Source organism: Bubalus bubalis, chromosome 22, assembly GCF_019923935.1.
Source record: "Bubalus bubalis isolate 160015118507 breed Murrah chromosome 22, NDDB_SH_1, whole genome shotgun sequence".
Lineage (NCBI taxonomy): Eukaryota > Metazoa > Chordata > Mammalia > Artiodactyla > Bovidae > Bubalus > Bubalus bubalis.
In genome coordinates this window covers 57,567,843-57,855,326 of record NC_059178.1, presented here as the reverse complement: position 1 = coordinate 57,855,326, position 287,484 = coordinate 57,567,843, and the positions used below count along the sequence as shown (strand labels likewise).

The following is a 287,484-nucleotide window of genomic DNA, read 5'->3' as shown; positions in this document are numbered from 1 at the left end:
TTAGTATCATTTAGGGCAACCAGGTAAGCCAAGATAATCTCTCCATCGAAAGGTCCTTAATGTGGTCACATCTGCGAAGCGCCTTTTGTCACCTAAGGAGGCATTCGCAGGTTTCAGGAAAGAGAATGTGGACGTCTCGGGGAGGTCACTGGTCAGCGCTCTGCAATACCTGCCTGAGCGAAGGCCCAAAGGCAGGCACGGAGCAGATTCACCGCCTCCCTAAATGTAGCCAGAGTCAGCCACAGGGAGCGATGCACACTGTTTGATGAGGAGAATTAAGGAGCTGAAGGAGGCCTGGGCGGGGCATGCAGAGACAGGGGCTGAGGGGTTCTGCGGGAGTTGAGTGGACTCCAGACCGGGGTCTGAGAAGCCCCAGCCCAGGGGAGGCAGCGGGGAGGGGAAGGGCAGAGCAAAGGCCTCGCTTCTGCAGGGGTGTGTCCGAGGGGCCTGCTCCACTCAACATGGCTGGGAACCTTTTGGGTCACATGGTTATCAGTGGGTTTCCCTGAGGCTCAGGGAGGAAAGAATCCGCCTGCAATGCCGCGGACGCAGGAGACATGGGTTCCATCCCTGGGTTGAGAAGATCCCCTGGAAGAGGAAATGGCAACCCACTCCACTATTCTTGCCTGGAAAATCCCACGGACAGAGGAGCCTGGAGGGCTATAGTCCATGGGGTCGAAAAGAATCAAACACGCCTGAATGACTAAGCACACACAAACACACACACTCACACATACACATACCATCATTGCTTCAACCTGCTCTGAAGATCATTTGTGGCCTGAGCTATCAGGTTCCCGAAAGGAAATACTCGATTTTCACTTGGTTTATTTTGTCCTTTTAACCTACAGCCACACTGCTCTGAGAATATTTCTCCATATGTGAAGCAGGAGTTCACTCATGCAAACATGGGGAGAGGGGGCAGTTTCTGTGCGTTGCAGCTGTGACTGTTGAAATAGAGACCAACAGCTTACAAATCACTGGGAGCCTGTCCACAAGTCTTCCTGGGGAGGTCGCAGTGAGGGGAGTATTTTTTAAAAGTACCTCAAGACTATGAATAGCAGGTTGGGGAACTCAAATAACTGTATTTTAAAAAGAGACATTCTTTTCCTTAAAGCCATATGTGAATAATACTGTTTTTGTCTTGGACGCCAAATAAAGTCTTTTAGGATAAAAGACTCCTTCGAGCTGCTAATGCCTGGAACCGACTTAGACATGGGTGTCTGTGCCCCCGGCCCTGAGTGTGTGGGAATGTGCTCTACGCAGAGGCTCCCAAAGGGCCGGTGAGCTGTAGGGCCAGCCCGAGGTGCAGAGGAGAAGCCGGGGAGGGTATCCCCAGCTTGTCCCTGGGGTAGCAGGGCGCGGCCTCGGGGCGCCTCTCGAGTCTGCGTCCTCAGTGGGGAGGCTGGGACGGGCCGCGGGGACGGAGGTTCCCGGCTCCTGCGTTCCCGCCTCACAGGCAGCGCGCCCGCGTGTGGCTGGTGCCCCGAAGCCCCGCACCCAGGCCGCCGTCGGCCAGAGAGTGGCCCTGTGGCTGGGCACCAACAGGGGAGCCAGGCCTGGGGCGGCCCTCGTCCAGGCCGAACGCCCGAGACGGGGCCAAGCGGACCCTGCCGCGGGGTCGGGAGGAGCCGAGAGGGCCGCTAGGGCCGCCGAGAGGCTGCCGGGGCTCGGGCCCCATCCACACCTGTCAGGAGCTCGGGCAGCGCCAGGTCGGGTTACCGAGGAATCTAACCTGAAAGGCTTGTGAGTGGTTCACAAGACCACATCTGCTTGGAAGAAGCAAAAGGAACAGACATTTTGCCAGGAACACACCCCAGAGGCCCCCAGGGCCGGAGCCCTGCAGCATTTGAAATGCTCTCAGTGGGCCCTGGTTCCCAGGAGGCCTGCCCAGTCCATGGGCTTAACCTCCGCTGACTTCAGAATCGACCTGACCTCCTCCTAAGAGATGAACCAACCCCCACCCTCGAGGCCTCGCAGCTTCCGAGGCCGCAGGGGCTCTGCCGGCGCCACTGCCAGGAGCCCCGCCAGCCCGAGGGCAGCAAAGACCACAGGGACCCTCACCTTGACTGTGGGGGGCCTGCCGGTGACCTCGGGCGACCTCTCCCCTTTCTACGGGAAACCTGGGCCTGGAAGCGACTTCAGTTAAGATTTCGAGCTCCCCAGGAATTGCCTGGTAGCTGAGCTGGTAAAGAATCCACCTGCAATGCAGGAGACCTGGGTTTGATCCCTGGGTGGGGAAGATCACCTGGAGGAGGGAACAGCTACCCACTCCAGTGTTCTTGCCTGGAGAATCCCATGGACAGAGGAGCCTGGCCGGCTACTGTCTCTGGGGTTGCAAAGAGTCAGACACGACTGAACGACTCTCACTCACTCCCTCATTCCCAGAGCAGCTGCACCCCTGTGGCTGTAAGACGGAGGATTGATGGGCTCTCCATCTCTGGAACCTGGGGTGTCTACTTCCCTCTAGGGTTCTTCCTTCCTGTCTGTCCCAGCGCTCAGACCAGGGTGACAGTGGAAGGCTGATTCTAGTGCAGAGATCTTCAGCTCAACAAGTGGAAGGAAATGTTCAATGTTTCAGTGGTTGTGGACAGTTCTCTAGAGTAAGCCCTCGGCCTGCCTGTGAGCATGCTCAGGATAGATCGGTCAGTACTTTACGCGTTTTCATCCATCCCGGCTATAGTAGTAGACTTTGACTGGCGGGGTGCGTGTGAAGGGTTATAAACAGCAGACATTTATTTCTCACGGTTCTGGAAGTCCACGGTCCAGGCGCGTCTGGTGAGCACCCTCCTGCCGGTTCTTGGGTGGCGTCCTATGACTGTCCACGTGACGCGGGGGGACGGGAGCTCTCTGGAGTCTCTGATGAGGAGCTAATCTCACCTGCGAGGGTTTCAACCTCATGACCTGTGTGTCTGTGTGTGTGCGTGTGTGTGTGTGTGTGTATGCTCAGTCATGGCCAACTCTTTTCGACCCTGTGGACAGTAGTCCACCAGGCTCCTCTGTGCATGGGATTCTCCAGGCAAGAACACTGGAGTGGGTTGCCATTTCCTTCTCCAGGGGATCTTCCAACCCAGGGATCAAACCCACATCTCTTGCATTAGCAGGCGGATTCTTCACAACGACCACCACCTGGGAATCCCTCATACCCTCTCACCTCCCAAAGGCCCTACCTCCTCACCCCACCACCTTGAAGGTGAAGTGTCAACGTGTGAATTTTCGGGGGACCTCAGTATCCTCTTTCAAACAAGCATCCTGGAAGCCTCTATCCACGTGCAGCTTCCAGGAAGGAGAGGCTTCCTAAGACAAGAGCCACGACAGCATCTACCACCTTCCTCTCGCCAAGGTCAAGGACCCTGGAGGGGAGAGGAGGGCTGGAGGCCAGGGCCCTGGAGGCCGATGGTGAAGGTACTACGTGGAGCTGCATGGAGGCTCAGCTGGCATGGGAGGACGTGGGGGAGGACTCTATCTGCTCCCACAAAGGTGATCCCTGATCCAGGCTCAGATCCAGGGCGCTGAGCTCTGTGTGTGGCTGAGAGGAAGTGCCGTCACTGGACCTAGCGGCCCTGGGCATCCAAAGCCCACAGGACAGTAACGCTCAGGGCTCCTCCACCTGGACAACAGGCAGGTCCTGCCTTGCGGACCCTGGAGCCGGGAGCTAACCTGTCTTGTTGGACTGGGGCTGATTGTGCATCAATGCTGTCACCCGAGCCCCCGAGTCAGCACACGCACCGGCTTCCTGGTGAGGGTGTGGGGACAGGCTGGGGCCCTACCAGCCACAGGGCTCCTTCATCCTGACCCTGGGGGGCGCCGGCCTGTGCCCACGATTCGGTCTGCTGCTCCCTGAACTGGATACCCTGCACACAGGCTGGGCCACCCGCTGAGAGCTGCTCAGAGCGATTTGGGTCATCAGTTAGATCAAAGAGGCATTATAGTCCAGTGAATGGCCGGCTCTGAATAGATGTGAAAACAGCTTTTGCTGGAGTCCCAGAGTCCCAGAATCCAGGGGTCACACAGGACCGAAAACAAAACCTTCCAGTATTGTAGGACCCCTCGGCTCAGCCGACTGCTGGAATTCCGTCTGGCAACATCCCAGCAGGGTATCCAGTCAACATCCCAGCTCTTCTAATGCCCGGGAGCTCATTACCTTCCTAGGAGGCTCATTTGGTCATTTTAATTGGTATAAAAATTTCTCATATGAGTCAAAGTCAGTTTCCATTTAGCTTCTGCCCATTAACCTCATTTGACCATGGAGACTGTGCAGAATACATTTTCTTCTTCCTCTACACTCATTTGTTTGGCAAACATTTGAGAAGTTTCCAGAGAGCAGTAGGGGGAACAAGGAGCTCGGACAAACCTCAGAATTCTCAGACGGAATTTGCTGATTTCTGGCTGAGTGACCTTGGGCAAATGACTTAATCTCACTGGGTTCCAGTCTCTGCCTTGTTAAGTTGGGGGTTAAAAACACACTGAGTGCTGAAGAATTGATGCTTTTGAACTGTGTTGCTGGAGAAGACTCTTGAGAGTCCACTGGACAACAGGGAGATCAAACCAGTCAATCCTAAAGGAAATCAACCCTGAATATTCATTGGAAGGACTGATGCTAAAACTCCAAAACTTTGGAGCAAAGGTGGCATATGATGCAAAGAGCCAGCTCGTTGGAAAAGACTCTGATGCTGGGAAAGATTGAGGGCAAGAGGAGAAGCGGGCAACAGAGGATGAGATGGTTGGATGGCATCACCAACTCGATGGAAACTTATGTAGCCCACCAGGCTCCTCTGTCCACAGACTTTTGCAGACAAGAATACTGGAATGGGTTGCCATTTCCTTCTCCAGGGCATCTTCCCAACCCAGGGATCAAATCCATGCCTCCTGCATTGGCAGGCAGATTCTTTACCACTGAACCACCTGGGAAGCCCTTGCAAATCACACAAATTCATAAAAATCCTCTTTAAAATATTCTTTCTCCAAGATCCTATTTCCTGTAGCAGCTGTTTCACTCCTTCTCTTTCTCTTCCACCCCTTATCTCCTCTGTTTTCCCTCTTATCTCCTCTTAAGCTTGGCCAACCATTCTTTTCTCCCAATCTGCCTCAAAGCTTTGTCAACCTGCACTCTCTGGCCTGGCCAGAGCAAGACAACACCACCGGTTGCTCACCCAGTCCCTCCCTGTAGGGCCCCACATCGTTCTTCCACATTTCAGATCTTAGTTAATGGCTTACACCTCCAGCCGCGCCACTCCCCACCCCTCCTCACCGGCAGGATTCTAGAGAGCACAGAGCCTCAGCTGCCTCCGTGGCCCCACTGCCCGGACATCGAGCAGCTGGTGGCATGGATGCCTGGGGAGCTCAGCTCAGTAACACCTGGTTCTCTTCCCTGTGGCCGCACTTCCTATCGCACTGCTGATCTCTTTGCCACGTAAAGAAACTGGCTAAACCAAGGTTATGTTTCAAGCCACTGGGAGTTCCTCATTCCTCTTGATCTGCACTTGGGGTCATATATTCCCTCCTTTTGGTCTCCTTTTAGTAGGAAGCAGGACAGGGAGAACCAACTTCAAATGGTTGGTAAGCTACCAATTTTGAAGCAAATGTATGTCAGGGCTTCATGTGTTTCTGTGGGCTTTGCTCCCTGCTTTTGTTGGCTTTATCCCAAGCCTATTGGGCAATTATTTTTGGCTCATTCAGTGAATGGCTTTAAATCAACTTCTTCTGTCCCGAGTGCTTAATTTAGGGCTTGTCTGCATGTAGTATTCAGAGTACTACTGGAAAGTGTCCCTTGTTAAAAAATCTTTCTGTCGCTCAGCCGGCACCCTCCTCGTGGGTGCTGTGCAGCCTGTTCGCCTAGGCTGATGGAGAATCCTAAGTGGTTCTCCCCTGGAGGAACTGCTTCTCAGATTCCATTTCCTGGGGTGGTGGGGGGACGGTCTGAAAAATACGGTACTAGGATTTCCATAATATTTAATCCCTCCTGATTAGCATAATTTTCCAATTAGAAAATTAGAGATACCAAGGGAACATTTCATGCAAAGATGGGCTCAATAAAGGACAGATATGGTATGGACCTAACAGAAGCAGAAGATATTAAGAAGAGGTGGCAAGAATACATAGAAGAACTATACAAAAAAGATCTTCATGACCCAGATAATCATGATGGTATGATCACGCACCTAGAGCCAGACATCCTGGAATGTGAAGTCAAGTGGTCCTTAGGAAGCATCACTATGAACAAAGCTAATGGAGGCGATGGAATTCCAGTTGAGCTATTTCAAATCCTGAAAGATGATGCTGTGAAAGTGCTGCACTCAATATGTCAGCAAATTTGGAAAACTCAGCAGTGGCCACAGGACTGGAAAACGTCAGCTTTCATTCCAATCCCTAAGAAAGGCAATGCCAAAGAATGCTCAAACTACTGAATAATTGCACTCATCTCACATGCTAGTAAAGTAATGCTCAAAATTCTCCAAGCCAGGCTTCAGCAATACGTGAACCGTGAACTTCCTGATGTTCAAGCTGGTTTTAGAAAAGGTAGAGGAACCAGAGATCAAATTGCCAACATCCGCTGGATCATGGAAAAAGCAAGAGAGTTCCAGAAAAACATCTATTTCTGCTTTATTGACTATGCCAAAGCCTTTGACTGTGTGGATCACAATAAACTGTGGACAATTCTGAAAGAGATGGGAATACCAGACCACCTGACCTGCGTCTTGAGAAATCTGTATGCAGGTCAGGAAGCAACAGTTAGAACTGGACATGGAACAACAGACTGGTTCTAAATAGGAAAAGGAGTACATCAAGGCTGTATATTGTCACCCTGCTTATTTAACTTCTATGCAGAGTACATCATGAGAAACGCTGGGCTGGAGGAAGCACAAGCTGGAATCAAGATTGCCAGGAGAAATATCAATAACCTCAGGTGTGCAGATGACACCACCCTTACAGAACTAAAGAGCCTCTTGATGAAAGTGAAAGTGAAGAGTGAAAAAGTTGGCTTAAAGCTCAACATTCAGAAAACAAAGATCATGGTATCCGGTCCCATCACTTCATGGCAAATAGATGGGGAAACAGTGGAAACAGTGGCTGACTTTATTTTTCTGGGCTCCAAAATCACTGCAGACGGTGATTACAGCCATGATATTAAAAGACACTTGCTCTTTGGAAGGAAAGTTATGACCAACCTAGACAGCATATTAAAAAGCAGAGACATTACTTTGCCAACAAAGGTTTGTCTAGTCAAGGCTATGGTTTTTCCTGTGGTCATGTATGGATGTGGGAGTTGGACTGTAAAGAAAGCTGAGCACCAAAGAATTGATGCTTTTGAACTGTGGTTTTGGAGAAGACTCTTGAGGGTCCCTTGGACTGCAAGGAGATCCAGCCAGTCCATCCTAAAGGAGATCAGTCTGGGTGTTCATTGGAAGGACTGATGTTGAAGCTGAAACTCCAGTCCTTTGGCCACCTGGTGCAAAGAGCTGACTCATTGGAAAAGACCCTGATGCTGGGAAAGATTGAGGGAAGGAGGAGAAGGGGAAGACAGAGGATGAGATGGTTGGATGGCATCACCGACTCAGTGGACATCAGTTTGGGTGAACTCCGGGAGTTTGTGATGGACAGGGAGGCCTGCCGTGCTGCAGTGCATGGGGTCGCCAAGAGTTGGACATGACTAAGCAAATGAACTGAACTGATTAACATAAGGCCTTTTAAGTCTAAAATATTTTAGTCAACAATGGAGGTGAAGGAGTCAACTACATGTTTTGGGGGTGAAGAAACCCCTTGGGCAGGGCTGCTCACCCTACAAGGGGAAACCCAGGTTGGTGTCCCCCTCGCCTATGTGGGAACAGACTCCTGTGTCCAGGCCCTGATCAGGGGGCCTGAGTGGGGGACTTGGGCTGCTTGGGGTTTTCTAATTCCCTTTCCCTCTGATCAGTTTCTTGTTGCCACTGTAGCAAATTGCCACCAACTTATTCTGTGAAGCAACACGTATTAGCCATCTGACAGCTCTGGAGAAGTCTGCAATGGGTCCTGTGGGCTACATCAAGGTGTCAGCAGGATCAGTTTCCTTTTAGAGGCTCTGGGAGCCCTGCTCTTTCCAGCCCCTCATTCCTTGGCTCCTTCTTCATCTTCAAAGACAGAAACATAACCATCTTCACATCTCCTTCCCTGACTCCCCTGTCTCCCTCTTGCCCTTAGAGGAGCCCTTGTGATTACACTGGATCCACCTGAATATTCCGGGATGATGCCCCAGACTCAAGATCTTCAACTTAATCATGCTTGCAAAGCACTTTATGGCGCATAAGGTGACATGAGTCTTCCCTGGTGGGTCAGACGGTAAAGAATCTGCCTGCAATGTGGGAGACCTGGGTTCAATCCCTGGGTGGGGAAAATCCCCTGGAGAAAGGCATGGCAAACCATTCCAGTATTCTTGCCTGGAGAATCCCATGGACAGAGGAGCCTGACGGCCTACAGTCCATGGGGTCACATAGAGTCAGACACGACTGAGCAACTTAAACACACGCAGGTGACATACAGGTGGCTCAGGTAAAGACTCCACTTGCTGATACAGGAGACACAGGAGACCTGGGTTTGATCCCTGGGTCAGGAAGATCCCCTGGAGGAGGAAATGGCAACCCACTCCAGTATTCTTGCCTGGAGAATCCCATGCACAGAGGAGCCTGGAGAGCTACAGTCTATGTAGTTGCAGAATCAGACACAATTGTGCACACATACACACACACGTGTGCGTGTACAGGGTGACACACTCAGAGTCTCTGTGAACTGGGTTGGTACATCTGGCCAGGTCTCCATTCTGGCCCCGCCCCGTACACTGTGGGACAGTGAAGTAAGGCCGGTGTCGGTCCTTCTCATTCCCACCTTTCTCTCCCTCAAGTCTGGCATGGGCAGCGCCACCTCCACCGGCTGGATGCTTGCTAAGTGTTAACAGTCTGATACAAGGCTTCTCTTGGACATTGACTTTGCTCCATCGAAGGATGACAGCCCCAGAGGGCCCATACACACACACCTGCACCTTCTTTGGTTTTTATCTTTATTATCATCTTCTTTATTCTTTATTATTAACTTCTACCTCATTTTCTTATTTTTTGATTACGTGAGAAGCCTCCAGGACTTAGCAGAGGAAAGGGAGGAGAAAGACGACTAATGGTGAGGCAATGTTTCTTTTATTCTCCAAACGCAGCTGTGAGTAGAGTCAGGAGGGGATTTTGGAACAAGTCGAGCAGCCTGGAACTGGGTTTTTGTAAGCACAGAAATGTGCTAGAACTTCACATCATTTCTGCATCTTTTTCCTCTGTTAGATGTGGCGTTTTAATATCCCTCTCTCTTTCCTTAAAACAATAACAGCCCTTACATAATTTGGTGGCTGGACAGACAAGATAAGCTCAGCAGTTAGTTGTTTCGGAAGTGTGAATTTTAAGATTAGGAAGCAGGAAAGGAACACGTTGCTCGGGAAACTTGAGACTCTCAACAGGAATAGATGGGCATGCTTCCATTTTCAAGGTGACCGTGCCAAAGCCTAGGAATTTTCTTTAAAGACAGAACCCAAAGCAATTCATAGTCTCTCTCTCTCTATTTTTTTTAACCTTAAAAGCTTTTTTCTTTTTCTTCCCTTGAATTGTTTGACTTCTATCACTTTCAATACAGTAAACAGAAAAGATGGGGGTGGGATGGGGGTGGGGATGGCCTTTGGGTCCCCAGACCCAATTTCAGGACGCGTGTGCAGGCTTCCTCACACCAACATACCATTCTCAGACGCCAGGTGATGAATTCAACTCAACTCTGAGGCCCTCTACCCGGAGACAGACTCTGATTCCACAGGCCAAGGCCTCAGCCCCAGAAGGCGGCCTCTGTGTCAGATACCAATCTCAAGACCAGGTTGTTACCTGCACTTCTGACCCACTGGCTATAAATCAGAGGCTCCCACCACCCCCACTGCAGGTTCCATTCAAGTGCTAGGATGGCTCCCAGAACTCGGGACACCTGTTTTCTCACTAGATCATCGATTTACTTGTTGTTTAGTTGCTAAATAACAATGCACAGGCATGAAATTAAAAGACGCTTGCTCCTTGAAAGAAATCTATGACCAACTTAGACAGCATATTAAAAAGCAGAGGCATTACTTTGCTAACATAGGTCCGTCTAGTTAAAGCTATGGTTTTTCCAGTGATCATGTATGGTTGTGAGAGTTGGACTGTAAAGAAAGCTGAGTGCCAAAGAATTGATGCTTTTGAACTGTGGTGTTGGAGAAGACTCTTGAGAGTCCCTTGGACTGCAAGGAGATCCAACCAGTCCATCCTAAAGGAGATCAGTCCTGGGTGTTCATTGGAAGGACTGACGCTGAAGCTGAAACTCTAATACTTTGGCCACCTGAAGCATAGAACTGACTCATTGGAAAAGACCCTGATGCTGGGAAAGATTGAGGGCAGGAGGAGAAGGGGATGACAGAGGATGAGATGGTTGGATGGCATCAATGGACATGAGTTTGAGCAAGTTCTGGGAGTTGGTGATGGACAGGGAAGCCTGACGTGCTGTAGTCCATGGGGTCGCAAAGAGTCAGACATGACTGAACCGAACCCTACACAGGCATGATTGCTTACATAGTTGGCCACTGGTGATTGATTCAACAGCCAGCCCCCTCCCTTACTGGAAATCAGGGGACAGGACTGAGGGTTCCATTCTCTCATCACATGGTTCTCATGGCAACCAGCCCCTCCCCTGTGTAGGATTCCCTGATGTGTTTTCAGGAACTAAAGACAAGAGGTCACATATTATCTCATTGCCCTTATTGCTCAGGGAATTCCACGAGTTTGGGGAGCTGTGAGCCAGGAACTGTGGATGAATGACCAAGTATATGTGTCTTGTACTATTTCTCATCCGAATGGCCAAATACACTTTTCCAGGGATCGAACCTGCCTTTCTTGTGTCTCCTGCATTGCAGGTGTTTACCACCACACCTCCTGGGAAGCCCATATCTCTGCTATAAAGCACAATATTGCTGGTGGGCCCCGGGGCACACACGATGGTTCAAATCTGGTGCTTGTCAACACAACAGTGAGTAAAGAGTGAAGGCAGGCTTAGATGCTTTTACAAGCACACGAGGTTACCTGAGGAAGGTGTGCCAGTCCCGTGGTTCTCAGAGGAGCATCACCTGGGAGCTTGTGGGAGATGCAGCTTCCCAGCCCAGAGTCGTACATTTGAGAATTGTCCTCCTCTGGGACAGTCAAGGAGCCTAGTCTGCAGGAAACATTGTCATCCCCAGGTCCAGCTTCCACTGTCTGAGTTGAGACATTCACGGACAGGATCCCTCTCCCAGCCTCCATAACCCCTGCAGGACATGCAGTTCCACGATGAGCGGTGCAGTCCTTTTCTTATCCAGTTGCCCAGTCGTGTCCGACTCTTTGCAGCCCCATGGACTGCAGCACTTTGAGTTAGGCATTACTGCCCCCTTTTTAAAAAAGGACGCTGAGAAACACTTTCACTTATACTGTGCTCTCTCTGTAGCTGCTGGGCCTCCTCAGACCCAGGGCTATTTTGACTGTACAACCAAAGAGAGTCACAGCTCCTTCAAGGACATCTTGTGTCATTTCAAAGATTCTGGCCCTCTGAATTACTTTAATGTCATAGAATGAGATGAAAAAGTATGAGGAGGTTGGGATTGACCACGTCAGAAAACTAACACAAGTAATCTGCATTTTCTGTATACAAACATCTACCTGGGTGAGGGGTTTCCTTCCTCTATTGCTCACAGGGTGGAGAGCTGCTGAGAGAGACCCCTTGATTCCAGGTTTGTACCCAGCTTTGTGCTGAGGAAGTGTCCCCTACGTTTTACACAAAGAGGCGAACCTGGACTGAAAACCTGGCGAGTTCTAATCTCCCTCATCTGTAAAAATTGCCCTGGTTACCTTTTATGGAGCCGAGCTACCTTCTCAGGGGAGAGGTGCTGATAAATACATATTTGAAAAGCATTTAAAAGTGCTTTTTGCAACTGCAAGGCCCTTTAAGTCTTGAATGGTTGCTAATCACTGTTTTCCCCAGGCTCCTAATTTCTCCAGGTGCCAGAGACCTGTGAGATTAAATGAAACCTTAGTAAATACCTTGAGTGCTGCATTTGTAGTGTGGATAATTAACTGTGGTATTTCAAGTTGGGAAATCTGAGGCCATAAAACATAAATTGGAATCCTCCGTCCCGGCCCCATTTCTCCCTTTGGAGCTCTTATTTATATGAGACGGAAGTAGCAGTGTTTCTTGAGAATACGCCCAGAGATCTGGGGCTGGGCAAACATTTGCAAGCCTGAGAAATAAGACAATGTCGCAGGTTACAATCCTGGAGCATGTCTCTTCCCCTCGTGTCTCGTTGCCGGGGTCCAGCCCCGGTGGATCCAGGGAATTCGAAGCGGGGACGGCGTCGGCGAAAATCAGGAAACAACTGCTTAATTAAACGTTTATTAAGGATATAAAGAGTGGTGAAATAAGGATAGCTCAGCGAAGAAATTCAGTGAAGAAAAGAGGCTGAATAAAATTCCAAAGCAGGGAATTTACGTCACCTACGAAGGCCGCAGGCGTCCTCCCGTTCTCCCGAAGGAGAGGAGACACTAAGGCCTCCCCGGTCAGATCTTAGAAGCCCAGGCAAAATTAGTAGGCTTGACGAGCTTCCCTGCCTCAGAGGAAAAGTTCAGCTAGAAGGTGAAAGAACGACATGGGGAGACCAAATTTCGGTGAACAAAAAAAAAAGGGCATACTTTATTTTCCAAAGTAGTTTTATACCTTAAGTTGTGCATAGAGGATAATGGGGGAAGGGGTAGAGTCATGCAAAGACAGCAGTTCCTGATCCTTATTGAAGCCAGGCCTTCAAACTTACCATATGCAAAAGTTTAGGTGATTTACATCATCTTCTGGCCAGGAGGCCTGTTAACATTTTAAGAAACTTATTTTTCTCTAAAGGTGATTATTCTAAAGTCAGGCGCCAGCCTCCAAAAAGCATTGGATAAAGTTGCATTCCTATAGGGCAAACAGTGAGGTGGGCTCAATCAAGAAAAGAATTAACTCAAGGGTCCAAGGTTACAAACATTGAGGCTACTACTTACATTTCTATACACCCATTATATCAATCAATACACCGCCAAGGACACAGTAGGTAAGGGATATGGAGACTTAGCAGCAAACTGGCCCAACAAGTGAAAAACCCTTCACCAATACAATTTCTAATCAATCTTTTAACTACTCAACGGAATCTGTGTTTAGATAGTTTAGAACATCTCCTGCCTCTCACATGTTGCCGGAAAAAACCTATTCAGGCAGGCTAGAGGACTTGCAAAGGAGTTTGTAGGTTGAAACACTGTCACACCCAGGAATTATTAACTGGAGCTGTAAGCTAACTCTTTTTTCAGAGAGAGGTAGTGGGGGACAGCCCCCCGTAAAGTCAGAGGTGTAGGTGAAAGCGCAAAGCAGAAAGTAGGCAGACTTTGGTTTTGGGGGTAGATGCTCGAGAATTTCCAGGGAGACTCCTGAGGCTCAATCCCGCCTTTGCGTATGCCAGGCCTCCTTCCTCAAGACCTTTGCCAGGGGCGGAGCTCGCTCCCCGCATCTCGTGGTTTTGGGCTCTGTCCCTCGTGCTTTCTGGCGTGCCCCTGGCAAGCCCCAGCTGGTCCAGAAGCAAGGGCATGATGCTTGTGTGAGCTGTGTGCTCGAGCAGTCCCCAGTGCAAGCTGAACGACGGTGAGGCAGGGGTGGGAGACGAGGCAGAACGGAGAATCCAAGTGCCCAGAGCCTCAGGGAGGGATGAGAAGCCCACGGCCAGTGGCTGAGAGCGCCGGCTGTGGACAGTCGGCAGGAGGGCAGTTCTGCTGAGTTCCCACTGCCCCGCCGTCGGCCCATAGAAGACCCCAGTGCTGTCTGCCGTCTCCAGGTCTTATTAACGCATGAGCATCTTTTCATGTGTTTGTTAGCCATCTGTATGTCTTCCTTGGAGAAATGTCTGTTTAGGTCTTTTCCCCACTTTTTGATTGGGTTGTTTGTTTTCCTGGTATTGAGTTGTATGAGCTGCCTGTATAATTTGGAAATTAATCCTTTGTCAGTCGTTTCATTTGCTATTATTTTCTTCCATTCTGAGGGTTGTCTTTTCACCTTGCTTATAGTTTCCTTTGCTGTGCAAAAGCCTTTAAGTTTAATCAGGCCCCACTTGTTTACTTTTGTTTTTATTTCCTTCAATAAAACAATAAATTGAAAAAATAATGCTTGAGGAATAATGCTTAAAAACACACAATGGTAAAGTTTCAAGGTAAATAAAATTGAGTAAGAACTAAGCCCTATTAAAAAAATAAAATATGGGCATTTCATCAATATGAAAAGCGAAAGTGATAGTTGCTTAGTCATGTCCGACTCTTTGCAATCCCATGGACGATAGCCCGCCGGGCTCCTCTGTCCCTGGGAGTCTCCAGGTAAGAACACTGAAGTGGGTGGCCTTTCCCTTCTCCAGGGCATACTCCCAACCCAGGGACTGAACCTGGGTCTCCTGCATTGCAGGCAGATTCTTTACTGTCTAAGCCTCCAAGGAAGCCCCTCATCAGCAAAGCCAGTCCTGGTTTCCCTCTTGTTTTAGCGTGGCATCTGTGGGATGGCCATGCCCAAGTTCAAGGGGGAAGACGAAACAGAAGAACAGCTGTTCTTTGTGGGCATCGAGCGGTGCTGATGGTTGGGAGGGCGCTGACACCTGCCTGGCCCTGCCAGTCCCCTCCCTGTTCTCCCTACGCTCGTGAGGCCCAACCAGGAGTGCCTCACATCTGAGGAGTGTGTGTGTGAGTTTCTGAAATCATGAGAACCAGCAGCCTCTGACCTTAAGCTCCACATAAAGAGGCAAGTGCAATGTTCTCAGCTTGGATTAGGAATGTCCTCGCTTGGGGCCTGGCAGGGAGAGCCCGATGGGTACCAGGCCATGGAGAGGAGCGAGTGCTGTCAAAGGGGGCAGAGGCAGCCACCGTGAGGCCAAGAGGGCTGTGAGCACCGCACAGCCCGGGGCTCACTACCCTGTGTCCTGCCTCACCTCCCTGTATGTCCGGGGGCTCCGCCCACCAGAGAAGTTAGATAGGTTCACAGGGTTCATCTGTTCACAATTCCTATGACAAGATAGGGTGGAGATAAATAAACGCAAAATGTTCATGGAAGAACTCGGAACTCTTTTGAAGAAGGGTGTTGTATTAGTTAACACTCTCCAGGGAAACAAAACCCATTGGGTATATGTACTTCTGTTAAACACACACATACACACACAAGTATGGAGATTTATTATGGGGAATTGCGTCATGAAATTGTGGAGGCTGAGTAGCCCTGTGATCTGACCCCTGGACTGTAGCCCACCGGGCTCTTCTGTCCACGGGATTCTCCAGGCAGGAATACTAGAGTGGGTTGCCCTTTCCTTCTCCAGGGGATCTTCCCTAACCACAGATCAATCCTGGGTCTCCTACATTGCAGGCGGATTCCTTACCGCCTGAGCCACCAGGGAAGCCATGAGCAGCTGGTAACTGCTGGGCCAGCAGCTTAAGGACAGTGACAGACACGCATCTGGAGAGAAGCTGAGTTGCTGCCCTGGCTCCCCAGCCTGTAGGATGTGGAGCTTTCCAGTGTTCACTAGAGAGACTAGAGGAATGCATGACATCTCCTCTCGTTCGGCTGTGGTTAATCAGGACTTGTGGAACTCAAACTGGAGCCTGGAGGAGAAATGCAAGTCAAACGTGAGGGTGATGGCTAGAGTGGAGCTTAGTGTACCAGCAGAGGCACGGGACGGCCTCAGATGTGGGGTGGAGGCGGCTGACCACTCCCAGTGAAGCTGTGCGGAGACAGACGGTTTTACGTACCCCAAGAAGAAACACCCATCAAAAGAGAGTTAAAAAGAGCCCTCAAGCTGTTCTATTTAAAGTTGATGCCGGCTGCCACATGACTCTGTAACCCACTTCACAGCTCCTTCCATAGCCCACTTGCTCTTTCAAAGCACAAAATTCTGAATGATGGGAAAAAAAAACATGTCCCTTGCTTTCTTCCCTTTAAATATCACTAGATTCCTCAGAATTTGTGACTTTAAGGACTTAAAATAATTCACACTACCTCTGCCACAGTGTCTTCACCTACTTTTATCAGCTGCTCCTTTGTTAATTTACAAGGCAGAGACCTGCACAAGAATATCTATGATCCAACTCAAAGGACTCCGTCTTCTGCAACAAGAGAACTGACCAGTGTCTTAAAACTTACTAGAATTCCAATGTCGTGAGAACTAAGTGGAATAAGTTCTTAGCTGAACTTCCCAGACACTATTACAATTATGAAAGGAAGAAAGTAGTGGGGATAGGAGCTGGCATTAGAGATCAGTAGGTACCCACCTGTTTGGAGGTTATTTTTATGTTCTAACCACGTATGGAAAGCAAGGCAGAATCTGTAATTTCTAATTCAATGATTCTCTTCCTCACTGAAAAATAGTAATAAAACACAATGACTGTGCGTGAGACCAGCTTTATAAAGGGAGATGAATGGAGAGAGAACAGGAAAATGCAACGATTTCCTCCCTCGTGAGAGGTGAGAGTTGGAATTTGTCCTTGAGGCTGAACATCTTTTTCTTCTGGGAAGCCTCTGCAATGGGGAAAGACCCTCTTCTGGGAAAGGAGATATTTGAAGCTGTGTGGCTCTGGCTCCAACCCCTCTGCATAGTAATATGAAGGTTGTAATTATTGTGGCCAGTCACATTTCTGCAGATTGTGATCCTTTAGAGTAATTTTCTTTCCCAAATATGGATTTATACAGCAACATGTTGTTCAGTGGCTAAGTCGTGTCCTACTCTTTGTGACCCCATGAACTACAGCACGCTAGGCTTCCCTGTCCTTCACTATTTCCTAGAGTTTGCTCAATTTCATGTCCATTGTGTCAATAATGCCATCCAACCATCTCATCCTATCGTCCCCTTCTCCTCCTACCTTCAATCTTTCCCAACATCAGGGTCTTTCCCAGTGAGTCAGTTCTTTGCATCAGGTGGCCAAAGTATTGGAGCTTCAGCTTCAGCATCAGTCCTTCCAATGAATATTCAGGGTTGATTTCCTTTAGGATTGACTGGTTGGATCTCCTTGCTGTCCAAAGGACTCTTAAGAGTCTTCTCTAGCTCAGGAGTCTTTGAACTTTCACCACAGTTCAAAAGCATCAATTCTTCCCTGCTCAGATTTCTTTATGGTCCAACTCTCACATTCATGCCAATATTTTATTATTTATTTTTGTGAAGTTGCTACATTGTTCCTCAAAGGCAGTGTTGAGAAAAACCCCCAGACTGTAGGAAATCTATGCAGGTCTGACCTTCACGTCTCTGCACTGGAGGAGAGATCATTGAAAAAGAAAGAGAAAGAAGAAGGAAAAGTCCGGATAGCAAGGCCAGATAAAAAGGGGAAAGTATCAACTGGACTTGGGGTGGCCCATATATATCCCATACACGGGGTGTAACAAGTCTTGTATGAAACAAGTCTCAGTAAATTTAAAATTAATGACCACAGTAGGCTTCCTAGAAAGCAAAAATAGAAAAAAAATCTGGAAAAGTCATAAATATTTGAAAATTAATCAAGCTTCTAAGGAGAAATTTAGAAAAACTCAAACTGAATTGAGATGAAAGCACATGTTAAAATTATGAGATGTGCTTAAAGCATTGCCTAGAGGGACATTTATAAATGCTAAAAATGCTTGTGTTGGAAAAGAGAAAGCCCTAACATCAGTGTTCTGAATCAGTTTACTCTCTGCATCATGCTAGCACAGCCTCCTAACAGCAGCCCTCGTATCCAGCCTTGTCTTCGTCTAATCCCAAATCCCCCATGCCTTCTGTCCAGCAGCGTCTCTCAGTGTTCCTTCCTCCTTGCCTCCTGCTAGCCTCACAGACCTGCTTTAGTTCCTTAGACTTACCATGCCTTTCTCTGGTCTTCTCACACACAGGTTTTCCTCTGTCTAGATCACTCTTTCTGGGCTTCCCAGGTGGAGCTAGTTGTAAAGAACCCATCTGCCAATGCAGGAAACGTAAGAGACGAGGGTTCAATCCCTGGGTTGGGAAGATCCCCTGGAGGAGGGCATGGCAACTGACTCCAGTATTCTTGCCTGGAGAATCCCATGGACAGAGGAGCCTGGCAGGCTATGGTCCATGGGGTCACAAAGAGTCAGACATGAGTGAAGCAACTTAGCACACAAGCAGACCGCTCTTTTACCTCCAGGGCACACTACAAATTCTCACCCACAGAAATATCCTTAAAAGTCTCTTCTTTCTGGAAGCTTTGCTCCTGCTCTAGATAGCTTCCATAATAGCTCATTGTATATTGTCGGCCAAAAGTTCATTCCGTTTTTTCTGTATACTGTTGCAGAAAGAACTCTTAGGCCAACCCAACACTTCCTTTCTGGTAGCATTTAACATCTCTTCACGGCCTGATTGCCTCTCTTCCCTGCTGGATTCGGGGAGGACTGACTGGGTCTTTGACATCTGATACACATCTGGCCCCTAGCGCAGTTCCTGGCACATTTGTGTTGTGTTTTTAGTCGCTAAGTTGTGTCCAACTCTTGCTACTCCATGGACTGTAGCCTGCCAGGGTCGTCTGTCCACGGGATTCTCCAGGCAACAATACTGGAGTGCGTTGCCATTTCCTTCTCTAGGGTCCTGGCACATAGTAGGTGCTTTCTAAATATTTGACAAATGAATGACTGAAAGCCCATTTTTAGTGGAAATATGACCACTAAGTTTTTGGTTACAGGTTGATGAGGTCAGGGTTCTGGGTTACAGCTTGCAGCCAACATCGGTTATTTCCCAGCACCTACTTGCTGCTGCAGCTTAACAAGGGCCCTGAATTCTGTTTGGGGTTCCACGTGGTTCCCAGGAAGCGTACATTTACCGTTGCTCCAGTAATTACTTAACTACTCACCTTTGAGAAAGCTCATCAGCTCTTGTGGTTTCAACTGCTTGAATCTGCAGTTTCTCAATTCTGAGTTACTGGGACTCCCTCTGAGGCCCCAGGGCTCTCCCGTCTCCTCGTCTTCCCACGCTGAGAGCTGGTGTGTGTGACGTTGTCTGGCAGAGCCCCTCTCATGCTTCCTGGGAGGAGGGTTTGGGAGGGCCTGGGGGGTCGCCCAGTACCCTCGAAAGAGCAAAAGCAGAACTCGGCACACATCCGAGGGAAGCATGCCTGATGCTGTGAAGAAGATGAAACAGATAAGAATAAAAGAGGAAAACCAAGTGGAATTAATCTAAACAGCGTCGCTCCCGTGATATTTTTGTATATATAAAGCAAAAGGAAAAGGCTGTCTGACCAAGAGAAAAAAATACTGTCTTGCTCTAATTGTTTAAAAAACCTGTATTAGAGTATAGCTGATGCCCAACGTTACGTTAGTCTCAGGTGTACAGTAAAGTGAATCAGCTATGGAAGTGAAGTTGCTCAGTCGTATCCGACTCTTTGCAACTGTCTAGTCCATGGGATTCTCCAGGCCAGAATGCTGGAGTGGGTAGCGTTTCCCTTCACCAGGGGATCTTCCCAACCCAGGGATCGAACCCAGGTCTCCCGCACTGCAGGCGGATTCTTTACTGGCTGAGCCACAAGGGAAGCCACACGTATCCCCTCCTTTTCAGATTTCCCGTCCACACAGGCTGTTACAGACTGCTGAGGAGAGTTCCCTGTGCTGCTTCTCTGGGGGCAGGAAAGGAATGAGGTCAGGCAGAGACACTGAAGACGCTCTCAGGGGGACTCCCCAGTGGTCCGGTGTCTGAGACACCGCACTGCCAGTGTGGGGGGCCTGGGCTCAATCCCTGGTTGGGGAACTAGACCCCACAGGCCGCAACTCAGAGTTTGCATGGCACAGCTAAAGATCCTCCATGCTGCAGCTCAAAACTAGGACCTGCATGCCACAACAAAGACGGAAGACTCCACATGTCCCAACTAAGACCCAGCGCAGCCAAATAAGTGAATGAATATTAAAGAAGGGAAGCTACATGTGCACCCATGGCTGATCCATGTCAATGCATGGCAAAAACCACTACAATATTGTAAAGTAATTAGCCTCTAATTAAAACAAATTTTTTTTTAAAAAGAAAAGAAGCTTCTGAGGTACTGAACCTCGCATGTATACTTTATAAACTCTTTTGAATCCATGATATCTTTCACAATTAGAAGATTTTTTAAAGAGCAAGATGGGACTAGAAAGCAACAATTATTTTTTCCTCGTCATTATAATAATAACGTGAATAGCATTTACTCTGTACCTCAGTTCCCTCACTGCTCTGAGGAGGACTTGGACCCTCGGCCATGATCTCTTTCTGGTCTTATGTTCTGTCCTTCAGCAAAGAGCAGGCAGGTTTGAAGGAAACTTGAGGGGACATTTGGTCTATTTCCATACTTCCCAGAAGATTTGCCAGTTAATTAAGGCCAGTCCAGGCAAAAGTGACCCAGTTTGACTTGGAAATTCCACTCTCCCCTTCTCCAGGAAGAGATTACACAGCCTTGTTATGTAATCAACTTTAAATGTCTGAAAATTCTTCCTTCTGAGTTACCCAGAGGCTCTATGCTTTGCGGTCTCTTTTCAAACAGTGAGATGACGCGTTCAAAGTTGGAAAGCTTCCGGAGACTGAGTTTAACGAGAGCTGCCTGTTGGAAACGTCACGGTCCCCAAATCCAGAGGGAGCCGTCTATCCATTCCTCGAGCACCGCAGGGTGGAGACGCCACAGAGGGAGACGGAGGTGTACAGAGGGGAGCAGCAAGGACTGCTGGGCTGATGCTCTTCTTGGCCAAATAAAATCTCTGTCACGTTGGCAATACAAATACAACTCAGTGATCTCTCAAAGGAGAACCCGCCTGGTGTGTGTTAATGTTCCTATATGCGAGGGAAACTCAAAACCATATGTTTCAATATAAATATTTTCTGATCAAGTAGAGCAAGCATTCTGGTTCTCATAGCCCCCAGATTTGAACTGCACTTGAAATCAGGTTAACTAGAGCTAAATTTAATCATTGTGCAACCGGATTGGGTGTATACAACCTGGGGTATTGAATGTCCTACTTCATGTTGTTTTTACTCTCAGTTTCATCTGGTTATTTCCTCAGGGACTGCAGAGCAATAGTAGGCAGCAAAATAATGAAATGTGGTAAATCTGGTTAAAGAGAAATATGACTAAAAATACTTTCCTTTGTTTCATCTCAGCAGCCGCATGTACAGCGTGGCTTTCTTTAGTTTATGAAGTACGAAAACTAGTTCTTAGGAGAGAAAAGGCAGGCTGGATTTATTGCTCTGGGAAACATAGCTTGCTTAATGTTATAATATATAAAAGTTCTTTGTTTTATAGATATGCCGTAAAAGTCTAGGTCATAATCATTAACTGCTTTTTATGTGTGTGTGTGCGTGCACGTGTGTGCGCTCAGCTGCTCAGTCATGTCTGACTGTAGCCCGCCAGGCCCCTCTGTCCATGGAATTTTCCAGGCAAGAATGCTGGAGTGGGTTGCCGTTTCCTTCTCCATAATAGTGTGTAGGCACCCATTAGAAGGACGCGATGCTGCTTTGATGAGTGTCTGAAGTGTTAGCGTCTGTAGTGCTAACGATGTTAGCAAGCATGTGTACATGAAGTTGGTTTCTTATCCAGTAACTTTGTCAGGATGAACCTCTAGAAACTGAAATGCTGGGTGGAGAAGCTTGAAGCAGTGCATCCCTCTGGGCAGGACGAGACGAGCCTCACAGGACTGCCTTGTGAATCCCACACCCCAGGCGGTATTGCTGCTGCCCTTGCCCTCGCTGCTCACCCCCATGCCCCCAAAGGCAGCTCACTCTGCTTTCAAGCTGCTGTTACATTCTGGGAGCCCTGGGCGCCCACCATCCTTCAGAGAACTGTCAGAATGCAATCGTTATGAATGACAGCCCCATTTTACTACCTTACAGCCCCAAAGGTAAGACCTTTCCGGCTTCTACGCTGTGCGAAGGTTTTTTTTTTTTTTTTGGTATTATTTTTCTCAAAATAACACACACATATACCCCATGAAATATAACCTACACATTCAAAAGTGCATAAACATATAAAGTTTAATGGATAATTATAAAGTCAATGCTTGTATAATATCACCCAGGACAAGAAATGAAATGGAAGTTACCACTGTTCCAGAAGGACTTCCTACCATCTACCTGCCCAGGTTACAGTCCCTCCCCTCCCTTGGGAGGCACCACTGTACTGGATTTTTAAACAACAGTTTCTTTGTTTTCCTTTATAATGTTTATACTTATATATTCATCCCTGAGGGGTTCCCCAGTGGCTCAGGAGATGCAGGAGACTCGGGTTCGATCCCTGAGTCAGGAATATCCCCTGGAGGAGGGCATGGTAACCCACTCCATGTTCTTGCCTGGGGAATCCAATGCACAGAGAAGGCTGGCAGGCTACAGTCCATGGGGTTGCAGAGTCAGACACGACTAACTTAGCACACAGGTAAGCATTCATCCTTAAACAACACGGTTGAGTTTGTCCTCTCTTTGGACTACTCATGAATGGAAGCTCTTTTGTTACCTTGCTTCTTTATGTTTGTAAAATTCATACCAGTCATTTAGATTGTGCTTGAGCTATTATGAACTGGGATAGTATGAAATCTTATATGTATCGTTCCCTTTCTGGACTCTGTTCCAGTGGTTTGTTAATCTGCATACCAATACCGTATTGTCTTAATTATTACAGCTTTGTATAAATCTTGCTATCTGGAGAGCAAGTGCTCCCTTCTTATCTTTTTTCCTCTAAGAGTCTTTGCTTATTCTTGACTTTTACATTCCATATCAATTTTATAAGAAGCTTATCAAGTTCTAAAACAAATATGTTGAAATTTGGATGGAAATCTCTTTCAATTTTTCCATCATTGAGTTCCAATCTATGAACGTGACATAGTTCTCCATTTACTTGGATAGTATTCTTTAATATAACTCAATAAAGTTCCATTTCTTCCCAAAGGTTTTGGTATTTCCAATAGTTTTATATGTCTGGTATTATGTTAAGCTAATTCTTGGTTTGAGGTTTCTTAGATCACCTTGGTGATATACATTTGGGCAGAAATCCACTGGGGGGCCCTTTACAGGTCCCTGGGGGAAGAGAGCATGGAGCTAGTTACAAGGGCGCCCCTTCACTGTGGGCACGGCTTTCAGGGTCCAGGAAAGCGCCTGTGCTGCAGGGCGTGCCGGCGCCTCCCTTGGGCTCTCTGTCTCTGCGGGCTCTGAACTTGGACATATGTCTCCCTTCACTCGTCAATGTCGTGGAAACACAGCTCCATGTCAAGTCTGGATTATCACGTATCTTAGGAGCAAAAGTGATTTTGAATTCTCTGTTTACCTTTCTGGTTTTTTCTTAGTGTTTTTTGACTGTAATTCCATATGTCATTTTGGTTCTTGGATGTTTCTATGAACTCTAAGAAAATTCATCCAGCATTTTTAGTTGCTTTCCATGAGAGGGTTAGCTTGAATAACCTAGCGTGCCATTATCAAAAACAGGAACTCCAAAAAGGTAGATGGTTTTCAAATTCTGATCCAGACTAAAACAAGCATTCACCAAGCTGAGAACCAAAGGGAAATGAGGGCAGTGAGGCTGCATTTTCTTCATAAAAGTCCCATATTTCTTTCTTTTTGGTAGTAATGGTAAGGGGCAGAGCTAGAACTGGATTTGGAAAAGGCAATTTATATAAAATCCTTACTCTTAGAAATAAAACTTATAATGATTTAAATAGCATGTTTTTAAAATTCCATTGTTATTCATCTTAGCTAAATGATTATACTGACATATGTTCCCTCTATGTGCAGACCCAGGATTTTATTTTAAAAGCTGCTTAACTCAGATATTTAAATATTTTATTCCCAAACTATTTTAATGGTGAGATAAGTAGATATATAATAAACCACAAAGCCAATAATTTTGCCAGATTTCTCCTTGAATATGATTGCAGTTTCTATTTTTATATAGGAATATATATTTCTTTTTTCCTACATTTGTCACCTTCTAAAACATAATTTATTTGTTGTGTTTATTGTTTGTCTCTTTCTGCCAGTGTTCACTGGTATATGCTTGGGATCAAGCATCTGCAATAGCTCTTGGAACACAGCAAATACTAAATAAATGTTTGTTGAATGAAAGAATGTGCGACTTGGGGCTTCCCTAGTGGCTCAGTGGTAAAGAATCCACCTGCCAATGCAGGAGACATGAGTTTGACCCCTGATCTGGGAAGACCCCACATACCACAGAGCAACTAAGCCCATGGGCCGCAACTGTTGAGCCTGTGCTCATGAGCCCCGGAGCTGCCACACTGCGCCCACAGGCCCCGGAGCTGCTGCTCCACACCAAGAGAAGCCACCGCAACGAGAAGCCCTCACACCGCAGCTAGAGAGGGGCTTCCACTTCCTACGGCGAGAGAAAAGCCCACATGCCAGCCAAAGCCCAGCACAGCTGAAATAAATAAAACTATATTAAAAAGAGGGATGTGCAACTTTGAGAATAAAGGTTTTGTTAAGGGGTGAGAACCTAAAATTGTTTACATGGGTCCAGCAGTAAATGCATGTGAAGAAATGGAACCACAGAGGTAAAAGAATTTATTATTTATCCAAGACTTTCCAGTCCTACTTACAGTCACTCTGACATAGGGAAATACATCTATTTGAAATACATTATTTTCATTAAAAATAAGACACTATGACACCATGTAGGATACAACATGAGTATTTTAAAGATCAATAAATAAAGACCATGACATCTTTAAGCACTTATCGATACTGACCATTCTTAAGTATCAGCAAATACTCAATATATTGTCAGTTTCAGCACAGCAGCAGATGATATGAAATTTGAAAAAGAGCAAAAACTGGGTAGTCAACTGGCTAGTCAGATAAAAGCTAATCATTGACTAACTTATATTTCTGACTTACTTGCTATGTAAGCAACAAATAAAATATAAATAAAATGAGATATAAAAATTATAGTAATATATAATAAAATACAAATAAAATAAATAGTGATATAGTAAGCAATATTGTGAAATTTAAAATATAAAAGGTAGGAAAAAAATTTAAAATGTCTATGAAGGTGATTTTTATCATTAATTTCGGCATACTTGGTTTTTAAATGCAATGGCTGATCTTTTCAGATTCTGTATTTAGGCAAACAAAATCATTTATTTATGGTTTTAAAATTGTAATGGTACTAAAGCTAACGTACAATTGGAATGTGAAAAATTATTTGGGGGCAGAGTTAGGTAGAGGTATCCCACAATGCATATAGATCACCAAAAATTTAAACAAGAAAATAATTAAGTTTTCCTTAATTAGATTTGGAATTATTCTGGCTTTCAAAATTATAATCTTTAAAATGAATCAAAAACTTCACTGATTTCTCCAGTGAATTTGAGCACAATGGGGCCTGAATATGGACTAGTAAATTATCAATCAATTATCTAATAGTAAATCATATATATATATATACACACATATATGTATATGCATTTATATGTTATATGTGTATATATATATTTGGTAAATTTTCATTTAGATATTATAAATATTACAAGATGAAAAACAAACCTACTTTACACCAGAAAACAGACTGATCCTAACATAAGCAGGCTTTTGCCATGTAGGTTAATATTTATCTGAAGAAATACTTTCCTATAAATTCTAAGTTTTAGACACTAATGGAGTGGAGGAGGGGCTATCGAGATTTTTTATATAATGAACAGGAAGATACAATACACTACTTGATCAAGTGGATTTACCTTTTTAAATTATTTTGCTAAGTCTAATAGTAAAATAAGTTTTAACTACCTGAGGCATGATAACAGAACAGTAACAGGAAGGCAGTCTAGAGATACATGGAACAGAAGGAACACTGGTTTCAGGAATGAGTGTGTTGTGGACGACTGATCAAGTGATCAAATATTTATCCTTATTAACAGCACTTTCATAAACAAATATTTTCACCATAGCCTCACAAAGTGACATACCGTTTTTTACTGCAGTCTACTAGCTGTCCATGGAGAAGGCAATGGCACCCCACTCCAGTACTCTTGCCTGGAAAATCCCATGGATGGAGGAGCCTGGTGGGCTGCAGTCCATGGGGTCTCTAGGGGTCAGACACGACTGAGCGACTTCACTTTTACTTTTCACTTTCATGCATTGGAGAAGGAAATGGCAACCCATTCCAGTGTTCTTGCCTGGAGAATCCCAGGGGCGGGGGAGCCTGGTGGGCTGCTGTCTATGGGGTCGAATAGAGTCGGACACGACTGAAGCGACTTAGCAGTAGCACTAGCTGTCCATCATACTAGTTTTAGAATGAGAAAGGCATCTTCAAAATAGGGTTTAAACTAGATGTACTTCCCTATGAAAATGGTAAAATAATTATAAAATAGAGATAACTCTGTACAATAGAAATGTTTACAGCAAAGGTATACAGTAAACTAACAAGGTACAATTTTAAGAGCAATAATTATATTTACGGTTTTGAAATAAAATGTGTTCACTTTTACCTTTAATTGCAATGGTTTAGGGAAGTAGGAAAAGCAGTAAGTCACACTATAAAATCTAAGCTCATCTTATATTTGACTCTCTGCTGGCTCTTTTTTAATGAAGGATTATTTCAGTGGAACATCAATAAGGATTTTTGGTTTCTTTAAATATCTTACCACAACAATTATATCACATTTTGTAAATTAAGTATCTAAAATGTTTGAAAGCCAGAATAATACTTGTTAGAACAGAAGCTCCATTTCAGTTTCCCTCTTTTTAAATATTAGACCAAATGTCGTTGTTGACATTTGCTTCGATGTATTTATACTTCTGCATCTTGGCCGGGAACCCAGAATGGAATGGGACTGCTGGACATGAGGCCACACGGTCAACTACAGTCTTATCATTTCAAGACTGAACGAATAAAATCTCCCTCCAGTATCCTGATTATAAGACTGAAGGCTCTAGTCCTTCTGTGAAATTTATTTTATTTTTATTGAGGGCTTCCTGTTAGTTTGCCTATTAAACTAAAATGAAATTTAGTGACTCAACAAAGATGTGGTAGACCTTCAAAATGTAATGTATATAAACACATTTTTTTTCCTTTAAAAGTATTCTATGCTTTATCTGTAAGAGAAAACATATTTAGGGTAAAACCAAATGATGTGCTGAATTTGCTTTAAATTAGTATAGTAAAAAAGTGTATCAGTGAGAAATAGATAAAACAGAGTGGCAAAATATTAATAATTCTTGAAGCAGGGTGATAGGTACTCAGAGGTTTTTTACACTATTATCTGTATGTTTTGTGGCTGAAAATTTTAACGGTAAAAATAATGAATCCAACCAACTTTCAATAATAAAAAAGTTACTGTATAACTGGACATTTTGCAAAGATCTGTACTAGACTAATTACATAACGCTTGTTGTTATAGTGAAAGGTTGGGAACTTAAACATCAATCATTAGGAACAGTCAAATATAGTGTATCCACATGCAATGGAATCCTATCCAACGACGAAAGAGCCTGTTGAGTGAAAAAAGAGTTTCCACAGCAGCATATGGAGCCTGAGTCCATGTTCACAGGAGTGTGTGCATGTCCATCCGTTGTTCAGAGTGGTTATCTCTGCAAAGAGGAATTGCAGGTGGTTTTTTATTTTTATTTTTTACCTTTTCTTGAACCTGTTTTGTATTATTCAAAAATTTCACAGGCATATATATTAATTTTATATTTGGGGGATATTGTTTTCTATAATAATATCCTATGATTTTTCTCATCATGTTATTCTTCCCAGCTGATGGAATGATTATTTAATTGTTAAAAATTGTGTTAGGTCTTATGTAATTCAAAGAGGGCTTCCCAGGTGACTCTAGTGATAAGGAACCTGCCTGCCAATGCAAGAAACTCGAGAGACGTGGGTTTGATCTCTGGGTTGGGAAGATCCCCTTGAGAAAGAAACAGCAACCTACTCCAGTATTCCTGTCTGGGAAATCCCATGGACAGAGCATGGAGGGCTATAGACCATGGAGTCGCATGAGTTGGATAGGACTTAGAGACTAAACAACAACAAAATTCAAAGTGGCAAAGTGCTATACTTCTAAAACAATATGAAACCCAGAGTAGATTTCATTATCTTAAACAATGGAAATAAAAATTTTTCCTCAACCACCTACTGGTTGTTTAAAGAAAGACATCAAAAACTACACGAAACAAAATTATAGAATAAATGAAAATAGACTTAATTATCTTTTGATTAATTCAAATCAGGCTAAAATTCTATTAATTATGGAGAGAAATAGCATTTGGAAGAGAAAATAAGAAAATGCTTTCTAGTTTGTTCATAATAAATTTGAATTGAAAATATTCCAGCAGTTCTATGCAGAAAAGTATTTGTGTATATTTTAGTAATATGTTTGTTCTTGGATTAACCAGATGGCAGGACAAAATAAAATGCTTTTTCCAGATGCATGGTTTTGTGACTTCAGAGCTGTGGACTCAGCATTTTCAGCTAAATCTCATGTTTAACTCTAGTCAGCACTGTAAAATTCTTTGGAGTAAATTTGAACTTAATGATTAACTTTGGAAACATCATTTGAAGTTAGTTATCTTGGGTGAGAGTCCAAAAGGTAGGTGCTCTAGCGGCTGTGAAATCCTACACCTTTAGGCAGTCTGTTGCTGCAGTGCCCTCCTCTTAGTCTGCTGAGACCCCACAGTGGTGGGAGCCAGCGATGGGACCCCCCTATCTCACCCCTCTTTAGGGCCCTCTTACAACACACCACAGCTGCTGCGCACAGTCCTTCGTCAAGGGCTGTACTGTCCCCACCATTTACTATTTCCTAGATTTTAAGGCTTCAAGGAATTAAAGGTAGCTCCTTTGGTACATGAGATTGGGGACCCCTAATCTTGATGATTCCAATTTGGGTAATGTCATAAAAAACGACTCAGAAGATATCACCGAAGTTACCTGGTGGATATTTCCTTCTTTCACATCCATGTCCTAAGCTTTAGGAATGAGAGAGTTCTTGGGTTTTGATTTGTCCAAGTGATGTATCTGTAACCAGATTGAAGAATCACATTTTATTATAAATTAATTGTATATACTTGCAGGTGTGTTAGATACTCTGATTCTCAGTGTGTTTCTAGGAGATCTTTGGCAAATCATTTAAATCTTTATTTAGGGGGTTTAAAAGTGTATCACATGATGAGTGGCCCCAGATTAAAATTGCGTTTTGGTTTTTTACCTGTTTCCTAGCACGGGATTGTCCACAAAGGACAGTATTGGAGTGAGGCTTCTTTGACGTTTTTGGAGAGTCCTGACATAACTTCTTAGACTTGGGGGCTGTTCTGCTTACTGTTACTTGGTGGTCAGTTACATCAGCTTCTTTAGTTTGGTCAACTGATTGCGGCTGTAGCGGTTGGGAATCTTCTGGATCTGTGTCTGACTCAAAAATATGTGGTTGTCTTTTTACTTTTAGTGACTCATGGCTTTTCCCTAAAACCTGTGTTATATATTTGCTTGTCAAATTCTCTTTTCCATTCACTTGGGAGCCAACAGCACTTTTTAGTACACCTAAATTGCTAGTTGGCATCTGAAATACTGAACTATTAGACAGTTGTTTACTTTCACTTAAACTCATGATCAATGATTTTCCACTAGAAAGGGTATTTTTTGTCATATTTCCATAGAGTTCAGTGTTTTTTTCTTGCAGAGATCTACAAGTCTTGAGATTCAGATTTTTAGCCTTCATCTGAATGCTATGACTAGGTCTTTTTTTAGTAGTTGGATCTAAATTTGGTTTATCGTCCTGGATCTCACTAGATTTCAGTGAAAACAATTTAGATTCTGTATCAATACGTTTTCTTCGCAGGTTCTCAGGTGCTAAGATACTTTTGGTCATCTGTAACGGTCGACTTTTGAACACTGGTATGAATCTAGGGGCAATATTATGTTGGGAGCTAAAGTTTGTGTCTTGAACTTGAGCATCTCCTCTGGTGGGCTTGGGTACTTCCAGTACTTGTGCGGCCTGGTCAGACGGCGCTTTCTTGCTGCTCAGGACAGACTCCGGCAGGAGGCACAGAGCGGAGCACCCCGAGGGCTTCGGCGGGCTGACCGAGCGCGCCCCCTTGTGGCCCGCAGCTGCTGAGCACGGCGGGAAGCTCGGGGCCCGGGCGGCTCTCGTGGACGGGGCGTGAGCTGGAGAGGACTTGGCTTGAGCAGTCAGATTGGGCGGCTTGACTTTGTTTTTCTGAAAGGATAAACATTAGAAAATGTAAAACTATCCTTAAAGGAAAATAAATAATTTATAAAATATCATCAAGATAAGAATAAAAAGTAACACTACAATGTATAGGACAGCTAAAGAAAAACAAAAAACAAAGGGGCCTTATTGAGGACATGTGTGTGTTTCTTATGATTTGTATCCTACTTTCGATACTGTCCATTCAAGATAATGTTTTAAGATGAAGTTGTGCTCTAAACTGTAAAAACTATACACTTAGCTACTCCCGTTGTGTTTCAAACATGCTCATGCATCCTTCTCCCTCAGAATGTCTCTCTTCTCTCCGTTTTTTTCCCTTTCGGCTTCCCAGAGATCATTTATCAGTCAGTATTTGTCACCAAAAAAGAAAAAAGAGGACAGCATAGCGCTCTTGTCTGTTAGTGTGCGTGTTCACTCTCCCTAAGGAGATACTCAACTCTTTGAGGGTAGGAAAACCATGCGTTACTTCTTCTTACAGCCTTCACGTTCTGAAATCCTCCACACAGTTACTAACAAAACACTTTATTCAAAGAAATTAAAGTAATGGAAGAGGCATTTACACTGGGCCTTTCAGAGTAAGTACGGTATTGACTATAGGGCAGTGACTGTCAACCATTTTGTCTTCTCGTTGCCTACTAGAGTGCCTGGTACCTGGAAGCGTTTTGGAAATATTTGTCAAACTGACTTGTCAGATATATCAAGGAGAAACAAGTGTTCATAGTCTTCTTAAACAAATTGTGGTAAAAAAATATATATATAAAACATCAAATATACCATTTTAACCATTTTTAAGCATACAATTCAGTGGCATTAAGTGTATCCTCCATTGTACTTCTGCTGTATAATCATCACTACTATTTATAAAACTTTATGCCAAACAGGAACTTTGGAGACTTTAAGCAATAACTCCGTTTCCTTCTCTTAGCACTCTTTCTAGAGCCTGCTGCTGCTGCTGCTAAGTCACTTCAGTTGTGTCCAACTCTGTGCGCAGATGGCAGCCCTGCAGGGTCCCCCATCCCTGGGATTCTCCAGGCAAGAACACTGGAGTGGATTGCCATTTCCTTCTCCAATGCATGAAAGTGAAAAGTGAAAGTGAAGTCGCTCAGTTGTGTCTGACTTAGCGAACCATGGACTGCAGCCTACCAGGCTCCTCTGTCCATAGGATTTTCCAGGCAAGAGTACTGGAGTGGGGTGCCATTGCCTTCTCTGTTCTAGAGCCTAGAAATCTAAAATGAACATTTTCTCCTTTGCATCTAGGGTTCAGGATGTGATTTAAGATCAACCAATCAGATGCACTCATACAATATTTGGAAGAAAGAAGTGAGGTAAAGTCAGACTTCTATAGTTTCTGCTGAAAGGTTTACTTATGGATGACTTTGGAATTTTGGTGGCAGAGTTAGCAGAAGTCCAAGTGTCCACTCACCAGCCTTGTAGATGTCTGGAAACAGAGCTTAGGACAGTCACTTTCCAGGTGTGGATCATATTAGGTAAACATATCATGTGCGCTTCACTACACACCACCAACCTCACCCTACGAGGCTTTCCTCTGTACACATATGCTACCACGGGGAGAATGATTTCTAAATTTGCATAAAATTCTATCTCAAAAAGATGCTCTGTCAGAAGTGACTGCTGCTAAGTCGCTTCAGTCGTGTCTGGCTCTGTGCGACCCCATAGACAGCAGCCACCAGGCTCCCCCGTCCCTGGGATTCTCCAGGCAAGAACACTGGAGTGGGTTGCCATTTCTTTCTCCAATGCATGAAAGTGAAAAGTGCAAGTGAAGTCGCTAAGTCGTGTCCGACTCTTAGCGACCCCATGGACTGTAACCTACCAGGCTCCTCCATCCATGGGATTTTCCAGGCAAGAGTACTGGAGTGGGGTGCCATTATCTTCTCCAACTAAATCATCTTAAACTGCCTAGAGTGAATCTTTTGTTTGACGAAAATATGGTTCAAGAATTAAGTTGAAATCAATTACAGGAAATCCAAGAACACTTTTAGACTCTTGGTTTTTATAAACTGTAATGACTGTTAAACACCATACATACTACTTGAGATACAAAAAGAAAAACTCAATCTAGGCAGATTTATATAATAGGTTACTTCTGATATAAAATTCATATCTGTATTCTGATATAAAACTCATCTAGAATATGTATCTGAAACGTTTACATTCACATCCAGTTTTGTCTTCAGGAATATACCTAAATATACCTGAATATTTTCCAGGAATATACCTCTGATGGAAATAATTTCCAGGGGCTTTTTTTTTGCCCCCTAGCCTGTCAATATATTATTTATGCATTCTTTCAATTTCTAAAATATAGTAAACAGCCCAAAGGGGGGAACCTCTAGGTTTATATTCAAAAAAATTTTAAAGGCTACAAAAAGGCCTTATGTAAACAGCAGATGAAATCATTAATAATTCACAGAACTTAAAATACGTAAATTGTCAACAAACCAAAGCTTTGTGAAATAATAACCTAAGAGAAAACATACGCTTTACCACATTATGACCACTATTCTGCCAGGTGTCACTGTGGCTTAGGTGACTTTTAACTTCTAGAACTGTATACAATTTATATATCTTTGTACATTAATGTAAAATTACAGAGGGAAACCAAAAGCTTTAATCTATATTTAAATAGATATCTAATAGAGGCCTAGAATTAAGGAAATCTTTAAATAAAGCTTGAAGACTAACCAAAATGATGGATCAAATGTGCTTTATCTATTAAAATTTGGTTCTGTGCCTTGCACCACCTGAGTGTTTCTTTAATTAAAGTCAAACCAGGATTCAGTTAAGCTCAGATTTAGCTAGAGGTTTATAGGAAATATGGGTCTTGGAAGAAAGTGTTAAGTTTAAAAGACATGACAACAAGGAAACTATCATTGAAATGCAAAATATGGAACATTTTCCAGGGTAAATGATCAATTTTTCCCAGCAAATAACTGGCATAAATAAAAGGGAAAGGAGTTTGGGATGTTATATAATAAAAGAGATCTAAAAAATATAACAACCAAATTAAGTGGACCTTGCCTGGATTCTGATTTAAACAAAACCTCTAAAATAAGTCTTTGAGATAAATAAGGAATTAGAGTATGAACTAGGCTCAGATGGTAATAAATCTGCCTGCAATGCAGGAGACCCGGCTTCGATCCCTGGGTGGGGAAGATCCCCTGGAGTAAGGAATGGCTACCCACTCTAGTATTCTTGCCTGGAGAATTCCATGACAGAGGAGTCCATGGGGTTGCAAAGAGTCGGACATGACTGAGCAACTAAGTACACACACACACACGGGAATTACTGTTAAATAATTTTTTTAAAAAGCTCTTATCAGAAAAAGACATATATTAATGCTAAAATCTCTATAAATTAAATAATAGTATATCCTGGATTTGTTTTAAAAAATTACAGTTTACCCCACACTCCAAAAATATGTCAAGGAGTAACCAGATGGTAGGTATACAAGAGTTCATTATACTATAGTAATATCTTTTATGTATCTTGGAGAATTCTCATAATTTTTTTTTTTAAAGCTAATTGGGCTAGGCACTCCTGCTAATTTATGAAACCCTTTTTTAAGTCAGTTGAGTTTATTCAAGCAGTTGGATCCATTTATTTTTCATTTTTTTAATTTATTCTTTTTTAGTACTGCATGACTCTTAGAGCTAACAAGGTGGTAGCAATAACATAAATTAACATTTACTGAAGGCCTAAAAACAAGCAACTGTTCCAAGGAGGATTATCTAATCTAAAAATAAAAACCACAAAACCCTGTGTAGTCTGGTTCTGGGAAGGAAACGGTGATGTGCTGCATAGAGCTCCTTCCAGAAAGGGGGATCCCCACTGCTGGGTGCTATCAGCAAGCCTCCTTTGGCAGTCAGCCCCTGCAGAGACAGCCTCGGTTATGGACGCCCATCTCACCCTAGAATTTGCCTGTCTTGAAGTGGCCCAAATCTGACAACAGATTGGAAGGGGGTATAAAGGCCTGCTATTTTGGCCAATGCAAAACCACCGTGATTGGCCATTCTAGTACCTGCTTTGGTTTTGACTTCTCCCTTCACCCAATCTTCCTTCCCTGCCTTCCATAGCTGTTGATTCCAAGGGTAGTTCTCCACAATCATCACACGCACTGGACTCTGTCTCAGAGCAGGCTTCCTGGAGAGCCCAATTTGTGATGAGCGCTAGCATCACCACTACTGTGGTGCCCCATTTTACAGCTGGGGGAACAGAGGCACAGAGAGACCAATAACTTGTCCAAGATTATACATGCGCTTCTCTTGTGGCTCAGCTGGTAAAGAATTCACCTGCAGTGCAGGAGACCTGGATTTGACCCCTGGGCTGGGAGGATCCTTTGGAGAAGGGAAAGGCTATCCACTCAAGCATTTTGGCCTAGAGAATTCCATGGACTGTATAGGTCATGGGGTCGCAAAGAATTGGACATGACCGAGCAACTTTCACTTTCACTTTCAAGATTATATAAGTAATAAGGGGTTCAAACCCAGGCAGCCTGTCTCCAGGGCCTGAGCTCTTAACTACAAATCTAAACTTTCCAATCTTAGAACTAAGAATCTTATTCTTCAGGTTTCAGTTTTAATTTTGCAATGTATTTAACTGTGTAGCTTTGGTTGAATTACTTGAATGCTGTGAGCTTCAGTTTCTCTTTCTGCAAAATCGAGAAAACAATTTTTTACCCCAAGAGTCTATTTTGGTAATTAAATGAGAAGGCATACAGAAGGCGCCCAATAAAACTGAGTAGGAGAAATTCTTATTGTCAATGTTCCAATTGTCAGAGGCAATATAAAGATCAGAAATTCCATGTAAGTGTTATTTTACATTTAAGAAGCAAATTTTCACAAATACATTGTCTGCATTCACCATTTTCAGAACAGACATGGGCTGGAAATATTAGGTAGTCAATAAATATATAAACATATTTGATAAAAGTGCATGATGTAATGACATGTCTTCTAAATTCCTCAGATTTTGACTTGGCCAACAACTAAACTCTTTAAAATGTTATGTCTGGCCAAAATTTTAAGATTCATAAAGTTCAAAAAGAAGTCAATTGATACTCATCCACCCACACTCCCTTCCAGCGAAATGGCCTTGCCTATAGTACCTGGTATCTTGCCTGTCATGTTTTTATAGCATTTATATGAGGTGTTGACCCTTAACCCAAGGACACCAGACCCTCATGCTGGCTAGTGACAGATGATGTGATCTGGCTTGAAAACATAAAGCAAAAAATTTCATGAGGCATACTGTTGGAGCCATAGCAAGTCAACATACATGAAAGCCTAAGTCATTTGAGCAGTGGAGGCTACAATAAAACAATGTGCTAGTAAGTCAAGAAAGGAGACTCAGCAATACTCCAGTAATCCATATTATATTTCAAACTGCTCAAATTATTCAAACCTTTGTCTTTCCTTCTGATGAAAACATATTATATCTGTTATTTAAAAGAAAGATTCTTGTTGAAAAATTTAAATTTCCATTTGTTCTTCCAAAGCTTCCCTTTTGATTTTGTTGCCTTTTGACAAAGAAATTGTATTCTATTGAGTGTGAAGACAGGCCATCTTATTTTCTTCATCAGTACTGCTTAAACTGCTACTTTTTTTTTTTTCATAAATAAGATTTCACTTCGCATGTCACCTTACAATAAAAATGTTCTCAAGTTAATTCAATTTCTATCAATTATTCAAAGGCTTTCTCAATCAATTGGACTCAAAATTACAGAACTTCAAAGAAAACTTGGATTTGTATGAGGCAGACGTTTCCAAATTATCCTGTAATTATCATTTATTCTTTGATTCTTTGAAAAAACATGTAATGAACATGTATTAAGTACCAGGAACTTAGGATATGTTCTCTGCCTTCTAGGAAGTCACGCTACATTAATTAGAAGAAATAGACCAACAACTACCATAATACCAAGGTAAATGCAATAATAATAGGAACGACAGTACAACAAAAACAAATAGCAGCAGGGAAACACCGAACTGAGGGAAAGGACCTAGCACAGTGGGTTAGGCTGTCCATCACTGATGGCAAAGATCTGAGGAATAACGCGCAGAGCATGTCTTAGAGAACTTGGTAGGACAGGAAAAACTACTCACCTGCAAATGCAGTGTGGTTAGTTCTTGTGTGTAGTAGCACGGTTTAGTTGTCATCTTTATGGGAAATCCACATATATGGGGCAGTTTAGATTTTAAATCTGAAAGAAAACTTCTCAACACACCTTCCATATCTACCCTTGGAAAGAACTGTATGGGTTGACTTCTGATGCAGCTGAGAGGGTACCTGAGCATTGTTAAAGAACAATGGGACTTTTTTTTGCAGATAGGAGACAGCATTTTTTTAACTGATGTAAAAAGGTCTGAAAATTGTAACTGCTAAAAAGGTACAAATAACTAAATCCTAACTACTTTAAATTTTAACTTTCACAATAAAAACAACTCACAGTAGTACCCTTATTACTATATGGCTCTCGCCACAGACTGGCAAACTAAGCTATCCAAAAAAAGATTTATAAAAAAGACATTATGATCTTCACAGATTATAAATGTAAATATTCACAGTAAACAATAAACAGGTTGCATCTCCAAGAACAGTAAAAATTCAGCACAGAGAAACACCACATATGAATTGCATTCAAGCTCTGAACGTGGTTCTTTGAGCAAAGCAGTTAACTTTTTCTGATATAAAACATTCTGAAGACTTGGAATAATGTCTTGGCATCTAATGAAGGGGAATAATTGATAGCTGTTAACTTCAACTTTATATTAAGATCTGGGTTAGGAAATATAGAATACAGAAAGAGAACACTAGGCTCCTCTCTTCCTTTTAGGGACCAGCTGGTCAGAATACAAAGAAACAAAAATGATGAAACCAGTATTAATTAAGATGGGAGACTTTCACCTGAGCACTTGTGCTCTGTGTGTAGATTTTTAAAAATAACACCAAGAAAAATATTTTCTCAAATCAATGAGGTGCATTAAGTGCAATTTAAATCCTCTAAACTTTTTCTGTGAAATTATTCTCCAAAAAAGAAATTTTCATTAAGTGACATTCTTTCAATTCCACCCTTTCAATGGTGTCCAATATGCCACCGGAGGGAGCCCTTGGCTAAGGAGAATCCTATACAATTTCTTTGTTCCTTTCTACTGGGAGTCATGCCTGGATCCTAGGGAGGGCAGAGAGCATCTGTAAAGGATATGTGAAGAGCCTTTCTCCTATCATTTTGAAGTAGATGCAGCAGTATATTTTAACAGTTCCAAGGTCTTCTGGAAGCTTATAGCCATACTAAAAATTAAGAACAAAGTTGAAATTCTCTTGAGTGAAAGCTAAACTTGAGGTTAAACTACAAGAAGCAAAATTAAATAGCTACTGCGCGCTGTGATTCATCGAGTCGCAAAGAGTTGGACACAACTGAGCGACTGAACTGAACTGAATGTAATATATATTTCTATTCCTTACCAGGCCATCCCAGTGCATCTGGAAATCTTCATATGAGTGAAAAGGACAGTCAGAGGGTATGGTGTGAAGAATACTTATCATTCGTCCCATTTTCATACTACGAAAAATAAGTTGGTAAAATATTATGAGCCAGTGCTTAGACATGGAGCTTCCCAGGTGGCACTAGTGTAAAGAAACCACCTGCCAATGCAAGAGATGCAAGAGAACTGGTTTCGATCCCTGGGTTGGTTTAAGTCAACTATGTGATTTGGAAAGCATTCAAAATTATAGCAACTATCAACATATAAGTAATAAGCTACTCATTTGCTCCCAGTTCTAAATTAACATTGTATTAAATTCTTAAGAAAGAAATGTTAGGAAAAACAAAGTTGAACTGATGCAAACAATATGCCAGTTACAAACACAAAACAATGACTAATAAATACAGTGTTGCCACACACAGGTATGCCTGGTAATGTTAGACTTTAGGGAAGAGTTTGTTAAGAGTTGAATGAATCGGAAGCAAATCTATGTTCCCTATCCACCTCTTCTCTGCTTCAGTGACCAAGTCATAATGCAGATGCCACTACTTAAAGTTCTACTCTGGTTAAAATTTCATGCTAATAGTCATATTTATATTAATAACAAGTCATTTTTTCCCTTGAAAATAGTATAAACTTATAACTTAGCTCATACCAAATGATAATGAATCATTAATTATATGTACATGTTTATAAGGTTCTATTGATGTTATATATAGTTGTATATCTAGAAATTTTACTGTTTTAAAATGAGGTCTAATAAAGATACAAATGTGTAATAAAATTATTTTAGTAATTTGATGGCTTCTGCAAGTATGACAATATTGTTTCAATATCTTTTTAGAGTTATAATTCAGTTTCCAAAATTCACAAAAATGGTTTATACTTTGCACATATCAATGTTGAAGCAAAGTAAGAGTAAACTACTATATCCCAAACCCACCCCAGATATGACAAACTGAAATCTCACCTTGGCAAAACGTAGCACCAGTTGCTTAAAATGGACTGTTCCTCAATAACAGCATTCTGGTTAGTCTCAAAACTCTTTATAATACTCTGAGAAATATCAAATTCTCTTAGCTTTTGATAGAAATAAGAATTTATGCATAAGTAAGTCCACCAAAGAATTTGGCAAACAAAAGGAAACATTTAAAAACACAGATTTCATTAAAAAAAAAGGAAATAAAGATTTATCACACATACACCGTCAGTTAAGAAACAGTTTCAAAGCCTGTTATTGAATCACGTATGACCACTTTGTGTTTCAGCGCCCCCCTGTTTCTCCTCTACACAGTTTATCAAGTATTTCATACTTTCCCTCTTATCATCCAAAGCCAAACTCCTATTTTGTACTTGTTTGAACTGGCTTTCAGTTTCTTTAATTATGTTAAGTGGGAGTTGAATCTCTGTCCAAAGGAAGATATTTACATTGTCAGAATAGCTTCTTAATTAAATTTTAAACACATTTTTTTAAGTGGAGGAGGAGGATGTGTTAGGGAGTTATACCTTCCTCTGGTCTTCAGGAGGCAAGGGGGCAGAAGCAGCCCTGTGCTCTTTTCATGTCCCTTCTCTAGGATCTGGAGTGCTGTTTCCTGTGTCCTCAGGTGTCCTGTCTGGCAACTACTCGCCACTTACAGCGCCCTCACTCTGGGTAGTGTGGGCCATTTTCTTATAGCGAGGCAGAGGTTGGAGAGACCTCAAGTGAGGTGCAAAATAAAATATCAAAGGGTGGAGGACACTGTGTTCATAGAGAACGTTTCACATCTCTCGCTCTTATTCATTCATCTTCGGGGAAACAACATTCTAACTCCCTGCTGCTTCTCAATGAACTCCAGCTGACCCAGCCAATTTTCCAATTCCTGGACAAGCCAGCAGCACTGTAACAAGGCCCTGGCTTAAAGCCCCGCCCCCACACTGATTTATCTGCATTCTGCCAATACAAACCTTCCAGGCCTAGATCTAGACCCTTTCCCTCCACATTCAATGACTAATTGTGCTCTGAATTTCCATTGAGTTTCTGAGATGAATGGAGATACTAGGAATATATGTGGTGAGGGACAGTGTGGAGGTTTTAGTGGGTGAAAGATCACAGCGGGTTTGGAGCTTTAGGGAGGTTCCTTGTCAGTACAAAATATTCACATTATGCCACTGTCTCTGTGACAGAGAAGAACCAACCTGAAATATATGCAATGGCCCATTCTCAAGCCCTGTCTCCCAGGCCTGACCTTGAAAGGTGTAACACTTTTCATTCAGATAGAGATAGAAAGTTGTGGAAACTTTGTCTTGCTGGAGGTTTATAGGAAGATTGTGATTTGACTGACATGGACAACAGCTGCAAGAACAAAGGATTTGGGCACCAAGGAGTTTGTAACAACTAGCCACACCCGCTCCCTCTTTAGTATAACAGCAACCTGAGCTGGAACTTGGTAAGACGGTTCTTTGGAACGCTAGTCCACCATGCTCTCCATCTGCTGACAGGTCTTTGCCCAAACACCTCATGCTTCAATCTACTGGCCTGCCATGCAGCGAGCAGTAAGAGGATCGACTCAGCAGCAACTCCAACTACGTATATTTAGGTCAGCTTTCCTAGTGGCTTACATAACTCTTGAGGGCCAGAATGGAGATCCTATTCATTTTTGACTTGTCTATTGCCTTAACATAACAAGTAATCAAAAAATTACAGACAGACGAATGGAGCAGCGTTTGAGCTGGTCCCCAAAGAACAAGCAGAGTGTATAGCACATCAAGGGGCACTCTAGGCAAAGAAGAGTCTTCTGTCCTGTGCCTGGATTTTCTTAGTGTGGCCACTGTTGATCATTTGGGCTGGAAAACTCTTGGTGGGGATGGGAGTGGAGGTGCTCGGTGTGCTCTAGAAGATTCAGCAGCATCCTGGCCTCTATCCACGTAACGCCAGTAGCAACACACCCTCCCACCTAGTAACAGCCAAGTTTTCTGCAGACGTTACAGATGTCTCACAGGGAACAAATCACTCATTTCACCCTCCACCCCTCTCTCTTGAGAACCGCTGTCACAGAAGAAGAAAAATAACATTCACTGAGTTACCATTAATGTGAAAGTTCCTATACTGGGTGCTATGAGAATAAGCAAAATAGAAGACATATCCTTCTACTAAGAAGGCAAAAAGTGTTAGGTGTTAAAAAAAAAAAAGATGAAAAAAACTATAATAATGCCAATGTGGGTTTATAATTAATATATTTAGTATGAGCTGAAAGAGCACTTTTAACATTTGGAGGTGAAAGAAAAGGCAAAGAGCGGGTGCTGAGGCAAGGCAGCATTGTGGAGTCTTGAACGCTACCTAAAAAGATTTTTGAGCAAAGTAGTTACATAAGTAGATCTGTGTTGAACTGACAGAATGATGTTTTCTTTGGTAAACAGATTTAAGACAATATCAGTATATCAAGTATTTAATAATATGGATTTTGATAATAAAAAATTTATCATCACTCTTATTAAAAATTAAAACCTCCTAGCATATCAGTAATGATAAATACATTAATTATATAGTAATAAAAATACATTAACTATATATTGAGAAATGAAAATATGTGGTACCTGAGGTGGTGGCAGTCTGATTGTGTGAGCTTCTATGCTTAGACAAACTTGAGTTGATGTTACATTGATATCTAACACTGAAAATAAAATTATTAACCATGAACTTTCTGGAATTATTACTCCAACCTAACAAATTAAGTATTTTAGTAACATAAGAAATCAACTCAATTTATTCAAGTTAGAAATTCAGTTAAGAATTGATTTTTTTCACACATGGTAAAATTCAAATAGTCACCTTATATGGTGAATATATTATATTATTTGATGGTCTACAGATGAGACATCTAAAAGAAGACAAATGCACAGAACAGTACATATGTGGGTATAATGTGTAGGGCATGGTTACAATGAGAAAAATGAGACATCCCACAATTGAGAGGAAAACTCAGCAGATACCTCCTAGAGGCCTGACATTTATTATATGTGAAAAATGAAGACTCTTCTTAAATTAGAATAGGTACCATCCCATGTTTTTGACTTACTAACAAATGTCCTCAAATATAATGGCAGATATATTTCAAATCTTTCAGAGCCCCAAGGCATCTATCTTGCTTTCTCGTAATTATAAAATATTGAAGGCAAAAAGAGAAGAGGGCTGCAGAGCATGAGATGGTTAGATAGCATCATCGACTAATGGACATGAATCTGAGCAAACTCCAGGAGATAGTGAAGGACAGAGAAGGCTGGTGTGCTGCAGTCATGTGCTCGCAAAGAATCGGACCTGATTTAGTGACTCCACAACCTCTAAGTCAGATAGTGCCACCTGAAATAAAGCATGTGGGGGCTTTATTTGTTTATTTTTATGGTGTACTGGTAATGTTCATTTCTTGATCTGAGAACTGGTTATAAGGATATTATTAGTTTGTGAAAATCCAATGAGCTATACATCTACAGCTTATAAGTTTTGCTATAGAATATTACATTCAATAAAACTAAAAGAAAAAGTTCTAACACATGAGTGAGGAGTTTTGCTATCCTAAACTGTTCTCTTTACTCTCCGACAGCTTAGTCTCCTGATATTGTTTGGGGACAGGTAAAGAACTCATTCATCCAGAGCTGAAGCACAGCGACTGCCACTGCCCAACTTACACACAAACCCGGAGCAAGAGGGGCAAACGGGCTTCAGCCTGAAAGTCAACTCAGATGGAACAGTCTGTGGATTACATGTAGATTTAAGGCTATGGTCAAATGCTGGTGAAAATCACCATGATTGACAATGTCTATTTGGCTCAGGATTTCCCTCTATCTGCCATCTCTGGACTACTGATAGGAATGTGTCTACCTGCAATAGAGCCATGCATGTCAATGAAAGAGTTAGATTAGACCAATCTGCATCTCTTTCATTTCAGTTCAGTCGCTCAGTCGTGTCCGACTCTTTGCAACCCCATGAATTGCAGTACGCCAGGCCTCCCTGTCCATTACTAACTCCCAGAGTTCACTCAAACTCATGTCCATCGAGTCAGTGATGCCATCCAGTCATCTCATCCTCTGTCATCCCCTTCTCCTCCTGCCCCCAATCCCTCCCAGCATCAGTCTTTTCCAATGAGTCAACTCTTTGTATCAGGTGGCCAAAGTACTGGAGTTTCAGCTTTAGCATCATTCCTTCCAAAGAACAACCAGGACAGATCTCCTTTAGAATGGACTGGTTGGATCTCCTTGCAGTCCAAGGGACTCTCAAGAGTCTTCTCCAACACCACAGTTCAAAAGCATCAATTCTTCAGTGCTCAGCTTTCTTCACAGTCCAACTCTCACATCCATACATGACAAATGGAAAAACCATAGCCTTGACTAAGACGGACCTTTGTTGGCAAAGTAATGTCTCTGCTTTTGAATATGCTGTCTAGTTTGGTCATAACTTTCCTTCCAAGTGCCGGGAGCCGGCACATTGCATATTGAGTGCATATTGCATATTGAGTGCAGCACTTTCCACAGCATCATCTTTCAGGATCTGGACTAGCTCAACTGGAATTCTATCACTGCCGGGAGCCAGTGTGAGGAACTCCGCCCATGACAAAGGTCATGAGGAAGGAGGCTCGGCATACGCAAAGGCAGGATCGAGCCTCAGGAGTCCCCCTGGAAATTCTCGAGCATCTACCCCCAAAACCAGAGTCTGCCTACTTTCTGCTTTGTGTTTTCACCTACACCTCTGACTTTACAGGGGCTGTCCCCCACTACCTCTCTCTGGAAAAAGAGTTAGCTTACAGCTCCAGTTAATAATTCCTGGGTATGACAGTGTTTAACCTACAAACTCCTTTGGAAATCCTCTAGCCTGCCTGAATAGGTTTTTCCGACCACATGTGATTGTTCAGAGCCTCCCAACTGTGAGAGGCAGGAGATGTTCTAAACTGTCTAAACACAGATTCCTTTGAGTAGTTAAAAGATTGATTAGAAATTGTATTGGTGAAGGGTTTTTCACTTATTGGGCCAATGTTTGCTGCTAAGTCTCCATACTCCTTACCTACTGCGTCCTGGCAGTGTATCGATTGATATAATGGGTGTATAGAAATGTAAGTAGTAGCCTCAATGTTTGTAAGCTTGGACCTTTGAGTTAATTCTTTTCTTGATTGAGCCCACCTCACCTTTGCCCTATAGGAATGCAGCTTTGTCCAATGCTTTTTTGGAGGCTGGTGCCTGACTTTGGAATAATCACCTTTAGAGAAAAATAAGTTTCTTAAAATGTTAACAGGCCTCCTGGCCAGAAGATGATGTAAATCACCTGAACTTTTGCATATGATAAATTTGAAAGCCTGGCTTCGATTAGAACCAGGAACTGCTGTCCTTGCATGACTCCACTCCTTACCCCATTATCCTCTATGAACAACTTTAGGTATAAAAACTACTTTGGAAAATAAACTGCGGGCCTTGTTCACCGAAACTTGGTCTCCCCATGTCGCTCTCTCTTTCAAATTCTGGCTGAGTCTCCATCTGGAGCGCGGAACCCGCCATGCTTGCTAATTATGCCTGGGCTTCTAAGATTCGACCCGGGAGGCCTCAGTGTCTCCTCTCCTTCGGGAGAATGGAAGGACGCCTGCAGCCTACGTAAGTGGTGCAAACTTCTTGTCTTGAAGTTTTATTGGTCTCCCGCGTAAACCAAGCTACTCAGCCTCTTTTCTCCACTGAATTTTCCTACTGAGCTATCCTCATTCTATTACTCTTTATATCCTTAATTAACGTTTAATTAAGCAGTTGTTTCCTGACCCTCACCTATGCCATCTCTCCTTCGAATACCCTGGATCAGCTGGGGCTGGACCCCGGCATCCAAGGAGTAAGCGTCTTTTAATTTCATGGCTGCAATCACCATCTGCAGTGATTTTGGAGCCCCCAAAATTAAAGTCGACGCTGTTTCCACTGTTTCCCCATCTATTTGCCATGAAGTGATGGGACCAGATGCCATGATCTTAGTTTTCTGAATGTTGAACTTTAATCTTTTTCTAAAAACAAGAATCATGTACTCATAAAAAAAAAAAAATCAAAGCTTTTACTTACAACAGTACTAAAGAATTCTTATAATATGGTTCTAGAGACTATATATTATAAAATACCTGCAAAATTAAACTCTTTTTTAGTTATAATTTTCTTTAACTAGTGAAATTTAAAATGCAGCTTTTATTTCAATTAAGAAAAGTGAATTTTCTTCTCATGAAGAATATATATTTTTGAATCAGAAGTGATTTTCTGAGTGAAACTGATTTAACAGTATCTGATTAACTTTTGATACAAGCTAATCATCAAGATTTTAACAACCCAACAATCTATAACACTTTTTAAACAACTATTTTATTAATGTTTTATCTATTAACTTTAGTCTTTTACTTACCAACAGCACTTTGCTTTCCCATCTGAGAAAGAAATTCTCTTCCTTAAAAAATTCACAGGATACACCATATTATTAAAACTCATAAATCATGCTTAATATAACTTCCTTATGCAAAGTTATCAAAGCTGCAGAAATGCTTTACAATGCAGTTTTATACAAATGAATATATGATGATAGTTCAGAGAAAAAATATAACACTCAAAAATATCTCTTATATTAAAAAGACAGAAATACTCAATTCTTCCTGCAAATATTTTTTCCTGGTATAAAATATTTAGAAAACAGATCACAACACAAAACTCAGAATAGACTTTTGGTTCCAACAACACTAATAATTCATGTTTGTTTTATTATAGTGCTCCATAACTTATATTTGTTCCTTTTTAAACATCAAGTATTCTATAATAAAACAACTTTTTTCCATAGAAACACTAGGAGACCTCCTCTGGATATAATTGCAAAGGAAGGAGACAACACTTTTGTTGATGGGGCCTTGCTTAAGAATGTTTGGTTGGGGCTATGCTTTAAAAACCATTCCCTGTGGATACATGTATAATATATGTATGGCTGAATGTTTTTGCTGTTCACCTTGAACTATCACAACATTGTTAATCAGCTATGCCCTAATACAAAATAAAAAGTTTTTTTTGAAAAAACATTCCCTAAAAACAATATATTTTGAAATTAAAAACAGACGTACATAAAAGAAGTAATCTGGTTCAGAAAGCCCTAATGATTGAAAGAGATAAAGTCACCTTGTATCAAGAGGTGGCCAGCTTTATTCCAGGCTGGAGCAAGTCTAGCCGTGAGTGAATATGAAAGGCAGTTTTGAAGAATTATAGGAATTACTTGTTGTGGAGCCTCCACCTAAAAATATTAAAGCACAAAATATGGGCAAGTTCACAGTAATTGTTATGCTATCCTAGAAACTCAGAGAAAATGTCTGTGTGCTTAGATCACCTCCCAACAAAACTGGGCTATCCTGGGTAGAAGTTACAGCCATTACTCCAGCTAATTCTATCTGGTTCTGAAGTTAAATAAGTGTTAAAATATATTCATGTTGACACTATGACTGTAATGGCCAAATTCTACCAGTTTATCCTGCCCTTATATGCAGAGTACATCATGAGAAACGCTGGACTGGAAGAAACACAAACTGGAATCAAGATTGCCGGGAGAAATATCAATAACCTCAGATATGCAGATGACACCACCCTTATGGCAGAAAGTGAAGAGGAACTCAAACGCCTCTTGATGAAAGTGAAAGTGGAGAGTGAAAAAGTTGGCTTACAGCTCAACATTCAGAAAACGAAGATCATGGCATCCAGTCCCACCACTTCATGGGAAACAGATGGGGAAACAGTGGAAACAGTGCCAGACTTTATTTTTCTGGGCTCCAAAATCACTACAGATGGTGACTGCAGCCATGAAATTAAAAGACGCTTACTCCTTGGAAGGAAAGTTATGACCAACCTAGATAGCATATTCAAAAGCAGAGACATTACTTTGCCAACAAAGGTCTGTCTTAGTCAAGGCTATGGTTTTTCCAGTCATCATGTATGGATGTGAGAGTTGGACTGTGAAGAAGGCTGAGCACCAAAGAATTGATGCTTTTGAACTGTGGTGTTGGAGAAGACTCTTGAGAGTCCCTTGGACTGCAAGGAGATCCAACCAGTCCATTCTGAAGGAGATCAGCCCTGGGATTTCTTTGGAAGGAATGATGCTGAAGCTGAAACTCCAGTACTTTGGCCACCTCATGCGAAGAGGTGACTCATTGGAAAAGACTCTGATGCTGGGAGGGACTGGGGGCAGAAGGAGAAGGGGACGACAGAGGATGAGATGGCTGGATGGCATCACTGACTCGATGGACGTGAGTCTCAGTGAACTCCAGGAGTTGGTGATGGACAGTGAGGCCTGGCGTGCTGCGATTCATGGGGTCGCAAAGAGTTGAACACGACTGAGCGACTGATCTGATCTGATCTCTGATCTGATCCTGCCTCAATAAGCCTAAATCTTTGGAGCTCATGTGCTAGAACCTTACACTTTACTTTGTACTCTGCTCTGCACAAAGGAAGCTGGCCAGAACTATGTTGTAACATGATCCATTAGTGTTCACTCTACTCCAATATCAGAAAAGTTAAATGTTTACATGAGCACACATGGAACCAGCAGTTTGTATATGTTTGTACCAGATATAGTGCAACAAGTATCTCTGCTGCTGCTGCTGCTGCTGCTAAGTCGCTTCAGTCGTGTCTGACTCTGTGCGACCCGATAGACGGCAGCCCACCAGTCTCCCCCATCCCTGGGATTCTCCAGGGAAGAACACTGGAGAGGTGCACACAAATTTTCAAAGGTCAAAGTATTCACTTAGGACCAATTGGATCCAGACACATTGTCCTACTTAAAATAACTAAAACACTGGGTAAATGTTAAATGAAACAGTGTTTCACAACACACAGGCCATCAAGCAACAAAAAAAGACAAACCCCTAGGAGCTGGGAAACTCATGAGACCCCAGCATATTGATTAAAGAGGCTTTCCAGGCTGCAGTGCAGGGAGGGGGAATCCTGGAAGAGGCAGCAGGCTCCCTGGGTTGAATGGACAGAACTGAGAGTCCATGGAGGCCACGGGAGCTAGAGTTTGGAGGGCAGAGTATTGAGAGAAGAGAGCTGCACAGAGAGAAAACTCTGAGATCAGCAGAGTCCCTCCTTGAGTATTCAGTTGCATATGGAGTAGCATATTCATATGAGCAAACACTTGGGGCTGTTTGCTATACAAACATTCTTGCAAATACAGCTCAGACTAAAACACCGCCAGGGCCTTTGTTAGCAAGACAAAAGTGAGAGAGCCAAGAACCGCTGCTGCTGCTGCTGCTAAGTCACTTCAGTCATGTGCTGCTGCTGCTGCTGCTAAGTCGCTTCAGTCATGTCCGACTCTGTGCGACCCCATGGATGGCAGCCCACCAGGCTCCCCCGTCCCTGGGATTCTCCAGGCAAGAACACTGGAGTGGGTTGCCATTTCCTTCTCCAATGCAGGAAAGTGAAAAGTGAAAGTGAAGTCGCTCAGTCGTGTCCGACTCTTAGCAACCCCATGGACTGCAGCCCACCAGGCTCCTCCATCCACGGGATTCTCCAGGCAAGAGTACTGGAGTGGGGTGCCACTGCCTTCTCCGAGCGAAGAACTACCACCCAATAAATAAAAAGGAGGAAAATATTTTTCTATGTTAAGATTCCCAAGGGCAAGAAGTTTATCAGGTCCCCAGCTTTATCTCCAGAAACAAGCAAAGTGCTCAGTATATCATAGATGTTCAATAACTATCTGCCGTGATTATTACTCATGTACAAAGTATCCAGATAAAGACAAATTGAGCATAATTGTGAAGGCTCAACACAGGTGAGAAGAACACTGCTTTCCCACAGATGGTAAATGATGGCTAAAATCAGCTTTCAGGTTATTCGAGTATTTCTCAGGGAACTGCAAAGCATCTCTGGGTATTATTGAGACCTCATCATTCTCCTAGAACTTAAGGCATTTCATCTTGAAGATGACCAAAAACCTCATCATTCCAGACTCCATAGATCTAGGAAGAGAGGCCAGCAGTGATACCAGGACAGGCTGCTAGAATAACCAAGGATACAGTGCCTCAGACACCCACGCAGAGACATGATGGGAGCTCTAGCAAAGTCTCAGCAGCCTGAGTATTGAGACACAAGAGGTGGTCTACTTCAAGTATTCATTTCTTTTTTTCTTTGCTAAGATCCAGACACTCATCACCATGGGGAATACAATCTATATTTTTTTATTCCCTTACTTACTAGCTATATGATTGTGGACAATTTTTTTTTTACCTCTCTGGGTTTCAGTTTCTTTATCTGTAAACATGGGATATTTACTTCTTGGAAAATAGAGATGACAAATGAAATTATGTCACATAAAATGCCTGCAATAAAGTACCCAACAAAATTAAGCCTCTTCCCCCTTTCTCTATTAAATGTCCACAAAAAAATTGTCCTGAGAGAAAATATTAGTTTTTTCACATGCACAGAAACAACTTACGAGAAAGATATTCCAATTTTTGTTTACTAATAAAATAAGTTGAATATACAAAATCAATAAAACAACATCTGGAATTATTATCTTTTTAAAAACTTACCTTAGCTCCATATTTTCCCATATAGGCATTAAGTTTTCCAGCTTTATAAAATGTTATCTATTAAAAAAATCCATATTTATAAAAATGACTTAAATGTATTATTAAATAATGCACTACATAAAGAATTTAAACATGTATACAGCAGAACACAGCAGAGGACCATCATCCTAACAGTTTCTATGCTCTTTCACTTTTCACTTTCATGCATTGAAGAAGGCAATGGCACCCCACTCCAGTACTCTTGCCTGGAGAATCCCATGGATGGAGGAGCCTGGTAGGCTGCAGTCCATGGGGTCGCTAAGAGTCGGACACGACTGAGCGTCTTCACTTTCACTTTTCACTTTCCCCGCATTGGAGAAGGAAATGGCAACCCACTCCGGTGTTCTTGCCTGGAGAATCCCAGGGATGGGGGAGCCTGGTGGGCTGCCATCCATGGGGTCGCACAGAGCCGGACATGACTGAAGTGACTTAGCAGCAGCAGTAGCAGAGAAAGAAGCAAGTGATAATCATTCTTTTCCTGAAATACTGGGTTGACCAAAAAGCTCCTTTGGTTTTTAAGCAAAAATAAAAGACACATTTTTCATTTTCACCAAAAACTTTATTGAACAATGTATTCATCATTTTGTTCTGCTACCTTCTGCCATTTTCCAGGCAACTTCATAATTTCATCCTCCCAAAACTTTTTATCTTTTTGAGCAAAGAACTATTCCAGGTACCTTTTACAGTCTTCCAGGAAATTGACATTTTTTTCCCTTAAGAGAATTTTGTAAACAAAAGGAAATCTTAAAGTCCAGTTTCTGGTGTGTATGGCAGACGAATCAGAATTTCCCAGCCAAGCTGTAGCAGCTTTTGCCTGGACATCAAAGAAACATGCAGTCTTGTATTATCCTGATGAAGGTTATACCTTTTCTGTTGACTAATTTCAGACACTTTTTGTCAAGTGCTGCTTTTAGTTAGTCTAATTGGGAGCAGCTTGTTGGAATGAATCATTTGGTTTTCTGGAAGGAGCTCATAATGGAGAACTCCCTTCCAACACCCCCTCCCCCCATATACACAACATCACCTTCTTTGAATAAAGACCAGGCTTAGTTGTGGTTGGCGGTGGCTCATTTGTTCCACAATCTCTTCAGTCCCACCTTATTGTATAGTATCCATTTTTCATCACTCATAACAATTTGTTTTAAAAACAGAAGCTTTTCATTATGTTTAAGTAGAGGATTGCATGTAGAAATACGGTCAAGGTTTTTCTTGCTCAACTTATGTGGAACATAAACACCAAAGTGATTAACATAACCAAGCTGGTGCAACTGATTTTCAATGCTTGATTTGGATATTTTGAGTATGTCAGCTATCTCCCACGTGGTATAACATTGATTGTTCTCAATTAATGTCTCGATTTGATCACTATCAACTTCAACTGATCTATCTGGCCGTAGAGCATTGTCCATCGAGAAATCTCCAGCATGAAACTTTGTAAACCATTTTTGATATGTTCGGTCAATCATAGCACCTTCTCCATACACTGCACAGATCTTTTTGCTGTTTCAGCTGCTTTTTACCTTTCTGGTATAGTGTTAGTCACTCAGTCACATCCGACTCTTTATGACCCCGTGAACTGTGGCCCACCAGGATCCTCTGTCCATGGGATTCTCCAGGCAAGAATACTGGAGTGGGTTGCCTTCCTTCTCCAGGGGGTCTTCCCGACCCAGGGATTGAACCTGCATCTCCTGCATTGCAGGAAGATTCTTTACCATCTGAGCCACCAGGGAAGCCCACCTTTCTCATATAATAAAGTATAATTTACTGAAAGTGTTGCTATTTTCTTCCATCTTCAACTTTAAAATGGCTGCACAAAAATGTATCAATTTTGATTTTTTAAAAATGCATACTGATATGACAGCTGTCACAATACAGCCTATCAGCTGTTTCAAATGAAGTTAAAGACAATGAAGCGCTACAAGTGTCGTCTTACAGAAAAAACCGAATGAACTTTCTGGGAAACCCAATAGAATCGATGGGTACATTTCTAAGTGAGGAAAGCCTTTCTGGAAATGACCTGAATCCAGAAACCATATAGGAAAAGGTCAGTAAATTTCATGTAATAAATATTTAATACCTTCCTTATTAAATAATAATTTCTTAGACATGAATAAGGAAAATGGACACAAGTGGAAGATCAAGAGAAAGTTCAAAACACATTTTTATATGGTGACTTTCTTCTTCTTGCTAAGATTAGGATACTCATTTCCTACGTTTTTCAGGTAGAAAAGAATACAGAGACATTACTGTCTACTTGTTCACTAACATCTGGTCTTTCTTAAAAACCATATTACGTATGAGAAGATAAAAAATAGATACAAACCTAAAACCTAGAGAAAAATTGAAAAACTAAAGATTTTGAACTACCAGCATTGTTAATAAATATTAATTTCTGGGAAATTAAAATCTCAGAATAAGAGCTATATACAGCACCAGGAAATATATTTCTTGTTATAATTTTACTAAATAAGAAAAACGTTTTAATGAAATTTCCAAAATAAAAAAACATGTCGGCCCAAGTTCTTTAAACACAACTGGAGATCTCTTGGAACAAGGAACTTCTTTTATATTAAATGTAATTCTAAAGAATAAAATATAAAAAAGGATTAAGTCTGTGCTATCTTAAAAACTATGCCGTTAACATATTTTATTCATTGATCATCTTTATTTTAACATCAATGACAGAGAAAACTAAATATGAATTTAGAGCCACAAAAATGGATCTTAAACATGAGGTATATCAAAGTTAAAGTCTGTTAATGTTTTGATCAACCTACAACACAATGGAATTAGTCTTCATAAACTGTCTTCAATTTGAGCTATAATTAATACCCAAATTAATGCTCATCAATATTGCTCTAAATAATTATAAATGATAATGTATAAAATGTTACAATACTAACCGCCATCACCACCCAAATTTGGGTAAATATTCCAGGTACAGGTGATGTAAGGATATCTTGGTGCAAAAACAGCAACTGCCTGTGGAGATGAAATGTATTCATTTTAAAGCAGACTGCCCACCCTCTGTTTTCATTTTATCAGAACGTTTAGAAATTGCAAATTCCAATGAAAAGTTTAAGCTTCTTCTAGGTAGGGATTCGGAGAAGGCAATGGCACCCCACTCCAGTACTCTTGCCTAGAAAATCCACGGACAGAGGAGCCTGGTAGGCTGTAGTCCATGGGGTCGCTAAGAGTCGGGCACGACTGAGCGACTTCACTTTCACTTTTCACTTTCATGCATTGGAGAAGGAAATGGCAACCCACTCCAGTGTTCTTGCCTGGAGAATCCCAGGGACGGGTGAGCCTGGTGGGCTGCCGTCTCTGGGGTCGCACAGAGTCGGACACGACTGAAGCGACTTAGTAGCAGCAGCAGTAGCAGGCAGGGACTGTATTACAGATTTCCGTATGTCTCTCCACACTTAGCATGGCACCTTGAATACTGTAAGCATCAGCCAAGGTTTGAACTGAGAGAACTATAAGGTTTTAGATATGATATTAATATAAAAACTTGTCTGCACATCTGTTTCCTAACCTTTTCATCTGTGAACTAAAATTTCTCTTTTAAAACTTCATTTCTATTTTAAGTATAGACTTGAAAAAGTCTAAGCACTATGAAGACTTCAGCTCTTCTAACTCCTATTTCTTCCATTTTCCTTTTTTTTTTTTTTAAAGTGGTGGTCAGAAGCACTGGAGAAAAGAGTCTAAGGAACAGTGTAGGTATCAACTACTTCAGTGTCAGAACTAATTTTTTGAAGGAAAATGAAGTGGGTAGTGGTTTTAGTTTAGTATTCAAAAGACAAATGAACTTACAGCAACAATCATTACAATTCAAATTACCATCAATAATTTTATTAGAAAAGATGGGAAAAACACAAAAGGGAATAGAGGTAGAAATACAAAAATTTTCAAAATTATTAATCATCAGGGAAACAAATTTTAAAGGCTAGGAGTGCATGTGTGTGTGGGGTTACATCAAAACGTAAGATGGGTCAGTGTGTTTCTGCTAGGCTCATCTTTGTTGGAACTGTGGTGCAGCAGGCTTATTATTATCTTTTTTAATGTTATGTATTTGGCCGTGCTGGGTCTTAATTGAGGCACACAGGATCTTTTAGTTGCAGCGTGTGAACTTAGTTGTAGCATGCAAGATCTAGTTCCCCAACGGGGGATCGAACTGGGCCCCCTGCCCAGGGAGCACAGAGTCTTAGCTACTGGATCACCAGGGACATCCCCAGGACGTGCTTGTACAAGATGTGCCTTTGTCTGACACAACCACATCTTTGTCCTGTTCTAGCCTCTTTGTCAGTTATTGGGACGATGAGTCAAAGCACCCCTCTCTATGGGCAAGACCACCTTCAATATGAGAGTAAATGGCAGAAAATCTCTCTTAAGGTTTTCTACTTATTTGCTTCCCTAAGGGGTCACAAGTAAACGCTCAGTGGGTATCAAATTATGCCTTAGCAGGAAGGGTACAGATTCCTGGATGTACTTGAGTGGGAAAATACACAGTGGTCAGAAGACAAGTTTTATAAATAAGAGCAAAATGGAGGACACCCAAAAGTATTTTACTTCTGACTCCTAGCCATCTTATAAGTGTTTGCCCGTCTCTAAGAAATTCAATTAGAGATATAATCTTGTTATGTATTCTAAGAGTTCTTCCTTGAGTGTCTCAAACAATTTAAGGGACTAATACATGGTGGGTGTTCAGTGTTATACTTTAGGCGTCAACTTCTAGAAGTGTTTTCTTAGGTTAGATATTGCAAGATAATTCTTGGAGAAATACTCCTACATCAATCTGAAAATCTAAAAATTATATTATTCTAAAATGTTTACAGTATCTCCTGAAGTGCTTCATAAACAGTAGGTACTTCATAAACAGTTATTAATGACTATCTTCCAAAACTTATGACTAAGTTTTGACTTAATCCATTGATTTAATTCATCAATGTCTATAAAATTTTTAAGTTAAAATAACACATAAGAAGCCACAAATATAAAGACTCAACAGTGATATATTCTATCTGAAGTACTTTAAGTCCTCCCTTAAATGTAATTCAATATACTTGGTCAGAACAATACTGAATTCCTTTATTCTAAAATTGTATAAACAGATTTAGCAAATGAGTATCTTGCTTTAAAGGAGATATTATTAAAACAGCTCTTCCAGATGTAAAAAGTTTAGAAAGTATTAGTTACAAGATTGTGTTTTTTTACCTGCATATCTTCATTTGTCTACTCCTAATCTCAGTGTCTGCCAGTCCGTTACTCAATATTATCTTGACAGCACAGAGTTTGTGTAAATCAGGAAGTGTGATGAAGAACAGTGACTGCTGCTGAGAATCATTCATATTTTCCTGTTGACTGAATGCCTCAGTAATCAGGCCTTTAAAAAAAACAACAATAAAAACATAGTAAACTTTTATTCAGTTTACCAATAGGGTACAGCATTTCAATCCATCACAGAATATTTGATATTGCATTGGTATACAATGGCAAAAACAAGTTTAGCAAATATTAGCAGTTAAATACCACTTACATTTTACCTTTGAGGTTTTCTAATGATAATCCAGAATCTGGGGGGTACAAGTTTTATTAGGATATAATTCATATCACATACAATTCGCCTATTTACCGTGTATAATTAAATGGCTTTTACTACATTCACAGGGTTGCAACCATCACAATACACTTTAGAACACTCTGCCACCCCAAAAATAAAATCTAGAATTTTAAACCTGCAGTTCTATATAACAAATAGAATAATTTGAGTACAAATATTACAAAGAACCACCAGCAATGTGTATTAAATGCATACTCTGTTCTGGACACTAGATATGTTTCTGCTATATTGTTTTTATTTAACAAATTCTTTCTAAAATTTTTGGCTATTAAGTTTCTCTTTGTTTTCAGGAAAACAAAATCTTTCCTATGACAACAATACGTCTTAAAAAATCAAAATGTATATCAAAGCCTTCTGCTATTTTAAGTTATCTCTATAAAGCATTTCAAAGCTGAAGAATATATTTTTCACCATTTTACACTGAAGAAAATTGTTCATTGAGATCTTTAAATTGTTATCTAGTTTCCTTTTCCACTAATTCTCTGGCTTTCCAACTTCTCTGTGGGACACATTTTACAGTTGATAATTCACATGGCATACCTTTGGGGTCTATCTTACATATAACAGAAAAGAAAACTGCAATGTGAAATGATTTAAGCTCAGTTTCTCTAGGATACACAAACATATCCAGGGAAGGTAACTGGTATTCTGGTACTTCAATCTTTTAAGCATCCACATATTTTCTCTTTTAGAGCAGTAGTAACACAGTCCTGGAATCTGGAGTGTGACCAGCCTCAGGTCTGATCTCAGTAACCAAATACCCTTGTGGTGCCATTTGACTAATGGTGGCATTGCCCTTCTGGCTCCCACATGTCTTTCTCACTCAAGTACCACAGTGCTTGAAATTTTCTTTATTAAAGATCATGGAATTCTTTTAAAACTGCGAGTACTCTTAGAAAGATTAACACAAAGTCACACAAGGTGTTAATTAATTTGGTGTACCTAATTAAGATGACTGCTGATAGTAAAAACAGAAACATTCCTTCCTTCTCTCTGTTTTTCTACTCTCTCTCTATGCAAAATGCTGTTGTGGAAAAAAAAAATTTTAATGAAGTACAAAGTTCCAAGGCTAACTCAATCTACTTCACCGAAGTAAAGAACGTCAATAATTAATGAAGTAAAATAAAAAACAAAGAACTGACTACAGCTTGGGCCCAGAAGTACAAAAGTGCAAGTTAGTGAAAATAGGTTAGACGGTTGAAATTTAGAGATTGTTGCTTTCATTTCTGAAACACATTTCCCACTAAAATTACTTTCTGCCTCATTCTTCCTTTAAATATCAGCAAATTCACCAAAAAATTCCTGTGAGTGGTCCTCCCCTTCTCTTGTCAACTTCAAAGACTGATCAGAAAACTGAGTAAACAACTCTGACCTTTTTGGGAATAGGCAGGAATTTATTTAATTTTATTACTTAGCATTACATGAAAACAATTTTTTTTAATTCATAACTGGCAAAACTTACAAATTAAAACGTACAAATTTCTTGCCCTAGATTGTGTAAGGAATGCATTGGAAGGCTCAAAATTCAGATGATCAGTTAACAGATTGTTTAGAGAGTAGCACCTGTCACATCCAAGCTGATTAATGGAAAACTTGCTGACTACAAAATAACGTTTTGACCACATCTCTGCCCTGGTGATAAGTATTACAGTAAGGAACAGGTACCTACAAAATTGTCCATTTGATGACTCAAAACCCCAAGAGAACCAAGGTCATGGTGAGCGCCCAGGCTGTGAAGTCCGTGACCCGCCGTCTAAGCAGCGTCCAGCCCCGCCGGAGCTTCACTGGGCCTGCCTCCGTGGGGCCTCGGGGGGAAAAGGCCTGACTGGGGGTCGGATTTCCACCGGCCCTACCCACCGCTTCCAAGGTCAACAGGCAAGTTTCCTCCCCTGGGGCCTCATTTTCTTACGCACCGCATGGAATTGCTGGAAATATCTCCAAGGTCTCTACCTACCGTAAGTGCCTTATTTAAAAGGCGATTCTATACATTACTGATTAAATTACATGCCCTAATGTTGGAACCCGTGGGCCTTCATGAAAGAACGATTCTTGGTTCCTTTCCTTTTCAAAAGCTACAACCATCTCTTCAGCAGGCGCCTCCTGTCAAAGCAAGGCCATCAGAACCGCTCAGGAGACGACGCTCGAGCCTCGCGGGGGCAGGCTGGAAGCCAGGCCTGGAGCAACCTCCGCGGTTCCCTCGCCCTCTCGGCTCGTCAAGCAGTTGTCTTCCGGCCTCAGTCTCCTCAGTCTCCTGGCCTGCGTGTTCTCGCTCCTCAGCGCCCTCCCCGTGGCTCAGGGGTACTATGTCCAGCATGCCTGGCCATCCCAGACCTCCCCTCCCCACCCCTAGCGCCCCCAACTTACCGCCACCTATCCCAGCGTATCCCAGCTCTCCCAGCTTACCCCGAGGGCTCCCAGCATACTCTGCGTGCTCCCAGCATGCTCTGAACGTTCCCAGCATGCCGCTGTGGACCCGTTTTTCCCGCCATAGCTTTCGCCGGCATGAGCCGTTCATCCTGCACCCACGGTTCTCTGAGAGAGAGCTGGCTTTGGCGTTGGTATGGCCGGCGCGAGGTCGTTGCTGTCTCCCAAACAGAGGTAGGATGCATCCTCAGGGTATGGCCGCTGGGGAGGGCCAGTGGCTGAGCCCTGCGCTGACTAAAAAGATGGGCTGTCTGGCCTCCTTCCCACTTTCATTGTGTGTGTTTGAACTTGTCCATAATAAAAAGCTTTGGAAAATTATGTTTTACAGAAGTAAAATAGATTGAAGATACAGGTCACAAATTGGGAGAAAATATTTTCATGAAAGTAATCCACGAGTGGTTATTTTGCAGACTATGTAAAGAACTCTCGCAGTTCAGTTAGGGTTAGACAGTGTGTCATAGAAAAAAGCAGTTAAGTCATCAACGGGTATTTTGCAGAAAGAAGGATGGCTTATAAGCCTGTGGAAAGATACTCAACATCGTTAATTATCAAATCTAAATAAGACCACAACGAGATACCATAGTATTGACAAAATCGTAAGGATGCAGGATTAGATCTCCCATACACTGTTGGAATGCAGGAATGAAAATTTGAAAATAATGTGATGTAATCTTCTGAAGTTGAATGCTGTAACATACCATTAGACTTAGACATTCCTTCTATACACTTCCCCTAAAGAGATTCTTGCATATATGCACCAAGAAATATGTTTGTAGCACCATTGTTTGTTGAATAAAGTAAGTAGCTACAACAAGCAAACAAAATCCCAAATGTTCAGGGACAAGGGAATTGGTAGATAAACTGAATCATATTTACATAATTATTTATTATATGGCAAACAAAAAATTATGAACTACAGTTATGTGCAACATGGGTAAACCTTTCAAAATTAAAATGTGAACATATCATAAGTACACACTTAGATGGTTTATCAAAAATGACCATCCTTATATACCTACCACCCAGATCTAACCGTAGAACATTATCTGTATCTAGGAAGCGCTCCTGGTGCCCTCTCCTAGCCACTTACCCACTTCATTCAAGGTAACTAGTGTCCCAGCTGCTAATATCATACATTATTTTTGCTTGTTTTGAAACCTTATATTAATGGAATCATACAACACAAACTCTCCTGTGTCTAGCTTCTTTGTAAATAATGTGTTCATGAGATTCATCCATGTTGTTGAGGGTAGCAGTATTTTATTCATTTTCATTGCTGGATAGGATTCCATTGTGTGTATATATTTATCCTTTCTGAGGTTGAAGGACAATTAGATTGCTTCCAGTTTAGAATTATTATGAAGAATGCTGCTAAGACCATTCTTGTTCACTTGTTATGTTCACCTTCTATTCAACATGGATGAATTTTTAAAAACATGATTTTGAATGGGGAGGAAGATTCCAGAAGACTACATACAGTATAATCCCATTTTTATAAAGCGCAATCATTCTCCAAGAAAGCTGAATAAATTGTTTGTTGATATATCCATATGTTTTTTTTTTCTTTTACTAAGCAAGGACATGATGAACAGAATCCAGGATAACAATGATTTTGGGGAGGCAGAAGAATGGGATATGGGAAGAGCCCACAGTCCCCAAGTCAAGTGAAGTGTTCATTGTTATTTATTTATAGTACTTGGCAGAACTCTCTTAGCCCTTGCCCTGCTTCATTTTGTACTCCAAGGCCAAACTTGCCTGTTACTCCAGGTATATCTTGACTTCCTACTTTTGCATTCCAGTCCCTTATGATGAAGAGGACATCTTTTTTTGATGTTAGTTCCAGAAGGTCTTGTAGGTATTCACAGAACCATTCAACTTCATCTTCTTCAGCATTAGTGGTTGGAGCATAGACTTTGATTACTGTGATATTAAATGGTTTGCCTTGGAAATGAACTGAGATCATTCTGTAGTTTTTGAGATGGCTTCAAAATATATATATATGCACATTCCATCGTTTTTTAGATATGCTTCAAAATATATATGTACATCCACTTACATCCATAAGTAATGATATAATGTTTTATACATAATGATGTAATGTTTCATACATAATAGTGGCCACCTGGGCTCCCAGGTGGTGCTAGTGGTAACGAATCCACCTGACAGTGCAGGAGACATGAGACACAGGTTAGATCCCTAGGTCAGGAATATCCGAATATCCCCTGGAGGAAAGCATGGTAACCCACTCCAATATTCTTACCTGGAGAATTCCATGGAGAGAGGAGCCTGGTAGGCTACAGCCCATAGGGTTGCAAAGAGTCAGACACAACTGAAGTGACTTAGCATGGCAAGAATTTTCGTTCAGGGAAAAACTTTCCTCACAGGATACATTTTGATGACAAGCTTGTTGGCAAGCCTATTCAGTTTTCCAGATATGAGTTACTTAAGTTTCCCTTTATCTCACTTACAGGCATTCAAGATGGGAAAGAATCCTAAGAATTCTGCCTGATAGTTTGACTGTATATATCTCTTTTATGAAGATTAAGATCGTTGTATTGGTTTATATAATGTTTAAATTGTCAGGACATGCAAGATAAGACCATATTTTGTGAGTAGCCAAGTACCACATGAAGATGAAGGTCATTTCTAGAAAAATTACCTGGGGAAGAGTCAGCTGTTTAGACAGGAAACTGAAACTAAGATGTCAAAACCTTGATGATGATAGGGCTGAGTTCAGCATGTACCTTTGTCTGGAATTTGAAGAATTTGGATGTCTAAGATTGTATTTATGGGTAGAATATAGTCCGCTGCCCTCAAACACACAGAGGGAAAGGTGGACTCGGTAGGATGGGTCCCTAAAAAGGGTCCTCACTGGGTGTGCACCTCACAATCACTTGAGGTTTGACAATCAGACAGACTTTTTGAATTGGCATCACTGCTTCATTTATTAAAGGTGAAGGAACTATGTCAGGTTCTCATAGTGGAAAATTCTTTTATGCTATCCTTTAGTAAAGTTTATTTGAATATTCTGGCCCTGCTGTAAAAAGCAAAGAAAGGGTTCTATCCACACGGATGCCAGAGAGTCAAGGAGATAACGTAGTATTCATAGTAGGTGGTGGGGAGTGGTATCAGTAATCGGAGAGAGAATCAGGGACAGAAGGATATGGAGGGATGCAGTTGCGTACCTGGAAACGAACGTTTACTTCCTTCTAGCATCAGCCTTAGAGGTCCTGCGCGTGCATGTGTGCTAAGTGGCTTCAGTCATGTCTGACTCTTTTCGACCCTATGAACTGGGCTCTCCAGGCTCCTCTATCCAAGGAATTCTCCAGGTAAGAATACTGATGTGGGTTGCCATGCCCTCCTCCAGGGGATCTTCCCAACCCGGGAATCAAACTCGTGTCTCATTACGTCTCCTGCATTGGCAGGCGGGTTCTTCACCACTAGCGCCACCTGGGAAGCCCTGCTGCTGCTGCTGCTAAGTCGCTTCAGTTGTGTCCGACTCTGTGCGACCCCATAGACGGCAGCCCGCCAGGCTCTGCCAGCCCTGGGATTCTCCAGGCAAGAACACTGGAGTGGGTTCCATTTCCTTCTCCAATGCATGAAAATGAAAGGTGAAAGTGAAGTCGCTCAGTCGTGTCCGACTCTAGCGACCCCATGGACTGCAGCCTACCAGGCTCCTCCGTCCATGGGATTTTCCAAGCAAGAGTACTGGAGTAGGGTGCCATTGCCTTCTCCGTGGGAAGCCCTAGAGGTCCTATATGGCACTTTTATTCTGGTAGGAAGCTGTGTTTCTGACATGGGGCTCCCAACTTTTGAGAACTCTACTGCCCTCTCCGTCATCCATGTTACTTGTACGCTTAGGTGGCTGCATTGAGCACCTTGGACTAGTGTTAGATCCATTCATTCATTTTAAATTTTTTACATGCTGCTGTTTGCTTTTAGCTTTTTTCCCCTAATTTCCTAGGCCTAGAAAGAAATAAAACAGTTTTACTTTTAATAGTGTTACTGAACCAGGTTTGTCTGACATGCAGCAAGCCAAATGAGGTTGGGCAGAGAAAGGATTTATTCTTGAGGCCACAAAGTGAGGAGATGGGAGAACAAATCTCATATCCACTTCCCCAAAGGCAAGGCACTTGGGATAGTTATGGGATAAATCTGAGGTGGCAGGAGCATGGGGAAATTGGAGGCAAGAAAAATGAGGTAATCATCATTGTGCAGCTAAGCCCCAGACTTCTTCATGGGACACGTGCTCAGAAAATGGTGGTATTAATATGTTTTTAGGGTGGAGGTTTTGGCCTTCAGACATCAAAGGTCACCAAGTGGACACTTTTACCATCTTAACCAGTCTTAACTGGCTGGAGCTTGAACTGGACACAGCTGACTCCAAGTTCCTAATAAACAACTTGGGGAAACATCTCCTATTATTTAGGCCATGTGACACTTAGAAACACACAAGATTTTGTAAAAACAAAGCAAACTTGATCAGTGACAGCAGGTTACAGGTGTAATAGAACTAACTGATGATTACCCCCAGTTTCAGTAGATGTCCATGGAAACATTAAAAACTTGGCTGATGTTCTTGCTAGTGACAGATAAATTAATCCACATTTCTCAGTATGATTATTGTATAATTATGATTTTTCCAAGTACTTACTTGCTCTCTTCTGTATCACTTTTATACCCTTTTTCATTCAAAAACATTTACTGAGCATGTGCTGAGTGCCAGGCACTGTGCTAGGCTCTGAAGACACAGATGTGACTAACCATTCCTGTCCTTGAGGAACTTTTGGTCCAGTGAGAAAGGCAGACACATAGACTGGTGATGTAGTGAGTGCGTGATAGCATGACTGGAGAATAAAGGAGCAGAGAGCATTACTTGGAGGGGAAGGGTGCGGTCAGCACATGCCTTAGCCACAATTGACTCCTGCTACTGCTACTGCTAAGTCACTTCAGTCGTGTCTGACTCTGTGCAACCCCATAGACAGCAGCCCACCAGGCTCCTCTGTCCCTGGGATTCTCCAGGCAAGAGTACTGGAGTGGGTTGCCATTTCCTCCTCCAGTGCATGAAAGTGAAAAGTCAAAGTGAAGTCGCTCAGTCGTGTCCAACTCTTAGCGACCCCATGGACTGCAGCCCATGAGGCTCCTCTGTCCATGGGATTTTCCAGGCAAGAGTACTGGAGTGGGGTGCCATTGCCTTCTAAGCTGAGTCAAATAGGGTCCTGAGTCTTTGGCCAGGATAAAGGAGCTAAGGAGAATAAGGGGTAAGAGGTAAACTTAAGGTAGGCGGCAGAGGACAGGGCTTGAGCAAGGATGTGAAAGAGAGGAAAGAATGCTACATGTGGGAGATCTAAAATAGCTCACTGTTGCTAGGCCATGAGGCTTGAGGGGGAAATGACAAAGGATGAAGCTAGAGAGAGGAAGCAGATTTTGAATGATTTGGATGATCTTCAAATTCTCAGCAAGGAATTTGAACTTGAGTTATTGGGAGACATTGGAAGGTATTAGACAAGTAGTCTCAGATGGTAAAGAATCTGCCTGCAATGCAGGAGACCCAGGTTTGATTCCTAGGTTGGAAAGATCCCCCTGGAGATGGGAATGGCAACCCACTCCAGTATTCTTGCCTGAAAAATCCCATGGGCAGAGAAGCCTGGCAAGCAACAGTCCTTGGGATTGCAAAAAGTCAGAAACAACTGAGCAACTGATACTAATACAGACAAGTAGTGATGTGATCAGATTTTAATTTGGGGTTCATTATTGATGGAAGATGGGTCTGAGAAGTTCAAGACTAAAGGCTGGAAGAACATGTAAGGGAGTTACTGTAAACAGATAGGCAGCTAATCATGAAAGGCAAATCTGGGGCAGTGGTAGTAGGGATAAAGAGGAGACTGACCTGTATGATTCCCAATCTTCTGACTTGGCGGACCTGATGATGATAACACCATCAGCTGTATTTCATAAAACTGTCTAGAACCCTGAATTTCTACAAAGTTAAATAGCGTATCTGGAATTTTCCGTGTTAGAGAAGACTCTTGAGAGTCCCTTGGACTGCAAGGAGATCCAACCAGTCCATTCTGAAGGAGATCAGCCCTGGGATTTCTTTGGAAGGAATGATGCTAAAGCTGAAACTCCAGTACTTTGGCCACCTGATGCGAAGAGTTGACTCATTGGAAAAGACTCTGATGCTGGGAGGGATTGGGGGCAGGAGGAGAAGGGGACGACAGAGGATGAGATGGATGGATGGCATCACTGACTTGATGGACATGAGTCTGAGTGCACTCTGGAGTTGGTGATGGACAGGGAGGCCTGGTGTGCTGCGATTCATGGGGTTGCAAAGAGTCGGACACGACTGAGCGACTGAACTGAACTGAACTGAACTGGTATCATTTTACTCTGTTCTATTTACTTGTGCTGGAGACAAAAAGATTTTTAAAAATAAATTTAATATTGCAATCATGTACAATCAAACATTTAATCTTTTTATTTACGTGCTTCTACTTAAAGATGGACATATTAAATACAAGGAAATATATAGGAATACATAAAGGAAATACACCTAAGAATGTATTTATAATAAGATTTCCTACATATAATTAGCTTGCCTTGTCTGAAGTTACTGGGGAAAGTTGCCCTACCTCAGCAGTGAACATATGACATTGTATTCTTTGTGATCAGATGATATCTGTTGCTCTCTGCTCCTCATTTCTACCTCTGATATTCAATTGATTAGAGATTGTCAGCTGACATTCTGGTGTGTTATAAATATACATGGGGTAAAACCAAGTCCATTTTAAAATGAATGAAAATTTAAAAAATTTAGTAAGCTTTGGAAATTATTGCTAATAGATGGGGAATTGTTTAGAAATCAATTACATAGGACATGTATACTAGAGAAATAGATATTTTTAGAAGGGAACAGCTAACCTATGCTAACATATTTAAAAGACATAGGTTTAATGCAAATTATCCATGTAGATAATTTGAATTGGAGTCCATCTTTGTAGAGTGCCCATTTGTCAAGGGAACCTGCTTTCTATGGTTATAGCAAATATAATGATGTGTCAATGGGAAGTAAAGAGCTGCTGAAGTGTGTCTTGTGCATGAGTGGCAGGAGGAAGTAGAAAAGGAATAAAAATTGCAATGATGTTTGCTTATTTTTGCTTTTCAGTAGAAGAGTGAACTTCTACTACAGTATATTTCACCTGAGGAACTTCAGGAGTAGAGTTGGTTTTCTAAATGTTTATTAAAATTTCTTTGCTGGAGGGAACATCAGGAAGTTTGTAAATATCTGTATTCCTTTTAATTTCTTAGATTTGTTTCTAAATTTGCCTAAATTTACTTCACCTTGGTGGAGATGGAAATGGCATCCCACTCCAGTATTCTTGCCTGGAGAATCCCATGAACAGAGGAGCTGGGGGAATTGCAGTCTATGGGTCACACAGAGTTGGACACGACTGAAGTGCACACACTTCACCTCGGAGCACTTGCCATGTAGGATATTTCCTTATACCAGTGTTTTAAAGTAAGGAAGTCTTGTTTGATAATAGCATTTGCTAAAATCTGTTGATTGCTTTCTTTGTGCCAGACCCTGGCTAAACATTTTATAAGCAGTGGCTTAGAGAGTTAACTGATTAGGTCATAGTCATGCATCTGGTAAGTTACTAAACCAGGAATAGGATCCAGGTCACTGGCACCAAAGTTTTGTTTTAATCACTTCTGGAGTTATTCGGAACTGGCACTGAAATCTGAAACAGTCTTGACATTGGATTATAGAGGCAGTCGTCACTGACACACTGCTCTGCCAGAGTCATGTGGAGATTCAGCAGACCTGGGAACTGTTAGGGTAATGGTATACATAGCCTGATTTACTGTTTTTAAAGCATTTAGGACAGTTATACCACTACATACATGTATTTCAAAAGAGGAAAAATCCAAATTCAATAATCTAAACTCTCACCTCAAGAAACTAGGAAAAAAAAAGAAACCCAAAGCAAGCAGAAGGAAAGACTTGATGAGGAGCCGAAATCAGTGACCAAAAAAAGAAAAAAGAAAAACAGTGGAGAAAATCAGAGGCCAGAAGTGAGCTCTGGAGAAGGCAATGGCACCCCACTCCAGTACTTTTGCCTGGAAAATCCCATGGACGGAGGAGCCTGGTAGGCTGCAGTCCATGGGGTCGCTAGAGTCGGACACGACTGAGCGACTTCACTTTCACTTTTCACTTTCATGCACTGGAGAAGGAAATGGCAACCCACTCCAGTGTTCTTGCCTAGAGAATCCCAGGGATGGGGGAGCCTGGTGGGCTGCCGTCTATGGGGTCGCACAGAGTCGGACATGACTGAAGCGACTTAGCAGCAGCAGCAGCAGCAGTAGCAGCATAAGTGAGCTCTTCGAAACAAATCAGTAAACCAACAACACTGTAAATTTATACTTTTAAAAAATTTATTATTTTAAATTATTTATTTTAATTGGAGGCTAATTACTTACAATATATGGTGGGTTTTGCCATACATCGACATGAATCAACCCTGGGTGTACATGTGTCCCACCATCCTGAACCCCCCTCCACACACTCCCCACCCCATCCGTCTGGATTGTCCCAGAGCACCGGATTTGGGTGCCCTGCACCATGCATCAAATTTGTACTGGTCATCTGTTTTACATATGGTAATATACATGTTTCAATACCATTCTCTCTTATCCTGCCACCTTTGCCTTCTCCTGCATAGTCCAAAAGTCTGTTCTTTACATCTGTGTCTCTCTTGCTGTCTTGCATATAGGGTCATTGTTACTGTCTTTCTAAATTCCATATATATGCATTAATATACTGTATTGCTGTTTCTCTTTCTGACTTACTTCACTCTGTATAATAAGGCTCCAGTTTCATCCACATCATTAGAACTGACTCAAATGCATTCTTTTTTATAGATGAGTAATATTCCATTATGTGTATGTACCACAACTTCCTTATCCATTTGTCTGCCAATGGACACCTAGGTTGCTTCTTTGTCCTAGCTATTGTAAGTGCTGCAGTGAACATTGGGGTACATGTCTCTTTCAGTTCTGGTTTCCTTGATGTGTATGCCCAGCAGTGGTATTGCTGGGTCATATGGCAGTTCTATTTTGTTTTTGTTTTTTTTAAGGAATCTCCACACTGTTCTTCATAGTGGCTGTACTAGTTTGCATTCCCACCAACAGTGTAAGAGTGTTCCCTTTTCTCCACATCCTCTCCAGCATTTATTGTTTGTAGACTCTTTGATGGCAGTCATTCTGACGGGCGTGAGATGGTACCTCATTGTGGTTTTGATTTGCATTACTCTGATGATGAGTGATGTTGAGCATCTTTTCATGTGTTTGTTAGCCATCTGTATGTCTTCTTTGGAGAAATGTCTGTTTAGTTCTTTGGCCCATTTTTTGATTGGGTCATTTATTTTTCTGGTATTGAGCTGCATGAGTTGCTTGTATATTTTGGAGATTAATTCTTTGTCAGTTACTTTGTTTGCTATTATTTTCTCGCACTCTGAAAGCTGCCTTTTCACCTTGCTTATAGTTTCCTTTGTTGTGCAAAAGCTTTTAAGTTTAATTAGGTCCCATTTATTTATTTTTGTTTTTATTTCCATTATTCTGGGAGGTGGATCACAGAGGATCTTGCTGTGATTTATGTCAGAGAGTGTTCTGCCTATGTTTTCCTCAAAGAGTTTTATAGTTTCTGGTCTTACATTTAGATCTTTAATCCATTTTGAGTTTATTTTTGTTATGGTGTTAGGAAGTGTTCTAGTTTCATTCTTTTACAGGTGGTTGACCAGTTTTCCCAGCACCACTTGTAAACAGACTATCTTTTCCGCATTGTATGTTTTTTCCTCCTTTGTAGTTTTTTTTAAAAAGCACATTGGAAAAAAAAAAAAAAAAAGAATTACATATCATAAGCAAGTAGGGCTTATTCCAGAGATGCAAGGCTGGTGCAGTATTTGAAAACCAAAGCATTCCATCATGTGAAATGGATAAAGAGTATTTGGAATGTTTGGGAACTTGTCTTCTTGGCCTTGCATTCCTACGGAGGAGGTAAGCAAGGGGGTAGGAAACCAACACTAGCAGCAGCGAGTGGAAAGAACTGTGCTGTTTCCTGGAGGATGACCTACATGTGTAATCCATTGTGTCGTTCTTTTTGGAAGTAAATACCATTGCTGAAAAAGGCCTTAACAAAAATCATAGTCTTTTTTTTTTTTTTTAACGTGCTGGAATTCTCTCCCCTGCCTTTTAAAAATGGAACGTTTGTAAATCTTCCTATGGATGCTCAGCTGGGGAGGCACTGCTCCAGACTCTATTCCAAGAGCTATCAATCATTTAGAATTTACCTTAAACAATATACTGGTGAGAAAAGACAGAAGACACTAATACAAGTACTCGCCTAGTCAGGGGTGAAGAAAGAATAACTTCAGAGCCACCGACGTTCTCAGAACCTACACTTGAGGCCGCTTTTGCTTTTTTGGAACAGTTTCCGGGTTTTGTTTTGTTCTTTTTTCCTCTTGAGAGAATGGGGCAGTTCTGGGGCGGGAGGGGATGGGTCAAGCAGTCACAGCCCTGCTCCGGGCAGCACACTCGTCCGGCCACGTCCACCAGGTTGCTCTGCATCGCTCAGCCTCGCAGTGAACCCCTACACTCGCTGCGGAAGGACTCTGTTACAAATTAACGAACGCCCAGGTCTGACCGGATTGGGAAACCGCGGCGATTTTGATGTGGGGTCGCTGCCCTGCACAAGGTGGACTCTGCGCTGGTCACCCGGCCTGGTCCACGCGATCCTGGACGCTCTGACGCGGGGCCACCGCCTTCGGCGCAGACGCGAGTAAACCCCGCCCCCCGCGCTCTCCTAAACTGTGATTGTGAAGGGCATCTTCTGCAGCCAATCAACACCCGCTCACTGGGCGGGGGCCCGCCGGGTTGGTGGAGAGTGTCGGGCGGGGGCGGGGCCGTTGAGCGACAGGAATTCTGGCCAATCATCAGAGGCCGTGCTTCGGCCACTCCCCTCCTCCGTGCGGGCAGCCCTCCTCAGGAGCCGAGCCGGGCAGCGGGGAATGTCCCAGGACGAGTTCGCAGAGACTCCCGCTCTTCTCCGTCCAGATCTCCTGCTGCCTTTAGGGCCTTAGGCTCGCTGAGTTAAGAAATGGCCGAGGAGTCCAGCAAAGCCGTTAAGTACTACACCCTGGAAGAGATCCAGAAGCACAACAACAGCAAGAGCACCTGGCTGATCCTGCACTACAAAGTGTACGATTTGACCAAATTTTTGGAGGAGGTGAGTTGATGGAGGCAGGATGCCGATCGGGGCTTGGGGGGCTCCCCGCCGAGACTTACCTTTGGGGGCAGGATTGATCTGCGCACGACTCCTCGTGCACACCTGAGTGTGCTCACCCGCGCGGGAGCACCGGGCTCTGCACACCTGGGAGCGCTCCCCTCATCCACACGCCTGTGTCTCTGCCTCCCTTTGTGTGCGCGCTGCCTGAGTGCACACCTGGGAGCGGACCCCGAGTTTGTACCCCTGAGTCTTTGCGCCCGCGTGTTTGTCCCCGGAGGCTGCACCTTCGTGTGCGAACACCTGGGGGCGACCGGAGGTGCATAGGTGCTGCGGCCAGGTGAGCCAGTTTCGCAGACCGCGGCGCGCCCTCATGGGGCTGGAGCCGCTTCCCCGGACCCTGCGCGGGCAGGTGGGAGAGCCCCGCTTCGCACTTCGTGGGGAGCAAAGTCGCACGTGGAATTGAGGGCGCAACCAGGGAGGACTTTTGAAGGTCCTTTTTATCATGAGTTTGCACAGGCCAGGTCTTCATCTAGGACCAGGGTCGTGCCACTTATTATTCCTGGAGTGGATTCCTAATTGGAGCCGGTGCCACTCCACTATCCACGCCCAGTCACCTGTTGTTCACCTAGAAGGCGCCCAGTGATATTTACGGGATCCAGTGCTGACCTTCAGTGAGGCGCAGTCCTGGACTCCTGCGAGCGGCTGGGGTGGGGGTCGGGGGTGAGGGGGCGAGTGGCAGTGAGGAAGCGGGGAGGGACAGACAAGTGAAAAGAGCCAGTGCGACTTCACCCTTAGGCAGCTTTGGGAATTGTAAAGTAGCTGGGTAACTTAGAGGAAAGCAATCCTTTGCCTTGATTCTTTGCATTGATTATACTTTTTTGCAATAAATTCTAAAGGGTTTTTGTCTGCTACCTCTGACTGTTTCGTCACTGTGTGTGTGTGTGTGTGTGGGCGGGGTTCAGTCATAAAATTTTTTTTAAACAATTTTTTATTGGAGTATAATTGCTTTACAATGTTGTGTTAGTCTCTGCTGTACAACCAAGTGAATCAGCTATATGTATACATACATCCCCTCCCTCTTTTTTAAATTTATTTTTAATTGAAGGATAATTGCTTTACAGAATTTTGTTGTTTTCTGTCAACATGTAACACTCTCCTTCATTCCCCCAGACAATAAATGGGAATGTTTAGTGATGGGAATTCTGTACATAGTTTGTGAGAAAAATGAAGATAGAGGCCTGATCTGAGCTGGATCACAATTTGTATCAAAAGACATTTGTTTTGCAGAGAATGCTTAATTTTTTTAAAGGTTGAAGTTGTTTATTAGTAACATATTTTACTGTTAAATTGTTACCAGGTGATGTACCAGAAGATAAAATAGTGTCTTGATGTGGTTAAGAGTGGTTTATAGCAGAGGGTCAGATCTGTCCTATCCCTTCTGCTGAGCGACAGAGCTTATTTGCTATTAGAATTTCTTGAACAATCTTGTATCATAACATCAGGCCTAATTGATGCCAGATGTCTACTTAAAACTGTTCCATCCCCATTCCCAGGGTATGTATAATTGTGGGATTTTAAAATCCAGTGTGTACGTACTTTATTGGTGTCTATAAAAAAAAATAGTATTTATCAAGTGAAAAAGTGAAAATGAAGTCGCTCAGTCGTGTCTGACTCTTTGCGACCCCATGGACCGTAGCCCACCAGGCTCTCCATCTATGGAATTTTCCAGGCAAGAGTACTGGAGTGGGTTGCCATTTCCCTCTCCAGGGAATCTTCCCGACACAGGGATTGAACCCGGGTCTCCCGAACGGCAGGCAGACTCTTTACTGTCTGAGCCACCAGGATATTTTATTTAATGAAGCATTTGACATTTTTTCTTTTTTGTGGGGTCTGTCGTGTTCATTACTGTCTTACTCACCAGATGTCGGTATCATCTCCACCCCCTCACCCCCTTCCCCAAGACAACCAAAAATGTCTCCAACTCTTGTCAAATGTTCCCTTGGGAATAACAAAGTCACTCCCAGTCGAGAATCACTGCCCTAAGGTATATCTTGCATGACTTTTTTTATGGATACATTTCTCAGAAGATAAGAGATTATTAAACTGTACTATAAACCATTTACTCTTATATTTCATTCTTATGAGGCAGAAAAGGAATTGCACAAAGTTTCTAAACAAAACCGGAAGAGATGCAGACCAGCTGTTCAGTGGGTGAATCAGCTGACAGCAGATTCTGTTTCTCACTCAGTTTTTAAGACTCTCTTTAAAAGGAGCTTGGGGAGAACATCTCTCAAGAAAAAAAGTGTGATGGGTCGCATTTATCACTAATATTTGATAACTAATACTTGTAGCTAGGTAACTCAAAACTACTGTTTGCAGTGAGATAAATAAAAACAAATTTTTAGCGTTTCATGTATACCAAACTTTTCTTAATTGCTACTTGGTAAAATGCTCTTTCAGAGCATATTACCTACCTATAACGCATTTTAGTCAGTTCTAGTGAGGTGGATGAACTTAGAGCCTGTTATACAGAGCAAAGTAAGTCAGAAAAACAAACGCTGTGTATTAATGCATATATATATATGTATATATGGAATCTTGAAAAGTGGTATTGATGAACCTATTTGCAGGGAAGGAATGGAGACACAGACAGACAACAGACTTGTGTACACTCGGGAATGGGAAAGAGTGGGACAGGCTGAGAGAGCCGCTTTGAAACATGCACATCACCATATGTAAAGTAGATGGCCAGTGGGCATTTGCTCTTTGACACAGGAAGCTCAAACCTGTGCTCTGTGATAACCTAGAGGATGAGGTGGGAGGTGGTAGGGAGGTTCAACAGGGAGGGGACATATGTATACTATGACTGATTCACGTCACTGTATGGCAGAAACCAATACAATGTCAAAAAGCAGTTATCCTCCAATTAAAAAAAAAATTAGCCTCCCTTGACTTGAGTTTGGAACAGTACTACCCTCTGGTACTAACACCATTCCTTTTGATCAGTGGTCCAGAATCTGCTGAGTTCTTATCGTGGAGACTGTGGAACCTGAGAGGAAAGAGATACCATTTCTATTCTCAAAAGCTTCCGTTTGAGGAAGCAGGAATAACACAGTAAACAATGCAGTGGGCAGGGATTTAAGCACAGAAAGCTGTGCTCCATCAGCCAGAGTCTAGTTCAGTGATGGGGAGTGGACCCGGAGTGGCTGTGTGAGGTGTCAGGCTTGGGCTCTGGTGAGTGGGGCCTAATGTCAGTGGTAACAGATGGGCTCCCAGACCTGGTCTGGGTTAAGGTAAGAACCAGGACAGTGGCTGTGCAGTGGGAGCTCTCAGAAGGGTGAAGGCATGCAGCGAGGAGAGAGGCTCGCCAGCCCGCTCGAGCTGGTCATTGGCAGGCCGGCCTTCCCAGAACCTTGGAGGGGCCAGCCGTTCTATTTGCTGTTACCACTGGTTTCCCTTCTGTATCCATCTCTGATTAATGCCGTGTCATAGTCTCTGGCTTCCTGCCCCCTAGCCCAGCCATCCTAAGATTCCCCGTGACTTCCTGCATCTTAAACACATATCTCATTCAGAGACCTGCAGGGTGCCCTGCTGGTGTTTCACTTCTTCCTAGATTCCTCCTGTTCCATCACTTTATTATTCCAGTGCTGTTTAATTCCATCCCTTCTTCTGAAACAAAGAGCCCGGAAGATCTGTTTCTCCCTGCTTGCCCTGCTCCCTTTCTTTGTCATTTAGAACTCCAGAAATTCATCAAAGTTTTGCATGCTAACTAAAGAATATTCTCTGTGTGTGTGTGTTCAGTTGCTAAGTCTCTCAGTCCAACTCTTTTGTGACCCCATGGACCGTAGCCCGCCAGGCTCCTCTGTCCATGGAATTGTCCAGGCAAGAATACTGGAGTGGGTTGCCATTTCCTCCTCCAGGGGATCTTCTCAATCCAGGGATTAAAACTGTATCTCGTGTCTCCTGCTCTGACAGGCGGATTCTTTACCACTTAGCTCCATCAAAGAATATTTTGCTCTCCCTAATTTACCCAAATATGAAAGAAGTTTGTTTTTTGTTTTTTGCCTTCCTACCTCTAAAGTGGACTTTCAGTCTTGATGGGCTAGATCTCCTTATATATCATAGCTTTATAGGCACGTGTGCATTCCAGTTGAGAAAGTATGTACTGCGATGCATGGAAGGGAGTCCTAGTCTGCGCCTGTGCTCTCTGTCCGTCATGTGCCTTATTTAATGTAAAACAGCAGGATGACAATGGTACCAATTTCTAAGGGTTAAGATAAGAATTAAAATAATGCTGGCTAAACAAACAGCACGACGGCAAGCGTGTGGTCTGCACAGTGAATGCAAACCCCTGTACCTGCGCAAGTCACGGACGGGCATGGCTTCTGTAGCACCCTACGTAGCTGAGTGAGAATATGAGATTGTAGGTGAAGGTGTAAATTTGGCACGTGACGCTGAATTGAAACAAGAGAGTGTTACGAAAGTTATACCCTCTGGTCAAGAGTACCAGTGAAGCTTCTAAGTTGTGCATTGAGCTCCATTTCCTGGAATAATAGTCTTATAAAGCTGTTTTGTTTTCCAGAGAAGAGGAGACACCTGAGAGGGAAGACTGGCTTGCGTTTGCTGGCAATCTGAATAGCAGCAGGTGTTCAGTTACTATCTGACACTGGCTACCACATTGTGAGCCTCGTTGCCCACGTATTTTGAAAAAGGTGGTTTGTGTTTTTTCAATTCTGATTTCTAGTTTTTGAATTCATATTTGTGAAGTTGAGTCTTGTCATTTCTGATTGTGTTGTTAGCAAGGTTAATGATTATAGAACTTTGGGGCCAGGGAGAGAAATGATTTGCTTTTCCCTTTCTGCAGCTGAGGCAATAGCATTTATCCAGGTTTTACCAGTACTGTAGGAGAAGAAAGTATGACTTAATAGATGGCAGTAATATTGCTTTCAGTTCAAGTCATTACAGGTTTCATTTGTAAAACAGACATCTTGAAAAATATTAAGAAGCATAATACTTAGTGTCAAGTTGCCCCCCTTCCTTTATATGATCAAAATGGAAACGTTTCTACAGAATGTTTTCTGGTGAGCTTGGGGCTCTGGTGCTCTGTTTCTGCACCTTAGATGTTGTTTCACAGCTTTCTGCCTCACGGAGCTATCAGCCCCTGACTCACTTGTGCTTTTGGAGTCTTAGGCAGTGTACTTTATAGCAGGTTTTGTTTTAGGGACTTACTTTCTGTGGTTTTCCTCGAATACGGCTACCCACTTTGCAGAGACAAATGGTTCCAAGCCTGGGGGGTCCAGGAACAGAGTGTGGGTGTGGGTGCTTACAACTCAGTGTCTTTAATTTTGAAAAGCACAAAAGACCCTACATCTTTACCCTTGGTAGGACTTTCATATTTAGTACTAAAATCCAAAATGCCTTTGCCTTTCTTCAAGGAAGTTTGATAATGCTCTGAATCTTATACTATTAAAAAGCTACAGTTGCAAATATGTCTTTGAGTATGAAACAGACAGGTTATTATTATTCAACATATGTAGTTTAGTAAGTAGAATTCAGAAAATGTGAAATCCTTTGGAGGAAAATATAAAGGGAGCCCTGTGGTAAAGGTGGTGTAGGCTTCTCGGTAAACGGGCATCAGAGCCTCAGCTCACATGGTGGTGTGAGCCTGAGGGTAGGGCCTCCTGTATAGTTTCTGCTTGTATCTGTGGAACTTTCTGGTGCTTTTGAGAAGAGGGCCCAAGAGTGTTTGTGAGGCTTCTTTGTTTTGAAACAGTAAAAAGAAAAAAATCAAACACTTAACATTGTTGACTTCTGGTTTTTGTTTATCTTTAAGATGGATAGTTCTGACTAAGGGAGAACAGATTATGCCAGCCAGTTTAGATAAGTCAAGGAATAAATAATGGTCATTTCTACTTAGTACAGATATCTATTAAAAGTCCTCGAAAGCCACAGAAGACAGCCAGTAAGTACCAGTTATTATCACGGAGTCAGAACAGCCCCTGTCGCATTAGACATTCATGGGAATGTATTGCGGGGGATTGGGGGTGAGGAAAGCCAGATCTAGTCCTAGTATTATTTTTGAGGTGACCTCAGGCAAGGCAGGTAAATACTTTAAATCATTTTCTTCCTTCCTCCATGGGGAATATCCTGCACCTGCCTGTACTTCAGATTTGTGAACACGGGAAGAAGAATGTGTGTGAAAACACTTGGAAAAAGTATGTTAATATTTTACTTAAAGTTTTCTTATGAAATAAGTGTCATAATTACTTTTTATTCTGCGGTAGGACCAATATTTACTTAGTAGGAACACATCTCAGAATTTACAATGATGTGCTCGCTTCAGCAGCACATATACAGAAATTGCAGTATTAGCCAGTAAATAGGAATGGTTCAAAATACAAATATTCACTAGAAGTATGTCGTTCAGTCACTCAGTCATGTCCAACTCTTAGGGACCCCGTGGACTGCAGCACACCAACCTTCCCTGTTATTCACCATCTCCCAGAGCTTGCTCAAACTCATGTCCATTGAATCAGTGATGCCATCTAACCATCTCATCCTCTGTCGCCCCCTTTTCCTTGTGCCTGCAGTCTTTCCCAGCACCAGGGTCTTTTCCAGTGAGTCAGCTCTTCACATCAGGTGGCCAAAGTATCGGAGCAAAGTATTGGCCTGAGGTAACAGCAAACTAGCTCAGGATTTAAGAAGCAGCGGCTCAAAGCCACAGTTTTGAAGTCGGTTTTCTTGGAAACATTTGCTTCCCTGTGTTTATTCGCGGGCTGCTTGCGTCTTGCACGGAGTCGTGAGCGGGGACCAGGAGGGTGAGTTGGAGAGGTGGGGCTCAGTCTGTGCTGGGCAGGGAGCAGGTGGCCTGTGCTGACGCTGGGAGGATCTGGAAGCTGCGTGGTTCAGGGAGTGGGCGGCCTAACCGCCTAAGGCGTCAGGCGTCCCTGTGCCTGGCGTGCAGGCCGGCAACCAGTGGCCCTTCTGTGGTGAAGGCCCTGTCCTGTCCAGCGTCTACCTGCTTCTTCGAGGGCCTGCTCTTGCTAACCATGGGCAGGCTGTTCACTGAGCTTCATGCAACTCTGTCACAAACTGGCCAGGACACCAAACAGATCCAGCCTGCTCTCAGAAAGTGTTAAGTCATGCTAGTCACACGCCTTCCCCTGGTGGAAGTCCTCAGTGGGTTAACAGTGACGGAGTGGACACTTTCCAAACGTTGGCTGACCCTCAGTGTGTGCTTGATAGAACTCTAAATGCTCTTTGTGTGTACAACCCTCCTTCACACTGATACTTTTACTCCTCGAAACCATCCTTTCAGGTTGGTGGTGGTGGTGGTCATGGCATTCACCTTTTTAAAGCAGGTTGTGGTGGCGGTGGTTGTGGTATTCACCTTTTTAAAGGATAGAAAAAGGTGGCTTGGAACGTTCAGGAACCTGCTCAAAACATTCCACCAGTGACGATCCAACCAGGGTTTACATCTGGGACTAGGACTCCAGGGATTTTGCTAATTCTGTGATTAGGGTGTGAGGACTAAGGTAACTAGCACAGCTTTAAAGGGAAAGAGCCATCCAGGTGGTACACAGTCGCTGTTATTTGCTTTGAGATTTCCTCCGCGGCAACCGCCATCCTGGCGTTCTCCATAGGAAGCAGGGAGAAAGTGAAGGAAAGTCGTGAAAGAATAAAAAGAAAACCTTTGTAAGTCAAAAGGCAAAAGTGTGCTTTTCTCTCCACCCCTGCTGTCATTTTACCGTGTCACCTTCTAGAAGGTGGCGAAACCAGCCGTTCCAGGTTTCCTCAGGGGAGTTTTTTAGTAGATTCTGGGGGAGTCTTCAAGGATGACTCCTTGTGTTAGGATTTGTTCCTAACACAGATGACTTCAGGATAATCTTAAGAAGCTGTATTATTTCAGTCAGGAAGGCTCGGCTCAGGTGCAGAGGGTTATTGTTGTTCTCTGGAGCCCCTCTTAAATAACTGGCCTGGAAGGGCTTGTCCTGCATGGAAATCGGATGCGACTTCTGCTCTGATAAAGCCCTTCTGTGGGTTCAGTGAACACCCTGCCCACCCCTCCCACCCGCTTGCTGATCCTCTGTGCTCTGGGTGGCGCTGTGTTTCCTTGACTGCCAGCACCTCCCCCTGACACACGTGGCTCCTGGGCGCCTCGGGCAGGCCTCTCCCTCCTTCCTTCATGCCATTTCCTGTCTTCATCCTCCTTTCTTAATGACTCTAGTTCTTAGACTGTCTTCCCCTTCAGAGCATGTGTCCTGCAACCCTTGTGGCTCAGTCGGTAAAGAATCTGCCTGCAATGCGGGAGACCCAGGTTCAATCCCTGGGTCAGGAAGATCCCCTGGAGAAGGGACTGGCCGCCTACTCCAGTATTCTTGCCTGCAGAATTCCGTGGACAGAGGAGCCTGGTTGAGCTACAGTCCATATGGTCGCAAAGAGTCAGACATGACTGGGTGACTAACACTTTCACACTTTCACTTTCATCACATTGGTTGTTGCTTTATGAGTTTTCAGTTCAGGTAATTATTAGGTTGTTATTATATGAAAGGATATAATTTCTGGAAGGATGTAAAGAGCTTCATTTTCTGGAAACAGACTGTTGTTTCTCTTCCCGGTGGATGTAGAATAAGGTGCCGCCCCTCTCCTGGTGCAGGAACCTCAGCTGTTGCATTACCACCACCTCGCCCTCCACGCCTTTCTGTGTCCCTAACAAGCGGGGCTTGTTTCTACCCAGAGACTTTGTGCGGCTTCCCTCTGCCTGGTGCGCCCTCCTTCATCACGCACTGCAGGTCGCCGCCCCGTGTCTCTTCCCAGGACGGGGATTTCCTGCCTCAGCCTGTGGTGTCAGAGAGTCCCGGGCTCTGTGTTTTCCACTTTGGCTCGGCTGACTCAGCCAGGGGCACGACTTCAGCTGTGCTGACAGCTCCTGGATTTCTACCTCCAGGTCACAGGGACCGCCCTCCCTCCCTCCTACACTCTGGATTCTTGCGTCCGAAACCCACTTCGTGTCTGCTCTCGGATCTCTGACACGCTTCTCAGGCCCAGCGCGTTAAAGACTGAGCTGACCTTCCCTCTCCCTGCGTGCTCCACTGGCACCTTCCCCGTCTCAGTGATGACAGGCCCATCTGTTTGCGTCCTGTCTAATCCTTTTGTCTGTCTCACACCCACACTTTCCCCAGAGCATTCTGTGTGCTCAGTTTTTATAATGAAGTCAGATCTGACTGGTCTGTCTTCTCCCCTGTGCTGTCTCCCTGCTCTGAGCACCATCACCTCCCGCTTGGCGGCCTTTGCTCCTGACTTTTACTGTCTTATAGTCGAGTGCTATTTAAAGATGTCAGATCATGTCCCTTTCCTGTTTAAACATCTTCAGGGGCTAATTACACCACTCAGTTTACAACTTTGGATATAGCGACAATAATCAAAAAAGTGTGGTGCTGGCCAGAGAGACATGTACACAGATCAGTGGAACAGAGTAGAGAAACCAGAAATAGATGCACATGGATACTTCTGACTTTTGACGGAAATGCAGAAGCAATCTGATGCAGGAAGGGCAGCCTTTTTAACAAATGGTGCTGGAACAATTGGACATCAGTAGTCAAGAATATAAATCTTGACCCAAACATCACACTTTGTATAAAAATTAACCCCACGTAGATCATAGATCTAAATATAAAATTTTTAAAACTTTCAAGAGACTTATGATTAGGCAAAGAGTTCTTAGACATAACAGGGAAAGCATGATCCATAAAAGAAAAAGTGGATAAATTTGACTTCATAAAAATGAAAAACTTCTGTTCTTTAAAAGATGCTGTTAAGAGAATGAAATGACAGAGGCATTGACCAGGAGAAATCTTTTTCTAATCTCATATTTGACAGAAGATATATTTAGAATATATAAAGAATTTTCTAACCTCAACAATAAGGAAACAAATAATCCAAATAGAAGAATGGTGGAAAAGACTTGAACAGACATTTCCTCCAAGAAGACATATGAATGGCAAATGTGAACATGAAAAGATGTCCAACATCACTAGCTGTTGCTGCTGCTGCTGCTAAGTCGCTTCAGTCATGTCCGACTCTGTGCGACCCCATAGACAGCTGCCCACAAGGCTTTGCCATCCCTGGGATTCTCCAGGTAAGAACACTGGAGTGGCTTGCCATTTCCTTCTCCAATGCATGAAAGTGAAAAGTGAAAGTGAAGTCGCTCAGTTGTGTCCAACTCTTAGTGACCCCATGGACTGCAGCCTACCAGGCTCCTCTGTCCGTGGGATTTTCCAGGCAAGAGTACTGGAGTGGGCTGCCATTGCCTTCTCCGTCAGTGGCTGTTAGGGAAATGCAAATTAAAACCACAGCTACTACAACATACCTGTTAGATTGGCTACAGTAAACAAAAAAACTCCAGGTAACCCAGATGCTTGGTGAGGACATGGAAATCCTAAACTGGTCTTGCATTGCTAGTGAGAATACAGAGTGGTACAGACACATTGGAATCAGTGTACACATTTTAAAATCTATGCTAAATGTAGACTTACTATGTGACCCAGCAGTAGGCCTCCTTGACATTAGTCCTAGAGAAAGGAAAACTTACATCCATATAAAAGCCTATATGCAGATCCCAGCAACTAGAACAATGCTGGCACAGAAAGAGGAGTTGACACCGATTAATTGAATGAATAATTAAAAGTTGATAAGTATAAACAATGTCAGACAATAGATACAGAATGGCTGTTGGGCTGGCAGGTTTACTTGTAAAGCCCCAAACTGGAAACAGCTCACATGTTCCTCACTGGGTTCCTGATTAGACTGGTAGATTGTGGAGGGAATACCCCAAACTGGAAATAGCTCACATGTTCCTTGGTGGGTTCCTGGTTAGACTGGTTGACGCGTGGAGGGAATACCACTCAGCAATAAAAAGGGAACAGAGCAACCAGTGGCTCAGTGCTATAGAATCCACCTGCTGCTGCAGGAGACGCAAGGGATGCGGGTTTGATCCCTGGGTTGGGAGTGTCCCCTGGAGAAGGAAATGGCAACCCACTCCAGGATTCTTGCCTGGGAAATCCCATGCACAGAGGAGCCTGGTGGGCTACAGTTCATGGAGTCTCGAAGAGTCAGACACGACTGAGTGAACACCACCACCAAGCCATCTCCAAGGCCCTGTGTCGCTTGGGACCCAGTTGCACCTGTTTCTGTCTCTGGTGTCTCCTCTGGCTGCCGGCGCATCCTGCGTCACACATGCTGATGCCCTTGCTCTTCTGTGAACTTGTCGGGACCCCTCCCCCCATATGGAAGGTTATCCCCCAGATCCCAGCAGGCTTCCTCCTTCACCTGCTCCGCGAGGCCTCTCCTGACCCCCGTTTCCCACTGGCCATCTCCCCAGCCCCCTGCGTTCCTGACCCCACCACCCTGCTCTGGTTTCTCTATTTCCCTATCACCTTCTAACATGTTGTATAATTTACCTATCATGTTTGTGGCTTATCTGTTGCCCTCCTCTGGAATGTATACTCGTGAGTACAGGAGTTTCTTTCTGCTTTATTCCCTGGTTATATCCTAGCAACTGGAACAATGCTGGCACCATAAATATTTATTGAATGAATAAGTAGAAGTTTATAAGTGCAAAATATTAGAAAATCAATGTGGAATGGCTGTTGTTCTAGCTTGGATAATTTCCTGACAGCTTGTTTTATTTCTCTCTTACCTCTAGTTGCCTGCTGTAGCCATTTTTAAAAAAAATTTTTTATGCTAGCTGTAAAAGGAAAGACCAGCCTGAGGATCTGGTGTTGAGGAGGACTGGTTCTGCCCTCAGGCCCCCTCTCTGTCCACCTTGGGTCTCAGCCGTCGCCTGTCCTGTCCTCTCATCTTCTGGCCGTTCCAAGTCCAGGTGGATCCCAGAGGAGGCAGAGGAACAGCCCCTTCTAGATCGTGACCCATCTGCCGCTGGGCTCTCAGCCTCAGTGGCTTTGCTTGTTCTTACGGGGAACGCTGGGTTGAGTCAGCTCACGTGGCATGAGGTGTGTGTTCCAGCCCCTCTCCATGTCTCAGTGTCCCCTGCTCTTGTCCCTCAGAGGCAGACGTGCCCCTACCCCATCCTCTACTCCAAGATCATGACCTCTCCATCAGGGACTTAACGTTCCCTTCAGGGGCCAAAGGAGTTGCTGTGTCTCCAGTGAACTCACTTATATTACCTACTGAGACATGTTTAGTGATGGTAGAATTAAAAATATTGGTCCAGGCACACTGACCGATGTCAAGTTACGCCAAGTTACCTCTGATTCATGGTAAATTTGGAGCCACACATTTACTGTCTCAACGCTAAAAGTAACCATGAATGATTTTGCTTTTTTTTTCATTTTTTCGAGGAGAGAAACTAATAGCATTATATTCGCAGCTCACAGCTGCATTGCTTATCTCTCCTCATCCTGCTGACCTTTAAGAATTGTTTCAGGCAGAAAGTGTTCTTTGTCCTTACGATATGTTGTTTCTGTGAACTCTTGTCATTGGTTCTGTGGCTCAGTAGGATCAAGTCAGTTAATTATTCCGCGGAAATCTCTTGAAGGGCAGGATGGAAAGAAGGGGTCTTTTGGGGTTTGGGGTTTGTTGCTGGATTTGAGTTTGCAGGGTCTGGGTCCTGTGTGAGGTCTATGCAAGGCTCTTTCTGGCAGCATTGAATGGTGTGGTGAATGCCTGTTACACGCCAGGCGTTCTGCTGTTTACGTGATTTAATCTCTGAAGTTTAAGTGGGAGAGGCATTTTGCGATGGAGAAAAGGCAGCTCAGGAAGAGCTGGTACTTTCCTGGGTCGCTCTACCAAGACGTGGCAGGGCTGGACCTTGAATCCGGCTTCCTCTGCTTCCAGCCCAGGCGTCCTTCCATAGCACGTACTGCCTGCCTGGGCTTAGGGGCTGAGACAGCTGAAGACCAAACCACAGCCACAGTGCCGGGGCTTGTGGACGAACAGGGGACCGTGGGAGGGTCTGACTTAACGTTTTGACGAGGGACTTGGGAAAGTGTTACTTATAAAGTGATTGGGAGGTGACGTGCTTGAGTTCCTTTCTAATTGCCTGCGCCCCCCCATCCAATAACAAAAACAAATGAGAAGGTTGTCACACAGGGTGTCTTTATTCAGAATCCAGTTACTTACAGTACCTGCAGTTCCTCCAAGTGCTGCTGTGTCTCTCTCTGGGCTTTTGTGTTCTCCGTTTTCTTTGCATGGACCATCCCCCACCCATTTCCCCTGGCAAACCACCAGAGAACCTTCCACTCCAGAGTACATGCGGCCCCCAGGGGCCCGCTTCTCGCCTCAGGTCTAGGAGCGCTCAGCCCTCCCTCCCTGTGTCCTGGCTCGGCACCTGGCGCTTACGGTGTTTAGCTCTCCCTGTCTGCACGTCACTGCGGTGTGACTCCCTGAGGGGAGGGGCCATGACTTACCCGCCTTGGAAACGACGGAGCCTGGCATGGCGTTTGGCAGATATTTGAGTGAGCAGGCACGTCTCATAAGCCAGCCGGGTGAATGCAAAGATGGGTTTGTATTACATTTCATCTCTCATCTTCAGAGTGAAATGAGGAGAATTACTCCTTGGAAGAAAAGCTATGACCAACCTAGACAGCATATTAAAAAGCAGAGACATTATTTTGCTAACAAAGGTCTGTCTAGTCAAGGCTATGGTTTTTCCATTAGACATGTAGGGATGTGACAGTTGGACCATAGAGAAAGCTGAGCACCAAAGAATTGAAGCTTTTGAACTGTGGTGTTGGAGAAGACTCTTGAGAGTCCTTTGGACAGCAAGGAGATCCAACCAGTCCATCCTAAAGGAGATCAGTCCTGAATATTCATTGGAAGGACTGATGCTGAAGCTGAAACTCCAATACTTTGGCCACATGATGTGAAGAGCTGACTCATTTGAAAAGCCCCTGATGCTTGGAAAGATTGAGGGCAGGAGGAGAAGGGGATGACAGAGGATGAGATGGTTGGATGGTATCACTGACTCGATGGACATGGGTTTAGGTAAACTCTGGGAGTTGGTGATGGACAGAGAGGCCTGGCGTGCTGCAGTTTATGGGGTCGCAAAGAGTCAGACATGACTGAGCTACTGAACTGAACTGACTGAATTCAAATGATGCCTGTGAGCCTCTGGCCTGGGGCTTTGCAGTGAGAAGCTGCACAGAGGCCCAGGGCAGTGCGGACCCAAGGGCCGGCTCCCTCCCCAGTCCCCAGGGAGCAGAGCCGCACAGAGGTCTGAGGGTCCCACCGGCTTGAAGGCCATCACCCTCTGCCTTCTCAGAAAAACAACATCTAGAAATGATAGTGAACATTCAGCTATCTTGTTATTTTTTTTCTAAATCTTATATAAATTGATTGCACTCCAAATGATTGTTTTCATTTTTGGCTTAACTATTGCAGATAACGGATAATCTCTTTAAATAATTTTTTTTTTTTTGCCTAGTCATTGTTTATAGACGGTCTGTTTGTGCCACCTTTTCTGGCAGTGTTAAGTGTTTGGATTGAGGTCTTGTTTAAAACTCCAGAACTGGTGGACTTTGGATCCACATAACATTACATTTACATGGAAAGGGTTTTGCTGCTGTTGTGTTTGTTTGTGCTCAGTTAAGCAAGTCCTCAAAGGGAATGACTTTGACCCAACTGGTACTGCAGTGTGAGTGTACATACCTTGTGGGGTTTTTTTTTACTGGGAAAACCTCACAGCCAGACGGAGCCCTGAGATAGAAGCAGGTCTGTCTTTGTAACCTTCCTTAGTTGGTGAGGCTGAGGAAGGTGGATTTCCTGATGGCTCAGTGGGTAAAGAACCCACCTGCCAATGCAGGAGACACAGGAGATATGGGTTCAGTGCCTGGGTAAGGAAGGAAGGAAATGGTTACCCACTCCAGTATTCTTGCCTGGGAAATCCCATGGAGAGAGGAGCCTGATGGGCTACCGTGTGCTACAGCCTGTGAGCAAAGCACACACGACTGATCACATACTTGGAATAAGCCATGGAGTTCTGCAGCTTTAACCAGGCCACGTGTCTTCTTGGTGAGATTCTTGGAACTTTGGTTGTGAATGAAGCTGGTCATGTAGTTTCTGTCAGTGTGGAGGTAACCCTGATAGCCTTGCTATCTCTCCTAAGAGAAGTAGTCCCACGAACACTTGAGCTCCACCCACACTGAGCACTTTTTTCAGATCAAAACAAATTCTTACCAGTGGGAGTATTTGGAAAGAGGTAGGGTGCATGGGATCATGGCTAGTCTGGCTTTGTAAGTGAAGGGTGACATGCTGGTAATCTGGTTTAAGTGTGTGGGTTTTTCACAGCAGGTAATCAGTGGTGTTTACCTGAAAACACTGGTGTGGCACTGTTAATTAAAGGTGAAGTGAGACTCTAAAGTAGCGCAACATTGCAAATCAACTATATTTCAATTAAAAAAAAAATGAAGTGAGAATCTGAGCTTGTTTCTGTTCAGTTCAGTTCAGTCGCTCAGTCGTGTCCAACTCTTCGCGACCCCATGAATCGCAGCACACCAGGCCTCCCTGTCCATCACCAACACCCAGAGTTCACTCAGACTCACGTCCATCAAGTCAGTGATGCCATCCAGCCATCTCATCCTCTGTTGTCCCCTTCTCCTCCTGCCCCCAATCCCTCCCAGCATCAGAGTCTTTTCCAACAAGTCAACTCTTCGCATGAGGTGGCCAAAGTACTGGAGTTTCAGCTTCAGCATCATTCCCTCCAAAGAAATCCCAGGGCTGATCTCCTTCAGAATGGACTGGTTGGATCTCCTTGCAGTCCAAGGGACTCTCAAGAGTCTTCTCCATCACCATAATTCAAAACCATCAATTCTTTGGCGCTCAGCCTTCTTCACGGTCCAACTCTCACATCCGTACATGACCACAGGAAAAACCATAGCCTTGACTAGACGGACCTTTGTTGGCAAAGTAATGTCTCTGCTTTTGAATATGCTATCTAGGTTGGTCATAACTTTCCTTCCAAGGAGTAAGCGTCTTTTAATTTCATGGCTGCAGTCACCATCTGCAGTGATTTTGGAGCCCCAAAAAATAAAGTCAGCCACTGTTTCCACTGTTTCCCCATCTATTTCCCATGAAGTGATGGGACCGGATGCCATGATCTTTGTTTTCTGAATGTTGAGCTTTAAGCCAACTTTTTCACTCTTCACTTTCACTTTCATCAAGAGGCTTTTGAGTTCCTCTTCACTTTCTGCCATAAGGGTGGTGTCATCTGCATATCTGAGGTTATTGATATTTCTCCCAGCAATCTTGATTCCAGCTTGTGTTTCTTCCAGTCCAGCATTTCTCATGATGTACTCTGCATATAAGTTAAATAATCAGGGTGATAATATACAGCCTTGACGTGCAAAAGACTAAATAAGGCTTAATTCATCATGGATATTTGGAGCCCAGTGAAGAAAAGTTTACCAAGTTCATAGTGTTTTCTTCCTTTTTGAGTTCATTCTTTAGAAATCGAGGGATGCCCCTTTTAGATCATGGAGTACCATACAGACTCTGCCAGGTGAGCAGGTAGCGGGGAAGGGTGCCCTCTCCTTTCCGTTGGCCATCATGTGTCACATTAACATGTTGAGGCTTCCCTTGTCACCTGTCCTCCAACTGGAATGAGCTGTCGTTTCCTTGGTATTCATGTAACACTTTTTGTTTTCTGCCTTATTTGCATTCCTCTCATTTTTGTACATCTGGCAAACCCTTGACTTTGATTCATCCTCAAATTCAAAAGTACAGTTACAACTATGTTATTAGGTAAAGTGTAACCGAAAAGCCTAAGAGACCACTTCTGACCTTTAGTGATTATAAATGGAAGGCTGAAGCCGTAAAACATTTGTTAAATGAGGTCAAGCCACAGCCCTGTATGAGACGGCAGTTTTTATTGCACTGTCGTCATACAGATAAGAGCTTCCTACTCTGACCCTTAATGCCCAAGGTTGGTACAGTGGTCAAACAGGTCATTCTGGATCCTGAAACCTGCCACAGAGAAGAAGAGTGGTTTGGTCTGTGGTCATCTTCAGCTTTTGCAGTGGCCTCTCCTTGAACGAGTCTGTTGACAGAAGCTTTTTCTTCCAAGACAGTTTGGTTTGTGTTGAGCTCCTCCTCTATCCAGTGACCCTTCACTATGGGCCTCCCCACCTTGAAACCAGGCGCTGCCATGGCTGTGGGCGCCCCTCATGCCATCGCTTCTTCTATCATCACCATGCAGAGGAGCACCCTTCTTGACGTACAGCGCTCATCTTTCCTCTCTCTGTCTCTCATACACACACACACACACACACGCATGATGAATAAGTGCTCATGTCTTTCACTGCAAATGAAATCCCTTTCAGTTTCCACCTAGGCTGTCCCTGTCTCTTGAAAAATATTTGCATTGTCCGCAGCTACACTTTCTGATATGATAGCTAATAGACAAAAAGTGGCTACTTAAGTCTGCACTTAGTCACTCAGTCATGTCCGACTCTTTGCAACTCCATGAACTGTAGCTGGCCAGGCTCCTCTGTCCATGGGATTCTCCAGGCAAGAATCCTGGAGTGGGTTGCCATGCCCTCCTCCAGGGGATCTTCCCAACCCAGGAATCGAACCTGGGTCTCCTGCATTGCAGGCAGATTCTTTACCGGCTGAGGTATGAGGAAGTGCCAAGAGAAGCCCGACTTAAGTTTAAATGAATTAAATACAATTTATGTTGTTTCTCAGCTCTATTTTAACTGTTCAGTAGCCACTTGTGAGTAGTGGCTGCCGTATGGACAGTTTAGACCTAGAATATCTCCGTCGCGGACAGCACAGACTGGAGCACCCGCTGCAGCAGCCTTCGTGAACAGCTGCACTTTTGTTGGCTTGTGTCCATACAGCTATGACATCCGTGGGATTGTTTACCTCATAACTCCAAGCCACTTCTGAATTCACATCTGCCTGGAAACCAAATTTCTAATGTCTGCCAATGAAACCACGCTCTGTTATGTTGTTTAGTCGCTCAGTCGTGTCTCATTCTTTGCGACCCCATGGACTGAAGCTTGCCAGGCTCCTCTGTCCATGAGATTTTCCAGCTAAGAATACTGGAGTAGGTAGCAGTTCCCTTCTCCAGAGGATCTTCCCGACCCAGGGATCGAACCCCGGTCTCCTGCACTGCAGGCAGATTCTTTACCAATGAGCCACCAGGGAAGCCCTGCCCTACTGTACTTGTTGATATTTTCTTCACCAAATGTGGCTTTAAAAAGCCATCTGTCACTCACACGAAAACGGAGCTTTCATCACACTTGTAAGAAAAGACGTGGCATCAGAAGTCAGTTGAGAATTAGCACGCTGCTCTGTGACGCGAATGAGGGGAGCTGGGGGAGCACTGGCGGTAGCGCGGTGCCCGTTCACTCCCGCCTCTCGGGGAAAGCGATTAGACTCCTGCTTCAGCAGTGATGCTTGCTACTGCATGCTTAGGCCCCGTCGGGTCGCTCGGGTCACTCAGGAATAGTCAAAACTCGGAGGCTTTATCAGTGAAGGCCGAGGTCTTTCCTGTGTTTTCTCCTTCAGCCTCAAATTCATTGTATGCTTTTTCAGAATCCAATCATGTCAATTTTTCGTGCACTTTTGGGTGTCCCACACAATGCTTTGCACATGGTAGTCATAAATATTTTGATTATATGGACGAACCTATTGGCAGGGCAAGAATAGAGACACAAAGAGAGCAGACCTGTGGACACAGCGGGGGAAAGAGAGGGTCGCGTGAGACACACGTGGCTGTGTGTGAACTAGACAGCTGGTGGGAAGCTGCCGTGTAACACGGGGGCTCAGCCACTGCTCTGGGATGATCTGGAGGGGTGGGATAGGACGGGGCATGGACCGGAGCTTTGAGAGGGAAGGGACGACGTTGTTGTATGGCAGACACCAGCACAGCATTGTAAAGCAATTATCCTCCAAATAAAAATTTTAAAAGTGAATTAAACAGCAAGTGAATATGAAATTATATGTTTTCTGAATGGTATGAACTATTGTATAGTTCAGAAAAAGGAAAGCTGTGTGAACGAGAATAGCTGCAATGGGAAAGTTGTGGTCACTTAACCAGTTGTATATACTAGTTCTAAGACCAGTGTGTAATCAGCTGTGCATATGCCTTCCTTCAAAATTACAGGTATTTCTGTGTATCTGCCAGGTGTCAGGCACTGAACTAGGTATGGGCAACAGTGATGAGTGAGCCAGACAAAAGCCTCCATCCTCCTGGATCCTGCAAGTGATTGATAAAATAGAGCATGAGGATTACGAAGTGCTGTGCAGGAAAATGCAGCCAGGGCTGGGGCCACGGTGTGGGGGGGACAGGGAAGGGCTGGGGGCCACAGTGTGGGGACAGGGAGGGGCTGGGGCCACGGTGTGGGGGGGACAGAGAGGGCCTGGGGGCCACATGTAGGGGGGACAGGGAAGGGCTGGGGGCACAGTGTTGGGGGACAGGGAGGGGCTGGGGCCATGCTGTGGGGACAGGGAGGGGCTGGGGCCACCATGTGGGGACGAGGAGCTGGGGCCACGTGTGGGGGGACAGGCTGGGGGCATGGTGTGGGGACAGGGAGGGGCTGGGGGCATGGTGTGGGGGGCCCAGGGAAGCGCTGGGGGCCATGGTGTGGGGACAGGGAGGGGCTGGGGGCATGGTGTGGGGGGCCCAGGGAAGGGCTGGGGGCTACGATGTGGGGACAGGGAGGGGCTGGGGCCACAGTGTGGGGCGGACAGGGAGGGCCGGGGGACAGGGAGGGCCTGTAGCCACGGTGTGGGGGGACAGGGAGGGGCTGGGGGCATGGTGTGGGGACAGGGAGGGGCTGGGGGCATGGTGTGGGGAACAGGGAGGGGCTGGGGCCACGGTGTTGGGGGAACAGGGCGGACTCTCTGGACGGGCAGCTTGGTGAAGGTCTGTGGAAGGCTGACATGAGCAGAGATAAAGGAATCTCATCAAGGTCTGGGAGACGAGCATTCCACAGGAGGCGGCTTTGAGTTTCTGAGACGGGGAACCGTCTTAGCAAGTCTGAGAGCCGGTCCTCAGGCCATGTGGCTAGGACTCAGGTGCATCCCTTGGAGGCTGTGGGGAGACGTGGCTGAGTGCAGTGGTGGCCGTGTCATCCTCAGCTTGTCACTAAGGTGTCTGTGTGGCTTTTCTACTTTACCCGTTACCTCTCCCTCTTCCACTCTGACCAGCTCCCCTGCACTTAGCTAACATCTGAGCATCCTCATGGCGTGAGGGCGTCAGTAGAGTGGACTGTGGGAAGAATCAAGACGCAGCAGCAGACCAGGCAGAGGACAACTGTGGTCGTCTGCTCAGGAAGTGCTGGTGCTTTGATCTGCGATGGTAGCGGTGGAAGTAGGGAGGGGAGGTTAGATTCTCAGTATGTTTTGAAGGTAGCCAACTGAATTTGCTGATGATGGGAATGAGAAGGAAAGAGGAATGAAGTTTGATTTCTAGTTTTTGGCTGCAGCAATCAAATGGAAGGACTTCCCAAGTGGCTTAATGATAAAGAACCCGCTTGCCAATGCAGGAGACCTGGGTTTGATCCCTGAGTCAGGAAGATCCCCTGGAGAAGGAAATGGCAACCCACTCCAATATTCTCGCCTGGGAAATCCCATGGACAAAGGAGCCTGGCAGGCTACAATCCATGGGATCACAAAGAGTCAGACACGACTGAGAAACTGAGCTCATACACACAACTGGATGCATGGTGGCAGTGTTCACTGAGAATAAAGACTGAGGAGTGTGTCTGGGGACAAAGGGCAACATTAAGCTTGGGTTATGTTATGTTCAGGGTGCTCCCTAGATGTTGCGTGCATGGGCAAGAAGGCTGTTGCAGGTGGGAGGAGTCTGGGCTCAGGAGCAGCCTGAAGTACTGCACGTACTTGAGAACAGGTATAATCACCAGGGGAACGCGTCCAGGTAGGATGGGAGAGTGCCAAGGACTGAGTGCTGGGGCTGAGACTCCGAGAAAGTCAGGAGTGGCCAGCAGAGTTCAAGGGGAACTGGGAGAGCCTGTTGTACTGGAAGCCACATTAACAAAGCATTTCAAGGAGCAGAGATCCACTGCTGGCGTCCCCAGAAGCATTGATGCTGTGAGCGATAGGAAGCCGGTGGTGATCTCAGTGCCAGTAGCCACCATCCTGTTTATCCCACAAGAATTCACCACGTCTTTGTGAAAGTGTCCTTAGGAACGGGTAAAGGTTGTGATGACTGATGTCTTCTGAATTATGGACTATGCTGGTCTTTCATCTTTTAAAGTCTATTTTGTATTTATTTCCCTGCAAATAACTCTTAAAGACAAAAAGGGTGCAAAAAACCGAAAGCTATTCTGGTTATTTTATTGATATTCCCTGGTTTGTATCTGGAGATTCTCCTATGTTATCGGTGCACGGTGGTACCTGGTGACCTGATAATAAGTAGTGATTTCATAGAAGGAGATACGGAGTTATGGCTTCCCAGATGTGTGGATACAGTGAGTGTGGGGCCAGGGGGAGGTGCTTCAGGAAACAGTCCACCCCCTAAAGCTGGTCTCCTTTGCTCACTGTGGTGTCTGGCATACCTTGGTGTCTGGCACATGGGGACACTCGGGATGTGTGTGTGGAGTCAGTTAACTTTGTGCGCGTGTGCTCAGTCATGTCCAACTCTTTGTGACCCCACAGACTGTAGCCTGCCAGGCTCCTCTTGGGATTTCCAAGGCAAGAAAACTGAAGTGGGCTGTCATTTCCTTTTCCAGGGGATCGTCCCAACCCAGGGATTAAACCCATGTCTCTTACATTGGCAGACAGATTCTTTACCACTGCACCACCTGAATTAACTTTTGTTTGTTCAATCATTAAGTCGTGTCCAGCTCTTTGCAATGCCATGGACTGCAGCATGCCAGGCTTCCCTGTCCTTCACTGTCTCCTAGGACTTGCTCAAACTCATGTCCATCGAGTCAGTGATGCCATCCAGCCATCTCATCCTCTCTCGTCCCCTTCTCCTCCTGCCTTCAATCTTTCCCAGCATCAGGATCTTTTCCAGTGAGTCAGCTCTTTGCATCATATGGCCAAAGGATTGGAGCTTCAGCTTCAACATCAGTCCTTCCAGTGAATATTCAGGGTTTATTTCCTTTAGGATGGACTGGTTTGATTTTCTTGCTGTCCAAGGGACTCTCAAGAGTCTTCTCCAGCACCACAGTTTGAAAGCATCACTTCTTCCCATATCCTTAACAGGACCCAAAAGTTAAGGAACTCATGAGTGAAGTCACCCACACGGAAGAAACAGTCTGTGAATTTGCATAATTTCTGGGTGTAGTCATTTTGTGTCTCCCACATTGTTGCTTCTGTACCTCTCAGGCTGTGCCCAAGACTAAAAAGACTGTTTGAGGATTAACAAGCCATGTTTGTTACCGTCACAACCTTGGAATTGCATGAGGAAGCTTCAGGTTGGCTTTCAGACTGAGCTAGCTTGTACCTCCAGGGCAGCTTCCCACATCTGAGTGGATTCTAGTATCCCGTGTCCCAGTGGAAGACTTAAATAAGTGTGGAAATGCATACAAGATGTAATGTTATTAGTCATTTAAACAGTCATATTAAGGAAAGATAGTCAATGACATTGCAAAGTATTTAATAAAAATGCTGGATAATATTTATTGGTTATATTAACACACACATTAACACACTTATTTTTCAAAAATTATATGAGATAAGTACACTGTTTTCCCAAGTTCACATAGCAATGCTAGGCAGTACTGTCTCTGTATATATTATAGTCTCCTTCTTTAATCTAACAAAACTGTATGCCTTAGGTAATGACCATGATCTTCTTTTAAAAATTATTCATACATATATGTATATGTCTGGAGGAGGGCATGGAAACCCACTCCAGTATTCTTGCCTGGAGAATCCCATGGACAGAGGAGCCTGGCAGGCTACAGTCCATGGCATTACACAGAGTTGGACACGACTGAATTGGCTTAGCACGCATGCATGCACATGTATGTATATATCCAGTCTTCTCTAGATGCTGAGATTATGGGTGATTTAGGTGATTTTTATTTTCTTTCTTGTGCTTTCCAGTATTTTTATACTGTAGATGGATAGGTTTTGCAAGTAGTAGAGAAAAAATTAAGTAAATTTCTTTAGCACTAGATATGTCTAAATGGTAGGAGTCCACCTTCTACAGCCTTTGTGCCTCTGTGCCTTCTGTTGGTGGGAGAGATGAAGAACAGCCTGTAGTCAGTCAGGTAAGGGAGGACCCTCTTGTTCTGTAACTGGGCACTTGTGGGTGATTGGCTCAGGGCAGGGTGGATTTGATCTAAGAAGGTTTTTCCCCTGCAGAAGTGTTTAGGATGATGTGAGCAAGCACCTCCTCTTCTTTGTCTGAGAGCCCTCTTCCCCATCCCGAGAGTCCGTGTCTGTGACCAGCTGCCCCCGCCAGTCCTCGGTCCCTGCGTGGTGGCTGTCCTGGGTTGCACCAGTTAAAGCAGCTGGGCTGCTGAGATTCCACAGGAGGCTCTGTCCGCTCTGCCCCCTGTAGAACTGGGCTCTTTCTTCTTTGCCTCTGTTGTTCCCTGTTAGTCATATGTCCCCATGGCACCACCTTGAGCAGGTCTCTCCTACACACATTTGCATTGCTTTTTCTTCCTTCTAGAAAGTGAGTTTGTCCAGAGGCAGGGGATCTGCTTGACTGGACGTTGCTGTACTTGCCAGGCATACAGAGCACTTTTCAGAGATGATTTGTCTTGGATGTAGTAAGTCCATGATTAGACAAAAGAAGTCAAACTTGAAGGTATATGAATAAGTTGAAAATAGATTGGCTAAATATTGAGAGTCTGCCTGCAGTACAGGAGACCTGGGTTTGATTCCTGGGTTGGAAAGATATCCAGGAGTAGGAAATGCCAACCCATGCCAGTATTCTTGCCTGTAGAAAGCCATGGACAGAAGAACCCGGCGGGCTACAGTCCACGGGGTCACACAGAGTCAGACACAACTGAGAAACTAACACTTTCACTTTTGAAGATTGAGAAGAGTTTTATGGCAAAGCAAAGAGGACATTCTTGAAGGATACAAATGTGTGCCTAATGCTTTGGTTGCCATGTGAATAACTTAGAAATGAACATCTTACTGTTTGAGAAAGTTTTTCTGTACTTTCAAGTAGGAAACTGAATACAAATGAATTGCTTCATTTAGGAACAAGTTACACTCCCACACTGTGGCTGCCAGAATAGCCTTTTTGGTTAAGTAAACCAGCCACTTCCTTTTAACTCATTTGCCTGGAGGAAAATATTCATTTTTCTCTCTCTTCTTCAAACAGCATCCTGGTGGGGAGGAAGTCTTAAGGGAACAAGCTGGAGGTGATGCTACTGAAAACTTTGAGGATGTTGGACACTCTACAGATGCTCGAGAATTGTCCAAAACGTTCATCATTGGGGAGCTGCACCCGGTAAGTACCTTTTGGTGGTGGGGGGAGGGGCTTGTTTCTCTTTAAGGCTATGGCTTGACCTTACTCAAACCTTTAGACTTGCATATTACAAAGTGTAACAAGGAATAAAGCAAAAAGCAATTCCTCCTGACTTCAGAACACCATTTCATCAAAAAGTAAACTGACCAGAAACTTCTTTGCACTCCCTGGTTGCATTTTTCATGAGCACTCAGAACCCTCTCCTCCAGGGTCATGTCCTGGTGACGGTACATCCCAGACTCTGAAGTCCCCTGAGCAGCGGGTTTTAGAAGGTGGGGTGTTGGCCCAGAGCAGTGTTATTTTTAATTTTTTCTTTTTTGACCAAAATATCTTTCTTAAGAAGCTCGCTTCTTTTTTTCTTTCTTTCTTTATATTTATTTTTAAAAAATTTTAATAAATAAAAGTTTTAAAAATAATGAAAAATTAAAATTAAATTTTGAAAAATAAATATATAAAAAGAAACTCCTTTCTACTTTTGTTAGTTTGAGGATATTTTAATTCTAAAATGTGATTTAGAAATTTTTTAAAAGATCAGCTGTTAAATGAATAAACCCTGCCTCCTGTAAAACCCACACGCAGTCCTCATCCTTCTCACTCTACCCGAGACCTTTGAGAACATCTCCCTTGGTGCTAGTCCATGGACTGACTTTGGAAAAACAGAGGCTTATTTCAGCTTTTCTATAACCCCAGGGGTGTAATAGGAGTTGAGGCCCTTGTGCAGCATTTTGAAATGTGCACATGTGACTGCGCTCATCCGTCAGCCAGCGTTGCCAGGAACTTTGGAGATGTGCAGACCTGGAGCGTGGAGCAGGCAGCCGGGGACCCCGCACCTCTGCGAGGGCGTAGATCTCCCCTCTGAGCCGGTGCTGGCCTGTCTCCTCCCCCGTCTCTGGACACGGTACCAGTGGCCCACCTGAAGGGGTGGAGGTACTGCTAGAAGTGGGCCCCAATGAGGAAATAACATAGCAAAGGGCCTCGACCCCAGGGAGCACACTGAGAAACCCTATAAAAAACACCCCGCGAGAATGTGTGTTGTGTCTGGTTGCTGCTTCTCGTAATGGCCGCTGTTGAAGGAGGGTTGAAGCAGGCTCTCTGGGGAGGGCCTGGAGCTGTCTTGGAGTGGTTTCCATGTGAGTGGGGAGGTGGGGTTTTGGGTGGAGGAGATGGTACTTTGAGAAAGGCAGCTTCATTTCCAGAAAAGTTTATTCATCCACATGTTTTCATCTTGATCTTCTTATTTTACTGAAGTGATGTAGTTTTATGGTAAGTGGAGAGGCCTGCCCTTTAAATGTTCCCTCCTGTCCTTTTTCTTTCCCTTCCAAAGCTTCTGGGGTTGGAGCAGGTGAGTTTTCAGGCTGTGGCTGTAGCGTGTTTGCCTCACCTGTAATCAGCCCTTGTTGTTGAGTTGCTAAGTGATGTCCAGCCCTTTGCGACCCTGTGGACTTGCAGCCCGCCAGGCTCCTCTGTCCATGGGATTTCCAGGCAGGAATACTGGAGCGGGCTGCAATTTCCTTCCCAGGGTGTCTTCCCGACCCAGGGATCAAATCTTCATCTCCTGCATTGGCAGGCGGGTTCTTTACCACTGAGCCAATCACCCTTTTAATGCACTTTATTTTAGATGGAAGTTTGAGTAGATTATGACCCTACAATTGAGAGACTGCAGGAATTCACTGAGTATACCACACAGATTGCACACCCATACACGTATATACACACACCTGAAAGGGAGTTTCAGAGGACAGAAAGGGAAAATCTAATTAGATCTCAGCTGCTCCCTGAATTACAGATCAGAATCTGAGTCTAATAAATGTATATACAGATCAGCATATAAATATGACTATCACAAATGCTATTTTAAATTTGGGAACTCTAGATCACAATACGTCTAAGCACTTTAAATTGTTGCAGTTGGATGGATCAAACTGGGTATTTAATAACTTGGGTAGAACCTAAAATGCTAATTATTGAATAGCAGTTTTTTAAATGTCAGTAAAAGCAAACACTTCAGAAATGGTAGTTTTGTAGATGTTTTTCCATTTGTAATGGGCTTTGTTTTTTTTTATTGCAGGATGACAGATCAAAGATATCCAAGCCTTCGGTACGTGTGACCATTCTCTGGTATCTCGGTGGCTACATTATCTTCGTTGTATTTCATACCTGTCAAATTGGAGGGCAAAGGTCATTTACTTAACTGAGACCAGCACAGGTCTTTCTAAGTTAGATGAATATGTACCCTGTTGGCTCCAGCAAAATTTTTTGTCTGTTTAGATCCATCAGTATATTTTATTAGGATAGCTTTAGGTTCTCCTTGTAAGATTGTCAATACTTAAAATAACATTTCCATCATCATTATCAGCAGATAACTTTTGAAGGGCTACTTCTACTTTTTATTTACATAAGTAGCATTGTGCTTCTGAACTGAAACATTTGACAAAAGTCTTCTTTTCAGAGAACTTAAAATCTCAGTAGAGTCTTCATACTTAAACCTTTAAGGTGTCTGTCAATGTCTTCTTCATCTCCACATCTCTGGGACATAGTAGGTGTTCAATAAATATTTACTGGTTGAATTTAATGCTAATTAAATAACTTTTTGATGCATTTTTCCTTAGGAAAGGAAAATAATTCCAGTAATGTTCCTTTTATGCCCAGGCTCACCCCCCCTTCTCTCTGAACTGATCAGCGCATTTGTATGACCTAGTACCTTCTTTGAGGCTCCCTTTTGGACTGCTGAAAGTCTCTGGTGCTTAAAGTCTTTTGCTTTTTCTTCAAAGTCTGTCAGGGAAGAAGTGTAATTTCTCCTGTTAGGTGTTCGGTATGTTATCTTGGCACATATCGTTCAGCTATAGTAAAATGAGGATTTGATAAGGCTCATCACCTGAGCTTAGAACTGATATAGAGCCAACCATGTCCTGAACCACGATTCCTGCCAGCAGAAAGCACCAGTCAGAGCTAAGGTCTCCCACACAATCGCTTTACTCCCGAGAGACACACTCTTTGCTCCTCTAGAACATACATGGCTTTGCTTACTGCAGAGCAGAACTGGGGGAGTGCGGGGCTGGAACTTGCTAGTTTTCAAGGCCAGAAGCAAACACATGGACGCTTTTCTAGGTTTATCTTTCTTGTGCTTGTAGCTCACTAGGAGAAGAGAGTTCTTTGTTGTGTCTGTATAACTATCCATCTGTTTCCAGGCTGATAAACATACACTGTGGTCTGAATTTTTGAAATGCTGCCTGCTTAAGCTGAATTGTGAAATAAGATGTACCAACAAGTATTAGCTTGAACCTGCCAGAGGGAAACAAATTGAGTTACCAAGTTAAGCTATTTGTGTTAATAAATACAGAGACAGTGCAGAGCAAATCTATCCAGATCTATCAATTTGACATGGAGGATATCAGTAATGGCAGTACCTACTGATAGGTTTCTGTGGTTGCCGTCTTAAAAGCTTTGCTATGTAAGTGAGTTGATTTGATTCTCAAGGTATCATAGGGGAGCTCCTGGACCTACCAGAGGAAGTGTAAAGAATGAAACTCCACCTTGTTCCAAGCTTTGACTTTGTTCAAGGTCACACACTGTAGAACCACTGCTGGGACCGTTTAAGGCGTAGTGCTCGTGAGTCTCTCAAGCCTCTGTAGGCTCTGACCTTTGCATAAAAGGCATCACTCCATCAGCAGTATCTTTAGGGAAGCCTTCCAGTGAAGGAATGGACTTAGTCAGATGAACTTATAAATGATTTGGATGAGCTTTGCATGAGAGCTTATCACGTGTTGATTTCATCACTCCCCTTTTCCTACCTGAAGCTAAACCCGTCAAGTTCACTGTGTGAACAGGAGGCACGTGGCTTTCCCCCGTCTTTCTTGACAGATTTGTCAGTTCCATTCTAAAACCCAACTGGGGCCCAATGCTAAGTGGTGATTCAAACTTGTCTTAACGCTGAAGCATCCCTGGGTCATTATCTAACAGATAATAAGCAATCAAAAAATGCATATCGTCTTTTACAGTGCAGCTCTTTGGAGGATCTTTGTTGTTGCTGGTGCTCACCACACCCGAGTAGTGCATTCCACTCATGGTAGCAACGAAGGTGGAGGAAGGCAGGCCAGCGAGTTTCCATGCAGAGTTGTTAGCACGTTTGGTGCAATGCATGTGCTGGGCGTGACAAAATAACCTCTGTTCACTGTTTCAGGCTTAGCTTTCTAGTGTGCCAATAACACTTCACCTTAAATGGACTATTACATTTGTTTCAGAACTGATTATGTCTTTGTATGTCTCTAATAGCTAAATAATGTTTTCACATTGTCCAGTTATCTCTTGTAATCCTTGTTCATTTTACTTGCCTATACAAAATGTAAAAACTAATCTTGCAGTAGTTATGAATACTTTTGTAGTCTCTTGAGATTTAATGTTGCTTCAAAAGATAATGATTGTGAAGTTTTCTATTTGAATGACTGTGTTTTTCCCTCCTCCTGTGTCAGGAATCTTAAAGGCCATGTCTCCAGGTTGGTGGGTGTCATAACTGCTTTGCCTGATTTTCCCCTGGAAGGTTTCTGCCTTTTACGGGAATGTCTTTAATGCGCTTTGCTGTGTGTAGCATTGCCTTGCTGCAGATCACTGAACGTTCGCTAATGCTTTTTTATCTTGTGCTTTGGGAAACTACAGCTGCATTATTTCCATCTACCCTCCTGTGAGGCACTAATGCTTTGCTGGTGTGGAGCTTCAGGAGTGCTTCTTAACAACTTTTCAAGCCCGAAAAAGCTTACATCCTACTTGGCCTTGGTTACCCCATTGTTTGGGGCAGACTGTGTCTTCCCAGAGCCATCTGCAGCTCATTTTCATGGTACTGATAAGAAGGACCTCTCTCAGAAGGTGTTGGAAGGTAAACCAGGAGGCAGCTGTGAATGCCCCTGGCATCTGAGGATTTCTTGGTGGGTGACGGTGTGATGTCAGCCTGCGAGGCTGCCAGTTTGTTTGTTTTTTTAAAAAAAAAAAAAAACCTGCCAGAGTTAAAGAGGACCAGGAAAGGTGGTCCAGACTGTTACAATTTAAATGCCACTTTTTTTTTTTGACACTTTTTTTAATATAATCTGGGTACACTTTTACTTCTATGAGATTTGATGAAATAACTGATGTTTTATTGAACATTTCATTCCTGCTTTTGAAGAATGAAACTGGTCCCCTTAAAGATAATGATACATTTTTTGTATGTATAAGTGATACCTGTGTTCAGTTTCTACATTAAGCATTTAAATGTCTGTCATGTACAGAATTAGGTAGCCTATTAATTTTTAACATTTTCTTGCAAATTTTCGAGGTTATGTTTGTAAGTAATTTAAATAGAGACCCTTCTTAAATTTTTTTTTCTTCTGAAAAAATGGTGAGTTTGGGTATATTAGTGAAGATTATGATATCATTTTCCCTTCAGACTTTTTTTTTTTGAAGAATGCATTGAATAAGACTAATGAATTGAATAAACTGTTGTGATCTTATTTTAAAGCAGGTTATAGTCAATTGAATGAACGTTCAGATATTCCCTTTAACTTACCTTTTCTTGTGTTTCAGGAAAGTATTATTACTACCATTGATTCAAATCCCAGGTATGTGGTAGTTTTCTTTAAAAGTATGACCGATCAGAAGGCTCCTAGAATCAGAGTTGGGCTAGAGGGTCTCTCCCCACACCCGAGGCATCTCTGTTGCTTGAGCTCCCACCATGCTCCTCTCTGTGGACAGGTCGGGGTCCTCTCCACTTAGCACCCAGACTACCCAGGGCCTTCCTTCCTAAACTGTCAGATGGCTCAGACATTTCAGACAACCCCACATCTCACCCTGCTGCCACACCTCCCTGGAGGAGCAGAGCAAACGGAGGAGGCTCCTTCTCCCCACTGTGGGCTGGACAACCTTTCTATCTTGAGGCGAACATTCCATATCCTTCCTCATTTGATATGTGGCCAGTTTCTTAAATTGTCATGATTATATCTCCCTAAGCATGGTTCGGTTTTCCCCTTGTCCCTTTTCTAGTCTGTCCTGAAATTGAACCCAGTGATCCAAGTAATAGCTTGAGTCACTTGTTCTAGGCACTTGATTTCTTCATATAGTTTAAGATCATATTGATAGCTCCCAGGTGGCTCAGTGGTAAAGAATCTGCCTCCCAAAGAAGGAGATTCAGGTTCGATCCCTGGGTCGGTAAGATCCCCTGGAGGAGGAAATGGTAACCCACTGCAGTATTCTTGCCTGGGAAATCCCATGGACAGAGGAGTCTGGTGGGCTGCAGTCCGCGGGGTTGCAGAGTCAGATGCGACCTAGCACGCACAAGATCATCCTGACGTTTTTGGCTGTTCTACCATCCTGACTTATGCACTGCTATCAAATACAATTTTTGGACCCAAGCTCGAAGCCACACACTCCTGCCTGTTATATTCCGCCCTAAGTTTGCTGCCCCCAGGCTGCTCATATTCTGGTACATTCCCCACAGTATTTCCTCTTGCTTTTCCCTGAAATGTCCGTCTCCTCCTAAATGGAAACTGAAAACCTACCAAATTACACTCGTAATCCTTTTGCAATTTAAATCTTGATTTCAAACTTGCTGTTTGTGAAGAGTATTAAAGGACAGGAAGTTTATGACAGAAACCATCACGTGTGTGTCAGCTGTTACCTGCTCTTTCTCCAGATTCTAAAAGTTCATATCTGTATTAATGATCTTTCCAGCCCTGCCCCTGATTAATCTGTCATTTATAGTATATCAATGTGTTGGGACTGAACAGTATATAAATTAGGATTTTTGTGAATTCACATCTATGGACTGCAGATTCAGTCATTTGGGCATGCTATTTCTTAACATGTTAAACCTACTGCACACAAGTAGCGATTGGATTTTCTAACCAGAATCACAGAATGTTGAGCTGTGGTGCTGGTAGCAACCTTAGTAACCGTGTGCTTCACATCCCTTAGCTTTGCAGCTTGGGGCACACGATTTGCCCTTGGCTGTGGAGCCTGCTGATGGCTTTCTTTAAATGAGAAACCTGCTCTTCTGCTTCGCAGTTCAGTGCCATTGTTAACTTATGGGTGTACCTAGATCAATACCTGTTTACTTTTCTGAACTTGTGATATGAAACCCAGAATTGATGTCCTTTGGATAAGTCACTAGTCCTTGGTGGCATTTGTTGAGGGAGTGATTCATAGCTGTTTGTATAAAATCATAGAAATAGATCTAAGTGGGACTGGAAGGGCATTCAGTTTCTTATAAGGCTGGAAGGGTGGAGCAGTTGTCCTGGTATACCAGGACATGTGTTATACCAGGACATATGTTGTACTCACTTCTCTTTTAACAATTTAGAGTGAGCTTTTCATCCAGAAAGGTTAGAGGGGTAATAGAACACTCCGTGGTGACTGTCATGGTAAGGAGATGGAGCAGAGTTTTGAGTCTCCTGCGTGGAACATCACGCAAGCGTCATTGCTCTTTCTTTCCAGCTGGTGGACCAACTGGCTGATCCCAGCTATCTCAGCGCTGGTTGTAGCCCTGATATATCACCTCTACACTTCGGAAAACTAAACACATTCTCAGAAGCCAATGGAAGAAAAGACTGCTTTGGTCCGGGGGAAAGAAGCCACCACTCTTAACTTCGACTGACAAACCCTTCACCTGAAAATAATCTGAATACACCTATTTTCCTTTCCTCCTACATTAGACACAAAACAAACCATAACTGTTCCATTCTTTCAACTATTGAACTTCTAAAGTGTGCCTTCTTATTCACCAACTTTGTTTTGCTGTTCCATCACTACATCATTTGCTTATTGTGGACATGATCTTTTAAAACATACCACCATGCTGAGCTGTCTGTTGGGTATATAATTGTCTTTAATGTTTAGAATCTGATTACTTGACGGTCATTTAATGCGCTCATCTTTCAGACCCAAGTTGTCCGAGGTAAGGAGAGGTGTCCTTGGGTCGTTTCTTGTGCTGCTTCATCTAATTGAATCATCAGATTTTGCATGTTTCTAGTGTAGGTTTTTTTTTTTTAAGAAGGCCCAGAAATAATAGCTTAAAGATTTCTAATAATTGTTCTACAAAAAAAACAATTGGATAGATGATAAAAAGAGCAAGTGGCCCACAAGACCTAGAAAAAATACTCTATCTCGTCTTTGATTAAAAACACCAGCAATGTCAACAAGAAGCCTAAGAACCATGAGAGAACATTGCTGCTGTCCCATCTCTGAGCTTAAACAGTTTGCACAAAGGTTTTGATTGCACAGAGATTCTCAGCTAACAGTTTCTCAGGTTTTACCGACTCTCCTTCAGAAGTGAAAACTGCTTTTCTGCCCCCATAAGGAAATCTTGATTCCTGAGTCTGGGTTTTTTTGTTTGTTTGTTTGTTTTTGGGTGGGGGGGCGGGAATCTAATCAGCATTTATAGAATATTTTCTTCTACTACACCAAAATACACATTTTTAAGCTCAGACGAAAGTTTGATTGAGGTAGACAAGATTGTGGGTCACAATTCAAAGAGAAGAAATCCTACAAAGCATTTTCTCAGACTGCAAATCAATGGAGCTAGGCAGTAATGGAAAAAAGAAAAAAAGCTGGAAATATCAAAATATTTGCAGGTGGATCTACACACTGCCAAATAGCATGTGGGTCAGAGAGGCCCAGACAGTTTTTAAAATGTCTTGAACTAGTGATTCACTAATTTGTACAAACACACACTTGAGATGATGGGACATTCGGAGTCTTGATTTTTGAAGAAATTTAGCTCTGGTGACAGGCCCCGGGGAACTCTGGTGTGACTCTGATTCAACCATCCCATTCTTGTTTATTCTCTACCCTGTGCTTTTTTTTCCCTCTCAAAAGACTTGAGAGATGAATTTATAGACTCGAAATACATCATAGTTAGTGATGATTGTCTGTTGGCGTGCTAGCCGACTGACGAGCCATGGCATTCATCAGAAATATCTAAAGCACATTCTTTAGATATGTTTAAATTTCAGAACATACGTAGATTTTTATAATCAATGACATGTACCACCCTCTGCCTCTTTTGTGACTGGAGGTTAGAGTGAGTGTTGGAGGGCGGTGGGGGAGGTGTCTGTATCACATGGGAAAATGCCTGGCAAAGGACTCCTTTGTTCAGATTTTAATAAACATGTTCCTGGAACAAAACTCATGCCTCTCGTGATGGACTTGAAGCGCCCGCCCTCCCTCTGCATGTTGGTGCATCCACAGACAAGCCAGCAGGCTCTGCCGTAACGTGCCGTCATTACTGTATAGTCACAAATAGGTCAGCTAAATAAAAGTAACCGTGGACCTTCACCCTGCTTTTTGATGCTACCTATCAAGGGTTTCCATGCTGAGTCCCCCAGTTTTTCCTCTGGGATAGTGGAGCAATTGGTTCACGGCTCCAGATGTGGTTTTCAGCATGATCATGAATGGTGTGTCTGGAAATAAACAGTATAACCAAAGCGATTGAGGCAGGACCCCCATCCCCGGCCCCCAGCCCCATAGTTGGTTCCTGTGAAGCTTGAAATGACCACCAAACTCACACTCAGTGAATTATTTGTATGTCCCTCATCTGGATCGCTTAGAGAGAAGCTTGCTTTAAATGAGGATGAGGATGCGATACTTGGAATGGGAAATCCGGGCAGAGTGACTGTGATCGCAGTATTTACCGTTAAAAGCCGTGTCCTGTCCGTGTGCAGAGCCTGTGAAGCTGGGTCGCCCCAGCCTCCAGACGCCTCTTTCTGCTCTGCCCTGGCTGCTGTGTCTTCACTGTCACCTTATCTGGAAGCCCAGTTTGGTTTGGCTCCATATCAGGGTGGGGAGCTCTGGGGCCGGGGGTAGTCCACAGTCGCCCTTAGAGATCAGGGTCCACTCCTGTGCCACCAGCATTAGCAAAGACAAGCTTTCATATCACCCCTGCCCTCCGCGAGCCTGATCACAGCCCTGGGAGGAGTGGGCGTGGAAGAGAAGACGTGATGGCAGGCATCGGGCTGGATTTCCCCGTCTGCTGTGTCCAGCTGCCGGAAGGGTGGACTGACTGGGGGGAGGGCAACCGGAGAGGAAGCTGTTTTATGCAGGAAGCCTGTCCTCAATCTCTAGAAACTGTAGAAAGCGATTCAAGGGATTCCCATGGGGACTGGAGGAGGGGCGGGGGGCTCACCTGCAGTCATGTTTTGTAATCAACAGCTGTTTGAGAACCTGAAAGATCTCGCAGTCATTCTCTAAATTCTAAGACATAAATCACAGTCTTAATTTGTTTTTTTGAAAGTCAAACATGAACCTTTCCATCAAGATAGAAAATGAATCCAAGTTGTGGGTGGCAATGATCATCTCTCAAGGAAAGTCCTAAAAAAATGGAGAAATAGGTAACCTTGCATTTTGCTTCTGTCCACTGTTGCCTCATGCCTAAGTATCTTCCTAGTTATTCCACTTTCCTAGTGAGGTTGATGATGCAAAGAACGCTTAAGTCGTGATAATCACCCCTGTGAACTTTGAAGGCAGAATTTCTTAAATAAAGGTTAGCTGTTAAGGAGGGTGAACGGGCAGCAGGTCTTTCTGAGCCCATGGCCAGTTTCTGCACCAGGTGGTATTTGGCTTTTCCAACTAAAGTTGGCTCAAGGATTCAGGTTGGCGGTGAAACAGTTATACTTTTGGGGTAGGGCTGTGAGTGGACTGCACCATTCCCTTAAAGAAAGAAACAAGTGAGACAAAAAAAATTTTTTTGACAGTTTCATTTTTTTTTAGTTCTGTTACTGCAAAAATGCTAAAATTAATGGTGAATGCATGCTGTGCATTTATCTATAGGTTCAATACATAGACAATAAAAATATTCAGTCAAGGGGAAGTACAATTAATTTTTTTTTTAACTTTACAGTATTGTATTGGTTTTGCCATACATCAACATGAATCTGCCATGGGTGTACACGTGTTCCCCATCCTGAACCCCCCTCCCACCTCCCTCCCCATACCACCCCTCTGGGTCATCCCAGTGCACCAATCCCAAGGCTGCTTGGAGACAAAATTTTAAAACACTTATTTATATTTATTTATTTGGCTGCAACAAATCTTAGTTGGAGTTTGTGGGATATAGTTCCCTGACCAGGGATTAAACCCAGGCCCCCTGTATTGGAAGCTCAGAGTCCTAGCCAATGGACCACCAGAGAAGTCCCCAGGTGAAACAAGCTTGCTTATATCTGCAGCTAACATCCTCCAAAAAAAGGATACAAAAGGTACAACTGCAAAAATTGTTTACCTTCAAATAATTTAAGAAACCATTAAAATGACATTTTAGATAAGAAAATTCTATTTTTTTAAATATGCTTAGAGCCATGGAGGAATTGTGGTAATAACTGAACAATTAGAAAAGTTCTGGTAGAAAGAATTTAAAATTCACATGATATGTCTAAGTAACATTGATCCTGTGGTGAACATTCAATCACTTTGAAAACTCTTGTTTCATTGTCCTTATATTTTATTCCTAACTGAATTTATTTCACCTTTATGATTATGCTTGTCATGTGATAGCTCTTCAGGAAGAAGTCATCTGAGAATTGTCAGATGGACATATTTAATACAAGTCATAGCATTGCTCTCACATTCACTTTCTCAGTTAACCAGTTCAAGAACACAGTACAAGGTTCATAATTATTTTGGAAGAAAACATAGGCATAGTTCTTGATGATTTTGGAGTAGGTGATCATTTCTTAGATAGTGATACCAAAACCACAAACTACAAAAGAAGAAATAAACTGAATTTCTTCAGAATTAACAACTCTGTGTTTTAAAGGACCCCATCAAGCAAATGAAAAGACTACACACAGAATGGGGGAGAATATTTGCATATCATATATTTAATAAGGGACTTCTAAGGAGTACGTCAAGGCTGCATATTGTCACCCTGCTTATTTAACTTCTATGCAGAGTACATCATGAGAAACACTGGGCTCCAAGAAGCACAAGCTGGAATCAAGATTGCCGGGAGAAATATCAATAACCTCAGATATACAGATGACACCACCCTTATGGCAGAAAGTGAAGAGGAACTAAAAAGCCTCCTGATGAAAGTGAAAGTGGAGAGTGAAAAAGTTGGCTTAAAGCTCAACATTCATAAAAGTAAGATCATGGCATCTGGTCCCATCACTTCATGGGAAATAGATAGGGAAACAGTGGAAACAGTGTCAGACTTTATTTTTCTGGGCTCCAAAATCACTGCAGATGGTGACTGCAGCCATGAAATTAAAAGACGCTTACTCCTTGGAAGGAAAGTTATGACCAACCTAGATAGCATATTCAAAAGCAGAGACATTACTTTGCCAACAAAGGTCCGTCTAGTCAAGGCTATGGTTTTTCCTGTGGTCATGTATGGCAGCGAGAGTTGGACTGTGAAGAAAGCTGAGCACCAAAGAATTGATGCTTTTGAACTGTGGTGTTGGAGAAGACTCTTGAGAGTCCCTTGGACTGCAAGGAGATCCGACCAGTCCATTCTGAAGGAGATCAGCCCTGGGATTTCTTTGGAAGGAATGATGCTAAAGCTGAAACTTCAGTACTTTGGCCACCTCATGTGAAGAGTTGACTCACTGGAAAAGACTCTGATGCTGGGAGGGATTGGGGGCAGGAGGAGAAGGGGACGACAGAGGATGAGATGGCTGGATGACATCACTGACTCGATGGACGTGAGTCTGAGTGAACTCCGGGAGTTGGTGATGGACAGGGAGGCCTGGCGTGCTGCGATTCATGGGGTCGCAAAGAGTCGGGCATGACTGAGCGACTGAACTGAACTGAACTGAAAGAATTCTTACAATGCAATAAAAGATAATAACTCAGTTGAAAAATAAGCAAAGGATCTGACTGTACATTTCTCCAAAGATGATGTACAAAGCCAATGAGCACATAAATGAGTTGATTTCAACCAGCATTAGTCATTAGGAAATGGAAGTCAAAGCCACAGTGAGATACCACTTCACACCCACTGGGAAGGCCATAATAAAAAATCTGATGGTGGCAAGTGTTGACAAAGATATGGAGAGATTGGAACCCTTGTGCATTGCTGGTGGGAATGTAAAATGGTGCAGCCACTGATGAAAACAAGACGGCAGTTCCTTAAAAAGTTAAAATATTCCTATGCTAAATCATATTGGAAAAGAATATGAAAAAGGGAATGTATATATAACTGAGTCACTTTGCTGTATGATAGAAATTAATACATCGTAAGTCAATTATGTGCATGTGTGCTCAGTCATGCCTGACTCTTTGGGACTCAATGGATTGTAGCCTGCCAGGCTCCTCTGTCCATGGAATTTTCCAGGCAAGAATACTGGGGTGGGTTTTCACTTCCTACTCCAGAGGATCTTCCTGACCGAGGGACTGAACATATATCTCCTGCATCTCCAACACTGGCAGGCAGACTCTTTACCACTGTACCACCCTATACTTCTGTTTAAAAGAAATTAAACATAGAATTACCTATGACCCCAAAATTCAATGTGTTCAATTAAATTGAAAACAGGTACTCATACAAAGGGACTTTCCAAGTGGCACAGTGGTAAGGAATCCACCTACTAAACAGGAGACATGAGTTTGATCTCTAGGTCAGGAAGATCCCCTGGAGAAGGAAATGGCAACCCACTCCAGTACTCTTGCCTGGAAAGTCCCATGGACAGAGGAGCCTGGTGGGCTACAGTCCATGGGGTTACAAGAGAGTTGGACACAGCTTAGCGACTAAAACAACAGAAAACTCATACAAAAACTTGTACATAAATGTTCACAGCAGTGTTATTCATAATAGCCAAAAAGTTGAAACAACCCAAGTATTTGTTCATCAACAGATGAATGGATAAAAGATGTTTTATATCCATGCAGTGGAGGATTATTGGATGATAAAAAGTGCTATGTATGTTACAACATGGCTGAATCCTGGAAACAGTGTGCCGAGTGAAAGTCGCCACAAAAGGCCCTACTGTGTACGACTCCATTTATATGAAGTGCTCAGAACAGGCACATCTGTAGAGACAGAAGGGGGTTGCCTACGGCTGTGGAGAAGTGGGGAGTGACCGATAGTGCATATGGGATTTCTTTTGGTGGTAATGAAAATGTTCTAAAATTGATTAGGGTGATAGCTACACATATCTGTGAATGTATCAGTACTAAAAAACGTTGAATTATGCGGTTTAAAATGGGTGAATTGTATGGTGTGGGATTATAATATAGGTCAATAAAGCTGTTATAAAAATTCAGCGCGGGGCTTCCCTGGTGGCTCCGTGGGAAGGAATCCCGTGGACATGGGTAATGCAGGAGACATGGATTTGATCCCTGATTCGGGAAGATCCCACATGCCATGGAGCAACTAAGACCATGAGCCACACCTGTTGAGCCTATGCTGCACACGAAAAGCCACCACAATGAGAAGGCCATGTGCCGCAACTAGAGAAGGCCCGCACAGCCGCGAAGACCCAGCACAGCCAAAAAAAATAAAATTATAAAAAAAATTCAGCACAAACAGCCCCTGTTGTTGTTCAGTCGCTAAGTCCTGTCCAACTCTTTACTAATTCAGGGACTGTAGCCCACCAGGCTCCTCTGTCCATGGGATTCTCCAGGCAAGAACACTGGAGTGGGGTGCCATTTCCTCCTCCAGAGAATCTTCCCCACCCAGGGATCGAACCCATGTCTACCTGCATCTCCTGCAGTGGCAGGCGGATTCATTACTGCTGGGCCACCAGGGAAGCTCAAACAGCTTCTGCCTCCAAGACATTGGTCCTTTCACGTGTCTGTCGTCTTGGAAGCATCCGTCTGGTCATGCCAGCTTTGGGAGTCACTCGCATCGCACTCACACACTGCATCACTTCCTGAAATCAGCACTCTGGTAGAAGTGGCCTCTTGAGAGATGTGGGGTGTGAAGACAGAGAAAGGACTCTTTCTTTTTACTTAATATTTTGTTCTCTTATGTTTTTTGAATGAAAATGTATAACTTGTGCAGATAAAAATAAGAAACAGCTCTATTGGTCTGTCTGTTCTCTACTCAAAGCCACCTCCCTTCTCTACCTCCAGTGTCCCCGCCTTAGTGCAGGCCTTCAGCTCTTCTCTTCTGAATGTCTGCTGCAAATGCTCCCTGCCTTTTCCTGCTACTAGCTCTGTTCCATGGTGTATCCTTTAAGCCTTGTCCAATTCATCGGACAGAGGAGGTGTCTGTTGACTGATTAACTAAACTAATAAATGACTGAGGTCCCTTAGCTGGTCTCCCACCTCACATCTCTGTTTCTAATCTTTTGTTTGCTTTATTATGTGGTTCTAAAATACCACTTTGATGTCACTCTTGCACAAAGGCTTTAGTGATGGCGCTAAGTCTAAGGCAGTGCTGAAGGCACCTGGCAGGGCTGCTCTTCAGCCTGTAAGGATATTAACTTTAAGAACTGCAGCCAGAAGGCTCCCAGTTTTGTATACTGGAGCCCAGGTGTGTTTTTGCTCAGGTGTGCAGTCGTGTCCTACTCTTTGTGACTCCAGAGACTTGTAGCCCACCAGACTCCTCTGTCCAAGGGATTTCCCAGGCAAGAATACTGGCGTGGGTTGCCATTTCCTCCTCTAGGGCATCTTCCTGACCCAGGGATCGAACCCGTATCTCCTGCATCGGTAGGCAGATTCTTTACCACTGAGCCACCAGGGAAGCCCAGGTATGTTTAGGCTCTAGCAGTTTCTCAGCAATGACAAGAGGTGGAGAAAGGTGTTATCTGACAAAGCACTGATATTCTTAGCATGTCAGAACCAGTTGGCCAGTGAGGTTAGTACCTAGCCCTGGAGCCTGTCCAAAAGATGGAGGGTGAGGGAGGCTGGAAGGTTATCAGGTGCAAACAGGAGGGCAAGGCTGCTTACACACCCAGAGGTCAGGGAAGTTCTGTGCTCTTGGAGCTGAGTTTGATTAACTTCTGCTAGTTACTGTTTATCTATGCTGAGCTGCAGTATCTCATGACTTCAGCAAAGCCACCCCAGACCTAAGCCTGTAGACTCTTCCAAGCTGGTAAAGTTTACTTGGCAGTAAGCCCTCCCTAAAATCCTTCCTTTTAACAAAAAGCTGTAGGTTTTAAGGGCTCTGAGTGACACTTTCCTTCTGGGAAAACTGATTATTTGAGTATTCAAGACTTACCACTGAGGCCGATGATAACTAGAGAAAGCATATTTCTCTTTCCTCTTGGTGTGAGATTGGTCATTGATTTACCCCTAGACAGTGAAACACTGGATATCTCATAGGAGAATTCCCAACAGATACAACTGGGAACAGCTCAATGTTTTTGGCTAAAGTCCCTGGTGGTTCAGACAGTAAAGAATCTGCCTGCAATGCAGGAGACCCAGGTTTGATCCCTGGGTCAGGAAGATCCCCTGGAGAAAGGGAGAAGGGAATGGCTACCTACTCCAGTATTCTTGCCTGGAGAATACCATAGACAGAGGAGCCTGGTGGGTTACGGTCCATGAGGTCACAAAGAGTTGGACGCAACTAACACTTTCACTTTTCATAAATTAGAACAAAATGCTTTAAGGGAAATCATTGCCTTTATCTCCAATGCCGTGACTGCTTATTATGTTTCAGAATCATCTCTTCTGCTCATTATGCCCATTCTTGATTTGTTCTTTACTTTTCAAGTTCAAACTGGATTCCGTAACACTTTCATCTCTCTCCTCGTGAACCTGCTCCCGCCCGAGTCAGTGTGTAGCCCTCTTCACTTATGTCCCTCTTCCGTTTAAAGCTGAGTCATGTCCAACTCTCTGTGACCCCATGGACTGTGCACCGGCTCCCAGAGTTTGCTCAGACTCATGTCCGTTGAGTTGGTGATGCCATCCAACCATCTTATCCTCTGTCATCCCCTTCTCCTCCTGCCCTCAGTCTTTCTCAGCATCAGGGTCTTTTCCAGTGAGTTGGTTCTTCGCATCAGGTGGCCAAAGTACTGGAGTTTCAGCTTCAGCATCAGTGCTTCCAATGAATATTCAGGACTGATTTCCTTTAGGATTGAGTGGTTTGATCTCCTTGCTGTCCAGGTGACTTTTCTCAAGAGTCTTCTCCAGCTCCACAGTTAGGAAGCATAATTTCTTGGGCATTCAGCCTTCTTGATGGTCCAACTCTCACATTTGTACATGACAGCTGGAAAAACCATAGCTTTGACTATTCAGACCTTTGTCGCAAAGTGACATCTCTGCTTTTTAATACACTGCCTAGGTTTGTCATAGCTTTTCTCCCAAGAAGCAAATGTCTTTTAATATGCTTTTAACTATAGCCCTGGGAAACACAATTCAAGTGCTTCCAGTAATACAACCCAGATCTGTCTCTTAGGAGACCAGCCTCATCCTTCTCTGCAATGTGATATGGGTAGGATTGACCCAACTCCTAAATCCAAGATGATTAATTTTCTTGAGCTAAAAAAAAAAAAAATCCCATCTCTTGGCCACAGTGGGAAAATATTTTGCACTATCAGAACCAAAGAGGCAGAAGAGCTGTTTGCCAGTGATAATGGGGAAGTGAAACTCCTTCCCTCCTCTGTGTGTGCTGTCAGAAGAGACTTTCTCTTCTCCTGAATGATAGATGTAAAAGTAGATGTCACGGGCTGCTGTAGCCATTTTGGCATCATGAGGTATCTTGGGTCCTACTGGGGTGGAGACTCATGAGGTCTGGAGATGAGCCTGTCCCCATGGAAGAGAGATTGAAAAGACTGAGAAAATCTGCATTCTTAGAGACACTGGCTGAGCTGCGGGATCATGCCTCTCTTTCAGATCTATCATGGGGCTTTTCTTGAGGTCAGAAGCCTATGGTATTGCTGATAAATTGACAGATGTTGACCTATAAGAATGGCAGTTTCTTTTGGTTCATCCTAAGAGTTGACATTCATAAATCCCTTTGAATGTCTAAGTCAGTCTGAGGTGAGCTGTAGCTAAGACAGGCTGGAACTCAGAGCCTCACACCGAGGAGAAGCTGGGCGCTGACCACTCCAGGACACCTCTGTGGCGCTGTTGCTGCTACTGGGCCCCCTGCTGCTGACACCCAGGTGACACAGAGATGCACCGGTTTGCTCTGTAGCAGCGATGGCCATAGGCTGCTTGGCGGATGCCCAAGGTGGGCAGATGAGGGCAGGCTCGGACTAACCGACCCCAGGTTTCTGAGAGTCCCTGCCCGGGAGAATTTGATTCAGAGCAGATCTCAGCCCAGCTCGGTGACTTGGAGTGAATTCACTGGCAGGAGTCCTCCTCCATTTGGGGAACGTCCTCAGACTCAGAGGGTGAGGGGGACAACAGCTATCTTTGAGGAGAGCCGTGTCTGCCATGAATGTTGCCTCCTCTTAAGCATCTACGTGCTAAGTCACTTCAGTCATGTCCAACTGTATGACCCCATGGACTGTAGCCCACCAGGCTCCTCTGTCCATGAGATTCTCTAGGCAAGAATACTGGAGTGGGGAGCCATGACCTCCTCCAGGGGATCTTCCTGACCCAGGGATCAAACTTGCATCTCCTGCGTTGGCAGGCTGGTTCTTTACCATTAACACCACCTGGGAAGCCCAGTTGAAAACAAGTGCCTTCTGGAAATGTATTAGGATGGATGGCGGGGCCTCCAGGTGCCCGCAGCTTTTTCAACTCTAAGTTAATACTTGGGAAAAGCCAGAAGGGATTTCGGTGCAGTGAGGTAAGTCGGGCCAACACCAAACTTGCTGGCTGAAGGAAGGTTTTGTGGGTTAGACCGTGCATACATCAGACAGTTGATCTTTCCTCCTCATATTGCTCAATAACTTGAGACTGTAGTTAATTAGTTAATTAACCGTAGTTAATTAGTGTTATTAACTCATGGTGTTTCCTCAGGGAACAAGCATTTGCTTAACTGAGGGAAGAGTAATCGGTAAGTCAGAGTCTACACACCTCCTGCTCCTCCGTCACGTGTGTCTGTTTTTCTGATTTCTCCTGACAGCGCCTCCTCCATTCCTGGCCGAGCTGATGGGGCCCCAGGCAGGTGGGGTACCCTGTGGGGCACTGCACCCCGGCCTCCTCACTCCTGCCCCTTGCCAGGGTGGGAGCTGATGTCCAGGAGGGATGACGCCTGCTCCATAAGCCAAAGAAGGCAAGTCCTGGGCTTTTCTTGGTCCAGCCAAGGTCTGTGGAGGCTCTAGCACTTCTTGCTCTTCCAGTCATCAAAGGGTGGCTTGAACCCAACCACAGGGTGAAACGCATTGTAGACAAAGCCTCCCAGCCCTAACATTTCAAATCAAGAATTCTTTGGATTTGCGATTTCATGGTTCTTTCCCTCAAGGCAGGGAAATTGAATTAAACTCGTTTACTAGTCGAAGATGGTCCCCTTGCTCTCGATGACATCAGGTTGTCTGTTTCTACACTCTGTCTCAAAAAAAATTTGCCTATGCTCCTTACTGAGACAAAGCACACAGGAGACAGCTCAGCTTGTTGGTGTGCTTCCTGCCAGGCAATCTCTTGCATTGCCAGGGCTGACCACCAGGGGACTATTAAAGTCTTTAACCACCTTATTCCTGTGCGTCGTACTAAGTCGCTCAGTCGTGTCTGACTCTTTGTGACCCCATGGACTGTAGCCCGCCAGGCTCCTCTGTCCATGGGATTCTCCAGGCAAGAGTATTTGAATGGGTTGCCATTTCCTTCTCCAGGGGATCTTCACTACCCAAGGATCGAACCTGTGTCTTCTATGTCTCCTGCATTGGCAAGCTAGTTTTTTTTTTTTTTTTTTACCACTACCGCCAACTGGGAAGCCCAGTTTATTCCCAAGGGGTCAAAACAAAGAATTGCAAAGAATTATACTGTTAAAGTGAGAGTCAGATTCCAAGCATCTGCCAGTGTTCCCCTTTCCCAAGTGGAGACAGGTTCCTAGAATTCAGCAGTGTTTGACAGTCACATGAGATGAGTCTTTTCATTGTAACCTTTTCTCCTTAAAGGCGGAACCAACTCCTTCCTTTGCACTGTTTAAGCTGCCTTTGATTCTTGTGTGGGCAGAAGAGAAGAAAATGATGTATTTAATACCCAGTGTGCCTGATTTAACAGTTGTCCTTAAGTATAACCAAATGAGAAAATAATAAAGCGACCCTGCAAACTGTAGCCCACCAGGATCCTCTATCCATGGAATTCTCCAGGCAAGAGTACTTGAGTGGGTTACCATTTCCTTCTCCCTGGGATCTTCCCGATCCAGGGATCAAACCCAGGTCTCTTGCATTGCAGGCAGATTCTTTACCAACTAAGCCACCAGGAAAGATCCCATATATATATATTTAAATAAGCGTATATTAATGTGATGTATATACGTGTGTGTGTCTTTCTCCCAGCTTCCGGGGGTTCACTGGCTCCGATGGCCTTGGTCCACAGAATCATCACCCCATCTCCGCCCTTGTCTTCACAGTATTTACCATGGGTGTGTCCTCCCAGGCCATCTGGTGAGGACACCAGCCACACCGGATGCGGGGCCAGCCTGCTCCAGCTTGACATTGCCTTGGCTAGTTGCTTCATTTCCAAACAAGTTCATGCTGGGGGTTAGGACTTCAATATATGAAGTTGGGGAGAAATCACTGCACCCCAACCTGCTGGTAATGTTAACACTGGGCCAGAATTTCAGGGAAACTGTGACCCAGGGCCCACGTTTTTAACTTTTTAGAGCAGAAAAGTGATGTGCCAGAAATTGGTTTTACTTCTCGTTGGGGGAAGAAAAGCAATTAAAATGAAATGGCTACTAGATCCAGACGGGCTCGTCTGTCCTGGGAAAGCGGCACTGGGGCAGCGTCCAGAACCAGCTCGTGCAGGGACATGGCTGGAGGCAGCCGGTCCAGATGTCGTCTGGGGAGGGGGCTTTATAAAGCTCTTCAGTGTGGGCAGTTTGGAGGTCATCCGACTCCTTGGGCTCTGTCTGCTCCTACATGTATGTCCTCACGAAAGCCAGGGGAGCCGAGAGCAAGGCCAGGAGAAGCACAGGACCTGACATGAGCTGCGATGGAGAAACGGCTCCCGGGCGAGCAGGGGCACTGTGTGTTTTGCACGTGAAGCGCAAGGACCTGGCAGTGATGACAAAGTGAAGTTATACCAGAGTTATCACAGCTCAGGCGTGCAGAAATGGAGTCGGACTGCCCCTGAGGATCTGGACTCAGACACATCTCTGCACCGCTGAGAGCCTCAGCCATCTGCTATGAACTGTACCAAGGACACCACCAGTCACTCCTGCCGGCTGCAACCTGACCGTCTCAAAGTCCCCTCTTGTAACTCTGAACCATTGCAGCCCCCCGCCAACCCTGACTTAACAAGCACCCTCACTTCTTGCCAGATCCAGTGATACTTCTTGATAAATAACTCTTGTAACTGAAATCTTGTGGGTTTTGCCTTTATAGACTTCCCCCGCTGTTTTTAGTCTGACAGAGTGCGATCCAGGTACTTCTTGAAATTGTGTGTCCACGGCTGCAGTCCATGGCCTGCACAAACTCCAAAAGCAAGCACCTTTTTGGAGACACAAACTCCAAAAGCAAACACCTTTTTATTTCCATCAGGTCTCAGTTTCTGAAATATTGGTTGACAGTAGATGGGAGCCCAGAACGAAACCCTGTGACTGTCATGGATAGTTTCGGCCTTGGGTGGTTTCGTCAGGGTCTGCTGTTCCTTCTCAGTTGAAAACCTCTTCCCTGCTTGGCAGTGCCCTTCCCTGCCTTCCCAGTGCACATGACTCAGCACCTTCTGGAAGGACAGCTTGGCCAAAGGTGCTGCGAGGCTTGTGGGCAGAGTCAGGCAGGCCTGTGGGCACGTCTGCTCTGTGCAAGTGTGGTACAGGCTTGTGTCAGCTCCAATCCCAAGGTCACTAGTCAAGTGATCTAATTTTCAGTCTTTACCTGGGAAGAAGAGGCGTTTGCAATAGATGTGACGCTGTGTAAATAGAGCCTCAAGCTCTCTGTTGAGTCTGTGATGAACAAAGATTTAGAAGTCACACCTCCTCACAGCTGGAGCTCCCCTGGCATTGGCATTTCTCAGGCCAGCACTGGAGCAGACTCAAACAAACAGGCCTCATCAAAACTTCCTTTCCACTCCAGGCTGACTCTGCGGGGCAGGAGCTGAGTCAGAGCGTGTCAAAGAGAAGGCGTGGGAATGAGTGCATGCGATGGAACCCGGGCTGAGAGCCTGGGGCAGGATCAGAGACATCTCTAGGGGACCGCGGCTCCCTGTTTATTTCTGACCGTTGTCTCCTTTTGTGCCATTATTTGCCCAGTGAGTTTGTCCCCAGACCTTGTCTTGACTTCTGGACGGTCTGCTTTGCGTTTTCCAGTACAGATGCCGGGAGGACCTGTGTGCGTCTGCTAACTGTCGGCTACCGACTCTGCAGCTCCTGGATGAGCCCTCCTGGGTCGGGTGATCTCTGTGTCCAAACCGTGGCCCTGGTTGCAGAGCGCAGCCCTAGTGCGTCTTGGCGGTGATGCACTGCCGCCTTGCGGGTACTTTGGACACGTGCCTGGACCCTTTTTGTCTTCTGGCAAAACCGTCCTCAAGCATTTAATGTATTGAAATAAATGTTACTCTGTAATTATGAACTGCTTCCATTTTATTTTCCCTTCATATTAGATTGAGGTTATTATGATGATTCCTTCCGAGAGTGTGTAAGTGCTATCATCTAGGAATTACTTCAGGCTAAGACAGCATCACAAAACCTTAGTTTTCAAAGAGTGCATATGGGGTCTGATTTGAGAAGGAAATAGTGACCCACTCCATCCAGTAGCCTTGCCTGGGAAATCCCATGGACAGAAGAGCCTGGCAGCTACAGTCTGTGGAGTTGCAAAGAGTTGGACATGATGTAGCAACGAAAACAACAATTAGGGTCTGATAGCATTGAGAACCTGTAACTCCCATGTCTCCTAACATATAAATATAAATCATTTCATTCCAAAGAACGATTGCATCTTTCCTTATATTTCCGATGTTGACCCTAACTTTGAGATGCCTGTCAGGTTTTGGGGAGACTCTTCCACCAGAATCGACACGGAAGTAGTGAGCCCGTGTTCCTGCACAGTGGGTGCAGATGAAAGGCACAGGTGTGGGATGTGAGACAAGCTCCTTGCAGCCACTCTGCTGAGCTCAAGTGGGGAAGAGTGCACCCGGGAGCCAGGTAAGCCAAGAGCCTTTGGCAGAGACTGCATACCCGTTTGATTTTATCTTATCAGCCAGGTGTTTATTTGCTCTGGATTTCTGCTCCGTCATCTAGACCTTGGATAGAACCCTTGGTCACACATTATCATGACCTCTGGTTCAGAGTGGGTGTGATTTGCTGGACTGGGGAAGAGCCGCGGAAGCATCTGGTGCAGAATTCCGTCCCTCTGCTACATGGCATTCTCACATTTGCATTCCCAGAGCCTTCTCACTCGTTTCTGCGATTCTATGGGGCAACACGCGTCAGTCCCTAAACTGAGCACCCCCTGCCCTTTGTGACGACCCCCATCCGTGCGCCCCAGCGGACACCTGCACCCCCCATTCTCAGCCGCTCGAGGACAGTGCTTGATTCCTCCCCTCCTTGCCCCGGCGACGAGACTCCTGGCCAGCAGGAATATCACTGCCGGTCATCTCGCCTCCCCGGGAATGCCACAGGCGCACCCGTGGGTCACCTTTCCTTTCTCCACATCTCTCCACAGAGCAGAGTTTGTGTCAAAGTTTACCCCGTGCACACCAGGTCGAGGTGCTGCTTCTGTGAACCACAAGCTTCCTTCCTGTTGGTTTGAGGTTCAAACCACCCATGACGGTTCTCTCAGCCCCAGGCGTCCCCGATGGGGCAGCCCTGCGGGGTGGCCCCTCTGCCGCCCCAGAGCCTGCCTCTGAAGTGTGCGAGTCACCCTGACAAGCCTGCGAGGAGGCGGGAGCCCAGACAGTCCCCGGGCATGCAAGTCCTTGGGGTGGGTTCCAGCATTTCCTCCGTGCCGTCTGTGCCTGGCTGAAGCAGGCGGCCATATCTGCCGTTTCCTGACCGCTGTCTGCTGAGCATCACGCCTCCATCCTTTCACTCCAGCCTCACAGCAACCCTGCAAGCCCACTTAGCCTCTCACAGAGAAGGACAAGGAGATTCAGCAAAGCTCAGGGACTTGCAGAAGGTCACTCAGCTCGGAGGACCCACGCGTGTGTGTCTTAAGTCACTGCTCTGGCTGTGTGCAGGCTTCTGGACCTGGCTCTGCTCTCGGCATCCTGCCCCCTCTGGTTCCCGGTATCTCTGTGTTCCTTCCACCCTGTCCTGGCTCATAGGAGCTCGTACACTTATTGTTTACTGGTAAAGGAACCGTGGTGAACTGCTTTCTAGAACAGTGGCATCGTAAAGACCTCCAGAGCTACAGTCCAAGGAGACGTGAAAGAGTCGGACATGACTTAGCGACTGAACAACAACAACAAAAAGTCTCCAGACACTGGTGGCCTGGAGAATTCCATAGGTAGGTCTGGATAGGGCAGATGTATAATTTTCAGTTGTGGGGGGCTTGATAATCTGTACTTTGTTGTAGCTACACCTGTGTGCTTATTTATATTGAAATTATATGGGCGAGAAGAATGTGATGGGTTAAAAGCTATGTCCTCCGGAAAAGACATGTTGGAGTCCAAAGCCCCAGCACCTCAGGATGTGACTTTATTCAGAAATAGAGTGGTCACAGATGCCATTGTTAAGATGTGGTCTACTGGAGCAGGGTAGGCCCTGATCCAGTATGATCAGTGTCCCTATAAGATGCTCTCAGGGAGACAGACTGAGGCAGAACGCCTTGTGCCGGTGAAGGCAGAGAGAAAGCGATGCAACCGTAAGCTGAGGAAGACAAAGGCTGCCGCAGCCTCCCGGGCTGGGAGGCGGGCCCCTGCCCTGCTGGGCTCAGACGGGGCACAGCCCTGCCCACACCTCAGTTTTGGACTTTCAGCCCCCAGCGCTGCCAGGCAGTCTGTGTCTGTTGTTTTCAGCCCCTTTGGTGTGTGGCCTCTTGTGACCAGCATCTCCAGGAAACTAGATCAGGGGAGAAATGGGGCGGTGCCCCGTATGAGACGCCGGGTTAAGAGAGGCTGACCCACCCTGGTTCTCCCACAGGGTAAGAGGTCATGCGTGTCCGTGTGCCCATGGGCCTTGGCCTCATAGCATACCCAGATATTTAAACAGTAGGAAAGATTCAAGTAAGCCTGTTAATTAAATAAGAATGCACATTGAAAGGCGATCGAAAGGGCATTCAGGTTTGTTTGAAAGGTTGTAAAATGAACTGAGGCGTGTTTTCATTTGTTGGTGATAAGAATGGTGGTAATGTGATGCTTTCTGTAATATGAACCAGTGCAGAGAGGGCAGAGGATCAGAAATGCAGGCTGGCAGCCACATGGTGGACGCCCATGGAAAGGCCCTCCCTTCATAGCTTTGGAAAAGAAGACTTGGGCTTTCCTGTGACCAACGTACACCAGTTCCTTGGTCCCCACCTGTCAACTACCCGCGGGGACCGCCTTCTGTCAGCTGAACCCACGTCAAATTCCTAGAGGCATTTTCCTGAGTTAGGAATGCCTCCTTCTTCCTGCCCCTTTGTCTGGGCTTTTCCCACCTGCTGAATGGCCCCCATGGGCCCTTTCAATCATACTTCTTATCACCATGTCACCCACTGGGTTAACCACACACTGGGTTGCTGGGGAATTTCTCCTGGACTAATTGTTTCTCATATATTAAGAGTTAATCTGGCAATCGGCCATATCCAAGACATGGGAATTTCTATAAGAACCCAGTTTCTTCAACAAGTAAATGGAATTAAAAAGGAAGAACTATTATGGGTTAAAATACTCGTAAGAGATAGACCCATCATGTTTGCTGAGATTTTAATTTAGATCAAGTATGAAAAGACACTTTTGAGATAACTGGAGAAGATTAAGCATAGACTGGGCATGTGTGCTGTGTTCAGTCTCTTTAGTCATGTCCAACCTCTATGGACTGTAGCCTGCCAGGCTCCTGTATCCATTAGAGAGGGTTGCCATGCCCTCCTCCAAGGGAGCTTCCCATCAGCTGGGTACTATCAGATAATTAGATTATTGCTTTTTATTTTGTTGGAGATGATAATGGTGTTGTCCTCAGTTTTGGAGATGCATATGAAAATATGTCTAAAGTTTGCTTTAAAATTCTCTTGCCAGAACGTATGGGGGAGCAAGGGGTGTGGACAAACCAAGAACGGTGGGTGAGGCCACACGGGTTCTTGCGTGGTTGTGTGCGCTTGAAATTTTTCAAAAGACAGTGGTTTAAAAAGCACAATGAGCCATGTGATTATTTTTTTAAGGTTTTCAAAATGACATTTATTTCTTAGACGTTAACACATGCACAATAGGAAACCAAGCAATACAAGAAGCAAAAAACAAACTCATTCATAAGCTTAAGCAGTTTACCGTTTGGTGTGTCCCTCTAGGTCTCACTTGTGTATTTTCACAGCTAAGCATCCATTTTTATGTAATTAAGACCATACAGTTATGGGTCATGCTGCTTCACATATCATGAATATTTACCATCTCAAAGCCCCAAAGCTATGAGTATCCTGATAACCAAGAGTACTCTTGGAGCTAGATGTAGTCCAGTCCTTACTCTCTGAAATGCTGGAGGAGGGGTAAGAGGAAGGCGAGGGGAAGGGCTCTTGGCTAATATTCCCACATCTAGAAGACAGTTTAAGGCTGCAACCATAGGCCTGTGTGTGCCTTTTTGTAAAGTATCTATGTTTATTGTGGACAAGGGCTACATGCTCTTTGGTGCCAGGCTGCCGCAGAGCGTCCGTGGGCATCCTTGAATTCATCTCATCGACATGACGGCAGAGTGCTCCCCATGGTTTCCATGAAGGTCCCAGAAAGTTCACTGCTCTGTTTTTTAGTTAAAGTATGCTGGTGGCTTGCTGTCCAAGGTCACGGGAAAGATTCAAACCCTAGTGACCCATATGGGGTTTCAGATATTGACAGCTCCATCCTGGAGGGACGTTTGATCCTGGCGATATGTGTGCAGAGCCGCACCCTTTGCACCGGAAACCCAGTCGTTTATCACAGTGTCTGTATCGATTTTCTCTTCATCTGAACTCTAGGACCCTTTGTTCCTGGGAGAGAACTGTGTTTTATGATGCTGGTTCTGATAAAAGCTGACCCTTGGAAAGGACATCCCTAAGACAGGGATGCACGAATTTGTCCAGTCATTCAAGACATTGTTGAGCGCTGTGTCCATCGAAGGGCCTAGGAGCAAGTACGCCTCGGAGCAATGAGCACACCCGCACCCAGACCTTGGTGTCGAGTACTATTTCCCACCAAAAGGAGCCAGCCGGACTCCTCGTAGAGATGGCTGATGTCAGAGTTACGACAGCGTAGACTGCATGAGTGTGGGATAGCATATGCCACAAAATGAGGAGCGATTAAAAATCAAGATGGGGCGTGTTGAAAGGACACGGGAGCCGACTTGATGGGATTTCATCGGCCAAATCTAGCTCAATTTCAGCAGCCAATTAAGCACAGTAAAGACTTATTGACTATTTAAAAAATAGCAACCTTCAGGCCATAATGATAATTAAACGATAAATAAATGGGAGAGAAAGGAGGGTTACAGGAATGCCCAGTGCTGGCTGGTGACGTGTGAGGAGTGTCAGCCATGGGCCATCGTGTGCAGCCGTCATGGTAAAGATGGACTCAGGCAAGAATTCCTGCTGGATGCTGAGTCTAAGGGGAGGTTTGTGAAGATCAGCACACGTGCACCCTTTGCAGGGGAACCAGTGGGACCATGTGTATGTGCTAAGTCACTCAGTCGTGTCCGACTCTGTGATCCCATGGACTAAAGCCCCCAGGCTCCTCTGTCTGTGGGATTCTCCAGGCAAGAATACTGGAGTGGGTTGCCATTCTCTCCTTCAGGGGATCTTCCTGACCCAGGGATCAAACCTGGATCTCCTGTGTCTCCTGCACTGGCAGGCAGGTTCTTTACCACTAGCACCACCTGGGAAGCCCACAGAGGAACCACGCTATAGGAACTGGGTGACGCCTGATGGGCATTGTCAGAGAGGGTCCAGAGGCCACTGCACATCTGCAGGGAACACAGCATTGCTTATGTGGCTCACCGGCAAGAAAGGTGTCCAGCCCTAAATGAGAGCAATTCTATTCAAAAGGGAGGAGGAAATTATTCTTCAGAAACCAAATACCATAAAAAAAAATTTTTTTTTTTAAGCTGCTGGAATGTTCCAGGGTAAAGGTGACTAAGGAGACACGGTAGATGAATGGAGTACCAGATCCTGGGCGCTCGCTGTGCTGGACGGAAAAATCCATAAAGGGGGTCTGTTGGCAAAATCAGAACCTGGATGGCACCCTGGCGGGCGAAGTGGCGAGAGAGAATGCAGTGTGTCTCCCGGTGGCTGCGGGATGTCATGGTGGGCCTGGGTCTGCCGCTTGCACTGGGTCTCCTGTGCTTGCCGGAGCTGTGGCCAGGAGCCAGGACCGCCCTGCCCAGCGTGGGTCTGCACCCCACGCTCCACTCCTCTGACCCCCTCGTCGTGTCTCTGTCCTTCCCAGCCAAGCCCCAGCCAGGCCGCTCTTCTTCTCCAGGACTCCCTGAGCCACCAAAAGGTGCAAACTGCTCACTAGTACCTAGCAGATCAGCCACCGGTTGGTGAGCTAAAGGATATTTTCTTCTAGCACATTTGACATTTCTTTGGTGAGTAATGACTTGCTTCCCTGGCTTTGTTTTTTATGAGTGAGTCTCTTCTTTCGATGTCCTGGGTTGTCAACATATTTGTTTCTGAAATGGCATTTCTGATGCAGAAAGTGTATATAAACGGAGCGTGTGGTTTTCATTAATAAAATGGTTGTCTTTCAGCAATGTTATCATCACTGGACCAGGCTACAGCACCCCTCACTTAGGGTGTCCACACTCGTCCAGGGAAGCTGGGGCCTGTACTTTCTGGAGAATGACTGGGCATCACAGGAGATATTCCCCGGTGAGGAGGCCTCCATGATATTAAGTCTTTGTAGAGGCCTGGGGCTCCCAAGCCTAGGAAGAGCAGAGGGCAGAGGGCAAGTAGCTGGCCACATCCTCCTAGCCTCCCTGGCCTCTTCTCCTTGGAGCTGTTGGCTCCCTGCGTTCTCTGCCTCTGGGATGTTCTCTGGCTCTGCCTTGGACCGTGGCTGGCCAGCTGGTGGGGCTTAAAGCGCCTGGGAGGCGATCTCCTAGGAGCGGCTCCATCAGTGAGGGCTGGAGTGGGGGGCCAGCGCCTCCCCTTCCTCCTGTCGGCAGGGGACGGGCTGGAGTGTGCCCCATGCCCTCGCTGAGCCCTGATGTCTGCACCCTGTCCCTCCTCCACTGTCACAGCCTCGGCTGCCTGTCTGCCCTTCCCTGGCTCACCCCCCACATGCACTGCTTGTTCTCGTGGGCTTGTCCCAGGATCGGCCTCCTGGGACCTCCTAGCCCAGTTTCAGATCACAGGCTTCGATGGCAAAAACCCAAGCTCACGAACTCAAGTTCCATCCAATCTGTGTCTGTGCCAATGTTCACTGAGTTATCTTTTCATTTTCCTTTTCAGAATAGTCTTCTAAGGAAACCACTCAATAAAATCTTAATTCATATTTAAAAAGATATCATAGGGCATATTAACCTACTTAAGAAACATTTCTGAAGTTAAAAGCAAGGATGGGAGCTTCCCTGGGGGCTCAGGAGTGAAGAATTCCCCTGCCAACGCAGGAGACATGTGTTCGATCTCTAGTCTGGAAAGATTGCACATGCCTCAGGGCACCGGGAGCTACCACCACTGAGCCCGTGTGCCACAAGTGTGCCCTCGAGCCCACGCCCAGCAACAAGGGAAGCCACCTCAGTGAGAAGCCCGCTCACTGCAGCTAGAGAGCAGCCCCAACTCACTGCAACTAGAGAAAAGCCCGCAGAGCAACCAAGACCCAGCACAGCCAAAAAGAAATAAATAAAGCCAGAATGTTCATATTAGCCCTTATACAGTGCTAAGGCATAATGCTATGTCATATTATTTTATGACAACGACAAGCCATCTATAAATATTCTTCCAACAAATATTTTAGGAGTTATACTTCTCAGCTGATTATTTAGAAATCGATTTCAAGGACTGTTAATTTGTGACTGCTTCACATATATTGCCTGGTGGATGGAAGATGCCAGCAGAACTTGAGCACGTGGCACATCACCTTTGGAACTATAGGAATCGTCAGTCTCTAGAAAGCGTGATGACTGACCAGCACCTTCTCCTCATTGGTGCTTTCATCTATTGAGCATGTATTTTTCAAGTGCTGCTCCCTGTTGGAACCACTCGTTTCTAGAGACCCGGAGCTGTGAGCACCTAGCACAGGTGGTGGGCGGGTGCAGGCAGGGAGGGCGTGGGACCCCTGCCGTCACAGACGTTCGCCCCGTGTTCCGAGAGAGCCCAGGACGAGAGCCAGACAAGAGATAAATAAATGTGCGTGACACGTAGGATTCGAAGTACTGTGTGCTTTCTTCCCAAATGAAAGCCTGGGTTGTCCCAAGTCTGGCTTCTTCTCAAATTTTTCATTTGAAGTCCCATATGTCGCAGTTGGGATTGATATTTCAAGCCGTCTTGAGACACAGCTTGGGGCTGGCGCAATCGATCATTCGCAGGGCGGCCTGGCCTCGGGGGCCATTGGGCCGGACTAGAGGTCTGTTGCCTCATCGTAATCTCCTGGGCTTGAAGTGAGAGCTCACATCTTTTTCTTGGCAGCGGGCACTGGTTGAACAGGAAGGAGCGCTGGGCTTGGGAGCAAGGAGAGGTGGGTTTTCAATGTGGGCTTTGCCCTTGACTGTGTGACCTTGGGCAGCAAGCCACGCCCCTCTTTGGGTGCAGATTTCTTCAGTGGCAGAGCCCTGGGTGGTGATGAGTACACCTTGTTGCAGAAGGGCCTGTGTAGGGAAAACAGGGTTAACAGGTCTCCTCTGCAAAAGGGAAGAAACGGCAACTTAAAATCAGGACTCGCAACAGTGCATCAGCCTTTGAATGTAACATTCGAGTCATCTTTCTCCTGAAGATAGACAGTATGTCACTTGTAGGTGGCTCCTTATTAGATGAGGTCACTCTAAGACCTCTTGCAGCTTGAAAAGTTTGATTTCCCCCACCCCCAGCCCCAAGTCTAACCTCTGGTAGTAGCGATGGTTTTGACTTCCTTGAGATACTTGGTATGTCTTGAAAAGATATGTAGAGGGTTGCAAAAGAGGTGCTTGAAATCTGCTTGCCAGGGCAGAGTTCTGGATGCACCTGTGATCTGGAAGGTGTGTGGGCGAGGGGGCCAGCTCATTCCAGCTCTGCCCGGAGCAAGTCCACACTCCCCTCCCAGGTGGACTACAGGGATCCGCCGGACCCAGAACCTCACATCAGGAGTGGTGACCTCCTTATCTGACATGGGTATTTGCTTGTTCGATTTTACCTTTGTTGTGTTTTCTTTGCCCTTGACATTTATTCACATTCAGTAGTTCTATTTACAAGTCACAAGAGTTCATTCAGATGCATCATGGCGAGTCCTTGGGGTTGTTGCCCATCAGAGCCCGTTTTGTGAGCATGACCTGCTTTATGTACCTGGGTTCTACTCACCCTAAGCCTGCCGTGCAGGGTACTGGTCCTTGGCAGTTTGTGCTCTCAGATTTCTTCCTCATATGTCCCCTGTTCGGCTCTGTGTCACTTGGAGCTGACCCTGACTCCGTTTCCCAGACTCTCAAACTAGTCAGTCAATCCTAAGGGAAATCAACACTAAATATTCATTGGAAGGACTGATGCTGAAGCTGAAACTCCAATACTTTGGCCACCTGATGCGAAGAGCCAACTCATTCAAAAAGACCCTGATGCTGGGAAAGATTGAAGGCAGGAAGAGAAGGGGACAACAAAGGACGAGATGGATGGCATCACCAATGCAATGGACATGAGTGTGAACAAGCTCCGGGAGATGGTGAAGAACAGGGCAACCTGGCGTGCTGCAGTCCATGGGGTCTCAAAGAGTCAAACACAACTACGCAACTGAACAAAAACAGCAGAAAGGTGATTCAGTCAATGGAGACCAGGGTCGGAGGACTGAGCAGGAGGAAGGGACAGGCCACAGGGGCTTTTCTCCCCATGTTTCCTTGGGTCTCAGGCGGTGGCTGCACTTTCTGGCGCTGGCTTTCTGTTGGACAGGCCTGCCATGGCTCCCACCTCTCTGGGCTAAACCGTCACCTGATGTTTGAGTTGGGATGCTGGTTGAGTTCAAGGGTCTGGGATACAAACTAGAGGCTACATTCCACTGATGTGCAGTAATAATGATCACGCAGATGGTGCTGGAAAGCTTCTGAAACGGCCGTCCAGTTCTGAGCTGGAAGTCTTGGGTTAGGCACAAATCCAAGAGGTCACTCAGAGGTCAGCGTCAAAACAACAGTTCATTTCTTGTAGCCACAAGGCGGGCCTGGCTGTGGATCAGGCCCAGTATCTAATTGTGTGGCCAGCAGAAATGACAACCAGGACTTCCCTGGGGGGTTGGTTAGTGGTTAAGAATCTGCCTGCCAACACAGGGAACACGGGTCAGATCCCTGGTCTGGGAAGATTCCACATGCCAGGGGGCAGCTAAGACAGTGAGCCGTAACTTACTGAGCCTGAGCTCCAGAGCCCGTGCCCAACAACAGGAGAAGGCCCTGCGATGAGAAGCCCTCCAGCCTCAGCTAGTGAGCAGCCCCCACTCGCTACAAGCAGAGAAAGCCTGTGAGCAGCAATGAAGACCCAGCTCAGTCAAAAATAAGTGAATAATAATATATTTAAAAAAGAAAACCAAATGACAACCACAGTAAGTCCCTTATGTTAAATTTATGGCATTAGCGGGGAAGAGGAGGGACCTGGGGATTTGGGAGGGAGACAGCTGAGTGGACTCAACTAAGAACCCGGACAACCCCTACTCCGATTGCTCCAGCCTGTCTCACTAGATTTCTCCCTGTCTGAGGAAAGCAGGCTTTCCTGCCCAAGGACTGTGTGCTGAGGTCTGTTCTCGCCACCTGCCTTTGCCCCTAGATCTATAACCCCGGTGGGTCCCAGGATTTTTGCTCCCTGTAAATGCTTGTCAAAGGGTCTCTACTGCAGAGAAGACTCAGTAGTCAGTGGACAAGATGGTCTGTGCTGTGGACCAGAATCTTCCTCCAGCTCCATGGAGGCTCAGTGCGTCATGGGAACAGAGATGGAGGTTTTCGACTGCTCAGCACAGACATCCTCTTTCTCAAGGCAACCTGGGTACCACCACTGCCAAGGGCCCAGTCTGCCAGCAGGACAACCATGAATGGATGCTGTTGCCTGGTAACTGTTGGGGGTAGGGATGAGAGGCATTGCTGGAAACCTAGTGGTAAAGTACTGATGTTGTGCTCCTCTCATCACGACTGGTTCTTCATGAATGGAAAGGCATCCTTTCTGGGTATGGATTTATCCTCCCTGAATGAAATGCCTGTGTGAACTTCAGACACCCCTTGCCCAAGGTCCTGGAGCCCTGCATGGGGACCATCCTCCTTCCTGGTGAAGACATGTAGCCCTGGGCTCCTCTCTTCTCACCCTCCAGCTGACCATCACGCACCCCATCAGCGGCCCTGAAAGAACAGAGCAGCCTGGCAGGCAGCCCCTAGGGACGCTGGGTACCATCCCACAGGACATGGCAATGTCTTAAGCCAGTAGATGGGTTGATGATGCTCTTTTGCCCTCTGTCTGGGAACCACAGGGTGGGACCTAATAACCCACAGAAGAGTTCTTGCTTTCTGTTCTCACAGCTTTGAAACCTGCTGGTTTAGATGCTTCAGTTCTCATTTCAAGAGAGGAAAACTTCCAACAACAAGTGATAAACTGGGATAAACCATAATGGAAAAGAATATGAAAAAGAATAAACATAGATATATATAACTGAGTCACTTTGCTGTACAGTAGAAATTAGCACAACATTCTTTTTTGTTTGTTTGTTTTTATTTTAATTGGAGGCTAATTACTTTACAATATTGTAGTTGTTTTTGCCATACACTGACATGAATCAGCCCTGGGTGCAACGCGTTCCCCCATCCCTCCTCATCCCATCCCTCAGGGTCATCCCAGTGCTCCGGCCCTGAGCACCCTGTCACATGCATGGAACCTGGACTGGCAGTCTGTTTCACATATGATAATATACATGTTTCAATGCCATTCTCTCAAAGCATCCCACCCTCGTCCTCTCCCAGAATCCAAAAGATTGTTCTATACATCTGTGTCTCTTTTGCTAGTTCTCATATAGGGTCATCATTACCATCTTTCTAAATTCCATATATATGCATTAGTATACGGCATCACTGGCTTGATGGACGTGAGTCTGAGTGAACTCCGGGAGTTGATGATGGACAGGGAGGCCTGGCATGCTGCGATTCATGGGGTCTCAAAGACTTGGACACGACTGAGCAACTGAACTGAACTGATGCTGTATTGGTGTTTTTCTTTCTGACTTACTTCACTCTGTATAATAGGCTCCAGTTTCATCCACCTCATTAGAACTGATTCAAATGTATTCTTTTTAATGGCTGAATAATATTCCATTGTGTATATGTACCACAGGTTTCTTATCCATTCATCTGCTGATGGACATCTAGGTTGCTTCCATGTCCTGGCTATTATAAACAGTGCTGTGATGAACAGTGGGGTACACGTGTCTCTTTCAATTCTGGTTTCCTTGGTGTGTATGCCCAGCAATGGGATTGCTGGGTCGTATGGCAGTTCTCTTTCCAGTTATTTAGGAATCTCCACACTGTTCTCCTTAGTGGCTGTACTAGTTTGCATTCCTACCAACAGTGTAAGAAGGTTCGCTTTTCTCCACACCCTCTCCAGCATTTATTGCTTGTAGACTTTTGGGTAGCAGCCATTCTGACTGGCGTGAGATGGAACCTCATAGTGGTTTTGATTTGCATTTCTCTGATAATGAGTGATGTTGAGCATCTTTTCATGCGTTTGTTAGTCATCTGTATGTCTTCTTTGGAGAAATGTCTGTTTAGTTCTTTGGCCCATTTTTTGATTGGGTCATTTATTTTTCTGGAATTGAGATGCAGGAGCTGCTTGTATATTTTTGAGATTAATTCTTTGTCAGTTGCTTTGTTTGCTATCATTTTCTCCCATTCTAAAGGCTGTCTTTTCACCTTGTTTATAGTTTCCTTCGTTGTGCAAAAGCTTTTAAGTTTAATTAGGTCTCATTTGTTTATTTTTGCTTTTATTTCCATTACTCTGAGAGGTGGGTCATAGAGGATCCTGCTGTGATTTATGTCAGAGAGTGTTTTGCCTATGTTTTCCTCTAGAAGTTTTATAATTTTTGGTCTTACGTTTAGATCTTTAATCAATTTTGAGTTTATTTTTGTTATGGTGTTAGAAAGTGTTCTAGTTTCATTCTTTTACAAGTGGTTGACCAGTTTTCCCAGCACCACTTGTTAAAGAGATTGTCTTTTCTCCATTGTATATTCTTGCCTCCTTTGTGGAAGATAAGGTGTCCATAGGTGCTTGGATTTATCTCTGGGCTTTCTATTTTGTTCCATTGATCTATATTTCTGTCTTTGTGCCAGTACCATACTGTCTTGATGACTGTAGCTTTGTAGTAGAGCCTGAAGTCAGGCAGGTGGATTCCTCCAGTTCCATTCTTCTTTCTCAAAATTGCTTTGGCTATTCGAGGTTTTTGTATTTCCATACAAATTGTGAAATTATTTGTTCTAGTTCTGTGAAAAATACCATTGGTAGCTTGATAGGGATTGCACTGAATCTATAGATCACTTTGGGTAGTATACGCATTTTCACTATATTGATTCTTCCAATCCGTGAACATGGTATATCTCTCCGTCTATTAGTGTCCTCTTTGATTTCTTTCATCAGTGTTTTATAGTTTTCTATATATAGGTCTTTTGTTTCTTTAGGTAGATTTGTTCCTAGGTATTTTATTCTTTTCACTGCAATTGTGAATGGAATTGTTTCCTTAATTTCTCTTTCTGTTTTCTCATTGTTAGTGTATAGGAATGCAAGGGATTTATGTGTATTAATTTTATATCCTGCAACTTTACTATATTCATTGATTAGCTCTAGTAATTTTCTGGTGGCGTCTTTAGGGTTTTCTATGTAGAAGATCATGTCATCTGCAAACAGTGAGAGTTTTACTTCTTATTTTCCAATCTGGATTCCTTTTATTTCTTTTTCTTCTCTGATTGTCGTGGTCAAAACTTCCAAAAGTATGTTGAATAGTAGTGGTGAGAGTGGGCACCCTTGTCTTGTTCCTGACTTTAGGGAAATGCTTTCAATTTTTCACCATTGAGGATAATGTTTGCTGTGGGTTTAGCATAACATTCTAATCAACTAGACATCAATACAATTTTTTGTATTGTAAAGGAAGGTGGGCTGCATGAAATTGGACATTACCTCGATTGCCACCCAACTATCTTGATTCCTTGTGCCACTCACGGCTGTAGGTCACATCTCCCCCGCATCTGGCCTTACAGGAGAGATTCCGGATAAACTTCCTTTATCTGCCCGTTCATCACCTGAGAAGGTTTGAAGGTGGATTAACACTATGTTTTCATCACCTGGGGAGGAGGGTTGAAATTAGGAAAACTATCAATAAGTCTTAACATGAAAATATTTGAATGCAAAAGAGAAAGCAGGTTAACTAGTAATAAGCAGCAGCCGGTGTTTAGAGCAGAAATGGGGAGAAGGTGGGCACTTCTATTGGTTCATGTTTCTGCATTAGGGTTGGAGGGAGGCAATCTACCTGCAGTTTGGGAGACCTGAGTTTGATCCCTGGGTTGGGAAGAACCCCTAGAGAAGGGAATGGCAACCCACTGCAGTATCCGTGCCTGGGAAATCCCATGGATGGAGGATCCTGGTGAGGTACAGTCCATGGGGTCGCAAAGAGTCAAACACAACAACTAAATAACTTGGAGCCAGGCTGCCTGAGCTCAGAAGTTGGCCCTGTCTCTCAGTGGGTGAGCTCAGGCGATTTGTACAGACTCTGTGTCTGAGTTTCCTCTCTGATAGAACGGAGGTGGTAACGGGTCCTACTTCCTAACGTCACTGTGAGAATTCAGTGAGTGAGTTCATGTAATGTGTTTGGAGCATCTTATTGTATTTAGTGGGTATTCAATAAATGTTAGCTCTTACCTGGGTTTTGGTAGTAAGGTAATGTTCACATAGGCACAGATTCTGGGCTAGAATTGTAACATGTTCAGATTGATGAAATCTAAATAATGAATCATAGTTTAGAAAATAGTCCTTGAGAGTATACATGATTTACCCGTGATTTTAGTTCGTATGGGTTCTGAACGTGGTACATGACCTGTTTTAACAGCTTTATCGAGATATAGTTCACATGCCAATAGATGCTCTATTTTGAGAGTGGAAAATATTCTAAATCTGGAGTTCTGGCTAAGATCGCAATAATAATACCGTTATCGGACATGCAGATCTAAAAATAGAATTTCTTTTCTATATCATTTCCCACAGTTTGAACTATGTCTGGTTATTTTGCATTTTCAAAGTAACATGAATTACACTGCAAGCACTAGTCCAACTAAACATTTTGCAGTGATTCACCTTTACATCTCTCCATGAAGATCTTTTATTTCTGACTGCTTGCAGCATAATCGGGCTTCCCAGGTGATGCTAGTGATAAATAACCTGCCTGCCAATACAGGAGACATAAGAGATGCTAGTTCGATCCCTGCATCGGGAAGATCCCCTGGAGAAGGAAATGGCAACCCACTCCAGTATTCTTGCCTGGAAAATCCCATGGACAAAGGAGCCTGGGGGGCTACAGTCCATGGGGTCAAATAAGAGTCAGACACGACTGAAGCAACTTGGCACGCACACAGCATAATACAATTATATCACCTTCCCAGTGAATGTTTATAAGAAACTAAGTAAAATAATTATTAAACATTCAGCATTTTTATGATCAAATGTGAGTATTCATTTTCTGAAGCCACTTTTGCTTCTAGCACTGAGTGGAATTGAGCAGACATGAATAGGGACGATTTCACAGTTCACTGAACCAAACTAATGGGTCTCATCTTTCCCGCTTTTTAATTTCTGCCATTTCAATGACATGCTGCCCTCTTTTGATTATATGTCATGGACTTAGAAATAATATTCCCATATCACACAAATGGTATATTTTTTCTGATAGATGCCATTTCTCACTCTTCTATACCGATTTATTTTTGGTTGACAATACTCAAGATCTTAAGCCAATTGCTCTTTGGAAAAGCAAAACAATGTCTCACAAGTCAACTCCTGCTGATAACACCCTGGTGTCAGTGAACCTGCTACTGTCCTCTGCCTCCTCCTCCCATTCCCCCAACCCTGCTACCCTTTGCATGGAAGCATTTTATAGAATGGATTCCCAGATACTCAGTCATAGCCAGTGAAAAATAAATTTTTTACTAGTCTCATGACTCTGAGAAAAAGTGAGTTGCTCACTCACTTAAGCATGTGAGCTTTTAATCTCCAGGAAACTTAAAAGTGCTCTTAAAGCTTAAAACCGTGACCAACTATTGCTTAATAAGTTTAATCTAAAAAATAACATATCAATAAGGTCAAACTCTACCTCACTGCACCTCATCTAAAGTTTCTTGAGTGACATTACTCACATTAAAAAACTGGAAAATATTTAAGATACGAATTTAAAACTCTCTTTAACTTCACCTACAAAGACTTAGATCTTCCCTGATGGGAAGAAGAATCTGCCTGCAATGCAGGAGATGCAGGAGACCCGGGTTTGATCCTACAATCAGGAAGATCCCCTGGAGAAGGGAATGGCTAACCCACTGCAGTATTCTTGTCTGGAGAATTCCATGGACAGAGAGAGAGAGGAGCCTGGCAGGCTATGGTACATAGGATCACAAAGAGTCAGACGCAACTGAGCGACTAAAACACTCTTTCACAATACATGTTTAATATCACCAGTTAATAGAACATAACTGATCTTGGATGTTTTAGAGTATGGGTATTATGCCATGTGTCTCCTTGTTACCAAGGAGAAGCTGGGTGTCAACTGTCTCAGTCACTCTGAGGAAGAAACTGATGTTCTGAATGGCAAAGTCACCCAATGGCAGTATAAGAAGGCTCCCAGAAAGGACCAGGTCTTCTGAGCAATGGGTCCTCAGCACTGATCATAAGCCCTGAAATAAGCTAGGCATGCCTTAAATGACTGTTGCAGGAAAGATGTTTTTGAATCCCTGGTCTCAACATAGAACACTCTTGAGTAAAAGGTACAAAAAACTGAGTTATGTATGATCTGGCCACTAGAAGTTGTCTTAAAAAAATAACCCCCCAAATCAGCTTACTTACTTGCAACTTGGATATCCATGTGATGGATGTCTGTGTCTTGCAGGTGAGAACCATCCCCACCATCACCCAACAACTTGCCACTTACTTGGGGGTGGTCCCCTTTCCCTGCCACCCCCATTCCAACCAAATGTCTCTGGCAGAATTGCTGGGCTCCCATTAAGGCCACACATGGCTGTTGTTGTTGTTATTGCTGTTCAGTCGCTAAGTCATGTCTGACTCTTTACAACCCCATGGACTGCAGCACACCAGCCTCCCCTGCCCTCCAGCTCCCGGAGTTTGCTCCACTTCGGGTCCATTGAGCTGAAGATGCTATCTCACCATCTCATCCTCTGTCATCCCCTTCTCCTGCCTTTAGTTTTTCCCAGCATCACGGTCTTTTCCAAGGACTCAGTTCTTTGCATCAGGTGGCCAAAGTATTCGAGCTTCAGCTTCAGCATCAGTCCTTCCAATAAATATTCAGGTCTGATTTCCTTTAGGATTGACTGGTTTGATCTCCTTGCAATCCAAGGGATTCTCAACAGTCTTCTCCAGCACCACAATTTGAAAGCATCAGTTCTTCACTGCTCAGCCTTCTTTATGGTCGAACTCTCACATCTGTACGTGACTACTGGAAAAACCATAGCTCTGACTATATGGACCTTTGTTGGCAAAGTGATGTCTCTGGTTTTTAATACGCCGACTAGTCTGTCATAGCTTTCTTTCCAAGGAGCAAGCGTCTTTTAACTTCATGGCTGCAGTCACCATCCACAGTGATTTTGGAGCCCAAGAAAGGAAAATCTGTCACTGCTTCCAATTTTTCCCCTGATGGGACCGGATGTCATGATCTTGGTTTTTTTGAATGTTGAGCTAAGCCTAGGCCATCTCCTAGGATGTTCTGCTGAGGAGGAGCCAGTCACCTGTGGGAGGGGTCATGACCTCCCTACCATTTGGCTGTTCAAGCCTGGATTCCACGGCTTTTTCAGTTTCTGCCTAAGTTTGTGCCTAAGCTTGCTGATCTGGTTCCAGACATTCGAACCTAAAGCCTGACTTGCACAAGATTAGTTACACACAGTGTCAGTTTATTCCTGAACAGCACCCATGCACACATCCAAACACTCAAGAAACAAGTTAGCACTTGGGAGGTGAGCTGATACTGGGGGGCGGGCAGGGGGTCTGAGCTATGCGGCACCCCGGCCGCGGGGCCTCTTATAACCGTGGTTCCCAGGCCTGCGTCGCTTCTCACCTTCCAGTGTGGCTTTCTCTAGAATCTGTGCCGCTCACCACCCTCCTAAGCACGTTTCCTAGTGCAACCACAGCCTTCTTGCTGCTGCTGCTAAGTCGCTTCAGTCGTGTCCGACTCTGTGCGACCCCATAGATGGAAGCCCACCAGGCTCCGCCATCCCTGGGATTCTCCAGGCAAGAACACTGGAGTGGGGTGCCATTTCCTTCTCCAATGCATTTAAGTGAAAAGTGAAAGTGGAGTCCCTCAGTCGCGTCCGACTCTTAGCGACCCCATGGACTGCAGCCCACCAGGCTCCTCCATCCATGGGATTTTCCAGGCAAGAGTACTGGAGTGGGGTGCCATTGCCTTCTCTGATAGACATATTTTTCAAACATACTTTAAATTTTTTTCAGCTTTATAGCAGTGTAGTTGACGAACAGAATTGTTAGATATTTAAAGTGTACACAGTAGTAACTTGATATCCATATACACTGTGAAAGGCGTCTGTCATCTAGTTAATTCGCCACCACCTCATGTATTTATCTTTTGTGTGTGTGAGACCATTTAAGCCCTACTCTTTCAGCGCATTTCAGTTATACAACAGTGTTGTTTAGTGTGGTCAGCATTTGTGCATTTGATCCTCAGAGCTCATTCATCTTATTAGCTGAAAATTTGTACCCTTTTAAAACCAACCTCTTCTTATTTCCCCCAGCCCCCAGCCCCTGACAACCACTTTTCTGCTCTGTTTCTGTAAGTTTGACTTTTTCATTTTTGATTCCACATATACATGATACCATGTAGTATTAGGCTTAGACTTGACTTAACATAACGCCCGCAAAATCCATCCACATCGTCACCAACAGGTACATGAAAAGGTGCTCAGCATCACTAACCATCAGGGAAATGCAATCCAAACCCCAGTGAGACATCACCTGACACCTGTTTGGATGAATACTATCAGAGAGAAAAGAGGGAACAAGTGACAGTGTGAATGTAGGGAGCAGGGAATGCTGGTGTGCTGCTGGTGAGAATGTAGATCAGTGCAGCGACTACGGAAACAGTGTGGAGTTTCCTCAAAAACAAGGATAGAGCTGCCGCCCCAGCTCTGGGTATATACCCACAGGAAATGAAAACAGGGTACGGGGGAATTGTCTGCACCCCATGTTCATGCTGGGTGATGCACGACAGGTCAGAAATGGAAACCTATTTGTCAGGGGATGAATGGATAAAGAAAATGTGGCATGTATATACATACGATATTCCATTACCGTCCAAGGAGTTGCAACGGGTCGGACACAACTCACTGACTAAGCACACCGCATCCGTATGCATACACAATATGCATACACATAATGTAGAACATATACATGGTATATAACACATTGCATAACATATATAATATATAACATGAAAAGTGAGGTGAAAGTGTTAGTTGCTCAGTCTTGAATGACTCTTTGTGTCCACATAGACTGTAACCCACCAGGCTACTCTGTCCATAGGATTCTCCAGGCAAGAATATTGGAGTGGGTTGCCATTCCCTTCTCCTGGGAATCTTCTTGGCCCAGGGATCAAACCCAGGTCTTGCACACTGCAGACAGATTCTTTACCATCTGAGCCATGAGAGGTATAATAACACATGTTATATATAATGTATACATAACACATATACATGATATATAATAAATATAGTACATATATAATATACATTATATACATATATAATGGAATATTATTCAAGCATGAGAAAGAAGGAAATCCTGCAATTTGTGAAAATATATATTTTTATACTCAACTATTTAAACTGCATTTTAAGTGAGATGATTGCTTCCTAAAGATATATAAGGAGATGTTAAACTTATCTTTCTTGGATAGTTTTCTTTCAGAAATATTCTCAGAAGGTACTTGATCTTTTTCCTGATATGTAGCTACATGCTAACTTTCTTCTCAGATTGATTCGTGGTTAAACCACTTTCAAACGCAAAGGGATCTAAAACTCCAACTTATCTGGATGTATTCTTTAATAGAAACTCGATAGAAGGACTCTTGCCCTCATCAGTGCACGAGATCCACAAAGCTAAGCTGCCCCATTTAGAGATTTGCCTGTGGCCTGAATTTCAGTAACCTCACAGTGGTGGCTTTTTGTCTCATGACTTTTGTTCACAAAATAACTTTTCTTTGGGGGAAATTTTCACAATTATAAACTATTTAACTGCCATCAGTTTGCTGGGGCGGTGGTGTTTGGGGGCTCCTGTGTGAAGATGTTAATCTGTCAGTTGTGTCTGCCTCTTCACAACCCAGTAGACTGTAGCCCGACAGGCTCCTCTGTCCATGGGATTTTCCAGGCATGAATACAGGAGTGGGTTGCCATTCCATTCTCCAGGGGATCTTCCCAATGCAGGGATTGAACCCGGGTCTCTTGTACTGTAGGCAGATTCTCAACCATCTGAGCCACCAGGGAAGCCCCAAGTCTTGGACTCCTGCTGCCCTGGAAGCCAGCACTTGAAGAGGACTTGGAGATCATCAGGCCAGCATCCCTTGTCTTACAGACCTGTCACTGGAAGCTGGGAGGGGATGGGCCCCAGGTCCCTCTGCCATTACAGGAGAGGACAGTCAGCTCAGTAGCTTCCTTCCTGCTCATCTCCAAACTCCCCACCAAGCTGGCCAGGACTTGGGCCAATAGAAACATCCGGCCACCAGCTCTAACCTGGACTCTCTTCCGTAGGGAAAGCGGCAGGGGAGAAGCAGCTGGCAGCTGTATGTAACTTGTGCATTTTGAATGAGATTGCTCCAAGCCTGGAGCTCTTGCCTTTGAGCTCTCAAGGCTATCAAAGCCCTCCCTGAAAGCATTTAGAGCCCCATTCCCTGGGGAACAGGCAAGAAAAGGGAAGTTGACACTCAGTAAACATTTAATTACGCAATCGCCGTTAATCCTCACACCCAGCCTGCGAATCAGGTCTGTGCATCAGTTTCTCACAGCTGCTATAACAAAGCGCTCCAGGGAGGCGCACTCTTTCACAACTCTGGAGGCCGAAGTCCCGAATCAGGGTGTCTCGGGGCCAGGCTCCCCCAAAGGCTCTGGGGAGGATGCTTTCTGACTCCTCCACTTTTGGTGGCAAATCCTGGGTGATCCTTGGCTTGTAGACATATCACTCTGGTCTCTGCCTCCTCCTCCCCATGTCTCTCATCTTCTCTTGTCATAAGGACACCAGTCATTGGATTCAGGGCTGTCCCTGATCCAGCCTGACCTATCTTAATTTACATGTTAATTACATCTGCAGAGACTCCATTTCTATATAAAGCTATATCCTTTTGGAAGACACAACTAACCTCAACAACTACCATCATTTTACAGGTGAGTAAGCCTCTGAGGGCTCCCCTGCTGACTCACTGGTAAAGAATCCACATGCAGTACAGGAGATCCACATTCAGTCCCTGGATTGGAAACATCCCCTGGAGAAGGGAATGGCTACTCACTCCAGTATCCTTGCCTGGAGAATTCCATGGGCAGCTGAGCCTGGCGGGCTACAGTCCACAGGGTCACAAAGAGACACGACTGAGCGACTAACACTTTCACTTCACTTACGTTAGACACTTAGGAAGAAAATCAGGAGATCTATGCATTTGAGTTTTGTGGACAAAGATAGAAGTGGCACCTCCTGCCTCCCCCCAGACCCCCAGCTGCAGGAAGACCTGCCAGCATCCTGCCCAGAGCGGAAGGCGGAGCTCCGTCCCATCTGCCCAGCCTCTGCTGTTGTATGGAGCGCCCCTACCTGCCGCCTGCTCCTGGGCCACAGGGTCGGACCTGCTTCTTTCCCAGCATTTCTCCCCAGTATCAGGGGCTTATCTCTTTCACAGCCTGTCTGAGGCACCTGAGCACAGCTGGCACAGAATGTGGTTGTTGTGAAATAAGATTATTACACCAAGACACGTTTTTCCTGTCTCCTTCTGCTGACTGTCACTCAGCACACAGGACTGGGATGATTTTTACTTCTCTCTCCAGGGAGAAAGTAACAATAACAGTGATTGCTAGCACTTGCTGTGCTGGGCGTCCTCTGACTGCGGCATACCTGCTCCGTCCTCGTCCTCCTCCAGCAAGGATTTGAAGGGATTGTAAGTATCCTGGCTCAGAGATGAGGAAACAGAGACCAAGGAGCTTGTTTCAAGCTTCTCAGGTCACAAGAGTACGAGGCTCCTCGTGCAGGAAGGTGACATCTTCCCCAACTCTGAGGTGACATCTGCTTCACTCTCCTCCTCACTCCAGTAAAATAATTACGAGGGGATGTTTAGAGTTGGTTGTCTGAAGGTTTCCAGAATGGCACACTAGTCGTTTGCCTTTTCCTGCATTCATTTCTACTTTCTGGTTCTCCATCCAGACAATAAAAACCCCGGCTCAGAGCTCTAGAGGGAGCAATCTAGAGGAAGAAGCGACATTTCCCGCCTCCCCCCGACCCCAGGGCATTTGGATTTAAGAGAAGACAGTGGTCAGTGGGTCCGGAGTTCTCAAATCAGCGGCATGCGTGCCAGCTTTGTGGGAAGCAGGTAGGACAGACACGTAAAAGTGAGGGCTCTGGTCCTCTTACCTGTTCTGCAACCTCTTCAGCTCAGTGTTTGCTCCATTCCTTCACTCAAGTCTGACTCTTTGTGACCCCAGGGTCTGTAGCCCGCCAGGCTCCTCTGTCCATGGGATTCTCCAGGCAAGAATACTGGAGTGGGTTGCCATTTCCTCCTCCAGGAGATCTTCCCCATCCAGGGATTGAACCTGCATCTTTTATGTCTCCTGCATGGGTACCACTAGCGCCACCTGGAAAGCCACACAGCGATGGACTGGAAATGCTTCTGAAGGGTGCCCCAGGTGGGCATGAGGCTTTTCCAGTTCTGCTCTGTACTTTCTAATTCAAATATTTGGAGGTTCCCTTCTTGGAACATTTTTTTAAAAAAATTTTAGCTGCACTGCGAGGCATGTGGGATCTTAATTCCCTGACCAGGAATCAAACTGATGCACCCTGCATTGGAAATTCAGAGTCTTAACCACTGGGCTGCAAGGGAAGTCTCTCTTTTTAGAACTTGATTGCCCCAAAGTGGAGTAGAAATAGATGAAATATTAAAAAATAATCCCAGGAACAAAGAGCCCATCTTTAGAGGGATAAGGATGCTATTTTAAACCTTGGAATGTAGCTTCTAGCAATCTCCATTTTATCTCTTTGGCACCTAGCTCCATCACCAAAGTTTACCTCTGGCAGCCCTGGAACCTTCCTTATTAAGATGCCTGTCGAGTATTAGTCACACTCAACCATCATGAACTCATTCGTGGGATGAGCTAACCTGAGCTTCCTTTAGGAGAGTGTCAGCATCAACAGACCAGGCTAATGGTGTAAATACAATTTCAAAGGTGTTTCTAACACTGAAGAGATTAATGGAATGTTTGCAAGTGCCCTCAAGGGTGTCAGAGCATAGTTTATCATGGGGTGCCACTTGTATTCATCAGCTCCAGTCTCCTGCAGCTCTACTGGGAGGCATACCGTGATTTTAGTTATTATAGTTATTGACATGGGGCTTCCCAACAGCTCGGTAGGTAAAGAATCCGCCTGCAATGCAGGAGACTCAACAGACCTGGCTTCCATCCCTGGATGGGGAAGAGCCCCTGGGGGAGGACATGGCAACCCACTCCAGTATTCTTGCCTGGAGAGTCCCATGGACAGAGGAGCCTGATGGGCTAAGGTCCACGGGGTCACAAAGAGTTGGACACGACCAAAGTGACTGAGCACATGGACATAAATGATAGTGATCACCCTGGATGTGTGCTTGACATATGTCACTATCATTCTCCGACTTTTTACTGCTTCATATCACCTTTTGTCCAGTCCTTTGCCTTCAGTGTTTCCCAAACCAGACTCCTCTTTCACAATCTGTCCTTCTTGTCCAAATTCAAAAACTTGCTGACATTTTAAAATTAACCTTCAACCCTCTTGCTCTCTCAGAAACCAAATCCTGCTCCTTTAGCTGAGGAACACCTCCTCTTTGGGGGCGGGTCTCCACGGTGGCCCCACCCACCGACCCTCCCGACCCCACCCACCTCCTATTCCCGGTCACGCCCACTGCCCCTACGCCCCGCCCACCGACCCTCCAGACCCCGCCCACTTCCTACTCCCGACCCCGCCCACTGCCCTTCCGGCCCCGCCCACCACCCCTCCTGCCACACATCCCCCTCTCATCTCCCCTCATGTCCCGCCCACCGACCCTGCAGACCCCGCCCGCGCGAGGAGCAGCCTCCTTGCCTCTCTCCTCTCTGCGCAATTGCATAAGGTGAGAAAGGGACACAAAAGGGACAACACGTGGATCCCGAGTTGGAGAAGCGTATCTTCTGCATTGTGTGCAGAGAGATCCCCTTGGACATAGGTCACCTGGGCCTTCCTGGCCCCCTCTGCCCACCCCGCTCCCCGACCCCCCACTCACATAGGCCCTCCAGCTCTCACCAGAGCACCTGACTGTCTGCAGGTTCTGGAGGGTGTGAGTGGTCTCTCTGGCAGGCCGGGGTACCTCGTGGCGGGGGTGGGAGGGGTCCCTTCCCAGCCCCCCCCACCACGTGGTGTCCGCTGGCCCCTAGGGACCGCTTTCTGCCAGACTGAGTCATTCTGTCTGACCCCCTGGGCCACGTGGCGTCTGTGCCTCTAGCCGCACTGGCGTCCTGGGGTCCCTGTGGGCTGGGAGCGGTGGCTCTTTGTGTCACCGCCGTCATCTGAGCACTGTGTGTGTGCTCAGGCGTGTCTGACTCTGTGTGACCCCCTGGACTGTAACCCTCCAGGCTCTTCTGTCCATGGGATTCTCCAGGCAAGAACACTGGCGTGGGCTGCCCTGCCCTCCTCCAGGGGATCTTCCCCATCCAAGGATCGTACTCATGTCTCCTGCATTGGCAGGAGGGTTCTTTACTGCCTCAGCCACCTGGGAAGCCACTGAGCACTAAAGCTGTGTGCTTATCTAGGTGACTGTCCCCAGGCCCTGCTCCCCAGGACACGGGGGTTTCAGGCCTGAACACTGAGAGGAGTGCGCCGGGCCCAGCACTCACGGAGCTGGACAGTGCGCCCGAAGCCAGCCCCCCTTGAGGACGCCCCTTCATCCTCTTCAGCTCGGTGCCCTCAGATCCCTCCCATTCTCATCACTGGACCGACTCCTGCCCCTGTGCAGTCTTCAGGAGCAGGACCTGGGGGGCTCGGAGGCCCCACCCCCGCCTTGAGGGGCTGCCACCCTTCTCTCCCTCTGCTGAGAACCCAAATCTCAGCAGGGTCAGGAGGTGGGGAGGTACCCCAGCCCATGGCTCTGACAGTTGAGGGCCATAGCCTGGCGTCAGACATGGTTTTCCAAGGGGGTCTGCACCCCCAGGCTCCCCTGCCCCTGTTTGCCATGCTGGGAGCTCCTGGGGACAGAGAGGTAAGCTGATACCTCTCAGGGCTCAGAGCTGCCTTGACTGCCCTCTGATCGGAGCTGGCCCTGAGCCCGGGGCAGAGGTGAGTGGGACAAAGGCCAGCACCCATCCTTTTCATTGGCAGGCGTTTTATTTGTTCAATGACTTATCAGTTACCTCCTCATTAGTCCAAAGAGAGGAGAAAGCCTCCCCCCTTCACCACAAGGACCCAGCTTAACACCCACCGGATTTGGATTCCTCTGGCTTCTCAAAGTGGGAGGGGAGGGAGGTTTTTAGAGAAAAACATGGCTTTCGGAGAAAATACGTTTTGTTTTTATGCTTTCTTTAAAATTAAGAATGTCTTTTAAAGGGTTTCAAAAAGGTCCATTTCTTACGGTGCTTGGCAGGCCCTTTTAGATTTCTGATGCGGTCAGGTCTTGGGGATGACCCTAGTTTGCTGTTTGTTTGTGTGTTTACTCTGATAAGTCTGATGATGAACAAGACTCTTTGGGAGAGTGCGGGGGTGATTACAGACCCTCTAACTCTCAGGTGATAAACGCTGGAGTGTATAGCTCGCCCCACTTTGCACAGGAAATGCACGCAGATTGCTTTCATGGGGGTCATAGGTCATGTTCCCTCTGTGCTCCTGTCTTTAGCTGACTCCCCTCCCCCCGCCCCCAACACACACATACCTACAAAGCACTGACCTCTCTCACCTGCACTGCCTTATCCTGGGTCTACCATCCATTGGACGCTCACCATCCAATGCTGTAGTGAATTATTTATGCTTCGAATCTGTCTGCTCTCAGAGACAAGGACTGAATCTTGCTCAATTTTGTGACCTCACTGTCCAGCACAGACTCTTACAGAATGCATACACAGCGTTTAAACATTTGTTGAGCACTTGGAGGCTGTGTAAATAGCTTTTTGTTGTTGTCCAGTTGTGTCCGACTCTTCGAGACCCCATGGACTGTAGCATGCCAGGCTTTCCTGTCCTTCACTGTCTCTTGGAGTTTGCTTAAACTCATGTCCATTGAGTTGGTGCTGCCATCCAACCATCTCATCTTCTGTCGTCCCCTTCTCTTCCTGCCTTCAATCTTTCCCAGCATCAGGTTCTTTTCCAATGAGTCGGCTTTTTACTTTAATTGAACTTCCTAGGGGAATCTTGGAGAAGGCAATGGCACCCCACTCCAGTACTCTTGCCTGGAAAATCCCATGGGCGGAGGAGCTTGGTAGGCTGCAGTCCATGGGGTCGCTAAGAGTCGGACATGGCTGAGTGACTTCATTTTCTCTTTTCACTTTTATGCATTGGAGAAGGAAATGGCAACCCACTCCAGTGTTCTTGCCTGGAGAATCCCAGGGATGGGGGAGCCTGGTGGGCTGCAGTCTATGGGGTCACACAGAGTCGGACACGACTGAAGTGACTTAGCATACATAGGGGAATCTTAGGGCTTCCCTGGTGGCTCAGAGGGTAAAGCGTCTGCCTACAATACAGGAGACCTAGGGTCGATCCCTGGGTCAGGACGATCTCCTGGAGAAGGAAATGGCAACCCACTCGAGTACTCTTGCTTGGAAAATCCCATGGACAGAGAAGCCTGGTAGACTACAGTCCATGGGATCGCAAAGAATAATATATATAAAACGAATACTAAAAGAACAAACTCTTTAAAAAACAATCTAAAAACGGTTGTCTTAAAAGCATGCCTTTGTAATTATCAATTTATTATATTTCATGACCCTGATTCATTTTGGTGGGTGTCTGTTGCCCTCTAGTGGCTCCAGAGGGTTAAAGCTCGGGAAACATTCCTCAAGATGGCCGTTCCCAGGACCCATGGGTGAGAAGGACGGGAGAGATGGAGAGAGAGACGTTTGCAGCAGGCACGGTGTGATCACCTCAAACAGTAACTTGGCCTTCTATACAGGCTTCTTAATACTCTTGCTCTGTTTACAAAACAAACAGAGCCCGCAGAGCCTTAGATGCCGGGGAAGCAAAAACCAGAGCTCCCTCTTCTGAGCAAATGAAATTCTGAACAGCTTGGGGCCACTTTCGGAAAAGTGCAGCCCACACCAGTGAGGAGAAGGAGTCCTGTCGTCTTTACCTGATGACACTCCTCTCCTCTGGATTGATAGAACGATAAAGATAAGATTCACTACTCTGTGTGTGTCTGCTTATTATGAACAGTTTTTGGTTCATTTTCCATTTTCTACCATGTGGGGGTCATTATTTTTAAGCGGCTTATAATTCTGGGTCTGGGGAAGTTGCTTGTGAGAAATGGAATATTTCCTGCTGTATGAGTCATCAGTGTTCCAGCCACAACTAATGATGAGCTGGTGAGCCCTGAGGGCACTCTGGAAGGAAGGAATACCTGCTCTCTAGCAGCCATCAGACTGCAGCCCCTCCCCTAAGGTGAGCCCTGGGAGACTCAGGACGTGAGAACACAGGATTCTGCCCCAGGTAGCTGAGATGCATATCAAAGGACTGATTTCAGAGAGCCCGAACTCTTGCATCTTCCCATACACAGAAAAGTCTAAATTCCTTAGCTTCAGACATTTGGTTTTCTTTAGTTAACAATAATCTTTTGATGTTCTGACTACCTGCCCTGAACATTCATGGGAAGGATTGATGCTGAAGCTAATGCTCCAATACTTTGGCCACCTGATGTGAAGAACTGACTCCTTGGAAAAGACCCGCATGCTGGGAAAGATTGAAGGCAGGAGGAGAAGGGGACGACAGAGGATGAGATGGTTGGATGGCATCACTGACTCAATGGACATGAGTCTGAGTAAGCTCTGGGAGTTGGTGATGGACAGGGAGGCCTGGCGTGCTGCAGTCCATGGGGTCTCAAAGAGTCAGACATGACTGAGCGACTGAACTGAACTGAACTGAACTGAACCTGCCCTTTGCTGCAAAACTATATAACCTGGCTTTCCCCTCTCACCTCCTCAGAGCGGTTCTCCCAGGGTCACTTGAGATGCTGCTTCTTGGGCTTAAGCCCTAAAAATTCCCAGCAAAAGAACACACAAAAAAACCTCTCAACTTTTCAGTTGTGAATATCTTTTAAGTCCACGCTTGTGTGCCTAGATTCACACGCAGTGCAATCAGCATGTTACTGAGGCCAAGCTTGCTCTGCTCGCTGGGAGACCAGGTGTTGAGGCAAGGAATATGACTTTATTTGGAGAACCGGCTGATCAAGAAGATGGCAGACAAATGTCTGAACATAACCATCTCACCCGGGTCTGGGTGCCAGGTTCCCTTATGGATCAGAGATGGGGCGAAGGTGAGGAAACAAAGTAGAAAGGCCATCAACCTTGTGGATATCTCCTAGAATGGCAAACCTCAGACAGCGGGATGTGTTCCTTCCTGCCTGCCATCCACAGGTGGACAGGCTTCTGAACAAAGACACTTTAGCTGAACAGTGAGGCAGAGAGGCAGGATTCGCTGAGGCAGGCCATCGTGTATGATTACAATAAGAGCAGCAATGAAAAAGCAAGTCACACAGTTCCAACAGGAGGTCAGAACTGGCTTCTCCCAGGGTGAACCAGCAGTGTGCTCTTTCCCCTGAGGACCCGGGGAGGCGGGCGAGGAGGGAGCCCCTCACCTCAGACACAGCTTTGGGGCAGGACTGGGAGAGCCAGAAAGGCAGAGATCACAGTAAATAACATTTCTGTGAAATGTATTAAAAGTCAAAACAAATGCAAATTATCCATGATAAGCAAAACTATCAGTGTTTTGGGTAAAGACAGGATCAGCAGAACTGACTTTTCTCTCCACTTTGGTCTCCAGTGTGGCTGGCACAGTGCTGATTTCTCTTTGCTGTTTTTTTTTTAGGAAAGAGGAGCTTCCCTGGTGGCTGAAATGGTAAAGAAACTGCCGGTAATGCAGGAGATCTTGGTTCGATCCCTCTGTTGGAAAGATCCCCTGGAGAAGGGAATGGTAACCCACTCCAGCATTCTTGCCTGGAGAATCCCATGGACAGAGAAGCCTGGCGGGCTACCGGTCCATAGGGTCATAAGGAGTCAGACACGACTGAGCGACTAACACCTTCACTCTACGAGTGGTTAAGGGCCCAGCCTCCATAGTGAGATAGCTGGGTTTCAAACCCGGTGCTGCTACTTACTGGGTGCCTGACGTTGGGCAACATTCATCATGTGAGTCCTTAAAAGTGAAGCCTCATTGCTGGCTGGGTTGGAATGGAGGAAAGGGAGGATGGAGGAGAGATTCGTTTGAGGTGTGAGAGGGGCATGGCCCATCTTGCTGGCTTTGAGGATGGAGGGCGGGAACCAGGAGACTGGGGATGGGAGTGGCCCCTAGAAGCTGGGAATGGTCCCCAAATGACAAGCTGCCAACCCCCAGTAACAGGATAAAAAAATAAGGGGCAAAACAGGAACAATAAAGAGAGCGAAAAGACATGTGGGCTTAGTTATTTCAGTTGTGCTCGATTCTTTGCAACCTGTGGACTGACTGTAGCCCGCCGGGCTCCTCTGTCCATGGGCTTCTCCAGGCAAGAATATTGGAGTGAGTTGCCATTTCCTCCTCCAGGGGATCTTCTTGACCTAGGGATCGAAACTGTGTCTCTTACCTCTCTTGCATTAGCAGGTGGGTTCTTTACCACTACCACCACCTGGGAAGCCCACAAAGAGAGCAAGAAGACACGTGCACTGGCGTTTACACAGAAAGGATGGGGGCAGTTGCGGCTGGCGAGCACCACCCATGTGGACACCCGGCGTCCTTCAGCGGACTGTGTGCTTCAGTGCCGTAAGCTCTGTTCTCTCCCCGCTCCCCCCACCCCGTCCCTCCCCCAGTTTGGGGACCCTGGCTGTGGATCCTCATGTATATTTTACGTGTCTATCAGGGCAGCAGGAGATTCAAAGTGCCTGAAAAATTAAAAGCTTTTTATTCTCTTGCTTTTCCCCCCCTGCTTTTATTACATACAAATTTGGCATAGAATACCATGCCTGATGCGGACATGTAATATTTAATAAACAGCTGTTGCTTTTTCTTTGCTATCCCCATGTGTTAAGATTTTGTGTCTGTGTGTGCAAAGCTAAAGAAAATAAGGCTTCAATGTATTTTATGTGCCTGTTAAAAGCTAAATTAACAGTACTGTGTGCGTTCTTAGAAGCCTGTGTGCAATAACAGCCAACAAGCCGCCTCAGCTTACCCAGTCCCATAGCCCCCGATGCTCTGTGTTTCAGCCTCTGACCCTGCCCAGCCCACAAAGCATATTTGCAAGAAAGGGAAAGAGACCCTTCTTCAGTTAAAAAGGTTAATTTGGAATACTACTTTTTTCGATAATAACAGTTTAAAAAACATAAAATCAGGCTATATAAATTATATAAATCAAATTGTTGAACCCAAAGGGAGGTTTACAAAGTTAATCAAAATAATTAGGAACTCAAAGTCTCCAGGATATAATAATTAGCTTCATATAGTTTACCTGTTTTTCTACTTCCCAATATTTTGTGAAATTTGTCAATAGTAATGGATAAGGAGAGCTTCCCTGCTGTCACTCTGTAAAGAATCTACCTGCGATGCAGAAGACACAGGTTCGATTCCTGGGTTGGGAAGATCCCCTGAAGGAGGAAATGGCCAGCTGCTCCAGTCTTCTTACCTGGAAAGTCCCATGTACAGAGGAGCCTGGTGAGCTACAGTCCATTGGGTCACAAAGAATCGCACATGACTATGTATGCACACACGCAAAATGGACAGGAAGTAGGTGGTAGTAAATTCAACCTCATCCTTTGTTGTGTTTGACCTTGGGACATATGTTTTCCCTGATGATTCACTTATTATCTCTCAATAAATAATCAATCGGGTTGAAATTATAGTAGATGGGGTGGAAAAGACAGCAAACGATGGTTGTGAATATAGTGACTTGATCGTAGCCGACTCTTGAGACAGGATGTTGTGGACTGTAGGGAATTCCGAAAGTATGAGATACAGGGGGGAGGTGGGTCTTTGAGAAGCAATTTGGAACCACAGCATATTTCTGAGCAGAGTAATGGCACACTCAGAAGGACAATAAGCAAGTTGTTTACGTTTTGGAAATTGTTAAGTTTCAGGAAAATGCTTGAGTAATGTTACAGATTCAATTACAACCACACTGAAAATGTTAAACTCCTTAGGCTCAATGAATAATGACTATTTGAATCCAAGAGTATCCCTTTAGGGTAAATCTCTATTTACAGGAAGGAGTTTGATACAGACACAAACTCAGGAGTGGATCTAACAGTGGAAAATAATATATGACATGGAATTTAGAGAGCCCAGCCCTAAATGTTTGACTTGCCAGAAGCTGTGTCGTTATGAATCAGGATTGCAACCACTTAAGTTTTACTCAATAAACACCTAGTGGGGACTCTCTAGACAATAAGGAGGCAAACCGTAAACGTGCCAGGAGGCCGTTGAACAAGTAGTTGGGCAGACAGGATGCTTGGGCTGTTTCCCGGAGTTAAGTTCTGTCCAAGGATTTAAAAATTTCATTTAAAGATGTTTCCCTTTATTAAAACACAGGAGCGGTGAAACTTTCTACTGGCTTTCTGGAAACCAAAGCAAAGACTCTTACTTTGCTGGATTTCTCTAAGGCAGAAAATATGTTGTGCATTGTCCCGAGTCAAGATGGCCCAAGAGGTTCTCAGGATGGCAACTTTAGACAAACAACCCTGGAGCTGTGTTCTCTGGTGGCGGCTACGGTGACTAGACACCTGGTAGAGGGCCTGAGGGAAGTTAGGAAGCTCAGTTCTCCTGAACAGCCCCCACCCGCACTGGCCTGTGACTTGTACCCTATGGCCTATGCTCCTGTGCTTGGGTTTCAGGTCCCAATTCCACAAACAGAAGTATGATGGGCTTTTGAATGGAAGAGTCAATGAACTGACTGCAGAATGGGGGTTAGTGAGATGCAAGCAGCTTATTAGGAAGAAGGAAGCATGATTATAGTTTTGGAGAGGTAGGTTTTAGAAGAAATAAACTAGAAACAATTAAAATATTTAATTCAATATATTCAGTCCGATTCAATGGTAAGTGATAAAGTTAAATTAATTGAAAAGTATGACCTTGAAAAGAAATATTTTCTCCAGTTTCATCATACAATGTGGCCTAGGGAGGGCAGCAGGAGCATCATTTCTGCACATCCCCCCGCCCACCTCCGAATCCCATGAGTACACTCGGTATCCATATGGTAGCTCTAATATCATAGCCACTCCACCACCGCTCCTGGCAAGGTAATCCTCTCCAAACACGGGATCTCAATGACATCAAGACAAAGCAGCTAGCACAAAGGGCTTTCTGGTCATCTCCCTGCAACAATTTGAGCATCACAAAAGAAAACAGCACCCTTAATTTGAGTAAGATACAGTTTTGAAGGTCTGCGAACTTGTAATGACACTCAGGAAAGAAAAGTTAACATCAAAGGCACCAAACAGTACTGTAAACGCAACAGGGTATGCTTGATTTTCAGGGGTCTTTAAAAGTAGGGGGTTTGGTGCATGAGTGCACAAGTGGCTATTCTTTTGGGTCCACGTGTATTTACAAAATACAGGTGTGTCCTTGTTTGGTAGCATTGCCTAGGTGAACGAGCCCAAACAAAGCTGGTTATGTGATGGTGGACTCCCTTGAGAGCCTATTTCAGTGATGATACAATATCGTGATTAGGTCAGACAGACCTAAAGTCAGTAAGAGGGAGTAGGCATTAATGTAGGGGCTGCTGGCAATTCCCGGGAAAGCAGAGGGGAGTGAAGAAAGGGGGTGTGTCAGAGGGTCCACTCCTGTGAGGGAAAGCAGGTGTGGTCTCTTTATCAAGGTCACCTGCCCTGCACAGGGGAGGGAATTAATGACGCCTTGCTGTGACATCCTGTGCAGTGGCCTGAGGGCGTGCTAGTGTGCTGGACAACACGTTCCTAGGGGACAGAGGGAGACGTATACAAAATTAAGAGGAGAAAGGGACAGGATCTGATGGATGAATTCTGCGATGCGCGTTCAAGTTCTTTGTCTCAAGAACATCCAGACACTTGTTCCCCACGGGGCTCAGCTTCCCCGGCTGGGTACCGAGCTCTGCTCCTGCTTCTAATTTTTCAGACTTATTACTCTCCACCATCTGTTCCCCAAAGCTGAAGAACATTTGTGTACAGATGAGAATTTTCCTCAAGTGAGGCAGAGCAGACAGCAGGCTGTAAATATTTTATACTTTCCAGGATCATTTTCTTGCAGAGTATTAAGAATTCACGCCAACAGTTGGTAATGGGTTATCCGAAGAATGCTTTGCTTAGTAAAGCATTCATCTTGGTAAAGGATAGGAGGAAAGGACTTGGATAAATTCAGAGCTGAGGTTTCAAAGAGCTGCAGCATCATTTCGTTCATGGTGGCAGGCTCACCTACCTATTAACAACATTTAAAATTCTCCTCTTGGACTATTTTTCTTTAACAGCTTTTTGGGAGCCTCCAACTTACGGAAAAGTGGTAAATATGTGCAGTACAAAGAACTCTGTTTTTTTTCCTACACCATCTAAGAATAAGCTGCTGACATGTTGTCACATTACTTCCACATCCTTTAGTGCATGTTTCCTACAAATAAGGATATTCTCCTACTTTAATGTGCTGAATTACGTCCCCCCCAAATTCATATTGGGGCTTCCCAGATGGCGCCGTGGCAAAGAATCTACCTGCCAGTGCAGGAGACGCAAAAGACTCAGGTTCGATCCCTGGGTCAGGAAGATCCCTGGAGTAGGAAACAGCAACCCACTCCAGTATTCTTGCCTGGAAAATTCCTTGGACAGAGGAGCCTGGCGGGCTCATCGGGTCACAAAGAGTCGGACACAACTGAGCAACTGAACACACACATACAAATTCGTATGTTGAAATCCTAGCCCTCCGGACCTCGGAACATGACTGTGTTTGAAGACAGGATCTTGCTAAGTCGTGTCCAACTCTTTCATGACCCCATGGACTGTAGCCCGCCAGGCTCCTCTGTCCATGGAATTTCCCAGGCAAGAATGCTGGAGTGGGTAGCCATTTCCTTCTCCAGGAGATCTTCCCAACCCAGGGATCAAACCCACATCTCCTGCGTTGGCAGGTAGATTAAGAGCCACTAGGGAAAGAGGTAAGTTAAAATGAGGTCATAAGGGTGAGCCCTAATCCAACATGGGGTCCTTACATGTAGAGGAGGTCAGGACACAGACACCCACAGAGGGAAGATCAGGAGAGGGTGGGGGAGGCAACCCTTGCTCTTTGCCCACAGTTCTGCACTGAGCAATTGGTGATGTTTGCTCCCATTTCGTCGTTCCTCGGACACTTGGAGGATGCACAAGCATGGCATACGTATGGTTCTGGTCTCCAGTCCTGAGCTGTGCAGAAGTCCAGTGGGCTCAGCTGCCTGTCCTGCATCCCAGTATGCCAGACACTGAAGTCTGGCCCGTCCAGTATGGACTCATTTTCACTCTCCCTAGTCCCCCTCCCAGCTCCCCCACTGTGTCAGATACATCTTTTTTCTTATGCTAAAATTCTTAGGGTGATCTATGCTGCAACAATTTGAGAATTTATGGCAATGAAAGGGAAGCAACATGCCTGATCATATGCTAACTGGGGAAGGAAATTATGGGATATCTTTTCCTTCTTGAAAAATTTATTTTTAATTGGAGGATAATTGGTTTGGAATATTAGATCCTTTCCTTTTAAGGTATATTCCCTTTGGGTAAATTATGAGGTAGCTTGGAGGTGCTATATAATATATTATTGTAAGTCATTATATTGCTCACATCTTCGATTAAAATAGTTATAATTTTTGCTGCTCTTCAAGTATTTAAAAACCAGGACGGGTAGCTATCAGTACCTTGAGGGAAAGTCATTTAAGAAAAAAAGATAGTTTTTTTTAGTGGCATTTGGTAAAGTAGAAGGGGGATGAAAGGCATATTTTTCTTTAAAAATATGCTATTGCGGTAGTTTTGTTTAAAATACTTTTGTTTAAAAATACACTGTGTTGTATGGTACTGGCACAAATACAGAAATATAGATCAATGGAACAAAATAGAAAGCCCAGAGATAAATCCACGCACATATGGACACCTTATCTTTGACAAAGGAGGCAAGAATATACAATGGATTAAAAACAATCTCTTTAACAAGTGGTGCTGGGAAATCTGGTCAACCACTTGTAAAAGAATGAAACTAGAACACTTTCTAACACCATACACAAAATAAACTCAAAATGGATTAAAGATCTAAACCTAAGACCAGAAACTATAAAACTCCTAGAGGAGAACATAGGCAAAACACTCTCTGACATACATCACAGCAGGATCCTCTATGACCCACCTCCCAGAATATTGGAAATAAAAGCAAAAATAAACAAATGGGACCTAATTAACCTTAAAAGCTTCTGCACAACAAAGGAAACTATTAGCAAGGTGAAAAGACAGCCTTCAGAATGGGAGAAAATAATAGCAAATGAAGCAACTGACAAACAACTGATCTCAAAAATATACAAGCAACTCCTACAGCTCAACTCCAGAAAAATAAATGACCCAATCAAAAAATGGGCCAAAGAACTAAATAGACATTTCTCCAAAGAAGACATACAGATGGCTAACAAACACATGAAAAGATGCTCAACATCACTCATTATCAGAGAAATGCAAATCAAAACCACTATGAGGTACCATTTCACACCAGTCAGAATGGCTGCGATCCAAAAGTCTACAAGTAATAAATGCTGGAGAGGATGTGGAGAAAAGGGAACCCTCTTGCACTGTTGGTGGGAATGCAAACTAGTACAGCCACTATGGAGAACAGTGTGGAGATTCCTTAAAAAACTGGAAATAGAACTGCCTTATGACCCAGCAATCCCACTGCTGGGCATACACACTGAGGAAACCAGAAGGGAAAGAGACATGTGTACCCCAATGTTCATCGCAGCACTGTTTTTAATAGCCAGGACATGGAAGCAACCTAGGTGTCCATCAGCAGATGAATGGATAAGAAAGCTGTGGTACATATACACAATGGAGTATTACTCAGCCATTAAAAAGAATACATTTGAATCAGTTCTAATGAGGTGGATGAAACTGGAGCCTATTATACAGAGTGAAGTAAGCCAGAAAGAAAAACACCAATACAGTATACTAACGCATATATATGGAATTTAGAAAGATGGTAACAATAACCCTGTGTACGAGACAGCAAAAGAGACACTGATGTATAGAACAGTCTTATGGACTCTGTGAGAGAGGGAGAGGGTGGGAAGATTTGGGAGAATGGCATTGAAACTTGTAAAATATCATGTATGAAACGAGTTGCCAGTCCAGGTTCGATGCACGATACTGGATGCTTGGGGCTGGTGCACTGGGACGATCCAGAGGGATGGAATGGGGAGGGAGGAGGGAGGAGGGTTCAGGATGGGGAACACATGTATACCTGTGGTGGATTCATTTTGATATTTGGCAAAACTAATACAATTATGTAAAGTTTAAAAATAAAATAAAATTAAAAAAAAATACACTGTGTTGATTTTTCCCAGTTTCTCATTTCTGTGTTGTTCCTTTGCATTAAAAAAAAATTAGTTTTATTAACTTGACATTCTTCCCTTTCTAGGTAATTTTTTTGCCATTAGTTCTTGTTTATAGATATATTTTGTTTTCTTTTTTGGCCATGTCTCATGTGGGATCTTAGTCCCTGACCAGGGGCTGACCCGTGCCCCCTGCATTGGAAGGGCAAAGACTTAACCATTGGACCACCAGGGAAGTCCCATTCTTTTGCATTTCAACCCTGCATACTTGGGTTACATATGATAGACTGTTCCTGGAAAATAAAACTGGATTCTTATGGTCACACATTTCCACTGTATAGAAAAACGTGGCTTTAATTTCAGAACTTCTAGTCTCAGTGTGGATCACTGTTTTTGAACAAAGGCAAGTAGACAAAGTGGTGACGGCAACCTTGCTCACAAGCCTCCTGTGTTCCAGCCTCGTACTCAGCTGGACGTGTGTGTTCACCTCTGACCCTCACACTCCTTGGTCTCCATGTCGCCAGCAGATGCATCGACACTCAGAGAGGTCAAGTGAGATTGTCCATGTGACTCAGCCATGTCAGGGGCAGAACAAGGATTCCATTTACGGGTCTCTGTAGCTCAACAGCTGTGCCCCTGGATACTTGAGCGTAAGACATTTGCAGATTTCCCACTCATAGTTTAACACGATCTTGATTTTCACAGCACTGTCAAGATTTCCCAGACTCCTCTCCCTGAAGAGTGGAAATGTGGCTTGTCTGATAGGTGATTTCTACAATGTTTTTGCAGCCAAAAGCCGCCTGGAGGAGCATCTTTTCTTCTCCTGCCAGCCGGACGCCTCAGCGCTCCTGGCCCAGTGGCTGAGTGGGAACGTGAGATCAGGGACCCATCTCCCCGACTCCTTGAGTGGCTACTGACACCCTCTCAGCTGTGAAGACAATCCCAGGCCAGGACCAAACCGGACTCCTACAAGTAAAATCCTAATAATGAACAAGGCCAGTGGGAGAAGATATTTGTAATGGTAAAAGAAAATGTTCTGTGCAGAGTATAGTTGGTGAGGGAAGATTTCACAGCACAAAGAAACCATTTCTCCTTTTCAGGGATAAATCCAGAACCTAAGTTGAAAATGTAGTTGAACTCAATGACAAGGTTTTAAAACAGACCCAACTCAAACACTTCTCCAAACAGTTCTGCTCAATGTAATTTCGAACAAGGTATTCGAACAGCATATTAAAAATGCTCCAGAGCTAAGAGTTTATTTCTTTTTCCCTCTGTAAAATATTCTGACCAAGATACAGAATCTAATTAACGTAAACCCTTTAAGCACATTAAACAGTCCTATATTCCTTCTCGTTCTGCAAATGTTCTCAGATCTGAAGGCTGTTCTCCTACAAATTGTCACGTATTGTTCATTTCTTTGAATACTGCTTTATAATGTCACAATTTCCATAGAGTGCCAAAGGGTATTTCTAAAGTCCCCTGCAGGTAAGTCGAAAAATCACTGCAGGGTGTCCCTCTGGCAATCCTGTCACGAGGACTTCATGGTAACTTCTGTAAAAGGCATTAAGGTGGACAAAGACCTGAACTATAGAGCTCAAGCAATTCACTGCCATTTCAACCTGACAGCTGGGTGACTGTGGCTGTAATCTGTTAAATCCCTTTGCTTATTCCTAAACATGGCTCTCTAATGTCTGATCAGCTGGGTCATATGAAATCATGGAGGAATATCATCTGTGGTTTTAGGATTTTCAGGGAAAAAAAGAGCTCTACTGAAGTCAGGGTTTGGGGGCCAGATTGTCAGTTACAGCCTGCTCCCTGGTCCTCGTGGACACTTGGCTCTGAAGGGCTCCTCCAGCGCCTGGAGCACAGGGAAGGCTCGGCTGGAGGCTGGAGGACAAGGCTCTGCTGCTTCTCTTTGGGCAGGCGGGGAGGCCGACAGAAGTTGCATTCCAGGCGACCTTCTTTGCTCTCACCAGGAACAGTCAGATAATTGACCTCTGCTGCAGGTTAATCGTCCTTCCCAAACTGAGCCGCCATCTGTGAGCCGGTGTCTATTAAATGACCACAGATGTCCTGTTAGCAGGTGGGAGCGGAGCCCTGGGACATGTGGCTGGGGAGGGGCCAGGACGAGACATTTGAGTTCTGGAGAAATAGCTGTGTGAGTGCAACCCGAGGCAGCATCTCTCAGGGCCACCAGCGTTCACGGGTGTGTGTGTACTGAGCCCTGCTAAGGCTCTGTCCCGAGGAGGAAGATGGTCTGGTTAGAGGGACACCTGCACATACAGGAAACTCAGTGACAAGCTTGCTAAGCAGTGAGAATCAACGGTGGGCCTTCCCCTGGCCCATCGTTCCCGATTTATCTGTTACTTGACTATGAGTCCATTAAGAATGACAGATTCTTGGGCCCTGTGATGAATTAAATGGTGCTCCCTAGTTGGGTACTCAACTGATAAGACTCATCCTCCCATCTTCTGTTCCAGAGACCCAGAGAGCCATCTATGTGTGTGTGTGTATTTGTGTGTGTTAATTGCTCAGTGGTGTCTGACTCTTCGCGACCCCATGGACCAGAGTCCTCCAGGCTCTTCTGTCCATGGGCTTCTCCAGTCAAGAATACTAGAGTGAGTTGCTACTTCCTTCTCCAGGGGATTTTCCTGACCCAGGGATCGAACCTGGGTCTCCTGCATTGCAGGCGGATTTTTTACCATCTGAGCCACCAAGGAAAGCCCAATATCCACCTGGCCTGATTTAAATCAGGAAGAAGGAACACAGACATTTGTAAGTCTCCGTTACAGTCTGTTAAGGAGCTAATAGGGAGCAGATGAGGAGCTGGAGGAGTGAGGTGGGGACTGGAGAGAGAAGAGGGGTGGAGAGTCAGAGAGTGATGGAGAGAAGGGAACACAGGGAGTGCAAGCCACAGGCTGCACTCCTCCCCACAGTCAGAGGGTACGGTGAGCCCTGCAAGCAAGGTGGCTGCCAGGTGGCATCACTCATGAGAAGCTTAGCAAATGTTCTGGCATGTCCTGGTTGCATAAATTTGAAATAAAATGCTACTGTTTGTCGTGTCCGACTCTGCGACCCCATGGACTGTAGCCCACCAGGCTCCTCTGTCCCTGGGATTCTCCAGGCAAGAATACTGGAGTGAGTTGCTATTTCCTTCTCCAGGGGATCTTTCCAACCCAGGGATGGAACCTGGGTCTCCTGCATTGCAGGCAGATTCTTTACCATCTGAACCAAATAAAATAAACCAGTATATTAATAATAATACTAACGATGATGCCGTCATGCTTGATAAAAGACAGAAATGAACATTTTATAACTGACATGAAAAAGAATAAACCTGTTACAATCCAGTTATTTGAAACTACTTGAAAAATGAAATATTTTGATGTATTTCATCCACTTTACATAACTATAGGTTAGATATAAGTAGCTATTAATGACCATGACATTTAGCTTAAAAGCTTGATGGTTTTTATCTGAATTGCTCCTAAGCAAAACTGGGAGCTTCCGCAGGCAGCCCATCACACACAGCGGCTTCTTGGAAAAAACGAACAGCTGGTCTTCATTGTCTGCGCCTCTTTGGTTCCTTGAGAAATCAACACACAGGCCTTCGTCTCCTCTGTAAGCAGGAATCTGCCGGCCCCACAGAGCACGTTTGTTTGGTAGCGTTTCCTCCTCTCTGAGACAATGGTGACAACTTTGCTTACATAGATGAACATCCCCGTGTCTCCGCTTGCACGTGGCAGGAACAGCCGGTGAATGTGGGTAACGAGTTCTCATCACTGAGGCTCCCCTGGACTGGAGTGTCATTGCTGCCGAGTCACTTGGTTCTTCTCTTCCTCCACTGCTTTTGTCTTTTGCCTGTGACTTGATACATGACTTGATCATGGGATTCTCCAGGCAAGAATACTGGAATGGGTTGCCGTTTCCTTCTGCAGGGGATCTTCCCGACCCAGGACTGAAACCACCTCTCCTGCACTGCAGGCGGATTCTTGACCACTGAGCCACCAGGGAAGCCTGTGATGCTGCCACATGTACCAAATATAAGGTGCAATACATGCCCCGGTGGATACTAGTTGCCAGAAATAAAGCCAGGATCTCTAGCTGATGAATTTGACCATTTCAACTAATATTCCACTTTGGCATGCTTCCTTTTAGTATTATTTTGAAAATTCCTTAGATCTTCAGTCCATGGAATGGATACATGCAAAATATCTAATGAGGTCTTTGCATTGCTGTTAACTGTTTTTAACAAAAGTTCCCCATAAATTCCATGAAAAGGGGAAAGGACAGGAAGAAGAGGAGAGGCATTTTGCAACTTACCAGAGATCTTAGTAATGATGACTGTAAACAGAAGCACTGACTAATCCTTTCCTAGGTTGGGTGGGGCATCTGGAAACGGGATTTAGTGGAAGAGGAGCAGATGCCTCAGCAGGTCCTTGTGGTGTCAGGGGAAGCGGGGGGCACCTTTCTTAGAAGCTCTGTGTATATCACTGACTGCCCCAGCATCAGATGCCTCACGGTGAAAAGACAGACCCAGAGTATCTGGTTAATGCGAATGGTTATTCTGAGCTGTTTATGTTGGGAGTTTTTGAGTAAATGTGTTAGTCACTCAGTCTTGTCCGACTCTGCCACCCCATGGACTGTAGCCTGCCAGGCTCCTCTGTTCATGGGGATTCTCCAGGCAAGAATACTGGAGTGGATAGCCATGCTCTCCTCCAGGGGATCTTCCCCACCCAGGGGTTGAACCCCGGTCTCTTGCACTGCCGGTGGATTCTTTACTGTCTGAGCCACCAAAATAGTCACACCATTTTCACTGCAGTCAAAGAAATATTTCACCATGAAAAAATTTTTTTCCCAAAAGTGCACAAAACTCTTTAGGGTCAAATCAACAGACATGTATCAAAGCATTTACTGTGCTTCCACTATCTGTATGATCAAAATATTAATTTTTTTCTTTGCATTTTGTTACATAGGACTTCCCTGATAACTTGGTAAAGAATCCACCTCAATGCAGGACATCCTGGTTCGATTCCTGGGTTGGGAAGATCCACTGGAGAAGGGATAGGCTACCCACTCCAGTATTCTTGGGCTTCCCTTGTGGCTCAGCTGGTAAAAAATCTGCCTGCAATGTGGGAGACCTGGGTTTTTTTTTGTTGTTGCATATGAAGTCTTTTTACAAGCTGGTTGTTCTTTTGCTGCAAAACCATCTTTTGCTGATGTATGTGTGTGTGTGTGTATGTATTCTGAAGAGCAGTATTCATGTTTTCTTTTTCCAAGCCTGCTCCTACAGAACTTTCAACCTTCCAGAGGCATTAGACGCACATTATTTTGGTTGTGATTTTGTTTTACTAACCCATGAATGCTTTCAGCTGTGACAATACTGCATCCGTAATTTTCAGTCTTCTATTTCTTAGAGCCGGCACGCTAAGACTTCAGCAGCTTTTAAAGTCAGCTTCTGAGAACTATGCTGTCTGTGTTTTAGAAGTATGTCTAGATGTTTCTAAGGCTCAGTCATGTCTCTTTGAAACCCCATGGACTGTGGCATGCCAGGCTTTCCTGTCCATCACCAACTCTCAGAGCTTGCTCAAACTCATGTCCATTGAGTCGGTGATGCCATCTAACCATCTCATCCTCTGTCGTCCCCTTCTCCTCTCACCTTCAATCTTTCCCAGCATCAGGTCTTTTCCAATAAGTCAGTTCTTCTCATCAGGTGGCCAAAATATTGGAGCTTCAGCTTCAGCATCGGTCCTTCCAATGATTATTCGGCACTGATTTCCTTTAGGATGGACTGGATGGATTTCCTTGCAGTCCAAGGGACTCTCAAGAGTCTTCTCCAACACCACAGTTCAAAAGCATCAATTCTTCAGTGCTCACTTTCTTTATGGTCCAACTCTCACATCCATACATGACTACTGGAAAAACCATAGCTTTCACTAGATGGACCTTTGTGGGTGAAGTAATGTCTTTGCTTTTTAACATGCTGTCTAAGTTTGTCATAGCTTCTTCCAAGGAGCAAGCATCTTTTAATTTCATGGCTGCAGTCACCATCTGCACTGATTTTGGAGCCCAAGAAAATAAAGCCTCTCACTGTTTCCATTGTTTCCCCATCTATTTGCCATGAAGTGATGGGATCAGATGTCATGATCTGAATTTTTTGAATGTTGAATTTTAAGCCAGCTTTTTCATTCTCCTCTTTCACTTCCATCAACAGGCTCTTTAGTTTCTCTTCACTTTCTGCCATAAGGGTGGTGTCATCTGCATATCTGAGGTTACTGATATTTCTTCCAGCAATCTTGATTCCAGCTTGTGCTTTATCCAGTCCAGGACTTTGCACGATGTACTCTGCATATAAGTTAAATAAGCAAGGTGATAATATACAGCCTTCATGTACTCCTTTCTCAATTGAACATCTTATTAGTTTCAATTTTATTTCACAGATTTTATACAACATAAAAAAGCATTGAATACTGAACTTTATTTTATTACATGGTGTAAAACTTTTAATAACAAAAATTTATCATAAAAGATGTTAAGTAGAGCAGAAACTCTGTCTGTGACCATTAATGCAAAGATTTAATATAAAGTATGCTCTATTTCATGATTTTTCACTCTACGAGAAAATCTCTAATTCAGTTTGTCTAAATGTAACAACGACCCAGTAGCCTTCACTTTTATAAGCTTTACTCCCTCCTGTTTTATTCAAAACAGAGGCTGGCGGAGGGCTGTGATGATCAGAGCCTGCCACACTCCTCAGGAAACACAAGCTTGCTTGTTCTTCTGATTGTCTCAGGACCGATTATCTTCAATGACAATAGTTCTAGAATAGGGTTCAAGTTCTACAAATATATACCGAAATTCATATTCACCACTTTCTGGGTTCTGGAAAAAAACAAAAACATAAACGAAAGAGCATCAAGGCCGTGCTTTCCCCTCGGCACGTCCCGAGAGTCCGGGTTCGGGACCCCTACCCCACACGGCTCACCTCCTTCACTTCAAGGTGCACGGTTCCCTGCTTCCCAGGCTCCGAGCCCTGGATGTAGAACTTCACTCGCATGTGCTTCAGCCCGTCTTTCATGTATTCAATAAAGCTGTCAAGAAAATGAAAGGACACAAGCCTGACTTCCTCTCACTTAAGCCTCTCCCACCAGCCCCCCGGCTCCCGGCTGATCCGATACCTAACGTGCTGCCTTCGGCCTCGCCGTGTGGCCTCCCCGTAGCCTTTGACGGGCTCGCCGAAGACACTGATGACCTAGAGCACACAGACCAGGCCTGCTCCGTCAGGGTTATGGTTTTTTAAAGCTTCCTGGAAAAATACTTTCTGACAAACCAAGCGACCCCACGAACTGCAGCACGCCAGGTTCCCCTGCCCTTCATTATCTCCCAGAGTTCACTCTAATTAATGTCCGTTGAACATTTTTAGCAACATTTACCCAATGGTGTCTGATACTAAAACTTATGAGAGCAAAATGATACTTTAGTCACTAAACACACATATAAAAAAAAATGACCCTATTTAAAGCAAACCAGATCGAGGGGTAGGAAAGCATTATTCCTAATGGGAAAACTCAATGAAGTGGAAATGAAATTTTCACTGAACTGAAAATGCAAATACTTTGGAATATTTTCATAAAATACAAATTTGATATGAAAGTAAAACAAATATTGCTTCAACTCTGGAAATATTTAGTTTGTTTCTTCACTCAACAGTATCAGAATTTTCAGACATAAAGAAAAAGAAGTAATAGGTAAGATGAGACATATTAAAGAACTATGTAACAATAGTAACTATGAAACAAATGGGACAATTCTTCAAATAACTCACTACAATAGATTAAACATGTCAGTATCAGAACATTAGAATTTTCTGTTTTTCAATCAGTCACAGTGCCTGGCAAAGAATAGGCCCCTAATAAATGCTGACAAAATCAAGTTGTTAAAGTTTAATTATTCTTTGTAGAGCTCGTTCAGGCAGCAAATTAAGTTATGAGCTTGAAAACATTCCACTCCGCATTTATTCAGGGAAGTTATCTTTTGTTCCAAATGCTGAGGATCACTGAACGGCTAGTTTGTAAACAACGCAGCAACTCTTCATCTCTTCCAACATTTAACTACGTGACTGGTCATATTTATCATGGTAGTGTGTAAAGCGTATCTTTTCAGGTAGAATTAGGTTTCCCAGGAACTACAGTGGGAACTTCCTTATTCCCTGCTGAGTTTCACTCAGAGTGGCATCTCCCCCACAGCTCTCAGATCGCCCAAGTTCAGTAAGAAGGAAAGACGTCAGAGACCGTTAGCTCCCGAGGCTTCTGTCCTGCCAGGACTAGACACTGATGGAGCATATGGAGGCGGTGCCCAGGGAAACCCAGGGCAGGGCATGGATGCTGACAGGATGTACGCTGACAGCGTCTGCAGGTTCGAAACCTTCCCGCTCTCCCCAGGGACCGTCTCTTTGTTATTACTCCTTGGTCTATATGAGAAACGGCCCTGCGATTTATGATGCTATGTGCCATATTCTTTCAAAGTACAAGAATTAAGCTTTAAAAGAATTAGATTTTTCAATGCTGAAGCTTTGCACCCAGGGAGTAAGAAATGTGGGCCTTCACAGGCTACACTGGCTTTCTCTCTGTGACTGGAAAGCCCTATGGAAAACTTCCTTCTCGATGGGATCCTTTAAAAAAAAAAATTAACGCGGTTTTTCTGTGCCTGCCTACTTCTGGGGTGTGGTTCAGGCAGGCTGTGCTTAAGACATAAGATCTGGAATCAGACAAACTTGGACTAGGTTCTGGCTCTCCCTCTTACCAGGCTTCCCTCCTGACTCAGAAGGTAAAGAATCTGCCTACAAATGTGGGAGACCCAGGGCTTGATCCCTGAGTCAGGAAGATCCCCTGCAGGAGGGCATGGCAACCCACTCTAGGATTCTTGCCTGGAGAATCCCCTGGACAGAGGAGCCTGGCAGGGTACAGTCCATGGGGTCGCAAGGGGTCAGACACGACTAAGAGACTAACACGCTCACTTTCTCCCTCTTACTGGCTTGGTCATCTTAGCTTTGTTAATTTACTCTCTTTAAATGTCAGTGTTCTTCTGCACGCAGGAAAGAGACTGAGCGCTTAGAGCCTGGGCAGTGTGTGTGGTGTGCATGATGCTCTCAGTAAGCTCCAACAATTCCCACTATGATCATGAGGTCATGGATCAGGTTTTTAAAAAGACTGGACACTTACTGCATGAGTTTAACATGCTGATATAGTCTAAGCTTTTACAATTAGAATTGAAATGTCCCTGTATGGACCTCTGGGTGCTGCCCATAAATCAAAGCATTTCAAGTAGCAAACAAGGAGCTAATAACATAATCAAAACCTAACCATTCCGATTTATTACATAAATTTCACCAGTCTTGGAACCACTATGTGACTTCTGCCCACCATTCCCCCGGTCACCCCAACGTTTTTTCCTTCCTATTGTCCGAGTCTGTATAACTCAGCCTTGAAGACTAACCTCGGGATGTGATCTGCACTTTTCTAGGGCTTTCCCATATATCTTATTCGGACTAGATGAAGAAAAAAGTTCTCTGAAGATCGTGTAAAACAAGCCACCTGAAAATCACAGAAAAAGGAGATCTAGCAAAACAAGAACGAGACAAATGGAAAGTGAAAAAGACATTCAGGAGGTTTATACTTGCTGTGATTTCAACCTGTAATGGTGATTCCAATAAGCACCACTATTAAGTAGGTAAAATCTCTTCCGGCTTCTTTCACTGTAAAGAGAAAACACCCCGGTTACATGTGTGCCAGACATGAGCTGGATGCTCTGGGCTTCAGGATCTCCAGCAGGTGAGATGTGGGTTTGGGACACGGGAGGGGTCGGCGCGTGTTCTGGAGCAGCTGCTGTCAAATCTGCGCATTGGAATCACCTGCAGAGTTATTTGGAAAGAGCCACAGCCGACTCTGGGAGCAGGGCTGAGGAGTTGGTACTTTAGGTACTTGATCTTAATGCCTCCTTACTGTCTAAGATGAGGAAATCTTTTGATCCAGTTCCTCTGAACCCTCCCACATGAAGTGGCAGCTCACGCCTCCCAGTTAAAGGCTAGCTCTTCCTCCTGCTTGAAGGCCTGGTGGGGGCTTCCACCTTGCAAGACACGTGTTCCTGCCAGGGTACAACGTAACTGGAAGGAAGGTGGAAATGGGCCACCCCAGCCCTGAAGCAGCTGGAGGCCCCACCAGCAGAGCCAGCTATATCCCAAGGGGGATGGGAAGGGGCGCAAAATACAGACCGGGACAAATGGGAGCTGACTGATCAGCACTCTCCGATCAAACACTGAAGTCTGACAAGCAGCCTGGGAGCTGGTGCACAGCTCGGCTCGTGCTTGGAAAGATGGAGCGAGCGGGGTCCACATTAAGTTAAGTAAAATGACAGGACTGCCGCGGTGAACTGTGGGTGTGCGCGAGTGGGCGTCAGTCACCAAGGGCGGCTGTCCCGAGGGAGGGCCTGGAAAACACTGCTCACCAGCTGCTCTGACAGCCCTGGGGACGGCCCAGCACTGAAGCCAGGTGGGAACAGTCGTGACAACGAACAGCTCGGTTTCTGGACCTGAACCGCTCTTCACTCCTGGCATTCATTTACCGAAGGATGGCCAACTCCATCAGGAGGCACTTGCACAAGAATAAGATTCCCCTGGTCCTTCACCAGAGCCCCTCGGCCATTAACTTGGTGACCCTATGCTGGAAAAGGGGACACTTCAAGGTCCGCTGGACAGAGTCTAAGCTGACATCAATAACCTAAGGAGTCTCTACGGTCCCTCTGTTAAGTACCTGTGGTGGCTATGTAATAAAGAGCCTGGCATGTAAGAGGGTCACAGCTGGGTGGACTTACCAGACGGTCATTTCCCTGATTTTCAAAGTATAACTGGAACGGCTATACTCAGTCATCAGCAACAACAGTCCCTAAACTAGGTCCTTTGAGGTGCATTGCCCACCATACCATAATGAGTAAAGTCCAATGGAAGCCTCTAAAACTGCCTCCCACTAATCAAAATAGTAAATAAAAAACAGCACTGCAGCTAAGGGCCATATGTCAGAGACAGCGCTATTCTTAGAGGCTAAAGACAGGTGTGGTTGTCCTAAGAGGTACTGGCATGGCTATTAGGAAACTGAGATTAGAAATACTTACACTCAATTTTTAGTTGCGTGAAACCGGGGAAATTAGCCTTATACATACTACTGAGTCCTGTCTGAAAAAGTAAACGGTGAAATTCGAATGAGATGAAGTAACACCTGGGAAATCTACTTGTCTGTTACAAAACATTAAACAACGGTTTTATAAGCTCTCTCCACACCAAACTAATAAAAGTTGAGAAAAATCTTACAGGCGTAATTCAGCAAAGTTGCATCAAAATCAAGCGTCAAATGTGAGTTCTCAAATCTGGGAAGAAAATTGTAGGCCTATCTTCTCTGCTTCTGAACTGCCTTCAACGGTTCTACCTTTTAATTTGCGTCTACCGTTTATTCTCGGTTCTTGACTTATATAAAGGGCACTGGCAGCTCCCGTCACGTTTGCTGAGACTGATCGCTACACGGAATCCCCTTTACCTTTCTGTGACGTTGAGAGGACGGTTTCCCCACCCTGACTCCTGTGCACAGACACTTGCTTGCTGCCGTCCTCCTTCGCGCTCTGGGGGCTCCGTACTTGCGTCCAGATGGATCTCTGGGTGACTCCCCAAATACACCTAGGTCGCGCCGTCGTGTTGTGCTCTTGCAGCCCCCATCTCCACCTGGGCTCAGTCTGCGAGCAAGCTCTGTGAGGCACGGCGTGTGGCAGAAACCATGGCTTCCCGGGGCACCCATGCAGCCTCTCCGTGCACCGCACAGCTCTCAGGAGAGTGCAGATCATGCTCCCGGAAGGCCGCCCCGCTCAGGGAAGACGCCAGCTGTGAAGAGCAGACCTTCGCGACCTGCCACACACCCGGCCGGACGCGGGCTCGAGCGCTCGCGTCCACACCGGTGACGCTGCACGGACGTGCTCGGCAAAAACGTTAGCTCCAACTGCGTCAATCAAGACAGAACGTCTCCCGAAAGGAGCTGACGCCCACTTTCCCTTCCCTTCGGCTCTCCTTTCACTGGACTGAAAATACTTGGATTCCTTTCTCTGCTGACATTCACCTGATCTCCGGTAGGCCCCTTGCAAAGGGACCTGGAAGACCGCTAGGAGTCCTGGAAGTGGTAGTTCGAGGGCGGCATTCCTCCCGGAACTGCCGCGGCGCGGGACGCTCAAAGACTACATCTCCCACAGTGCAAGGCAGCCGGGACGCGCGCCGACGCCTTAGGGTCTCCCACACGCCCCTGCAAGGACGCCGCGCGGCTCGGCTGAGCAGGAAGGAGGGGCTTTGTTGGTGGCGGGCGGGATTGGAGCCCCTGGCGCTGCGTACTTCAGGAACTTGCAAAAACCAAGTTCGCGGTTACAAACCGCCTATCCCGATGTCCCTCTAGAAGGGGCCGTGCCAACTGGGGAATTCTCGGTCTAACTGTGGCCCTGCTGTTGCCTCTGGGCAGACGATGTAGCCTTTTCGTTTGGTGTTCTTAAACAGTCGGGCAGGAAGTAGCCCAGACTACCCCAGAGTCAGCAGGTGGGGAGGGCGAAGCCGCCTCAGCCCGCGTGGGAGCACAAAGTCCAAGTTGTGTCCTCGCCGCCGCCAGGCGTCCTCGGCGTCCGCGCGGAAGCCGGCTGACAGGCGGAGTTGTCCTCGGCCCCTCCCCGCACAGCACCTCTGCGCACGCACCAGCGTCGAGGGGGCGTGGCCCGGGGTGGTGCGACGTCCTAGAGGAGGAGCGTCGGCGCTGGGTATCCATGGCGATCGGACGCGGCCGGCTCCTGCAGCTGCAATGGCAATGCCTTTTGGCGCGGCCCCCGCCGCTTGGCTGCTTTGGCTCAGCTTTGGGGAGCCCCGGGGCTGCTGCGGGGCGCGCAGGGTTCAGGTGACTCTCCGGGGGGTGGGGTGGCGTGGGGGCGGGCGCCCGGGAGCCCCGACGGGAGCAGCCCCTCACTCCCCTGCCTCCCTTTCTCTTTCTTTTCATTGATTCCGACCTGTTTGCGCGGGAAAGGTCTGGAAGGACGGAGAGAGAAAGTGTCTAAAACTTGGAAGCGTGGGGTAAGCTCAAGTCACGGTACAAGTCTAGGAGCTTCACTGGAATATTCTGTCTCCTCGGTTCATTCAGTTAGTGGGCCTTTGGGGGTACGGGGGCGTGCGAGCCCCTAGACCTGGAGCAGCCCTCGCGGAGAGCCGCCGCGTGGACGCGCCCACCTGCGGGGGCAGGTGCGAATCTCCGCGCTCCCGCTCCCCTCCAAAGCGTGTTCCCGAAGTTATTTCCTAATTCTGGGGCCGGGTTTTTGTCTTTTTTATGACTTTAGAAAAGTCGATTCTACTTATAAAAACATATCAATTTTCTCTCCTGCACCCAGTTCATGAACGGAGGACTCAGCCCCTAACCAGGTAACGCTGTTAGGCAGATTGGTCTGGGAGCTGCACCTCCGCTATCACGGCCAGGTTTGCGTTTCTGAGCAGACCCTGGGGGGATGCCTTCTGTTAATAGACAGACACCCCTCGGTGCTCGCTCCCTGATTCTCTTCTGCAGTCTTCCTGTCCAAGCGGAGGAGGGTGTGTGTATGTGTGTTGTTGTTGTTCTGGTGACAGGGGGCTCGTCTTTGCTCCAGTTCTCTCGGGGTACCCTGCGCCTGAAGGGTGGTCCTCTTCTGCAGTCACAGAAGGAGATTGGAGGAGTGAGGTCGGGAAGGGGCAGGGCGCAGGAGGCGGCAACTGCTTTCCAAAAGGAACTTCAGCTTAACTCCAAGGACAGTGGCTCACTTCACAGAGTGAGTGGCCCAGGTGTCGGAGGAAGTATCCCTGGTGCTGTCTGCATGTCTTATTACATCCCTTTCTTTCATCCTGAGCTGTTCCTAGCTCTGGACCGGTCTTCCCAGTTAGATTGCAAGGTGGAGGAATAGCTAAGGACCGTTTGCATTCTTGGAGACTCTTTTTGCTTGTAGATCTCGATTTATGGATATAGAAAGTCTGCCATATTATGCCTTCTAATAAACCAGATGTTTGTGTTTAAGCATAGAAAAGGATTCTGTTACTAAGCAGTGACTAACACTACATGACTACTACTCACCAGCTCAACTACTTAAGGTATATTTTTCCCCCCTGAATCTCCAGGACTGTCCCGTGTCCATCCTGCCGGAATCCATTACCCCGTTTACCCTAGTTTTAGAAGCAGGGCCCCCGTCCCTAGGTATTACAGTGATAGTTGGTTCTTGAGAATAGCTGTAAACGCTCTACATGTCACAAGCCTCGTGACAAAGTGGTGACAGTGCCTGCAAAATTTCTATTATGTAGGAAAGAAAGGCAGGAATTTAAAGTAGGAAGATTGAACTTTAAAATCAATTTGCCACTGTTAATAAAATTAGTCTTTATATATAAGGTTCTGTTAGTGGGAAGCAGGATGATTGTTACATGATAATCTCTTACTTTGTAAGTTGAGTGAACGTGTTGAAATGATGTAATTAGAATGCCTGTAATTATGCCTGGCATGGAAGTGTGCATGGCAGTCTGTGATATATACTCATACTCACTTTATTGGTGGTATATAAATTCTTTTTGGTCAACAAAAGTCAGATCTTAAGAATGGTTATAGTCTAAGTAGGTGGTTATTTTTAATGTCTCGAGGCAGAAAAAATTAGATTTTAACAAAGAATCACACAAAGTGTTTAATATGTTTAAATCTTTTTAACACAAAATATGAATTTGTATAAATAAATATCTTAAACTGTAAGAATATCACAGAAAGCTGTCAAGTTGGCTTAATTTCTGCTTGGTCTAATTTCTTTGATTTATCAGATATTAAGAATCAGGCCCAGAAAGTAGGTTTTTAAAATACTGAACTTAATTCACAGCAATCAGGTAGAGTTTGTCACTTGGAAAAAAAATTGGTTTTAAACTAAATGTCATCTTACTAGTTATAAAGCTTAATACGCACTGCTTAACTTTGTAGCCATACAGAGCTTCATGACATGCATGGGACTTCCTGTTGGTGAACTGTGTAGCCCTGAAGAATGTGCAGTTAGTTTATTTTATGGAGAAATGCAGATGTGCTCTCAATGGTGCCAAAGTCCAAAACGATAAGATGTATGGTGACACAGACGTCACTTAATTACCTCATCAGAGCCTCAGTCTTTAGCTCTGGCAATGAGGGGCTCAGGAGATCTAGTTTAATCATGGAAAAACAAAACAGGAACAAATAAATAGGCTGTACTTTTCGAACAGATATGAGCTAGTGGGCAGGGAATTCCCTCTTGACCTGGAACACTAGTGTAACAATTTTGGGGAACAATGTTAAAGACGTTTTGAGCTTTCTGCAGGGTGTGCTCGGAGGACCTGGAGCCCAGAGTGCCTGGGGGCCTTAGGGAGCGAAGGCTCCAGCTGAAAGGCTGTTTGCTGTGATAGCTGTACTCCCAGACCTCCCATGTGTGGTTCTTAGTTTTGAGATGAGAACAACAGCCCTCCCTTACAATTCATTACATTTTCAGTACACAGGAAGTATTAGAGGGTACACTGTTCTCTCCAGTCTTCCAAGTTCTATTTAAAAACAAGCACCACCAAAAACTCTATAATCCCCAATCTTGTGAATCAGATGTATTACCAGTTAATACCTTGTTATCTTTCCTGGCAGACTGCTTTTCTTTGTGTGTGTGTGTGTTTGGTTTTTTCCTCTGAAGAGAGAAATACAAACATAAGATTTTGTAATGTATGTTGATAGAATGTGCATTTTCGATCGATGTTATTAATTTAGAAAATATTTATTGAATGCCTTCTTCATGCTGGGGGTGTTGTGGGTGCTGAAGAATAGGCAGTGAGCAGACCTCATGCAGAAGCCCTGCCTGCACAGCCCTTCCACCCCAGTGCGGTGGGTGAGCGAAAAGTGTGATTTCTGGTGATGCGTGCTAAGGAAAAAAATGGGGGGAGCACCATGTGTGTGTGAAGTACAGATTGGAGTTTAGAGGGCATGGCCGGAAGATCTCGGTGAGACGGTGATGTTTGAGAGTCGGACACGACTGAGCAACCTAGCAGGTACACACTGTATGCAGGAGGTGCGGAAGCAGGCCGTGCAGACGCTGTGAACTTGTTCTTATGCAAACACTTCAACGTGTGTTGCAACTGTCCATTTTAACTGGCTGAATGTTGCTTACTTTATGGAGGCCATGGGAAAGAGCTGATCCTGTACTGTTTCCAGGGGCTTCTTCCCTGGTGGCTCAGCGGTGAAGAACCCACCTGCCAGTCCAGGAGATTTGGGTTTGATCCTGGGGTCAGGAAGATCCCCTGGAGAAAGGAATGGCGACCCACTCCAGTGTTCTTACCTGGAGAATTCCATGGACAGAGGAGCCTGGTGGGTCACAAGAGTTGCACACGACTTAACGACTAAACAGCAACAACCACATACTGTTTCTAGTACTTTTCCCAGTGTAGGCAACTTTGAGATGCATGTTCCTGAGTGAGCCCTTTGGGCTCTTTTTTTTTTTTTTTTTTTTTGCCTTGGGATATATTTCTAGACCTGAAGTTCTTGGCTTAAAAAAATACCTGTCTTTGAAGGATTTCGATATATACTAGGGCTTGACTTTCCCTGCCCTTGGCACCAATCTGTGCTCACACTAGTGAAGGAGGATGCCTGCCCGTCTGCAGCCAGGCCACCCTTGTCATCGTTATTTGGTCTTGGCCAGTTTGCTAGATTGAAACTGATGGATAGATCTATTAATTTACTTTTCTTTGGTTTTCTTGGAAAGGCCTAGGGTGATCATTTTGATTTTTTTTTTCATCTTTTGATTAAAGAAATACATAATGGCAAAAAGCTGTTACCAATTTACTAATGGTTCTAAACAAATTTGTATTTGATCAGCCACAGCAGTATTCGTTTAAGTTATAAAATAGTATCTATCTGTGAGAGACGCTCCTCAGTCATCAGTCAATAGTATCTACCTGTGTACAGACTCACAGACTTCTGGGCACACTTGTGTAGGGGTCTAACGGTAACTCATTGAGGACTGGATAGATATTGTTATTAAATGGAAGAGTAAAAAAAAATCCTTCAAAGCTTAGGTAAGCTCAGAAACCTTTGTCTCCTTAAGATGTTTTCTTTGTATAAGTAACACAGGTCATCTAGAGTTTGCAGGATTGGTTAGCTGCTTAAAATAAGGAATGCTTTAAAAAACTGTGTGTGTAGTGTTGAATTGTGTATTGTGCCCCCTTCTCCCATTCTTCCCAAGTTCCTGTCTACCCAGAACCTGAGGATCGGCCTTTATTTGGAATTAGGGTCTCTGCGGATGTCATTAGCTAGGATGAGGTCATGCTGGATCAGTGTGGGTCCTAAACTGAATGCAACTGCTGCTGTGTAGGAAGACACACACACCGAGGGAAGGCCGCCTTGTCAGGAGGGAGCAGAGGTTGTGGTTAGCTTAGCTGCCACAAGTCAGAGAGCACGGAGGACTTCAGCGCCATCAGAAGCTGGAAGAGACAGGACAAGTCGGTCCTGGAGCCTGGGGAGGGAGCATGGCCCTCCCCGCACCTTGGTTTTCCTGTTTGGCCCCTAGGTCTGTGAGACAATGCGTTTCTGTTGTTTGAAGCCACCCTGGATCAAGGTACTGTAAGGCACGTTTGCGCAGTCTCTTCTGACTCTACGGCCCCCTGGACTGTGGCCCGCCAGGCTCCTCTGTCCATGGGATTTCCCAGGCAAGGATACTGGGTGGGGCGGGTGGGAGTTGCCACTTACTTCGCCAGAGGATCTTCCCAACTCTGGTCTAAATGATGTCTCCTGCATGGCAGGCAGATCTTTGCCTCTGAGCCACCTGGGAAGCCCACTTTGTTAAGGCAGCCCTAGGAAATTAAGACAATTAGGAAATTGTCTTTTACCTCTTGTTGCCAGTATAGCAAGATCAGTGGACTTGAAGCTTGTTGGCTATGGAAATCTTTGCTTAAACAAAAATGTCAGTAGAAGTATAAAAATTACTGCCCAGGAGGGATTCTCTGACTAAAGGGGGAGAGGGCATTGCAGAGCTTTCCAAACGAGCATCTCACCCTGCCCTATCCCACACTGCGTCTCTGCACTCTTCCCTGACTTGGCCAGGAAGTCAGGGAAGATGAAGAGCACCCGAGTGCCTTCTGCTGCCTGAAGCCGGGATGGACGGGCAGCAGGATCTGGATGGTACTCTGCCTCTCCTGGGTTGAGATGCCAGCGCACAGAGGGTCACAGTGTTTCCTGAGGGCCTGCCATGTGCCAGCCAGTATGCTCATTTGTGAAGAGAAAAATCTAGCAAGGGAAGAGAAACTCGTGCTCTGGCTGCTTGGAAGCACCTGGGGGATCATCAGGCTGTTTGAGTGCTTGCTGGCATGTCCATCCTGGCATGTGTGTCTCCACGGCAGGCACCAGGGGATGCCAAGTCTATGGGCAGCACTGTCCCTAAGCCTCCTGAGAGCAGGCTGTGTTCACGGTCAAGGGCCATCTTCCGTCTAGATCTGTTCATGTGGACTTCATTCTTCTGCTCCCAGAGAGACTATTGCCCTGACTTCCAAGTTCTTGGGGTCCCCTCCCTTTGCCCCCCAATCATCGCGCATATCTGGTAGGAAAAATGGGATGGGGTGATTAAACTGGTGGTGAACAGAGTGTATCCTCAGAGCCATAGGGTTGGTGAGCCAAGCATGTGGATACTGCGTGCTCTAGGTTCTGGTCAATTCTGAAATGGTGTGCTGGCTGGGAGGGTCAGTGATCGCTGTGTGTGGCGCAGGGTGGGGGTCAGGTGTGTGGAGGGCAGGTAAGGAAGCAGGTTCCAGATCGCCCCAGCAGAAGCGGCATGTCCACCGGGAGGTGTGTGCTTGCTGGCTTTCTGGGCGTCTCAGGTCCCTGCCCAGCTGCTGTTGAGAACAGCTGGCCTTGAGGGGTGCCTGTAGTGAACATTGATTTTAGCGGGTGGGTGTTTGGTCCTCCTGCGGCTGTGACTGCGGGAGCCAGAACTGGAACCGCTCGTTAGCCCTCCAAGATGGGCAAACCTGAAGACTGTGCCAGATCCAGTTCAGGATTTTAAGTGTTTTTTTTTTAAACTGTACTGATGTTTACTGTTTTTCTATTGTGTTATTTAAACTGGACAGTTAACACATTTTATCTTTTCCCTTTTTGTTTCCATTCAGTACTCTTTTTTTTTTAATGTATTTATTTTTGATTGAAGGATATTTGCTTCACTGTTTCCACTAAGTTCTTTCTGTAGCACCTTTTGGTTTGCTGATGGTTTATAAGATGCAGCAGAGTCAGCCCAGCCTTCAGGTTTGCTCAGGACACTGAATGTCTAACTGCCCCCCCCCCTCCCCCGACCCCACCGCCTTCTGTAGACGAAGTTTCACAGCGAGTCGGAGTGTATGAGTCCTTTCTGTTTCGCAGAGGGGGACAGCTCACCTTTGTAATTAGCGTTTTCCACGTCTGCTTTCAGAACGAGGCCAGGTGCCATGTTGCCCGCAGGCCCCACTGCCCTGAGTCTCCGTGCCCGGCAGGACAAGGTGTGCAGAAGGCCCAGCGCAGGCTGCTCTGCGTCCCTGGACAGGTAAGGGGCGAGGTGCTCTGCCGCAGCTCAGGGCTGCAAGGGCGGGGTTATTAGAGAAAGTTTAGTGCCGGATACACCAGGTTGCTATTTTGAGCTCTCTAAGAATAGACGTGTGTGGGGAGAATGTACAGCGTGGAGAGCTGGCTATGAGTCATCACAGCCTGTCGCCGTCATCATCAGACTAGTTTCATGAAGCCGAACTTGTAAAAGTGACAAGTGCATTTAATTTTCCTTTTTTAAAAATGTTCTTCACAATTATTCACTTTCCACTTGGTAAAGACCCTTGAGAAAGGAGAAAGAAGATTAAATTGTGTCCTTTGGACAGCTCAGGAGGTCTCTGACCTACTTGGCTTTCAGGATTTGGGGCACCCTTTTCTGTCATGTCAGGTTCCGTTCTGTGACCCTCAACAACAAGATCTGTAGAAACGGACAAAGATATTTGCTATTTGAAATTGATGCTGAAATGCCTGTGGCTTCGCACCTCACTCACGTCTCTGGGGCAGCGGCTGTGCACTCAGTGTTGAGTGCAGTCCTGGAAAGTCGGCACCACCGGGGACGTCTTACAGGGCGGGGAAGGGGCTCGCCTAGTCCACGTGCTACAGAACGCGGATTCGCACATAAAGCCTGAGTCTAAGTTTTGGACTTTTAATATCGCATTGTAACTACAATGTCCACACTTGTACTATGTTTTTAAAAAGAAAGGAAAAGCCAAAAAAGAAAGATTTAACTAAGGACATGAATTTAAACTTAAAACCATACACTCTGGGAATTTTGTCGTTGTTCATTCACTCTGTCATGTCTGATTCTCTGCAATCCCATGAACTGCAGCACGCCAGTCTCCATGTCCTTCACTATCTCCTGGAATTTGCTCAAACTCATGTCCATTGAGTTGGTGATGCCATCCAACCATCTCATCCTCTGTCATCCCCTTCTCCTCCTGCCTTCAATCTTTCCCAGCATCAGGGTCTTTTCCAACGAGTAGGCTCTTTGCATTAGGCAGCCAAAGTATTGGAGCTTCAGCATCAGTCCTTCCAATTCAGGATTGATTTCCTTTAGGATTGACTGGTGTCATGTTGTTCTCCAAGGCACTCTCAAGAGTTGTCTTCTTATTCTTCTCTGGGAATAGACTCGTCATACAATAATCTGATAGGAGAACTAGAACGAATATCGCTTTAGCTGATCTATCCATGTATACCCGAGGGCCTTCTCTGAACCAAATGCTCTGCTTGGGGAAGGAGGCAGTTGGTGAGCCACTCACGTGTTCTCATGAGGCTTCCAGTCCTGTGGAGGACCCAGATTGAAACAAGGAGTGGATTATAAATTGGGGTATGTGCTGTCCAGAAAGCAAATGGACTCTTTAATCCAGATTAGTAGGGCAGGATGGTCAGGCAAGACGTCTCTTGAGGAGCTGACATTTAAGCTGAGAACTGAACACAGAGACGACAGGGCCTGGGGAAGAGCCTCCAGAGACGGGCAGCGCAGTGAGGCAGTGGGCGGGGGGCCTGCACGTGCTGCCGGAGCCGGGTGCTGGGGGCGGGGGCGAGGGAGGCAGCCCGAAGGCCCAGGGGAGGGGCGGGCCTTGTTCTCCCTGTGGGCCTTTACACTCAGAGGTGCGACACCGTCTGCTTTCTGACATTGCCTTGTTTGTGTCTCTGCCCGTGTCCCTGCTATTCAACGAGGGGAGAGGGAGAGACACCGGCAGAGCCAAGATGGGAGCCCTGGGACTCTTGCACAGAAAGGGCCACTTGCATTGGCAGATGAACGGCTAGGTGTTTTCTGGAAGCTGCTCTGACTCCTCTCTTCCCCCCGCCCCCCAGTTTGCCCTCAGAGGTCCTGCTGAAGATCCTGTCCTACCTGGATGCGGCGGCCCTGCTGTGCGCCGGGTGCGTGAACAGACGCTTCTATCACCTGGCCAACGACAAGTAAGGAGACTGCACGTTGCTGGCGTGTCCAGTGGCATTTTGATGGAAGTTGTGAAAACTAGCGAGAGCTTCTGAGCCATTTTTGAGAATGTAGAAGGATTTCGAGAGTGGTTTCAGACGTATGTCTCCTGGGTGAAGTTTTCAAAGGTTTGCCCTTCCGCATTTTAGGAAAGGGATACTCTTTGCGTGAACTGGAAAAGGTCCTGCTTGTTCTCGATGAAGCTGTTGGAGAAAGTGGCGTCAGGTCTGTTGTCTGGGAGGACTCGCTCTCCCCCAGAGTTGGGCAGGCTTCCCCACAGCCTGCAGCACCGCCGTGGGACCTGCCCTAACCCGCCCTGCTGGGCCTTGTGGAGCAGACCCCGCAGGAAGACAAGGGAGGGGCTCCCCGAAACCCGCCTGCCGTGGGACGTGCTTGGTGCAGGGGCGTGAGGGGAGGGCAGGGAGGACAGAGCGTGCCCAGGGAGCCTCTGCCCCGGGGAAGAGGCCCGCAGAGCCCCTGGGCTGGTAGGGGGTCCATGGGAAGAGGGGTGAAACCCCTTCTTCTGTGCTGTCGCTGTGATCTCTGTAGGCGGCTCAGAACGTTGTCTCCAGGGTGAGAAGTGGGCTCCGCCCAGCTTCTGGCAAGCGTTGTGGGGTCTTGGCTGTGACGTCCCTCTGTCTTCAACATCAGAAGGTCAGACGGGTGTTGGTCCCACACAGAAACCCCATGTCAGTCAGGGCAGAGAGCATGACGGAGGGGAATGTGGATTTCAGGAGTGGTTTACTCGGTGAGGGGGTGGAGAGGGACGGGGGAGGGCTGTGGTATGTAGACACAGCTGCACAGCGCTCCTCAGTGCGGGGCCCACAACAGCTGCATCAGAGCCAGCGGGGAAGGTGAAAAAAGTATCGGACCCCTGGTATACATTTCTGCAGATTTAAATTCTGTGTTCTAGAATCTGTGTTAAAAATCTTTCCAGCCACGTTCTCATAATAAGAAGGGGACATATGTCATTCTCTGGTTGGTCAGGGTGGTTTTTTTATCTGTTAACTTAAAAAACATATTTCCTGTATGAGAAAATACGTGTCTGTGTCAGTATATATGCATAGTGTCAGTTCCTGAGGTAGCTCGAGAATGAATGGAAAGCAAGTTTTGTGTGTCTCTCCCTTAGTGACCCTCAGAGATGAAGACATTCACTGAAGCAAAGAGCAGTGAGGCATTTTTCAAGGAAGGGGTTGACTAAATGACCAGAGTTGTAGCTTCTTGGGAGTTCTTACTTAATTCAAGGACAGAACTGAGACTATTCAGATAAAGTGCTGCTGCTGCTAAGTACTAAGCCGTAAGTTTCTTAGGCTCTGTCCCCTCGGTCCAAGGCCCACGGGGTGCAGGCCCTGGGCTCTCAGCAGCCTGGGAGCCTCAGCTGTGGTTAGATTCTTTGCACTTCTGTTGTCGGTTATCTGTCCATCCCACTTTCTTGGAAGTGGTTGTGCTGTAAAAATCTGAGCTTCCTCTGAAGTTAACCCTCGTGTTTGATCTCTTTATGGAGGAGAGTCTTAGTGGGATAAGTTGAATTATATTCTTAAGAGTTACAGTCTGATTTCACAGCCAGACTTCATGAAACAACTTCATGTTAACAAGTGAATAGGTAAACCATGAATGTTCCTGAGAAGTTGGTGGTACTTTCTGAGCCTTGCTTGAAGAGAAGACAGGAGCCGTCCCGTGGCAAGTCACACTGTTGACCTACGGGGAGATGCGTCACGAGGGTGGGGTCTCCCTTTGCCCCTGTTGTGCGGGGCGCTGTCCCCCCCACCTGCATGGGGCAGCCCTCGGCATGAGCCCCGGGGCTCTGCAGTGTGGTGGGGGGTCACAGGGAAGCCTGGATCGGGCTGAACCTGGTTCTCTCCAGTCCTCTGGGAAACACTGTTTATCAGAATGTTAAATTGGCCCCATTCTTGACCAACCTGATGGAATTCTTCTATGCATGGCTCATAGTCAGATAGCTCTTGCCCTTCAGTCTGCTCTAGCTTTTTAACCAGGTTGGGCATTTTGTGATCAAGAAATGAATGTTTTTGGGTTTACGGACTGTCTAAAAGCCTCTTAAGCTTGACCTTTGTGTTTTATAAATAATGAAGTGGAACAATATGCATAATATTGAATATTTTAATTGTGTAGGATGTTTTTTATTCTCTTGAGGCTCCACCGATGGTGAATTAAGTGAGATAATGTGTGTGAAAGTGTAGAGTGGTACCTGTGACCAGCCAAGGGTGTGACGTCACTGCCCGGCCCCTCACGCCCCTCCCCGGGCCTGTGTTCTGTAGTTTGTGAGCGCTGGAGCTTGTGGAAAATAGAACGAGCCGCAGTTCCTGTGGTGCGGGGGTGGGAAGTTTGGGGTTCAGTGGAGATCTTGTTGAAGTAGAAGAACACTGAAGTGGAGTAACCTGAGTAAATCAGAAGAAAGCACGAACAGGCATTTATGCAAAGGGAGTTTTCAGAAGCAAGCATCTTCTCAAGGGATTTTGCTGAAAGAGCTCAGATTACCTGGATGTTCTCAACTGATCATTATTTTGTATCTGTTAGTCCATGTACGAAAGCCTGTAAAATTTTGAGCTGAAACATGAATACTTTAAGACAGAAACCTTGGAGTGAAATGATTTTGTGAGGGGCGAAATGACTAGAAAAACTCATTCTAGAAAGCGATGTTGGTAGTGGGTAGGGGTCTGACTGCTGGCTTGTTTGCTGGGAAGTCCTGTAGCGAGAGTGTTGGAGGATCGCTCTTACTACGCTGTCTGAAAAGGCTGACCCCTCCAGACCTTCCCCTCCAGAAGTCTTGCCTCTCAGGCCTCCTGCAGATCATCCTTTTTTGCATTCATTAGAAATGAGGAGACAGGAATTAGTCAATAATTATGTAAATTTCTCTCTTCACTCCAGGAAACCCTCTGTTAACTCCTGCCTTAGTTTCCCTCCGGAGTGCCTTTCCTTCCTGATGGAGAGTTTTGGTGAGGGGAATCCCTGGCTTAGCCGATAACACTGCTCCACTCCTGTGATGCCCGGCCCTTTGCCTCCTCTGGGTCGGAGTGGCGTTGGAATTCCAGCGCCCCGGCTGGTGGGCGCTCTGGGTGTGGATATGATTGTTGGAGCCTATGTCTCCGTGCTGCTGAGAGTCAGGGACAGGCAGGGGTTGAGGCTGTGAGGATTCGGTGGTGGTTCTGTCACCAGTGAACACAGACCCGGGCCGGGCACCTTGCAGCTGGGCCTCAGTCACATCGTCTGTGCAGTGGGGACAGTCATAGCCACCACCTCCTGGGTTTGCTGGAAGGGCGAAGTGAGTGCGTGCCTGCCAAGTGCTGAAGTGTGCTCAGGGCTAGTGCTCCGAAATGTTAGCTGCTGTTAGGTGTTATTAACCGTCTTCAGTTTTTCCTCTTTGTGCAAGCAGTCCACGTTCATTGTTAAAAAATCAGAAACATGTCAGTCACCATCAGCGTTTCTCTCTCTCTGTGTGTACATATGTGTGTATGCATAAAACTGCTTTCTGATCTTTTCAAAGACACGCATGATATAAGCTAGGAAGTCACACTGTGCACCCTTCTTGCTCTCTCCTATGTTAGGCCTGTTCGATTATTGGTGTGAGAGGGCAGCTCTTATTTGGGATGACACCGGGGTAACACGAGGCTGCTCGTCTCCCTCGACCCTGGGAAGCACGCTTTTCCCGTTAGTGTGTGTCTCTGGGGCTGGTGAATCTAAAGCGCTAACCTTCATGTCGACACTTGAACAGCTGTGAACGTTTAGCTTGACTTGGTCATGAAAATAAGTAGGTAACAGTTATTTGATTAGCTGTTAAATCACGTAAAGCTGTTGTGTGATTGTTCTCTAACATTTGTCGCGGGTGCATGGCAGTGTCTCTTCGTTAACGCGTTTGTTTCCTCTCCTCCCCCAGTTTTATTTGGATCAGAATCTACTCAACTGCCTTTTCACCTAGAAGATCTCATTGGAGAGTTGATCCGGCAGAGAAGACAGACTTGTCCATGAACTTACTGTCAGCGGGGGATAAAGAAGCTGGATATTGGAAGAAAGAGTATCTTACAAAACAGATAGCGTCTGTAAAGGCGGCTCTAGCGCAGGTTCTCAAACCTCTGCACCCCCACACAGGCCTCCCGGTGAAGACCAAGGAGGCCCTTAGGTAGGCCTCGCGTCAGCCTGAGCCCCGAGTACCATGCATACAGGTCCCACGCACAGCTTACACGGGGAGGGACTGTTGGATGTTTTCTGGTTTTGTGTACCTGTGAAATGAATGGTATTTTCCACCCCATACGTATGGTCCAAAGGTTTTATGAGGCCTGGCAGTCGGCTCTAATGAAGCGGGAGATTCAGGGCCCTGCTGAGTGGGCAGAGCCTTGGCCGTCTTCACCTGTGTGTCGCTGGCTCCTGGCACAGAGCAGCAGTTCCACGGGTGTTTGTGAGGTGAGGGGGCAGGTCCCAAGAGAGAGCTGCTACGGCCTGAAAACTCGGGTCAGGCGTGTGCTAGGAGCTTGGGCTTCTAGGGTTCCAGGTGCTTTAGAGATAACAGGAGGCAGACCTTCTCGCCCGCTCTTCTGTCTTCAGAATGTCTGGCCTGGGCTGGGTGATCATCCTGAGAGGAGCCGATGGGCGAGAGTACACCATGGAGCACGCCGACCTCTCCATCAACGACTCCTCAGTCACCGTCGTCTGGTATGGCAAGGACTGGCCGCCTCTGGCCACGCTGTCCACCCTGGACCTGTGTGGGGCGACGCCGGTGTTCATGGGCCAGTCCAGAACCCCCAGCAGGATCAGGTGCGTGCTGCCGGGGGAGGCCGTGTCACGTGGAACGACACTTGGCCTGCCTTTTGTCATTAAAAAGTGTCAGTGGTCTATCTTGATCTGATTGCATCGTCAGGCCTTCTCTTTCATTCTGGATTACTGTCGAATAGGAAAAGAAGGGGCTTATCGCATCCATAAGCTCGTTGCTGTTTAGTTGCTCAGTTGTGTCCGACTCTGCGATCCCATGGACTGTAGTTCCCCAGGCTCCTCTGTCTGTGGGGTGTTCCAGGCAAGAATACTGGGGTGGGTTGCCTTTTCTTTCTCCCGGGGATCTTCCCGACCCAGGGATTGAACCTACATCTTTTACGTTGGCAGGAAGGTTCTTTTCCACTGAGCCATCAGGGAAGCCCTGTCTTTGGCTTAGGGAATGGTTTTTTCGTGACAATTTCCTGGATGATAGGTGGCTGACTCAGTTTTTTAGTTTTAACAGCACTTTAACACAGAGACATATAAAACGATTATATTTTTCTTCTTTAGTAAATGATACAGTAATCATGGTGTACGCGTTAGATCGTACGGTCACTGTTTTATGTGCTTTTCTGTTGAACGCGCTCGTCGTGTCACCTTGTGCACACGGCTCGCTGTTCCAAGCCTCCACGTGCGCATCCGTGGCACGGGGTGCGGCTGGCTGTGATGCAGCGTTCAGTGTGCGTGGCTGCTGCGAAAGCGCAGAATCTCAGCGTCCAGTGCGAACATCGGGTCTTACTGCTGCACCTACATCGCGTCTTATGTGTCTTATTGCTGGTGCGTATTGAGTGATAATATTAATATTATTATTATTTTTAGTAATAATATTAATAATATTATTATTATTCCGTTGTGAGGTAGCTGTGCCCTGGGTTCACACTCATTCTTAGGCTTTTGGTTTTCCCAAGAACTCGGTCATGCTGACTTTTCTCAGCTGGATGTTGTCACGTGTGGCTTCCCGAGCTCCTGGCTGTACGTGTGTGGCAGTGCAGAGGTGGCGGCTGCCTTCTCTGGCGCCGCTTTCTCCCCCGCCCCCAGCCCCTCTGACCTCGCAGTGCACTGCTCTCGCCGCCCTTCGAGCCGCAGCCCCACCACGGGCTCCTCTCCCAGCCTCTGCCGCGGAAGGTGTTGAGATCTCACTGCAGCATCTGCCTTCTGCTCAGTAGAACTGCCTTCTTTCCTGGTGTCCCTGGACAAAGAGACGATATTGCAGTTTGCAGCCGAGCCGCTCGTCTGTGGTCCTGCCTCTGGCACTGGCTCTCTGAGGGCTGTTCCCGTGGTCACTGGTCCGGTTCTCATGCTGTGACCGTAGGGGTGTCGTATTCCTAGTGCTCGTGAGTCCAGGTTTCATTGTATTCCGAAAATATTCTTACTACTGTGAAGGAAAACATTGGCGTCACTTCCCCTGGGTATATTAACTGAAGATATTTTGGGAACAGCTACTTTTTTGGAGTGGTATCTTTATTTGCATGACTCTCTGAAATTCTACCAGATATCATGGTGGACCCCAGATTTTTCTTCTGCAGTGTTTAGGTTTTATGCACCGTGAAATCGTTTTCAGAGAGTGAGTCTGCAGCCTCTGTACCAGTGTGGCTGAACAGTACCTTATTGCCACATCATGAGATTATGTTTATAGGGATGAGGACAGAACAGTTTGCATCAAAGTAAAACGCTCATGAACGTTCATAAATGGATGGTGTTGAACTGTAAACTCACTCAAAGATACTATGTTCCTGAAATTGTCACCCAAGTCAGGAATACCCGATACTGCACAGTGGCAGAAAGGTAGAACTCACTGTGAAAATTCATTTAATGTAATTTATTTCCATTAAAACTCAGTGAACTTCAGCCAGCATTTATTTGATCAGCGGTGGTGAACAAACTCTGAAAGTGCTTCTCAGGAATCTGTTTTGATCGACACGTTTATTGCAGGTTTGTGAGCAGGTGTGCCCATGATGCAGAAATACAAACCCTTGTGTGCGTCTGTGTGACGGCAAAGGAGAGACGTGGTGATTTTTATGTTGTTTCCTCTATGAGGACTTTGTTTTTAAACAATGAAAGCCTTATTTATGTGAGTTCGAGTTGCACATCCCTGTAACACGTGCCTTCCTGGTCGGACGTGTGATGCTGTCACCAGGGTTCTCTGTTCTTCAGGGGATGCTCTGCCTCCCGGACTTCTGAGAAATGTTGGGTCACCGTGAGCCTTAGTTTCTGCGTCAGAGTGAATTGTAAGGCCAAGGCCAATGGGGACCGGCATGGCCTCTGTCGTGTTTATCAAACCTGTCTGGAGTCATGGTCTGAGGGCTGGGGCGTCAGGCTCCTTTCGGGGTGTTTTCCCAGCCTCGGCCACTTGCATGCACGTTGGCGACTTCATCGCAGTGGCTGCCGCCCCGGAGCTCCTCGCGGTGCCACGCGCTCTAGGGAGGGGCTCTCCCGTCCTCTCCGGCCCGGCGGCCTCCAAGGCAGGGCGGTCTCCCGGGACACAGCTGTAGTCACACTGAGACGGTGTGCAGGGTTGGAGCTAAGCCTTCAGCTCTGGTTCTCCTAACTCTACACTCGGCCCCCAGCCTGGTGTTCAGCTTCTCCCAGGGTATTTGGCCCGCGCTTGGTGTATTTTTAGATCGTTGCCTCACACCCACACTCACCTAACGTGTGTTCTTAGCACAAGAAGCTGGGTGAGGGGCTCAGGTGGTCAGGTAGCCATGGAGGGGTCTGGTTTCCATGCTTACAGCCCCTCTGCTTTCAGAGAGTGCACAGTGGGACACCCTGGTTTTTACATGCTCTGCCTAACGAACGTCTGAACACCCGTCACCAGCAGGCATGTGCCTAAGGTGCTGGAGGGGCCCCCGCTCCTTCGAGAGCTCCCTCTGATGGCAGCTGAGCTGTGTCAACTGGCCACTGCGCGCTCCTCTCCCTCCCCGTTTCCCGGATTGCCTCCGGGAAGGAGAGACACTTACGTCTGCTGCGGTGAGCGGATAGCGTGGTTTCCTTCTGTTGATCTGCATCACGAGCAGTAGCGCTGAGCTATGTTCTGCACGTGGGAGTTACTTACTCTCAGACTCTCAATCCTAACAGAGTTCACGCTGCATCTTGTTCATGAAAACCCTTGTGATTTTGGTTTAAATTTATTTTCTGACATTAACAACTTCCACTATTTCTGAGTTATTCTTGACAGTAACTTGAAGAGGTGACTCTGCTTTCAGGTAGCCCAGTGGACTGCTCCTTTTTTGCCATTTAAGGGATTTCGTTTGCGTTACTGAGGGCTGTACTTTGAGGCTCTGCTCCTGGTGGCGGTGGTGTCCAGGCTTGTGAGGACGGCCCCTCCCCTCGCCCCTGGGCGATGCTGCCGCTCACTGCAGCGAGGGCAGGGGCCGGGGAGAACTCTGGTTTACCTGGTTTGCCTTTTATTTATGCAGGTTGTCTCTCCCTACTAGAGGTTCCTAGAAGTCTTTCTAGATGCATTGAAGAGCGTCGGCAGCACGGGCCAGCCAGCGCTCATGTTCCTCTCTGCTTTCTTTGCATGACGTTCCAAGACCCCGATGGCACTCTTTGATCACCAAGTACCAGCTGAGCCAGCTGACCGAGTCCAGCGCGGTGGGCGGCGACAGGCTGATGCGGGTCTTCTGCCTGCCCCCCGGCCTGGTGGTGGGGCTCTGGAAGGTGAGCCTGGCGTGCACCCGCCCCGCAGCCTCCCGTCCACACCCCCATCGCTCCCGTCGCGTGTGGGGCGGAGGGTGCGGTTCCTGCTGCCCCCTCACGACTCCATGTTTCCACCCGGGGTCCCGTTGCTGCCTACGCCCACGGCACAAGCCCTTCCTGCCCGTGTGCTGGGTTCCTGTCACCCTGTGATTTCCCAGGACGTCCTGTCTCCTCCAGGCAGTCCACGCTCCTGCCTGCCGCTCCTTCGTGCCCTTCCTCTGTGGAAACTTCTTCCTGCCTGTTTCACCCGGGGGGCTCACTGGTGTCTCTGTTCATGGTGGGGGAGCAGCCCCCCAGGCGTTTGCTTTCCCCGGGGCAGTTTCCAGTCGGCCAGCTCCTCCTCGTCCCCTGGGCGGTCGTGGCAGTGAGGGGCGACAGTGTCCTCCCCACGTGGCCAGGCCGGCTCGCCCCTGTGGCTGTGGCCTGTGAACAAGCTGGTTGTGAGAACAGTTCACACGTGTTCACGATGACCAGGTGGCACCTGGGCCCCCATGCCAGCCTCCAGACCGCTTCTCCCCTCGTCCTGCCGTGGCCTCTGCTCTTCCTCCCACCCTCCCTCCGCATGTGGCGACTGTGGACCAGGCCGCATGTGGCTTGCTCTGGGCTCGTGAGTCGGTCCACCTGGGCTGGCCGCACAGACGCCAGGACTCTGGCTGACCCCATGGTGGAGGTCTCGCCGGCGTTCCCTTCATCTCTGAAAAGCCTTCGAAACAACCTGGAATTAACAGCGTAAATTCTCACAGTCAGCGTACGTCACAGGGCCCTCTGATGTTTCATGAGTGCTAGGGTGTTAATGCTTCTGGTTCCACGCGCTGTGCGTCTTGGGTGCCTCGTGGTCCTGCCGTCACTGTGACGTCGTAAGTCTTATCAGGCAGTGATGGTGAGTTAGTGCTGCAGGGTCTTAGATGGTAAGAAACCACATCTCTCTGTGAGATGCATGTGCTGAGATCAGAAACAGTGACCCTGTGAACAATGAAAATATTTCTGCTGACGCATGTCTTCTTTTAATTGCCTTTGCAGAGGGAGGAGGAGCTGGCATTCGTTATGGCAAATCTGCATCTCCACTGCCTCGTGGAGAGGAGCATGCTGGGGTCGCCTGCTGTGTACGTATCGCTGTGCGGTGTGTGCAGTTTTGTACAGTCAGCATAAGGGAGTCTGAGGTGAAACTGTCCTAACATTCCGAGAATAGCTTCAAAGATACCGTGTTTTTAATCAGTAGCCACAAGCTGACGGGCATAATTATGCAGCTGTTGCCAACAGTAACTGGGTTACCTGCAAGTAGCCTCCACTGCACTCGTTAGGGCTCAGGCTGGCGCGCCTTGTGGGATGCGGTCTGTAGATCAGGGCAGCGCCTCGCAGTAACGAGGTTCGAGCGCACTGAGACACTGCATGCTCCTGGCACTGCTCTGCTTGCTCGATCATGACAGCAGGCAGACCGTGGCCCCTAGGGTCTGAGCTCCAGGCATGTGCTGTGCTTGGTCGGGACAGCACGCCTGTTAATGGACCTCAGGTCAGTGTGTGGGCCGTGCTTTCCATTTCTCCGCTCCTCTCACCCCCCGGGGCCAAGGCACCTACATACCGACCTGGAAAGCTCCTGAGTGCTTTTCCGTTTGGAATGTTAGCTGCTAACGTGTTTCTTCCTGGATGAAGCCTTGTTCGTCGTAGCTCTGGGTCTCCTCCCGGCGGTCCCCGAGCTGCTGGTCTGTTGTCTGGTGTGTCTTCCTGCCGCACATTCAGCCCTCTGAATGCCGAGACCACCCGGAGCAGAGCTGCTGTCCGGGGCGGGTCCCAGCCACGTTCTGTCGTGGTGGTCCGGGGGTGCCCAGGGAACACGCGATTTTTGCCTGTTTGTATAGAAGTAGAGAAAAGGAACATGCCCTTTCTTCTGAGCCAGTGGTATTGAACCCTATCGGGAATCCACAGAGGGCTGGTGGCAGCTGGTGGCTTGAACGGGTTTTCATTTTCTAGGGAGTCTTTCCCGTCGGAGCCTCTTGCCTCTGGGGCTGACAGATTCACGTGTGTGTGTGTTTCGCTCCTCAGCCCCTACGAGCTACCTCCTCACACACCCGTCTCAGACGACAGCCCCGAGCGTGGACTGCACGGCTATAGGCTCCACGTGGACATGCACAGCGGGGGCGTGTCCTGCCTCTGCGGCTCCTTTCGCAATCTCTCCGCCAGCAAAGGTGAAGCTCCCTGAGTTTGAATGTTTGATTTGGTGTGAAATTCAAAGTCTGAAGAGGCATGGGGACCACTTTTTATACCCAAGTTAAGGAAGGCCCCCCGAGTGACCAGTACCCATGTCTAAGGAAGGGCCCCCGAGTGACCGGTACCCGTGCCCTTCCTGGCCCTGCGCGCCCTCTCCCCCGCGGACCCCTTATCACGGGCTGTGGGGCTTCTGGGCCAGCCCCGCTCGCAGTTGCTGGCTCTGGCTCCATCATCACGTTCCCCTTCTCTACCTTCTGGAATATTCTCTGCTCGCCCTTTCCGCTGGCACCTGGTGCTTTGCCCCACCACGTGCCCCCTCTCCCACCCTGACTTCTTCCTTCTCAAAGGAGTGTGGTGCATGTGGTGGATGCCCCCACAGGCCCAGTGTGGGGCATGCCCAGGGTGAGGGCAAAGGAGGCCAGACGGTGGTGGACGGGAGGCAGGGGGCGTCACCCTGGGGTGGGGGTGACGCCGGCACCTGCCCTGGTTCTGACGGTTTTTACCTGGTGTCGTTCCTTGTATCCTGTAAACTTGAACTTCTATGTAGAGACTTGCTTAGACTCAAGTTTCACACTGGTTATAAGAATATTTTATAGGGGGAAATTATATACTTCATTTCTGAATGCCCTGTTCCCCCAGATTCTTCCACCTGCTGGATTTGACATCCCTTAATGCTCCCTGCCTGGGCATCCCAGGTGGCACCAGTGGCTAAGAACCCGCCCCCAGTGCAGGAGCCACGAGAGGCTTGGGTTTGATCCCTGGGTCAGGAAGATCCCCTGGAGGAGGGAACAGCAACCCCTCCCAGGATTCTTGGCTGGAAAATCCCATGGACAGAGGAGGCTAGTGGACTACAGTCCATGGGGTCACCAAGAGTTGGACACGACTGAGCAACTTAGCATGTTAGCAATACTCCCTGCCTACATCATCTTTTTGGGGTTTAGAAAACGGTGATTTAAAAATTGCATCATTCTATCCGCAGTTATTAGCTGAGCTCTTGTAGAGAACCTTTTCCCTCATCAACTGGGTGACTTCCTATAATGGCAGGGTAAATGCTTTAATCCTTTCTCTTTTAACCACCAATTTGCAGATTACGAAATTGATGTATTTGTCACGTGCTTCCTTCTTCTCTGAGTCATCTTTGCATTTGTCTCAAGATTTCTAGGCTTTTCTGTGCGTGTTGGCACTTTTATTACAATTATGAAGAATGTATATGTTAACCTAGGGTGAATTGACATCTTTGGATCTTCCCTGGTGGCTCAGAGGGTAAAGTGTCTGCCTGCAATGCGGGAGACTGGGTTCAATCCCTGGGTCGGGAAGATCTCCTAGAGAAGGAAATGGCAACCCACTCCAGTATTCTTGCCTGGAAAATCCCATGGACAGAGGAACCTGGTTACGCTGCAGTCCATGGGGTCTCAAAGAGTCGGACATGACTGAGCCACTTCGCTCACTCACTTCACTCATGGTAGAAACGGTTTTGAGGGCGCTCTCTCCTGTCTCTCTTGTTTAGTGTCACTTTGGACTCTTGGGTTATTATGTACTCAATAATTTATAATCAGTTATAGATATTATTCTTTGTAAAGCTAAAATTGTCCCCAGTTTGGTCAGTGGGATCTACTTCAGGTCAGCTTCTCTGCCTGTTCATATACCTTTCTTCTTCTCTGAGTCATCTTTGCATTTGTCTCAAGAAGATTTATAGGCTTTTCTGTGCGTGTTGGCACTTTTATTACAATTACAAAGAATGTATATGTTAGCCTAGGGTGAATTGACATCTTTGTTGTTTATTTGTGCCCCCCTCCCGAAGTATGTGAAATGTCTTTCAGTTTGTTCAAAAATACTTTTATGTCTTTTTGGAATGTATCAGAATTTTCTTCATACTAATTTTGCACATTTCTTAAGATTTTTAGTAACTATTTCCTCTATTGTTTTTGCTATATCTTCCAACTGTTTTGTAATGTCTTTTTGTGGTTTTGGTCTCAGGTCACTGCTGATCTCATAGAATGAGTTGGGAAATATTCCCAACTCTTGAATTTTTTTTAGGATTTTAGATAGAATTTTTTTCTTAAGTGGTTGGTGGAATTCACCTTTTAAGCCATCAAGGCCTGGAGCTTGCTTTGTGGGAAGGTTTTTAGATACATTGTCAATTTCCTTTATAGATGTAGGGCTGTTTAGGTTATCTGTTCTTGTGTGAGCTTTGGTATTTTGTGTCTTTCAAGTTATCTGTGTAAATATAAAGATTGATGAGTGGGTTCATTGGTGGGTGGGTTCATCAACAGAAGAACAATCCCACTTCTTCTGTTGTAAATATCTCTATGAATGTTTACCAGATGACGAGTACTTAAATCCATTGTTTTATTGGTGGTTTAGTCACTAAGTCATGTCCCATTCTTGCGACCCTGTGTACTATAGCCCACCAGGCTCCTCTGTCCATGGGATTTTCCAGACAAGAATACTGGAGTGGGTTTCCATTTCCTTTTCCAGGGGATCTTCCCCACCCAGGGACTGAACCTGGTCTTCTGCCCTGCATGTAAGTCTCCTGCATTGCAGGCAGATTCTTTACTGACCAAGCCACCAGGGAAGCCTGGTCCATCATTTTATTAGAGATTATAAAACGGTGATTCCTTAATTGTATCATTCCTTCTTCATCTATTATTAGCATTTGATAAAGAAGGGTTTTCTTTTGTCAATTATTAAGTTACCATGAAATACAATTAATACAGGAAAGGCATGATACATGCTTTATTCTTTCTTGATTTACATACAGCGTTGTAATTTATGGTGTAATAGTCTTTGAAGATGACTTATAAGTTTTCTATGCTCAGTTGCTCAGTCCTGTGTCTTTGTGACCCTATGGACGGTAGCCCACCATGCTCCTCTGTCCATGGCATTTTCCAGGTAAGAATACTGGAGTGGGTTGCCATTTCCTTCTCAAGGGAGGTATTATTGTTAATTCATGGATTGAAAAAACAGAGGTTATTTATTTTAGTCCATTTGAAGCCATTGTTTTTATTACTGTGATGTTCAGACTGTCCTGTCATGGGTCATCTGCTTCTGTTCTTCTGACATGACTCTTCCTCTTTGGTAACTTGCTTGTGTTCCAACAGGATGAGATGCTTCAAGCTCATGTTGTCTGTTTCCCACCCAGACCTGGACTTGGCCATTTCCCCAGGACTTCTGTTTCCTTTTATTTCTCACTATAGACTGCGGCATTTAGAGATCATAATCTATATCCTAAGGACGCCTGTTGCTCTTGGGTTTTCATCTCTTCTAGGGTTTTCACTGGACAGAGCTATGAGGTTTGTAGACTTTATAATATGTAGAAATAAATTATGTATTCATTTAAATTAAAGATCTTTGGGTTTTTAGTTCACCTATCATTTTTATATACTTATATTTATTTTCTTATACTGAAAGTCTTTGTTCCAAACAACATCAAAATATATAAAATTTCAACCCCCCCCCCCCCCAAATACTGATATTATTAGTAATAACTTATTGCATGTTAGGGCTTCCCTTGTAGCTCAGTCAGTAAAGAATCTGCCTGCAATGCTGGAGACCTGGGTTTGATTCCTGGGTGGGAGTTTGATTCCTGGGGAAGGAAATGGCAGCCCACTCCAGTATTCTTGCCTGGAGTAATCCCACGGACAGAGGAGCCTGGCAGGTTATAGTCTATGGGGTTGCAAGAGTCGGACACGACTGAGTGACTAAGCACGCATTACATGTTATTTTAATTAAGATTTTCCTTGTGGCTTTTAATGTACTTAAGATATATATATCACGTTAGAAAAAGTTAAGTCACCTAAAATAATTCTGCTCTGTGTGGTTATGCTCTAACTTTGATATACAATTAGGGTGATTTGTTTCAGTTGACTTTTTATTTTTCAGGATTGCTTTGCTTCTGTTTTTACATTAAGAAATTACATACCACATTTATATGGTCCAAAGTTGAAGTTATAAAACAATGTAGTTCAGAGACGTTAACTTCTGCCCTGTCTCTTCACTTCTGTTCTTTCCCTCCCTCCAAAGGTAATCCTTCATATTAGTCTGAAGTTTGTTCTTTTAGTGTTTCATTTTGAATACATAATGCTATATATTAATATATTCATATTTCTCCCAATTTTTAAAATGAGACAGACTAGACTCCCTTTGACGTGCCTTCATTTTTTCCAATTAATAATTTATTCTGAAGATTAGTTTTTAGAATAAGATACAGGTCTTTCTCTTTTTCTCCTTCCCCAATAGCTCAGTTGGTAAAGAATCCACCTGCAGTGCAGGAGACCCTGGTTCAATTCCTGGGTCAGGAAGATCTGCTGGAGAAGGGATAGGCCCCCCACTCCAGTACTCTTGGGCTTCCCTTGTGGCTCAGCTGGTAAAGAATCTGCCTGCAGTGCGGAAGACCTGAGTCCTATCCCTGGGTTGGGAAGATCTCCTAGAGAAGGGAAAGGCTACCCACTCCAGTATTCTGGCTTGGAGAATCCCATGGACTGTATAGTCCATGGGCTTGCAAAGAATCGGACATGACTGAGCGACTTTCACTTGTTAATGTCTTTTTCTGTGGTTTCCAGCCTTTGTTGTTATCGATAGTGGTTTAGTGAATATAAAGTGAATAGCCTTGTTCACATATCACTTCATGTCTTGTCAGCTTGTCTTTGGGACACTTTATTTTCTTTTTTTTTTGGGGGGGGACACTTTCTTAAAAATAGAATTGCTAGCTCAAAGAGTACATTGCAAATGTAATATTGAAAGATACTGGCAAATTCCTCTTTGTGAGAGTATTTCCAACTTAATGGGAAATTAAGTTAATAAAATATGTTGTCACTAAGTACATTTCTTCTAGGTTTTTGTTATATGTCCTCTTGAGTTTCTTTCTATTCCTGGATTTGTTGGATTTTTTACAAAAATCAGGAATAATTATTAAATGTTATGAAATACATTTGGGCAACTATTGATGGTATGATTTCTTCTCCTTTACGCTATTAATTGACATAGTAAATTTCATTAATACATCTTCTATGGGAATGTTAACATCCTAGAGTCCCTAAGACAAGCTCCTCTTCTCATATATGTGCTTATTTTAAAAATACTAGTTTCAGTTATTTGGTTTTTAGTATTTTCCATTTAAACTCAAACTATAGTTTTCAGTTTTTTATGTGTTAAATTTGTTTCGTTTTCAGTCATAAGCAAGTTTTCTACTTTTAATTGAATCAGTTTAAGATTTATATAATTTCCTAGAAATCATCTGTTTTGGGCTTTATTTTGATCTTTTCTTAGCTTTTTGAATTGACTGCTTAGATTGTTTAACTTTCAGGTTTTCGTTTCTTTTTTTTTCTCCAGTTCCCTTTATGCCCAGAATCTTGGACTCTCGAGGTTGGAAGGAATTGAAAGGTGATCTAAAGAATGATCTGTTCTGGGCTTGAATTTGCTCTGCCCAGAAACAGCCCACCTGCCTTTTTTTCTGCTTTTCATTGAGCCCAAAGTAGTTTCTCTATCCATCCACCCATTTGCCTTGATTCTGTTATTTAAAAGAGAGAATGAAATCTCATCCCTTTTCCTGGTGGGCACCGTGGAGGGGCTGCTAACGTGCGTGCCTGTTCCCAGGGCGCCATATGCATGCCCGGGGCTACTGCTGTCAGGGAGCTTGGTCTCGCGCTTCGGGGCTCCAGCCCCGGGTCCTCGGGTGCCCTTCGTGTCCAGCCTTCCCGGTCTGACACGGTCTCTCTTCTCCAGGGACTGGGCTGAGGCCCGTGTCGCGGGGGCTGCTGGGACTTCAGAGGAGAGGACTGCCCGCGCCTCGTTCTTGGGGAACACCGTGTCCTGTTGACTGCACTCTGTGTGCGTCCCTCATGCCCGAGCTGTGCCCTCGATTGTGATGAGGACAGGATGAGGGTGGCAGAGAACCCGGGCGGGCGCTCGTCACGGGTGCCTGCTGCATGCTTTGTGCCCGTGTTAGTCTTCACGGCAAGCCTGCGGGCTGGGCGCTGCGCCCCCTCCCGGGTCGCTGCTGGAGCGGCTGAAGCTTGTGCGTGGGGTGCTCCCTCCGGCTGCACCCCGGGCTGACCGCGGAGCCCAGGGTCTCAAGCCCTGGGCTGCTGTCTCCTGTATGCTGTACTTTGCAGCGTTGTGCTTCTAGGGTGTGCCTTCTCCTGTGTGACTCTGTCTTTTCAAGGCGATGGGCTCGTAAGGGTGTCAGGTGGGGGCCCTTCTCTGCCGGAACGCTGACGTACCCTGAGAAGGTGAGATGATTGTTAGGATATGAAGGAGGCTGAGTAAAAGAGAATGGGAGCCTGTGATGGGAGCAATTCAATTCGCCTTTCATCTGTTGTTTTCACCATAAGGGACATTTTCCCCATCAGGCTTCACACGACAGTCTTGTGTGTGTTTCCTCTGCATGTGGTTTCGAGATGCGGACCAGCAGAGGGCGCTGTTGCCATCAGAGTCGTCATCCCTCTATACCAGAGCACAAACCCACATGTCCTCTAGGTTTTTGAGAAACGTGCTTGTGGTTCCACGTGGTATATTTAATAAATTCCAGCTCTGTCATTGCGGGAGGGGATGACAGCACAGTGCCCCTGTCAGGGGTAAATGTTTTATCCTCACGGCCCTAGAACTGCAGGATGCTGAGCAGCCTGGCCTGGCTGCAGAGGCAGCCTGCAGAAGGGAGTGGCAAGACCTTGGCAGCTCGCACCTCCTTCCTCCAGACCCTTGAGGTTTTTCTCTTTCTCTGACTTTGCTCAGTATCCTCTCACGGTAATAAATCTTAGCCATTAAGACAGCTATGCCCTGAGTCCTGTGAGTCTTCCCAGTAGGTCCTCTGGGTCTTGGGGACCTAGTGCCAGCCAACTACCCACATCTGCAAAAGTACAGAAGTCATACCATGCCCAGGGAAACCCAGGAACCCCTCCCAGGGCTGTGCAGTTACACAGGAGTCATGAATCCACCTGCCGAGTGCTGTCTGCCTGAGAAGCATGTTGGAGCCTCAGCACCCAGGGCTCTTACTGGGGCTGGCCAGGTGGACACCCTTTGCCAGCCTCACCCATATTCCAGACTTCCAGGAGGAAAAGTATTCAGCATGGATCACACTGTCGGTACAGACTGTTCAGTCAGTGAGGAATGGTGAGGTAGGAATCCTCCTGAAACCCGTCTCCAGACCTCAGCCAGAGGCTGGCAGGCTTTCTAAGGGTAGGCTGTCTCAGGATGCGAGTGCACTTCACCCAGTGGAAGAGCAGACAGGAAGCGTCCAGTCATGTCTTTGAAGTGTAAATGGAGCCTGAAAAAGAGCACGTTCAGCAGTGCAAAGTATGAACGAATGTGTATTTTTTGATCTTAGTATCAAGCTAATTATTACCAATTTTCAGAAGGTGGAGGAAAAAGATTTTGCACAGTGCAGCATGTTGAGACTTTATCAGTGTTGAGAGGGAGAGTGATGGTAGAGAGGCCGAGGAAAAGAACTTCTAAATAACAAAGTATGCTGCTAGTGTCATTTATTTGAGTTGTTACAAAATGCATTTAAAAAGTAATGGCTTTTTCCTTTTATAGGATTTGAGAATTCTGAATATGTGGACATTTGTAAAAAACAAAAACCACCCAAGGACAACTCTTGTTTCTCTTTTGGCTCATGTTCAAGTCTAGAGCTATGTTTATATTTGGGGACCACACTGTGGGAGCAGTGCCTGCTTTTTCCCCATGTCACTAAATAGCCTTTGAAAAATTAGACTTTGGGAAGTTGTATGACAACCTGTTGTTTGGTCTTATCATGCTTTATTGATTGACCTGTTCTCCTTCTGTTGGGCATTTAGGTCTCCTTTTCCATGATTATACCACTTTTATCATGAGCATTATTTTGAAAAATGTTTGGTAATTTGAGAGGTGAAAATGACATCTGATTGTTTTAAATTTGTAAACATTGAATGTATATCAAGGGTTTGGAATAACAGACGTGTCTGAAGATTATCTGAAGATAATTATCTGAGAAAATTAGCAAAGCCATGTGTATTGACTGTTTTAAAAAGCCTGTGGACTGTAGCTGAGTTGGCGGTTGCTGAAGCAGCTGTCAGGTGGGCTGCTTAGGGCACCTAGCCGCTCAGGCTGCAATGGCACCTGCCACAGGTGTGTGGCATGTGGTCAGGTGGAAAGGAAGTGAGGAGTGTTCCAGGAGACGGGGCTATACCAGTGCTGTCTGGTTTTCATATTTCTTTCCTAACTGAATTTCTAGTTGTTTGTGTTTGATTGGTTCCACTATTTTAAATGTTTACTAGACCTATATGAGTTTTAGTTGCAAATATTTTCAACATTTTGTCTTTTGCCTTTTAAGTTTTGTACATGTTGCTTTGGATTCCTGCCCCCACCCCAAGTGTTGTTGTTGTTGTTTTTTTTTTTATATTTATTTATTTTGTCAAGTCTTAAATGCGGCACGAGGAATCTTGAGTTGCAGCATGTCGGGTCTAGATCCCCCACCAGGGATCAAATCCTGGCTCCCTGCATTGGGAGTGCAGAGTCTTAGCCACTGGACCACCAGGGAAGGTCCCACTAAAAAGTTTTTCATTGTATATAATCAGTCCTTTTTTCTTGTTGTTTCTTCCAAGATTTTTACACATAAAAAGTACCCGCTTGGCAAGGCCAGGCGAACATTCACCTATGTTCCCTTTTGATTACTTCCTTTCCTTTTGTAAACCCAGGGCTTCCCTCGTGGCTCAGCTGGTAAAGAATCCGCCTGCCATGTGGGAGACCTGGGCTGGATCCCCGGGTTGGGAGCGACCACAGGCAGCCTGCAGTTCCCTGCCTTCCCACAAGGGCTCCTTCTCTGCTGTGGGTCGGCCCCCTCTCCCTGTGACTCTACCAGGCAGGAAGTTCGTCCAGGCTTTACTTGTGGATTTTATTATGAAAATGTATCCCCTCCCCCAGGGTAAAGTTTCTTACCCATGAACTTTTATCGAAAATGTCTCAGTTATTTCCATCCATTTATTCTTTTAGATGTATTTAAAATAATCACTTGGCCAGATTTTAAGTGTCTTATTTGGATTTTGATCAGATTTGTATCGAATGTGTACATTAATTTGGAAGGGATTGATGCAGTTTCATTCAGGGCTCTGGACCTTCTGTTTAAGTTTTCTTCCCTGTCCTTAGGAGACAGGTTTGTTACGTAGGTCTTTGACTTTTTTCAACTCATTTTTGTGTCATTGTGAGTGAATACTCTTACGTTATGTTTCTGTTAACTGCTACTAGATTTGTTTTATATCCTTTGGAGATTTTGTGATGTGCTTTTCATTAAAATGCTGATTAAATAATAAATAGTACCGTATTCTGTAAGGTGCAATAGAAAACACTGAGGGATCTGAAAGAAATTATAGGCCTGAGAAACTTTTTACTTTACAAAAAAGTAGGGTTGTTCTTCTCTTGAGGAACAGAAACTGTTTAGCCCAGATAACCTCTTTTTAAGAAATTCTACTTTAAATTTTTTATGGTGTGTTTGAGATATGTTTCTTATATAGTATGTCACCCCATTTTTATTGGTTGTGATTCCAAAAATAGTTTTTTGTTTCCTCTGTTCCTTGATACTAATTACTTTCTGTGTTTCTAGGTCAAATTATCCTCTCTAAACATTTATGGTAACAGGAAGGCATTAGAAATTGTTTAGTATTTTCTAGGTGGTGATTATGTAGAAAAATTAGAGCAGATAATTTGTATAGCATCTTCGTCAGTGGTGGTGCTTACCTTTTCCCTGGTTTGCACATTCGGTGGCCTGTTATGAACAAATTGGCATTACAGACTGCTGTCCACACGGCAGGAGAACACAGACCTCCATGCATTTCACGTCATAGCTCATTGGGAGCCAGTGGTCTTTTCCCTGAAGCGGGACAGGCGATGTGATTTGTGGGGCCCAGCGTAAAATGGAACTTCGAGGCTCCTTGTGAGAAAATTATTCAGTTCAGAATGGTGACATTAAACCAGGAGGGTCCTCTGCAGACGCACAAGTTGTGGCCCCTGAAGCTGGCCCCCCCGCCCCCTGCCTGCCGCAGCCTGGGGACCCAGGACCTGTGGGGAGGAGCCTTGAGGTTCTGAAAGCGTTCATTATTGTTTAGTCGCTCAGTCGTGTCTTACTCTTTGCAACCCCATGGACTGTAGCCCACCCAGCTCCTCTGGCCATGGGATTTCCCAGCAAGAATACTGGCGTGGGTTGCCATTTCCTCCTCCAGGGGATCTTCCCGACCCAGGGACAGAACCCACGTCTCCTGCACTGGCAGGTGGATTCTTTACCAATGAGCTACCTGGGAAGCCTTTACAGGAGCCCTTTTCCTCCTCTTTTGCATTTCTGGCCTCTTTGCTTCTGTTTGAGATTCTAACTTCATGAATGCCCAGAGGTTCCTTAGAGAAAATCACAAATACATGTCCATTGGGTCTGTCAGACTTTTTTCTTCATGTTCAGGGACCTGGTCTGTAACTGCATTTAACTATTTACATTTTATGTATATCAGGGGTTTGGAATAACAGATGTGTCTGAAGATTATCTCAAGATAATTATCTGAGAAAAATAGCAAAGCCATGTGTATTCCAGGGGAGATTTCCTTTAGACAGCTGAGAGGAGATTTTCTCACCTTAAGAATTAGTGCCATCTCTGATCATTAGAGCCTTGTTCCTAATTACTACTTTGTAGCATCAGGTCTCTGCAGCTGTAAATTGTTAATACTCTGTGGCATGTATTTCTGGGTTTATAGGGTCTCCCTCCCTCTTTATCCAAAACTTGCACAGACATCTGAGAGTTGCTTCTGTTCCATTTATTTGTGCTCCTGAGCTGGTCTCCAGATGGTGATCGAGGGTTCTGTCTTGTTCAGTTTATCTGTTTAGTTAACCTGTGCTCTGCTGTCCTTGCCTCAGGCTGTTCTAATCTAACTGAACCCCACCCCCCGCCCCTTCTGTGTTCTTTGCTTTAGGGAAAAATCACTGGTCTCTCCTCCCCACTGTCTTTACTTCCCACTTTTTCTATGTTCTATTTGTGGTGCAAGAAATGAACTCGAATCATAGCTGAGAAATGAGAACTGTTGACAGTCGTGTCCTTCATATGCCACAGAAGACATGACCTTTATTCCCAGAGACGAGGTTATTTCAGGAAAGAGATCAACAGTCCAGTATCTTTAAATGTTCAAGAGTATAGGGCTCTCTTGGAGGCTCAGGCAGTAAAGAAGCTGCCTGCAGTGCTGGAGAGCCGGGTTCAATGCTGGAGACCCGGGTTCAGTCCCTTGGTTGGGAAGATCCCCTGGAAAAGGAAATGGCAACCCACTCCAAAGAGCTGGACACGACTGAGTGGCTAACACACAGGGGTTTAGGAAAGGAAGAGATGAACGCAGTTAGAAGGGTGCCGTCAGCCGCAGGGGTGACGGGTAAGCTCCCTAAGGCACTGGGGGACGAGGAAGCTCTGAGGACTCAAGTGGGCCCTGCCTGGAGTTACGGTTGGATGGGAAAAGCAGGGCTGGTGCGTACGCAGAGGGGCCTTCGGAGGAACACTGATCAAGATAACAGCTAACGCTTGAGTGCCTCATTTTCTGTAACTTTTCCCTCTGCTTTCCAACTTAGAAAAAATTACAGGAATAGTTCAAGAACTCCCATATATACGTTTCCTTTTTTAACAATAGATTGGTCTTGCTTGTTCTAGGATGTCATACACACGGGCTCATACAGTACGTCCTCGTGGGTTCAGACTCTTTCAGCATTGTGTCTTTGAGATGCAAGGGTGATTGTCATTCCTATTCATTGATGAATTGCATTCCATTGAAAAAGTACACCAGAATTTGCTCACCTGTTGTCCTGTTGCTAGAGAAGGAATTTGGGTTGTTTTCTGGTTTGGACTGTTAGCAATAAAGCTACCATAGACTTTTTATGAAAGTCTTTTTTGTGGGCATACGTTTTTATTTCTCTTGGCTAAATACCTAGGGCTGAAAAGTTGACTCTTAGGGCAGGTTTATGGATTGAAAGTTGATAATCTTTTTTTTTTTTTTTTTTTAATGTATTAGAAATTACCAAATTTCAGTTTTTAGAGTGGTTGTGCCATTTTACACTCTCATCTGTGTCTGAGTGTTCTGGTTGCTCCATATCCTGGGCAACCATTGATGTTATTTGTCTTTTCAATTTTCGCGGATCTGGTGTGTGGCAGCGGTGGTCTCCCCCTAGTGGCCGCCAGTGGTTAAGCGCTTTTTCGCGTGCTCGTTATCCGTTTGTATGTCTTGTTTTGGAGTATCCTTGTGTCTGTGTATTCTGTCTCTTTATTCCTCAGTTGTAAGAGCTTTTTATATATTCTGGGTAATAGTCCTTTACCAGATACATGTCTTGCAGATATTTTTTCCCCGGCTGTGGCTTGCTTATTCATTTTCTCAGTGGTGGTGGTTTAGTTGCTCAGTGGTATCTGACTCTTTATAACGCTATGGACTGTAGCCCTCCAGGCTCCTCTGTCCATGGGAGTCTCCAGGCAAGAATACTGGAGTGGGTTGCCATTTCCTTTTCCAGGGGATCTTCCCGACCCAGGGATCGAACCTGGGTCTCCTGTATTGCAGGTGGTCTCCTGCATCACAGGAGAATTCTTTACCGACTGAGCTTCCAGGGAAGCTCCAAATTTTCTTGATGATTTACCATTTTAGTGATCAGAAGTTTCTCATTTTGATGAAATCTCATTTATTATTTTTTTGTTTTATGGTATTGTTTTCTGTTTTCTGTTAAAAACAATCTTCTGCACCAGGTTATGGAGATATTCTTTCTTCCAGCTGGATTATGGTTTAAGTCTGTGAACCATCCTTAATTAATTTTTGTATGAAGTATGAGGCAAGAGTTGAGGTTCATTTCATTTTCCCAAATGAATAGAAAGTTGTTCTTACACCATTTGTGAAAAGGTTTTCTTTTCTCATTGAATTATTTTGATGTTTTTGTCAAAAAATCAGTTGCTTATAACATTATTGGCCTATTTCTGGACCCATCTGTTCTACATCGTTCATCTATTGATCTTTATAGTAATACCACACTGTCTTGATTGCTTAAGCTCTTTAGCAATTCTTGAAGTCAATTACTTTTCTTTTTTTTCAAGATTGTGTGGCTATTTTAGGCCCTTAGCATTGCCATGTGAATTTTAGAATCAGCTCGTCAAATCTTTCTCTTTATTGATAAATTAGTTATTAAATACCTGCTGGATGGTGTATGTGTGGTTGGATTCCTTTGCTGCTCACCTGAGACTGTCAGAACAGGGCTTGTTAATCAGTTATACCCCAATACAAAATAAAACGCTTAGGAGAATACCTACTGGATTATGATTATTAAGCCTGTATATCAAATTTGGGTAAATGGACATCTTGACAGTCTCGAGTCTTGCAATCCATGAACATGGTGCATCTTTCTGGCTGGCAGTAGACTTAACCCTTTAGATGGATTATTATTGTTGAGATAATACATAAAAGTGCTTAGTGTGGCATTTATAAGGACCCATCCTCTAATGTTGCTATTTACTGTTAGTTCCATTAATCACACAGCTTTATAAAGTACTTTCTGTTCATATCTCATTTTGATTGGCTTGGAACTTGACCATGGTCACACTGCTAGGAAATGCCTGGGCAGGGTTTGAAATGAAGTCCTTACGACTCTTAGATTTCGTGCTTGTAAGCATATGTCCTGGAAGCCAAGGGTAGTGAGCCTTGTGTTGTATTTCTCTGCGTTTTGGGGGTGGCCTTTATATGTTGGCAGGTTAAGGTTAGACAGGATCCAACAACAGTTTATTCCGAATGATTTAAGCATCACAGGAGTTTAATGAGGATGTGTTGGCTCACAGTCTCCCTGGAGAGCTGTGGCTTCTCCCGTGAGAGCATCACCCTGTCACCCCAGGAGCTGACCACAGAGTGCTGCCTGTGCCCCTGGCCCCACCCGTCAAGGCAGCTTTCCCTTCTCTGCCCCCGTTGCTGCTCACACTGACCCAGGCGAGCAGGGACGCGCCCCAGTCAGGAGCTAGGCCACTTACCCCTGGTCACAGGAGAGCTGGGGCAGCAGGCAGAGAGCCCAGGGGATCAGCCATGGTTGGGGGGCTGCAGCTGGTTCCCCAGCACGTCTGGTCTGTGCATTCATACTTTCTACTCTGTTGGTAGTAAAATGAAAACAAAGCCTCTTGAGAATCTAAATCCACATTATACATTTTCAGCTAGTATGTAAACCAATGGGAGATCCTGTTTCCCTGATTTCGTATCCATTTTAATCTATTCTAACATGTCGTAGACACAGAACACGGTCTGGGTCGCATTTCTGCTGCTTCCCTGCTGTGTGGCCTCAGAGAGGGCGCTGTTTGCCTCTCTGCTTTCTCAGCTATGAGCTCAGAGAAGCACAGTGTCTAATTAGTAGTCCTGTTCTAGGCTGTTCTTTTAAGCTGCTGTGCACAAAGTGCTTAACTTATGCTTGGTGTGCAGGAAATACTCAGAAGCATGACCCGTTTTATGTACACTCACCTTCACACCTGCGTCCAGTGTGCAGATTGCTTACATGGAGAGAGAGCTTCCCCTTGTTCTGTCTCAGAGATGGAAGCGGTTGCCAGGGTCGGTGGGGAGAGCGCTGACTGTGAAGAGCCACATTGCTGGTCTACAGGGAGGATGTCTGGTGATGACGGAAGAGCAGCGGTCCTCGCTTCCTGGAGAGATTTCATGTTTATCAACTCAGACGGATGTCACTGAGCTGTCGCTGGCTATGGTACCTTGGAGTCTGCTTTCTGTCGTGGCCCGCGGACTGGCCGGCAGTCCCCTGTGTGGCTGTGCGGTGACACGGGTCTGAGCAGGGCCACATCTGCTGGGCAGGATGGCGTTGCCTCGGCTCCCCCGAGGCCTTGCTGGAGAAGCTGGCGAGCAGGGACCTGGGCTGCCCCGCAGAGCTGGAGCAGCACTGCCCGATGGGACTCCTGCTCAGAGCCTGTGCCCTGCTTCTGATCTTTCGGTTGCGCCTATGTGAGGACACTGTGCCGTGTTCCCAGAACGGGACTCTGGCTCCCATGACAGCTCAGCTTTGGCTTTCTCTTGTCCTGTGAATGAAACGGCGTGGGGTCAGAGAGCTTGTGCTCTTCCTGGCTCTCCTCCCCGTGCTGGCCCATGACTCACATTGCACGCTCGGGCAGGGGTGGCCTCTGAAGAAAGCTCATGTGCGAGTGAAGGCCCTTGACCCTGTCCTGGCTGATGCAGCCTTAGCAGGATGCATTACAGTGGGTGCAGGAGGGTCAGCGGCCCTGCAGGCCCCCAGGCACGCGTGCAGCCCCACCGTGACGGCCCCGGCGGTCAGGCTGCTTGCAGGCCGCTCAGCGTTGGTCCTCGTGGCCTGGGCTCTCGTCTCAGCGCTGGTCCGCGTGGGCCGGGATTTCTGCTCATTTATGCGCTTGTGAGGAGACACCGTGTGGGGGCTCCTTCCCTGACCACGTCCACGGTCACCTGCCCTCCTGGCTCCTTTCTCTGGACGTCTCTCCTTCCCTTTCTGTGCACTTTCTGGCCCCTGTTTTCTTAAGCTCCACAGCTCTGTTTCCCCCCTTTCCTTGCTGTTTTGTTTTATCAGATCAGTGGAACCCCTGCCTCTCAGCGGCCTCTCCATGGTGACAGGATGCTATCTGGGTTCACTCCAGGGGTCTCCCCATCTCCCCGGTGAGACACGCTCATTTCTCTGTCTTGGGAATGCAGGTGCAGATGGTGGTGCCCTGGCCTCAGCCAGACGCCAGGGTCTGTCTTTCCTTCCATCCCCAAACCCAGCTCTTAGATCCACGAGGCTTCCTTGTAGTGGCTGACCCGAGGAATCTTGACCTGTCATCCTGCATTGGTTGCTATATAGTAATTTAAAAAATCTTCAATCTTTTCAGGATACCTTGAAAATGAATACATGAAGCTCACTGTGATAAGTTTTAAAAATAACACAGAACACCTACCTCTTATTGGAAAAGTTGGCCTTTCTTGGAAAACTAATAGTTTTGATGGCTGTATAAAGGTAATTTTTTTCCTTAAAGTACTCGGTCTCTGTATAATTAATGTGTCTGATGATGTGTATGTGTGATGCTGCGTTGAAAGTCCTAGATTGATTGTTCTGGTGTCGGAAGAGCTGTGCACGTCTTCTTACCGCTGACCATCAGTTGATTGACTTATCCAGCGCTTACTGAGCGCCTTTTGTTTTCCGCTGAGTGAGGTGGGTGGGCTGCACTCAGCACCGTTTCTCAGCGGTGTTGATTGCACCCCCCGCGCTCCCTCGAAGCCCTTTGGCTGTTTGTTTTATGGAGAAAGAGTGGAGCTCTAGGTTGCACCAGGCAAGTCGCATTTACTCAAAAACGTCTTACTCATACACCCATTTAAAGTATATTGCAGTTCTGTTCCAGCATACAGATATTTCCTTGAACAGTTAAATCGGAGTTTGCCTCTGTCACAAACCAGCCGCACGGCGGGGAGGCTTGCTGTGGGGCTGGGGTGGCAGAGGAGGGTGGGTCTCGCACAGTCTGGCTCCTCTGGTGACCCCTGTGCCCGTGGGCGCCCTGGTTCTCACTCCTCTCCTTCTGTATTTTGTGGGGTGAACTAGATTTACATGGGACGGTTCTGCTGTGGATGCAGAAGCCCCCAGTGAGCTAGGCTTTATCCTGCCTAGGAGCACGGAAGCCTCGTGTCGTCACAGGGGTGAGGGGTGATGACTGAGGCAAGAGCCGCGTTGTCGCCGAGCATGAAGACCACTTCATTATCACTAAGGCGTCTCCTGTGGTCCACTTGCTCTTTGCTGTGAGGAGATGTTTTATTAATTGTACGTGTAAACAGGTATTTAAGCTTCAGCAAAGATCTGTCGTACACAAAAGAATATTGTTCCGTTTCTTCAGGAGCACAGGCCTGGCTTTTTAAAATGGGTTCAGGTGAGTCTTACAGAAACAGTATGAGAACGTTGAAATCACAGTAGATCTTGAGGACCAGGAAAGGCAGACTATCAACCCGGCAGACTTAAGGGGTCAGGAAGTGCACTCTCTGCATGTTCCTGCCTCCTGTGATTTTGTTCTCTTTCCTCTTCTCCCTCCTCTTTCACTTAGTCCTTCATGATGAGGAGGCTCCATATCTCCTCAGGTCTAACTGGGATTTTTATCCTTGCCACTTATGAATGTTTGTGTTTATTTTGTAGAGTTGCTCTATAATGGACGTAACTCTTCTGGAGGAGTACGGGAAGCCCTTCTGGTGCTTCAGTTCCCCGGTGTGCGTGCGATGCTGCCCCGGGCCCTCCGACGGCCCTAATTTCTTGGGGGAGGCGTACTATGTGGACTACTCGGATTCGGAAGGAAGGCTGCACATGGAGCTGGTGTGGGTCGAGGAGACGGAGGAGTACTTCATCGTCAGCCTGGCCCTCTACCTGCGGTTGGCAAAAGTAAACCAATGGTTTGGGACACAATACTAAGCGGTAGCAATTGGTGGCAAATTATTATTGCTGTTTGTTTTCATCGGACTAACTGGTTTTGTTCCTGGTTTTTGTCGTGAGTTAAAATAAAGCACTGGTCTGTTCAGTATCTTCTTATTTCACATTATAAGTTATGATTCCTGGGTCATTTTAAAGTTGACGTATAGGAGATTAAGTTACATTTTAAAAACACGGAAGCACATCACAGTGGAAATTCACATACAATGAAAAAGGGAAATATTTACTCTTCTCCTGCCCTTGCACTTTAAAATGCAAGAAAATGGATGAGACTGGAATCTGGTAAGTTTTCACTTGAGGGGGGGTGTGTGTGTGTGTGGAATAAAGATCATGTGACCTGATCTTTATAAAGGTGGTGTGTGTGGGTGTGTGTTGGGTAAAGATCATGTGACCACTGTATGTATGTGTGAGTGTGTGGGGGGGTGTGTGTGTGTGTTGGGTAAAGATCATGTGATCATTGTGTATATTGGATACATAGGATTTTTTCTTTATAGGTTAGAAACCCAAATAAGGAAACACATTTAAATCTGAACTTCATGGTATTCATTAGGATTAGAAAGTGCTGTATTCATGGCATTTAGCAGCCACATTAGTATTCAATAAAGGAAAGTAAAATAGACAAATGACCTGCTTTAGAAGGAAAGACGCATGTGTAATCATCTGAAGAAACTGTCTTTCCTTAGAAGAGAGAAGTGTGGCGCACGTGCCGTTCAGACAGCAGCTCTGCGTCTGTGGCGTTGGAAGTAGGTTGAGCTGGGGAAAGAGGGCCGCTCTCCTTTCCCCAGCCGGACAGCACCAGAATGGAACGGGGAGCCCTGGGTACTTGACGTTGGCAGCACCGTGGGGGCTCACAGTTACAGAACTTTCTGCATCACAGGCGGCTGGTCCGCGAGTGCACACCAGGCTCCATCCGTTCTCAGCTGTTTGCACATCCGTGGAAACTACTCTGAGGGGCATACCAGCAGCGGGGGGAGCTTGCTGGAGGCAGGGATTGGCGGGTGAGCGAGTCCTTTCCATCTGAGCCAACGATGGAAGGGAAGGTTAGAGGTGGAAGGGAAGGTTAGAGGTGGGGCCGGTGAGGCACTGACAGTCCTGGCGTTTCATCAAAGCCCTGTGTTCCCCACCAGGCGAGGCTGGAAGACTCACCCTTGCCCCCACTTGCCCTTTCATGGGTCTGAGAGAATGTTTAGCTGAGGGTAGCTCTTTCTTCTCGTTTTTCTCCATATTCCTAAGTAAAAATCTGTAGCTGATTCTGGCTTTGTTGATTTTAGCATCTATTGACTTATGGTCGATAAAATATCTCTCTGTTAAACCAGCCATCTCCCCTCTTGCATCATACCAGATAATTCCTGCAACGTAAAATCCGTTGTTGTGATTTGTTACTATGTAATATTGCTCCTGGTGAGGCGTCTCTCTTCTATAGCTTTTTATTTTTCTTGGATTAGTAATTGCCTTCTTTTGTTGACTTGCATGGGTTTTCAATGAGCCTCAAGTTTTCCTTAAAGGTCTGTCCAGTATTGCACGTGTTGGCCAGTGTTTCAGTGTATCCCACCTCCTCCACCACCCGCGCAGGCTTAAATATGTCAAATACTCTCTTAAGTTCAACTGTGTCTTCCCACTAGGCTCATCCCCTGAGTTCTGTCTCTGTTTGCTTCAATCTAAACTTCTCTGTCCAGCCCTCCTGGACAGCCCTCATCCTGAGAAGTCTCCTGTGTGCATCCTGTCCATGGAATCTTGTCTTCATTCTTGATTTAAAGTTGAGCCTTGAACAACGCTTGTGTGGACCCTCTACGTAGTTGAAAATTGGAGTATAGTATAAAGTTGGCCCTCCCTGTCCTGCCTTCCTCAGAATCTGCTGATTCACCCAACCTCAGATCGAGCAGCGGAATAGTAGTAACTGTGGGAAAAAGCCCAAGTGTCTGTGGACCCACACGGTTCAGACCCACGTTGTTCTGGGGTCAGCTGCACATCTTCTCTTCAGTGGCGCAGGTTTTCCTGTAGGTCTCGAAGGAAGTGCCACGGGAGATGCATTTGAGGTCCATGAATTTCTGAAAACTATCTGATAGTTTAACTGGGGAAAAACCGTAGGAAGTAGAATATTTTCTCTTAGAGCTTTGGAGACATCTTTTCTTGAGCGTTTATCCTGTGGTTGTCCGTGAGTATCTAATGCCATTTGGGTGGATCTTGCTTTGTGTCAGGTCTGTAGTTTTTCTCTTCTTTCTGGAAACTTTTGAAATTTATGCTTCGTGTTTTGAAATCTCAAGATTATGTATTTTGAAGTAGGTCTTTATCCTTCATTATGGGTCATTTTAATCTAAGAATTTGTGTACTTCAGCTGTGCATTAAAAATGTCAGTCATTTTCTCTATCCTATTTTTCCGTTCCTTTTATTAATCTACTGTCATCCTTTCTGGGTGGATCCTCTGAGTTTCTTATCTTTTCCACCTTCTGTCTCTTAGTCCTTTGTTCTGCTTTCTGTAACAGTGTCTCGGTTTTCTTTTTCAATCTTTTTTGATGGTGATGACCAGGTTTATACTGTATACGGATTCCTTTTCTAGCTCCATATAAGACATTCCATAGCTGCTTTGCAAGTGCAGTCTTTCTCTAAGGTGGGCTGGCAGACTCTCTGTGAAGGGCCCAGTGGTGGCTTCGGCATTTGTGGAGCATATGGTGTCTGCTGCATCAACTCAGCTGTGCGACCGAGCGTGAAGTCAGCTCTGGGCTGCCTGCAGGGGAGGGGCCCATGTTCTGCAGAGCTTTGATTTACCTGAGCAGGTGCAGGCCGAATCGTCCCCAGGCTGGTCTGCAAGCCTGCACCCAAGTCTCTAGGGTTATCAATTTCAGTTTTCAAAACAGTTTCCACCTTCACTCTTTGGCAGAATCACAGCAAGACTCATGCGTTGGTGCTGAGTTTGTGGGTGACAGAGTGATGAGAAACGAGGGACTCACAGTCTTGGAGGAGAGGATGAGTCCACAGTGGAGGAACCTGGAAAGGCCACACCTGGACCCAGTCTCCTGACGGCCCCCCCGGCCCCTCTGCCCCCTCCCCACGCCAGACACCCCTCCTCCCCGCTGGTCTGCTGCACTGTGGCTGGGTGCCCTGCCTGGAGGAAACCCTTTTCACTCTGCCAGGGCCCCTGTGCCCCCTGCCCCTGCGAGTGCAGCCTCTTCACCCCACCTGGGCCACTGGGAGCCCCCTCCCCGCCACTGCAGGTGCCTGCCGCGCCAGACGCTACATCGTGGCTGTAGAAATGGACATAGGGGACGGTGGATTTCTCAAGGATTAACATGCAAATCTGTATTAGTTCTGTACATTGTGAATGTCCACAGATAATGCCTGATGTAAATAATTTAGCCCTACTGGGGACTGGCCCATCTTAGTATTATATGCATTGAGGTTACATTAACAGCCATGAAAAAAAAAAAACATTTACTAATCATACTGCCTTGTCAGAGGGAAAGTCTTTTTGTCTGTAAAGCAGGAGAATCTATTATGCTGGAATATTTTAAATACAAAGTGGAATAAGAAGCAGGGCTCATGGAGCTCAATCAATTCAAGTAAAGTAACAGGTGCAAACTCTTCACTATGCAGTTGGCAAAGGAAGCAAGCATGAGTTACATGCAGAGAAATGTACCTCCCACAGGCGTGCAGTCAGAGGGACATACTTTTATTTCAAGTGTACTCCATGTGTAAGATTTTGTCCGATTCAAAATCAGACCAAAGATCTGACTGACCTTGTTTAGTCACTCAGTCGTGTCCAACTTTTTGCGACCCCGTGGACTGCAGCCCGCCAGGCCTGCTTCCCTGACCATCACCATCTCCCTGAGTTTGCTCAAGCTCATGTCCGTTGAGTCAGTGATGCCATCCAACCATCTCATCCTCTGTCGTCCCTTTCTCCTCCTGCCTTCAATCTTTCCCAGCATCAGGGTCTTTTCCAATGAGTCAGCTCTTCACATCAGGTGGCCAAAGTATTGGAGCTTCAGCAGCAGCCCTTCCAATGAATGTTCAGGGTTAATTTCCTTTAGGACTGACTGATTTGATGTCCTCGCTGTCCAAGGGACTCTCAAGAGTCTTCCCCAGCACCAGTTTGAAAGCATCAATTGTTCAACTGACCTTGGCCAAGATGGATTTTATAGTGACTTGATAGTTGTCTATTGTTCTTATTAACATGTCTCTATGAGTCTAATGATTATAATTGCTGCAGAAAGAAAATGCTTACATGGGAAGATCACTGTGTATAAAGTGTTTTTCCAGTCTTTGTAAAGAAATGTGCCTTTAAAAACTGCAGGCACGTGTTGGTCCTACGCACCGGGTGCGTTTCGCCTGTGGAATAATACAGCCTCCAGCTTTGGCATAGGACGTCGTCTGTGGTCTCCTGGGGCTTCAAGGAATAACACCCGGATTTTCTATGAGCTCCTGGTAGGCATGTCCTGGGCTGCGGACGCCCCTGGGGCTGAAAGAGCACACCCAGAGGAACAGGGTCGGGGGATGGTGGTAGAACACAGAGGTGCCGTCCAGGCAGCTCAGCAGAGCATCTGCTACAGCCTGGAGGTTGGGAGAAGAGTGGGCTGGTCTGGGGCCTCGATGGGCTAACAGGGCGGCTACGGAGGGGCCCTGCCTCTGGCGGAGTGTGAGGACCAGGCCTTGGGGGCCTCGGGCTCACACATCCTCCATTTCAGGTCCACGTAACACGATGCTCTGCTCTGGAAAAGGACGTGCAAGATGCGTGCCTGCTCTGAGAATGTGTAGAAACTGGGAATTGCTCTCCAAATGTCGGATCTTAGAGTCTTCCTGAACTGGCCCGGCCTCAGCCCCGACAACTGGCCTGAGTACCCTCTGACTTCTCTCTCCACCCTTGAGGGGGACACAGTGAACTACCCCGGGACCTGCCCCGAGGGCGAGTGTGCCTGTTTGCTGATTGACATAGAGGTATGTCACAGTGAAATGGGTGTACGGAATACATTCATTGTAAATGTCTGCTTCAGGAAAGTGTCCGCGGACTCGAGATGAAACACTTGTGCTCGCTCCCTGACTTAATGCTGCCTGGGGAGAAACTGAGACATTCACCACGATTAATAATAAAAACTTTCACTAAAGAGCCGGAGCTTACTGTGTGCCAGGCACTGTGCAACAAGCTTTACTTGTAGCTTTTTAATAAACCTGTGGGGCAGATGGTACGATGATGACCTCATACAGTAAGGAGCCGAGGCTCAGAGGGTAAATACCCACAGGTACACACAGCCGTGAATCGCCCCTTTCTGGAGCTGGTGCCTTAACTGGTGCCGTGTACGTGTTCTATGTTATACCACATGTCCTGTGGCTCTGGGAGGCAGAAGGACCATCGGGGACATGTAAGACCTGATAAAATGTCATCAGGTAGGTAGTTAGCATCATGTAAATAAATATATATAATGAAGCCATTTCTGCCTAATCCAAGGATACAGCTGTTTAAAAGAGTTATGCCTTTCCTGAAGCAGACATTTAAATTGGAAAGAATTTTGTACACCCATTTCATGCCTTGGAAGAAAAGTTAAGACCAACCTAGACAGCATATTAAAAAGCAGAGATGTTACTTTGCCAATAAAGGTCTGTCTAGTCAAAGCTATGGTTTTTCCAGTGGTCATGTATAGATAGAGAGTTGGACCTTGAAGAAAGCTGAGTGCCGAAGAACTGATGCCTTTGAACTGTGGTGTTGGAGAAGACTCTTGAGAGTCCCTTGGATTGCAAGGGGATCCAACCAGTCCATCCTAAGGAGATCAGTCCTGAATGTTGGAAGGACTGATGCTGAAGCTGAATCTCCAGTACTTTGGCCACCTGATGTGAAGAGCTGACTCATTGGAAAAGACCCTGATGCTGGGAAAGATTGAAGGCAGGAGGAGAAGGGGACGACAGAGGATGAGATGGTTGGATGGCATCACTGACTCAATGGACATGAGTTTGAGTAAACTCCAGGAGTTGGTGATGGACAGGGAAGCTTGGTGTGTTGCAGTCCATGGGGTCGCAAAGAGTGGGACACAACTGAGTGAACTGAACTGAACTGAACTGATGCCTTAAATCAGTGAAACCAGTATATACCAATGGAAAGACTGAGAGTAACTCAGTCACTGTGAAGAAGCCAGGGAGGCAGGGCCTGCTGTACCACGAGGAGGGCTTGGTGTAAAGCCAGGAGGTATGAGGCTGCCCTTTGGTGCAAGGCAAGAATGGATAAACAGAACTCAGAGACAAGTTTGATGGTACAGGTGGCTCAGAGCAGAGGAGAAGAGTGGGCTTTAATGGCTGATGCTGGGATGACTAGGTGACTGTCTGGAGGAAAGAAAAGTGGACCCACTACACCACACCCAGAAACACATCCCTGCTAGACTGTAGATGAAAATGTGAACAGCAAAATAAGAAAGCTCTGGGAGACAGTATGAGGGGCTTCCCTGGTGGCTCAGTGGTAAAGAATCCACCTGCCAAGGAAGGGGACTTGGGTTCAATCCCTGGGTCAGGAAGATTCCCTGGAGAAGGGAATGGCAACCCACTCCAGTATTCTTGCCTGGGGAATCCCACGGACAGAGGACCCTGGCCGGCTACAGTTCATGGGGTCACAAAAGGGTCAGACACAACTTAGTGACCAAACAACAACAATGACAACCACTATTTTCAAAAGACAGCCTGGGCAGTATTTCAGTGTGTTGAGGTCACTGACAGGTACTGGACTCAGGCACCCTTTTGAACTCTTAGAAACACGATCCTCATTGTCAAGGGAACGTAGTCCCTTTCCTGATAACTCATGCTGAGCATCCCTCCCCGTGTCATGCCAACGCCTGCCTCTGAGTACCTGTAGAGAAGAGAAATGTCACTCATTGGCCATAGTCCCCTCCCCTCTAGAGATGCCCAGAGTCAGCCTGATTTCCACTGGGTCCTCCCGGGGTGGCTTTTACAGGGAAGCCGAGGCAGGTCTCAAAGCATCAATCAAAGAAAGCTGAGGAGTAATGTGAGCTACTAAGGGGATTTCAGTCACTCATGGATGATTATGCCCATGAGAAAACAAGGAAGTCTATTTATATAATGTATGCATAAATAAAGCAGAATATCTGGACTTGACCATTTCAGCTGCAGTGATGTTTTGATTGCATACGTTATTAGGAAAATTCAGACTTGGTAGAAATAGAAAACCCAAAATACAACTGATAGTAGCTAAATCTTCACATAAGAACGTTAGACTTGGAAGAAATAATGAGCTTGTAAGAAAATGCTTAGTGGCAAAAAAAAAAAAATGTTAATTTGTTAAATTTGATAGGGACTCAAAAAATCAGGAAATTAAATTTGTGCAGTGAAATATGTATGGAAAGGGATTGCTCCTGATGAAAGTGAAAAAATGCACACAGTTTTCTTGTGTGCTCTAGAAAGCTGATCAAGAATTATGCTAGTTTAATGGCATTTAATGTTGCTAAATTCTAAGGGAAATGTTTTTATTGGTGAATAGAGTCTAAACACCCTCAGGGTTAAAATGATGGGGTGAAAACATTCTGTATTGATTTAATGCGTCGAGTACCTCTTCACTACAGCGTGCTGTTAAATTCTGATGTCACTGGACTATGGAGCCTGCAATAAAAATTATTTGATCTTTTATCTACATACAGCCTACACCCCAGTGGAGGTCTGTAGTCCCTAGTTCTTGTGCTTTTCCAATGCACATTGACCTCTTGCCTCCGGTTAGGGCGGAAGAAATTGCACTTGTCATGGAACAAGATACTAAGTGGTATCTCGAACCACTTAGATTTATAAACGCCATCCACCCATTTTCCCAGAAGGAGATCCTTTATGTGATAAATTTCTGTTGGCTACGGTTCCACTGCTAAATTGCTCATTTGCCCCGATGATCTCCATTCTGCTTAAGTGGAGCGAACGGTCAGGTGAGAGAGGTTTGTTTCTATAGCAGCTTGGTGGCGGAGCTGATGCTTCAGTTCACGACGTGCTCTTCATGCGGCCCCGACAGGCCGGCCTGATGCCGGATCGCCAGCTGGACACGCCCTTTTCTTGCAGGAGAAGATGATTATGGTACATTTATAACTACTTTAACAATTAAAAAAAAAAACTGTTGTTTTATTTATTTTTGGATGTGCTGGGTGTTCGTTGCCGCAGGCAAGCTTTCCCTAGTCGCGGAAGGGTGGGGCTACTATGCGCTTGCGCAGTGCCGACTTCTCGTGGCGCACAGGCTCTGGAGCCGGAGGCTGCGGTAGTTGGGGCACACGGGCTTAGGTGCTCCGTGGCAAGTGGGATTTTCCCGGACTATGGATCAAACCTGTGTCCCCTCATTGGCGGGTCAATTCTTAACCACTAGACCACCGGGGGAGTCCTGTAACTACTATTTAAAGAGATTCTCAAAGCTTTCTGTAGGAAAAAGTTGCCAGCTGGTGAAACTTTGTTTCATAGGGTAGAACAAAAATGGAAAACCTTTCCACACTGGTATTAGGAAAAGGTTAAAAGTTTCATTCCGGAGGCAAAGAGCAGCGTGATGTCATCTCACGGATTTATGTCACCGTCACATTTATTCCCCAAGGGCGTTGTTACATTAGGAAGTGTAACCATGCATCTCCGTCATTGTGATTTATGTTAAAACCTAATCGCAACAGGGAACATTACTTCTGTGGGCGGCATGTCCCCCCCGCCAATCTGTGGATGGTTGGGCCATGGAGGAATTTATTCCCTGAATGTTCTGTTTGGGACTGAAACCTGGCCCCATGACAGGACTTGAGTATGGATCCTTGGACGGAATACAGAGGGAAAGTGGAAGTGTTAGCTGCTCAGTTGTGTCTGACTCTTTGTGACCTCATGGACTGTAGCCCACCAGGCTCCTCTGTCTATGGACTTCTCCAGACTAGAATACTGGAGTGGGTTGCTATCCCCTTCTCCAAGGGATCCTCCCGACCCAGGAATCAAACCTTCACCTCTTACGTCTCCTGCATGGACAAGTGGGTTCTTGACCACTAGCACCACCTGGAATAATTTTCTGGGAAAGTATTTCCTGAGAGCTCTGAGCTGTAGATCAAGGCCACCAGGGATTCACCTGCAGTGTCAAGTCTGACAGATCACCTGGTGGTGAGTGGAGGAATCCCAGTGGACCCAACGGTGTGTGCCCTTAGAAAGTCCGGGGGGACGATAGGGTCCAGTGCTGAGAAACACAGGAGAGGCCACAGCTGTTAGATAGAGGAGAGAGAGCTGCTTCTGTTCAAACTGTCCCCTCGCCCAAGTTGTTCCATTCAACACAACAGATAATTAGTACAGAGCGGGTGCAACTTTTTACCTGTCTCTTTACAGCATTTACTCCATTGCAGCCTGGAATAAAATTTGTCTATGATTCTAACAGTAATTTCTCTGTTTTCACCTTTCCACATCTACTTAACTCAAAGATAAGGCTGAAATTCTCAGAGTTCGAATGAGAGTTCCCGGACAGCTTTCAATGAGGGAGTCAAAAACTCCCCAGGAATGAAAGCCAGGCTCCTAGCTCTGTTCTCCGCTTGCTGAACTGGAATCTTCGCGAAGTTGTTCATAGGAGGAAGTCAGTGATGCCCACCTTGGGATCGGAAATCCGATATATATATAACACGCAGCTGCAGATGGCACTGAGCCTGCCGCGTCATTCTCTCCTTCCTCCTCAGCCACAGAACCAGGAGAACTGGAGAGGGAGGCATCAGCCGTGTGGACGAGGGAGGCAGAAGGCAGCTGAGCACGTCCCATTTTAAGAAGTTGAGAGCATCGTGATGGCGCTGTGGCTGCAGTGTTTACAGGAACCATCTGGGCCCCGGCGCAGGCGTGGAGGGTGTTGTATCCTGGTTCCAACTCTGCGGTTCACCTTCAGAATGACCTTGAGGGGGGCGTCTAGAAGAGGATGCTGACCGGGAGAGCGCCCTCCTAAAGCCCGCAGACAGGGCACGAGGAGCTGATGAAGCCTCCAGTCTTCTTTAAAGTTTGCCAAGGGCAAGATACATGATGATGTCATCCCTCACAGAGCAGTCAACTTATGTCCAGTCCAAGTGCATTTGTAGAAGTGAATGCAATTACCATCCTCGCCCCGCTTGACTCAAACAATTAAACCGCTAATATCCATTAGAAAAGCAGTGCTTTTTTATGGGATGAAGCAAGTTATTTTTAGAAGCAAATGAGTGCTGGAGATCTGCCCTCCCAGCACGTTTTACCGCCATGGATGTCCAGAGGAGTTAATGGCTTCGTTTTGGGGGAACGTGGCTTTTGTGAAATTCCTCAGCCACAGCTGTTCTCTGGAAGATGTATGTAACTGGGATGAAATTTCCTATGGGACATTGCGGTAAGTCCTGTTTTCACCACCTGGGAACCTCACAGCTGATGCACCCCCTCTCCGGTCACCGCAGAAGTGTCCTACCGTCTATTAATACCAGATGGTGCGGAAGATGAAGAAGAGATTGTGAGCCTGACAGCCTGTGGGTGTGCGAGGTGTGACAAAGAAATTGGCAGTTAAATGCTGACCTATGAGTTTGATGTTTTCACTGATATTTCTCTGCAGCTCAACACAGGAGATCAACTGAGCTCATATGCGCGGCGTGCTCAGTGGTGTCTGACTCCGTGCGACCCCACGGACTGTAGCCCGCCAGGCTCCTCTGTCCTGGGATTCTCCAGGCAAGAATACTGGAGGGGTTTATGGTGCTCCCCTCCAGAAGATCTGCCCGACCCAGGGATGGCACCCCCTGTCTTTTACGTCTCTTTCTGGCAGGCGGGTTCTTTACCACTGCACCACCTGGGAAGCCCCTTTTCTGCACAGAAGTACATTTTAAACAAACCTGACTTGTGAAATGCTAGACTGTGAAGTAGGTACATTAGGGAGAGATTTTTTTGGTGAGGTGCTTTTTCACATTATGAAAGAATTCTCAAACGTTTGACTGTTTTTCCTCCCCAAATTGAAATAGACTTTTTAGATTGTTATGGATTATAAAAGAAATACACACTTTTGGTAAGAACTTTTGAAAGCATACAACAAAGTACAAACAGAAAAATAAAAATAACCCTCAGAGGGGCAGGTACAGAGAACAATAGCAATGGAAAAGTGGACGGAAGTACCAATATGACAGAAACTCACAAACATGAGAACATTAGGAACTAATCTAGTTCAACAGAAAAGAAGTTTTTAGAAAAATATAGCAGAAGTTCATTCAATAAGAAATGGAACATGTTAATAGAATGTAATCATTAAAAAATCAATCAGTAATCAAAACCCCATATATTTTTTTTAAAAGCAGCGAAGTTCAAACTATTTAAATCTGCTTTTTTGCATTATATTCAAGGGCCAGAGAGTACCACTAGCTGTCAACAGAATGTTCTAGAGCATATGAAGACAGAGAATGCTGTCCAATTCATTCCTAATTAAAAACATTTTTAAAATTGTAAATTGTAGCACACATATAGAAATTGCATAAAGGAAAAATGCACAGATTGATAATTACTGTAATTCAAAATCATGACTGACCCTCACCCAATACTGCCACAGCCCCTGAGTCCTCAGGGCCTTTCCCATCAAAACACCTTCTCTTTTCCCTAAAGATAACCACTGTCCTGACTTTTAGGTTATCACATTCTTATTTGTCCTCATACTTTAATAATCTAAACATCCATTGCTGAATGCTTTACTTTTGTCCATCTGTGAACTTCGTGTGAATGCTTTGGGTGGAGGTCCAAGGCATGCCAGTAGGACTGGAAAAAGGGGAAACAATGAATAAGGACCAGAAAGAAGTAATCAGACTGTTATTGGTAAATGATATGACTTTCTACATAAAAAACCCACACTAACCCACTGAAGAGTTATTAAAATTAGAAACTTCATTAAGGCTTCTGAAAAAATATCTATGTGTCAAAATCAATTTAATTCCTTTAAAAACCAACAATCAGAAAGTTTAATTAAATAATGCTTTATTGTAATTGCCCTCCAAATTCACCCAAATAAAAACAAACTATATGGTACTTGGGGAAAACACCCAACCAAGGATATGTAAGACCTTTCTGGAAAAATCTTACAACTCTCTCAAAACACATCAATAGAAATGTAAATAAATAGTTATCACTTTTATACATGGAAAGACTGACTCTTAATAATGTCAATTCCCAATAAATTAATCTATAAATTCAATACCATTGAAATCTAATTGCAAGAAAAAAAGTTTTACTTTATAAGCTAATTAAAAAGCCATGTGGAAAGCGGCGAGTTTAAGAATGGAGAAGACAAGTCTGAAGAAGCAGGTAGCGGGAGATGCTTTGAAGATTTATTTTGTAGCTACAGTAATTAAAACAGTGTGGGAACTAGCTCAAGGGCAAAACCTTGATTTATAAACACACAAGACTGAGAACACAGAAGCAAAATAATGTGCAATGGACGCAACTTAATGGCAAGGTAGCCATATAAATCAGGTGGGGAATATGGACTATTCAATAAATGGTACTGGGACTATAGGATACCCATTTGCAAAAAATCAGAATTAAAATTAGACAATCTGCACAAAAATATATCCTAGGTAGACCAAAGACATAAGCAAACTTTAAAATTTGAAATGAAAATATCAGAGAATATCTAACCTCGGTATAGGGATGGATTTTAAATGAAAAGCATAAAAAATACAAGCCATAGGAGAAAATGAGGATTAAATCAATTGTCTGTAAGCAAAACTTCCATTCATAAAAAAATGAGAAGACAAATCAAAGATTGTGAGAGGTTTGTAAAGCATATAACTGATAAATATATTAAAGTATTTATTTAATATGAATGTTTACATATATTTAAGCAAATATACTTAAATATTTTAATTATATTTGATATATTAAAACTCCTTCAAAGCAATAAGCTGAAGACCAGAAACTTGATAGAAATTAACAAAGGGTATAGACAGATATCTGACTCTTTGCAAATCCATAGACTGTAGCCCACCAGGCTCCTCTGTCCATGGGATTTCCCAGGCAGGGATACTGGAGTAGGTTGCTATTTCCTCCTCCAGGAGATCTTCCTGACTCAGGGAGGGAACCTGTGTCTCCTGTGGCTCCTGCATTGGCAGGCAGATTCTTTACCACTGAGCCACCTGGGAAGCACTATAGACAGAAAAGTCACAGGAGAGGGACTGCAGGTCGACACTGAACACATGAACGGAGATCTGCATCATCGGGGAACTTCAAATAAAACCCAAGTGAGGTACCAGCTCACACTCCTCCAGTTGGCAGAGATGAAAAGATCTGACAATTCCAAGTCTTGGTGAGAACGTGGAGACTAGAAACGCATATGGTCTGCTGGTGGTTGATACAACCACTTTGGAAAGTAATTTTGCATTTCTCATAATTTTAAATATTTCAGTCTCTATAATTTAGCAATTCTAAGGGTCTTAGAAAAGACCCTGATGCTGGGAAAGATTGAGGGCAGGAGGGGAAGGGGACAACAGAGGACAAGATGGTTGGGTGGCATCACTGATTCAATGGACATGACTTTGGGTGGACTCCAGGAGATGGTGAAGGACAGGGAGGTCTGGTGTGCTACAGTCCATGGGGTCGCAGAGAGTTGGACATGACTGAGTGACTGAACAACAACAATTTAGCAATTCCATTTCTCAGTATGTGTGGAAGGGAGACTAGTGCACAAAGAGAGATGCTTAATATTTATAATGGTGCTATTTGTGATAGCACCATTGGAAAAATCGGAAAAATCCTGTGTGTCCATCAATAGGAAAATGAACAAAATATTGGGTATATGCATAAAATATAACACAATACACCAGTTAAAATGAATGAATCAGAGCTACATGCATGAACATGAATAAATCTCATAGACATAGCATGAGAATATGGTACAATTTATATAACATTTAAAAACATTTACAACCAACCTGCATGTATTTTTGGAAGTATACATTCATAGAAAAATGCCTTTAAGGCATTAAAAACATGCATAAGAATAATAAACTTCAAATAAGTGGTTAAATTTGGGTAGAGAGAGATGGAAAGGGTTAAGGGACTGAGAATTCTTCACAAAACAGTGATATAAAGACAATATGGCAAAATAGTAAGAAGTGACCAAGTGACTATGCTTGAAATATTTCATATGTCAGTTAAAACTGTCATCAATATATATAATCATATCTCCAACCATATCTATCTATCTATGCATCTATTATCCATCACCTATGTATGTTAGATTTTAAGATCTCTACTGTTCTTTATTAAGGACGTATCATATTTCATAGACATACTACATAGTGATTTCCTGATTGTAGTTTATGTAAAGTTTGAAGGCTTTATTTTTTTTTATTTTTGTAAAGAGATATATGTGTATGCATTTATTAGTTTTTAACTGGAGTATAGCTACTTTACAGCGTTGCATTAGCTGTATATGAAGTGAATCAGCTATATATGTACATATATCCCCTCCCTCTTAGATCTCCTGCAGGGAGACGTAAATATACATACACCTGTAATCTCATTTCCTGCATCAGCTGGAAATTCTGAAGAACACTGTGAAAGAACAGACCTCTGACCTTCAGACAGCCCCCTCCCCCAGCCCTTCCATGCCAATCCCTCACACCTGAAAGTCTGAATAAAGGATGTGAACATAACAAATAGAATGACTGGATTGAGGAGGTGTCTGTGATCTGAGTTTGAGGATATAAATTTATACAGATTGTCCAACAAGAGGGCAATGAGATTGCTGTGATGTCTTTTGCTCTGTACATGAGATTATCACATATTAGACCACACTAGGTCCCTTGTTCTTTGAAGAAATGACTCCACGTAGCTTTAGAATGGATGCAAAACCAGGTGTAATCCTGCTGTGAGCAGATGACCAGTGGTGTATGACTGGTCCTTAGATCTCACACTCAGAACTCTGCTGTCACTTCCAGGTACGACTGGGAAGAGCTACAAAACCTCATGAAGACAAGAGCTGCCCTGAGCCACCTGGGGCCCATCCTTACTAGGTGCCAGTTTGGGTGACGGATGAATCAGTGGGCTTGCTGTGAGCGCCACACCGTGACTCAGTTCCTGCTGCTCTAGTTAGAGATGCATTTCAAGGGCATTTGCATCAGTTCAGGAATCTTGAAATGAGTTCTGAAAATAGGACTCTACTGGAAAGGGAAAAAGTGAGAACAATGACAGACCTTATTTTCTTGGGCTCCAAAATCGCTGAGGACGATGACTGCAGCCATGCAATTAAAACACGCTTGCTCCTTGGAAAAAAAGCTATGACAAACCTAGACAGCATATTAAAAAGCAGAGACATCACTTCCCTGACACAGGTCTGCATCGTCAAAGCTCTGGTTTTTTCAGTAGTCATGTACGGATGTGAGAGTTGGACCATAAAGAGAGCTGAGCAGTGAGGAATTGATGCTTTTGAATTGTGGTGCTGGAGAAGACTCTTGAGAGTCCCCTGGACTGCAAGGAGATCAAATCAATCAATCCTAAAGGAAATCAACCCTGGATATTCATTGGAAGGACTGATGTTGAAGCTGAAGCTCCAATACTTTGGCCACCTGATGAGAAGAGCTGATTCATTGGAAAAGACCCTGGTGCTGGGCAAGATTGAGGGCAGGAGGAGAAGGGGATGACAGAGGATGAGATGCTTGGATGGCATTACCAAATCAATGGACATGAGTCTGAGCACACTCCAGGAGATGGTGAAGGACAGGGCAGCCTGGCGTGCTGCAGTCCATGGGACCACGAAGAGTCAGACTCGACTCAGCGGCTGAACAACAACAACCCTGCAGTAGAAAGATGGGAGCTTAGATTAAAATATTGGAAAACATCTAATATCTGCCCCTAGATTTCTGAAGCTCCTAGGGCTCCCTCTCCCATTCACCAGCCATTCCTACTGCAAATGCAGTATAAGCTGATGCTAGAATTGGGGTGCTGGCTCCCCACAGGCAGGGTCAGTTACCACATCTGTTTCTGGGTGCAGCTGGGAGGCTTGGTCCAGCGTTGGAGGAAGAGCATTGCTGAAGGGGAGAGGCAGATGAGATATTTGAGCAGCTTCCCTTCCCCTGGAGCCCTTATAAACCACAGTGCCTGGCACACAGTAAATGCCCAATAAAAATGTAATTTACTTAATGAACAAATGCATGAATCCATTGTTAGTTTGCAGCCACAGCCTGAATTGGTTTACTGGGCAGCATGTTCCTGGCTGTTACTTCTGAACATACAGTGGCCTGTTTTTACCAGCTTGGCAAGCTTTTTTTAACCTTCTTGTACTTAATGCAGGTTGAGGAGATAATTGCTATTTAATATTTGAAAAGCCAATAGATGTCTTGGATGGTGAAGTCCCAAAGCTTTGCATTTATAGCTTTATTATCCACTGTCTCCATTTTTTCCTTTGACATGGCCTTTGGTTCTCATCACTATTTGCTCACTGTGACTCAGAGGGCCCTAAGGCCCCTGGGAAGAATAAATGCAAGGATGCCAGTGGGCAGGTGCCTTGGGGAAGATAAAAAAGCATTTGATAAATCAAAGTTGGTGGCCTTATTTTGATCACGTGTTTTAGCAGGAGCATGGGAAAGGTAGAATATCCATCATTTGCAAGACCCACAAGGTGGTTGGTGTGGGGAAAAGAAGGACAGAGAGGTCAGCTGAGCTGGGCTTGAGGGGCACCCAAGGGGGAAGGATTCCCACAAAAGGTATAGATTGAGGAGTTTTAGACCCCAAAGGAAAGCATCTTTACCCTCCACCTTGGCACTTTGCCTGTAGGAGAGAAAAGGGGGCGGCAGAGGATGAGATGTTTAGATAGCATCACTGACTCAGTGGACACGAGTTTGAGCAAACTCCAGGAAATGGCGAAGGACAGGAAAATGCATTCTAAAGGTCCCATTTTCTTCAGGGCATAGATCGGATCCTGCCACAGAGACAAGACACAGTTGAAAACCTCAAATTCTGCACGCTGTACAATAACCAGCACAGAAGAAACCCATAACCGGAAGCTATCTGATATTTGGGTAGTTAACTGAAGAAAAGCTATGGTTTTTCCAGTAGTCATGCATGGATGTGAGAGTTGGACCATAAAGAAAGCTGAGCACCAAAGAATTGATGCTTTTGAACTGTGGTGTTGGAGAAGACTCTTGAGAGTCCCTTGGACTGCAAGGAGATCCAACCAGTCCATCCCAAAGGAGATCAGCCCTGAATATTCACTGGAAGGACTGATGCAGAACCTGAAACTCCAATACTTTGGCCACCTGATGCAAAGAGCTGACTCATTGGAAAAGACCCTGATGCTGGGAAAGATTGAAGGCGGGAGGAGAAGCGGACAACAGAGGATGAGATGGTTGGATGGCATCACCGACGTGATGGACATGGGTTTGAGTAAGTTCCAGGTTTCTTCTCTGAGTGCAGGTTGCAAGTCTGTGTTGTGTTTCTTGCATAAACCACAGCACAGTCCATCAACTGTGGTTTCTAGTTCTGGTTTCTTTAACGTGGATTGAGAACTTAAAGATAATTGCAAAGGAATCTAAGGTCAGCATCCCTCAAAAAGCAGTCATTTTTGTTTCTATTGGCAGAGAGTTAGGTTAGCCTCATTCCTCAGATGATAACAGGTTTGCAATGGGTCCATACATGCCCCTTTCTGGGTTTTACTCCAAGGCGTCATTCTGTTACCTGCATTACTTCATGTTGTATTATGAAACTGTTACCCATCATCACCTGTTTTCACCCTAGTAGATCCTTATTCTTGTTGATTACCCTTAAATATACATTTATCTTTGTCAAATAGATGGTGATTTTTGTGTCTTTAATTCACCTAAATGGTGATGCTCCTTACCTTTTTGGGATCATCTATTCATAGCATTAGTGGTAAAGAACCCGCCTACCAAAGCAGGTGACGTAGGAGACTCAGGTACGATCCCAAGTCGGGAAGATCCCCTGGAGGAGGAAATGCCAACCCACTCCAGTATTCTTGCCTGGAGACTCCCATGGCCAGAGGAGCCTGGTGGGCTACGTCCATAGAGTTGCAGAGAGTCGGATGCTACTGAAGTGACTGAGCACACACGCATTCATACTACCAAATGTATACCTAGTTTTCAGCTTTTAAGTAAACTGTCATGAATGCAAGTATGTATTTTTCTGCATATTTCTTTGTTGTTGTTCAGTTGCTAAGTCATGTCCATCCAACTCTTTGTGACCCCATGGACTATAACACACCAGGCTCCCCTGTCCTTCACTATCTCCCGGAGTTCCCTCAGATTCATAGCCAGCGAATCAGTGATGCCATCTAACCATCTCATCCTCTGCTGTCCCCTTCTCCTTTTGCCCTCAGTCTTTCCCAGCTCATTCCTTATTTATAGGCAACACATCAATTATCTCATGTTGTGAAACAAAATATCCCAAAAGTTTATGCCTTGAGTATTTTACTTGTTGATGATCCTGTGTGGCAGCAGATGCAGAGCTGAGAAGTTCTCCGGGTCTTGTCAAGGGTTCCTCATGGGGCTGTGGTCCCCTGGGGACCATGTGGTTGCCCCCTGGGGCCCCATGACCTAAGGCAGCATCACCACCATGCTGACCGTCCACTGGGCTACACATCCTGGCACCTGGAGGGATGTTCAAACCCTGATGCTACCTTTAGAGTCGTGGGTGTCTTATTGCCAGGAAGTGTTACCTGGTAATTGTACAAGTTTTGACCAGAGTCAAAAACTTAAATTTTTTTTGTAAAACAGAACTTCAAAATTACTTAAGGTTTTGTTGTAGGAAATGGCTCATAATTATGCCCAGCACATAATTTTCTGTATTGTCACCAAAATGATCAGTCTTGATAAGAAGAAGTTATTCTTACTTTCAGAACTTCTGCGATGACTACTTATTACCAGACTTCATAAGGAGTGATTCGTGTATCTATATGACTTATTATAAATGAAATATCAGCAGTTGAAGTAGAAAAATACAAAAAAGTTTGGACTGCTTCATCTTTATTTGCTGGGCCATTTGTTTATTCACCAAACTCATCTATTCAGCAGATGTTTATTGAACACTATTTTGTACTGGACTATGGGAAAAACATAATTGGATAAAACAATTTGTTCTTCCAAGGAAATAATAATCCAGATGGAGGGTGTGAGATGTCCCTAAAAATGATAATACCAGGGAAAGCCAGAAAAATGCCATAAGGGATTTTTCGACCAAGTGCTATGAGCCTTGGAGGGGTAGATGTTTTCTTCTAGCCATGAAGGGAAAGGATTAATATTTATGAGGAAGGTAATGGATATCAAAGATCATTTATCTGGATCTTAAATGATGGACTCTACTGATGGGTGGACATGAAGGTCAGAGGAAGTGAGAACGGTGTTCTGGTGGCTTGGGGGTGAGGGAGCGGGTGTTCACGAAAGTGAATTTGGGCAGCAAATCCAAAGACAAACAAGCTGGAAAAATGAGACGATTTTAGAAGAAACTGCAGAGAAATGCCAATAAGGCATTTGGACATTTTTCTGGAGAAAAAGGGAAACCAACACAGCTTTTTAAGCAAGAGATTAATGTGATCAATATTCTGTTTAAGAACAATTAATTTGAATGAAATCAGACTTTGCTTAAAGCTCCTTTCTGAGGTGGAAGGAACTGAAATTGGGCTCAGGAAATACTGGGAAAAACAGAAGAGGGTTCTCATTAGCGGGAAGCTGACGGTCCAAGAGAATGTGGCCCCTACACCCAGGACAGCCGCATTGCTTGCTTCGGGGGTCCGGTCATTACTGCTGACCATCTCGTTTACTTATGCGTTTACTTGTTTAAAGTTTGCTTCTCGCCTCCCGACTAGAATGGACTCTCAAGGATCTTGTCTGCATCGTTTGCCTTGGTGCCTGGAACAGTGCCACACCCATAAGAGGCGATCCTTCATTATCAAAGAGTCAAGATTAATGGAGTATCGAAAAGATTAGAATAAGTGAATCTCAGTTTGATTTGATTTTCTCCAGGAAGAGTGAGTTTGGGGACTGATATGGAGAAAGGTCTAATTCTTGTGTAGAGTTGTATGTACCATTTTCAAAGTACTTATGACTATTTTATTTATATGAAAGACAGTCATTTATTCATTGGACGTTTATTGAACAGTTGCTCTGGGGCAGGGTTATGCTGTGTGCTTGTAACTGTGAGACAGTCGCTGCCCTCGAAGCCCTCACAGGCTGATGGAAAAAACCAGAATGCACAGAGAATTATAATAGACCGTGTCTATTAGTCAGGGTTCTCTGGAGAAATAGAACTGGTAGGATAGGCACTTATACAAAAAGGGATTATATAATAGAGAATTAACTCATATGATTATGGAGGTGGAGATGGCCCAAGACCTGCAAATCCCCAGGGTCAAGACCCAGAAAAAGCTGATGTTTCAGTTCGAGTCCAAAGGCTGGGGGAAAACCAATGTTCCAATCCAAAGGCAGGCAGTCGGTGGAGGGTTGCTCCTTTGCTCTGTACAGGCCTCCAGGGACTGTATGAGGCCCAGCCTCACGGGGAGGCCCATCCACTTTACTCAGTGTTCTGGTTCCAATGTTCACTGCATCCAGAAACATCTTCATGACACAGGCAGAATCATGTTTGACTAATTGTCTTTGAACCTGTGTCCCAGTCCAATCAACACCTGAAATTAGCCATCTCAGGGTCTCCTGTTATGACAGAGAAATAAACCAAGGGCCACTCAGACTAATTCCATCTTGGGCACTTGGCAAAGGCTTTGGACAGTAGGTAGCAAGGGAAATAGTTGCTTGACATTACTGTCCTCTCTATTTTTAAAGGAGGAGATAGAGATCCAGGGAGATTAAGTCACTTCCCATCACAGAGACAGAAAGTGATAAAGCCAGGAGTTGAGCCCACATCTTCTGGTTCCAGATTTTATGGTTTTGCATTATCCAGAATAAGCAACTCAAAGAAAGAATTATATTTAAAGATGGTGAAAGAACATCCAGTTTAAAAAAATGATTTGTGATTCAAACTGTAGCTAGGTTATACCCAAAGCTGACAAAGGGACTTGGGAGGGTCGCTTTAGAGCCACAGAGCAGAAGCTTTCTTCGGCTTCTCTATGCCTGTCAGCACGACCCCCGAGATGGCGGTGGGACGGGCAGGGGTGGCCTGTGGCTTTGGTACTCGGGGTCTCATGGTCATCCTGGTTTCCAGGTGAATGAGTTAATGATACAGCAGAGTCCTGGAGCTCCTGAGTATAGGCTTGGAGATGCTGGGGAAGTATTCTGAGCCATTGTCCCCCCAACAAGCTCATTTCCTGGGGGCTTCTGCTTGATGGTCTCCCTCTGGCCTGGTTTCCTTCAGGCTTGTTAGCTCTTGCCCCCTCGTGATGTTGGCAAGCGAGTGGCTTCTGGGTGTGAGACTCGTCCAACCCTACCCCATATGAGCTTAAGTAGGTGATACCAGAACAGTTGTGTCCAGGTGGATTTTTTTAAAATTTTAATTCAAACTCTTAAAAGTAAAAGAAAAATAATAATAATAATTCTGTGAGTCCACTTGGGGCAGTGGCAGCTCTTACACAATGCAGAGTGTCTGCGAGAGCCACCCCCTCACTCAGTACGTGGGTGGGATTCCAAAGATGCAGTGGGCTCAGAAGGAATCTCAGGTTTATTTCTACGAGAGTCCCTACTCTCGACTTCCTTCTGTCTGGGACTCCACTGTTTACCCCATCAGTGACTGGCTGTGTCCAGGCCTCATCACCTGCTCTTCCTGGGAACACCAGGCCACTCACTGCAGGGTCCTCCAGAAACCACGATGACCTGCCAGATGCCAAGTGCATCCTGTTCAGTCCTGCTGAATTACAGAAGGAAAGAGGACGTAACCTTCGCTCCCCCTCCATCTGCAGGCAGATCACTCTCAAGGCTGTTCTTGCCGTGGGTATTCAACTGCCATCTGAAAGGCGCGTTAGTCATCTTAATAATGTGAATTAATCACAAGCCCATCCTGGTGGACAATATCGCAATCAAAACAACGGAGTCTGAAATGTTCCAGCGAAAATGAGAACTTATGAGCATAGCTTAACTCAGAAATATTGCAGCTGCAGTCAACAAGCTTCCAATCAAAAGAGACTCACAAGCCGTATCTGAGATCTTCTGTCTGTTCAAAGTGCTTTTGTCACTAAAGCGGTATCAGCAGTGTAATTTCAGACTCAAACAAGGAAGAGAATTACAGTAATTAAGGACATACTGTGACCAGAACACTTCCAAGCAAATGATACTGTTGAAGTTGTAACTTTCTGAACCAATTGAATTCTGTCTTATATATCAATTTTTGAAGATGTAATTGTTATTAATAAGACATTAACAGGATATCATTTTCTTTGATAATAACTTGGTCTCGCCATAAAAGTGAGTTATTAGAATAATCAGAAACTGCATTAGAACCTACAATATAGAGATGATACAGTGTTTTCTTCCATTTCTGACATATTTGATGCTTTTCAAAATGTGCCTATTCCTTTTTTCCAACTTGTGTTAAATTATACAGGAGACAAAAACTACCTCTTTGGTTCTTTGGAAGATTTTACAACTCTTTTTTGGAATGACCGTGCAACTTTAGAATTCTGTGTTCTCTTTACCCAATCATGGAGTTTAATAGCAAAGAACAGAAACCAACATTGACCATGTACTAGGCACTATGGAGATGCTTTCAGATGATGCAATTATCTCAGGAATTTGAGAATTAGTTCCTATTACTGAAAGTTCATAGCATAAAATAAGTTTTAGAAGTTTAATCGGGTTGAAATGCTATTTTCCCAATTAATGATTTGCCAAGAAGCAGCAGTTTCCTATAAACATAGGTAGCAAATATAAGTGGCAGGTACAAATGCTCTAGAAACATGGTCCATCCATCCATGTGATTTTAAATCAATGGATTGTGAAATTCTTCTGTCAGAAAAATTGATTATGACTCTTTAGGTCTTAGTCTTAAATTACCCCTGTCATCGTGTATTAACGTGTTCCTTCCATCCTGCGGTTTTCCTCGTGGCCTCCTCCGTTTGCCCTTGGCTGTCAGACGACCTTGTGTAGGACATTGTCACGTGGTCAGGGCAGCAGAGTGTGGTGACCACGGGCATCTCACCCTCAGGAAGAAAGTTCTAACCCTTTATAATGAGAAGCAAACTAAAACAACAGCGGGAGGTGATTTCTCATCCGCCAAATCAAAGGAGACTAATTTAAAAAGCACAGGGCATCCTTAGCTCACAAGCCTGGAAAAAACAGCACCCTTATCCACTGCTGGTGGGAGGGGAGTTGGGGCAGTTTTTGTTCAAGGTAATTTGAATAGAACCATCAACAACGTTTAACCCTCGGAGGCTCTCACTACATGTCCAGAATTCATGCAAAGGATGGGGTGACGTATTCATGCATAGATTTATGTACAAGAGCGCTTATTAGAAGGCAGGTGTAGTGGGGACAATGGGGAAGCCACCTGCCTGCCCGGGATCAGCACGTGTGGCCTCACGAGGACACAGAGTGGAGCCACTGAAAATGTCACCTGACCGAGGACCGTGGAGAGTCACTGCAAGTGGAAATGCTTCTAGAGACACACGCAGAGTCTAGTACACTCACAGGCATGCAGCCGCGTGTGCGGGGAGCGCCTGTGCGGGGCATGCCCGGGCCACCTGTCCCCGTGGACCGGCCTGCCCCAAAGACTCAGCTGCCGTGAGGCCCGTCGGTGGTGACGCCTCGCGGTCCTGCAGCGTGACCGCGTTGGCCGAGGTCGGGTGGGCCCCTCATGTGACTGTCCAGCGGGGGCTGGGCATGGCTTCCGGTCCCGAAGCCTCCGCCCACAGCTCTGGGGCTGTGCTCCTGCGGCGTGGCCTCTCCACAGGGCTGGCTGAGGCGTCTCAGCATCTCAGTGGGCCAGGGTGGTTGGGGCTTTCATGTGGTGATCGCTTCACTCCTCCCTGGAGAAAAGGCGGAACCTTCCAGATCTCCTAAAGGCTAGACCCAAAGCTGGCACAGCACTGCCTCTGCCTCTCAGGGTGGGGCACAAGGTCAGATTGCTCAGTGGGGGTGGGGAGAGCGGGAGTGCATCTCACGATGAAAAGACATTGATGGCAGCCACCTTTGGGGGCTATCAACTTCAACACACACCTGAATTTTATTTTATTATTTATTTGTTTTTTTAAGGTTTTACCTTTAGGTCTGTGATCCATTTTGAGTTAATCTTTGTATGTTGTGCAAGATCGGGTTAGGTGTTGTTGCTTTTTTTTTTCTTTTGCGTAGAGGTATTCAGGTTTTCTAAGGGCTTCCTATGTGGCGCTAGTGGTAAAGAACCCACCTGCCAGCACAGGAGATGTAAGATGTGGGTTCGATTCCTGGGTCAGGAAGATCCCTGGAGGAGGAAATGGCAACCCACTCCAGTATTCTCGCCTGGAGAATCCCAGGGGCAGAGTAGCCTGGGGGGCTATAGTCCATGGTGTCGCAAAGAGTTGGGCACGACTGAAGCGACGTAGCACCTTCAAGTTTTCTAGTGCCGCTTACTGTCCTGCCCCACGTGGCACGTAGAATTGTAGCTCCCCCACCAGGGATCAAATCCACGTCCCCTGCATTGGAAGGCGGAATCTTAACCCCTGGGCCACCAGGGAAGTCCCTCCATGTGAATTTTAAAAGCCGTCTTCTCTGATGGTGTGATTATAGCTTTATATGCATATTTTCTGTATGCTCTCTGTCTCTCTCAAATTATTTATGCTGAATTTCTACTTTATCATCATCAAAAACGATAAAGAAAAAAACCCCAAATCCTCACTGTACCAAATTATAAAATAATAAAAAATTATAGCCACGAGGAGGGTGAAATGACATCTACTACGTTGATATAAAATTACATCAGCGTAGCACTGTTTTCCACAAGCTCTCCTTCTCAGGCCTGCATTTTGCCATGGTGACCACTACCCTGGATGTAGAATTCTACGTGGACATGAGCATCTTGCGGAGTCACTGAGGGTGGACGGTGTTGGGGAGGCTGCTAACAAACTCTCTCATTTGGAACTAAGCTCATCTCATAAACAGCTCTTGAGATAGAAGATATTCACATTAAATCATACTACATGATTTTTTTATGAGTTGAAAAGTCAATACATAAAAGTCATAAATACTGATGATAGTAACATTAAATGTAAGTCAGTCAATGAAATTGTCTCTATATCCATCTAATGAGATACACTCTGATACCAGGCATATTGGTAAGAGTGAAAAAAATTAACATTCAATGTAAGTCAGTCAATGAAATTGTCTCTATATCCATCTAATGAGATACACTCTGATACCAGGCTTATTGGTAAGAGTGAAAAAAACTCTGATGATATTAAGTTTTGGCAAGTTTGAGGAGCAGGAGCCCTTTATATACTGGTGCTGAGTATAAAAATTGACCCATTCACTTTCCAAACAACCTGGATAAAAACATATACCTTTTGATCCAGCAATTCTGGTGCTGGAGAAACTCATGTGCATAACCACTGGGACGCATGCATTACTGTGTTCATGGCAGCATCATTCAACACTGCAAAGCTTAGCAAATAATCCACTAGCAACAGAGTGGACAGATACACTCTGGCGTGCTCAGACAGTAATGGAAACAAACTGCAGGTACACATATCAACATGAAAGAACCTCACAAGATTGTTGTATCATTTGCTAAGGACCGGGAAGCTTCAACAACAGGGATTTACTGTCTCACAGTTCTGGAGGGCAGAAGTCCAAGTAAGACTGGTTCCTTCCAAGAGCTGCAAGTGAGGTGTCCATTCCAGGTCTGTCTCCTTGGCTCACAGATGACAGTCTTCTCTCTGTGCACCTGTCCTTGGTCTCCCCTTGTCTGTTTCTGTGTGCAAATTTTCCTTTTGTATACCGTCATCAGTCAAATTGGATTAGGGCCCATTCTGCAGACCTTACTTTCGCTTGATCACTTCTATAAAGACCCTCTCTGTGCATAAGTTCACATTCTGACAACGGGGCAATTAGACTTCAACATATGAGTTTTGAGAGAGTACAATTAAATGCATAGCAGTCATTCTTTGTATTTTATAATTAGGCTATGAATATTTATTTGTATTTAATCAAAATATGTACATCAGTCCACCACACTGAGGAGGATGTCCGTGACTTTCAAAAGATTCTCAACAAGGTCTATGACCTTCAAAAAAGTTGAAAAAGAGTTGGAGATTTGAAGTGGAACTTCTACTACTGGTATTACCACTTCTATTGCTGGTGATATCAGAACCAGGAAGAGCTGTTAAATGCTACAGAAGCTTATAAGGAAAGCACATAGATTGTTTATAGGGCATTGCAAAAACAGGGTGCTTCTGTTTGAAATGGTTTATATGTATTACCGTGGGGACTTATTTTAATGAATCACTAGTCATCTTCCTGTCTTTAAGAAGGATTATATTTAAACCAGATATATAGTTCTCCAACTTTGCATGAAAAGTCTCTTCTAGTATATTACATGTCACTCGACATACTTGCCTTTAGAATGTGCTTCTGGACATAGGAAATGTTTAGGACAATTCGGGGGAGATCGCATACACTTCCTGATACATCCTCCCACCCAGGGTTCTGCCTCAGGGCCACCTTTTTCAGCCATGTGTGTGCATGTGTGTGTGCTCAGTCACTTAGTCGTGTCCAACTCTTTGTGATCCCATGGACTGTGAGCTGCCATGCGCCTGTGGCCATGGGATTTTCCAGGCAAGAATATTGCAGTGGATTGCCATTCCACTCCAATGGAATGTGGATTGCCTCCACCAGAGGCTCTTCCTGACCCGGGGATGGAAACCATGTCTCTTGTGTCTCCTGCATTGGCAGGTGGATTCTTTAGCAAACCCGGGACAATGACCTTGGCTCTTGTTCTAGTCTACACTATTGCAGGCAGGTAGGACCGCCTGGGTCCAGGCCGCTACCTGTGAGCAGTACTAAGACGAGGGATCTTTACTTTGGGACTTCATAGATTTGTTAGGAATGACTGAATTCACACTCTAAAATAAGAACTATATAATTTTACCATATATTCTGAGCACCAAAGAATTGATACTTTTGAACTGTGGTGTTGGAGAAGACTTTTGAGAGTCCCTTGGACTGCAAGGAGATCCAACCAGTCCATTCTGAAGGAGATCAGCCCTGGGATTTCTTTGGAGGGAATGATGCTGAAGCTGAAACTCCAGTACTTTGGCCACCTCATGCGAAGAGTTGACTCATTGGAAAAGACTCTGATGCTGGGAGGGATTGGGGGCAGGAGGAGAAGGGGACGACAAAGGATGAGATGGCTGGATGGCATCACTGACTCGATGGACATGAGTCTGAGTGAACTCCGGGAGTTGATGATGGACAGGGAGGCCTGGCGTGCTGCGATTCATGGGGTCACAAAGAGTTGGACACGACTGAGCGACTGAACTGAACTGAACTGAAATATATATTTAAGAAAACCCTGTAGAATTTTCCAAGAGTTCTGATAAAAATAGAATGTGATTACCCTAATTACCATAAATTAGGGCTAAATTAAAGAGTGTGGAGTAGTGGCTTTACTGAACATGCTTTATTATGGGGGCTTTATTGAATGTGCAGCTTTTGGGGGCGAGCCCCATGGCCCTGGAAGAGGAAGAAGGCAAGTGTGTCTGAGCTGAATGTCAAAAATGCATTCACATGGCCTCACGTGGAAGCACCTGTCACGTTTCATGTGCACCGACCACCATGAACTTCACTTAGCATTTACACATTGCTTTAATTTACAGCACACAGACCTCTGGAGAATTCTTGGCTGTTCATTGCACATTTATCAAATGGAAAAGCAAATGAGTCCATTAATACTGGGTTGGCCTGAAAGTCTGGGTTTTTCTGCAAGGTCTTAGGGAAAAACCCAAATGAACTTTCTGGCCAACCCAACACTGAATGGGAATCTCTGTTTGGAGCTGTGCTGGGTGGGAAAGGCTCTTCATGTCCATACATCATGGAAAGGACTGAGTCCTTGGAGAGGAGGAGCCACAGGGGCAGGACCAAGCTGTCTGCTCACCCTGCTGGTCCTGGCCCTGCTCCATCCTGGACTCACTTGTCAGGACCCGAGGCTCCCGCTTCCCTCCTCCTAGGTCTTTTCTGGAGGATGGCGTCAGCCCACAGAGATGTTGCGAATGAGGAGAAATCGAGAGAGGGTGAAGGGGAGCCTAGGTGTACCCCAGGGTGAAGTGGCTGTACCCCACTTCTCTAGTTTGCTCTACATTCAAGAATCAATCTCTCAGCTTTGTCTATGCAGATGGCTCTTTACATTCTCACTAAATTCACAGAAAGTTCCTAGTTTGCAAAATCATGTACATTCTCATGCATTATATGTGCAATAAAGAATAAATGTACTTGCTTTATGGATGCAGTAGTTGTATTTCAGCCGAGAAAGCTCTTTCTCAGCCACGGTGAAGAAACATCTAAGAACTAGTGTCGGAAAAAAAAACGAAAGGATTGTGTCCTTTGTTTTAAACTGAGTGTTTGAAACACATGAAGTACTGAAAATCGCTGTATTTTAAAATAAATCATGGTGTGATTGAATTGTTGCTAATCTAGAAGAGGATAAATTTTGAGCGGCTCCCTGCCGCTGACTCTGTTTAGTTTAAGGATTTACTGCCTTTTATTATCCTTAGAGTATGAAGTCTGAATAAATTCCCTCCAGACCTGAGCCCTCTGCCTAACTTGTTTTGCTCCCTTATAATTGCTCTTAGAAGAAAGATAAATAAATCAGACGTTTTCTGTTGTATGGGACACACGTTTCATTGCAGAATCCAGGCACTGGACGCAGCGGGAGCTGTGTGTATGCAGTGCCCAGCACGGTGTTGACCCACGGGCACCAAATCGTGGTCCAGAGAATTCACTGCTCAGCTGAGCTGCACAGCCTCAGTGAGGGAGGGACCTGGCACGGCTGGAGGAGGGGAGGGGTGGTTCAGCTGGATTTGCACTCATGGGACAGGATGCAGATGCAGGGCATTCCAGGCCAGCATGCCTCGACCTTGGCCCTCAGGACAAATGGCTTTCCCTGCAGAGGTAGCTGGGAGGACGGCTGGCCCTCCACCTGCCCACCGGCTCCACGACGGCTGCCTTTCATGACAATTCCTCTTTTCATCCCAGAAAAATGATGCCCGTCCTGGTCCGTTTCTTTTAATGGAAGCTCCTTAATAGCCCTGAAACAAATGATTGTTTTGTGAGCAGCCAGCTCCGAGGGACTCTCTCTAGGAAATAAAGCCTAGTGATGGGAGGGATCTGTGATCCTTACCAGCCCTGCTGTGAGATGAGATCTGGGTAAGGGTGCGGGGTGGGACTTAGAAGTGGGAGCCTTTGGGAGACGGAATAATTAGACCCTCGGTCTGAAGGTAACACCCACTAGTAAAGAAGAAAAGCATGACGTGAGGACACTTCTCGGTGGATTCTCTTTTACTGTTATGGTAGTGATGGTTTAGTTGCTAAGCTGTGTCTGACCCTTGCAACCTCATAGGCTGGGCTCCTCTGTCTATGGAATTTTCCAGGCAAGAAAACTGGAGTGGGTTGCCATTTCCTTCTCCAGGGGTGAAAATACATACTTAATGACAAGTAGATAAACCGCTGATCAGAAAAACTGGAGTGCCACTCCCATTACAATGTAATATTAAAGTGCTGCCTCAAGACATTTTATAAAGTAAAAAGTGTTTGAAGTTTAATTTTATAAAAGTCAACACCATTCAAACCAGCATGATTATTTGCTGGATTTTAGGTTTTTGTTTCCTCAGAAATGCCAAATGAAAAAGAGAGATTGTATGTTCACATCTGGGGGGCTTCCTGGGGGGCTCAGTGGTGAATAATCCGCCTGTGAATGCAGGAGACACGGGTTCGATCCCTGGGTTGGGAAGATCCCCTGGAGGAGGGCATGGCCACCCACTCCAGTATTCTTGCCTGGGGAATCCCATGGACAGAGGAGCCTGGCGGGCTGCAGTCCATGGGGTCGCAAACGGGTCGGACATGATTTAGCGACTAAACAGCAACAACAGCATATTCACACTTAACTTGTATGGACTGCCCTGCTGTTCAAAGCCATCCGTGCAAACTTTTCCACGAAGGGGGAGATCTCCGAGATTTTAGCCTCCACAAAAAGTGACTTTAGAGGCCTCTTTTCCTCGGGGCAAGGAGGCACTCTGTAGGTCAGAGTTAATGCCATCGGCTTCCGCATGGAGGTTCTCACTCCTTGTCAGCAGGTGTGGCTCAAACCATTTCTCTGATTTACCGCACAAGCTGCGGAGCTTTGTGTTTCCACTTAAATGGAGTTTCCTAGGCGAGTTGGAATCGTTTTAGGCCAGGGTTTCTTGTTGAGGTTGCTGGCCCCACTTAATTCCCAGGAGCACAATTAGGAGCCCTGCAATTATCTCCCTGGCGTGAGGAGACAGATCCACCGGCTCACTGCCACCAGGAGTGCTTCGCAGGGTGTTTCGGAGGTGGTGGGAGGCAGAGCAGGGAATATTTATGAAGCTTCTTGATTGAATCTTTGCATTTATTTTCAAGTGACAACTCCAGCTACCTACTGAGACAGGCAGATCGCTATTTATGGGAAAGCCTTATTTTTGGAATTTTCATTTTTTTCCTAAAAGGGTAGGAGATTTTAGTGCCCTTTTTTTTTTTGGTTGTCCTTGTTCCTAGAGAACTTTGTCAATGTGCTGAAGGTTTGACAGAGGGGCAAGTTTCAGCCAGGACTCTAGTGTGTCATTGGATCTGGGAGTTGGAAGGGATCCTGGACTCAGCCATCCCGACTGTTGTCATTTTAGAGATGGAAAAGACGAAGTGCAGGAAAGGTCCCCCTGCACTGCTGGGCAGATGGAGAAGGGGAGACGATGCTTCCTGACCCTGGGGCGCTCTGACTCTCACACCTTCCTTTCCTAAATCCTGGCTTGGTCCTTCCCCACTGCCCTCCTCCCCTGCTGCTTCCTTCAGACTCTTTTAATGTTGCTGAAGCCTGGGCTAAGCTTCTTCAACTGGTCCTGAGGACCTCCGTGGATCCCCAGCATTTGCTTCAGATGCTCCGCAAAAGCACTAACCTTGTGAGAAGTGTCCATCGGGGTTGTCAGTGGCGCACTTCTCAGGAGTAAGGGTCTACAGCATCCATTATATTCCCTCAGCGTAATCTGTGACGTTAAAAAATGCAACCACTTCCATTGCAAAGTTTCCTGAAGTAGGGGGAGCTTGACGAGCTCGGGTCCTTTCTTTCATGTTCTCAGGTAGCTGTTTACTGATGCTGACGGTGGCTCTGTGCTGCAGCCATTGGTTCTCTGTGGTTCTGGTGAAAGAGCTGTGTGTTATCCCATGTCATGGAGCCTTGAATTTCTTGTTGTTCAGTTGCTAAGTTGTGTCCGACTGTGACCCCATGGACTGCAGCACGACAGCCTGCCCTGTCCTTCACTATCTCCTGGAGCTACTCAAACTCATGTCCATTGAGTCGATGCCGTCCAACCATCTCATCCTCTGTTGCCTTCTTCTCCTCCTGCCTTCAATCTTTCCCAGCATCAGGGTCTTTTCCAATGAGTTGGCTCTTCACATCAGGTGGCCAAAGTTTTGGAGCCTAGAGTTTAATTATCTCTGTCATTTTCATTTCCAATTTGTCCCCTGGAGGCAGTGTACTTCACCTGACATTGAAGCATCCTTAGGAAAGGATGCCACTATCTCCTGGGTGAGCACCAAAATGGAACGTCCTGGAGGAGGTGGCTCACAGGACCTACACGCCTGATACCTTCAGTCACTGAATGTGTAGGAGGCTCACTGTCAACCTGGTCCTGATCGTCCCCGGGTGCCGCTCGGTGTGTGATGGCGACAGGGAACAGAAGCACACATGAGCCTTGCTTTAACAGAACCTGGCATTTGCCCCAAGAAAGGACCTTGCAGGCAGAGCCTCGCCCGCGCCCTGCAGAGCGTGACCACGTGGACACCACTGGTGAATGGCTCCCTCATGTGAGATGCGACATCACTTCCCAGCTGCTGGGTTTATGGTTCCCTTCAGATAGTTTTGGCTTGGATTCAAATGGATGAATCAGAAACATGTAGCTTTTGGTCTTGGCATCAGTTTCTTTACCATCGCAAAATTATCTCCAATTTTTTTTCAATCTTATTTTCTCCAGAATTTAGATATAAATTGTGTTCTTCTTTTTAAAATCTGTATAGGCGTCTGAGGGGCTACAAAGGAGTTGATGAAATTCCAAATATCTCTGTTCATAAGTGCCGTGGACTCATTCCAACCAACCAGCTGACAAGGATTCGAGACCCTACTGCGTATCAGGATTGCACCGATGAAGACAGGGTCAGCTTTTAGATAGCGAGAGGGGTAGTAAGCGTGTGTGTGCTCAGTTGTGTCCGACTCTTTGCAACCCCATGGACTGTAGCCCGTCAGGCTCCTCTGTCCTTGGAATTTTCCAGGCAAGAATACTGGGGTGGGTTGCCATTTCCTTCTCTAGGGATCTTTCAGACTCAGGCATCAAACTTGCATCTCTTGTGTCTCCTGCATTGGCAGGTGGATTATTTACCACTGGCGTCACCTGGGAAGCCCTAGTAAGCATGTAAAACACATAAATAAGTAAAAACATGTAAATAAGATAATCCTTGATAATGGTAAGTATGCCCCAGTCCTCGGTAACAAACAATACAAATCCGTCAAGTGAAACAGAGAAGGACCGTGCCAGGTTGCTCTGAATCGGCTGGAGGGCAGGCGGGAGCAGGGCTTCATGTGGCCTCTCGCTGCCCTGGATGCGCGAGTCCACGTAGCCCCCTCCAGCCCCTCGTCGCTAGCCCCACAGAGGTCAAGGGAGAAAGTTCCAGCTCCTGGGGGGCAGGAGAGAGAGAACTGTTCTGTCCCCCACCCTCAGCTTCACGGCTGATGTCTTGAGTTTCCCCCAAAGTAGGAAGGGTATTGGGAGATGCCAAGTGATGTCTTAGACAGCAGTTCGGGGAGTATTCAGGGTGGTCAGGAGAGGGCCCATCCCTCAGATGGGTAACTTTTGAGCTCAAGTCCAGGTGGTGGGACAAGGCAGCCAGCTGAGCCCAGAGAGAACCTTCTGGACTGGAAAGTCCAGACACAGAAAGAGCTGGTGGGGAGAGAGACGGGGAGGGGGGGAGATGTGGGGCGGGGGGAAGGGCGTCTAAGTAAGAAAGAGGCGGAGTGAGGGGTGAAGTTAGAGACTTGCGGTGTCTCATCACATGGGACTTGCAGAGGCCTGCAAGAGGCTTCGCTTTTCCGCATTTGTGGTGGAAACTGTCGGAGGTTTAGATGTCATTCACTTTGTGAGGGGAGTGCTAACCAGAGGTGCTATGACCCTGAGCGCCAGGAGACAGGCTATTGCAGCTGCCCAGTGTGCGGGGGGAGGAAGCCCGCAGGGGCTGGGGTGGCTGTGCAGGGGTGGGGTGGGGCAGGGGGGATCAGTAGCTCATTTTCAGCCGTGCGGGATTTAAAAAGACTGTTAGCATCTCAGGTGGGAATGTTAAGGATGCAGATGGATGTACGAATCTGGAGCCCAGGGAAGAAGTTTGGTGATTTAGACTGGAGAAACCTCATTTGAAAATGGTGCTTCAAGCCACAAAACAGGACATCACCAAAGAGTGCAGACGGAGCAGAGTGAAGAGGAGCACGCCAGGGGAGGAGGGTCTCCCGTCCTGAGGAGGGCGGGGCAGATGGGAGGGCTCGCAGGCGGGTTCACAGTCACAGGGCCCTGCTGCTAGCTGCACGACATTTTTAAAATAAGGACTTCAATGAGATTTGCATTATTTCAAATAGGCACTGCAGAAGCGGTTTGAATTTTTTATTATCACGAAGTTACTTTCCCTCCATGAATATTATTTATTTATATTTATATTACATTTGCTTCCCCAAAAAAGGCTTGAGGCAATTTGATATAAAGTGATATTTGAGGGAAACCATTAAACTAGAAAATCAAAGTCATAAGGAAAGCAGAGGAAGCTAAATGCTGTGTGTGCTCGTGTGCTGTACCTGGTTACCGTGGCTGAGTATTGCATTAACTCAGTCTCCTAGAAGCCAACATCAAAAGGAGCAGATTAGGTTATATGACTGTCTTTAGCTGATGCCCGGATGTAAGGGAGACAAATTTTCTTTCCAAATGCTAAGGAGTAAGTTCCTCCTGCGTCATCCCCTACATAATAATGCCTATAAAACAACAGTGCCATTGTATTTTATTCTCACAAAAGTCTTTGGAGGTGGATCCTACTATCTCCCCATTTTACAGATGAGGAAACTGAGGCTGGGAGGGGGTAAGTGCATTGCTCAGGGTCACACTGCAGAGAGGAGGTAGTGCTCGGATTTGAACTCAGTTCTGCCTGAGGCCAGTCTCTGGTTGCTGTGGGCCTGGGCCATATTGTCACTGGGCTGAGTCATCACCACGCTGGCTTGTTTTTGCCTGCATTAGGTCTCAGTTGTGGCTCATGGGTTTAGGTGTCTGGAGGCATGTAGTGTTTTATTTTCCAGACCAGGGATCAAACCCGAGTTCCTGCACCGGAAGGTGGATTCTTAACCACTACACCACCAGGAAAGTCCTCCATTTCTTTGTTATTTGTGTCCTACTCATCCACCGCTTCATTTTCATGATAGTATTTCTTTAAATATTGCTCCAAACACTTCTGAAAAAATTTTACGTCTCCATACACATTTTACATACTTCCATGTGCTAATCATTAATAAGATAATTTATTTTTCATGTACAAAATCTGTCCAAGAACAGAAGACAGTGCTTTATCCCAGCTCATTTATCCCCACTTCCAGGAACCATTCGGCCTTTTCCACAGGGCTTAGGAAATATTTCTTGAAAATACTGTATGTTTTAATGGGGCCAAATATTAGAAAATATTATAGGATTTATCTTATGATCCAGCACTGTGATTTCTCTTGGGTTTGGCTCTAGGTGTGAAAGCTGACACTGTGTTTTATTTCTGAGCTTCACTGATGTTTTATGCCGGCTGTAATAACATTTAGTGCCATGTCCTTTTCTCAGAATCTTAATAAACAACCGCGAGCAAGTCGCACCTCATGAGCGGTTAGTATGTCCTGACTCAGCAGAAGCGCCTCCATCTTTTCTGAAAGGCAAGCATTTGGCTGTCACACAAGTTGGTGATGGGGCAGATAATTCAGAGTCAGGAGGGGAGCTGGTCCTCAGCTTGAGTGAGCAGCGAGGTGGTAACTCTGACAGCCTCTTGAAGGCGTGTACATCTTGGGCCAATATCTTAACATCTCCCAGCTTAGTTCCATCAATGAATCCCATGATTGCAGTTCAGCGGGATAGGCCTTGGTATCTAGAGGTTCATAGGATATCTAATGTGATAATGTTAACGTGATGTACCTTTGAGAGAGCGTCCAGAGTCCTGCGTGTCCCCACACATCCCTGCCCAGGGTTCTGGCTGCAAGGATTGTCTGGCTCCATTCCTGGAGCTGGTCACCTGGGAGGTGGAGGCGACCCCCGCATCACCCCCATGCCACCGTTTGCTCCCCGAGGGTGGGGGCTGGCTTGCTTGCTGCCTGTTGTAGCGTTTACTCCTTGTTCAGAACGTGCGGGGCCCTGGGTTTCTTTCCTGTAATGCAAACACTACATGCAGGCATTTGTCTCAGGCTGGCCGTGTCTCTCGGTGACCTGTGGGGACATGGGGACAAGGAGAACGTGAAGCTCCGGCTGTTGTGAGCGATGAAGTCTTTTGTCTGGCCTGGGGGGTCTTTTGTCTTCTGCCAGCTTTCACAAGACAGTGATTGGTTAGCTCTCTGCTTCTGTGCTCAGTTGTGTCCGACTCTTTGTGACTCCGTGGATTGGAGCCCGCCAGGCTCCTCTCTCCAAGGGATTTCCCAGGCAAGAACACTGGAGTGGGTTGCCATTTCCTTTTCCAGGGCATCTTCCTGACCCAGGGATCAAACCCGAGTCTTCTGCATCTCCTAGCACTGCTGTTGGACTCTTTACTGCTGAGCCACTCGGGGTATAAACAAGGTTTGTCTGTACAAGCTTCTCAGTCCTGAAATCCCAAACTCTGGTGACAGGGGTCTTCTTCTTAGCCTCCTGGCACAGGGAGGTACCTTCACAGGAAGATTTATTTCCTGGTCTCGAGGGGACAGAGGAGGGTCAAACTGTCTCTCTTTTGTACTGATTGCATTTCAAGTTAACTTTGCGTTGGGAAGATCCACTGGAGAAGGGATAGGATACCCACTCCAGTATTCTTGGGCTTCCCTGGTGGCTCAGACAGTAAAGAAGCCACCTGCAATGCAGGAGATCTGGGTTTGATCCCTGGGTTGTGAAGATCCCCTGGAGGAGGGCATGGCAACCCACTCCAGTGTTCTTGCCTGGAGAATCCCATGGACAGAGTTGGGCATGCCTGAGTGACCTTCACTTTAATTTGAAATAATCAGTATGCCACTGATGCATATTTGGGGGCGATCTGCCCTGGACCCCCACACCCCTCATAGTTATGAAATAGCTGCACTTTCTCTGCTGTCACATCCACATCCCAGACAGGGAAAGAAGGCGAAAAAGACAAAGAGAAGGAGGAAGAGGAAAGGAGAGATGGAATAAGAGGAAACGAGGAGTGTCTATTTCAGGAGAAAAATCAGGAACATGCAGCACACCTCTGCCTGTTGGCTAGAACCGAGTGTGTGAAGTATTCTGAGCTTCTAGTTACATTGAATAAAAGTAGGGTTTTGCCCATAAGAAAAGAGAGACTAAGTACTGAGTAATTTGCCCTTAGCATCTTCAAAAATGCTAATGTTCATGTAACTTTAAGAACTACCCTTTAATAGCCATAATCCTTTCCTTTCTGTAGATGTAAAATAAAGGGGCTCAGCTGCTCAAGGTCACACTGCTGGTAAACTGGAAGCTAAGACTTTAGGACAGTCTTTCTAGCTCCATCCTGACATTGCTAATAATATCATATAACTGCCAATGACCCTAGAGTCCTCTGAATGAGTTTAGCAATGATTTTTTCCAACACTATTGCCCTGGTCTGCTCAGGCTGCTGTAACAAAATACTGTGGACTGTGGTTAAACAGCAGGAATTTATTCCTCACTGTTTGAGGGGTTTGAAGTTGACTGAGGTGCCAGCATGGCTGGCTTCTGGCCAGAGATCCCTCTTCCTGGCCTTCTTGCTGGGTCCTCATAAGGCACTGGGGTGAGGTTGTAGTAGGAGATGGATGCTACTCTTATGACCTAGTCTAAACCTAATTGTCTCTCCTAATACCATCACGGGCTTTCCCAATGGGTCAAGCAGTAAAGACTCCACCTGCCAATGCAGGAGACCCAAGAGTCTTGGGTTCGATCCCTGGGTCAAGAAGATCCCCTGGAGAAGGGAAAGGCAACCCACTCCAGTATTCTTGCCTGAAGAATCCCATGTACAGAGGAGCCTGTTGGGCTACAGCCCATGGGGTCACAAAGAGTTGGACAAGACTGAGTGGCTGAACACACACACCATACCATCACACTAGTAGTTAGGGTTTCAAAGTATGGATTTTGGGGGAACACAATCATTCAGGTCAAACCAACACCTTCCTTTTTTTTTTTTTTAACAGCTTAAGATGCAAGAGTGTTATTGAAACACACACATTAGATGTACACATGCAGGGAGGGAGAGATGTTAGGTCAAATACTTAATATCTCTGAAGTAGTTTTATTATAATTTCAGTTATTCACATCTTCTTTAGCATTTGATTAAAAAATATTTGTCATTCTGATTAGCACCCAGCGCTATTTCACTGTTTTGATTTCCATTTTCATGTTATTAGAATGTGAACGTAGCAGTGTATCTATTAGCAATTTGTTTCTTTTCTTTTTCACATACCCTACTCATTATATTCTAATGGGTTTATTGTATTTATCTTAAAGACTTGCAAGTGTTCTTTATCCATAGCAACCACTCTTGATGTGATATTAATCTGGGTACTATGGATGGATGTATTTGATGCCTTTTGGCATGAAGAATTTTATACTCCTATGGACATGGTCAGATACAACCACATGAGAAGGTGATTGTCAATTACCCGAGAAGTCACGTTATTAGAGTTTAGAGAAAAGACCATCTGGGCTAGTCTGAGAAGGCTTCAGAGAAGAGGTGGAATTTGATCTGGGCTTGGAGAATGGTCTTCATAGAAGAGTAGGGAGACGTATTTAAGGTGCAAGAAATTGTGTCTTGGTAGAAATGATGATACGTCCTTTATCAGGACAAATCCTGAGAAATAATACTGGGGAGATTAATTATACTTCTAATGCATCCTGACACAAATAGAGACAGATGATTTTAATAAGCAAGCTGTTGGTACATTTACTGGTTAGGAATGTGGACGAATGTGAATTTATAGCCACCTCATCTCATCTATAAATAGAAGCTCATTCTGTGGGTGGAATGGAGGGTGCAGAGCCCCCTGAGGGCAGGGGCCATGCTCTCCGTGTGGCGGTTAATTTCCTTCCGGCTCATCTGGCACGTTACATTCTGGAACCTCAGTCTGTTGGGGAACTGAGGTCAAGAGCATCCAGCTTCAGAACCCACAACACACACACAAGATGCCTTTTTAGTAGCAGCTGGTTCTTAATTTTTTTTATGCTATTTTTGTATTAACAGTCACTGCTCTGTTAAATGGTCAAACGCCCCCGTTCCACTGGGCAGAGCTGATGTTCTCGGGGTGGCCACCTGGGCCCGAAGGAGCCATCCGTGGGCTGGTCTCAGGGCACCCGGCAACCTTGTTGTGGCTCCTGACACCCCGCCTAGAGTTTCAGATCCAGCACAGCTGCCTCAATCCTCAGGGCTCCTGCCAGGAAGCAGGAGTCCCTCAGGCTGACGGGGAGATTCCTGCTTTACTGCGCACACTGGAGCAGGTAGAGGGCGGCTAGCTTTTGACACTCCTGGTGCTAATGAGTTGGAAGGAGGACCACGTGGTGCTGTGTTCGCTGGGCTGCCCTCCCCCATGGCCTGGTTCTGTTCCCTGGGGACCTGGAGGCTGTCCGAGGACCCTCCTGGTCGTCCTCGACCCCTGGGGGCAGGAGGTGCGGAGAGCGGAGGTGCGCTCTGCACAGCTGCGTGGCGAGCTGAGAGGTCACCCTATTGGCTGCAAGAGGGACTCAGCCCCGCCCCTTTAAGTGCTGGCAAACGCAGCGCCCCCTTCCTGTAATTCTCAGTGGAGTCCTCGGCCTGGGGACCCTACCCGCTCCCCTGGGAATGGTTCTATTATCAAAGGTCTGGACTCTGCTTTCTGAAAGTGTCACCTGTGCGGCCCTTCCCCTTCCAGCATCTCAGGGAATATGGAGCAGACAGGCAGGTGCCTGCACTCCTGGTGATAGTAGACAAGGCTGGGTTCGATCCCTGGGTTGGGAAGACCCCCTGGAGAAGGGAAAGGCTACCCACTCCAGTATTCTTGTCTGGAGAATCCCATAGACAGAGGAGCCTGGCAGACTACAGTCTATAGGGTACAAAGAGTTGGACATGACTGAAGCAATTTAGCACATTAAGAAGTTAAACTAATCAAAATCAAGAGTGTTAAGTCAGCAGATGGTATTTGGGGGCTGAACACCCCCACGTCTAAGGCCCCTAGTGAAATGACTTTAGTTAAGGTTAAGGTCTTGCTCTCCTGGCTCTTGGACCCTCCTCCACCCTGGGCCCATTTATCCGCCTGGCCCTGGGGCTCCTGTCTCACTTCTAGCTCTGCTCTCAGCCCATCTGTCACCGAGGGTTCCCTGTCCCTCCATGTCCTCCACTCGTGGCACCTCAGACCACCACACTCATGCACAGAAGCACCTTGGGGTCACACATGGGAGAGTCAGGGTTCCCTCCCTTTGGGGTCACCACCTCTTTTCCTTTTTACTAGAAGGCGGAAGATGGCCAGTGCTCACTGAGGCCCCGCTTTCTCTGTTGTTGTTCAGTCACTCAGTCATGTCCAACTCTTTGCGACCCCATGGACTGCAGCAGGCCTGGCTTCCCTATTAGAGAAGGACACCAGTCCTTCACTATTTCCCAGAGTTTTCTCAAACTCATGTCCACTGACTCAGTGATGTCATCCAACCATCTCATCCTCTGTGGTCCCCCTCTTCTCCTGCTCTCAGTATTTCCCAGCATCAGGGTCTTTTCCAGTGAGTCAGTTCTTTGCATCAGGTGGCCAAAGTATTGGAGCTTCGGTTTCAGCAGCAGTCCTTCCAAAGAATATTCAGGTTGACTTAATGAATAGGATTGAGTGGTTTGATGTCCTTGCTGTTTGAGGGACTCTCAAGAGTCTTCTGTAATACCACAGTTCAAAAGAGTCAATTCTTCAATGCTCAGCCTTCTTTATGGTCCAGAGAAGACTCCACTTCTCAGCCTGTGATTGGTTCTGGCCAATGAATCACAGGAGACGGGACACTGGGGTCTCCCCATTAAAGACACTCAAGAGCTTGTCTGGGCTTTCTAGGTTCTTTCTTTTCCCTGTTGTAGCCATGCAAATGTTTGCTTGTTGAGAGAAATTCAGCCTGTGTCCCTGACGAGCTTGTGGAGGGATGTCTGGGGCTGCTCAGGATTGTGTGGGTGAGAAATAAACTCCTGATGAGTTACTGAGATCTGGGCTGTGTAACCAATGCAGAGTCTATTCTGACTACTTCTGGAAGCTGTTCACAATGTTTTCCCAGATGACATCTAGATGAATGCTGTTGTACTCCTTGCTGGTAGCAAGATAGACACGGACTCTGCTCTTGGTAACATATCATCATAAGATGCTGGGAAGTCATTCTAGGAAGAGGAGATGGCCCAGAAACAGTCATTTGTAAATGAAAAAAGAATGGAATTGGATAAACAGGAAAGGATTAACCTTTTAATTAAGATACCAAGAAGAGGTGGCAAGAATACTATACAAAAGAGATCTTAATGACCCAGATAACCACGATGGTATGATCAGAGCCAGACATTCTGAAATGAAGTCAACTGGGCCTTAGGAAGCATCACTATGAACAAAGCTAGTGGAGGTGATGGAATTCCAGTTGAGCTATTTCAAATCTAAAAAGATGATGCTGTGAAAGTGCTGCACTCAATATGCCAGCAAATTTGGAAAACTCAGTGGCCACAGGACTGGAAAAGGTCAGTTTTCATTCCAATCCCAAAGAAAGGCAATGCCAAAAAATGTTCGAACTACTGTACAATTGTACTCATCTCACACACTAGCAAAGTAATGCTCCAAATTCTCCAAGCCAGGCTTCAACAGTACATGAAGCATGAACTTTCAGATTTTCAAGCTGAACTTAGAACATGTAGAGGAACCAGAGATCAAATTGCCAACATCTGTTGGATCATTGAAAAAGCAAGAGAGTTCCATAAAAACATCTACTTCTGCTTTATTGACTATGCCAAAGCCTTTGACTGTATGGCTCACAATAAACTGTGGAAAATTCTTCAAGAGATGGGAATACCAGACCATCTTACCTGTCTCCTGAGAAATCTGTATGCAGGTCAGGTCAAGACGCAACAGTTAGAACTGGACATGGAACAACAGACTGGTTCCAAATTGGGAAAGGAATACGTCAAGGCTATATATTGTCACCCTGCTTATTTAACTTATATGCAGAGTATATCATGTGTAATGCTGGGCTGGGTGAGGAGACACAAGCTGGAATCAAGATTTCAGAGAGAAATATCAATAACCTCAGATATGCAGATGACACCATCCTTATGGCAGAAATTGAAGAACTAAAGAGCCTCTTGATGAAAGCAAAAGAGGAGAGTAAAAAAGTTGGCTTAAAACTCAATATTCAAGAACACTAAGATCATGGCATCTGATCCCATCACTTCATGACAAATAGAAGGGGAAACAATGGAAACAGTGAGTGACTTTATTTTCTTGGGCTCCGAAATCACTGCAGATGGTGACTGCAGCCATGAAATTAAAAGAGACGCTTGCTCCTTGGAAGAAAAGATATGACCAATCTAGACAACATATTAAAAAACAGAGACATTACGTTGCCCACAAAGGTCCATCTAGTCCAAGCTGTGGTTTTTCCAGTAGTCCTGTATAGATGTGAGAGTTGGACCATAAAGAAAGCTGAGCTCTGAAGAATTGATGCTTTTGAACTGTGGTGTTGGAGAAGATTCTTTTGAGAACCCCTTGGACTGCAAGGAGATCCAACCAGTGCATCCTAAAGGAAATCAATTCTGAATATTCATCAGAAGGACCGATGCTGAAGCTGAAACTTCAATACTTTGGCAACCTGATGCAAAGAACTGACTCCTTGGAAAAGACCCTGATGCTGGGAAAGATTGAAGGCAGGAGGAGAAGGGGACAACAGAGGATGAGATGGTTGGATGGCATCACTAGATGGACATGAGTTTGAGTAAGCTCCAGGAGTTGATGATGGACAGGGAGGCCTGGCGTGCTACAGTCCATGGGGTCACAAAGAGTCAGATATACCTGAGAGACTGAACTGCACTGAACTATGCCTGGAATGCTTCTTATATGAGAAAGAGAAAGAACTGAAACCTACCGATTCAGAGACCAGTCACTTAGTTGGGCTGAGGAGGATGAATGGGGTCCATGGAGATTCCAGAAACAGGAACCTGGACCCTTGGGGAGGGAGGGAGGAGAGCCAGATGCAAACAGCACAGTGAGTCCCTGCAGATCCAAGTGGCTCGGTGTATCCAGGGATGTATGGGTCCGAGTCCTACTCAAAGTCTCCTTGTTAGATGTTCATCAGAAGCTCGAGTTGTGGGCTCCACTGTGTAAAGACCAAGCCTAAAAGTCTATCTGCTCACTGACCTGTTAGGATAATTGGGTCCAGAGTGAGTCCTGGAGAGGCCTTCTCGAGTCACCTGCCTGCACTTTCATTCCATGCATGGGGAACATGGAGCCAACTTCTTTGTGACGAGTAGGAGGTGGCAAACATGGAGATGACGTGGGCCCCCATGGGTGTGCAGCTTTCCAGTCTAGGCCCTTCTGACTTCTGAGTGTGGCTTCCACACCCTTGGAAATTGGCTTATTTGTGGGGTTGAGGTGTGACTGGTTCAGTGTGGCAGCTTTGATGGGTTAAGGAGGCATGTAGGCTTTCTGACCCAGTGGAGGTTTTTGCCTTAGCTAAGATCATCTGGACATTGTTTTCTCCCTGATTTCAGGGTTTCATTCACAACGTAGACTTTGTTTATGATTTGTTAGTCCTTACAAACTGACTTTTGGGGCCAAATGATGACTATTTGCAATCTGGGCAAATGTCGCTTGTTGACTGTGAAATACGAGACAGCAGGGCTGACACGATTGTAAAAGTCAAATGTTGTACAGAAAACTGCTCTTGGGCTTAACTTCAGGGCCACAAAGTACGTTGATGGTAATCACCTTGGCTCAACCCATAGACCATGAATTAGTTACCGATCAATCTGCAATAAAGTAATTTATACATGACAGTTAAAGTAACAGGAGAGCCTCGGGGAGTAAATATTTTATGTGACGAATTAACCATGCGAGGTTCGCTCAGGAACATTAATTAGAATCCTGAGGTTAAATTCCTGTGTGTTGCGGAGTTGTTGCCAAGTAATCACCTCGGGGCAGAGTAATGATGCAGGGCTTGGGCTTGTGTCTGCCATGGTCTCTTCCCACCAGAAACGAGAGGTAACAGTAAAACCAGCAGCTCTGCTCTCTCTTCTGTTCTAAAAAGCAAGCGAATTGCCTCCTTTCTTCCGCTCCAAACCTGCTCCCGTGATGTCCAGTTAGAGGAACATCGGCTGCTCCGCATCAGCCTGGCAACCTCGGGTGGCAGGTTTGCCCGTGAACATGAAGGTCCAGGAGATCTAGTGCCGCAGGGAAAATGAAGTCCCTTCAAATGCCCCGGAACCTGCAGTTGGTACTTTGCACAGCAGAAGGCATTTTGCTGATATGATTAGTTTAAGGATTTGGAGATGAGATTATCCTAGATTACTGGGGGGGGGGGGGCATTGGCAGTGTAATTACCAGGGTTCTGACAAGCATAAAAGGGGGCAGGAGAGGAGGCCGGGCTGATACCTGGTGAGAAGGACGCTACCTGCAGAGGCTGACTGTGAAGATGGAGGACGGCGAGGAGGAGTGTTCCATGTTGTCGCTGACTCTGTGAAATTCCTTTGAGAACCTCAAGCCCTTTTTCGTTACAGTCGTAGCCCTCAGGTTCCTGGGAAAGAGGTGGGTAAGGCAGTGAGCATGCTAGAAAGGAGCCGGGGAAGCAAAGTGCCCCCTTCCCTCGGCATTGAGGACCGAAAGCCAAGGCTGAGCATGACTCTGAGCACACGGGCTGAGCCTGCTTTATCTTCTCATTCCCTTGGGGTGTCTGCATTTGGACCATGACCCAGTTGTGGAGGACCCTTCAGAGAACCCTCTTGGGTCTCTGATCACCGGGAACATTGGGCCTGGAGGAATTTTATGAGCGCAGAGGAATGGCCAATTCTACTGAAATGATGGCAGGAGTGTTTTTAAAGGGCATGGTACTGCATGCATCCCGTCTTCTGCACCAACACCAGCCATTCAGCTTGTCCACAGCAGGCCCTCAGCAGGTCCATGAGACCAAAGTTCAAGCCCTTCTGAAAATTTAGCTCAATCCATTGACTTAATGGGGCTTCCCTGATGGCTCACCAGGTAAAGAATCTGCCTGCAAAGCAGGGGATGCAGGAGACTTGGGTTGGATCTCTTGGCTGGGGAGATCTCCTTAAGGGCATGGCGATCCACTCCAGTATTCTTGCCTGGAGAATCCCACGGACAGAGGAGCCTGGTGGGCTACTGTCCCTGGGGTCTCAAAGAGTCAGACACGACTGAGCACACTGCTTTAAGGCCGAGGTGCCTCAGTGCGCCGTGTGACTCTTTAGGAGTCGCTGGTCTCTTCGTCCTGCAGTCTGGAAAAAGGAGCTTTGTAACCGTTCCTTCCTCCCATCTCAGCGGGTGAGTGCAGACCCCCCCTGCAGCTGCCTGGTTAAAAGCGCTCATCGCAGCTCCTCGCCTCTTCTCGCCATGAATTTAGCACTCTCAATAAACTTTATCTTGCCTTTTATGTGGTTGCTCCTGACTCTCTTCTGCTGTCACCAGAGACACCTTTTCAGTTGCTTTTACATCCTTTCTAATTACTCCCCGCTGTGGTGTGGGGACTCTGGATCTTTCCTGAAAGCTGGTGATTCTCCTCCGCACCCTGCGATGACATTGTGCTGGAATGTCCTTCAAGAGAGAGTCTCTGGGCAAAACTTCACATGTCCTTCCTTCCCTGTGTCTTGGGCTCCTGTTCTCCACACACCTGAGGGCACAAACCTCTATCTTAGAAACATGCTTCAGCTCCTGATGAAGCCTAAACTGACACCTATGCCACTGTTCACCGGGCACTTTGCAGTTTGCTTCCCGTCCGTGTATTCTGACAGCTTAGCTGTAAAGCTGTGCGTCCTCACAAGGACTTCACATTCTTTGTCAGGAGGGCCTGCAACTTACACTTAAGATGCTTCCAATCCTGGTACTGTAACGGGTGCTGAGGATTCAGTCCACAGACACCGGACTGAGCTTCAACACCCCCGCTGTGGCTGTTTCACTGTGTGATGTTTTAAAATTTTATTTATTTATTTTTGGCTGCACCGAGTCTTTGTTGCTGCGAGCAGGCTTTCTCTAGTTGGGGCTAAGGGGGCTACTCTTCACTGTGGTGCGTGGGCTTCTCATCGCAGTGGCTTCTCTTGTTTTGGAGTACAGGCTCGAGGCACGCAAGCTTCAGTAGTTACGGCACATGAGCTTTGTTGCCCCACGGCATGTGGAGTCTTCCCGGACCAGGGATCGAACCCATGTTCTTTGCATTGGCAGGCATATACCTAACCACTGGACCACCAGGGAAGTCCCTGCTGTGTGGTTAAGGGAGACAGCACATCCCCCAAAGAGGATTCCCCGACTCCACATCCTGCAAAGGGGCCACTGGTTGATCCAGTCTGACTGGCTATCTACTTTAGAACAAGTTGGGTCTACTCCCGAATCTGAGTTCTTGGCATCAGGTCTTTAGACAGACCGCTCAAGTGTCTTCAGGTAGTGTGAAGCCATACTTCGTCATTAACTGTGTAGTTCTTTCACAGTGCACCCCAGAACGAAGCCCGATTAGAGTAATCTACAAGGACAGTTAACTTTAATGTGGTCCTGGTGGCAAACGCATCCTTTGCAATCCAGTCACATAAACTACACAGCCACGGCTGTTTTAGGCAGCTTCGAGTCTCTGGTGTGTGTTTTTGTTCATTGCTCCCAGTGTCTCTACGTGGCTTATGCTGGCCTGCAGCAAGTTATGTCACATTTTCTTATCTCAGAGTTTATATTGAAATTCCATATTTCATGAAGAGTATTATTGGTAGGTGTCCTGTAACACAAGTGCCCCAGGATCAAAGAGGTTTGTCATATATTTCCTAGGGCCTCTCCTGCTCTAAAATGCATTGCCTGACTCAGCTGAGTTGCGGGGAGCTGAGCTGCCTGGTGTTGGAGTAGCCGATGGAGACCATGAACCAAATGAAAGTTACGGCTGAGACATTAATCTCTCACTGCTGTGGTACCAGCAAGAGGCTAACCCAGAGAAAGCACAGCCCCTGTTCTATTTTCCTCCATGAAACATCACACTGGTCATAGTTCAGGTCCCCCTGTTGTAGAGGGAGCCCCAACAAAAGACTCTGGCAGTTTTATGCCTGGGACTGTGGGGGTCAAGGAGGGGCTGGGATCAGAAGGTCCTGATGATGAAGTCAGCGTGCAGAAAGCCTCAAGTCTCCTCCTCCTCTCCTCCTAGAAGGTCACTCCTGGACATTGGCCTGGATCATCAGAATTGCAGCCTGTGACTTCTCGCAGCCCGTGCCGGCAATTGCTCAGCGTTCAGCCTTGAAGCTGTTCCTTAACTTTGTTCCTAACTCTCTAGCTATTTCTGTTCCTTTAATGGCTAATGCCACAGTTGGAGGGCGAGACTTCCCTTCAGTGCAAAGGTATTTGGAGCTGTTACAAAACATTTTCCTGAGGAATGCCTATGATTGCTTCTAATTGTTTCTTCCCTGAATTGCTGTAGTTGAAAAGTTTTTAAAAAATATATACTATTGGATTTCCCTGGTGGTACAGTGGATAAGAATCTGCCTGCCAGACCAGTCCAAGTTCTATGCATGAAACAAGGCACTCAAAGCTGGTGCATTGGGACAACCCAGAGGGATGGAATAGGGATAGAGGTGAGACGGGGCTTTGGGACGGGGGAACACATGTGCACCCAGGGCTGATTCATGTCAATGTATGGCAAAAACCACCACGATCAGTTCAGTTCAGTGGCTCAGTCGTGTCCGACTCTTTGCAATGCCATGGACTGCAGCACGCTAGGCCTCCCTGTCCATCACCAACTCCCAGAGTCTACTCAAATTCATGCCCATCAAGTTGGTGATGCCATCCAACCATCTCATCCTCTGTCGTCCCCTTCTCCTCCTGCCTTCAATCTTTCCCAGAATCAGGGTCTTTTCCAAGAAGTCAGTTCTTTGCATCAGGTGGCCAAAGTATTGGAGTTTCAGCTTCAGCATAAGTCCTTTGAATGAATATTCAAGATTGATTTCCTTTAGGATGGACTGGTTGGATCTCCTTGCAGTCCAAGGGACTCTCCATGATATTGTAAAGTAATTAGCCTCCAATTATAAGAAATAATTTAAAAAGAAAAGAATCTGCCTGCCAAAGCAGGGGACATGGGTTCGATCCTTGGTCCGGGAAGACTCCACATGCCAAGGAGCAGTTAAGCCCGTGGGCCACCGCCACTGAGCCTTGCGAGTCTTGGCACCCATGCTCTGCACGCAGAGAAGTCACCACAGTGAGAAGTCTGCACATCACAACGTGGGTGTGCAACACTTGCCGTGCACAGAGAAGCCCGAGTACAGTGGTGGAGACCCAGCACAGCCCAGATAAATAAATAAGTATAGTTTTACAATTTAAAAAATAGAAGCGCTATCTTCATATATATGCACTCTGCTGGTTCTCTACATGTGATAACTAGACGGACTCTCTCCTACCAACCAGGGTCATGGCCAGTGTCTCCCTTACTACACACACCCTCTTTACACAGCCTGGGGTCTGCGGTAATATAAGCTCCAGTGGCCGTATTTTCTCAGCTGAAATTGGGGACACTCGGCCCTGCCAGGGTGACTGTATGTATGGGTACACAGGACATAATATTTCTTTCCCAGAAAACCTGAGGCATATGGTCTCCATATGTACAGAATCTATGGCCTCTCGCACGTCTGTTTGCTGATGAATTTCTCATCACATGAATATGTAACAATAGTAATGTGATTTTTATAGCCTCGCTGTCAGGGCCTTTCCATTTGGAAAATATATTCATCATTTCTGTTTATGGCCAAATTACTTCTCTCAATTTTGTGGCCAGCCTGACATGATAAGTCATGTATCTTGGTTTTGATGTTCTTCAGTGAGTATATTTTCTTACTTCTATTTAGGGATCTGTGCTCTGTCTAGGCAAAAAAAAAAAAAAAAAAAATTGCTGTGTGTGTTCATTTGTTCTGAAAATGTTTGTGGAGGAGGCTGCTTGATGGGGAATCAGTGTGGGGAGTGATTTCAGGGGAGTGTGGGGAGGAAGAACTAGGAAAGAGGATTAAAGTTTACGAAGTTCTCTCTCTGCTGGAGTCAGCAAACATGGGCATTCTCAAAGGCAGGAAAAGTGAGGAATGAAGGGAGGTTGAGGACACAGCAGAACAATGGAAACCGTCATGGTGTGGGAGGTGTTTCCAGGCATCCCCTCCTCAGTCTGCTCCCAGGTGGTAACTGAGAAACCAAAAAAATAGGTGACTTTCACCTACAGTAGAGCCAGGAGATGGGGCAAATGCTGATGACACCTGGTTAATGAAATGTGTTTGAGTTAAGAAATGAGCATGGTGAGGATTTATTAATATTCATAAAAATCCTGAAAGCAGTAACTGATGACATTCTGGTAGATAAGATCACTCCAAAGTAAGCAAGAGATGATGTATTTGATTGAAATAATGAAAACAAGACGTTCCTAAAAGAAAAATGATCCCTTGGAGCAGTTAAACTAAATTGGACGTGATGCAGCTTGTTAAGGTGATGGGTGGAAGTGCGGTGATTGGCAGGCCTTGTCCGTTACATTGACCTTCAGACGGACGCGAGAGCCAGGCTTGAAGCACCAAAGAGAGTGATGAATAGGACAGGGAGCCCTTATTATTTTTCTCTTCGTTAGGTTAGGGAGTTTTAAATGAAATATAAGCTCCATTTTAAAAATCCTTTGGTTTTTGGCAACAGTTCTCTAGATCTATTTCCAATTTAGTCTTATTTCCCCATCAGGAAAGTGAAAAGTGAAAGTGAAAGTTGCTTAGTCATGTCTGACTCTGTGACCTCGTGGACTATACAGTCCATGGAATTCTCCAGGCCAGAATACTGGAGTGGGTAGCTTTCCCTTCTCCAGGGTATCTTCCCAACCCAGGGATCAAACCCAGGTTCCCAGCATTGCAGGCAGATTCTTTCCCAGCTGAATCACAAGGGAAGCCCAAGAATACTGGAGTGGGTAGCTTTCTCTTCTCCAGGGGATCTTCCCAACCCAGGGATTGAACCCAGGTCTCCCACATTGCAGGTGGATTCTTTACCAGCTGAACCACCAGGGAAGCCCATCCAGGCCACATAGGTAATTTTTTTTCTCCATCTCTTCCATTCTGTGCAGAGAAATAGTCACACCTTTCATAAAACTTCTGAGGTGTTTCCTGTTACCATTGACGGGAAGAGTCCTCCACACGGCGTGCCTGCCCTGTGCCTGCTTCGCCGGCTGTGGTGGTGACCGCAGGTCCCCAAGTGTCATCCTCAGTGCTGCCTAGCTCAGCACCTCTGTTAGTTCTGACCCCTCCTCACCCTGGTGACTGCCTTCGCAGTTGTCGAGTTTCTGCTTGTGTGTAGCCTCCTTGGGAAAATCTCTGACTCTCAGCTGAGGGTGGGTCAACCGCTATGGACTCTTGCATGCTCTGAGTCTTTCATTTTTTTAAAAAATTATTTATGTATTTTAATTGGAGGATACTTTACAATATTGTGACGGCTTTTGCCATACACCAACATGAATCGACCATAACTGTACATGCGTCCCGTCCATCCTGAATGCCCCCACCACCTCCCTCTGCACCGCATCTGTCTGGCTTGTCCCAGAGCACCGGCTTTGGATGCCCTGCACCGTGCATCGAACACGCCCTGGTCGTCTATTTCATATATGGTAATGGGCATATTTCAGTGCTATTCTTTGCGGTTTTCCATGCAATTATGTACTCTTGTCAACATGCGTCTGCCTCACCAGACCAAACCCTGCAAAGTCAGGGGACCATCTTTACCTCTCCCAAGTTTTACTCGTGGTGTTAGACAGCATTGCCTGGGCTGGAGTGCCCATCCTGAGCTGGCAAGGAGGGTGGTGTAGAGAGGTACTCATGGCCTGGGGCGCATCAGCTCAGTGAATGCCTAGGAGGGAGGCGCTGTTACAACCCACTTGGTTCAGACGAGGACACTGAAGCGTGCAGAAGGTAAGTAGTCAGTAAATGTGGACGGGTATCAGTGGTGAAGCCCGCTCAGTCTGTCTCCACAGGTTGACTCCCCTGACTTTCTGACTGTGGTACAATTCAAGACAAGAAACTCCCTCCCAGACCTTCCTTCTTGATTTTATGCCCTCTTTTCACAGGACTGCAGCCATACTTAGTTGTGCTTTTAAGACTGAGCTCCATCCCTCCCTCCATCCATCTATCCACCCATGGACCCTACTGTCTCTTTTCTTTCCATCTGTCCTTCCATCCATCCATCCATCCTCTCTCTAAACATTTTCAAAGTCTAATACATGGTTTATTAATACTGCTGCTGCTGCTGCTGCTAAGCCGCTTCAGTCGTGTCCGACTCTGTGCGACCCCAGAGACAGCAGCCCATCAGGCTCCCCCGTCCCTGGGATTCTCCAGGCAAGAACACTGGAGTGGCTTGCCATTTCCTTCTCCAATGCATGAAAGTGAAAAGTGAAAGTGAAGTCGCTCAGGTGGTCTACTTGAAAGTTACACAGTCGTGTCCAACTCCTAGCGACCCCATGGACTGCAGTCTACCAGGCTCCTCCGTCCATGGGATTTTCCAGGCGAGAGTACTGGAGTGGGGTGCCATTGCCTTCTCCTTATTAATACTAGGTATTACTAATACTAGGTGTACTAGGTAATACTAATAGAAGGTGCCATGGTTAGTGCTGGAGCTGAGAAACAGTAGTTCCTGTGTAGACATATTTATACATAAATGTATAAATTTGTATATAAATATTAACCTCTCTATACTTATCTCTGCTGCTGCTGCTGCTGCTAAGTCGCTTCAGTCGTGTCCGACTCTGTGTGACCCTAGAGATGGCAGCTCACCAGGCTCCCCTGTCCCTGGGATTCTCCAGGCAAGAACACTGGAGTGGGTTGCCATTTCCTTCTCCAGTGCATGAAAGTGAAAAGTGAAAGTGAAGTCGCTCAGTCGTGTCTGACTTAGTGACCCCATGGACTGCAGCCTACGAGGCTCCTCCCTCCATGGGATTTGCCAGCCAAGAGTACTGGAGTGGGTTGCCATTGCCTTCTTCTATACCAATCCAAATATGTATTTATCAATGTAGACCAGTTAATATCTCTCTCTCTCTGTCTCTATCATTGATCTGTTTAGCATCTGAATACACACATCCATTCAGACCAGTAGTAGGAAGCATGACAGAAGTTTTAACCAATTGTTATGGCCATCCAGAAGACTGAGGTTATTAAATTATTGGAAAAGTGCGGGAGGGCAAATCTTATGGAGGAGCTAACCTCTGGATCTGGAAGGATAACCATGAATTTGGCAGAAAGATAAGTAGAGAAGAATGTTGAAGTGGGACTCCTATGGGTCTGTGCTCTGTGTGTGTGCATCCAGGTGTGTGCACATGTGTGTGCATATGCATGTATCACATGTGTACCCACATGTGTGCACACACAACTGATGTCCCAGAGAATGTGTCAATGGGCCGAGTTTTTATGCAGATTAGGATTTTGAAAGTCTGAGAAAGCTGCAGGGGGCAGGAGCCTGTACTGCGGATGACTGCCCAGTGAAGGCTGAGGAAGCCCCAGACAGTCACATGCATCCCAGTGGCCCCCTCGCTGCAGACCCTGAGGCGTGCGAACCGCTGCAGAGCTCTGCCACAGCAGGTGGTCCGCTTCGGTGCCCCCCACCCAGTCCTCACATGTGACTGATGCCCTGGCCTTGGAGTCAGTGGTCCCCTAACCCCGCTGACCCTCACTCTCCTCATCAGTAAACTGGGACCGAGAAGTACCCGCCTTTGAAGCCGGTAGAGAAATGCCTCGCGGTTTCTGGCTCAGGCGGGACTGACGTCCTTGCTGAGTGGTGCTAGGGACATGTGCTCTGGGCCCCTGGTTCCTTGGCAGACTAGCTGTGTGATGCTGACTGAGACAGGTAACCTCTCTGGGCCTTGGCTGCCCCCCAGGTGTAGGGAGGAAGACCCCTGCCCAGCATGGGGCTCGAGGGTGAGGGAGCTGCCCAGGTCGGTCCTCGGGCTGACGCCTGCCACGCAGTGAGCATGGCGTTGGCACTGCCATGATACTGCCCCGGGAGCAAAGTCTGGCTTCACAGATCGACTTGTGGACCAGCAGCCAGACCTAGAAAACCCTTGCCCTGTGATCTTCTTGCTTCCAGTATGATGATGCTTGAGTCTTTTTTTCCCTTGTTGCAGATAATTTCTGCATATTTTATTTACATAGCACCTATCAGTTGATTCTGGTGTGCTGAGACAAGTGAGCTTTTCTTAGTTCTATAACAGTATTTTTGTTCTAAGCCGTGGAGAAGGCGAGACTGACTCTGATGGTGAGACCAGTCTGACCCTGCAGGCTCATGCTGGCCTGCCACCCTTGGGGATCCCTTGTCTGTCCAGCCTTTGGTGCCTTCCAAGTTCAAAGCCACCTGTGTTCCTATTTATCTCAGGAAAGGCACTTCAGGAGTGTCTCCCTGGAAAGGGGGGGACTTGAGTCACTGTGTTCCCTGCGGTTGTGCTTCCAAGTGGCCGGGTCATGCTCCTGCCAGAGGTGACTGCTCCTGGAACAAAACCTCTGTGTCTTCCTTCAAGAATGAATGCAGGGTCTCACTACCCAGAGCCAAACCCAAGGAAGGCAACTTATTACTTCTGCTTCTTTTTTAATTTAATTTTTATTACTTTTTTTAATACCAAAGACATTTTGTATTGGGGTATAGCCAATTAACAATCTTATGATAGTTTTAGGTAAACAGTGAAGGGACCCAGCCATACATATACATGTATCCATTGTCCCCCAAACCCCTCTCCCATCCACACTTCTGCTTTTAATAAAAACATATATCTTTTGGAATCTGGCCTCAGGTGTAGCATTATTTCAGGACTTAAGAAAAAACTGGGGGCAGGCCACACAACCTGGAATGAGTTACAGTGGAATCTGAGGTACAGAGTGCGATTAAATGGCTTGTATAAGGCTTTAAAGTTAGGAGATCTTTTCCTTTGATTACATAATTGTTTATCCGCTGAATCCAGCATAAATATGAGCTGCCACTCCATGACCTGGGGAGAGAAATCCAATTTGATCTCTTTTTATGCAGCATGTTCATTTTCACAGGGAGATTCAATTATTCCCTCACTTATGAGGCTATAAATGAGTTTGCTGGGCTGGTTCCTGACACCAGCACTCGCTCTCATCATTATTCAGATGAGTTTTCACTTTTCTAAACTGGTCTTCTGCCTACTGCTCTTGGAGCCTGGCCAGCACTGGGGAAGAGGATTAAATAATCCTTCCCTCACCACTTCCTACATGTTGTGCTATTTTGTTCTCTCCCAAATGTCATCCTCTGCTCACATGCACGTTTTCCACAGGCGAGGCTCTCAGACGTCTCTGTGGCTGGTCGCTCTGTGGACGGTGGGGCTGTGCAAGGACCCGCCGAGCGGAAGGTCCTCTGTGCAGAGGCTGAGCTGGGGCCCTGAGCTGATCCCATCCCAGGAGTGCAGAAATCGCTGTTTGTCCACACACAGACCCATTTGCTCTGTTGGGAAGCAGAGGCAGAGAGAATCAGTGGGAATAATTTTCCAAGGTGTGCCAGCTAAGTCAGTTGTGTCCGAACTCTTTGTGACCCCATGGACTGTAGCCCGCCAGACTCCTCTGTCCATGGGATTTTCCAGGCAAGAATACTGGAGTGGGTTGCTGTATTCTTCTCCAGGGGATCTTCCTGACCCAGGGATCGAACCCCTGTTTCTTATATCTACCTGCATTGGTAGGCAGGTTCTTTACCACTAGCACCACTTGGGAAGCCATAAATTCCAAGGACAGGAAGACAAAATAAGGGCCCCTGGTACAGTGAGCGGGTGGTTCCACCAGCTGCCGGGGCTCTCGGATGTGACTGGTTCTGCGGGTTCTTCCTTCACTGTCATGATGGTCTTGCCTGGACATACTTGAGATTCCACCTTAAAGACCAGGGTCAGAGGGTGGGGGCCGCTGCTTCTTCAGTTTTAGGTGTGAGGTGTGATGAGTGCAAACTGTACCTTCCTGCGTGGCTCAGGGGTAAAGAACCTGCCTGCCAATGCCTGAGATGCAGGCTTGATCCCTGAGTTGGGAAGATACCTTGGAGGAGGAAATGGCAAACCTCTCCAGTATTCTTGCCACGGAAATCCCATAGACGGAGGAGCCTGGGGGGCTACAGTGCACGGGGTCGCAAAGGACATGCAAAGAGGACATGGGGACATGACTGAGTGACTCACACACACACACACCCCTTCCTGCCTGTGGATCCTGGGAGGAGGGTTCAGCACAAGGAGGAGGAAGAGGGGGAGGAGTGTAAGGAGGGCAGCTGGGCACGCGCCTGTCCTCCCCCACCGACGGGGACTCTTCTCACCTCCAGTGTCTCTGTCTGGTTGGAGCGCCGCCAGGCAGCATCCCGCCCCTCAGACACCTCCCTGGATCTCCAGCTGGCTCACTGCCAAGTCACGTGGGCCGTGAACCAGCCTTGGTCTGGCACCGCCGCTGGGGTGTCTTCCCGCGGCTCTCCTCTCCTCACTGGCATTTTCCCTTTCTTTAGTGAGAAGAGCTCTGCCCAGAGTCTGCCTTTCTTGTTGCTCACCTGATCCCCAGCTTGAGCTTCTCATCCTCGCCGGGAGAGCTCTGAGCTCTTTGCCTGGTGGAGCCCTCATCCACCAGCTGTACCCGAGCCTCTCTGGGTAATGTCCAGGCCAGCATGGGCTCAGGACGGGTGCCAGGTGGCCAGAGTCTCTGTGGGTGATGCCCAGGCCGGCGTGGGTTCAGGACGGGTGCCAGATTCCTGCAGCCCAGATTCTGAATGGGAGCCTAACCCTTGGCTTCTCTCATCCTGAGGATTCAAAGAAGCATTAAATAGGTTGGGGACTTTTGTAAATACAGACAACCTCATGCAGAAGCTGCAAAACTCTGTGTAAAGGTGACAACAAATTTGTGAGCATTGCCTGAGGGAGCCCTGAGGAAGGGACGTACAGCTCAAGGAAGGGACGCGCAGCCCCAAGGAAGGGACGCACAGCCCCGAGGAAGGGACGCACAACTCGAGGAAGGGACGTACAGCTCAAGGAAGGGACGCACAGCCCCAAGGAAGGGATGCACAGCCCCGAGGAAGGGACGCACAGCTCACTGGCAGCAGGCGGGGGTGGGGGCCCCCAGCGGATGGGCCTTGGGGGAGCTGGTGATAGACAGGGAGGCCTGGCGTGCTGCAGTCCGTGGGGTCGCAAAGAGTCGGACAGGACTGAGTGACTGACCGGAACTGGAGGCCTTCCTGGGGAGAGGTGGTGGGGCACGGGAGCAGTCAGGAGAAGGCGGAGTCAGGTGAGGAGACCGGGCAGAGCCTCGGTGGGAGAGAGGCATCTGGAGTAGGAGGGGGCCCAGGCTGTGCCCGCTCCAAGTGTCAGGCTCAGGCCTGCGTCCTCAGACTAGAGGCCAGCGGAGGTGGTCTCCGCTGGTGCCAGTGGTCAGTTCCAAGCGCTAAAGTCACACTCTTTGTACAACGTGGCTGCCCATCCATTTGTGACATCCTCAGACGTCTCCAGTCACTGACGAACATCCCCCGGCTGCAGGCAAAGTGGCCCTGTTTAGGACACGATTCGAGTCCAGTTTTTGCCAGGAGTGAGCCATCCCCTTGGGAGCAGTGGGATGATGCCCTGCCCCTGGTCCCTGGGAGAGGGTGGGAGTTTGTCCCCGCGTGCAGACAGATACTGGATGGGCTTTCCTGCTGCTGCCCTCAGGGGACAAGTGGAGCGTGGTGCAGGGAGCGTGATGCGGAGCCTTAGGTGGGGATTTACACTGGGACTGTGTCCTCAGGAGACCCCAGGACTGGGGTGAATGCCCCAGCGAGCCTCACTGTAGTGTGGACCTTGGTGTATTCTGTGCCCCAGGGTCTCGGTGAGTCAGGCTGTGGTCCAGCGCTGAAGGTGCCTTAGAGGAATGTATCTGACCGACACTGACCTCTCCGAGTTGGAGGGACCTGTGGGAGTTTAGCCACTTTCACTGTCTGCGATTCCAGGCCCCCGGGACCACCCTGATGTTTGCCTGATTAATGATTCGGGGACACACGCCTGTGAATGCAGAGTGGGGAGGCTTGGGATGTAATTAAGCGCACATCTGTCTTGGATGTGTGCCCAGATGCTCTGCGATGGGTGAATCTGAAAATCAACACCAACAGCGGAAGACGGATAGAGTAGCAGTAATGAACTCCATAATCATTGCTTGTGAGACAAAACTCAGCTTCGCAGGATTCCCGGGGGTCATGTGCCCTTGGAATGCCCAGGAGCCAGGGTGTGCGAATCCGTGGGGAATGAGGCAGCATTGCCGTCTGGGACCCTCGCCCAGTCACCCGGGCATGGGGCGTTGCTGAGCTCAGAGCCCAGGGAAGAGGGAGGCAGGCCCGGTCTCCACCAGCTCAGTTCTCTTCCGACGGAGGCCTCCTGACTTCTCTGAGTCCCTGTTTCCTTTTCTTCCATGAATCGCGCATCCCTGATGGTTGTGGAGGTGAGGTGCGTGTGGAAAGCACTTTGTGAGCTGTGCCGGGCTCCCCAGACAGTGGCCGCGGTGCTGGCATCAGCTGCTCCCGGGTCAGGGAGGAAGAGGCGGGTCATTCTTCACGGTGGGCAGCCCTCCCTGGGACCCTGGGTGGGGTCCATCTACAAGCCAGGAGCCCCGCGATGTTCTGGGAATAAGGGATGAGGTGTGGGTACAGGATTCTCCCCAGATGGAGAGGTTGGGGGGCGAGGGGTGGGTCTGAAAGGGTCAGAGAAACCTCACCACCCATCCTGTGTTTGTGCTGCTGCGCTGGGATCAGTCAGAGCAGGTGGGAAAGTGTCGGGGCGTGCGGGGCTGGAGCCCACATGCGACTTTTGCAGAAACTCCTGTGAGTCCCTGAGGCGCCCTGGGCCTCTGAGGGCCTCCACCAAGCGATTGCTCAGACCTGCACTGTGAGCAGGGCCCTTGGGCAGGAAGTCCAGCTGGATCTAGGGCTGGAGGGAGACCGGGGACCCTGTGGGGCTGCAGAGCATCTCTGCAGCGTCTGCCTTTGGGCCCCACTCGGCGCCTCCTTCCGCCTCCTCCATACAAGTTCTCCCATCCTCTCTCTTTGCTATTGTGATAAAATGATAAAGCAGACATTTCACCACTGTAAACACTTTAAATTGATAATACAGGGGCGTCAGTTATATTCACACCGCTGCTGTGCAACCAGTACCTCTGTTTCCAAAACTCTCTTTTTTTAGCGCTGCAAAGAGAGCCACTAACCAGGAAGCAGAGACTCCCGGCCCTCCCCTACACCCTGCTGCTTTCACGGTAACCTCGAGTCCACATCTGTCTCCCTGAATTTGCCAATTCTAGTTTTTTCGACAAGTAGAATCCTACACATTAAAAGATATTTGCTCTTTGGAAGAAAAGCTATGACCAACCTAGACAGCATATTAAAAAGCAGAGACATTACTTTGCCCACAAAGATCTGTCATCTAATCAAGGCTATGGTTTCCCCAGTAGTCATGTATGGATGTGAGAGTTGGACCATAAAGAAATCTGAGCACCAAAGAATTGATGCTTTTGAACTGTGGTATTGGAGAAGACTCTTGAGAGTTCCTTGGACTGCAAGGAGATCCAACCAGTCCTTCCTAAAGGAAATCAGTCCTGAATATTCATTGGAAGGACTGATGCTGAAGCTGAAACTCCAATACTTTGACCACCTGATGTGAAGAACTGACTCATTTGAAAAGACCCTGATGCTGAGACAGATTGAAAGAGGGAAGAGAAGGGGAGGACAGAGGATGAGATGGTTGGATGGCATCACCGACTCAATAGACATGAGTCTGAGTGAACTCCCGGAGTTGGTGATGGACAGGGAGGCCTGGCGTGCTGCAGTCCATAGGGTCACAAAGAGCTGGACATGACTGAACTGAAGTTGGAGCGACTGAACTGAACTGAGAATCCTGCACTGAGTGATCCTCCTGCCTGGCTTGAGTCACCTGGTGTATTGTTTCAAGGCTCATCCATCTTGTTGCATTTTTCAGTTCTTCCTTCTTTTTTGTGACTGCAGAACATTCTGTTGTGTGGACAGAGTGTGTTGTTTACCCATTAGCGTGTGACGGACACTTGGGTTGTCTCCACTGTTTCGCTGCTGCGACTCATTCTGAGACAATCGTTGGGATACAGGGAGCAGAGTCCCTGTGGCAGTTCTCTGGGGTCCCAGCCCGGGGGTGCAGATTCTGGGGAATTTGCCGATCATGAGGTTAGTGTTTGGATCTGCAGCTCTTTCCTTGGCTCCTCCAGCCTGGAGCCTCCAGAGGACAGGCTTCATGGAGAGGGTGGTCCCAGCCACATGGGCCAAGGCAGGGCCTGCTGATGGCACTGCCTACCCACGTCCTGATCCAGTTGGTGCCTCGCAGCTCCTGGAGTAGCTTGGTGAGGGGGTGGCTGCCCAATAAGCCACCAGACTGGCTCCTTTGGACTTCAGGCCAGAGATGATGAAGGCCTTTAACCAGGCAGGACATTGCAGACGGAGACCACAGAGGTGCTGAGAGACAGGCTTACCTTGATCCTTAGTGGCTCTCAGATGGGGTCCCAGAGTTCAAATGACATCCTCTGCCTCTCAGAGGAGGCTGATGGGCCCCCAGGGGATGGTTCTTCATTCCAGGATCATCCCCATTTGAATAGTGATCTCTCCTTCCCGGGCACAGCAGGACACAGGCCAGCCTGAGGCTGAGGAGCCCCTGGATGGGTGGTGATCGATCTGGTCAAAGGGAGGCGGGCAGATGAGCCTAGAAGTGGAGATCCCACACAGTAACCTGGGAACAAGCCGAGGGCGGGTGACGCATTCGGAATCCATTTCCCCCAGGGGCCTCCTTGTCCACCTGCGGGTCCTTATTGCTCTGCATATTCTCTACTAAATCCTATCCCAGTGCAGACTTGAGTCTCTTGTCCCTGCAGACGGAGGGAGTCTAATCAAACCATGCACAGCCCCGGCACACTCAGGCACACGCTCACACGCACATGCACACACCCTCTCACCTCTGAACTTGCCGGATCACCAGGCTGTGATCAGCCAGCCCTGCCCTTCAACACCTCAGCCCTGACTCATGCAGCCTCTTGGCAGCTGGCTCCTGTAAATTACTCGTGTGCTTGTTTCATCATCAGGTTGTAGGCCTGCATGACACACGCTGAAGGAGCAAGCGTCAAAATCACGCTGAAAACTTAGGCTGCAGAGAGTGCCAAACTGGGAAATAAAAGCAGAACTCACAAAAGTTGAATTAGAAAGTCTGGACAGTTGCTTTCAGTTATCTCTGGACTGAGATGGGGAGGTGTAAATAAAATGTGGATAATGGAGTCGGTTATTTGTTCAAAATAACTGGTAATCCAGTCTTTGTTTGCTCCCAAACGCTCAGTGTTTATCTGCCATTGGTGGTGGTTTAGTAGCTAAGTCGTGTCCGACTCTTTGCGACCCTATGGACTGTAGCCCGCTAGGCTCCTCTGTCCATGGGATTCTCCAGGCGAGAATACTGGAGTGGGTAGTCATTTCCTTTTCCAGGGGATCTTCCTGATGCAGAGATCAAACCCGGGTCTCCTGCATTGCAGGCAGGTGATTTACCAACTGAGCTATGAGGGAAGCCCTTATCTGTCATTATATATTGTTAAAACCCAAACAACGGTGACCCAAAGAATGAGCCCTAACGCTAACTACAGACTTGGGTGATAGTATTGTGTCAGTCGTGGCTTGTCCACTGTGACAAGTGTGCCACCCTGGGCAGGATGCTGGTGGCGGGGCCGTGTGCATGTACATTGGTCCAGGTGGTACGTGGGACCTCTCTGTGCTTTTTCCTCAATTTTGCTGTGAACCTCAAATCACTCCAAAGCTTATTAATATCAAACTTACTATTATTAAAAAAAGGAAACTGTATCTTCCTTCCCACTCCCTTTTAAATATATGGCTCAGAGATTAAACAGTGGTATTAAATGATGGCAGATATTAAGAGATGCTGTGAAGACTTCACTGGGGATGAGATTCCATGCCCATCACTGCAATCCCGCCGGCTGGGCAGGCCCCTGGCACCCTGTGCTCTGAACTCAGTTGTGCTCACTGTGACCCCATGGACTGTAGCCCGCCAGGCTCCTCTGTCCATGGGATTTCCCTTGTGAGAATACAACAGTGGTTTGCCATTTCCTTCTGCAGAGGATCTCCCCGACCCAGGGATCGAACCCACGTCTCCTGCATTGCAGGCAGATTCTTTACCGTCTGAGCCACCAGGGAGGCCCTGGTGTTCTGAGACTCTGGCTTATGATACAGATGGTCTCAGTCTCAGTGGACTCAAAGGTCTAAGGCCCCCATATGCTCTGGTCCAGTATTTTATCATCTGGATTTGTAACCCAATTCAGATTTGGCTGGCTGTTCACTGTTCATACACCAATATCAAGAGGCAAAGAGTCAGTAGAAAAGAAAGGTCTTTTAATCAGCAAAGCCAGTAATCTGGGAGGATAGTGGACTCATGTCCAGAGACAAACTCCAAAGATTCTGCTAAGCCAGGATAAATTTTAAAGGGAAAATTGGAGGGAAAAGAAACCCAGTGAATCATGGAGGCAGGGGAGTGGGTTCTGCCTCCTTCTCCACTGTGTGCAGACTGGCCAGCTCCCTCTTCAGAGAGAGATCTTGCCCAAGTGATCTGCCTGCAGGATCGCTTAGGGGGACTATGGAGGTGGAGAACTGGCCTTCTTTTTATCCAGGAAAAGAATCAACAGTTTAGACAATGCATGGTGTGCATTCAGGAGAGCGTAATGAGGCAGTTTCAATTGTCTAGTGATCACATGCCTAGAGTTAAGTCCTTTTTGAAAGGTTAGAGGCATTTTGGCTAAGATCAAGTAGTATGGGGGCTTCCCACATGGCACAGTCGTATAGAATCTGCCTACCAATGCAAGAGACGTAGGTTCCAGCCCTGGGTCTGGAAGATCTCCTGCAGAGAGAAATGGCAACCCACTCCAGTATTCTTGCCTGGGAAATCCATGGACAGAGGAGCCGGGCAGGCTACAGTCCATGGGGTCACAAAGAGTTGGACACGACTCAGCAACTGAGCACAAGGGTAGAGGGGACAGAAATAGGTAAACAGGAGAGGGACAAAGCAGCTGCTCTCACATCACTGAAATCTGGCTCCTTCATCACGGGAGCCAGAGAGACGAGGGTGACACCTGAGCCCAGGTTCTGGGGTCAAGACTGTCTTCTGCATTTTCCGCTGTGCATCCTGGACAAAGTTGCATCCTCTCTCTCCCAGCCTCAGCTTCCACAATTTTGAACTGGGCTTAATAACACTCATTGCATGGTTATTGTGAGGATTATTCAGAAGGTACAAAAATATGCCTTTCTGGACCATCAGCACTATTTTTCTTGAGTTTCTGCACTGTAAACGCTCAGAGTGAGGGTGGAGGGAATTCTCAAGCCTCAGAAGTGACCGTCTGCTTTCACGTGGACCTTAACCTGGATCGTGGCCTCTTTCAGGATGTCCTTGAACCACTGGAGAGATGGCTGTGAAGTTTTAGCACATTCTTAAAATTATCTCTGAAGTGTCAGGCGCATTTTCAGGAAATGTTGCTGTGGTCCCTTTTAGACATTCTCCAATATTCTGTCGCTGCTGCTGCTGCTGCTAAGTTGCGTCAGTCGTGTCCGACTCTATGCGACCCCATAGACGGCAGCCCAACAGGCTCCACCGTCCCTGGGATTCTCCAGGCAAGAACACTGGAGTGGGTTGCCATTTCCTTCTCCAATGCATGAAAGTGAAAAGTGAAAGTGAAGTCGCTCAGTCGTGTCCGACTCCTAGTGACCCCATGGACTGCAGCCCGCCAGGCTCCTCCGCCCATGGGATTTTCCAGGCAAGAGTACTGGAGTGGGGTGCCATTGCCTTCTTCGAGCCTCCCAGGTAGCATGGGGAATTCAGAGGCTTTCAGCCACTCTGTGCTGGGGAGCTGGTTCTGCTTGATTAGGGAATGTCTCCATTTCAGCCCACCTTTTAGCTTATTATTTGGTGGTGCTGGTTTAGTCACTAAGTCGTGTCCAACTCTTGTGACCCCATGGACTGTAGCCCACCAGGCTCCTCTGTCTGTGTGATTTTCCAGGCAAGAGTACTGAAGTGGGTTGCAGTTTCCTTCTCCAGGGGGATCTTCCCAACTCAGGGATCGAACCTGCGTCTCCTGCTTTGCAGGATGATTCTTAACCACTGAGCCACCCAGGAAGCCCCATGTTTGGATTGAACTAATTTTCCATTAACTAGATACAGATGACACGCCTCTATCACCCATATTGATTCATGGATGTCTTATTCCATTTCCGATCAAGGTGGCAGGTCATGAAAGTCCGTCTGCAGGTGTGCAGTAAACAGCGTAATTAACTATCCAATGTGAAGTTCGTATCATTTCCTATAAAAATTCATTTGGATTTACAACAGCTGCTATTACTCTTCTCCAGCTGGCATGCTGCCTCAAATTCCACATCTAACTAGGCAGTGAGAGCATGTGAATCAGGTGGGTAGTTCATTATATTATGTAAGTATGAAGGCACTTTGGAAGAATATAAAAGGGCCATTAAAATGTATTAAATTCAAAGGGTTTAGATGGCTTTTCTGTTTATTCAAATGCAGTAAATGATAGACTGAAATCGTATTTGTTGGGGACTAAACATTTCCTCCCCTATGAGCACCTTCATATATTTGCATTTGGCAAGTCACAGGACATCAATAAAATATTTAAGAAAACATAAATTAAACCCAGATAGCTTATTTCTCTTTTGGTGTTTTGTATATTGCCTACAGAATGTGTGTGTGTGTGTGTGTGTGTGTGTGCATTTTGAATACACTCACTGTCCTGCCTGGCTGGGCAAAATATATTAGTAGAAGGTTGTTCCTTACAGGAAAAGATAAAATACACAGGAAGGCAGTTCTTCAGTTTAGAAGGTTAGAACTTTAAAACCTATTTTATTTATTTATTTGGCTGGGCCGAGTCTTTGTTGCCGTGAGTGCACTTTCTCTCCTTGCGGTGGAGCAGGGGCTACTCTATAGTTGCCATGCACAGGCTTCTCTTCGCAGCGGCTTCTCTTGTTATGGCTCCTGGACTCTAGGCGGCAAGTTCAGTAGCTGCAGAACGTGGGCTCAATAGATGCGGCACACAGGCTTAGTTGCCCCTTGGCGTGTGGAATCCTCCTGGACCAGGGATCGAACCTGTGTCCTCTGAATCGGCAGGCTGATTCTTAACCACTGTACCACCAGGGAAGTCCACGAGGGTTGGGATTTTTAATCATTTTGTTCATTTGTTCTCCGGTAGATCTGGAGAACTGGAGAGGTACTGGAGGTGCAGACACCTGGAGCAGATTTTAGATATTTCTCTCTCCCCACCTCCCTCATCTCTCCAACTTTCTCTGTTGAAACTACATAAGTTTGACAAAACTGCAAGCTCCTTGAAGGCAGGAACTATGCCTTAAACAAGTGCTTTTGTTGTTGTTCAGTCGCTAAGTCATGTCTGACTCTTTGTGACCCCATGGACTGCAGCACAGCAGACTTCCCTGTCCGTCACCATCTCCCGGAGCTTGCTCAAACTCACGTCCATTGAGTCGGTGATGCCATGCAATCGTCTCATCCTCGGTCACTTTCTTCTCCTGCCTTCAACCTTTCCCAGCATCAGGGTCTTTTCCAAGGAGTCAGATCTTTGTATCAGGTGTCCAAATGATTGTAGCTTCAGCATTAGTCCTTTCAGTGAATATTCAGGGTTGATTTCCTTTAGGATTGACTGTTTTGATCCACGAGGAGCTTAATAGATATATTTTCATTTCAGGTTGCAGGAAGTCAGCTTTTTTTTTTTTTAATATTCATTTTCCTTAGTTCCTTGGGCCCATCATTATAATGTTTGATGCTTTTAAGTGGGATTGGCATCCCTGGTACCCATAAGATCACAGGTCAATGGTATTTAAAAAGTAAAACATGGCCTATTATTAGGCATGGCTTTGAGTTAAAACATCTCCTTTGAGAGGGCACCTGGCTTTATTTTTCTAGTTCCACGGGAGTGTAGGGACTGAAGAGGGGCCTGCCTGCTCTGCCTCACCTCACTAGCATCATGCCAGGGGCTTAAGCCTCCTCTAAATGTGAAATTGCACCTTTAATTCAGTTTGCTTATTTAATATGAAAGTAGACTACACAGAGCTCAGTGTTCTCAGTTCCTGCTGTTGACTGGTTATCAGGTTAATCCTCGGAAATGGAAATTGCTTTCCCCTGGTTTTCTAACTGCTGCTGCTGCTTCTAAGTTGCTTCAGTTGTGTCAGACTCTGTGCGACCCCATAGACGACAGCCCACCAAGCTCCCCCGTCCCTGGGATTCTCCAGGCAAGAACACTGGAGTGGGTTGCCATTTCCTTCTCCAATGCATGAAAGTGAAAAGTGAGAGTGAAGTCGCTCAGTCATGTCTGACTCTTTGCGACCCAACGGACTGCAGCCCACCAGGCTCCTCCATCCATGGGATTTTCCAGGCAAGAGTACTGGAGTGGGGTGCCATTGCCTTCTCCAGGTTTTCTAACTGAATAGACGTAAAAGAGAAAAAGAGATACAGCTCTAGGGAAGGCTCCTTGGAGCCCATGCAAGAGCTTTCCTGTTTCCCGGTCTCCCTTCTGATGTCAAGCAGGGCCCTGGGGGTGCTCCTGGGCACAGGGGCCTCTTTGTTCCCCATTTCTCATATGTGAGACTCCAGCCTCCATGACCTTTTCTGAGTTCCAAAGGGCATAATCAGTTCAGTTCAGTCGCTCAGTCATGTCTGACTCTTTGTGACCCCATGAACCACAGCATGACAAGCCTCTCTGTCTATCACCAACTCCTGGAGTCCACCCAAACCCATGTCCATTGAATCAGTGATGCCATCCAACAATCTCATCCTCTGTCATCCCCTTCTCCTCTTCCCTTCAATCTTTCCCAGCATCAGGGTCTTTCCCAATGAGTCAGCTCTTCGCATCAGGTGGCCAAAGTATTGGAGTTTCAGCTTCAACATCAGTCCTTCCAATGAACACCCAGGACTGATCTCCTTTAGGATGGACTGGTTGGATCTCCTTGCAGTCCAAGGGACTCTCAAGAGTCTTCTCCAACACCACAGTTCAAAAGCATCAATTCTTCGGCTCTCAGCTTTCTTTATAGTCCAACTCTCACATCCATACATGACTACTGGAAAACCTTGACTAGACGGACCTTCGTTGGCAAAGTAATGTCTCTGCTTTTTAATATGCTGTCTAGGTTGGTCATAACTTTCCTTCCAAGGAGTAAGTGTCTTTTAATTTCAATCAAACTGCAATCACCATCTGTAGTGATTTTGGAGCCCAGAAAAATAAAGTCAGCCACTGTTTCCACTGTTTCCCCATCTATTTCCCATGAAGTGATGGGACCGGATGCCATGATCTTCGTTTTCTGAATGTTGAGCTGTAAGCCAACTTTTTCACTCTCCTCTTTCACTTTCATCAAGAGGCTCTTTAGTTCTTCACTTTCTACCTTAAGGGTGGTATCATCTGCATATCTGAATAATTACTAATCAAAGAAGGAGCATCCAGGAAACCACCTGAGGCAAGATTAAGGGGGCCAGGGAAGCTCATCAAATTTAGGAGACCCGACCACCGAAGACCCTGTGCACACCCTACTCTTGATTGAAGGGAAGAGGAGAAGGGGGCAGCAGAGGATGAGATGCTTGGATGGCATCATCAGCTCAAATGACATGAGTCTGAGCAAACTCCAGGAGATAGTGAAGGACAGGGGAGCCTGGCCTGCTGCAGTCCAAGGGGTTGAAAAGAATAGGACCTGATTTAGTGACTGAACAACAATAACAAAGAAGATTTGTATTTATAAGGGAAATCTCCATTTGTAAAGATGTCTCCTACTCTGTACCAGAAACAGAAAAGTGTTAGTTGCTCAGTTACATCTGACTTTTTGTGACCCCATGGACTCTAGCCCACCGGGAAAGAGAAGGGTGTCTCTCAATCCTGAGAGACTCTGGTCCATGCTGGAGACACTGCCTTAAATTGCATAGCAAACCTCCCCCTCATTTCCCATAGTTTCCTGGCCACCCTCCCTCACATCCTTTCTTTGATTTAGCTGAGATGGTCAAGAAGTCCAAGTTCTAGCCACCTATTTGAGTTATTCTTCCCAGAGTTTCTCCCATGTTTATGTGACAGATGCTAATAAATGCCAGCTTATTTTCTCTTGTTCATCTGTCTATTGTCACAAGGATCCCAGCTAAGAACCTGGGAGAAGAGAAAAGGTTTTTTCCTTTCCTACATAGGAAACCCCAGTAATAGTCACGTGTTCACATGTTTTTATCTGCCGGCTGCTTTCCATCTGTGTTTAGGATCTTTAATTGCATCTGCTGGACTCTTACACTATAATCAAGATTTTTTTTTTCTGTTAGGCACTTAAATTACACAAATAATGTTCATTGGAGAAAATTCAGATAAATCAAAAATATTCATTCAGTATCCCACCCACCAATCAGAGAAAACCCCTGTTTCTAGACATTCCAGGCTTTATAGTTCTCTTTCTGACCATCAATTCAGAAACAAAACTGGATCATGTTATAAATACTTTTCTGTATTCTGCTCTTCTTAGTTAATAGATCATAGACATCTCTTCCTATCAGTGGCTGTACATTAATGTGATCATTATGAATAAAAATAGCATTACATGCATTCTATTTTTCATAATTTACTCAACTAATTGCTAATTGTTGGACATTTAGGTTGCTTATGCATTGTCTTTCTATAAACAGCATGATAAATATCCCCTGTCTATGTTCTTTGTTTATTATGCAATAATTTGCCTAGGATGAATTTTTAGAAGTGGAATTTTAGGGCCAAAATTGTTGTATATGATTAATGCCTTTGCTAAACTGCTTTAAAAAAAATCTAACAATTTGTATTCTGTATATTTTTTTGCTAACTTGATAGATAATTATAGCATTTTATTGGTTTTGGTGTGTACTTTTTACTAGTGAAGAATGTTTTTTCATATATTCATTGGAAATTCTTTTACAATTAGTTTATTCTTTCCTTTACCTATGATTTTTTAGGATGCCATCTATATTATTTATTTCTAATCTAAAAAATACATTAAGCATATCGATCATTTGTATAGAATATCTTCTGTAAACTTTTTCCAGTTTGCATTTTGAATTTCGACTATATAGATTTTATGCAAAGGAGTTATACTTTAACTTTTTTGAAAATATGTTTTAGGTATTTAAGCTTTCGGTCTTTTTCTTTATAGGCTCTAGCTTTTGTGTCAGAATTAAAATGCACTTTTATACATACTTATCAGAATACTTTCCTATATTTTCTCCTAGGAATTGTATGGTTTTATGTTTTATGATGAAAATTTTAACCAACCTAAGAAAAAAGAATTAAAGTTTCCCCATACTGGTTCCCGGTTCATTGGAAAATCAGTCCTTTCCTGTTTACTGAAAAATCGGTCCCCGCTTCCTGCCCCGAGTCAACCATTCGCCCAGCAGCAGGCATGTGGCATCTGCTCCAAGCCAGATGAAAGATACTGGTCCTCCCTCAAGAGCAAACGGCTTAAGCTGGGCTTTTGAGGCCCCTTGTTTGAGGCCTCAGCATCTCAGCCTCCCTTCTGATTTTTATTTTTACTGTGCTGGCACTTAAGACAATTATGTCTTTTTTTTTTAATTTGATTTTTTGACTTTACAATATTGTATTGGTTTTGCCATATATCGAAATGAATCCACCACAGGTATACATGTGTTCCCCATCCTGAACCTTCCTCCCTTCTCCCTCCCCATACCATCCTTCTGGGTCATCCCAGTGCACCAGCCCCAAGCATCCAGTATCGTGCATCGAACCTGGACTGGTGACTCGTTTCATGTATGATATTATACATATTTCAATGCCATTCTCTGAAATCATCCCACCCTCTCCCTCTCCCACAGAGTCCAAAAGACTGTTCTATACATCTGTGTCTCTTTTGCTGTCTCGTATACAGAGTTATTGTTACCATCTTTCTAAATTCCATATATTTGTGTTAGTATACTGTATTGGTGTTTTTCTTTCTGGCTTACTTCACTCTGTATAATAGGCTCCAGTTTCATCCATCTCATTAGAACTGATTCAAATGTGTTCTTTTTAATTGCTGAGTAATACTCCATTGTGTATATGTACCACAGCTTTCTTATCCATTCATCGCTGATGGACATCTAGGTTGCTTCCATGTCCTGGCTGTTATAAACAGTGCTGCGATGAAAATTGGGGTACACGTGTCTCTTTCAATTCTGGTTTCCTCAGTGGGTATGCCAAGCAGTGGGATTGCTGGGTCATAAGGCAGTTCTATTTCCAGTTTTTTAAGGAATCTCCACACTGTTCTCCATAGTGGCTGTACTAGTTTGCATTTCCATCAACAGTGTAAGAGGGTTCCCTTTTCTCCACACCCTCTCCAGCATTTATTGCTTGTAGACTTTTGGATTGCAGCCATTCTGACTGGCGTGAAATGGTACCTCATAGTGGTTTTGATTTGCATTTCTCTGATAATGAGTGATGTTGAGCATCTTTTCATGTGTTTGTTAGCCATTTGTATGTCTTCTTTGGAGAAATGTCTATTTAGTTATTTGGCCCATTTTTTGGTTGGGTCATTTATTTTTCTGGAGTTGAGCTGTAGGAGTTGCTTGTATATTTTTGAGATTAGTTGTTTGTCAGTTGCTTCATTTGCTATTATTTTCTCCCATTCTGAAGGCTGTTTTTTCACCTTGCTTATAGTTTCCTTTGTTGTGCAGAAGCTTTTAAGGTTAATTAGGTCCCATTTGTTTATTTTTGCTTTTATTTCCAATATTCTGGGAGGTGGGTCATAGAGGATCCTGCTGTGATGTATGTCAGAGAGTGTTTTGCCTATGTTCTCCTCTAGGAGTTTTATAGTTTCTGGTCTTACGTTTAGATCTTTAATCCATTTTGAGTTTATTTTTGTGTGTGGTGTTAGAAAGTGCTCTAGTTTCATTCTTTTACAAGTGGTTGACCAGAGTTCCCAGCACCACTTGTTAAAGAGATTGTCTTTAATCCATTGTATATTCTTGCCTCCTTTGTCAAAGATAAGGTGTCCATATGTGTGTAGGTTTATCTCTGGGCTTTCTATTTTGTTCCATTGATCTATATTTCTGTCTTTGTGCCAGTACCATACTGTCTTGATGACTGTGGCTTTGTAGTACAGCCTGAAGTCAGGCAGATTGATTCCTCCAGTTCCATTCTTCTTTCTCAAGATCGCTTTGGCTATTCGAGGTTTTTTGTATTTCCATACAAATTGTGAAATTATTTGTTCTAGCTCTGTGAAGAATACCGTTGGTAGCTTGATAGGGATTGCATTGAATCTATAAATTGCTTTGGGTAGTATACTCATTTTCACTATACTGATTCTTCCAATCCATGAACATGGTATATTTCTCCATCTGTTAGTGTCCTCTTTGATTTCTTTCACCAGTGTTTCATAGTTTTCTATATATAGGTCTTTAGTTTCTTTAGGTAGATATATTCCTAAGTATTTTATTCTTTTCATTGCAATGGTGAATGGAATTGTTTCCTTAATTTCTCTTTCTGTTTTCTCATTATTAGTGTATAGGAATGCAAGGGATTTCTGTGTGTTGATTTTATATCCTGCAACTTTACTATAGTCATTGATTAGTTCTAGTAATTTTCTGGTGGAGTCCTTAGGGTTTTCTATGTAGAGGATCATGTCGTCTGCAAACAGTGAGAGTTTTGCTTCTTCTTTTCCAATTTGGATTCCTTTTATTTCTTTTTCTGCTCTGATTGCTGTGGCCCAAACTTCCAAAACTATGTTGAATAGTAATGGTGAAAGTGGGCACCCTTGTCTTGTTCCTGACTTTAGGGGAAATGCTTTCAATTTTTCACCATTGAGGATAATGTTTGCTGTGGGTTTGTCATATATAGCTTTGATTATGTTGAGGTATGTTCCTTCTATTCCTGCTTTCTGGAGAGTTTTTTTTTTATCATAAATGGATGTTGAATTTTGTCAAAGGCTTTCTCTGCATCTATTGAGATGATCATATGGTTTTTATTTTTCAGTTTGTTAATGTGGTGTATTACATTGATTGATTTGCGGATATTGAAGAATCCTTGCATCCCTGGGATAAAGCCCACTTGGTCATGGTGTATGATCTTTTTAATGTGTTGTTGGATTCTGATTTCTAGAATTTTGTTAAGGATTTTTGCATCTATGTTCATCAGTGATATTGGCCTGTAGTTTTCTTTTTTTGTGGCATCTTTGTCAGGTTTTGGTATTAGGGTGATGGTGGCCTCATAGAATGAGTTTGGAAGTTTACCTCCCTCTGCAATTTTGTGGAAGAGTTTGAGTAGGGTAGATGTTAACTCTTCTCCAAATTTTTGGTAGAATTCAGCTGTGAAGCTGTCTGGTCCTGGACTTTTGTTTGCTGGAAGATTTCTGATTACAGTTTCAATTTCCATGCTTGTGATGGGTCTGTTAAGATTTTCTATTTCTTCCTGGTTGAGTTTCGGAAAGTTGTACTTTTCTAAGAATTTGTCCATTTCTTCCACGTTGTCCATTTTATTGGCATATAATTGCTGATAGTAGTCTCTTATGATCCTTTGTATTTCTGTGTTGTCTGTTGTGATCTCTCCATTTTCATTTCTAATTTTATTGATTTGATTTTTCTCCCTTTGTTTCTTGATGAGTCTGGCTAATGGTTTGTCAATTTTATTTATCCTTTCAAAGAACTAGCTTTTGGCTTTGTTGATTTTTGCTATGGTCTCTTTTGTTTCTTTTGCATTTATTTCTGCCCAATTTTTAAGATTTCTTTCCTTCTACTAACCCTGGGGTTCTTCATTTCTTCCTTTTCTACTTGCTTTAGGTGTACAGTTAGGTTATTTATTCGACTTTTTTCTTGTTTCTTGAGGTATGCCTGTATTGCTATGAACTTTCCCCTTAGGACTGCTTTTACAGTGTCCCACAGGTTTTGGGTTGTTGTGTTTTCATTTTCATTCGTTTCTATGCAAATTTTCATTTCTTTTTTGATTTCTTCTGTGATTTGTTGGTTATTCAGCAGCGTGTTGTTCAGCCTCCATATGTTGGAATTTTTAATAGTTTTTCTCCTGTAATTGAGATCTAATCTTACTGCATTGTTGTCAGAAAAGATGCTTGGAATGATTTCAATTTTTTTGAATTTACCAAGGCTAGCTTTATGGCCCAGGATGTGATCTATCCTGGAGAAGGTTCCATGTGCGCTTGAGAAAAAGGTGAAATTCATTGTTTTGGGATGAAATGTCCTATAGATATCAATTAGGTCTAACTGGTCTATTGTATCATTTAAAGTTTGTGTTTCCTTGTTAATTTTCTGTTTAGTTGATCTATCCATAGGTGTGAGTGGGGTATTAAAGTCTCCCACTATTATTGTGTTATTGTTAATTTCTCCTTTCATACTTGTTAGCATTTGTCTTACATATTGTGGTGCTCCCATGTTTGGTGCATATATGTTTATAATTGTTATATCTTCTTCTTGGATTGATCCTTTGATCATTATGTAGTGACCTTCTTTGTCTCTTTTCACAGCCTTTGTTTTAAAGTCTATTTTATCTGATATGAGTATTGCTACTCCTGCTTTCTTTTGGTCCCTATTTACATGGAAAATCTTTTTCCAGCCCTTCACTTTCAGTCTGTATGTGTCCCCTGTTTTGAGGTGGGTCTCTTGTAGACAGCATATGTAGGGGTCTTGTTTTTGTATCCATTCAGCCAGTCTTTGTCTTTTGGTTGGGGCATTCAACCCATTTATGTTTAAGGTAATTACTGATAAGTATGATCCCGTTGCCATTTACTTTATTGTTTTGGGTTCGAATTTATACACAATTTTTGTGTTTCCTGTCTAGAGAATATCCTTTAGTATTTGTTGGAGAGCTGGTTTGGTGGCGCTGAATTCTCTCAGCTTTTGCTTGTCTGTAAAGCTTTTGATTTTTCCCTCATATTTGAATGAGATCCTTTTTGGGTACAATAATCTGGGCTGTAGGTTATTTTCTTTCATCACTTTAAGTATGTCTTGCCATTCCCTCCTGGCTTGAAGAGTTTCTATTGAAAGATCAGCTGTTATCCTTATGGGTATTCCCTTGTGTGTTATTTGTTGTTTTTCCCTTGCTGCTTTTAATATTTGTTCTTTGTGTTTGATCTTAGTTAATTTGATTAATATGTGTCTTGGGGTGTTTCACCTTGGGTTTATCCTGTTTGGGACTCTCTGGGTTTCTTGGACTTGAGTGATTATTTCCTTCCCCATTTTAGGGAAGTTTTCAACTATTATCTCCTCAAGTATTTTCTCATGGTCTTTCTTTTCGTCGTCTTCTTCTGGGACCCCTATGATTTGAATGTTGTAGCATTTAATATTGTCCTGGAGATCTCTGAGAGTGTCCTCATTTCTTTTAATTTGTTTTTCTTTTTTCCTCTCTGTTTCATTTATTTCTACCATTCTATCTTCTAACTCACTATTCCTATCTTCTGCCTCTGTTATTCTACTATTTGTTGCCTCCTGAGTGTTTTTGATCTCATTTATTGCATTATCCATTATATATTGACTCTTTTTTATTTCTTCTAGGTCCTTGCTAAACCTTTCTTGCATCTTCTTAATTCTTGTCTCCAGGCTATTTATCTGTGATTCCATTTTGATTTCAAGATTTTGGATCAATTTCACTATCATTATTCGGAATTCTTTATCAGGTAGATTCCCTATCTCTTCCTCTTGTTTGGTTTGGTGGGCATTTATCCTGTTCCTTTACCTGCTGGGTATTCCTCTGTCTCTTCATCTTTTTTAAATTGCTGAGTTTGGGGTGTCCTTTCTGTATTTTGGCAGTTTGTGGAGTTCTCTTTATTGTGGTGTTTCCTCGCTGTGTGTGGGGTTGTACAGGTGGCTTGTCAAGGTTTCTTGGTTAGGGAAGCTTGTGTCAGTGTTCTGGTGGGTGGAGCTGGATTTCTTCTCTCTGGAGTGCAATGAAGTGTCCAGTAATGAGTTAGGAGATGTCTATGGTATTGGGGTGACTTTGGGCAGCCTGTATCTTGGAGCTCAGGGCTGTGTTCCTGTGTTGCTGGAGAATTTGCTTGGTATGTCTTGCCCTGGAACTTGTTGGCCCTTGTGTGGTGCTTGGTTTCAGTGTAGGTATGGAGGCGTTTGATGAGCTCCTGTCAATTAATGTTCCCTGGAGTCAGGGTTTGGACTTAAGCCTCCTGCTTCCAGTTATCGGTCTTATTTTTAGAGTAGTTTCAAAACTTCTCCTTTTATACAGCACCATTGATAAAACATCTAGGTTAAAGATGAAAAGTTTCTCCACCATGAGGGTCACCCAGAGAGGTTCACAGCATTACATGGAGAAGAGAAGAGGGAGGAGGGAGTTAGAGGTGACCCGAATGAGATGAGGTGGAATCAATAGAGGAGAGAGTGGGCTAGCCAGTAATCACTTCCTTATGTGCACTCCACAACTGGACCACTCAGAGATGTTTACGGAGTTATAAAGAGAAGAGAAGAAGGAGGAAGGAGACAGAGGTGGTCAGGAGGATAAAAGGGGGGAATGAAAAGGAGAGAGACAGATCCAGCCAGTAATCAGTTCCCTGAGTGTTCTCCACCGTCTAGAACACACAGAAATTCACAGAGTTGGGTAGAGTAGAGAGGGGTTAGGGAGGAGACACAGGCGACCTGGTAGAGAAAAAGGAGAGTCCAAAGGGGGAGAGAGCAGTCAAGTCAGTAATCTCGGTCCCTAGTAAAAAATGGGTCCTGAAGATTGGGTTCTTAAAGGTACAAAATTAGTAACAAATGCATAAAATCAAAAATTAAAAATCTAGAGTAGAGTTTGGAATTTCAAAAATACAATGTTAAAGAAAAGAAGATGGAAAAGAAAGAGAGAAAAAGAAAAAAAAAAGTCACAAAAATTATAAAGAAAATATAGGTACAAAATTGATAACAAATACCAAAAAGCAAAAGTTAAAAATCTACAGTAGAGTTTGGAATTTCAAAAATACAATGTTAAAGAAAAGAAGAAAAAGAAAGAGAAAACAAACAAACAAAAACAAACAAAGTTGCAAAAATTATAAAGAAAATATAGGTACAAAATTGATAAAAAATACCAAAAAGCATAAATTAAAAATTTAGAGTGGAGTTTGGAATTTCAGATATACAATGTTAAAGAAAAGAAGAAAAAAAAAAGGTCACAAAAATTATAAAAAATATATATATGAAGTTTGCTTTTTTTTTTGCCAAGTAATAGTAGGTTATAAAAATGAAAATTAAAGGAGTAATAGAGGACTTAAAAATTAAAAAAAAATTAAAAAAGAAAGAAAGAATGATAGTAAAAATAGTAAAAATATATCTAGGACTTTCTCTGGTTTTGTTGTGAGTATCGTGGGTTCGGTTCATTTTCGGCTAGTTCCTTGGTCTGGCTTATATTTCTCAAGATCTATAGGCCCCTTCCTATGTAGTCGGTACTAACCAAAGGGTTTTAATCTATTGCCTGTAGCTTCCAAGGCCATTCCCTCTGTTATAGCTTCTTCTGTTTGCTGGTCTCTTCAGTGTCTGATTTCTGCCCTGACACAAAGGGGGCGGTGGTGGTCACTTTTTTTTTTTAGGCTCACTTGTTCAGTTGCGCTGTGGGGAGGGAGGGACGCTGCAAACAAATAACACTGGCGTGTGCTCTCAGTGCCTCAGCCACACTGGACCTGCCCCCGCTCACGGCACGTGTAGCCTCCCTGCCCACACTGCTCAGGCTGTAGGTTGCTCCACCAGGAACCATCCGTGGCTGGCCCTGGGCTGCTTGCACCTCCCTGGTCTAAGCTGCTCAGGTTCAGGTACTGGGGAAGTCCTCAGAGGTGCAGACTCGGTTGGGCCTGCATTTTGTGCCCTTCCCAGGTCTGAGCAGCTCAGGTGATGAGGTGTTTGGCGAGCGCGGTTGCTGCGACTTATCGCCTCCCCGCTGCTTGGTTATCTAGGTGTACAACCGGTGCACCTTCTCAGGCAGATGTTGACCGTCCAGAGCCCCAAGAAGTTTTAGTTAGCAAAGAAGCCTGATTACAGTTTTGTAGATAATGTCTCTCTGAGTCTGAGTGAACTCCAGGAGTTGGTGATGGACAGGGAGGCCTGGTGTGCTGCGATTCATGGGGTCGCAAAGAGTCGGACACGACTAAGCGACTGATCTGATCTGGGGCTGCGATTGTCCACTTCCGGCTCTGGCTGCCTGTCACCGGAGGGGGATGTCTGCAGCCGGCTATCTCTGTTCAGTCCTTTGTTCTGTGCGCGGGCCTGGCGGTGTCTTAGGTTAGGGCTGGCTTTTCGAGTGGTAGATATCCCACAGTCTGGTTTGCTAGCCCAAATTATTTCGCTCAGATAGTGCTCGGGGTATTCAGGCCAGATCCTTGCTCTAAGCGATGCAGCCCGCGCCGCGCCTCCCTGCCCAGCCCCCGCTTACTAGTGGCGTGTGCAGGCGTCTGCGCTGCTTCTCCACTGGGGGAGTTACCGTAGGGCTTGTAATCTGCGGGTTTTAATTGTTTATTTATTTTTCCTCCCTGTTATGTTGCCCTCTGTGCTTCCAAGGCTTGGCACAGATTCGGCAGTGAGAATGTTTCCTGGTGTTTGGAAACTTCTCTCTTTTTAAGACTCCCTTCCCAGAACGGAGCTCTGTCCCTCCCTCTTTTGTCTCTTTTTTTGTCTTTTATATTTTTTCCTACCTCCTTTCGAAGACAATGGGTTGCTTTTCTGGGTGCCTGATGTCCTCTGCTGGCATTCAGAAGTTGTTTTGTGGAATTTACTCTGCATTTAAATGTTCTTTTGATGAATTTGTGGGGGAGAAAGTGTTCTCCCCGTCCTATTCCTCCACCATCTTCAGAGGATCACCGACAATTATGTCTTTACTTGGCTATGTCTGGTCACAGTTGTGGCACGTGAGGTCTTCGTTCCATCCTGTGGGACCTTTCCTTGTGCACACAGGGTCTCTGGTGGTGGTGGGTGGGCTTAGTTGCTCCGTGGCATGTGGGATCCTGCCTGGGCATCCAACCCGTGAGTCCCCTCCCTTCTGATCTGAGGCCGCTTCTATCCAACGTGGGGAGCCCACTGTGGACGCTCTCCTGGAGCCCCGGTCTCTGTCTTCTTCCCCTCTAATCTTCCTTCTGTTCCTCCTCCCTTCCTAGCTGCCCTTTTATGAGAGTTGAACAGCTCACCACTGTGGAGAAATAACCAAGAATCACACGGACCACAGTCCAAGGAAATGGGGGGAACTTATAGCAGGGGTCCCCGACCTCTGTCCCAGAATCCCCTTGAGAACCCAAGCTCTCCTTTGTACCTCTTTTATCCACCAGGCCCTAAACAGTTTTGCTTCTGCCTTTAGGGGACACCAAGACAGGTCATGGGGCACCTTGGAAACCACCCTGGATGAGGTGGCAGCAAGGGCCCTTGCCCTTTCCAACAAGGAGCCGCTGTAGGCATTTTCTCAAGTCCCAATCCTTATATAGGAGCTCGGTTCCATTTATTCACTCAACGGATGTTGACTGATCCACTGCTGAGCGTCTAGGGGTTGGAAACAGAGGAGACAGTGAATCCTGGAGATAGGAAAAACTGTTTATGATCTATGACCTTGTCTCTTTCATCCTCTTTGAATCAGATAATGATGTACACCCCTGTCCTGCTGCTCTCCCCCCTTCCCCGCCTCTGGGTTATGCCTCTCCAGAGGTCAGGCACCATGTCTTATCCACCTCTGGTTTGCCCACTTCATGGAGCATGCACCAGAGGTTCAGTGCTCCTCTTGAATTAAAATAATTGAATAATGTGGCCTCAGTGATGAATTCTGTGTTTGTTCTGAAACCCAACCTGTAGGAGCATCTGGGGAGAGAGGTGTTTAACAATCACTCCTCATTTACTGTGAAAAAACACTTGAAAGCGATACTTCTCAATCTTGGCACCACTGCCATTCAGGGCCAGATGCTTCTTGGTTTGGAGAGATGGTCCTTGTGGGTTTCTGGGTGTCCAGGAAACTTCTTGGCCTCTGTCCACTAGAAACCACTAGTGTTCACCTGCCCCGATGTGATAACCAGAAATACCTCCAGACATCACTATTTATCCCTTGTGATTCAGTCACTTAAGTTGTGTCTGACTCTTTTCAACCCCATGGACTGCAACATGTCAGACTTCCCTGTCTTTCACTATCTCCCAGAATTTACTCAAACTCGTGTCCATTGAGTTGGTGATGCCATCCAACCATCTCATCCTCTGTCACCCCCTTCTCCTCCTGCCTTCAGTCTTTTCAAATGAGTCAGTTCTTCCCATCAGGTGGCAAAATTATTGGAGCTTCAGTTTCAGCATCAGTCCTTCCAATGAATATTCAGGACTGATTTCCTTTAGGATGGTCTGGTTGGATCTCCTTGCAGTCCAAGGGACTCTCAAGAGTCTTCTCCAACACCACAGTTTGCAAGCATCAATTCTTTGGTGCTCAGCTTTCTTTATGGTCCAACTTTCACATCCATACATGACCACTTAGGAGACAAAATCACTTTGGTTGAGAACCACTGCCTTAAAGATTTGTGGTGGATTTAGTATGGCCACAAGGGCTCTGACTGTGAGAGAGTCTATGTCCCCTGACATCTGGGTGGGCTCTGTGATCACTTTAACTTAAAGTATATGACAAAGGGTGCCAAGCCAGCTTCTGAGCCCAGGTCTAGGGGAGCATGGACCCTGGAACTCTTGGAGCCCTTGACCAACATGCCAGAAATCTGATTGTCCTGAGACTGTCGGGCTGTGATGGTCCAGGGGGTGTGGAGAGATTCTGGAGGCTGTGTGTGTTAGAGAGAGTGGGAGAGACAGAGGGAGGAAGGGAGGGAGAGAGAGAGAGGAGAGAGGAACACTAAGGTGCCATCTTGGACAGGAACCGCCCAGCCCCATTGCCTCATGTCCTGTGGGTCAGGGAGACACTGCCTAGTTTTGGCATGGTTCGTACACAGCAGCAGAGAGCTAGAGCAACATTCTGACGTAAAGTAAAGCAGTTCAGTCATGGGCTGTTTTTTGTTTGTTTACTTGGCTGGGCTGGGTCTTCACTGCTGTGCTCAGGCTTCTCTCTAGTCATGGCAAGTGGGGGCTGCTCTCTGGTTGGATGCTCACAGGCTCCAGCACGTGTGGCGAGAGGACTTGGTAGATGCGGCTCCCGGGCTCTAGGGCACAGGCTCAGTAGTTGTGGCCCATGGGCTTGGTTGCTCCGTTGCACATGGGATCTTCCTGGACCAGGGATCAAACCCGTGCCTCCTGCATTGTCAGGCAGATTCTTTAACCACTGAGCCACCAGGGAAGCCCCAGTCCTTGACTGCTCACCGCATATGCGCCACTGATTTAGCCCTCAGCATAATTTCTCTAAGCAAAGAGCATACAGACATTAGGAGCCTCTTGTGACCCTACTGTTACTCCTGTTTCTAACACACGGTCCTCAGGTCGCTCTCTGTTAGCCTCCTCTTCGGTTGATGGTATTTGAAATGGAGAAGGGTGACATGCTTTCTCCTTCCTATTAATATTATTTAGTTTTTAAGATCAAAAGTAGTTGATCATTAGCTAATTCGTTTAACAGCCTTCTAAAATAGGCAAATTATATCCTTCTCAATTAGCACTTGATAATAATAGAATAAACCACAAGAGAACTTTTCTTTTTATTCTATTCTCATACAGATATAGTTAGAGCAAAAGGCCTATTTGTTAGGGGAATTATTTTGCTCTAAGTCACTAAGTACATATAATTAGGGGAAAATGAAATATTCCAAATGACAAGGAGTATGAAACTAGGGCTTTTCAAATGCTACTTTCATTTTTAAAAAAAATTTTCCCTCTAAGTTGAGTAATTATACTGTGAAAGCATGTCCTTTTGTACTTGAGGTGTCTGTGATAACCTAGCAAGATAAATGATAAATAAATCAAGATGAAAGTCCCTTTAAGACTATGGTGTGAGTGATGCGGAGTAAGGGGGTGTAACCTGGTGGTGGGACCTCAGCTACTGTCTGTGGGTCTCAGTTTCTTTTTCTGGAGAACAGTGGAGTTGGTTCCTGATGTGTATAATTTTAAAATTTTAGGTTGAGATACTTTCAATTTTCAGCAAATATACATGACATTGAAACTTGTTTCAGTAATGAAAATAAATAGGGAAAGGAGAGCTTCTTACTAGAAAACACTCTTTGCAATTTACTTATTTATTATATTGTTGCTGTTGTTTAATCACGAAGTCATATCTGACTCTTTTGTGACCCCATGGAATGGACTGTAGCCCTCCAGGCTCCTCTGTCTGTGGGATTTCCCAGGCAAGAGTTCCAAAGTGAGTTGCCATGCCCTCCTCCAGGGGATCTTCCTGATACAGGGATCAAACCCATGTCTCCTGCGTTGGGAGGCAGATTCTTCATCACTGAGCCACTTGGGAAGCTCTATTTACTATATGCCAGTAAGTTATCCACCTTCTCCCATTTAATCCAGTATTGTTGTTTTCATCACCCCTATTTTATAAATGAAGAAATAGGCTCTTAGAAGTTAAGTCATTTGTTCAAAGGTACAGAGTTCAATGGAAACCATAGTTTGGATCCTGTTTCTCTGGACTCTGAATCCAATGGTCTTTGCAATCTTCCCCTCCCTTAAGCTCCTCAGAGGATAATTTTTTAAAAAATAACAAAATCTCATGTAGAGTGGAAATGTTGCTGACATGACATATGGGCTGAGGTTCAGCATGGGGTGGGTGCAATATTCCAGCTCCGGGAAGCTTGTGTGTGCAGGTCAGCTAAGGTGAGAGAAGTTAGTCTGCATGTTCCTTCTAGTGAAGACATCATAGCAGCTAACAGATCAGATTGCTGGGTTCAGGGCTAGCACTGAAGCTGATGGGCTGGTTCACTTGTTTGGCATCCCTGCTCCACGGTGCATCTGAACTGAGACCCTCGCAGGCGGCTGGAGGGTTGAGCTAAGAGCCAGTCTCAGGTGTGATACTCTAAAATCTGGGAACTTCGAGGAACTCTCAAGTTCTGACTTCAGCATGATTCTAATTCACCTTCTCTGTGCTGGAAGACCAGACATCAGTGATTTACAATATTTGTTTTCAAAACAAAAACCATTACTTTGGGGTGAGGCAGGCTTTTCCCTTTTTCTGTGGGTAAAATCCATGCAATAACTGTGTTTACTGCCAGGCTTGTCTTCTCTGGCTTCCCTGGTGGCTCAGGTAGTAAAGAATCTGCTTGCAATGCTGGAGACCTGGATTCGATCCCTGGGTTGGGAAGATCCCCTGGAGGAGGGCACGGCAATCCAGTCCAGTATTCTTGCCTGGAGAATCCCGTGGACAGAGGAGCCTGGTGAGACAACAGTTCATGGAGTCGTAAAGACTTCTTTTGGCGGCAGAGGTGCTGGTACCCCTCACTTTGGTGGGCTGCCTGCATTCATCATGGAAGGAAATGACAAATTTTAATTGGTGATGAGTGAAAATCAAGATGTGATGTTTTTCCCCATCAAAGGCCCCAATGTGTTCTTTCTGCAGCCTCTTAGATACTTCTTATATTTCTGAAAGGGAGTTCTGTGGGATGTTGAGGAGTGTTAGGATATAAAAGGCATGTCGAACACACTCTGTGGAACAAAGGGAACCAGTTCCTTTATTGCTGGCTCTTCAGATCCTTCAGTTCTAGAGCCCCCGGGGGCTGTTTTCAAATGACTGGACCAAGTGACTCTTTTTAGAGGAGCACGGGGCGAAGTCAGAATGCACTTTGGGAAATGCTGCTCTTGCAGGTGAGCCCTTGCCAGGGGGCCAGCTCGGGGTGAGGCCCTGGTGCCCCACTGAAGGACATGGCGTGAGTGTCATCGTCCTCTTGGGGCTGACGCCCACCTCTGTGAAGCTTCTCTGCAGCAGTGAGCTCTGCACCTTCTTAGGGTGGCCGTGCCCTCCTAAGAAATCTAAGATGACCAAGAAATTATCTGAGTGAAACGAAAGGCACCTCCTCTCCTTACAGGACCTGAGCCCACCAATGTGAAATGGAAGGACAGTAATTGACCCATCTCATGTTTTAATGAATAAATTAGACCTTCAGCGGTCATCATCAATTTCACGCCATAATTGACAACAAATAGCTGCTTTTGAAAGTACTCCCTCAGTGCACGCTCAGCCATGGAAGCCGGACACTGCAGGGCACACCGCCGCCTGTGTGTGCTGTGGCCCCTGGGAAGCAAGGCTTTTTCCAGGAATCTCAGAACAAGATGTTCAGTGTCTGGCCTGGGCTCCTGAAAGTTGGCTGGTGGAAGAAACCACCATGCCTTTCTCAGATTGGGTTGTGTGTGCATAGACCTTACTTGGATAAACATTAAAACACAAAAGCCAGACTGTGTAAAGACAAACTTCACTTTGAAAAATCAACATTGTATTGTTTCCTGGGGATTTTAATTTCATTTCACAAGATGTGGTCTCCTTTTCGACCAGCTCAGATCCACACTACAATCAGTGCTGTGCTTCTAGGTTTTCCATCTCCATTTACTGGTTTTGGCTTGAAGTTTGAAAATGTTGAAGGTTGAGGCAGTATTCGTGCATGCCTGCTAAGTCGCTTCAGTCGTGTCTGACTCTTGGCGACCCCATGGACTGTAGCCCCCCCCAGACTCCTCTGTCCATGGGATTCTCCAGGCAAGAATACTGGAGTGGGTTGCCATGCCCTTCTCCAGGGGATCTTCCTGACCTTGGGATTGAATCTGGGTCTCCTGCTTTGCAGGCAGGTTCTTTATCATCTGAGCCACTAGGGAATAGGTTTGCGTGGTATATCCAATATTAAAAAAACTGGATATATACCAAATAGGTAAGCTAGGTAAGTTGGCATGTGCTTCATATCTAAATACTTCCTACTAAAGATGTAGTTTCTCACATTTGCATCAGAAAAGTGCTTTAACACGCTTTCATTATACAGTTTTTGTTGGAGAGCTTATTTCCTTCCTCCAAAGACCAGTCCTTTAAAACTGTTCATGTTACACACACCTAGTTATTGAGCGCCTGCTGTAAGGCAGGCACCTTTTTAGAAATATGGATACAGAGAGATACTTAATGTAGTCCTGCCTTTGAGAACAGAACAATGGAATAATTTCTGTGTTTTCAAAGAAATAATTTAATTCAGATACCTAAGACTAAAAGGAGATTAAAATGCAAGATTAAATAATCTCATCATCCCAAAGAGATTATCTGAGGAAAGAAACATTAAATTCTTCGAAATTATTTCATAATCTTATTTTGCTCAAGATGATTGAAACTAAAGTTAAAGCAGTATTTATTGTCTATCCTTGAATGTGTGCCCAGTTATAGAATACATTTAAGAAAATTAAATGTGCATACAAATACAGTGGAATCAAGGCCAAAAGTTTTCATAAAAACCATGAGCTAAGAATTTGAGCACCACATGGGCTTCTCTGTGTGTTTGTGTATTTGTTAGAATTGTGTACAAGCTTCTATAAATCTGATTTCAGATTTTAGGCTTTTATCCAATAAATGTATTACAAAGGCCCTGGAGAAAAAGCAAATTGATAATTTAATGAAAAACTTGCAAGATCCAATGAAGGCTAAGCATAAGCTATGTGCTGCCAGAGGTTTTTCTAAATTCTTCAGAGCTTATTTTAGCTTCAGGTGTTTAAAAGTCAACACTGTTTTGATTTAAGGGTTTAAAGAGCTTAGAGTTTTCTAACAGAGATTTAAAGAATTTGAGGAAGGGAAGGCGAGTTAATCCTAGATGTGAATTCAGTTGAAACACCTGATTCAATTTTTTAATTTTTTTTTTTAAATCATATAATAGTTGGCAGAAGTTGGAAGGCATTCTGTTCATGTGATCTACCTTTGATGTTTAAATTAATCTTCAAATGCTTTTCCGAGATCAAAGACAAAGGTTGTGGGCTGATTTACCGCGGCGCTTCTGCTCAGTTAAATAAGGACATGCACACAGCCATCGTGGTCCTGTGTCAGCTCCGCTGGTGTTGTGGGAATCCGCGGGATTGTTGCTTCTCTAGGTTCCGCGGTGTTCCTGGGGCAGAGACACAGAGCTCTGGCGAATGGGACGACACGCAGCAACCCTCCAGAGTCCCACAGTGCAGACGAGGGGCTCAAGGCTAACACGGATATAAATTTCAGTTTCTAGGGCATCTGGGACAGGGTCTGAGAACAGTTGTTTAGGAGACCCCTTAGTGGGGAGTGGTTTTTCTGGTGCCTTCTTTCTTTCTTCTTCTTTTATTAAAAATAATTTTATGGGTTTAGTTTTGGCTGTGCTGGGTCTTGGTGGCTGCATGGACTTCCTCTCATTACAGGGATCGGGACCTCCCTCTCTAGTTGCAATGTGCAGGCTTCTCATTGCTGTGGCTTCTCTTGTGGAGCATGGGCTCTAGGGTGCTCGGGATTCAGTAGCTGCGGCACCTGGGCTCAGTAATTGTGGCTTCCCGGGCTCAGTAGTTGTGGCACATGGGCTTAGTTGCTCTGAGGCGTGTGGGATCTTCCCAGAATCAGGGATCAAACCTGTGTCCGCTGCATTTGCAGCTGGATTCTTTACCACTGCGCCACCAGGCAAGCCCTCTGGTACCGTCTTTCTGATTTCCTCTCCTAACTTGGCTGGGCTTGTGCAGGTCTGCGGGTAGGAGGGGTGCTCCTGCACTGCAGGGCCCCTGGGTCTGTGTTGAGTGGCCACGAGAGCTGGGCTCCTGCTCCCGTAGCCATGAGTGTGGCGGACTCTGAGGAAGACCACGTGCAGAGGAAGCAGACCTGACTGAAGGCAGTGTTGGCTCCATCATCAGCTGTGTCCTCTCAAGATTCTGGAGAAAGTGTGTGCAAGGGACTCATACTCTGGAGATGGACAGCCAGGGGTAATACTAAAATACTCAGTGGCTCCCAAGGCAGGGGCATGGAGACAACCCGTCGGAAGGTAGAGATGGAGTCAAGGTCATGTTATTAGTGTTCAGTTGTGGGAAGTCGGCAAGGTCCCGGGAAGGTGCCAGGGTGGCTGGGACAGTGGGAACAGGGACCAGGAGTGTGGTGGCAATCCGAGCGGGGTTTGGAAGAGAATTTCCAGACACAGAGTACTGTAGAAAGAAATGTGTTTATTAAGCACAAAGAGCAGAGATAATGAGGGTGCTTCAGCAAAGTGAACCAACCTCCGGATGGGCCAGGGATAGTCGACTGGACACTGTTAGGACAGCGGCTCAAAGGAGAGCTGACGCTTTCCATGGGTTAGTAGTGAATTTTTATAGCCTCAAGACACAAAAAATTCCTGCTGGAAGGGTGGCATTAGGTGATTGGTTAGGGTACTATAGGGTGAGCCCTGGGGTGCATTTGTTTGCCTGACTTGGGGTCAGGAAGCTGGCTGGTAAGGATCAGCAGGGCTTTTGGCAACAGTTACGATGGGGCTTGGTCAGTTCTGCAGATGACCTTGGTTCTGGGCTCTGATTCTGTGGCCTTGGTACAAGGCCTCGCACCTGTGACTTTGGTATGGGACTCCACCAGGAGCACAGAAGATAAGAGAGGGCTTGGCAAATGGCTACCTACCAATCAGTACAGAGCTAGTTCTGGCTTCCCAGGTGGCACTAGTGGTAAAGAACCTGCCTGCCAATGCAGGAGATGCAGGTTTGATCCCTGGGTCAGGAAGATCCCCTGGAGGAGGGCAGGGCAACCCATTCCAGTATTCTTGCCTGGAGAATCCCCTGGTCAAAGGAGCCTGGCGGGCTATAGTCCACAGGGCTGCACAGAGTCAGACATAACTGAAGTTACTTCGCACGCACTCACAGAAGTACATGATTCAGCTGTGCAGGGATGGGCTGCTGCCCTGCAGAGACTGGCATTTGATCCTGGGCAAAGTATTGGGCTTGGACACACCTATTTACCTCTGACTTTTCTTCCGGGAAATAGGAGTATTAGTGATACATCCTTTGTGAAGATGCCCTGAGGATTAAA

At 45.6% G+C, this 287,484-nt stretch overlaps 4 protein-coding genes and 1 long non-coding RNA gene across 16 annotated transcripts; 3 read left to right on the top strand and 2 right to left on the bottom strand.

Moving 5' to 3' along the window:
- Window positions 1-29,052: 29,052 nt before the first annotated feature.
- C22H18orf63 (chromosome 22 C18orf63 homolog) lies at window positions 29,053-58,183 on the bottom strand. The gene is made up of 12 exons (XM_025273643.3): window positions 57,318-58,183; window positions 54,548-54,716; window positions 52,237-52,315; window positions 49,295-49,351; window positions 45,897-46,008; window positions 45,142-45,183; window positions 41,325-41,401; window positions 38,722-38,831; window positions 37,732-37,828; window positions 37,472-37,557; window positions 36,372-36,555; window positions 29,053-30,237 (listed from the first exon to the last, which is right to left on the bottom strand). Exons 1-12 carry the CDS (start codon window positions 57,466-57,468, stop codon window positions 29,131-29,133), a joined length of 2,271 nt encoding a protein of 756 aa, XP_025129428.2. The 5' UTR covers window positions 57,469-58,183; the 3' UTR covers window positions 29,053-29,130.
- A 10,223-nt stretch (window positions 58,184-68,406) lies between these two features.
- LOC102399486 (cytochrome b5) lies at window positions 68,407-115,608 on the top strand. Of its 5 annotated transcripts, XM_044934803.2 has the most exons (6): window positions 68,408-68,661; window positions 92,939-93,067; window positions 95,154-95,183; window positions 98,639-98,673; window positions 112,002-112,151; window positions 115,347-115,608. In XM_044934803.2, the coding sequence occupies exons 1-6, from the start codon at window positions 68,533-68,535 to the stop codon at window positions 115,492-115,494; spliced, it is 621 nt and encodes a 206-aa protein (XP_044790738.2). In that variant the 5' UTR covers window positions 68,408-68,532; the 3' UTR covers window positions 115,495-115,608. The 5 variants fall into 5 exon arrangements, with proteins under 5 accessions (XP_044790739.1, XP_044790738.2, XP_044790741.1 ...); XM_044934806.2 differs by lacking the exons at window positions 98,639-98,673; window positions 112,002-112,151; window positions 115,347-115,608 and adding exons at window positions 97,084-97,163; window positions 97,555-97,659 and having other exon boundaries at window positions 68,410-68,661; XM_006064651.4 differs by lacking the exons at window positions 112,002-112,151; window positions 115,347-115,608 and adding an exon at window positions 100,544-102,232 and having other exon boundaries at window positions 68,414-68,661.
- A 28,138-nt stretch (window positions 115,609-143,746) lies between these two features.
- LOC123331180 lies at window positions 143,747-145,972 on the top strand. Of its 2 annotated transcripts, none has more exons than XR_006547696.2 (2): window positions 143,747-144,837; window positions 145,561-145,972. It is a non-coding gene; the product is annotated as an uncharacterized LOC123331180 (long non-coding RNA). The 2 variants fall into 2 exon arrangements; XR_006547695.2 differs by having other exon boundaries at window positions 145,558-145,972.
- A 12,944-nt stretch (window positions 145,973-158,916) lies between these two features.
- On the bottom strand, window positions 158,917-164,382 carry TIMM21 (translocase of inner mitochondrial membrane 21). Of its 2 annotated transcripts, XM_025273745.3 has the most exons (7): window positions 164,044-164,382; window positions 163,625-163,685; window positions 162,150-162,212; window positions 161,954-162,051; window positions 159,637-159,710; window positions 159,444-159,549; window positions 158,917-159,340 (listed from the first exon to the last, which is right to left on the bottom strand). In XM_025273745.3, the coding sequence occupies exons 1-7, from the start codon at window positions 164,296-164,298 to the stop codon at window positions 159,248-159,250; spliced, it is 750 nt and encodes a 249-aa protein (XP_025129530.1). In that variant the 5' UTR covers window positions 164,299-164,382; the 3' UTR covers window positions 158,917-159,247. The 2 variants fall into 2 exon arrangements, with proteins under 2 accessions (XP_025129530.1, XP_006064709.1); XM_006064647.4 differs by lacking the exon at window positions 163,625-163,685.
- An 803-nt stretch (window positions 164,383-165,185) lies between these two features.
- FBXO15 (F-box protein 15) lies at window positions 165,186-202,202 on the top strand. Of its 6 annotated transcripts, XM_044934872.2 has the most exons (11): window positions 165,186-165,426; window positions 165,553-165,599; window positions 171,977-172,087; window positions 173,905-174,009; window positions 177,921-178,163; window positions 178,586-178,795; window positions 182,323-182,449; window positions 183,509-183,591; window positions 184,529-184,671; window positions 200,538-200,662; window positions 201,824-202,202. In XM_044934872.2, exons 1-11 carry the CDS (start codon window positions 165,334-165,336, stop codon window positions 202,091-202,093), a joined length of 1,557 nt encoding a protein of 518 aa, XP_044790807.1. In that variant the 5' UTR covers window positions 165,186-165,333; the 3' UTR covers window positions 202,094-202,202. The 6 variants fall into 6 exon arrangements, with proteins under 6 accessions (XP_044790807.1, XP_006064710.1, XP_044790810.1 ...); XM_006064648.4 differs by lacking the exon at window positions 165,553-165,599; XM_044934875.2 differs by lacking the exon at window positions 178,586-178,795.
- Window positions 202,203-287,484: the final 85,282 nt, after the last annotated feature.

Excerpts from the sequence above, each read along its gene's own strand:
- C22H18orf63 (XM_025273643.3), bottom strand. The coding sequence starts at position 57,468 with ATGAACGGCTCATGCCGGCGAAAGCTATGGCGGGAAAAACGGGTCCAC. Across the intron at positions 52,316-54,547 it reads AGACAAATGAAGATATGCAG|GCAGTTGCTGTTTTTGCACC; the intron begins GTAAAAAAACAC and ends TCATCTCCACAG. Across the intron at positions 30,238-36,371 it reads TAACCACACTGCATTTGCAG|AAAAACAAAGTCAAGCCGCC; the intron begins GTGAGTAGTTTT and ends TTATCCTTTCAG.
- FBXO15 (XM_044934872.2), top strand. The coding sequence starts at position 165,334 with ATGGCAATGCCTTTTGGCGCGGCCCCCGCCGCTTGGCTGCTTTGGCTC. Across the intron at positions 165,600-171,976 it reads CTAAAACTTGGAAGCGTGGG|AACGAGGCCAGGTGCCATGT; the intron begins GTAAGCTCAAGT and ends GTCTGCTTTCAG. Across the intron at positions 184,672-200,537 it reads CAATCTCTCCGCCAGCAAAG|GATACCTTGAAAATGAATAC; the intron begins GTGAAGCTCCCT and ends CAATCTTTTCAG.
- LOC102399486 (XM_044934803.2), top strand. The coding sequence starts at position 68,533 with ATGGCCGAGGAGTCCAGCAAAGCCGTTAAGTACTACACCCTGGAAGAG. Across the intron at positions 68,662-92,938 it reads TGACCAAATTTTTGGAGGAG|CATCCTGGTGGGGAGGAAGT; the intron begins GTGAGTTGATGG and ends TTCTTCAAACAG. Across the intron at positions 93,068-95,153 it reads TCATTGGGGAGCTGCACCCG|GATGACAGATCAAAGATATC; the intron begins GTAAGTACCTTT and ends TTTTTATTGCAG.
- TIMM21 (XM_025273745.3), bottom strand. The coding sequence starts at position 164,298 with ATGGGTGCCCCGGGAAGCCATGGTTTCTGCCACACGCCGTGCCTCACA. Across the intron at positions 159,550-159,636 it reads GGCCGAAGGCAGCACGTTAG|CTTTATTGAATACATGAAAG; the intron begins GTATCGGATCAG and ends TTTTCTTGACAG. Across the intron at positions 159,341-159,443 it reads TGCACCTTGAAGTGAAGGAG|AACCCAGAAAGTGGTGAATA; the intron begins GTGAGCCGTGTG and ends GTTTTTTTCCAG.